Source organism: Podarcis melisellensis (genome assembly GCF_964234715.1).
Source record: "Podarcis melisellensis genome assembly, chromosome: 3".
NCBI lineage: Eukaryota > Metazoa > Chordata > Lepidosauria > Squamata > Lacertidae > Podarcis > Podarcis melisellensis.
This window is the reverse complement of record NC_138530.1, coordinates 48705705-48975176: the sequence shown is the minus strand read 5'-3', so window position 1 is coordinate 48975176 and position 269472 is coordinate 48705705. Positions and strand designations below refer to the sequence as shown.

General features: G+C 42.0%; 6 protein-coding genes across 16 annotated transcripts; 2 read left to right on the top strand and 4 right to left on the bottom strand.

Moving 5' to 3' along the window:
* Positions 1 to 27252: 27252 nt before the first annotated feature.
* Positions 27253 to 37281, bottom strand: LOC309366296 (uncharacterized protein; the record flags this gene model as incomplete). The annotated part of the gene is made up of 3 exons (XM_081904748.1): positions 37214 to 37281; positions 32964 to 35583; positions 27253 to 27335 (listed from the first exon to the last, which is right to left on the bottom strand). Exons 2-3 carry the CDS (start codon positions 35167 to 35169, stop codon positions 27253 to 27255), a joined length of 2289 nt encoding a protein of 762 aa, XP_081760874.1. The 5' UTR covers positions 35170 to 35583; positions 37214 to 37281.
* Positions 37282 to 106451: 69170 nt separating this feature from the next.
* WDR27 (WD repeat domain 27) lies at positions 106452 to 168785 on the bottom strand. Of its 5 annotated transcripts, none has more exons than XM_081906830.1 (26): positions 168515 to 168781; positions 166439 to 166703; positions 165680 to 165878; positions 164995 to 165136; positions 164341 to 164465; positions 163995 to 164108; positions 163038 to 163089; positions 162372 to 162442; positions 161327 to 161438; positions 160667 to 160799; positions 159765 to 159868; positions 159214 to 159281; positions 157021 to 157154; positions 156053 to 156120; positions 155103 to 155181; positions 154038 to 154112; positions 153669 to 153775; positions 153289 to 153378; positions 150090 to 150211; positions 149082 to 149215; positions 146882 to 146979; positions 146115 to 146236; positions 138191 to 138288; positions 134995 to 135097; positions 128528 to 128626; positions 106452 to 107001 (listed from the first exon to the last, which is right to left on the bottom strand). In XM_081906830.1, exons 3-26 carry the CDS (start codon positions 165869 to 165871, stop codon positions 106942 to 106944), a joined length of 2502 nt encoding a protein of 833 aa, XP_081762956.1. In that variant the 5' UTR covers positions 165872 to 165878; positions 166439 to 166703; positions 168515 to 168781; the 3' UTR covers positions 106452 to 106941. The 5 variants fall into 5 exon arrangements, 4 of the variants coding, with proteins under 4 accessions (XP_081762956.1, XP_081762957.1, XP_081762958.1 ...); XM_081906831.1 differs by lacking the exon at positions 168515 to 168781 and adding an exon at positions 168237 to 168459; XR_014167183.1 differs by lacking the exon at positions 134995 to 135097 and having other exon boundaries at positions 168515 to 168783.
* Positions 168786 to 174183: 5398 nt separating this feature from the next.
* Positions 174184 to 177539, top strand: LOC309367538 (UPF0669 protein C6orf120 homolog). 3 transcript variants are annotated; one of them, XM_081906969.1, is made up of 2 exons: positions 174184 to 174275; positions 176075 to 177539. In XM_081906969.1, the coding sequence occupies exon 2, from the start codon at positions 176080 to 176082 to the stop codon at positions 176638 to 176640; it is 561 nt and encodes a 186-aa protein (XP_081763095.1). In that variant the 5' UTR covers positions 174184 to 174275; positions 176075 to 176079; the 3' UTR covers positions 176641 to 177539. The 3 variants fall into 3 exon arrangements, with proteins under 3 accessions (XP_081763095.1, XP_081763094.1, XP_081763093.1); XM_081906968.1 differs by lacking the exon at positions 174184 to 174275 and adding an exon at positions 174585 to 174774; XM_081906967.1 differs by lacking the exon at positions 174184 to 174275 and adding an exon at positions 174585 to 174822.
* On the bottom strand, positions 177508 to 194283 carry PHF10 (PHD finger protein 10). 2 transcript variants are annotated; one of them, XM_081906891.1, is made up of 12 exons: positions 194124 to 194283; positions 191805 to 191911; positions 190925 to 191055; positions 189765 to 189848; positions 189071 to 189204; positions 188802 to 188951; positions 187537 to 187646; positions 186156 to 186306; positions 185590 to 185742; positions 179372 to 179480; positions 178942 to 179130; positions 177508 to 177726 (listed from the first exon to the last, which is right to left on the bottom strand). In XM_081906891.1, the coding sequence occupies exons 1-12, from the start codon at positions 194190 to 194192 to the stop codon at positions 177641 to 177643; spliced, it is 1473 nt and encodes a 490-aa protein (XP_081763017.1). In that variant the 5' UTR covers positions 194193 to 194283; the 3' UTR covers positions 177508 to 177640. The 2 variants fall into 2 exon arrangements, with proteins under 2 accessions (XP_081763017.1, XP_081763018.1); XM_081906892.1 differs by having other exon boundaries at positions 189765 to 189842.
* Positions 194284 to 195872: 1589 nt separating this feature from the next.
* DYNLT2 (dynein light chain Tctex-type 2) lies at positions 195873 to 228228 on the bottom strand. The gene is made up of 5 exons (XM_081906981.1): positions 228057 to 228228; positions 199951 to 200196; positions 198890 to 199099; positions 198027 to 198185; positions 195873 to 196090 (listed from the first exon to the last, which is right to left on the bottom strand). Exons 2-5 carry the CDS (start codon positions 200029 to 200031, stop codon positions 195980 to 195982), a joined length of 561 nt encoding a protein of 186 aa, XP_081763107.1. The 5' UTR covers positions 200032 to 200196; positions 228057 to 228228; the 3' UTR covers positions 195873 to 195979.
* On the top strand, positions 200118 to 218999 carry ERMARD (ER membrane associated RNA degradation). 4 transcript variants are annotated; one of them, XM_081906863.1, is made up of 18 exons: positions 200118 to 200211; positions 201755 to 201923; positions 202899 to 203038; positions 203657 to 203758; positions 206076 to 206165; positions 206902 to 206999; positions 207384 to 207520; positions 208331 to 208445; positions 210025 to 210127; positions 210942 to 210971; positions 211576 to 211644; positions 212461 to 212631; positions 214226 to 214309; positions 214938 to 215017; positions 215983 to 216111; positions 216888 to 217097; positions 217909 to 218022; positions 218506 to 218999. In XM_081906863.1, exons 1-18 carry the CDS (start codon positions 200206 to 200208, stop codon positions 218666 to 218668), a joined length of 2010 nt encoding a protein of 669 aa, XP_081762989.1. In that variant the 5' UTR covers positions 200118 to 200205; the 3' UTR covers positions 218669 to 218999. The 4 variants fall into 4 exon arrangements, with proteins under 4 accessions (XP_081762989.1, XP_081762991.1, XP_081762990.1 ...); XM_081906864.1 differs by lacking the exon at positions 200118 to 200211 and adding an exon at positions 200265 to 200378; XM_081906865.1 differs by lacking the exon at positions 217909 to 218022.
* Positions 228229 to 269472: the final 41244 nt, after the last annotated feature.

Here is a 269472-nt window from a genome sequence, read left to right as displayed (position 1 = left end):
ACTGGTGTACAGGACTGCAGCCTAAAAGTATGCTTTGCTGCAAACCAAGATGAAAGCACAGGATCCATTTTCTCTCAAGGAGAAGCCTGTCAAAAAAGAGATGGGCGCAAAGCAATTGTGCTTGATTCAGAAACATGCCTACCACACTTACTGACTGTTCCAATTGCTGAACTTCAAAAGTTGTGGGAAGCCGTGCCTGACGTGGATTCCTTCTCCCCTTTTCTAGCAGCACTGTCTCCTTGGCAGGCGCACTAGCGTGTGGAATAAACCTGGCCCTCATTAGCTGGGTTGGTGCAAGGCTCGAGGCCAGATAGCAGCAGCAGCAGCAGCAGTGGCCGCCCCTGCCTCCCCAGCTCCAGTGTCAAGACAGAGCTGGGGGGAAGGCATGGAGAGGGAATGGAAGAGCTGCATATTTCACTTCTGGAGATGCTGGCATGCTGGGGAGGGGAGGGGGGAGAAGCTGCAGAGCAGCAGGAGTCCAGAGGGAGGGAGACTGACAGAGCACTCAGGCAAGATCCAGCTGTAAGGCAAGAGCCAGAGGGGAAATCTCTTCAGCGCATAACTCTACACTACACAGGCAGCCTCCGAGCTCCAGACAGGAAATTCTCCACCTTGCTCTACCTCACCTCTAGATGTGTAGACCAGTTTTATGAAGTGGGGTCACGCTTAAAAAGCGGCTGGAGAATTCAAGGTTCCTTTTTGCCGTTTCCTGGTTCAGCTCTTCTGCTCCTAATTCTCACAGATAGCAGATGGCGGTAACATTATTCCTGAACTTGCACCTAGGAAGAGTCCTGCTGCATCAGACAAAGCAGTCTCTCCTCACAGAGATCAAGACACATGCATAGCATGAACATAATAGCACTCTCCTACCCGTGATGTGATTCCCAGCCACTGGCACTCAGAAGTACACTGACCCTGATTCTGGAGGTACTATATTGCAGAGGTTCCCAGTGCCTTTTTGGTGTGGCAACCCACAAGTCCAGTTTACTTGGTTTGGTAACCCATCAATTAATCATCACATGAATTTTGGACTGAAGGCCTTCTTTGCCACCAGCAAGCAATTCCTAAGTATTAAAATGTAAGACTCTGGGCTTTCTGAGTTTTGGTTACAAGCATCAACACTGCACTATAACATGCCAACAGAACAAAAAGTTGTTAAGAGGCATTCATCATACCACTCAAATATTGCAGGCAATAATTATTTGGGGTTTACTTATACAGTGGTACCTTGGGTTACATATACTTCAGGTTACATACGCTTCAGGTTACAGGCTCCACTAACCTAGAAATAGTACCTCAGGTTAAGAACTTTGCTTCAGGATGAAAACAGAAATCGTGCTCCGGCAGTGCGGCGGCAGCGGGAGGCTCCATTAGCTAAAGCGGTGCTTCAGGTTAAGAACAGTTTCAGGTTAAGAACGGACCTCCAGAACGAATTAAGTACTTAACCCGAGGTACTGCTGTATATAAAAAAGGACCCAGTCAAGGACAACTATGGGGTTGCGGTGCTCATCTCGCTTTCAGACCGAGGGAGCCGGCGTTTGTCCACAGACAGCTTTCTGGGTCATGTGGTCAGCAGGACTAAACCGCTTCTGGCACAATGGAACACTGTGATGGAAACTAGAGCGCACAGAATCACCATTTACCTTCCTGCCGCAGCAGTACCTATTTATCTACTTGCACTGGCATGCTTTTGAACAGCTAGGTTGGCAGGAACTGACACAGAGCAATGGGAGCTCACCCCGTTGCGGGGATTTGAACTGCCAACCTTCTGACTGGCAAGCCCAAGAGGCTCAGTGGTTTAGACCACAGCGCCAGCAGCATCCTGAGTGCACCAGCACAGTCTCCACTTGCATTTTCCAGCAACTGGTATTCAGAGAACAGTAGCTATTGCTAGTCTTATCCTCTGTGCATCTGATAAAACTTGTTTAAAAGCATACCAGTTGGTGACTATTACTGCAAGTGCGAGCTCACCCCTCCGGTAGAAAGTCTCATTTTGAATCCTAAATCAGATTCTGTGAGAGAACTGGATTTGCCTCAGGAGTAAAAACGAAAGACGCTTTGCATTATAAATCCTAGAATATTTTCTTCAGCACCTGTTCAGCGTATTTGGGGATTTGTCATATTTTATCCCCATATATGCTCTGCTGAAGAGGTCAACAATTCCAAAACATTTAGAAAATCGTGAAGAACGGTCTCCTGCTAAGAGAGCTCACTTTGCATTTGAGCATGGAGAATCCTGGATGGAACCTATATTGTTTTCTTGCTGTAGGTTCCAAGCTGTATTTTAAGTTTCATCTGGAGGCACTTCCATCATCCAAGGCCGTACACTTATGGTGCCTTTGCCGCATGATTCTTCCCCCTGCTAAGAAGACAACAGGCTGTGTTCAATTAGAATAATTGATAACTGCTCCCATTTTATGGAAAGCTGCTTCAGATTTTTTAAAGCCCCATCATTTTCAAACCTGAGGGGGGTTCAAATTTTGTCCTATCCATCATGTATATAAATATAAGGGCCCAAGCTGTGGATTTTGGGATGTTCTGTCTCTGGCTTCATTTTGGAAATCCAAATCTCCAGTGCTTTCCTTCACTGTTGTTGATCTATTGATGTAATGCTCTGAGCTTGTGTGCGTTGAGCAGGACATACGAGGCCTTCATGAGGTGCTAGAACTCTTATCATGATAAAATTGCTATAGGTGCCTACTTCAGCCTTCAGCCAATGAGAACTGTAATCGAAAACATATGGAAGGAACTGGGTTGCCCCTGCTTGCAAAGCAAAAAGTATCACTCACACGTCACAGGTCCAGCTTCCGTGCTGTCACTCAGGGCTGCCATGATCAAACAGCAGCCTTTTCCTGCTAAATTTTAGTAACTTCAGGTATGAGATCTCTGTTTTGTAGGGTCTTTACTATGCTTTGAGGAGGACATACATGGCAGCTCTGGCAAATTGCTGTCTATTCTTGGTTTCTTAAAATTGACTTCACATGGTATCCCCACTCCTTCTCTTACTGGCTTCAGATCAATCAAGAGACTATCAAAGGTTTCTTTCTTCCAAAAAATAAAAATAAATCTTTTAGCAAATTTATTGCTTCTGTTACTACCCACATACTATATGCCAAGGAAATTAAGCTTATGATGTGTGGCATAATTCCACCCACCCATTTTGGTGATACTACAATGCTTGTCCATTTATTCAATATTCTACTGTGACTATACATTTGAGAGAAACCAATGATACACTCCCTTGATGACATCACCTCTGTCCCAGCCTCTTTCTTTTTAAGACACTGATATGCTAAAATGTGTGTGCGCACACACACACACACACTTTACTAGCTGGCAGGGCAAAATATATGAAACAACCAGATCAGTAGTGACATGTGCCAGGTTGTATTCTGTAAATTCTGTAAATTATTATCATTCTGTAAATTATTATCATTCTGTAAATGATAATAAAGTTACAATAAAATGAAAAGAAAGTAACGCAGAGGTTTGATGAGGCCATGGAATAAGGGCTGGAGACTCCGGCAGGCAAGAAGTTCACCTCTGTTCAATTTCTGCAAATTTTCACATTGTGACCTTCCCTTAGGGAACCAGAAACTCCAATAAACTTTCCTATATTGGATTCATTCACTGTCCCAAGAAAGTGACTGATAACATGCAAATGTGTTTTAAACAGGCTGTGAAATTACAGTAATAAAGTTGTGCATGAACACGAGAGAGAGAGAGAGAGAGAGAGAGAGAGAGAGAGAGAGAGAGAGAGAGAGAGAGAGATGATAGACAGACAGATAGATATGAAGTCCAGCCAGTTAGAACCATAAATCAACAATTACCATATTTTTCTGTGTATAAGACTAGGTTTTCCCCCTAAAAATAATGTCAAAAATTAGGGGGCGTCTTATACACGGGTATTGTTTCCCCCCATTTTCTTAAATCTGAGTCCGCAAAAATAGGGGGCCTCTTATACATGGGGGCATCTTATAGATGGAAAAATATGGTATCCATAGTATGGATTCCACTGTTATGGCAGAAGCAAGACCCTCTTGGGGTGTTAATGCTGTGAACCCCTCCATCGTAGGCTCAGGTTGTATATATGTGTAAATAAACCATATCTTATAAACTGATAAGAACAGATACTACACTTGATCTTAACCAAAAGGCCAACACCACAGTCTCTACTGTACCTCATTCCAAAGGCAACACAAACCCTTGATAAGTACATCGAACCCCTGGAACCACGTTGCTATGAGATTAGAGTGGCATGCCACAATAAATTCTGGCTAGATCCAGTAATCACATATAACAAAGGGGAGGAAGACCACAGCTATCCTTTACAGAAAGTGTGTTTCTCTTTCCTTGCTTATATGTGTGGGGTTCTTTATCCTGACATCCCCAGTTGTTAGGACTGGAGCTGGGTTGGCTGTTTGTATAACGAAGCTTATATTTCCATTTGGGCACAAATAAAGTCAAATCTGGGAGTGAAATAAACAGATGCACAGCAAATCAAAAGACATGCACAGAACCCAGGAGCATTCATTCCTCAGTAATGGTGCTACCCAGTCTGTTATGGATTAGCACCTCCCGCCCGCCCGCCCCCATCCACAATCTATCAAATGTGGCTGACAAATCCTGCCAATAAATGTAGCAACCCAAATGCCATCTGAAGTCATTGTTTTCATGAAAAAGTGTTTGGCGTGTAGAAATCCCTGTCATGGAATGATGTGTGAGTCACAAGGCTGGGAATATATCTCAGCTGATGATTTGTGGCATTAATGGGAGAAGGTCAACCCTCTGGTCTGCTTGGAAGACCAGTTTGCTTCGGAATTTGATTTCGGTGTCTCATCCAGCTTCTGCATTACGGAAGTTTGTGTAAGTTTGCAGTGACAGCCAAAAACACTTTCCAGAATTTCCACAACACAAAGGCCTGCCAGAGGTTTCTGTTGCGTTTTCATCTGTCTGCAGGGCCGGCTTCTGCAGTGGGCTAGCCAGGGCGCTGGACAAGGGCCCAAGAGCTCAGAAAGGTCCATCACTGGCCCTGGCCCCAGCTCCACCCTGCACCCTCCTATACACCTAGGAGCAGGCACTCTCTGAGCACTGACTGCACAGCACACAGTGGAGGTGCAAGAACTTACATCTCAGGAACTTTATTCTGGGATATAACACTAGGCAACCTTTATTTGGGATATAAATGTGTAGCTAACATTCATTCATTCATTCATTCATATTACAACCTGAGCACTTCCTGACTAAAAATATTAGGAATTGGGACACGACCGGTGGCAAGGTTACAAGCTTGTTTGTTTATTAAATTTGTTATCATAAAGCACCAATGCAGCAGCAAGCAAAGGCTATAGCAGCTAAGGCAGCTGCTTGTGGCTGGAAAGCCAAACAGGATGTTTGTGACTGTTGCCATGGGAACAAAGGGGCAGTCCATTCTGTACTGAGCACCGGATGCTAGCTCAGTGTGTGTGTCATATGACCCGTACTGGAAGTACATGGGTGGAGTTTATTCTTACTGCTGTGGAGTGCAGACATGTTTCGCTGTACTGATATAAGAGACAGAAATAAAAGATGTAAATAGACTTCTGTCTGCTTCTTTCCCCTCCCTGGGGGACACCAAAGGGGAGAGAGGAAGAACGGTGTGTTCCTCTCACACATCTGAGAAGAATCGCCGAGACCTCGCCTGCTTATCAGCAGAGTGGCGCAGCGGGGAGGTCGACAAGGAATATCTGCCGGTGCCTACGCTGTGGCACATTCCTCTGACCCAGGCAGAATTCCAACAAAATTTCCATACTGCTCGTCATCCAAGGATCACAATGTGGTTTACAACATGCACAAGTTAAATACATACTATATTTCGCTAGATCTGCCCTGTTTATAACGTTAAGCAGGCATTTATGCAGCAAAGCATATACATTGCAATAATATCTACATTGTAAGGCTTGCATTGCACATTGTTTATGTTCCTAGTTTCGACTGAAATCATCCTCCCATTTACCTGGGAGTAAGCTTCACTGAATTCAAAAGGACTTACTTCTGATAAGGTATGGTTAGGATTGGACTGCTATGTGTTTTCTTCAAGGAGAAGCAAAACATTTTAGTTTTGCGTATGCTCTAGTGGAGCAGAAGCTTTGGGCTCCTCTGCCAGCACTAGCCCACCAATCTAGTTCTTATTTTTTAAACAAACTTTCCAAGGCGGAGAATAATGTAAAATGAACAGAAGTGGTATAGATATATTATAGAGATAATATTTCCCCTACTTTCCTGCATATTGTATGTATGTACCGGTATACATACACCCACGCCACTTTGGGGGCAAAGCCCTATTTCAGAGAATACAGAATTCTGTTTCTTGATATTTATACTAATTTAAATTAATTCTCTATGTTTATGGTATTGCTTTTCAATTCTGATTCAGAAGACTCTCCATCTGACATGCCATCCATGTTACAAAACCTTCTGGAAGTTCTAGCCTTTAAGTAGCTTAAAAATTAATTTTGAGAGCAGAAGTCCAAACCAGCAATTCTTAATGGAGACCAAGGCACTGGACAGATTATAAATTGAATCTGTTACAAGAAAGAGAAGCATGGAAAGCAGAAAGAATAAATAGCTCGTTCTAAGAAGAGAAATGCCTTTGGCCAGGTTTTCTTTTGTGATGCACTATTCATGGAAGATAATTCTCTGGCTCATGGAAAAAGCAACATCATTTTTGGATGGATCTGCTATTCTACCTCAGCCCAATCGGTATGTAGTATAATCCCAACAAATACCTCTCAAAGTTTTGGAGCAATATTGTGCAATATATCAGAGCTGTCTATTTCACTTGTGCAGACTTGGAAACCCTCCATTCTGTTCTTTCCATTGACATTCATACCAATACTGACTGAGGCAAAAAGCATCTTTTCCGTGTTGTTCCGTATATAAACTGCATCACTGAGATTTTCTCGTCTGGACCTCTTCCTCAGCAAACACTCTACCTTCCCCTGCCTAATTTGTTTAAAAAGACTTGGTTATCTTATTCCACAACCCTGTTGAAGCGCAAATCACACACTATAGTGAGGATGGGGGGAAACCACTGGGAGATACAGCAAAACAGTAATGCTTCACCCTGAGCCCAGCCAATCCCAGTGCAGCTTGTTCTAGCTAACAGTGACTTGCCAAGGCAACAGGTGGGATTTTTACTGCTATTCTCCCTGCCTAAAAAAAAGAAAAAGATTCCAGAAGTCCTTCCCCTGCTTGTGCATAATGTAATGAAGAAAGTTTTAGGTCCATAGTTGACAGACTGGTTTAATAAATTTCTGGGATGCTGATAGAAATTTTCCTGAAACTCTGAGTCAAGCTTCTAGGGGGCCAGACATAGGTCCTCGACTTTTAGATCTTGGAAGATGCTTTCACAATAGCCATTAGTTATTACGGTTCACAGGTAGGTAGAGCTGAGGGAGCAAGAAAAATGTTCCTCCAAAGTCCACTTTTTGACATCTGCGTTCAGCTCTGGCCCTAGACTGGCTGTGTGAACAAGACAACAGAGCCAGAAAGAGGGCAGGGAGAAGATGGCAGGAGGGAATAGTACCAGGTTCCCTCTCAGAAGGTTTTCTTCACATTAGGACGCCCACTGAGAAGAACCGTTCTAGATTATCTGTCCGTTTCCATCATGCCCTATTCACAGGACTCTCATGGGGTGGGGAGCAGCTGGATAACCCCTAGAACAGAATGTATGGAGGGAGATCTTTCCATCGGGCAAGTTGTAATGCTTGTGCAAACAACTAGAAGAGCACAACTGTGCAAGCTACCTAATATCTCTTAAATGTGCTGATCTGAGCAACTGAGTCAAGATGATCCAGAATTGGCCTCCACAGTCACTTATGGACTCATTGTTAAAACCGTGTTTATGGAAGACACTCGGCTACGTGTGATCACCAAAGAAGAAAGAAGAAGGAGGAGGTCAGAGGGAGAGTGAATACAGAAGGGATCCCTAATTCTTGATGGTTTTCAAAATGTATTACTATTCTTTTTTTACTTGGGGGAATTTTTACGGTTTTGTATTGCATTCTACTGTTGTTGTTTTTTGTTTTATTGCTCCATATATAGAGCTGGCAGCAACTATCAGGTCCCACTTGCAAGGACTTTCACTAGTGCAACAGAGCATTCCCTCCTCCCTCCATGTGCTCCCCATAACCCCTCCCCCCATTTCTCTGTGAGGATGGGAGAACCCTCCAATGGCAGCAGGGAGGAGATGGGAGATCATTCCATCAGGCAAGCGGAACTGCTTGTACTTACAGACTGATCTCCTTAATGGGAAACTGAATTCATCCCATAGTATTTGTTTCTTTCGTAAATCATCCAGAGACTATTTTAGCACAAAGTGGTATATAAGTATGTGGAATAAATAAGTAAAAGCCACAAGAGAAGTGCTTTATCTATTTCATTTATTTCCTTTCATGTCCATGAAGTAGAGCCACAACCTGAGCTGGGGAAAAGTGAACATTATTTAAGGATTATTTTTTTTACTGATTTACAGTTTAGTTATTTATTATTATTATACAGACAGACTTCATGGGCTTCCAGGAAATACATAAACAGCTCTCTGCAGCAGGCAGATAAGAAATGCAAAAAATGCAGGCGAATGGAGCAGAAGATGGTTTCTTAGGATGGAGTGATGTGTCACATTCGCCCGGCCCTTGCCTGTTCGATTTTAACTGCTCCCTTGCATTGGGCAGAAAGTCAGATTGTACAATGAAAACTGCTTAACCAGCAAGTACAAGTAGCATTTGAGGTGAGCAATAAAAAGAAAATATGGAAAAGAGTGATCCTGAAACAAATATTTTTGGCTCGGTATGAAAATTTTCAAGAGCCAAAATAGGCATTATTTTTTTTTATTCGGCAGATTCTGGAGAAAATGTTCTCAAAACCACACTTTCCCACTCAGGCGTTTATTGCTTAGCATTCCTAAGTCTGGAAAAAAGTGTGCAGCTTTTCTGAGTGTAAATCATCATTTCCATTCCTTTTCTCCACTCTTCTAATTCACAGCACCTGATCTTGCTTTGGCCAGTGCAGACTCCGCTATAGATTTTTCCCCAAAGTGAAAAAAAAAGAAGTTCTGTTTTGCCGTCAGTTGGAAAATAACTCTTGAGACTCCCCAAGGAGGTAAAAATATGTCTATAAGAACTGCAGAAGGGATGGGGGTGGGAGTAGAGACCCATTGATATCTTAAATGTGAAATGTTATGAGGAAACCCACCCCACTCTCAAATTGCTAGAAAGTAATACGAATGGTTGCTCCACTGAAGAACAGCGCACAACGTAGCTCCTTCCAACACCCGCAGCAGCTGTGAGGAGAGCTGCCAACTTCTCATTTGGTCTGAGCTTCTGTACCTTTAATAGCTGCAAGGCATGGATGTGTTTGGCTGCTTTGACTTTCCTCCATTCCTGATGACTTCTGAATATCCACAAGGGAGATTTAAGCCTCCTCTCCTCCCATTTGTGAAGACCCCACCCATCGCAGCTTATGTGGTAAGTAGAGCCAAGGAAACCAGGTGCCGAAGGCCAAGTTGTGTCACTGAAGTGGGAGACCTGTCTCTCGGCAATACCATTTTGGGGTATCCTTGCTTGAATGCCCCCTCCCCTTTATGGAGGACTACCAAGCAAAACTATCAAATCTACTCCAAGATCCTACCTACCAACCTATAAAAACAGATCCCACCACCTATCTGGAAAAAACCACCAAATCCAAAATAAAAGCCTCTCCTATCAGTGAAGAAATCCAGCTAAGAATCATCCCCAGAGAAAAATCATCCAGATGCCCCAAACTCTACGGCCTCCCCAAGATACACAAAGAAGGAACACCACTCAGACCAATAGTCAGCTCCATAGGCTCACCTCTACAAAATCTCGCTAAATTTCTCGCCAAGCAACTTCAGCCCTATGCAGAATCCATCTCTTCACACGTTCCAAACTCCTTCCAGTTCATAGAAACAATAAAGAAGCAAAACCTACATCCTAATGACCTACTTGTGAGCTTCGATGTTGTATCTCTCTTCACACAAGTGCCCATTAATGAAGCCTTGACAGCCATTCAAAACAAATACAATCCCCCCGAATACATCTTGGACCTGACCAACCACTGCCTAACCAACACGTACTTCATCCACAATGGACAAAGATACAAACAGATAGAAGGAGCACCTATGGGATCACCCCTCTCACCGGTCATCGCAAACCTGTACATGGAACACTTTGAAACCAATGCTTTAGACAAGTCAGAACACAAACCCAAACTTTGGCTCAGATATGTTGACGACACCTTTGTAATTTGGCCACACGGGAAGGAAAAACTGGATAGCTTCCTCACACATCTCAACAGCCTACACCCCAAAATACAATTCACTATGGAAATAGAAGCCAACAACCAACTTCCCTTCCTTGACGTCCTAATCTACAAAAAACCTGATGGCTCCCTAGGACACACTATCTACCGGAAAAAAACACACACCAACCGCTACTTACATGCACAATCACACCACCACCCTGCACAAATAAACTCCGTAGCCAAGACTCTCATCTCCAGAACCAAACGCCTGGCTGACAAAGACCACTTGACAACTGAGTTACAGAATCTCTCAAATGTGTTAATTGCCAATGGATACCAGCAAAACAGGGTTACGAAGCTAATCCAAAAAGAAACACCCCCCAAAAACCAAGACACAGAAGAAAACAATGGCATGGCCCTCCTTCCTTATATCAAGGGCACTACAGATAAAATTAGCAAAATCCTCCATAAACACAATATCAAAACAGCCTTTTGCACCAACCAAAAAATAGCCAATATCCTCAGAAACCCCAAGGATAAAATCCAGTTGGAAAACCAAGGGGTCTATGAAATACCCTGCAAAGTCTGCCCAGCCACGTACATTGGACAAACAAACAGACGAATAAATGCACGTATCGCAGAACACAAGAATGCCGTCAAAAAAGAAGAAAAAACTTCCTCTCTTTTCCAACACATGAAAGAAACAGGACACGAAATTAATTTTGCAGATTCCAAATTGCTCTTTAACATGGAACATCACCACAAGAGAATAATCATGGAAGCCATCGAGATAGAGAAACACCCTCACAACATGAACAAGCGTGACGACACATCCCGCTTGCCAGACATCTGGAAATTAGCCCTCCCCACAAAAACTGACACCAGATCCAGAGGCACACAGAACGCCATCACCAATCAACCACACCAGACCCAAACCCAGACCCTCTCCACAGATAAATTACAGACACCATCCAGTAGCCAAACCATGGTGGCACCTCCGGATGCTGCACCCCCCTGCAATCCCTACACAGATCTGGCTGACACAGGCCACAAAACCACAGCTCGCCCCTATACACGAAGCCAAGCCAGAGCACAACTAAGTGCAGTACAGCCATCTTCTCAGAAAAACTCTTCACAAAGTTCAAGAGGTCAAGACACAAAGACTTTAGCAACTAATCCACACCTAATGACCCACCTAAGTGGTACTCAGGATATCACTCAAGAAATCACTCAAGATATCCCTCAAGTAATTAAGGAACAAAAGAAGAAAAGGCACACTAGCCTGGGAACTTCCTCTCTGCCCAGAACATTGGAGGCTATACACCACACCCCCTCAACAGTATTTATAGGAACTCAAACACTGAGATCCTGCTCTGTTCCAGTAACAAGAAGCCGAAAGCACCAGCCTGAAGATGACGAGTGAGACCTCGTCGAAACGTCGCCTAGACACCCCAACTTTTACACGGGAAGACACCCGAGGACACCAAAACCTGCATATATATATATATATATATATATATATATATATATATATATATATATATATATATATAAAACAAACTCGGTGAGAAACAGGCCAGCTCTTCCCAGGCTTGAAATGGAAACCTCAAAGTCTGAGGCTAGATCCTAGCCAAGTAAGCTACTGGAGACAGTTTGTGCTCAATCTTCAGAGTCCTCTTGCATTTTAAAATGAGTAGGAATAGGTAATGTCAGCTCCTATGACTGAGAAGCTGCGAGGGCCTTCTTGCGGTTCCCTCACTTCTGAGAAGTAAGGTTACAGGGAACCAGGCAGCAGAGGGCCTTCTCGGTAGTGGCGCCCGCCCTGTGGAATGTGCTCCCATCAGATGTCAAGGAAATAAAATTTTAGAAGACATCTGAAGGGGAGTTTTTAATGTTTGATGTTTTACTGTGTTTCTAATCTTCTCTGGGGAGCTGCTCAGAGTGGCTGAGGAAACCCAGCCAGATGGGTAGGGTATAAATAATAAAAATTATTATTATTATTATTATTATTATTATTATTATTATTATTTAGGACTGGTGCACTCTCCAGGTCTGGCATCTGGTTTGGCTTCACACAGCCCCATGGTATATGTTTTAATGGTTGCTCCACTGCAAGTCATTTGTTGCACCCAGCAAAAGCTTTCCTTGCATTGCCAAGACCTGATAAAACACTGCTACAAAATCCTCACCAGTAGAAAACAGGGGTGCACTGGGACTTCCGGGTTAGCGCGATCGACTAATGGTGGATTCCCTCTGAGCTCTGGAGGGAATCGGCTCCGCAGGATCGGGTCTTGCCGCGGCGGCGACGCGGAGACCCTTAAAAATCACAGGCGGTGAAGCCTGAGAGCGTGGTGACTCGGCGGGCACCATTTGCGCCCCCCCAAGCTGTGAAGGAGCCTTTTTAAAGGCTCCGGTACAGGGATGGGGTGAGCGGTGCGGTGCTGAGAGTAGACTGCTCCTTCTGCAGAGTCAAGCCGCACTGCCATTGTCAGAGAGCGCTGACTTCTTCTTGTGAGCAATTGGACTGTAAAGTAACAACCCGTGAGTAGTACGGAAATTGGATTTTTAAAGAATTTTTTTATGAATTAGGCACGATCGGGGAAGGCTTAAACAGGAAGTCCGCCTCCCCGTTTTGTAAATAAATTAAAGCAAAGGACCTGCTAACTAGGGTCGAGAGAACTCTTTTTTTTTCTTCTTTGGTTAAAGATTTTAATTTCACGGTTTGGCAGTATAAGAAATCTTACTGGAGGATAAAGAACTAATTTTGGGAGCTGAAGTATCACCCCCCCCCCGGACCCAGGAGTGCCCCGCGAGAGAGCCTGTTGATGAGGTATTGAAGAGTTTGACAGCTGTCAAATTAGCTGTCAAGACGGAAAAATAGAACTTTGTTTTTGTTGTTTCTGCTGGTTATACTTGTTACAATTTGAAAATAAGGAAGAGCTGATACAAACTAACTTGACTTTTGGATTTGAGCTGAAAGGAATATCAAGGAACCAAAATCCCTCTAGAGGGGTTTTTGGGACATTACAAGAATGGCTGGAGGAGGGAAAATCCAGGCAGAATTGGACAGAACATTTGTTCTCTTGGGAAAGATACAAGGCCAACTTGATGTTTTGGCTACAAATGTTACAACTCTGGACTTAACAGTAAACAACATCATTGAGTTTGATAAGGATTTGAATCAGGAAGCCTATTCAACTGGGCAAACAGAGAAATTTGAGAGCTTTGAGAATTTGGAGAAGGAGATAGATGTTGTCTTTGAAGAAAAAGAAGGAGGAGCTGTAATTCTGCAGGTGTTAAAGGAGAGCTTGAGGCCTGACATGATGGCAACAAAGGAAGATAAAAATTTGATGTGGAAAGTCTGGCCTGAATTGGAGATTGAAAAATGGAAAGATCTCCTTATGTGGAGATCTGAAGACCTAAGAATTACAAATTTGATGGTGGAATTTGGAGTTTTGGGGACATTTGGTTTTTGAAAGGAGTAAGAAACAAGATTTGGAGTACCCCATAGGCTCCACTTTTAAGTATGGAGGTCTGGCTGGAAGAAACATGGATCCTGTTGGGCCGGAGCTTCTCCGAGATTTGGTGTTCAATATTAAGGACTATCAAAAAGACCGGCAGAGAGGAACTGAGAGAGAATTAAGAGCCTCGGATCTGAGATCTCCAGGCTGATAGTAGATTGAGATTGATGGACACTTGTTGGGGACTGAAACCGGGAAAGGGGGGGTGGAGTTTGGGAATCCAAAGGGGACATAATTATAATTTGTTCTGTTTTTATTCTGTTTGGTTATTGGTATGAAAATTGGGAAATTCATGGAAGGGAATATTGGTCGATCTTAGAAAAATGTTTTAAGAATGAGTATTGATGTTGTCTGGCAGGGCAAAAAGCCCAGAATCAAGTTTAAGATATTAACAGATGCAAAGGAAAGAGGGGGCTTTGCCCTGCCAGACTTAAGGTTGTATTATGAAGCCGCAGCTTTCTGCTGGCTAAAGGATTGGCTACTTCTTGAGGACACTGATGTGCTAGATCTCGAAGGTTACAACAATGCTTTTGGTTGGCATGCATATTTGTGGTATGATAAAGTTAAGATCAATAAGGCCTTTAAGAACCATATTGTCAGAAAAGCAGTGTTTAATGTCTGGATTAAATATAAAGACTTACTGGAAAATAAAACACCAAGGTGGCTTTCACCTTTGGAAGCTAAGGCCCGAAAAAGAACCAATATGGAAGCCTACTGGCCAAAATATTGGGAACTGTTAGAAAAAGACGGAGATAATTGGAAACTGCAGAGTATGGAGAAAATGAAGGACAAAGTGCGAGACTGGCTACACTACGCTCAGATTAAGGAAACTTTTAAGTGACAAAAAGTTAGGATTCCAGGTGGAGAAATCGAAGTTGGAAACAGAACTGTTAGAACCTAAGACCAAGGTACTTTCAAGAATGTATAACTTGCTGTTGAAATGGAATACACAAGACGAAATGGTTAAGTCGGCTATGATAAAATGGGCACAGGACATAGGGCATAATATTATGTTTGAGGATTGGGAAAGGTTGTGGACCACTAGGTTGAACTTTACTGCATGTAATGCCTTGAAAGAAAATGTAATGAAAATGATATACAGATGGTACATGACCCCAGTTAAACTTGCTAAAATATACCATTCGTCAGATAACAAATGCTGGAAATGTAAGGAAAATGAAGGAACATTCTACCACCTCTGGTGGACTTGCCCTAAGGTGAAGGCCTTCTGGGAAATGATATATAATGAGTTGAAAAAGGTATTTAAGTATACCTTCACCAAGAAACCAGAGGCCTTTCTTCTGGGCATTGTCGACCAGAAGGTGCTAAAGAAAGATAGAACATTCTTTATGTATGCGACAACAGCAGCAAGGATACTACTCGCTAAGAATTGGAAAACTCAAGATCTACCCACACTGGAAGAATGGCAGATGCAACTGATGGACTATATGCAACTGGCGGAGATGACTGGTAGAATCCGAGACCTGGGAGAAGAAAGGATGGAAGAAGATTGGAAGAAATTTAAGATTTACTTACAAAAACATTATGAATTATTGGAATGTTAAAAAAGATGCTTAGTTATAAATAATTGGCCATCACTAAAATAGATTAGGAACTGATGACAAGAGAGATTAAGAAAAACAAGTTTGCAGGAGAACAATTTTATTGTAACTAAATAAGCGGTTTTAAAATTTGGAAATAAGATGATAATTTGCTGGACAAAATTTATTAATGAAGCAAATGGGAGTGGGAGGCGCGAGGAAGTTCAAAGAGGATATGAAATTTTGTTAAACAAAGTAATACTGTTTATTGTTATTGGATGCTTTTTTTTTCTTTTCTGTAAAAACCTTAATAAATATTTATAAAAAAAAAAAAAGAATGAGTATTGATGTATAAGCATTGATGTTTAAGTTTGGATAAGGCAAAACTGGTTTTTAAAATGAACTCAATTAAATGAAAATAAGGTTAGCAAAAATAAATTGAGGAAATGGACAAAAGAGGAAAAAGTAAAATAATAATATGTTAAAATAAATTATTAAGTTAAGGTTGAGAAATAAGTAATAAGGATTTGCTGAGCTAACAATTTTAATTGGAATACAAGAAGGGGAGGTGTGAGAAGGTCTGAGAAATAAGGTAAAAGAAAATAAGCAATTGAAATTTTATGTGTTTTTATTTTTGTATGTTTGTTATTTTTTGTTTATTTTTGTTTTTGTTTTATTATTGAAAATGCTAATAAACATTTAATAAAAAGAAAGAAAGAAAACAGGGGTGCACTGACAGCACAGTCATCAATCCATGCTTATTTGCCCTGCAACATATGAGATGGGACTGCAAGGCATATTTACAGTACTTCCTATTACTGCATTACAGCCCTTATTACTTTTAAACATACATTTTTTCACTTCTCCAAAAGGAGAACTATATTTGGTAAGTGTGTGTGTGTAATCTATCTACCCACTAGCAAGAAATGAACCTTTAATGAGAGGCATTTTAATGAGTAGGTTTTTCTTCCTTAGTTCCCTTATTTCAGCCCTTGGAGGGATCTGACATTTCCCTGCATTCATTACTCCAGTCTTGGATGGACAGTTGCCTCCCAACAGTGCCATTTAGGTCCCAGTTTATGTACACCTGCAGTGGAAATGGAGGCAGAATCACTGCATGAATCAGACTTTTATCTGACAGAAGGGAGCTTTAATTCTTCAGGTTTGACAAAAACGATGAATACAAAAAGTCAGAGCCTACTCCTATGTGAAAAGCCTCAACTGTAAAGTTTAAGATTGCAGCACCGGGTTTCCAAAACATTCACTTCTAAGAAATAACTACTCCACAAAACATTGATGCATGTAGCATCATATGTTATGCTTTACAATTTCAGGAATTTCTCAGTGTAAGGAACTGACCAGATCTGGCAGTAGCATTCTTTCTGAGAGTGGAGGAAGAAAAGGGCACCAATCAACAGAACAAAGACTTATATATAAAAAATGAATCAACCCTCAAAATGTGCTAAGGGTTTGTTTATTTTCAAAAGAATCCCAAGAGCTTGCATAGTGCATTCTGGGTATAGCATGCCTTTTTTCATCAGAGGCAATCATCACTTATTGCCTTCAGAATAATGAGTTCATATTTTTCAGAAAGATCTAGCACAAAAAGGAGTGAGAGTGTTGGATTGTAAAATGATATCTGTCTTTGATGTGGCAAACACACACGCGCAAATCAGAATGAGAGAGCATTTGTCCTCCCTACCCACTCAGAACCATCCTTGCCTTCTGCATCCCATACAGGATCATAATGTTCAATGCAGCTTATGTGCATAAAATCCAATACATGTATACCCAATCACATGTATTGTGATTTTATCTGGGAAACCTATTGAATGAAATTAGCTTGTGCTGGTTAGATTTTACTCACGTCGGCCATGTTTGAATGTTATGCCCTTGTGTGGATATTGTGGTGTGTCATAGAATCATAGAATCATAGAGTTGGAAGAGACCACAAGGGCCATTGAGTCCAACCCCCTGCCAAGCAGGAAACACCATCAGAGCACTCCTGACATATGGTTGTCAAGCCTCTGCTTAAAGACCTCCAAAGAAGGAGACTCCACCACACTCCTTGGCAGCAAATTCCACTGTCGAACAGCTCTTACTGTCAGGAAGTTCTTCCTAATGTTTAGGTGAAATCTTCTTTCTTGTAGTTTGGATCCATTGCTCCGTGTCCGCTTCTCTGGAGCAGCAGAAAACAACCTTTCTCCCTCCTCTATGTGACATCCTTTTATATATTTGAACATGGCTATCATATCACCCCTTAACCTCCTCTTCTCCAGGCTAAACATGCCCAGCTCCCTTAGCCGTTCCTCATAAGGCATCGTTTCCAGGCCTTCGACCATTTTGGTTGCCCTCCTCTGGACACGGTCCAGTTTGTCAGTGTCCTTCTTGAACTGGGGTGCCCAGAATTGTAGTGTCATCAGCAGGGCAGTCACATTGGTGGGCAGATATATTATTGTTTCCTCTCCACATATATGAGCCAATTCAAACTTTATTGTGGTCCAAAGACCCACAAAACAATTTCAGAACTAGATACAGTTAAAACGACCAGACAGACAGATGGAAGAAACCAAGACAGTCATTTTGTTCTATCTAGGGCATAATGATCTTTGTTTATTATAACCTCTGAAAGAACCTTTCCACAGCCAGTGTAATATCATTTGACCTGTCTTCCAAAACATATTTAATATGGAAGGCAAGCCAAATCAGGAATACAGTGGTACCTCGGGTTAAGTACTTAATTCATTCCGGAGGTCCGTTCTTAACCTGAAACTGTTCTTAACCTGAAGCACCACTTTAGCTAATGGGGCATACTGCTGCTGCCGTACTGCCGGAGCAAGATTTCTGTTCTCATCCTGAATCAAAGTTCTTAACCTGAGGCACTATTTCTGGGTTAGCCGAGTCTGTAACCTGAAGGGTCCGTAACCTGAAGCATATGTAACCCGAGGTACCACTGTAAGTGGAATCTGATGAATGAAACTCCTCATTCAGGTAAGAAGAAATAACTTCCACTTCTGCTTTGTGATCGTTTCCAAGGTGACTTCCCTTCAGGATCCTTTCAGCCAGAGACTGGTGACCTACAGCACTCCAGACGTTCTTGGACTACAACTCCCATCTTCCCTGGCCAAAGGACATGCTGGCTGAAACCAATGGAACCTGGAGTCTAACAAGATCTTCCAGTTCTATGATTCTATGACAACAAATTGCCCCTCGCTGGTCTAGATGAACCAATAATTTGGCTCAGGTTAAGGTACATCAGATGAGCACATGATTCCTAGATACTTCCCCGAAAGGAACATTTTGTCTGGTTTATCCTTCCACAAGAACATTTTGTTGAAAAATAACAAGAGCTTTCAACATGATGCGTGTCAAGGGTTTGTGGCAACTCCGAAATGAGTCTAAACCACTGAGCCTAGGGCTTGTAAATTGGAAGGTCGGCAGTTCGAATCCCTGTGACGGGGTGAGCTCCCATTGCTCAGTCCCTGCTCCTGCCAACCTAGCAGTTCAAAAACATGTCAAAGTGCAAGTAGATAAATAGGTACCTCTCCGGTGGGAAGGTAAACAGTGTTTCCGTGCGCTGCTCTGGTTTCACCACATGACCCGGAAAAACTGTCTGTGGAGAAACGCCGGCTCCCTCAGCCTGTAAAGCGAGATGAGCGCCACAACCCCAGAGTCATTTGCGACTGGACTTAACTGTCAGGGGTCCTTTACCTTTTTTCCAAAATGGGTCTCAAATGAGTTGTATCCACAGAGTGTCCCAAAAGAGTGAACAAGGCGAGAGAAAAGTCGGTATTTAGTTGCAATTTGAGTTTTATAGGGGAAATGTTTTCGACTTGTGCAAAACAGGGGGAAATAGTTCAAAATTATTTATGAGCTGTCACGTAGTCAAAACTATAATTTTAAAGGAAGAAAAGGCTGTTGGGGATTCTACACTAGAGAAGTAATATATTTAGCCAATGCTGACATTGCTAAAGATAAACAAATGGAATTTTCAAGGCTCAACAGTAAATCACTGCCTGTATTGCTCACTACTCTTGTCAGCGCCTTATCATCCCTCATAAAGAAATGTTTTATTTATTAAACATGGTATTTTACTTTTACATGCCATCCGGGACACAAACAGTCCTCGTAACAGGATCTGAATTTCCATGAGAAAGTAACAATGAAGTCATCATTACGCCCATTCTTTACTGCCACATTGCAAACCAACTACAAAAAAAGCCTGTGGGTGTTGCTAATTTGATCTGTTTCGTAAGTTGACATTATTATCTTACTCCAAAGACTAATGATATAGGCTGAATAGCTGAGCTTAAATTCTGAGTTCTTTTGAGCCTTAGAAGCAGAGAAAGCCCACATCTGATCTTTCCCCCGAAGATACAATTTCAACTTTTCAACCGCAGCCAGTGTGCTTTATAGCCACTTGGTCAATAAATTATTTAACTTTTACAGATATTTTATGTCATTATGTAAGCATTTGGTTTAAGTGATCGTGCACCAAATGTCCATAGTCTTTCAGGATAGTTGTCTGCAAAATGCCAGGCATTTCCAAGGCATGGTTGACCTTTCATTGTGGGGTAGGAAGTAGGCTGACTGAAAACAGTACAAATATTCCAGGAGAGTTCATCCAACCACATCTGGTCTAAGGTATTGGGATCTCTTTTATCAATTGCCTCTTGAGGCAGGAGCACTTTACAGAAATCACATAATGTTCTTTATTTTTAATGTATGGCTGTTTGATTGCTATGGAAGCTTACAGAAACATCCAAGCAAAACACACCTGCTCTGTTTCATATGCCAGGTACTTCCGAACATTGGCGGATCCCACCAGTTCTCAGAAGTGACATAAAGAGCCAGCAATAAATTAAAGTGCTGATGGACTGGCTGGTGGTAGATCGTAATCTGGACTTATCACTTAACTGCATTAACTGATAGCTCACTGCAGAAAAGCTGTAAATCATCTTCGTGGAATTACTGAACTGACCTTTTAGTTCACAATTTTTATGCACTTTGGTATGGTTGTTGCAGCTTCAAAACCTTCAAAATATTACTATAATTCAGGTGTGGGAAACCTTTGTTCTCCCCCATGTGCTGCTGAGTCCTATCACCCCTGACCATTGACCATGCTTGCTAAGACTGATGGGAGTTGTAGTTCAGCAATATCCGGAGGGCCAAAGGTTCACCCCTCCTGCCATAGTCAGTTTGCTGGGTTAACAGGGAATGGATGATGATGTCCTTATTCCTATCCTCCAGGAAGGGGTGCAGGCAGTAAACTGATAAAAATATATTCTTGGCTACCATTGCTACTTGTGCTTCAAGAAACAAAGCTGGATCCAAGAGTAACCCAGATTATGAATGTGCTCTCCCAAGAAAGTGTGACTATATCAAGGACAGGTAAACTGCATTCCCCAAGAACAAGTGTTGGATGGTTATCTGTCATGGATGTTTTAGCTGAGATTCCTGCATTGCCAGGGATTGGACTAGATGCCTTGGGGACTCTTCCAACTCTACGATTCTATGAGTCTATGAAATGGGCCACCAGACTGCTCTTCCTTTGGATTCCATTTCCATTTGTTAGCCCACTATTGGTGTATAAGCTCATGGTTAGAATTACTGTGACTGTATTTGTTGGGTGGGTTGGGAGAAATAGATCTGGGTGTCATAGGCATGCACAGCAAACCTAAGGACAATATTTCTCAGCTGCTTCATATACATGTTGAGCAGAATTCATGTTAGAGAAGGGTCTCCCAAACTTCAGTTTTCAGTTGGTTTTGGGCTACAATTCCCATCATTCTTGACCACTGAACCTGCTAGCTAGGGATGATGGAAGTTGTAGTCCAAAACTAGCTGGAGACCCAAGTTTGGGAAACCCTGTGTTAGAGGAAGGACCACAGCTCAGGGACTGAGCATGTGCTTAGAGTACTGAAGTTCCTGGGTCCAGTTTGTAGCATTTCCTGTTAAAGGGGTCAGGTAATGAGAGAGATTTCTGCTGGAGACTTAGAAAGCTTCTGCCAATCAGAGAAGACAGCAAAAGGCTTGATGGACAAACAGCCTGACCTAGTGTAAAGCAGCTTCCCGATATTCCTATGCAGTGGTGGAATAAAATGCAGAGGCGTCCCATATGATAATTCTCAGGGGACAGAACCTAACACCACTTTCTGAGAAAGCCCAGAACAACTACCGAAGCACAAGCTCTAGGACTCCAAAGTCTTTGCAGTGGCTCAAGAAGGATTTGGCGGCCAGTGGTATCAAATGGCACAAAGCGGTCACCAAGACTGGACATACATACTCCTGGCGAAGACCATCAGACAAAGCACAGCCTGAAACACAGCTTGAAAGGTCCTAGAAAATCTTCTCAGGAATGCAAAGAGACAAAAAGAAATTGGTTGAGGTAATGCAATATTTCTGATCAGGGACACATTGTCTTGCCCAGACTTAGAAAGAAGGAAATGTTGACTGCCTGCAAAGTCCAGTTCATAATTGTGAAACATTGCATTGCATCATTGTGTCAAGGATGGAACAACAAGATGATTAGACAGATGCTTTTTATTCCCATTTTAATAAGTTTGATTGTGTTGCAGGAAAATCAGCCACAGGGCCTTTGGAATCACCTTTCATTCCGTCATCTCTTTCCTCCTCCTACGTCTCAGTGGTGGGCCATCAGATTCAGCCCCCAACATCTCCAGTGAAGGTGGGAGGGACTCCTGTCTGAAACCATGGAAAGCTGCTGCCAATCATTGACAATACTGAGGTAGAGGCATCAATGACCTGACTCAGTATAATGCAGCTATATATGTCCCCCTTTTAATTTAGCTTTTGCAAGGCTCCGTGCGCCCCTCCAATACCAAAATGCACATCTTCCATATTATAAACACACACAATCCTCTCCTATCTGTGTTGGTAGAAAGCACTTCACGGTGTCACGTACGCCCCAATAAAGTAATAATTTTGAAGAAACAAAGATGGTTTTGGAGATCACTCCAAATTAATGAAAAACTATATGAAACAAAATTGTCCTAGCGCATATACAGTAGTGCATATGCACTGAGGTCTCTAAGGACCCTCATATTAATTTCTTGCACAGTCCTGATAATCATGAACTCATGCCTTCAGCTCATGAGGGTACGAATATAAAAATAATACTATATGGTTAACACCTCCTTACTTTAACTACTGTAGCAACATAATGGTGTTGTTAAGTATGAGTTTTCACTGTGACTGGGCTCTTAGATCCAAAATACATTGTGGATCTATAGTGTTTCATCCCTCCTGCACTTTAATTGGGATCACACTGGCCCTAAAAAAAGCACAGTGGGAGGGAGTTTGAAATGCCACAATACAATCTGTACCTTTATTTGAAAGTTAGTACAGTGGTACCTTGAGTTAAGAACTTAATTTGTTTTGGAGTTCCGTTCTTAACCTGAAACTGTTCTTAACCTGAGGTACCACTTTAGCTAATGGGGCCTCCCACTGCCACCGTGCCACCGTTGTGTGATTTTTGTTCTCAATCTGAAGCAAAGTTCTTAACCCGAGGTACTATTCTGGGTTAGTGGAGTCTGTAACCTGAAGCATCTGTAATCTGAAGTGTCTGTAACCCGAGGTACCACTGTAATGAACATTTTACATTTTCAATACACTTTTGGTACCAGTTATGATGGTCTCAGATGTGCCAGACAGGAGAGCTGTGAATAGTCACTCATTGTCTCCTCCTTTTTTTTCACTTCACCCCCAGAATCAATTGATTCATTATTTGCATTATATGAGGATGAGTGATATCATGCCAGCAGCACCCGATACGGCCTACATTAGAAAGGTGTTAAAATAAAATTGGGGTGATATCTGGAAAAACCACACATTTCCATTTAACTTTTCTTGCCTTTGAAACCTCCTAACTCAAGGCTGATCTTACAATGTAAGGAGTATATTGAATGATGGTTTAAGATTGCCAAACATCAATGATGCCAGACATAATTGCCGGTGCTTCATAGTTTTGGAATGCTACTGATTTACCGAGAACTAAGTGACAAAATACACTGATTACAAACACCCAAAACTGTTTCTTACATATGAGCCTTCCACAAATTAATATTCCAATGCCAGATCAAATGCTTCCATGTGTTAATTTAAAAGCAATATAGCGCCTTCTCAATGTCATTGAGCCAAAACTGAGTCCAGCGGCGTAAGCTGATACAATCTTTTCCAGAAGGCAGCCAAAAAACCCCCTAAAATTTATGTAATAGACCAGTCTGTCAATGGAAACTAGAATGAAGATGATCCCACACAGGTCTGCAGTTAACCTAAGTGATGACACAGAGAGAAAATATTTGATTGGACCTTTGCAAATGATTAATACACTTTGCAATGCGTTGCTGACCTGGAGTCAATTTTCCTGGCAATAGCTTAGCCCAAGAGTATCAGACAGCATATCATCCATTTGCCTTACATCTCTGGAACTGCATGGTAAGATTATGTCATGTTGTGGCAGAGCTCCATTCTGCTGCACTCTCTTTGTAAGGAGAACCATTGTGTTACAAGTCCCCTTTGAAGGAGCTGTTTCATGCTATGCCACACTTTGTATACCTGCAAACAATTCCAATGCAGGAACTGGAAGAGGCAGGAACCAATACGCAAATGTGCAGTAAAGCACATGACTAAGAACTACTGCTAGGGATTGTGCAATGCTGGAGATAGACTCCTGATGATCGGTCCTGATGTTGTTTCATGGGAATATGGTCTCAACAACCTGGAAATAGATGCTGTTGAGAAGCCAGGGGTGAACAGTGTGCAAGTCTCAGTGGCCACTGTATAAAAAAATATGGGAGAGTCAAGCAGTGGGGCAGGGGGGAGTGAAAAATGGAAGTTGGGAGTCTGTTGCCTGGAGTGAAACAGATCCAAGAAAGCTTTGTATCTTAGGGAAAGGGGAGGTTACAGAGCTACAGAGTAGATCTATTGAGCTGGGGAGTGAGAGGTCATAGTGAGAGATTGGACCTGCGTGACAAGTCAGTTCTCTTTAAGCCAGGGAAATATTTAGTTCTCTCAGGGATTGCAGAGATTCTAAACAGAGTAGTATGATCAGAAAGGGAGCTTTTCACAAACCACATTAATCATTTGTTTAGATTTATATTCTACCCTTTCCCAAAGGCTTGGGGCAGATTGAAAATTAAAAGCATATAGTGTGATAACATACAGCATCTACATCAAGGGGGTAGGAAGCCTGCAAACTGTGGGTCAAATCCAGCCCTGTGCAGGTCCCGGTTTGCCCCTCGGGGCTGTTTTCTGCCAACCACACCCACTTGCCACACACATGTGACATCAGGTATAGGGCAGGTAATATTGTGTTTGAATGCTGTGACCTGCCATGGGACTTCAGGGTGAAGGGAGGATAAAAAAATTAATAAATCAATTCACAATATTTCTATTTCAGACAGGGTAGGCACATGTTATCATGAGCCCCTTGGTTCCATCACTATCAGGCATGGTTTGGCAGCCTGAGGCCTGCAGGACGCAGAGAGGTATACAACTTTAATAAATAATAAAAACATAATGAAAGCATAACTTATGTAAGCTACAAAATTTCACCACAGTGGACAGTGAGAGGCATAATGTATTTTGTTGTCAGAAGATGAACTGCAGCGGGGGGGGGGGACCCCACTGCTTCATGCAATGCAGACAGGGCAAAACAGAAAACAATGTCTTCTATAGACATGGCAGTCCTTCAAGTACTTGAAGTTGGCTATCATCTCTCTTCTTAACTCCAGGCTAAACATATCCAACTCCTGCAACCTTTCCTCCCACAGTTTGGTCTGCAGGCCCCTCACCACCCTTCCATTCTCCTCTGGATATGTCCCTGTTTGTTGGTAACCTTCTTAAACTGTGTTCCAGTTTATAGATATCCTCCTCAATGCTGTGAGTAATTTAATGCTCTTCCATTATTCCTAGAGCAATCATTTTATATTATTTTATTAGTTCTAATCATCAGATGGCATGCAGTCTGATCTCAATGTTCTCACAGATGTCTATTAACCAAAATCCCTTAAGTCCTCCTTAGGTTTTCCGTGGAATAGATGTAAGTTTTTATTGTTATCTGTTGACAGGTTGATGCTTTTAGCACTTGGGTTAAGAGACAGATGAGACCCAGATAAAATGTTAGCACTCAAACGCCCTTAAATTTGACTGACCAGAGTTTGGATGTGGATCACACTGATCCCTCAAACACAGAGGCGTGTGACCCTCTCTATATGCAATTAAAGCGATTTACTGTTCTCAAGGTTAGGATGTATTGTAGTTTCCTTTCTCTGCCATAAATCACAGTTGTGTATAATCCAGGGAGTAGCAAATTAAGTATGAAGCGGTTTCATTCTTGGTTACATTCACAGGAACATACAAAGCTGCCTTACAAGTGGTCAAACTACTGGTCCATCTAGCTCAGTATGGTCTACACTGATTGGCTGTGGCTCCAAGGAATCTCTAGCCCTACCTGGAGATGCTAGTGGTTGAAGCTGGAATCTTCTGCCTGAAAAACAGAGGTTCAACCATTAAGACATGGCCCTTCTCTCAAGACTAGAATTCTGCAACCAAAGTTTTGGTTGGTTTAGACTTCAGCTTCCTAATCCCTGACACTCCTGGTCATGTGACTACTTCACCACTTTTGTAGGCCCATCTATCTACCTTGCCTTTCTATAGGATCAAACCATTTAAGGAAATGGCAGCCAGAAACCTGCTACGTGGCCAGACCAAATGTGACCCATAGGTGCTGACTGTAAGGGGCCAGGGCACCCACAATGCAGGGCTCCAACGTGACTTCTGGTTTCTACCAGAAGCCATGGTGGAGCCCCAATGCGACCTCACAGACGAAGCCAGAGACCCTGCCAGGCCTCCAAACACGACTTGCAGTAGAAACCAGAACTTATGTCGGAGGTCTTGCAAGGCTTCAGACGTGACCTCCAAAACCCTGTGAGGTCTCAGAAGCAATGTCCAATGCCCTGTCAGGCCTCCAAATGTGACCTGATAGAAACTGAAGTTGCATTGGAGGTCTTGCGAGGCCTCGGACATAACCTCCAAGATGCCTCAAGGCCTTGGAAGCACTGCTGCTCTGCCGACGCAATGTGATGTCACACTACATCATGGGCACCATTGGGCACCCATAACCTGGAGCTCAAGTCAGCGCCTCTGCTGTGACCTCATGGAAATTCAGCCAATCACTGCCAGAGACCTGATCACTACCATTACCTTCACACTCAATCCGTTATGCATTCTAGTACAAATAGTATTATGGGATTGGGGTTGGACTAAATGCCTCTTCAGCATCCCCCACCAACCCTGTAATTCTATACTTGCAAGACTGGGATCTGGATAAGAAGACAACTTCTAAAATGGTCAGACTAGTTTCTTTTCTTAGGTAAATAGCTTTGCTGGATATGTTAAGGATCCCCTTTTCTTATGTAAGCCAGGGGCAGTATGTTGCCATAGAACTAAGTGGCTGGAGATGCTTCAGGAAGGGAACACCAGTATGGCAAAAGAGGGCATCTCTTTCTTTTTCTCTCAGTCGGAAGTGATGCTGCTGAGGTGTCTGTTCATGTGAAAGAGAATAATAGACTGGCAATTTTGCAGTCACACAGAGTCAGAGAAGAGGGCTGAGTTTTAGTCACTGAAAGCTAACAGCATTTGGAGGGCTGGTTGTGTCCCCCAAGGAATCTGATGGGAAGGTGTGAACTTTAAGAAACCTGTTGAAGTTAAGCTTTGTATCCACCTATGCTCACCTGCCTATGTGGGTAAATAAAACCATCTGCCACAAAAAAGGGAAAACAATCAGAACCTGGGTATGCACTATGCCCCTGGAATTATCACCGCTCAGAGAATAGGAGTGAGCATTGCAGTACGGATATTTGATGCTAGCTTGTATTTTTTAACACAAGATTGTTTTCAAGTCTCATTTCATTTTTGCTTTCACAAGCAACTTTGATCACAGTGAAGACTGTAAGAAAACGAAATGTGCCAAAAAAAGCTGAAAAGAAACAGTCCAATAGATTTTCTTTGGACACTATCTCATGATGACTTTGGACTGTTGTACTGAATTCTAAAGCCAACCAATCCCTTTAGAAAGAAGCATCAGATTTCTCTAGTTAGGCAAAGATAAGAACATGCTTGTAACAAAGTATTTTTGAATAATATATTTTTCAAGAGTCACTTGAGGTTATTGTGAAATGTATTTAAGTGCAGAGTGTATCATGGAATGGAAGCTGTTTTCCCACTGGAGAAAGAACATGGTAACTTGGGAAGATTATCTAATCTACCCTCCACAGTTCAAATTCATCAATTATGTGTTCAGAGAATTGTGGAGTTGGAAGAGACCATTCATCTAGTCCAACTCTCTGCAATGCAGGAATCTCAACTAAAGCATCCATGACAGAGGGCAATCCAACCTCTGCTTAAAATCTGCCAATGAAGGAAAGTCCACCATCCTCCAAAGAGAGACCATTCCACCGTTGAACAGTTCTCACCACCACAAAGCCCTTCCTGATGTTCAGTCAGAATCTCCTTTCTTGTAACATGAAGCCATTGGTTCAGAACCTACCCTCCAGAGCAGGAGAAAACAAGCTTGCTCATCTTCCATGTGACGGTCCTTTAGCTATTTGAAGATGGCTATCATATTTCTCCTCAGTCTTTTCCAGGCTAAGCACAACCAATTCCCTCCTCATAAGGCTTGACTTCCACATGCTTAATCATAGTGGTTTCCCTTCTCTGCACATGTTCCAGCTTGTGAATCCTTCTTAAATTGTTGTAATTGTTTTGAGGGACTTCAACATCCATGCCAAGGCGAGCATCCATTAGGTGCCTGGGGACTTCATAGCTGCCTTGAAAACCATAGGGCTGTCCCAACATGTCACTGACCCATTGCATGTGGCTGGACACACTCTGGACATTTTCAGAGTGGACATTTTTCCGCAGGAAGAGGGTGAACTGAAAGTGGGGAATATTGACATCAGTACCCTTGTCATGACTGTTTTTCCTGTTGTTTTTCCTAGCCTGCTTACAATATTTTACAATATCTTTCCTTTAAAAGATTGATTTTTATTTTAAATTACAAACAACAAAAACTTTGTTTATTCAATATGCAGGGACAAATTATTGCACAGAAATATTCTGCCTCCTCTGAGTGTCTTCTAGCTCTGGGCCTTTGAGTATTGTATAGAACACTTTACAGTAGTACCTTGGGTTAAGAACTTAATTCGTTCTGGAAGTCTGTTCTTAACCTGAAACTGTTCTTAACCTGAAGCACCACTTTAGCTAATAGGGCCTCCCGCTACTGCCACCGCTCCATCACCGTGCGATTTCTGTTCTCATCCTGAAGCAAAGTTCTTAACCCAAGGTACTATTTCTGGGTTAGTGGAGTCTGTAACTTGAAGCGTATGTAACCTGAAACACCTGTAACCTGAGGTACCACTGTCTCTGGCACCACAGACATAAATATAACCTGGGGCTTGCATTATAAGCCACCTGCCCACCCCATACATAGGAAATCTGATTGAAATAGAAACACTCCCCAATTTTTTGTGATTTTATTTTCCTCAACACTGGATGAAAGATAAATAGGTTGTTACTTGGGTGTGTCTGTGCCTGTGATTGTGAAAATATCTGCTATTTTCTGCTATGTTGCTCCTCATGTAGACACTTGGCCAAGACAGCAGCTCCCAGTGTTAAGCTTTTCTCCACAGCTTCTGAGCAGTTTAAAATCTTTTTGTTACCATGTAGTGCCGGTTAAAGCTGCTTTCAGATCTCTGGCTCCTGGGACACTGCCAACAACATTCGAGGGGAAGGAGGAAGGGGGAGAGGGAGGAATGAAACAGAAGCACCTCCAGCCACATTTCCTCAACACTCCTGCCACCACTCAGAAACGTAGTAAATTCAAGCCAGAGAAGGATTGGTTGGTGGTGGTGAATAATGCTTGATTCATAACGCAGCTGAGCATTATGAACTGAAGAAGTTTGTATTCCGAGTTCATATCCCTGCTCAGTTTTCTGAATACGAACCAGTGACATCAGTCAAAATAGAATAAAAATGTGCACTGCAGATGAGTCGTGACAGTCTTGCCCAGTCACTATTTATTCACTCCATTTCTACCCCACCCTTCCTCCCAAAGGGAGTTCAGGGCAGCAAACATTTCTGTGATAAAAATAACATAAACATGTATTTGTTGTGAGGATAAGAATGTAAGATGGGCCTTGCTGGTTCAGGCCAATGGCCCATTTGGTCCAGCATCCTGTTCTCACAGTGGCCAACCAGATGCCGGTGTGAACTCTGCAAGCAGGATCTGAGCAGAACAGCACTCTCCCCTCCCCTGGTTTCCAGTAAACGGTACTCAAAAGTATTGCTGCCTCCAGCTCGGGAGGCAGAGCATAGCCACCATGGCTAGTAGCCATTGACAACCCACTATGAATTTTAGAACCCTCTGAGCTCTCTGTTGGAATGGCAGGATTTCAATGTGATAGATCAAGCCGTCAATGATAGAGGAATGTATATACAGGCTATCAAAAGCGCGCTCAGCAGTATAGACCAGTTGTTCCTCGTGAGCATGGGAGTTCCCATGCCTACACACACCTCTCTTTTCAAGGGAGTAGGAAAGTCCCCTGAAACAGGAGTTCCGTGCATTGATGAGGGTACATATGAAGCTCTTCAGTGGGTCTTGTAAAACAATCGAAAGAGCACGACTCATTTCAGCATTGCTGTGCTGTTGTTCCTTAATGTGACAAACCTTGTCAAATGTAGGAATGAGGAAATCCATATACTTAGCACCAGAGATTTGGTTCCCCTCAGAGCTTTTGATTCAGTAAAAACTAAAAAGAGAAGGTTAGACGGCAGCTGACTTAAGGGTAGATAGCATTATCGCAAGTGACATAAATCTAAAGATGAGGAGCAAGGGATCTCTACAGCTGGAAAAATATAGCTGGAAGTTTCCCAACCCAGACAGTCTAGGGCTGTAAAGCATATTGAAGAAGAAAAAAGTTCTTAAACAGCTGCAAGATGAAACGGCCTATGATGTATCACTCTCTAATTTGGCTTCTAGGAATTCAGAATGGATTTTATCTCTGAAACACAGTGGCAGGACTTAAAGGAAATGGACATAGGTAGTTAGGGAGCATTCCAAGATAAAATGTCTTGATTTAGAGCCTTTTTCTTCATCTTGAAATGGTGACTAATTATTAAAACACATGTTTAAAGCTCAGCATTCCTTTTCAGAGACTTTTGCCTATTAAATAGGACCTGTATATCCAAATAAAATAAGACCCATTCACCCCAATACAGAAACTGCTCAAGGGTCATAGATCATAGAATGGTAGAGTTGGAAGGGACCATGAGGGTCATGTAGTCCAATTCCCAGCAATGCAGAAATATTTTGCCCAACGTGGGACTCCAACCCATGGCCCTGAGTTTAAGAGTCTCATGCTTTGCCAACTGAGCAATTCAAGCAGATGATACATAAGCTGTGCTGCACATATGGAAATCCTACCACCCCCAATGGCTTCCTCATGCCTCTAAGCAGTGGTTGCTGGTTAAGGCCAAAGGGCCCCTTTAGCTCAGCATCCTTGCTTCACAGTGGCCAATCCATGAGAAGCTCACAAGCAAGATGAGCCTGGAGAAGAGGAGGTTAAGGGGTGATATGATAGCCATGTTCAAATATATAAAAGGATGTCACATAGAGGAGGGAGAAAGGTTGTTTTCTGCTGCTCCAGAGAAGCGGACACGGAGCAATGGATCCAAACTACAAGAAAGAAGATTCCACCTAAACATGAGGAAGAACTTCCTGACAGTAAGAGCTGTTCGACAGTGGAATTTGCTGCCAAGGAGTGTGGTGGAGTCTCCTTCTTTGGAGGTCTTTAAGCAGAGGCTTGACAACCATATGTCAGGAGTGCTCTGATGGTGTTTCCTGCTTGGCAGAGGATTGGACTCGATGGCCCTTGTGGTCTCTTCCAACTCTATGATTCTATGATTCTATGATTCTATGATTCTAAGATCTGAGTGCAACAGCACTTCCCTGACTTGTCAATGCCAGCAACTGGTGTTCAGGGTGACACTGGCTCTGACTAGCAGAGGAAAGTCATAGCCACCTCAGTGGGGTGTGGGGAAGAAATATCATCCACATGTACAAAGGAAAGTAAACACATAATAAACACATCCAGCAGTGAATGGGAGTGAAAGGTCAGACAGCCATTGCCAGTCAAGACTAGTAGACAAGACTACTCAGGTTAGATGGGCAGGAATTTATCTGGTAACAGCCATGTGAAACAAATATATGCTTACCTAGCTAGCCACAAGGATAGCTGCAGATGGAAAAAAACATAGTAAGACTGCAAACTTGTACACAGTTATGTGGGAGTAAGTCCTACTAAACTCAGTGGGGCTTACTTCTAAGTATTCATGTATGACAGGGGTGAGGGACCATTTTGGCTCTACAGGCCAGAACCTTATCATGATCAGCCACATGAGCCAAATTTGAAAGGTGGGTGGGGCTACATACCTGCCAATCACATACTGTCATTATGATGCCACATGATTGGCAGGTGGGAGGGCCCCCTCACAAAATCATGGAGTTACCGCTTGGGAAGCACTTCACAGGACATTGGCAGCCCCACATTCAAAGTTTTGAAGCACTGCTCACTTCCTCCATCCCTGCCCTTGAAAGGGAGGGCAGAAAAAAGGCTGAGTGTGAAGAAACAGAACTTCTCTATTTTTCTGCTCTTGTTTGCAAAACATAGCTTTGTGTACAATGTATAGGATTGCACCATAATCCTATACACACCTACTTGGACATTTTACTCTTGTCTGAAAAAGGTAGCTTTGTATAGACTTTATAGGATTGCACTATAAGGAAGCAAGGCCCATTGAACCCAAGTAGACACACATATGAAAGCACCATAAGGAAGTGTATTGACACCAGCATTACAGGAATGTCTTTATAAGGTATTGTCTCAAAAGTGGCTATAAAATATCCCAGGATAGATATACTGCTTGATTTTGCCACTTATTACAAAACTAGCATACTTTCCTTCATACGAAAAGCTGCATTGCATCACACAACCTAAGTTAGAACACCTAATCCTCTGCGGTGAGATGGTATCTTGCAATGTATGATGCAGTTCTTCCAAAAATATAACCATGTCAAGACATTCTTCTTTAAAGAGTCACGCTACTCACCTTTCCACTATCATCTGTCTTGTACTCCAGGCTTTTTGAGATATATAGACTTCCAAATGCATTTTATATATATATATATATATATGTGCTTTCGTAGATTTTCACGGGTACAGGAATGCAGGTTTTGGTGTCCTCGGGTGTCTTCCCGTGTAAAAGTTGGGGTGTCTAGGCGACGTTTCGACGAGGTCTCACTCGTCATCTTCAGGCTGGTGCTTTCGGCTTCTTGTTACTGGAACAGAGCAGGATCTCAGTGTTTGAGTTCCTATAAATACTGTTGAGGGGGTGTGGTGTATAGCCTCCAATGTTCTGGGCAGAGAGGAAGTTCCCAGGCTAGTGTGCCTTTTCTTCTTTTGTTCCTTAATTACTTGAGGGATATCTTGAGTGATTTCTTGAGTGATATCCTGAGTACCACTTAGGTGGGTCATTAGGTGTGGATTAGTTGCTAAAGTCTTTGTGTCTTGACCTCTTGAACTTTGTGAAGAGTTTTTCTGAGAAGATGGCTGTACTGCACTTAGTTGTGCTCTGGCTTGGCTTCGTGTATAGGGGCGAGCTGTGGTTTTGTGGCCTGTGTCAGCCAGATCTGTGTAGGGATTGCAGGGGGGTGCAGCATCCGGAGGTGCCACCATGGTTTGGCTACTGGATGGTGTCTGTAATTTATCTGTGGAGAGGGTCTGGGTTTGGGTCTGGTGTGGTTGATTGGTGATGGCGTTCTGTGTGCCTCTGGATCTGGTGTCAGTTTTTGTGGGGAGGGCTAATTTCCAGATGTCTGGCAAGCGGGATGTGTCGTCACGCTTGTTCATGTTGTGAGGGTGTTTCTCTATCTCAATGGCTTCCATGATTATTCTCTTGTGGTGATGTTCCATGTTAAAGAGCAATTTGGAATCTGCAAAATTAATTTCGTGTCCTGTTTCTTTCATGTGTTGGAAAAGAGAGGAAGTTTTTTCTTCTTTTTTGACGGCATTCTTGTGTTCTGCGATACGTGCATTTATTCGTCTGTTTGTTTGTCCAATGTACGTGGCTGGGCAGACTTTGCAGGGTATTTCATAGACCCCTTGGTTTTCCAACTGGATTTTATCCTTGGGGTTTCTGAGGATATTGGCTATTTTTTGGTTGGTGCAAAAGGCTGTTTTGATATTGTGTTTATGGAGGATTTTGCTAATTTTATCTGTAGTGCCCTTGATATAAGGAAGGAGGGCCATGCCATTGTTTTCTTCTGTGTCTTGGTTTTTGGGGGGTGTTTCTTTTTGGATTAGCTTCGTAACCCTGTTTTGCTGGTATCCATTGGCAATTAACACATTTGAGAGATTCTGTAACTCAGTTGTCAAGTGGTCTTTGTCAGCCAGGCGTTTGGTTCTGGAGATGAGAGTCTTGGCTACGGAGTTTATTTGTGCAGGGTGGTGGTGTGATTGTGCATGTAAGTAGCGGTTGGTGTGTGTTTTTTTCCGGTAGATAGTGTGTCCTAGGGAGCCATCAGGTTTTTTGTAGATTAGGACGTCAAGGAAGGGAAGTTGGTTGTTGGCTTCTATTTCCATAGTGAATTGTATTTTGGGGTGTAGGCTGTTGAGATGTGTGAGGAAGCTATCCAGTTTTTCCTTCCCGTGTGGCCAAATTACAAAGGTGTCGTCAACATATCTGAGCCAAAGTTTGGGTTTGTGTTCTGACTTGTCTAAAGCATTGGTTTCAAAGTGTTCCATGTACAGGTTTGCGATGACCGGTGAGAGGGGTGATCCCATAGGTGCTCCTTCTATCTGTTTGTATCTTTGTCCATTGTGGATGAAGTACGTGTTGGTTAGGCAGTGGTTGGTCAGGTCCAAGATGTATTCGGGGGGATTGTATTTGTTTTGAATGGCTGTCAAGGCTTCATTAATGGGCACTTGTGTGAAGAGAGATACAACATCGAAGCTCACAAGTAGGTCATTAGGATGTAGGTTTTGCTTCTTTATTGTTTCTATGAACTGGAAGGAGTTTGGAACGTGTGAAGAGATGGATTCTGCATAGGGCTGAAGTTGCTTGGCGAGAAATTTCGCGAGATTTTGTAGAGGTGAGCCTATGGAGCTGACTATTGGTCTGAGTGGTGTTCCTTCTTTGTGTATCTTGGGGAGGCCGTAGAGTTTGGGGCATCTGGATGATTTTTCTCTGGGGATGATTCTTAGCTGGATTTCTTCACTGATAGGAGAGGCTTTTATTTTGGATTTGGTGGTTTTTTCCAGATAGGTGGTGGGATCTGTTTTTATAGGTTGGTAGGTAGGATCTTGGAGTAGATTTGATAGTTTTGCTTGGTAGTCCGATGTGTTCATCACAACAGTGGCATTACCTTTGTCTGCTGGGAGAATGATTATGTTGTTGTCTTTCCTCAGGTTGGTGAGTGCTTTCTGTTCTTCTTTGTGTAAATTGCTTCTGGGTGGTTTGCTGGAGCAGAGGATGTTGGTGACTTCAAGTCTGATTTTATTGGCTTCATCTGGGTTGATTTTGGTTAGGCTAGCTTCGACTCCGCATATGATGTTTTCCGTGGGGATGCGTCTCGGGGCGACTGCAAAGTTGAAACCTTTGGAGAGTACTTTGGTTTCAGTTGTGGTGAGGATCCTGTCTGATATGTTATGTACTGTTTGTTTCATGGGTTGTTGTGGAGGGTGGCTGGGCTTCTGGCGTTTCTCTAGTTTGTGGAGTTTGTTGGTGTGTGTGTCTGTCTTATGTGAGGTCTCCGTTTCAGCTCTCCAGACGGCTAGTTGTTTGCATTTGTCCCAGAGTGCAGGGTGGATTTTGTTACAGAGTTTGAGGTGAAGAGTGAGCAGATCTTTGTTGGTTTGGTTTAGTAGGTATCTTTTCTTGTGTAGTTCGTTTCTGATTAGGGATAGTTCAGTTCGTTTCAGGATCCTTTCGGTAGCTGGGGTTTTAGAATGGAATTTAAGTTGGAAGCATGTGGGAATTAAGTTGTTGTCTCGGCAGTTGCGTAGGAACAAGAGATCACATAAGATGGTGGCTCTTCGGACTTCTAGTTTCTCGTAGGTTCTTGTCAGCTGGAAGGTTTCCTCCACAACAACCCATGAAACAAACAGTACATAACATATCAGACAGGATCCTCACCACAACTGAAACCAAAGTACTCTCCAAAGGTTTCAACTTTGCAGTCGCCCCGAGACGCATCCCCACGGAAAACATCATATGCGGAGTCGAAGCTAGCCTAACCAAAATCAACCCAGATGAAGCCAATAAAATCAGACTTGAAGTCACCAACATCCTCTGCTCCAGCAAACCACCCAGAAGCAATTTACACAAAGAAGAACAGAAAGCACTCACCAACCTGAGGAAAGACAACAACATAATCATTCTCCCAGCAGACAAAGGTAATGCCACTGTTGTGATGAACACATCGGACTACCAAGCAAAACTATCAAATCTACTCCAAGATCCTACCTACCAACCTATAAAAACAGATCCCACCACCTATCTGGAAAAAACCACCAAATCCAAAATAAAAGCCTCTCCTATCAGTGAAGAAATCCAGCTAAGAATCATCCCCAGAGAAAAATCATCCAGATGCCCCAAACTCTACGGCCTCCCCAAGATACACAAAGAAGGAACACCACTCAGACCAATAGTCAGCTCCATAGGCTCACCTCTACAAAATCTCGCGAAATTTCTCGCCAAGCAACTTCAGCCCTATGCAGAATCCATCTCTTCACACGTTCCAAACTCCTTCCAGTTCATAGAAACAATAAAGAAGCAAAACCTACATCCTAATGACCTACTTGTGAGCTTCGATGTTGTATCTCTCTTCACACAAGTGCCCATTAATGAAGCCTTGACAGCCATTCAAAACAAATACAATCCCCCCGAATACATCTTGGACCTGACCAACCACTGCCTAACCAACACGTACTTCATCCACAATGGACAAAGATACAAACAGATAGAAGGAGCACCTATGGGATCACCCCTCTCACCGGTCATCGCAAACCTGTACATGGAACACTTTGAAACCAATGCTTTAGACAAGTCAGAACACAAACCCAAACTTTGGCTCAGATATGTTGACGACACCTTTGTAATTTGGCCACACGGGAAGGAAAAACTGGATAGCTTCCTCACACATCTCAACAGCCTACACCCCAAAATACAATTCACTATGGAAATAGAAGCCAACAACCAACTTCCCTTCCTTGACGTCCTAATCTACAAAAAACCTGATGGCTCCCTAGGACACACTATCTACCGGAAAAAAACACACACCAACCGCTACTTACATGCACAATCACACCACCACCCTGCACAAATAAACTCCGTAGCCAAGACTCTCATCTCCAGAACCAAACGCCTGGCTGACAAAGACCACTTGACAACTGAGTTACAGAATCTCTCAAATGTGTTAATTGCCAATGGATACCAGCAAAACAGGGTTACGAAGCTAATCCAAAAAGAAACACCCCCCAAAAACCAAGACACAGAAGAAAACAATGGCATGGCCCTCCTTCCTTATATCAAGGGCACTACAGATAAAATTAGCAAAATCCTCCATAAACACAATATCAAAACAGCCTTTTGCACCAACCAAAAAATAGCCAATATCCTCAGAAACCCCAAGGATAAAATCCAGTTGGAAAACCAAGGGGTCTATGAAATACCCTGCAAAGTCTGCCCAGCCACGTACATTGGACAAACAAACAGACGAATAAATGCACGTATCGCAGAACACAAGAATGCCGTCAAAAAAGAAGAAAAAACTTCCTCTCTTTTCCAACACATGAAAGAAACAGGACACGAAATTAATTTTGCAGATTCCAAATTGCTCTTTAACATGGAACATCACCACAAGAGAATAATCATGGAAGCCATTGAGATAGAGAAACACCCTCACAACATGAACAAGCGTGACGACACATCCCGCTTGCCAGACATCTGGAAATTAGCCCTCCCCACAAAAACTGACACCAGATCCAGAGGCACACAGAACGCCATCACCAATCAACCACACCAGACCCAAACCCAGACCCTCTCCACAGATAAATTACAGACACCATCCAGTAGCCAAACCATGGTGGCACCTCCGGATGCTGCACCCCCCTGCAATCCCTACACAGATCTGGCTGACACAGGCCACAAAACCACAGCTCGCCCCTATACACGAAGCCAAGCCAGAGCACAACTAAGTGCAGTACAGCCATCTTCTCAGAAAAACTCTTCACAAAGTTCAAGAGGTCAAGACACAAAGACTTTAGCAACTAATCCACACCTAATGACCCACCTAAGTGGTACTCAGGATATCACTCAAGAAATCACTCAAGATATCCCTCAAGTAATTAAGGAACAAAAGAAGAAAAGGCACACTAGCCTGGGAACTTCCTCTCTGCCCAGAACATTGGAGGCTATACACCACACCCCCTCAACAGTATTTATAGGAACTCAAACACTGAGATCCTGCTCTGTTCCAGTAACAAGAAGCCGAAAGCACCAGCCTGAAGATGACGAGTGAGACCTCGTCGAAACGTCGCCTAGACACCCCAACTTTTACACGGGAAGACACCCGAGGACACCAAAACCTGCATATATATATATATATATATAAGACTTCACTAGCATTTCTGCTACACAGCAAGGATGGGGAATCTGTGACCCTCCAACTATTGTTGGACTAAAGTTACCAGCACTCTTGACCACTGGCCATCCTCATTGAAACTGATGGGCCTTGGAGTTCCAATAACAACTAGAAGCCCACAGGTACAGTGTCTGATCTGTTGTGAGAAGCATTAGCAGGTATGCTAGCGTTCATTAATTCATACTACTAAATTCTGCTTCCATTTAACTGACTTTCCTCATTTACCAATGAGAGTACAAATTATGTAAGTGGCAGATAAGCCAAGTAGTGCTACTACATCTCTGAGCCATCTTTTAGTTTGCTGAGGCCTAAGAGGATGCTGTCTGGATGCTCAGTGGCACCGCATACACCTGGAAGCAGACTCTCAACCTGATTGGCTCGGTCTCAGGCAGGAGGAGTGAAAAAGAACCAATTGAGTTTGGAGATGCTCATCAGAGTCACTAAACAGTTCAGAACATAGATGATGAGGAACTGCTTTGAGCTTCCAGGGTGCTAATGTTGCTTTAGGAATACTGGGGGTGAAGAAATAGAGCAGCCTAATACAAAGTCACATCTATTTCAAGAAGCAGGAAGATCACAAATGTTTGCTGTGCATTTGGTGATTCTGTTGTTTTATATTGTTTTGACTGATTTTACTTTTAATGTATCTTTGTATTCATTCTCTATGTGTTGTTACGGTTTGTATTTTGATGTTTGTTAGTAATTGGTTTAAAAGACTGGATGCCAAGATTCAGGTTTGTGGCAAGTGCACTCCTGGTGAGAGAGCCGCAGCAGAGCCTTAAAATCACAAAACATGCAGCTAAGTAAATATAAGTAAATATGGAAATATAGGCTGTTAAACATTTTAAATATCCCCTTCTAAGTTTCTTCCCAAAGTTCACATTTCTTCCTATAGCACTGAAAGAAACCACATGTTTGGTATGATAAAAATGGTTTACTTACAAGTTCTTTAAAAGTCAAATTAATGTGCTTTTCAATACAGCAGCAAGACAGGCAGTAACACTTGCTTTCAAAAAGTCGTAAAATGTTTCTAAATTATTTGTATAGAAACACAAAGATTGCTGGCTAAAGCATGTGGTCTAAGAATGGAGCATCTAGCACAGACATACTTTCTGATCAGATTCACATGGTGGAAGAGAATGAACAATGGTATCCTATCCTCCCAAGGTGAAGGGGCGTGACCTAGTTAGGTCTGGCAGGACTTCTTACTCTGTGGTCTTAACCCCTTCATGCATTAACTAGAGCTAACATGCTGGTTATATGAGGCTGGTATTTATCCCACAGTTGCTGTTGCAGTAGCTGGAAAACTGAAACTAGTGTGATAAATACACAATAATAATACAAGAAGGTGCAAAGTGCAGCAAAGGCAGCTTGTAATTGTGTCAATGAAAGCAGCAGAATTCAGTTAAGTGGTGAAGATTTTTTGTCCCATTCTTCTGTGGGTGCATTTACATAAAATGTGGCGCTGGGGGAAGTGGGATAGGTCTTTGATTACCTCTGGGAGATGCAAATCTGCCCCAAGACATGGTCTCCACATTTATTTTCATTGCCAGAACTCAACCACAAAACCTGTGGAGTGAGAATACACGGAAATATCCCTGAGCAGAGCCTATTCCATTCCCTGCTAAGTAATAACGGAATGTTTCTACTCAGATAAGATGGAAGTTTTCTAGAGTGGGTAGTAGAGTGGGGGGGGGGTTTCCCCAAAAGGACATATTTTTCTTGGAGTTGAAGAGTGGGTTGCTCGTTAACAGAAGCTACAGGAGTCAGCAGCAACATCTTTGTGAAAGAAGAATACCAAAAAAAAAAAACAAAACAAGGGGTGTTTGCCAAAGTCTGAGAGAGAGTTTGGCCTTTCCTCCTGTATTCTGGTAGGAGAAGGGACTGAACACCAGCAGCAGCAGCTGCTGAGGGGCCGCAGACCAGACTGTTGTACTGAGACCTTGGCTTAATAACTTGGCAAGTGAATCCAGGAAAACATGAGAAGGAAAGTGCAAGGAAAGGAATCAGGGACAAGGAGGGTGCTATGTTCCTCCATTGGAGTCTGACACAAACTGTCATCTACTGACGGTACAGATGCCTTATTCTCTTCCCCTGATACACATGCACACACAGGGTGGATTTGCGGTGTGTGTGTGTGTGTGTGCTTCTCCTCCAGCTGCTGGGGATTCCACAGAGCAGAGTATTGTAGGCCAGGAGAGAGAGTGGTGTTGGCTGAGGAAAAGTGGCTTATTTTCCCTCAATCTGTCTCTGTCTGTCTGCCTGCCTGTCTGTCTGTCTGTCTCTCTCTCTCTCTCTCTCTCTCTCTCTCTCTCTCTCACACACACACACACACACACACACACACACACACACAGTTCCTCCAGGTAGCAATGGGGCAGAAATTTGACTCAGCTGCCATTGAATGATGAAATTTGACTCAGCTGCCATTGAATGATGAACTTCCCTAATTCACACCTTCTAAAACAATATGCGAACCAAAACACAGGCATCCTTTGAATTTTGCACTTCTCTGAAATTTGCAATGTAGTTCTGCAAACAATGAATGTGTACCAAAATGTATACGCCAATGTTATGTGTGCATGTGAATGTCTGTATTTGTGAAAAATAACACAAAAAATGCCCTGCATTAAGAGAAACGGCTTTGAAAAATGTATATGTTACACAAAATATATACTAACGCTTTTGCAGATTTGTTTTTTGTGCATTACATATCAGGCAAGGAGAGTGCAAGGAAATAGGTGGTTTTGAGAGAGAGGAAAATGCTTCCATAGAAGGTGAGAGAAAAAGGGGGAGAACAGTCAGGAAGGGAGAGGAGACTCAGTTCGCCAGGAAAAGAGAACCTTAGTTAACCGTAATTAAATTAATAAGCAACTCTCATGTAAGTCTGCACAGGACTGCAACTTCAATATTTCAATGTTGATTTGGAATGGAAATGGTTGAACAGCTTTTAAAAAAATAAGTAAAATGCTAGGACCTCACAAATTTTTAAAAAATTAAAAATACTTTTTTAATAGAACCACAACTACACATTACTTCAGTGTGGGAGAATCTGGGAAATTAACTCAAACTACACCCCACACAGGGTCAACAGGGAACTGCCAGCTACATTAGGTTCTGAGGCTGATGAATTTTCCCCAGACTTCTTGTTCATTTTTATTTCTGTCAAGCTGACAAAAGAAGGGGGCAAGAGCTACCAAGGGATGAAATAAAATGGCAGGGAAGGTGACACAAGGCAGAAGAAAGTGAGCAAAAGGAGAAGGAAGGTGAGCAGGAGACAAAAAAAGACAACACCAATAGGGGAAAGGAAGCAAAGGAAGGTGAGGGGAAGAAAAGAAAGAAAAGGAATATGTACGAATGTAAATGTTGTTTGAGGGGTCAAGAGGGTGGGATCCTGCGCCCAAGGGCCTCCAGAAACCTGGAGCCAGCTAGAAAGTAAACAAACAAACCCACTTACTTGACTCAGAGGCTGTGGCCTCTGAACCATTTTATTTTTTCTATATTAGAAGTAGTTCTTTTAAAAAGACATATTCTGTTGAATATATTCCAATTAATAGACTGATTTCATTGTAAAAAAATAATCTTTCTTGAAATGAACACCAAGGCATATCTAATTTGTTACATACTCCAGCAAACTGCTGACACTTCACTCTGTTTCTGTATATAATCTTTTCTCTGTTCCTGAAGATGATACCATTATGTTGCTATTAAATTTCAAAAATAGTTCCTCCTATCATGAAATTCTGTCATTCCCACTGTTTCTTGGCAGAAAGAAATGGTTTCTACTGGCACTCCAGCTACTAAACAGGTTTTCTTGGAAGTCTTCTTGTCTGGTTGTCACATGTGGGCATGCACACGATAAAGCTTAACAGCATTCCCTTAAAAATATAAATTCCACATTCAGAAGTATCACATGATACATCCTTCATTGGATTGTGTCACTTCAGAATGCAGTTGTGGGGCTGAATGCTTGACTTGAATACTTGAACCACACACAGAAAGCTAGTACATCAGGCAGAAAATCAGACTTGACTATTTCTGCCTAACAATCCAGCTATTCAAAGTCAGTTATACAATCCCCATCTGCATTCTGACATGCTAAGAAGCTTTTCTTCATCATCTTTGGTGATCACTCGTAGCAGAGTAAGATTGTCTTCCATAAACACAGTTTTAACAATGAGTCCGTAAGTGACTGTGGAGGCCAATTCTGGACCTACACATTCTTCCACAGTGGGGACATTGGTTTCCAGGCAGGAGTTGATCATGGTGTGGATTTGCCAAGCGTGCCTTCCTGCTAGCACGCTTCTCCCTTGCGTCCTGAATATGAGTGTCTTCAAAGCCCAGGACACCTTTGGTAAAGGCTGTTCTCCAACTGGAGCGCTCGCAGGCCAGTGTTTCCCAGTTGTCAGTTTTTATACTACTTTTTTTAGATTTGTCTTGAGACAGTCTTTAAACCTCATTTGTTGACCACCAGCATTACGCTTTCCATTTTTAAGTTTGGAATAGAGCAGTTGCTTTGGAAGACGATCATCAGGCATCCGCACAACATGACCAGTCCAACGAAGCTGATGTTGAAGAATCATTGCTTGGTACCATCATGTGATGTTACTGATGAGAAATGTGGTTCTGAGAAATGCAATTAATTGTGATGCGACCTCCAGTGGCGGAGCATATGTCCAAGGCTGGTGCATGGGACATGCCCCCAATGAGGGCGGGGCGCAAAGGGTGCCCTCCCATGCGCCACAGTTCAGGGTAGGAGAGGGGCGGGGAAGCTGCTGTTCACTCCCCCCCCCCTGCTCTCTGCTACTGGGTCAGACATGACCTGGCGACGGAGCTACTACAGCTGGGCGCAAGGCACCTACGCCAAGGAAGGTGGGCAGCAGTATTGCCTCTGACCCTCATGCTCTCTGCCACCAGGTCAAACCTGACCCGGCAATCAGTGGCGTAGCGTGGGTTGTCAGCACCCGGGGCAAGGCAAGTAATTTGCGCCCCCTAACCTGTGGATTTGCGCCCCCTAACCCATGGATTTGCGCCCCCTAACCCGTGGATTTGCACCCCCTAACCCTACCCCCCAGATGTTGCGCCCGGTGCGGCCGGGCCCCCCTGCACCCCCACGCTACGCCACTGCCGGCAATGGAGCTGCTGCAGCCAGATGCACCTTGCCATGGCTGAGGAGGGCTGCTCTCTACTGCCAGGTCAGAAGAGCTGCTGCTGCCAGTCGTGCTGCAGCCAAGGAAGGTGGGCAGCAGCACTGCCGCCCACACGCCTGCTCTTCTCTCCTGGTTCAGGGCAGAGCTGCACCAGGCACAAGCACTACAGCCAAGACACAGTACCTTCTGATGCAGGAGACCGCCACATTTTTAAAACACATATTTTTGCCATTTTGTTACCCCGTCTCCCCATGGCACTCCCCCCTTCCTACGCCACTGGCAACCTCTGCTCCCAATGAAGGCAACACTGGGTGATTTACACCACTTTGCTGGAACTGAGAAAAGGGCTGTAACCTTTGCCACCATCACCCGGGAGTAAGTCCCATTGCAGTCAATGGGGTTTACTTTTAATTACATGCACTTAGGATTGCGGGTGGCACTGTGGTCTAAACCACAGAGCCTAGGGCTTGCCGATCAGAAGGTCGGCGGTTCAAATCCCTGTGACGGGGTGAGCTCCCGTTGCTCAGTCCCTGCTCCTGCCAACCTAGCAGTTGGAAAGCACAGCAGTGCAAGTAGAAAAATAGGTACCGCTCCAGCAGGAAGGTAAACGGCATTTCTGTGTGCTGCTCTGGTTTGCCAGAAGCAGCTTAGTCATGCTGGCCACATGCTGGCTGTACGCCGGCTCCCTCGGCCAGTAAAGCAAGATGAGCGCCGCAACCCCAGAGTCGGTCACGACTGGACCTAACAGTCAGAGGTCCCTTTATCTTTAGGATTGCACCACCTTGAGTTTGCCATCCCTCTTGACTGATGCTGCCTTCTAAGGTTGAAATTTGGGATATTCAGTATGAAATAAGATTCTGAGATTCTAAATTGCCTCAGCTGTAACCTGGTGCTCAGAAGTGAAGTGATGGAACACATGGCAAAGAAACTGAATTCTATATTTTTAAATTAATAGGGCAAGTCTGGTGTTAGGTCATAAGCTGTGCATGAAATGCCATTTGTGTGGGTGGCAGAGCTGGTTAAGGAATTAAGCACTTCAGAATGAATCCTGTAACATTACAGTTGTTGCCCTTGAAGGAGGAAAATTACAGTCCCTTCCAGGCTGTTGCCATTTTGCGGGTGAGAGTCAATCATGCACTGGCCAATTAGGGTTGCGTGATGAAAGTGAGTTTGGCACTCTTGCAATCTTGCGCAACACACCTGCACTCCCTGCCAAAAATAAAATAAAATTAAAAAACAGCCTTTTGCCATCAGGAAAATGCACTAGAAAGTGTGGGAGAACCATAACTTGACAAGTAATTCCTGCACAATTGAATTGGAAGGAGTGTTCAATAACCAGTGGAAACAAATCAGGATGAATGTTCAGTTTGTCTAGAAGAGCCCTACATGAACTGGGTTTCTGCTTCACACTTCCATAGACCAATAAACCTTGCCCACTTACGTTTTTTCCTCATTTTGAAAAGATGTGCATTTTGTCCTCTGGATACATTGGACTTTCACCAATAGATTTGGCACAAACCCCAGCTAGAGACTCAGAAACCTAGACCGCAGTAACAGTGCTGTGTAAGACAATTCCCACCCCCCACTTGCAATATAATGGGGGACAATTTCAATGCCAAGAGTACATATACTGGAGTAAGGTAAGGTTTTATTCTGAAGCATGGTGCAGTGACAAAACCATGGCAATGTGACATCAGGTGATTGACACATGGGCAGTCCCACCAACCTTGAACTGTGAAGCATAGGGGAGATTGTTATCTGCTCCCCCAGGCAGGTCAGTTTCCCCCCAGCCCTCATCTACACATACCCTTGGCCAATTTTCTCATCTGTTTCTTCCACCATTTTCCTGTGCGACATTTTCTTCTGAAGAAGTGGATGAAAGAGCTGGAGAATGCCATCCTCAAAATGGTCATGTAGAAAGAAGCAGCATAAATGGGAAAAGAGGGGGACTGTGTGACCACTTTATGAGTGGAATTCAACTGCACACTGACAAATTCAGGTTGTGTAGTTAAAGTGGGTTTGGAACTCTTGCACAACAAACCTTTCATTCCTCACCACCACACCATCAAAGCCATTGACTTTTTGCAAATTATTGGGCAAATGCACTGGAAAGCGTGGGATAACAACTGTTTGACATGTCATATTGCCACCCCATAAAGCAATGCTCTTTGTGAATGCTCAATAAACAACAGAGGTCATATAGCCTCCCCACAAACTTTTTGCAAACAAATCAGGACGAATGAGCAATAAACAGGTTGTCTGGAAATGACCTACAAAGAGAACCAACTTCATCATTAGTATTTCAAAGGTTCTATTTATCCACCACAGTGGGTGGTAAAAAAATACTGTTCAAATTCAAGACAAATTCATTCTGCAAAATCCTTGAGCAGCTCTCTTTTACATATAATAGAACTCAGATGAAATGCCTGCCTTATTCTTCCCAAGCATGTGAATCAGTCAAAACTATTTGCTCCTGATTTGTACAGCGTTCCTGGTAATGTGATTGTTAGCTTCTTCCCTTTTCTTAAAACAACTGAGCCAACTTGGTTGTAGAAAAACACTAAAGAAAACCATTATTATTATTATTTAAAACTTGATTGTTGTTGTTGTTTAGTCATTTAGTCATGTCCGACTCTTCGTGACCCCATGGACCAGAGCACACCAGGCACTCCTGTCTTCCACTGCCTCCCGCAGTTTGGTCAAACTCATGCTGGTAGCTTCAAGAACACTGTCCAACCATCTCGTCCTCTGTCGTCCCCTTTCTCCTTTTTGCCCTCAATCTTTCCAAGCATCAGGGTCTTTTCCAGGGAGTCTTCTCTTCTCATGAGGTGGCCAAAGGATTGGAGCCTCAGCTTCAGGATCTGTCCTTCCAGTGAGCACTCAGAGCTGATTTCCTTAAGAATGGATAGGTTTGATCTTCTTGCAGTCATGGGACTCTCTTGAGTCTCCTCCAGCACCATAATTCAAAAGCATCAATTCTTCGGTGATCAGCCTTCTTTATGGTCCAGTTCTCACTTCCATACTATTCTCAATAAATTAGTGAAGAGTTATCAAAAAGTTGCTTTTTAATGGATGCACTGTTTCATCATTGATAAATCATGTATAAACTAGTGGTCCTGAACCTCTGGCCTACCTGACAGGAAGTCAGTATGTTGAGTCCCTGGTCCAGGGTCAATCCACATGTCCAAAGTACAGTCCCACAGAGATCCTGGAGCATCCAAGTTAAGGTCTATCAACGGGGGCAGTTGAACAGACACAGCCCCTCAGCTCTGCTTCCCTTTTATACTTTGCATGCTGCATCTGGGCTTGATGAGGCATGTGACCCTCACCTGTCCCAAGCCTAGTTCAGCTGAGGAATCACACACCTCCTCCCAGAGCTAGCTAGCACCACCTGGCCAGCTAGGGAACTGGGCTCTGAAAAGGTGAAAAATGGCTATGTCATGTATAATGAGATAAGAATCCAAGGTCTTTGTTCAGACCAGGTTTCTCCATGGTTTTAAGTTTGGTGATAAGTTGCAATTCAGCAGCTTCTCTTTCCAGTCTATAGACTTAAAACCATGGAGAAACCTGGTCTGAACAAAGACCTTGGTTTTCACCTTTTCACCCCTTGCTTTTTCCTGTAAGACCTATTGCAGTTGTTAAGAGTCGTCAACAGGCTCATCACAGCTATCTGCCAATCACCCATTCCCACCACCCTTCTGAGTAATACCCCTCCCCACCTTCTCACTATATAGAAGGGTCTGGAAACTTCTGTTTCAGTGTATCTGAAGAAGTGTGCATGCACACGAAAGCTCATACCAAGAACTGACTTAGTTGGTCTTTAAGGTGCTACTGGAAGGAATTTTTTTTGTTTTGACTATGGCAGACCAACACGGCTACCTATCTGTAACTCAAATTGATCCAATTTGTGCTGATTTGTGCCCTGTCCTCGTTGGGTTGAAGCAGCTACAAATCACTACAGAGTAGATTGGGTTGTCTTGAGTTCACTGGTAGTGATTGGTGCTGATCTGTAGCTCAAGCAGTCTCTCAGAAAGCTGGTCTCCAAACTGTTGCAATTAGTAACCGCAAGAGCAGAGTGAGGACAGGCAGGAGGTCTGGAATGATCACACCCCATTCACAGTGCTTGCAGGGAGGAGCTGGACTTTGCTTACTTGGAGTTGCAGGGCTAGCCTAGAACACTGCCACCCCACCCAACATTCTCTGGGTTTCATTTCTTAGATATTCTAGCTGATGGGCACAATCATTTTCCTGAAGCTCCGTCCCTTTTAAATTTCTGTACTAATGATACATAAAACATTCCTTTTTACAATATAGCATGCTCAGCATTGCTTGCAGGACATTCCCATGGGCATCTGGCTGGTCAATGTGAGTAGAGGATGCTGAACACATTTGGGTCTTTGTCTAAACTCTGTGGGCCCTTCTTATGTTCACATGGCATATTCTATGTTCTACATTGATGGTGCGCTTTAACTTATAGTTTCTAATAGGACACACCCTCTTGCTTGGTGCTGAAGAGTGAATACTGAGCAAAACAAGTGCTGGCTATGAGAAAAATAATCAGTGAGCAAAACCAGCGGAGGATTCAGTGTCAATTCGCTAGGAAGCTTTTCAGATTTCTGCCTCCTTCCAAGCAAGCCCTCAAATTGAAGTGATACTGGAGGTGGGACAGATTGGGGGAAGCTAAGACAACTTCCCCATTGAGGGCTACCCAGTGGTTTAATGGAAAATAGTAGGAAATATTGTTTAAGAAGCAATAGAAAGATGGGAGGAAGCACTTTGAGAGCTCTGGCTATCAATAACAGGCATTCTTGGGTTACACTTTGAAGTTTTGGTCTCAGAAATTTGTAAGTGCCCCCCCCCCCTTCCAATCCATACAATGGAGGATTACTTTTGAAAAGGAATGTGTATCTTTTCATACATATGCACGTGGGTGTTATGCTTCAGAAATCTTAAATCTCCCAGTCCATTCCACCTCTCAAATGCATTCTGTGCAGATTCCATTATAACTTTACAAGGTGCTTACAACTATTCTGGGTGCCATATAACCAGTGAATAACAAAAGCTGACCTTTCCACTTCCCACTATCATAGCAACTTCCTTTATGAATCTACTAATAAGTCCTGCCTCTCGAAAGTGATCGGGCTTGAATGTCTTGTGGAATAACATTTGGAAAAGGAGGTTTTCCTCCAATTCAATTCATGACTTTTAGTAATGTGGAACAACACGTTTTGGTGCATACTACATTAGACCTTTTGCTTTTTATGATATTCTTAAGCAAAATATGAAACAGCTGTCGTCTAATGCCAGCTGGCAAGTGTGCAAGCCGTGTTAATGGAAGAAGGGGGCTCTTTTTCCTCACACGAACCAGACAATTATGGAAACTGTGAGGCTACGGGAAAGCATTAGCAGGTGACATAAAACATTTATTTGATTTACTTGGTTCCTTGTGGTGCAGCTCCAAAGTCATTCTGTCCAGTTCCAGTTATAGCATTTTTAAACTACAAAGGTTTGAGAACCACAATGGCAATTAATGATATAAAGAGCTGGTATTCACCACTCTTCCTACGGGAATATTTCTGGCAAACACTTAATAGATTTCAACACTTGTTACTCTGACCTTTGGAACAGCAGCACAAAGTCAGTAGGTCCATTCCTTTATCCTTCTCCCCACCCTTTTGTAATTAGGATGTCTTACTTCTTCATTTTTATCCTTACTTGTCGTAAAGTGACATCCTTGCTTTGTTTAGGGCCGATATAACACCCAAAAGGCACGTTCAGGCTTTCTTGTAAAACTACACAGAGCCAGAATTAGGTGACCAGGCTCTGGGATAAAGGACAACTGAGCCTTCATAATTCAAGGAAGAAACTTGGCAGAAGGGGGGGAAAAAGAGAGATTCTAGTGCACTGGCTGAGAGCTGGCTAGCTGCAGACCAAATCAGATCAGCAGATGTCTTCTCCAGTTGAAATTGCCATCAGCAAATGCAGAAGCACATTCACCAACATAAACATAACCACATAAGGCATGTACATATTCATGTTCATACATCGCAGTCATATGAACATATATGCACATGTTCACATTAATATGTGTGCACGTATGTCAGCACATTCACACACACCTGTACATTCACTCACATATGCAGGATGCCATGAAGCGGTAGATACAGTCACACACATTAAAACATGCAGACAATTGTATCCACATGAACATACATAGCAGAGTGCACTTGCACACATACACAGAGAGAGCGGGGGGAGGGGGGAGAAGCTAAAAGCCCAAAGAGAATAAAGATGTGTATGATTTGGGCACAGTGTATGTGTATGTGTATGTGTATGTGTATGTGTATGTGTATGTGTATGTGTATGTGTTGAGATTCCTGCATTAAGGGGGTTGGACTAGATGACTGAGGGTCATCTACTATTATGAGATTCTATGACTTCATACACACTTTGTCTAACTCTGCAAATAATGTATTAAACAGTCTATTCAAATGTCTAGTCTGTTCTGTTCTCAACTGAACAACTTATGGCCTCTGGGAGCCTTTTATGGATCTCATCCTGAAAAATCTGGATCTCATCCTGAAAAATCTCAACTTTCATCATTACACACACACACACACACACACACACACACACACACATATATATATATATATATTTGCTTTCGTAGATTTTCACGGGTACAGGAATGCAGGTTTTGGTGTCCTCGGGTGTCTTCCCGTGTAAAAGTTGGGGTGTCTAGGCGACGTTTCGACGAGGTCTCACTCGTCATCTTCAGGCTGGTGCTTTCGGCTTCTTGTTACTGGAACAGAGCAGGATCTCAGTGTTTGAGTTCCTATAAATACTGTTGAGGGGGTGTGGTGTATAGAACATTGGAGGCTATACACCACACCCCCTCAACAGTATTTATAGGAACTCAAACACTGAGATCCTGCTCTGTTCCAGTAACAAGAAGCCGAAAGCACCAGCCTGAAGATGACGAGTGAGACCTCGTCGAAACGTCGCCTAGACACCCCAACTTTTACACGGGAAGACACCCGAGGACACCAAAACCTGCATATATATATATATATATAGTATCCCTGACTGTTAGGTCCAGTCGTGGACAACTCTGGGGTTGCACACTCATCTATTATTTTGCAATCACTCGTAGCAGAGAAAGATTGTCTTCCATGAACACAGTCTTAACAATGAGTCCATAAGTGACTGTGGAGGCATATATATATATATGCGCACGCCCTTGTGGTTTTAAATGTAAGCTTGAAAATATCTGTGATGATGAATAAAAAATGTAAAGGATTGGAAATAAAGAAGCAAGTACAGTGGTGCCTCTGGTGATGTACTAAATTCGTTCCAAAGGTCCGTTCTTAACCTGAAACTGTTCTTAACCTGAAGCACCACTTTAGCTAATGGGGCCTCCCGCTGCTTCCGCACCGCCGGAGCACGATTTCTGTTCTCATCCTGAAGCAAAATTCTTTTTTTTTTTAAATTCTTTTTATTAATTATTCCATGAAGAAAAACAAAGATTAACACACAAGTAAAAGAAAAGATACACAAAGAAGAAAATGGAAAAAAAAGCATACAAAAAAGATAAATAAAAGATACACAAAATTATTGTTTTCATAACTCTCCTGTATCATAGCTATTTCTTTCAGGACTTCCTTCAGCTTGACCGCAAATCATTCGAAGCAATAAATAAAATTACACGTTTCATCGTTTATATTGTCATTGTATCTAATTTTGTTCTCTATTTTCCTTGCACAATAACCCATGATCTATCACAGTACATCTTTGAATCCCTTTAGCGTTATTTGTCCTTCACTAATACATTCCAGATAGTCTACGTACTTTCCCCAATCCTTAATGAACACTTGGTCTTTTAAATATCTAATTTTCCCCGTTAGTTTATCGAGCTCTGCATATTCCGATAATTTAGATCTCCACTCCTCCACTGTTGGGGTTTCCTGCTGTTTCCACCTCTGAGCTATTACAACCCTTGCTGCCGCAAGCGCATAGTATACCAATCTACAATCTTCCTTTTTTATCTCTTGTCGTAGTATCCCTAATAGGAAGATTTCCGGTTTCTTTATGAACGTGTACTTTAGTATCTTTTTTAATTCCGTATATACCTTCTCCCAAAACTGTTTTACCCTTCCACACTCCCACCACATATGGTAGAAGGAGCCCTCTGCATCTTTACACCTCCAACACTTGTTGTCCACCTTGTACATTTTTGAAAGTTTCATGGGTGTCAAGTGCCACCTATAAAACATCTTCATGACGTTTTCCTTTATCACAGTACACGCCGTAAAGTTCAACCCATCCCTCCACAGTTTTTCCCAGTCCTCAAATTGTATACTATGACCTATATCCTTTGCCCAGCGGATCATCACTGATTTAACTTCCTCGTCACCTAGGTTCCAATCTAACAGCATCCTATACATTTTAGATATATTTTTCACTTTATTATTTATTATCTCCGTCTGGAATTTAGAATCTTTGTCTGCATAGCCTCTTTCTTTAATATCTTTGCTAAGCATCTGGTTCACCTGTTGATGAAGCCAATCATAAACATATTCTTTTATCTGCTCGTAAGGTTTGGTTCTCCATTTCCCATCTACCTTCGTTACTAACTGATTGTATGTTGCCCAGTTGCTTCTCATATTAGTAGTTTTTATGCTTGTTATTTCGAGAGGTGACAGCCAGTGTGGTGTTTTCGGTTCCAGCAGGTTTTTGTATCTTTCCCACACTTCAATTAACGGCCCTCTAAAGATATGGTTGCCAAACCCCTTATGTGCTTTCATTTTATTCTTCCACAAGTAAGCATGCCAGCCAAAGCAGTTGTCGAAGCCCTCCAAATCGAGTAGCTCCGTGTTTTCCAGTTTGACCCAGTCTTTTAACCAACTTAGGCATGATGCCTCATAGTACAGTTTCAGATCTGGCAGGGCAAAGCCCCCCCTTTCCTTTACGTCTGTTAATAATTTAAATTGAATTCTGGGTTTTCTGCCATCCTGAAGCAAAATTCTTAACCCGAGGTACTATTTCTGGGTTAGCAGAGTCTGTAACCCGAAGCATATGTAACCTGAAGCGTATGTAACCCGAGGTACCACTGTACTGTATAAAGAAATCTATACCCATGGTTTACCTCCCCTTCTCAAGAGTGCTAAATCCAGAGAGAGAGAGAGAGAGAGAGAGAGAGAGAGAGAGAGATTTGTCATGATACAGAGTTAAGTTCTTCACATTATAATGTGACAGTTTAATAGTAACAAAGTTGCAGAACAACAAGTTCAGCTTGTCCACAGACAGTGTTTGACACTGGCTTGTAGAAATTGTGGCTGGGATTCCCCTAACATTGTGCCAGTGGCGTAGCGTGGGTTGTCAGCACCCGGGGCAAGGCAAGTAATTTGCACCCCCTAACCCATGGATTTGCGCCCCCTAACCCTAACCCCCAGATGTTGCGCCCGGTGTGGCTGGCCCCCCTGCACCCCCAATGCTACGCCACTGCATTGTGCAATGGGCTTTCCCCCTCTCCTCCCCCTGAGCCACCCACCCCCACTACCTTTCCCCATTCTAGGCATGCATGCAAATATATCTGTACCAGGGCAATGGCACCTTTCTTTAAAAATAATAATAATCCCTGGCACTGCACAAGAGCAAATATTACCAACCCTTATTTATCATGTTTCACAATAGGTGAAACGGAAGTTTGTACTTGGGTGTGTCTGCATGGGTGGTGATATCCATTTCCATTTGTTGCTTTACAAAATAAAAATAATACTGTGATCTTGCACAAGGGCAATAAAGAGTCCTGCATTTTATTTTGGTGTTGGAGTTACTATAACCAAAATGGCTGGGCTATGGAGGGGAGGAGCAAACCCAAGTAATCATGTGGCCATAGAAATCAGCCGCTAAAATGTCACACACAACGAATTGTTCACTCCTGAAATGTGCTGGTATTTACAGTGGTACCTCAGGTTAAATACGCTTCAGGTTACCGCCTCTGCTAACCCAGAAATACTACTTCAGGTTAAGAACTTTGCTTCAGGATGAGAACAGAAATTGTGCTCTGGCGGCGTGGCAGCAGCAGGAGACCCCATTAGCTAAAGTGGTGCTTCAGGTTAAGAACAGTTTCAGGTTAAGTGCAGACCTCCAGAACGAATTAAGTACTTAACCCAAGGTACCACTGTAATGGGTTTTTTTTATACTTACGTTTCCTACCAAAAGGGGGAATCTGAATTGAGGGGGAATCCAGATTAAATGTAAAACAAAATAAAAATGGTGTGGCATTTGAGAACAGTGTTATGTGAACACTGTGAAACATCTCAGCACCAATTCCACAATAAACTCCCCTCTGAAAGCTCCCTAAAACAACCAGTAGGCCAGATAGTTGGAGATGAGATCTGGGGACACTCCCATAGGTAGGAAAACAAGACTCTCAAAAAAGGAATATTCCTAGGAGTTCCTGATTACCAAGAGAACTGAGAGCAAGAAAACTGAGATTTCCAAATTATTTTCTATGAACAGATTAAAGTTTTATACAGTCCCCACTCCCCGGTTCTTATAATGAACACAAAGATGCAGCAAAGTAATTCTTTCAACTGTGAATAGGTTGGCCATTTTTCAATGGCAGGGTTTCTGGGCCTTTAACCACAACACAACAGGTAGAATTCAATAGGTATGGCTCTATGTTGGGCAGGGAGGATCTTCTAAATATATGCTTTTTGTGTAGCTAGCAAAAGCGTGCAGCCCTGCAAAAACGGGGGCCACTTAATAATCTACTTATGTTTACAATTTGATGTCACAACCCCACCCCACCCCAGCCACAAAAAGCTACCATATACCCCAATTAGCTGGCTCATGCATTAAAACATATATATATATATATATATGCAGGTTTTGGTGTCCTCGGGTGTCTTCCCGTGTAAAAGTTGGGGTGTGTAGGCGACGTTTCGACGAGGTCTCACTCGTCATCTTCAGGCTGGTGCTTTCGGCTTCTTGTTACTGGAAAGCACCAGCTTGTTACCGAAAGCACCAGCCTGTTACCGAAAGCACCAGCCTGAAGATGACGAGTGAGACCTCGTCGAAACGTCGCCTAGACACCCCAACTTTTACACGGGAAGACACCCGAGGACACCAAAACCTGCATTCCTGTACCCGTGAAAATCTACGAAAGCATATATATATATATATATATATATATATATATATATATATATAACCAAAAATTGGCTCATTCATATTCTCTCTTTCTCTCTCTCTCTCTCACCTGGGATGGGACACTCCAATGCCAAGTTTTGAGTCTGGAGGAAAGAAAGAAGGAAAGAAGGAAAGAAGGAAAGAAGGAAAGAAGGAAAGAAAGAAGGATGGAAAGAAAGAAGGATGGAAAGAAAGAAAGAAAGAAAGAAAGAAAGAAAGAAAGAAAGAAAGAAAGAAAGAAAGAAAGAAAGAAAGAAAGAAAGAAAGAAAGAAAGAAAGAAAGAAAGAAAGATGCAGCCAAGCTTGCGACCCCTTGAATACGAGAAGACAGGGTGGTTGTTATAATGGAAAGGTTGGCATGCCTTCAACAACTGCATGACTGCCCAAAAGTTGGTGTGGCTGTGCGTTGAACGAATGCCTGCCAATTTGCGCTCTTTTCAAATAAGGTAAACTCATGGTAAATCGTTTGACTGGGGTCCGTTTTATATTCTTAAAACACCACACACACACACACACACACACACACACACACCCCAACACCCTCCACTTGCATAAAAATTCAGAACAAATAATATAAAAAATGTTTCGTTTTTTCAGATATATTTTTTTAAGCAGAAGTGTGGGGGGGAGCGGTTGGAAGTCATGGTTTAATGCGACATCTGAAATTACTTTTCCTGATCCTCAGACATTACCTTTTCCAGAAGAGAGGAAGTGCTGTTCCCTCAAGATAGTGAAACAGAGGTCTAAATATAACCAGACCCACAGACCTGGGATTGGCTTCTCAACACTAGAGGCTTACAACAGTATTGGGGCTGCAACATTAGCAGCCTGAACAGGAGGAGGGAAGTGGTTGGGTGGAGGGGTTGTCTTCCAAGAGGACTCCCATTATTTGCTTAGCTATTTGCTGTTAAAAACCCAATAGCAATAGCACTGAGGTTGAGGGGTCATTCATTCATTCATTGAATTTATATGCCGCCCTATACCTGAAGGAAAGAGGCGGTCTTTGAGGTATTGCAGTTCTGAGCCGTTTAAGGCTTTATAGGTCAAAACCAGCACTTTGAATTGTTGCCTGGTCTCCTGCCATCTTGGTTGTGAGTCCTTTTTCCACCTGGCCTGGAAGGGTAGGGCCCTGACAGACTCCAACTACAAAACCTGAGGCTGCTGAATAGGCCAGAGGCCATCTCGACCGTGAGGCCATCTCGACCTGCTCCATCCTTTTTCCACCTGGCCTGGGAGGTTGGGGTCCTGACTGACTCCAGCTACAAAAGCTGAAGCTGCTGAACAGACTCTTGGACTACATATTGCTTGGGGGGGGGTGTTTGCAGGGAGATGTTGCTGTTATTGGTATTATTGTTTATCGGTTTTAAAAAAAATCTTTGTAATGATTTATGTGGAAATTGTTCACTTTGCTTTTTGTTCAGTTGTACTTTTTGATGTTTCATTTATTGACAAGACAAAATTAGGGGGATTATTTTTTTAAGTGAGGGGACTGTTGGGATGGGACTAACTAAAGCTGCTCCTTTCCTCTGTAGCAAAATGCTGCATGCATCTCCTTCTGTCCAATTTTTGAAATGTTCTCCAGGCTTCACAATTCTTTCTGTCAGTTTCAGCTTTATTGGTAAGCGATATTTTCAATATAAGTAAAAATTGCAGCACCTAGCTGTGCTTGCTTGGTCAAAGCACCAACAATGCAAGAGCTCCCCTGCAAACATTGCAGTTTGTTGCCACTTGGCCAAAATAACTTGACTTGTGCTCATTTGTAAAAAAAAGACTTTAGAATTCCTTGTTCATGATATCTGAGTAACACTGTTTCTCAGGTTAACCAATAATTCCAATTTGACAACACCTTTTGCCAGAAAAGTCCCATTCACACCCACACGCCCATTCCCTTCACTCAATAACATTTCCATTTTCATTAACTGAACAGTTGCTATACACTTATGAGGGATGCATGTTCTCTGTGTTGAATGCAGCATCAAGAGATGTCCGGCATCATGTATGAAGACATCACAAAGCTTAAGTCACCACTTTCACATTGCCCAATGTCACCTCAAATGCACTCATTTTCAGTGGAGGATTTTATATGGCTGTGAGTTATAATATTGGATTCCGGGGGCAAGGACATATTTGTCCATTGCAGCAAAAGTGACACACTTTGAATCCTAACAGATTCTCCAAGGAATGTTGATGAGTCAACTTATCAAGTAATGCACAATTCTCAGAATTTTGAATTTAACCAGCGCCTCAGGAATGATTCACCTCTCCTGGTGGAGTGGCCAGCTGGGTAGTTTTAAACTACCTATACTGGATTTTCTACCACCCCCATCTCCTTATTCCCCTGGTAAGTGGGTCAAAATGTATATGTTCCCTTTATGGAACAGTTGATGCTGGGGGGGGGGGAATAAACCCAGTTTCCTCATGGTTGGCTTCTGTTCCATGTCTCTTCAGTACAAGAAGGGAAGCAAGACTCCTGTTGGCTGCATTGCCTTGCACCACTGATGTAAAGAAATGTCCAATTATTTTTCCCTATCACAATCTGTAATAAACTGTCTCAGAAGTGTGCTTTGGGGAAGGTAGTAAGCTCCTGACATGGGGGCTTCCCAGGTTCCCAGGTCAGCAACGCACATCCAATGCAGGCTTCACACAGATATCTGGGAACAGGACGCAGGACGCCTGTTCTCATGTTCTTATTGTTGTTGTTGTTTAGTCGTTTAGTCGTGTCCGACTCTTCGTGACCCCATGGACCAGAGCACGCTAGGCACTTCTGTCTTCCACTGCCTCCTGCATGTTCTTATGCTTATCTGCAAAAGACTTAAGGCCCAATGCATCCACACTGCCAGCCGTGCAGAGTGGCTGCTATATATAGCAAGCCATTTGTGTAATTTGAACCATGATATTGCCAACAACAACAAAAGAGTTGGTTTGTGCTCCTGTGATTAAAAATGGCTGGTTTGTATTTGGGAATGCTTAAGCAGTTTGCCATTTGGCTCTTCCTCCTCATAGAGCTCAGACAGATGCAGCATAGGCTAGGAGTATGTAAACATTCCAAACACTTTCAGTTATGTTTAAACATGTCCTAACCACATGCATCGGGTCGATTCATATGTAGTGTCAGAATGATAGCAATCAGTGGTCTGGGGTGGTGTACTCAGAGGGCAGAGTTCAGGGGCAGAGTACATGTTTGCGTGCAAAATGCTCAGTCTCTGACACCTAAAGGTTAAAATGAATGAATGAATGAATGAATGTCCAGTGGCACCTTAGAGACCAACTAAGTTTGTTCTGGGTATAAGTTTTTGTGTGCATGCACACTTCTTCAGATACCATGAGGGAGCCTTCCCAGACCTGCTGAAAGAGGCAGTTATCAAACCACTTCTTAAAAAACCATCTTTAGATGCTGCCACTATGGCCAACTATCGCCCAGTCTCAAATCCTCCATTCTTGGGCAAGGTGATTGAGCGGGTGGTTGCTGAACAACTCCAGGCACACCTGGAAGAAGCGGACCATTTGGATCCCTTCTAGTCGGTATTCAGGCCTCATCATGGGACTGAAACTGCCTTGGTCACACTGGTTGATGATCTCCGACGGGCTAGGGACAAAGGTGAGAGCTGTTTCCTAGTTCTGCTGGATCTCTCAGTGGCTTTTGACACCATCAACCATAATATCCTTCTGGACCGTCTAGAGGGGCTGGCAGCGGGGGGCACTGTTATACAGCGTTTCAGCTCCTTCCTCCTGAGCCGTGTTCAGAAAGTGGGGGAGGATGAGTGTTCAGACCCCTGGGCTCTCACTTGTGGGGTGCCTCAGGGTTGTGTCCTCTCCCCCATGCTTTTCAACATCTACATGAAGCCGCTGGGAGAGATCATCAGAGGGTATGGGCTAGGTGTTCATCAGTATGCAGATGATACCCAGCTCTACCTCTCTTTCAAATCAGAACCAGTGAAGGTCCTGTGTGAGTGTCTGGAGGCAGTTGGAGGATGGATGGCAGCTAACAGATTGAGACTGAATCCTGACAAGACAGAAGGCGGGCAGGTGTAAAGGACTCCCTGGTCCTGAATGGGGTAACTGTGCCCCTGTAGGGCCAGGTGCGCAGCCTGGGAGTCATTTTGGACTCACAGCTGTCCATGGAGGCGCAGGTTAATTCTGTGTCCAGGGCAGCTGTTTATCAGCTCCATCTGGTACGCAGGCTGAGACCCTATCTGCCCGCGGACTGTCTCGCCAGAGTGGTGCATGCTCTGGCTATCTCCCGCTTGGACTACTGCAATGCACTCTACGTGGGGCTACCTTTGAAGGTGACTCGGAAACTACAACTAATCCAGAATGCGGCAGCTAGACTAGTGACTGGGAGCAGCCACCAAGACCACATAACACCAGTCTTGAAAAACCTACATTGGCTCCCAGTACGTTTCTGAGCACAATTCAAAGTGTCGGTGCTGACCTTTAAAGCCCTAAACGGCCTCATTCCAGTATACCTGAAGGAGTGTCTCCACCACCATCATTCTGCCGAGACACTGAGGTCCAGTGCCGAGGGCCTTCTGGCAGTTCCCTTGCTGCAAGAAGCCAAATTACAGGGAACCAGGCAGAGGGCCTTCTCGGTAGTGGCACCCGCCCTGTGGAACACCCTCCCACCAGATGTCAAGGAGAAAAACAACTACCAGACTCTTAGAAGACATCTAAAGGCAGCCCTGTTTAGGGAAGCTTTTATTGTTTAATAAATCCTTGTATTTTAATATTTTGTTGGAAGCCGCCCAGAGTGGCTGGGGAAACCCAGCCAGATGGGTGGGGTATAAATAATAAATTGTTGTTGTTGTTGTTGTTGTTATAAAATAAAACAAAAACAAACTAAAGCTGGAAAGAAAGATCCTGCTTTTTCATTTACAGCTGCAATTCAAGCCTCAGCTGCAAAGAAAGAAGCTGGGGCTTGAATTATTTTTGTATTCAACTAATGGTTGCAGAGGAAGAATCTTTGCAGCCAAGGGTTTAAGACTGAAACACATAACAGTTGACTGACAGGTGGGCATCTGTACCCACCAGTCTGCATGGCCTGTGGAGGCAGGCCAATTCTGGATCCAGCCCTCTGACTGAACCGACTTCTCCATCCCTGCCAGGGACCCATTGCCAATGTAGAAAATAGTGAACTAAACATATCTATACTGTTTAAGGAATGCAGTACTATGTGTGATCATCACTTCCAGAACTTCAGAGCATGGGAAATCAACCAAAGATATAATAATTGGCATAAAATCTGGTCTTTGTGATTGTGTTATAATTAAGAATATTTTTAATGTGGATTTTATTGGATCGTTAAAATGGAAAACTTAATAAATATTTTTAAAAAACAAAAACAAAACATAAATGCAGATGAAATTCTGTACTAGATCAGACTAAAGACCCATTTTATCTGGCATTCTGTTTCCACTGGTGCATTTGGGAAAGTCCACAAACAGGACACGAAAGCAAGAGACCTCTACTTACCGTGTTCCCCAACTGCTGGTATTCACATGCTGTCTCTGATACTAGAGGTAATGTACAGCCATCGTTTCTAGGAGCCACGGGGATAGCCTTTTCCTCTATGAATTTGTCTAAGCCCATTTTAAAGCTGTTCAAGTTGCTGGCTTTCACCAGTCACTACATCTTGTGCCAGCAAATCCCCGTAGTGTAAAGAAGTCCTTCCTTTTCTCAGTCCCAAATCTCCCAATGACCATTCTGCTGCGTTGGATGATCTCGTGGTTTTAGTATTATGAGAGAAGCGGGGGAAAGTCGCTTTCTCCACACCAGGGGTCTGACTCAGTTTACGGCATATGGGGTGGGCGCATTGAAACATCGCAGAAAGTGCATGGAACATTTGCACAGAAGTGTGTCCCCTCTGTTTCAGTCCATGGTTACATCTCGAAATGCACTTGTCAGTTTGGAAAGAGATGAGAATCTTTTTTTGTAAGTCCCTGCTTTGGGTTGCACCTTTTTTTTATTTTGGCAACAGTGGGTGTAGCACCCTGCTTGTGGTTAACGCTTAGCTGGAATGAAATATTCAACGCAGCAACAGAGAAATTAAAATAATAATTTATTTGTCAGACAAATAAATGAGAGGCTCAGTGGTATATGGTTACCAAGCTCTGGCCTGCCTCCTGCCATTATGGCCAGCACTTATATTCCCTTAATCCAGCCCCCTTTGCTCCTCCTGGGGCTGCCTCTGTTCAATCAGCCTGGTTGGATTTCCTATTGGCTGATTGCTATAACTAATCACAAAAAGATACACCCATATCCTCCTATCCTTATAAGGGAGACAAAGAGCTATATATTTGACATATAAGTAATAATATATCTTACATGGAATCTTAATTACCAGCTCACCTCTTACCCTATTGCCTTCTAAAACAAATGTTTAATCTTACATTTTTATGTTCAACAGATGTCAAGGATCTTGAGTTCACATCAACATTGAAAGATCTCCTTCATTTGAGGGTCTTTTAAACAAATGCCTGACAACTATATATCAGAAGTGTTCGATGGCGTCTCCTGTCTGGCAAGGGGGGGCTAGGCTCATTTGCCCCTCTGGTCTCCTATTGCAATATGACTCTATGAATCTAGCATTTCTTAAATCCTTTGCATAATTACATTTAAGCCAATATATTTAAGCTAATATATTTCATACATTATCATATATAGCTTTTTAGAAGGATAAATCTCCTCAAAGTAAAAGGAAGGAACAGTTTACAGCCTCAAAATAAAAAGTGAAGAAAAAGTCTCTTCCCCTGTTTACACTCCCCCCCTTCTCCAGCCAGTTGTTTTTCAAAACCATTTGCTCTTGGCCTTTCAACCTTAGGAAGAAGATATGGCTCATTTTACTGGGAGGCACATTGGTATTATTTTACTATTTACCCATTCTTAATAGTGTTTTTTCAGCCTTGGGGCAGCATATGTAATTTCCCATCAATGGGGCCCTCTTGTCTTAGGAGAAAACCTCTTGCCAAGGTTTTTTTCTGCCTGGCATGAAACCTTTGAAAATCTAAGCCCATTTAATTTAGGAACCTGATCAAGATATAAGCCAATATAAGTCTTGATTAAAAATGCAGTCTATATTCAGATGCCACATTCCCCCCTTTCAAGCTCAAGGACCTTGCTTACCAAGCGTCCTTGATAGCTTGATCATCATATTCCTGAGGTAAAGCTCTGTATAGGGCCATGATATGAGGTAGAGTTTCATTCGAAATCATCTTGCTAATTGTACTTCTAAAACATGAGATGATACATGGCACCATACATAAAACCATTATTACTACCGTCAAGAAAAACAAGCAAGACAATAATATCCCTTTGAGTCCCGCAACATTAGGTAACCAATTGGTGAGCCATCCCATATCCCATCCTTCCCATGTTTATACTTGGACATGTGCTATATTCTCCATCTTTGTAGCCAACACACGGATTGCCTCACCATTATCAGAAATGTTAAAGCAACAGGCATTCCCTGTCAAGTTCAAGACTCCACATAGGCCTCCCTGCCTGGCAAGTACATAATCCATTCCCATTTTCAGCTGCATAATGGCGGCTCTACTTTCATCCAACTGTTGTGCAATAAGTCTCAAACTCTGGGCCGTTGCATTGGTTACAAGTTCCACTACTGCTTGCAATCGAATTATTCTGTTTAGTTTATAAATAGGATCCCGTGCCCCTTGTATGAGCTCACCAGGATTCCAGGAGGCAGGATCATAATAGGCTATAATGCGCTCTGGCGGCCAATCATCAGTACCGCTCCAACTTTGGGTACTTCCTCCTGCTATACGAGAAATATCAGCATTCCTTCGTGTTCGCTTAGCTGAACTAGTGGGCATAATCCACATTGGTGGTAATACCCATCCCAGGAAACAAGTCCCACTCCATTTGGAAGGGAGTTTCTTGTATGCCCATTCTCCACATATCCACCACAACCATCGGGTCTGAGGTTTTTGGTACTTGGAGTACAGAAGGCGAAAATATCAAAAGAGGTAGAGAGTTCACAGTGCAGTATGTTAGATTGCCTTTTTCTGTCACAGTTATGTTCCACACCACTTTCCATGCATAAATAAAAGGAGGTGCACAGGGCAAGGTATTCCGAGTTCGATACGTAGTACCGTTTGCCCAGGTTTGACTATTCTTAATATAATCCCAAGTATAGTGGCAATGAGAAGAGCCTATCATGGTAGGGTCAGCTGCATCTGATGATTTATGCACACAGATTTCCCCTTGCACAGGTATAACTCGTATTGGTTTAGTTGAGTTCCAACCGGGGAAATTCTGTACTTCTGTTTGGTGTGGCATTTCGCTTACCATACCAATGGCACTTAATGGTATTGGTAATAAGGGCATACCTCCCTCTGAATCATCTGGCCCAAGAGAGCAAACAAGGCAATTAGTCCTATTTGCAACATTGGCTATCATCTCAGCTAAGCCTACCCACATATTGTGGTCATGGCGGAATCCATATTTAGCAAATTTGGTCAGATTCATGGACCCTTCCCCTTCCCAAGGGATCAGGATTAATAATAAAATCATGTTGATGTCTAGCATATGCATTCCTTCCACAAAAGATTACCTTATTGTGATAGCAAATAATTATTAGTCCCAATATAATTCCCCCAGTGACAGAAATGGGGAACCACCAAGACCAAAACATATATCCCAAGGATCCCCAATGTGTAATATCACTTATAATTGTTCCACAAGGGGGCAGTCAATCAATTGTATAAGAGAATCTTCCCGTTCACAATTGCTGGTTTAGACGCTCCTCAAGCTTCAGGCGTGCGCAGGTCAGCCAGCTTCCAGGTTGTGGCTGCAGCAGGCCGGTCGTCAAATGTTGCCCGTGACCTAACGCGCTCCCGGTAGGGCTAGATACAGGGGTTTTTGGAGAGAGTCAGTTTTAAAGGATTAGAGGGGTCACCTTTGCATGTCCAACTGCCTTCAGACTTCTTTAAACGAGAGTGATGAATCCAGGGGGTCACCTCAGCTACCTTCACCGCTGTTAGAATAGAGAGCAGGACGGTGTAAGGTCCACGCCACTTAGGTGCAAGTGGATCACGTTTCCACTCTTTCACCCATATGCTATGCCAGTCTGGAGCTGATGAATCGGCTTGGCAATGCTGCACGGCGTGTGCTTGAGGGCCCACCTGTTAAGAAAAAAAAACAAACAAACACGGGAGAGAGACAAAAACACGGGAGAGATTGCACTTGTCCCTGTGTCACATGGTCTCCTATTTGTTTGAGGTCAGTTGGAATATCCTGAACAAAGGAGGGCGGCCTCCCATACAGGAGCTCAAAAGGTGACAACTTAAGTCTTTTTGTGGGTGCGCACCGAACACGAAACAGTGTTATGGGTCAGCAAGCACATGGGGATATTAAAGCAGCCTGTGCTTTTCCTTTGCAGGCTTGGCACAGCCCGGCCTGGTCCCTGGGGTGCAGGGCCGTAAGAGATGGAGGCAGGCTGGGCCCTCTCCCTCCTGGGTGAAGCACCTGCCGGAAGCCTCGTGGCAATCATCCCCCCCCCCCGGGGGCACACGCAACAGACACTGGGGCCAACGGAGCGTGGTGGGTTAGGGTGGCAAATGCCTCTCTGAGCTCCGCAGAAAAGCTGAACTTGCACCAGAGCCGCCTCTGACCCACATAATGGGCTATTGCCAGCTTGTATTTTAGGGAGCTGGTTTCTTGTTTTCAGCCTTGCAGCAGCAGTACCCGATTGCACACACTTAATGTGATCTCACAACAATCCTAGGAGGTAGGCCATGGTTATTCCCATTGTAGAAGAGAGGAGAAACGGAGTGATATAATGCCAGCAGTAGTATAAATATGTCCCCATACATGCACCATACAAATAAAGAGTGGACACATAGTCCTACAGATACAACCGACCCTTTGAGGGTGACCAAACTGTTGATGCGGCCCCCCGATGAATTTGAGTTTGACACCCCTGCTTTAGACATATTAGTGGGCTTCTGGCATGCCCTGCAGATGCCTTGCACAAGTGTCTGGCGGTAGGTAGTAAGCCTGGCCAGGTGAATTGCATTGTTTGGATCCCAATTAGGATCTTCCAAGGGAAAGTTGTCCTGGAGATGATGGTCAATATTATAAATATTTCCCACTCTGGCCTGCTCACGCAAATATATCTGTGCCTTTTCAATTATGTCTCTCCTTTCCTCAGTGGTGAAAAGAGTATTCAGGAGCTGGCGACAATCTGTCCAAATAGGACTATTACTATTGAGGTCACCAAGTCCATCATAGCCTGAGGTTTTTCTGCGAAAGATGGGGTGTTTTCCAATTCATCAGATCTGTAGTTGTGAATGGAATACATTGCAGGGTCGAAGTTCGAGGTGGCCGTGGTCCAGGTTGCCCATTAACCAGCACAGGCTCCTCAAGTGCATCAAATACTCTTCTAAGAGGGGCTACTACGTGACCTTTTTCTTCACTTTGCTCTAGGGGCCTCAAATCATAGGGGATGGTATTTGTCCCAAGGCGTTCTTTTAGCAGCTTTATACGCCTGGCTGTATTGCTTGCTGACCGATTAAGGTCTCCCTGTAACTTCTGTAATAATTCTCTAGGACTTGGATGTACAGGGGTTTGGGGTAGGCAATCAGTTGTTCCACTAAAAGAGACTGTAGATGGAGTTCTACTGGGACTCACAGGTGGAATAACCACTTCTGCTTGGGCTTCATTATAGGACTCCAATGCCTCCTGAAGATATTTATCATAATCTATCAAGGAATCAAGCTCTGTGACTCCACTCCCATTATTCATTCCAGTTTCTTGCCTTGGGGTTACAACTGGTGGAGTGTTTGGATTAGACTCCCTTCGTTGTGGAGCATAGGGTGGAGGTGGAAGCACCTCTTCCTCTGGTCCCTCAAAAATGGGTTTAAGTTTATTTGGCAAGATTCCTTTCCTAGCTTCGGCTTTTACAGCCAATAATTTGCATCGTTGGACTTTGCATTCCCTTATCCATGGAGGATTTTTTTTTTTTTTTTTAATGTGCTCAGCCAGGAATCTATATATGAAAATTGTTCTGGGCACCCTCCAGTTTCTTTGGTGATGTTAGACCAAAGTTTGCTTACTAAATTTATATCAAAGGTTCCCTGGGATGGCCATCCAGTACTTTGTTTTGGCTACCCTAATTCACATAACGTTCTCAAGCGCTCTGGCGTCATTTTGACTCCATATGCCCCTGAGAAGGCTTTCTTAAAATTATTTAACATACATTCAAGAGGTGTATTTCCCCCTTTGAACCCCCAACTCCCATTGTATGGCCCTGTGAAGTATCCACTCAGTCACTCACACACACGCCTTACTGGGAAACGAAGTAGTACTCACTCCACACTTAGGTCAGCTACACATTGTACTTTCTCACACATGCAATGCACTAGATACTTCAACCACACTCTACCTCCCAATCTTCCCTTTGCCCTACACCAGATCACCATCTGATGTACCCAGCCACCTAGCGTACTCAGTTCCCCTTTACTGAGACGCAGAAGTTTGATCAGGACTTCTCTTCCTCCCAATTAATTGGAGGGCCAAAACCCCTTAGTGCACTTACCCTTAGCTGGTTGCCTGTTTATTTCTCTGGTCCCCCCCGGTCCGTCGCCGTCAGTGGACAGGGTATCAGACAGACGAGACTTCTGCGTTCCCCCTGGAAAAATTTACCAGTGCGCGCTGGGAAGCAGTTTAGAGATCCTCTCTCTTGTACCCTGTCCAATAGGGCGAAGGGGCTGCGTTCCAGCAGACCACTTATCCGAGTCGCAGGCACCATAAAATGTAGCACCCTGCTTGTGGTTAACGCTTAGCTGGAATGAAATATTCAACGCAGCAACAGAGAAATTAAAATAATAATTTATTTGTCAGACAAATAAATGAGAGGCTCAGTGGTATATGGTTACCAAGCTCTGGCCTGCCTCCTGCCATTATGGCCAGCACTTATATTCCCTTAATCCAGCCCCCTTTGCTCCTCCTGGGGCTGCCTCTGTTCAATCAGCCTGGTTGGATTTCCTATTGGCTGATTGCTATAACTAATCACAAAAAGATACACCCATATCCTCCTATCCTTATAAGGGAGACAAAGAGCTATATATTTGACATATAAGTAATAATATATCTTACATGGAATCTTAATTACCAGCTCACCTCTTACCCTATTGCCTTCTAAAACAAATGTTTAATCTTACATTTTTATGTTCAACAGATGTCAAGGATCTTGAGTTCACATCAACATTGAAAGATCTCCTTCATTTGAGGGTCTTTTAAACAAATGCCTGACAACTATATATCAGAAGTGTTCGATGGCGTCTCCTGTCTGGCAAGGGGGGGCTAGGCTCATTTGCCCCTCTGGTCTCCTATTGCAATATGACTCTATGAATCTAGCATTTCTTAAATCCTTTGCATAATTACATTTAAGCCAATATATTTAAGCTAATATATTTCATACATTATCATATATAGCTTTTTAGAAGGATAAATCTCCTCAAAGTAAAAGGAAGGAACAGTTTACAGCCTCAAAATAAAAAGTGAAGAAAAAGTCTCTTCCCCTGTTTACACTCCCCCCCTTCTCCAGCCAGTTGTTTTTCAAAACCATTTGCTCTTGGCCTTTCAACCTTAGGAAGAAGATATGGCTCATTTTACTGGGAGGCACATTGGTATTATTTTACTATTTACCCATTCTTAATAGTGTTTTTTCAGCCTTGGGGCAGCATATGTAATTTCCCATCAATGGGGCCCTCTTGTCTTAGGAGAAAACCTCTTGCCAAGGTTTTTTTTCTGCCTGGCATGAAACCTTTGAAAATCTAAGCCCATTTAATTTAGGAACCTGATCAAGATATAAGCCAATATAAGTCTTGATTAAAAATGCAGTCTATATTCAGATGCCACATGGGGAAACAACTCTTTGGGGCTTGTCATTTCAAGAGCATGAAGCCCCAGAGCTCTAAGTCGCTCTCACCCTTTTAGGAGAGCTTCCTTGCAACTGCGTCTTCAAACCAGACAGGCCAGCGTGCAAGTTTTCAGTTCCTGATTTAGAATAGCTGTGGAGGAGGAGGAGGAGCCTTGGCTTGGGGTCCCTGGGTACAAAGGGTGATTTTCTGCTAGCACTCTTCTTCGTGAGTCTTACAGCTCAACAGCAGATGCTACATGCAGATTCCCTTGTCCTTTGGGGGGGGGGGAGTTCACGCTCAGAAGCTGCAGCACAATTGCATCAGATTCCCTTTTCCTGCTGCAGCCTTTGCATTTGAAAGCGAAGACCGTGTCTGAGAAAACACAGGCGCTTGTTCTGCTAAGACAGCTACAGTCCCTGGAGTGAGGAAGTTGTAGCAGGGACTCCGTTCTGTCTGTGAGCTACAGGATAAGATTCCCATGGTAAAGATTTTTGCTGGCCTTTACTTGCCTCTCTGCCCTGCTAACACAGCAGTCTCACAGGGCAGTATAAAGCAGTCTTCAGCTCACCCCCACCCTCCCTCCACTCCAAGAGAAAGAAACAGGGGAGCTACTCAACACATAAGGAGACTGGTCCATTTCTTGCCATGGTAAATAGTGTGTGTGAGTTCTTCTTCTTCCTCAGAAATACTTTATAGAATCGTAAGGTTGAAAGGGACCTCAGAAATTATCTTTTCCAACCTCAATGCCAGATCTGGAATGCAGGATGCCACTGCACATCCCTCACATGTAAATGTAAGGTAAAGGTAAAAGGCTGCTGTATGGTTAAGTCCAGTCAAAGGCAACTATGGAGTGTGGTGTTCATCTCGCTTTCAAGCCCAGGGAGCTGGCATTTATCCATAGATAACTTTCCGGGTCACGTGGCCAGCATGACTAAACCACTTCTGGCACAATGGAACACTGTGACGGAAGCCAGAGTGCATGGAAACACTGTTTAGCTTCCCACCACATTTATCTACTTGGACAGGTGTGCTTTTGAACTGCTAGGTTGGCAGGAGCTGGGACAGAGCAATGGCAGCTCACTCCGTCGTGGGGATTCGAACTGCCGACCTTCTGATTGGCAAGCCCAAGAGGCTCAGTGGTTTACACCATAGCGCCATCTGCACCCTTCCTGAAGCTGTCTACTCCACCATAAAAAAGCTTCTACTGTTAGACCAACAGTGGGTCCAAAAGTCAAGAAGGCAGTTTCTGCACATGCTGCAGAAGAAGAAGAGTTTGATATCCCGCTTTATCACTACCCAAAGGAGTCTCAAAGCAGCTAACATTCTCCTTTCCCTTCCTCCCCCACATCAAACACTCTGTGAGGTGAGTGAGGTTGAGAGACTTCAGAGAAGTGTGACTGGCCCAAGGTCACCCAGCAGCTGCATGTGGAGGAGCGGAGACGCGAACCCAGTTCCCCAGATTACGAGACTACCGCTCTTAACCACTACACAAATTCAGAGTGGAGTCCCAAAGAAGGTTGGATGACGCCTTATACACTGTCTCCTGAAAGCCCATAACTTTGTACTCTGGATAAAATATTCACAAAGGGTAACTCTGCTGCTTTATTCTAGAGGAAAGAGCTTGTTTGTTGTGTGTGGGAATTGGGGTGGGCAGAACTGGAAGAAGGGGAATTAGAAATGAAGGTTCATATCTGGCAATGGGGAGCAAATGGGTGCCATGGTATGAAAGGCAAAGGAAGAAGACTTCTTCCTTCTCTTACTTAATACAAACCTCAGGTGGAACAAGCCTGAACCTTTACAGAGGCTGCATCTGCACCATACATTTAAAGCACATGGCTTTCTCCAAAGGATTCTGGGAAATGTAGTTTGTCAGGGGTGCCAAGCATTGTAGCTCTGTGGAGAGTAAATTACAGTTTCCAGGACTCACTGGGGGAAGCCATGTGCTTTAAGTGCAGACCCGCCAAGTGTCCCTATTTTCCAGGGACATCCCTGATTTAGAGAAGCCGTCCTGGTTTCTGATTTGATCCCGCTTTTCCTTAGGACGTCCCTATTTTCATTGGAGAAATGTTGGAGGGTATGGAGTTATCTGACCCCTGAGCCGTCTGAAGGCAATCCCGTATACGGAAGGTTTCTGTAATGTTTAATTGTGTTTTTCTACGTGTTGGAAGCTGCCCAGAGTGGCTGGGGCAAGCCAGTAAGATGTGTGGGGTATAAATAGTAAAATTATCATTATGGAATGGGATGTCCCTATTTTCATCAGAGAAATGTTGGAATGTTTGTAAATGTAGGGGGGAAGCAGAGCTCCTTGGGATTCTGTGCTCATCACCAAAAAGGTCAGTTGCAGTATAATTTTGAAAAACATGGTGCCGCTGCTGTGAGAGAAGCTGGTTTGGCTGACTGAAAGACCTTACTCGGGGCCTAATTGAAGAAAGTTCCAAGTGCAAGAAAAGTAAGGATATAGAGGGTTATGGCATGAAGTTGGGCAAGGGACTGGGAAAGAGGTCCAAAGATATAAGAAGTGACTGGCACAGGGCCTTAGGAAGATGTTTGTACTGTTAGTTGATGTTCAGGTTAGTGCCTTAAAATGGCCCCTCACAAAACCAGGTGTTTATCCTGTTTCCATTCAAGTCAAGACTTTTACCCAGTGTACTGACTCTTGCATTGCAAACTTCAACAGATAAGTTACTCCTTGAGCGTTGGCACATGTTAATCTGCACACACATTTGTGTGTATATTCTTACCCACACAATGTGCTTCCTATGTAGAGAAACAGTCTGAAGCAACCTTGAGACACTGTCCTCTAAAGAGCAGCTGAGCCTGAGAAGGAACGATAAGGCATCCTGAAAAATAGAAATGAGTGGTGATAGCTTAGAGGAGATTTTCTTGAAGTAGTATTGTACAGAGAAACCACTTCCTCTAGGAGGGGAAATCATTTGATTCATTTAGAGTCTGGCTCTAAGAGCACGTTTACTCTGATTGCTTCATGCTGTCAGACCATAAAATAATAAAACAAGAAAATAAATCCCTAGTAAAATATATGTTACTGTATATAGCACAGTATGCAACCGATTACGTATTGCTAAATGTATACAATATATACATTTGTATAGAGAGAGATTTTGCAGTCTGGCAGACTCCAAGGGCAAGGAAACCACCGTAGAGAAAGAAGTGGGTATAAAGTTATATCTCTACCATCTCTACCAGTGTGCCCCACTGAAAGGGGACAACAAACTGAATTTCAGACAGCTGGGCTCCTAAATGGCTCTGCTAGGTTCACCAGATACCCCTTATTGAAGAGTACATAATTCTTGTTTATGCCAGGATGAAAGAAAACGATTGGAAAGTCCTCTCGCTGAACATCTCGCAAACTGTGGTTTTATGATGGGCCACATGATGCAAAGTCCTCTACATAAAGGAAATGAATTTCCCTTGAGTGTTGGGAACATTTCCACTCTTCCCTGCTCATAGTAGAAATTATGAAGTCCTTGGCACATGCAGAGCTTCACGAAAGGGGTGGCATAAGGGGTTGGCCTTTTGGGGCAAATGCCAAGGTCCAAGTGCTATAAAAGGGCCCACCATCGCCCACAGTCCCTTGCAGCCACTTGCTATCATCACTGCAGATTGTTTGCCTGCTCGCCCATCCAATGGCTGCCATCACTCGCTCCCCTCTCCTCTGTTTCCCAAGGCAGGTGGCGACTTTTGTACAACTACTATCTCTCTTTGGTGATCACTTGTAGCTGAATTAGATTGTCTTCCATGAAAATGAAAACGGTCTTAACAGTGAGTCTGTAAGTGACTGTGGGGGCCAGTTCTGGATCCACATGTCCTTCAGTCGGGGACACAGGTTTCTGGGCAAGAGTTGATCATGGTGAGGGTTTGCCAAATGTCCCTTCCTCTTAGCAAGTTTCGTCCTGAGTTCAAGCGTCTTCAAAGTCCATGGCACCTTTGGTAAAGGATGGTATTTAATTGGAGCACTCGCAGGCCAGTGTTTCCCAATTGTCGGTGTTTAGACTACATTTTTAAAGATTTGTCTAAATTAGATTAGAGAGTCTTTAAACCTAATTTGTTGACCACCAGCATTGTGCTTTCCATTTTTAAGTTCGGAATAGAGTTGTTGCTTTTGGAGGCAATAATAAGGTATCTGAACAACATCACCAGTCCAATGAAGTTGATGTTGAATCATTGCTTTCACACTGGTGATCTTTGCTTCTTCCAGTACACTGGCATTAGTTTGCCTGTCTTCCCAAGTGATATGTATTTTTTTTCCAGAGAAACCATTGAAGGAATCTTTCGAGGAGTTGGAGATAGCATTTATAAAGTGGTCCATGTTTCACAAGCATACAGTAAGGTTGGTAGTACATCCAATGGCTGCTATCACTCACTCACTCACTCACTCACTCCCCTCTCCTCTCTTTCCCAGGGCAAGTGGTGACTTTTGCACAACTACCATCATCTCTTCTCTTGCTCACCTACCCAATTAGCTCTCTCTGAAAGGGAGTGGAATAGCACAATGGGAACCCATTGAGAGCCTTGCGCCCAAATCTGAAGCCAGCACTGACTTCACATGTGCATCACAATCACTGGGTTGTCCATGGTTGACAACTCTTCAGAATGATCCAGTAATTAAGAATCAGAAGGCCACAACATTTATTTAAGCAAGAACAAAACACTTTCTCCAGAAAGCTACTCTTTGGTCATAACTTACCTCCTTCAATGTAAGGCTCAGCAATACTGTAAATGTGTGGACGAGGGAGACTCTCCTTTTCTTGTCCCCTTAGCAGTCAAACAACAATATGTTATTTGGTGTGCTGTGCTTACGTATATAGCTATGGTTAGTTAGCCAGGGAAGAGAAGTGACAAGGAGGCAGTCTATCACAGTCGCCAGCTGTCTCACATTGTAGTTCCAACATCTCTTGTTCAGTTTCTTTTATCTTGTACTCCTTTGCTATTTGTACTGCACTGAAACAGCTGTATTTGCCAATAAGTACCTGCAAGCTTGGGACGCAGGTGGCGCTGTGGGTTAAACCACAGAGCCTAGGACTTGCAGATCAGAAGGTCGGCAGTTTGAATCCCTGTGATGGGGTGAGCTCCCGTTGCTCAGTCCCTGCTCCTGCCAACCTAGCAGTTCGAAAGCATGTCAAAGTGCAAGTAGATAAATAGGAACCGCTCCGGGCGGAAAGGTAAAGGGCGTTTCCGTGCGCTGCTCTGGTTCGCCAGAAGCGGCTTAGTCATGCTGGCCACATGACCCGGAAGCTGTCTGCAGACAAACGCCAGCTCCCTCGGCCCATAGAGCGAGATGAGCGCCGCAACCCCAGAGTCGGTCACGACTAGACCTAATGGTCAGGGGTCCCTTTACCTTTACCTTTACCTGCAGGCCTACTAAGTCCACATCAGAAACTATGACCCAAAAGATGTTTCTAAACCACAATTCCTCTCATCCCTGACCATCAGCCATGGGGATTGGACCAGATGATCCTCACAGTTCCTTAAGGTAAAGGTAAAGGTAAAGGGACCCCTGACCATTAGGTCCAGTCGTGGCCGACTCTGGGGTTGTGGCACTCATCTCGCTTTATTGGCCGAGGGAGCCGGTGTACAGCTTTCTGGTCATGTGGCCAGCATGACTAAGCCGCTTCTGGTGAACCAGAGCAGCACACGGAAACGCCGTTTATCTTCCCACCGGAGCAGTACCTACTTATCTATTTGCACTTTGACGTGCTTTTGAACTGCTAGGTTAGCAGGAGCAGGGACCGAGCAATGGGAGCTCACCCCATCATGGGGATTCGAACTGCTGACCTTCAGATCGGCAAGTCCTAGGCTCTGTGGTTTAACCCACAGCGCCACCCACATCCCTTCCAACTCTATAATTCTATGATTCTGTGTCAGCTGGAGATGATGGGATTTGGAGTCCAACAACTTCTGGAGGGACGCAGGCTCCCATTCCCTGGTCTATGAAATGACTTGAGGTCACTCAGGGTAAGTAAGAGAGCATCTATCAAGCAGTATAGCAGAGGACATCTAAACTACAATGATCTCGAATCTCACAGATTTGACTTTATGTGATTGTGTGCTCTGTTCTCAAACCAAGTGCTCCCCCCACCTCCATTTCCTCTTCATAATATGCTTGTTGATGCTCCTCTGCTCAATTTTAAGCTAAATTTGAACTACGTTGAATGTAAAACCATGTGAAATGGTTATCTCAGAAAGAGAATAACCAAACGCTGTTTTAGCAATGTGACCCATGTCAAAATATGATGCAGCGCCATCTAGTGCAAACTGGGGTGCATATTTCAACAGATCATCCCAGTAACATAAGATCAGCAAGAAAAGAAACTATGTTGGATAAAAGTAAATTTATTCTAATTATAGAAGATACATCCTTAGAGACTTGTTTTAAAGTGTGATACAAGCTGTTCGGCAGTGGAGCAGATGGTCTCTTTAGACATTTTTAAGCAAAGGTTGAATGGCCACCTATCAGGGATGCTGTAGTAGTGGATTTCATGCATCAGCAGGAGTGCCCTCCATCTCTTCTGGGCTTCATTGCCCATTGCAGTAACATCAAATGCTGCTGGTATAATTCTTGAGAAGGAATGTAGAAATAAAAATTGCAGTTAATTTGTCCCATTTACTTCAGTGAAACCTAATCACGACCAGCTTTCTCCAGATTCACACTGTTGCTCTGCTTGATGCTGCTGTTGATCCAGAAATTGAACCCTCGGTTTATCAGCTGTTTGCCCCCTTGAGTTTCATGAACACTGAAGCCCTTTGCCGATCCAGATGATTCCTTCCCTCCTTCTGGCCTGAGCTGTTACCAGCTGAATCGACTGGAGAGGACTTAAAAGATTATCTACTGTGAACTCTCCAAAAATAGTCTCGGCGCACTTTCCAACTTGCTCATCTCTGTTAACACTGCTCTTAAAAATGATAAAATCTACTGAGAAGGACGTAAGCCAACATAAGCACAAATAAAGAAAAGAAACTATTTAAAGAAATGAATGTTGCATAAATCAAAGAGAAAAAGGAAATGCTTAGGAATTTTCCTAAATAAATTATTTACCATAGTCCGAGGAGACATTTTATTTTCTTACTTCATACCAGTTGATCTACAGTCACTTAAGGTCAGCTATTGAAAGTATATACTCCCCCACCCTCAGTTTATAGTTAATGTACTATTTTTGTGTTTGGGGTTTTTTGTAAGTTTTTTTTAAAAAAATGTCTTGTTACAATGCGTAGTGTTTTATCTTAGAATTATTTCAAATGCCGTCAAATCATGTCCAAGCCAAAAATGTCCTCGGCTTTTATAACAGTGGTAGAAACTTGTAAAAGTACAAAACCAGATAAATAAGACCAGAGAACAAATAAATGTATGGTTTAATGCAATGCAAATTGGGATGTTAAAAAACCTAGCATCATTCTATTGTTAGATGTCTCCCCAATCTCTGAGTGATGCGAGATTCCAGAGGTCCAGGCACTCCTTTGGAAGTGAGGCACAACGGAAACTGTGGTGCCTTTATAATATATGGTTTATTTACCCGTATATACAACCTGAGCCTATGATGCTAACTGAAATCCTAAAAACAAAAAAAGCACACCTCAGAATTCATTTGTCTCTCCCCACTAACTCAGAGCTTGTCATTTAAAGCAATCAGTTCCCAAAAGTTTGTTAGAATGAACCTGTTGGCGGAAGGACAACAAGGAGGGAGCCAATCTAACATCTCTAAGGAAGGGAGTACCAAAGTCTGGGAGCAGACACTGAGAAGGCCCTCTCCTGCATCTCTATCAAGCGTGCCTGTGAGAGTGACAGGACCAAAAGAAGGGCCTCCCTTGAAGATCCGAAACCCAAGCAAGTTCATATGAAGGAACACTTTCAGATAGCTTGGATGTAAGCCGTTAATGATCTACAAGATAAAGTCACAAGAAAGAACAACTCTAAAAGATATGTGTAATGGTTATAGGGGTTGCTCGTGCGTAAGTTGCCGCCACTCCTGGCTAGGTTGCCTGGTTAAACCTTTTCTGTCTGGACAGCTCTTCACTTCGTGGCTGTTTCAGTCGCTAGCAGAATCCGTTACTGGGCGTTTCTTGAACCTCTTCCAGCAAAGAAGTTCTTTGACGCCAAGTCTCCGCCTACTCTCCCTGCGCGGAAGTCTTCTGCGCAGGGTGGGTGTGGGCAGCGGAGGACCCGTGCTCTCCCCGCTGGTCTCCGGCGAGGAGTCCTGGAGTCCCCTCGCCAATTCCCCCATCTGCCCCCCTTTATCTCTGGTGTTACGCTGATTTCCTTCCCCAGCCGATGAGCTGCCTCTCTCCCTGCTGGGCCCTTCTCCAGCATCGCTTTGGAGCCTTGCCTCCGCCTCTAGCTCCGATGGCAGTTCCCTGACAGTATGTTCCAAAATAGATAAACTAGAAAGATTTTGTCCTAAAAATAAAACCCTTTGAGATGGTCAAGGTGATCTTACTAACAAGGAATAAATTCTTATCATTAGAAGAAGGAAACTATTTTGATGAAATATTTAATTGAATGGTTATTGGTGAAAGCAAACAAAACCAATAATTTGGTTGATTTGGCCATCAGTAAAACCAAGTAGAAGACTAAATGTGCAGCATGTGCTTAGGGCATGCCCAAATCCCAGCAGAGGTTTTGATTTTATTTTTCTTTTATTGTTTGAACAGTATATACACAGACTCCAATCCACATTGCTCTGAATTTCAAAAGCAGCTTGCTACTCGAGCCAGAGGGGTGGAGTATTGGAGGAATTGGAGATGGTACCATTAGCTCAGTCAGTAGAGCATGAGACTGAATCTCAGGGTTGTGGATTCGAGCCTCACATTGGGGATAATATTCCTGCATTGCAGGGAGCTGGACTAGATGACCTTTGTGGTCCCTTCAAACTCTACAATTCTGTGATTTCTGGAATTATCCCTTGGGAACACCTGTGTTTACAAAGAACTTCTCTGGGATTAAGAAAGGGATCTGTCTTTGAAGGACATCTTGTAAAATTTATTCTGGTTCCTTGGGCATTCAGGGATCCTGAAGGGTTAGTTCCCCTGGTGTGATCTTTGACATTTACCACCCTGTTCCTTCAGAACATAGGAATGTGGATTACACTGGTCTATCTAGCTTAGCTTGTCTACACGGACTGCCAGTGGCTCCAGGGTTTCAAACTGGACATTTCCAGTTCTAGCTGGAGATCATGGGATTTGAACCTGGATCTCCCTGCATGCAAAGCTGGAGCTCTACTGCTGGGGTATGTCCTTTCCTGTTTCATTTCCCTATGGCTCTGCGGTATTAAGATCTGCCTTAACTATTGAGGGTATAATTGGTGAGGGATAGTTGACAGCCAGGGACGGAGGAAGGGGGTGCAGTGGGGGCAGGCTTCCCCAGGTGTCCCCACTGCAGGGGGTGACAAAATGCACTCACCACGAGGCCTGCAGCATGCCCAAGCCACGTGTTTCTCCTGGGAGTGACGCAGTGGCTTGGGCGCCCGCAAGCTTCTTGCTGTCCCAAATGGTTCACCCGCTGCCTCCCCCTCAGATGTAGGGTGGCTGAGTGAGAGGAGGCAGGCAGACTCCTAGGAGGCCCCACGGAGCATCCTGCCCCAGCTTGCCCCGCCCCGCAGGCGGCTGGCCCTGCCCCTGGGCACAGGCCACACACTTCTCCCCAGACACCTGATCGGCTTGCTCCACCACTGTTGACAGCCAACCTATTTAAAGATTTTCTTTTGGGAGAGCCAGTAGGTTGGTTTTCTCAAATTCAGATTACTTCTTGGTGTCTTCCAGTGCTCTGGGGGGACGATAAGCTCTAATAAGCTTCCATGAATGGTTATAGAGTGAAAATTGAAGACCAAGTAAGTGCAGTTGCACCCAACTGACCTTGAACAACAGTAAGCAGCAATGGTGTAGGTGGTGGCAGCGGCTACACCACAACATTCTAGGTTATCCTTTGGACTGCGATGTGAAACAGATTGGACACAGAGTCAAATCAGGCAAGCCTGCCTGCATCATAGAAGTTTAAACTATTTTTGCCAGCAAAAGAAAGAACAGCACATTCCCTCTATGGATAGGAATTGCGTACGCATACAAGCACTAAAGGAAAATAACGCAGATGAAGAAAAACCACAATACACTCATGGGGTATTTTCCATCCTGCATGGCTGTCTGTTCAATATTCATCCTCCATAATATATGGTTACTAGAATTACCGTGTTTTACTGAAGACCAACTTCAAGTGGTCTGAAGTGGATGCTGGCCCAGTCATTTGAAATAATAACACAGAAGTCTACCAACCAAGGGCACGTGCATCCCATCATAGTTGCAGTGAGTGTTTTGCTGGATTCCCCTTTGATGGGTATGGTTAAGCCAGCTTGTGTGCTAAGGTAATAGGATAATTTTGGTTTGAGGGTGATGGTGACATCTGAAATGATAAATTGCTTGAAGGAAATGGTTGTTCTGAGCCAACATCTTGGGAAGGCACATCATTGGTCCAAAATAGCTGAAGTACTCAAGTCCGGTACAATTTGCCGTTCTGCTAAGTAAGCTATAGCATGAGGCCCCCGACAAATTGGAACGCGCATCATAGTTCCAGGGGGGCTGATTGTGCTTCCTGTACAAAGAGGCTATAATATGCCATTATTATGATATGATATGATATGATCAGAACATATAGCTTTAAAGCAGTAATGACTAACCTGCTGCCCAGCAGTTGTTGGTAGACTACAATTCCCATCAGCCCAGGCCATTGGCCATGCTGGCTGGGGCTGATGGGATGTGCCATTGAATCATCTGTGGCCTTCCATTTGTGATTTGAAAAAACAACAATAGTAATATGCAGGGCTGCAGTGGCTACAGACATCATCTGCATTTTGTGATGGTAATAGGATGTCAAATAATTTTTAAAGCATAGCTGTCAACTTACAGATTTGAAAATAAGGGACCAGCAGCCTTGAGAATAAGGGATCAGCAGCCAAAATAAGGGACCTGCAGCCTCACCTGTTCCAGGCACTCCAGTCTTCCTGTCCTCCTGCAGTCTGGTCAAACTCATGCTGGTAGCTTCAAGAACACTGTCCAACCAACTTTGTAACCAGAGGTTCAACTGAATAGAACCTGAATCACATGCACCACAAGGCCTATGCAGCCTCAACTTAAGATGGCTCCCTGGCCTGGCTTTGTACTGCAAAGTTTGCAGCAGCACGTGCAACAAAATGGCGTCCAGCATTCAAAAAACCCCTCAGCTTGCATTAACTAGCCACACACACAGCCTCCCCCCCTCGCCACGAGATCGCCAGTCACCCACCATTTTAGTCAACCAGCTCAATTTCCCCCCATAGGTCAATTGAAGGAGCCTCCAAAACAAATTCAAAAGCCCCCCCCCCGAGATCTCCTTTCCTTTTCCCCCACCATGTGCCCCCGCTCCAGACAGACCTTTTTGCCGGCAAAGGTGAGTGGACCGTTGATGACGTATCCATCCGATTCTGATCTGAGCACTCAGCACAGGTATGTTCAACTTCTGAGCCCCTCTGAGCCAAAGGCAGAAAGCCCAGCCAGCAGCCAAACAAAGCCTCAAGGAAAACCACCGTCACCTCTCCGCTGGGAAGCGCTGAGCAAAGGCGAGTCCCCAGGCAACGCAGCCGATTTGATCAGCACAAGGCATGCAAGCTCCACCCCCCAGCCGTTCTTAGACTTCTTATTGGGTGAGCAACACAGCCAAGCAACACAGTTGGAGCCTCCCTCCTCCCTGGCCGGCAGGGAGGGAGGGAGAGGAGCTGCTTCCTTTGAAATTTAAGGCACATCATTTAAGGGACATTAAGGGACATCCATCAATAAGGGATGCGGGACATGGCGCTGGAATAAGGGACTGTCCCTTCAAATAAGGGACACTTGACAGCCATGTCTTTAAAGGGGTGCAAATATGTATTAAGAGCCCATGTTCTTTATTACACTCTGCCATGAATAAGGATTCAGGTATGACAGGAAATCATGATACAATCTTGTCCTAGCTATTGTCTTGTGAGGTTTTTAGAGAGTGGCTCTCTTTAGGTGACACAAACATGATGGTGCCTGTTCTAAGGAACCCCATCTCATCTGATCAGCAGATCCGACTGCAGTTTGAAGGATGGCTATCATACAGGAGGCTGTCAGAGCTGCTTCCTCCCTGTGCAGCTCATATGGGATGCACATGTCGGGCCACATGTACTGGCCCACAGTAATAGCCCTCCTATTATTATCCTACTGACACATCTTTATTAAATCTTAAGTTGCAAGAAAATGTTTGCCACAAACATGTGAGTTCAGCAGTCTTTACTGCAGCTGCAAATTCTGTTATGCATTTGTTTAAGTTAGCCTTATCAATTTCATCCTTGAGTGTACAAACCTATCTTTTCATTTAGTTTCAGAAGACTTTATATTCCGGTTATCCAATTTTCTTAAGTTCTGCTTACCCCTCCAGATCAACACTTTAGCAATGTGGGATGACAGCTAAGGTGATTAAAGCACCAAACCAACTGCATTGAACCAATGCCCTCTCAGATTAAAGTTATGAGTCTTTAAAGCTGGAGCTTAAAAACCAATTCCTCCACTGATGTGGTGTACAACACAGTTATTATAACTGTGTCTTAGGCTGTGTATATACTATACATTTAAAGACCATTTCAAGCACATTCTTTCCCTCAAATAATTCTGGGTACTGTAGTTTGTTGCTGGGAATTGTAGCTCTGAGGGGCAAACTACAGTGTCCAGAATTATTTGAGGGATTTGAATTATTTGAGGGAAAGAATGTGCTTTGAATGAACTCCAAAGGTATAGTGTATACATAGCCTTACAAATATAACCCTCTTTGCTTCCATTTGGGGGGTCTAATACTGAAATGGACCATTCAAATATCACAAATGGGTTTTCAGCAAAAAACTTTTTTAAACTTAGCAGATTTTCTGCAGAAAAGGTAAAGGTAAAGGGACCCCTGAGTGTTAGGTCCAGTCGCGGACGACTCTGGGGTTGCGGCGTTTATCTCGCTTTACTGGCCAAGGGAGCCAGCGTACAGCTTCCGGGTCATGTGGCCAGCATGACTAAGCCACTTCTGGTGAACCAGAGCAGTCCACGGAAATGCTGTTTACCTTCCCGCCAGAGCAGTACCTATTTATCTACTTGCAATTTGACATGCTTTCGAACTGCTAGGTTGGCAGGAGCAGGTACCGAGCAAGGGATCCCTGTCGCAGGGATTCGAACCACCAACCTTCTGATCAGCAAGCCCTAGGCTCTGTGGTTTAGACCACAGCGCCACCAGCGTCCCTGCGGAAAAGGTAGATTTTGATTAAATAGGGGCGGTAGAATATAGGCTGGCATTTTGATGAGAATGGCATTCTGGGGATGCTACAGGAATGAGCAGCACTGATCCCACAACAAATACATATCTGGAAGCTCCCGCAGTATCAAACTGCCATATCTCCCTACCAAGCAGCTCTGGAATTTGTAGTTCTGCGAAGGCATTAGGAATGACTAAGGATATTCCTAACAATAATTCTCAACGCCTTCACTACACTAACTTTCCCAGCATTCTTTGTGGGGGGACGTCATGGCAAACTGTTTTGAAAATTAGCTTAAAAGTGGTTTATATTTGATGTTACCAAACTGGATACAGAGTTAATGGGATTCATTATATGCACATGTCTTCAATAGCCAAGGAAATTCCTCCTAGGCTTCACACAATATGAGACTTAGTGATGGTTTTCTTGCAAATGTGGTGCCTTTTCCACTTCTCTCTCCTTGCATTCAATATAATACATGGGGTTAGAAATGAGTGAAAAGCCCTATTATGTCCTGATTTGTATATTCCCAATCTCTTTGGGAGGGTAACTAGTAAATGAAATATTTACTTAGCTGAACAGTCTTAGATTGGGAATAATTATGAACATAGCTGTCAACTTTTCCCTTTTCTTGCGAGGAATTCTATTCTGAATAAGGGAATTTCCCTTAAAAAAGGGGAAATGTTGACAGCTATGATTATGAATAATATGAAGGTTATTTCAAAACATCAAGCATGCTATCTCTTCATGTTTTCAGAGAAGACAATGTTACTGTTCACCACCACTGAGAGACAGGCAAAAAGTGCTTGTGCCACATACATTGCTTTTATTAATTTATTAATTAAGAACTTTCCCAAAGGCTTTGTGCAGAGGTTGGCCTCAGTAGAATTAATCTGAGACTTGAAGAGCACATACCTGTAGGAGCTGCAAGAGGAAGTTGAAAATTATGTCAGTCTTCCAACTTCCTCCTTCAGCTCTATGTCTTTTTTTAAAAAAGGTAGCCACCCTCAAATCTTCATAACCAAGGGGGCAGTGAAGGGGGGGTCAGTCACTTTGTAGGCACCAGGGGAATACCAAGGGTGCCACATCGTCAACCCCAGAGAGCTTTAATTGGGGAGGAAAAACTCATATACAAGAAACATTTGGTTTTAAAAGTCACTACAAAGCCAAAAATAAGGATTGGGCCATAGTACAAAACCAAAGATCCCGCTATTTAAACAAGAAGAATTTATTGCCTTCTATATAAATACTGGAAGAATTGTTGCATCAGAGGAAAACAAATACAAATAAGAAACGTTTATAGGAGGCGTTAAATATTCTGATAAAAGATGAATCAAAATCTAATTAGATAGTAACAGGTCTTTTTTTCAGCTGGAACTCACCGGATCTCAGTTCCTGCACCTCTCAGGTGAGTGCCATTGCCATTATAAGAGAACAAGGGAGGTGTTCATGTGATGTTCTGACATCTCTTTTTCTAGAAAAAATAGTAATGGATAGTAGTAAAGCACTAGGGACATCACTAACAGTTAATGCTATCCTAAAAGATAGTCAGGGCCGCGGGTGGCGCTGTGGGTTAAACTACAGAGCCTAGGACTTGCCGATCAGAAGGTCGGCAGTTCAAATCCCCGTGACGGGCTGAGCTCCCGTTGCTCGGTCCCAGCTCCTGCCAACCTAGCAGTTCGAAAGCATGTCAAAGTGCAAGTAAATAAATAGGTACCGCTTTGGCGGGAAGGTAAATGGCATTTCCGTGCGCTACTCTAGTTTGCCAGAAGTGACTTAGTCATGCTGGCCACATGACCTGGAAGCTGTACGCTGGCTCCATCGTTCAATAAAGCGAGATGAGCGCCGCAACCCCAGAGTCTGTCACGACTGGACCTAATGGTCAGGGGTCCCTTTACCTTTACTAAAAGATAATCATATATGTTGTTTATGATTCCAGACCCTCCAAGTGTCCCTCTTTTCCAGGGACAGTTCTGGATTTACAGAAGCCATCCCAGTTTCTGGTTTGATCCCAGAATGTCCCGCTTTTCCTTAGAAAGTCCTTATTTTCAGCAGAGAAATGTTGGTTGTGTATGGAGTTATGCGACCCCTGGGCCAAGGGGTCTTTAGGAAACATCTGAAGGCAGGCCTGTATAGGGATGTGTTTTCAAGTGAAGGTGGATCCTGGACTTCTGCAAAGTCCTGTCCTGAGCAAACCAATGCCCAGTAGGTCTTTTAATACATGGCATTAAATGATGTCATGGAGATCAAAGTGCCTCCCATGAGTGAGGGAACCTAAGAAGAGCCTGTTGGATCAGGCTGATGGCCCATCTTGTCTCACATCCTGTTCTCACCATGGCCAACTAGTTGCCTGTGGGAAGCCCAAAATGGTAGTGGAGTCCCCCCACCCCTCCTGCTCGCCTTGTTGAAGAAATAGGTTTCCAACTACAGGGAAGTCAATGTTGGAGCCCCAGCCAGTCTAACAACAATTACTTTTCACAGCTGGAATGTCAGGGAGTTTGGTGGTTTATATCCATTTGGAATATAACACCCTTGTTTATGCCAGGATGAAAGAAAACGATTGAAATATCCTCTCGCTGAATATCTCGCAAACTGTGGTTTTATGATGGGCCACATAAATCAGAGAATAAAATGTTTTTGTTTCCTTTAGCACACTCTGTGAACATTTATTCATTTTAGGATGAATTTAGCTCCATACCTGACGCTAACATGTGTTTTCAGCGCCTCGTTTGTGGCCAGATTTTGAGTCCCAAACATTAAGGAAAATGTTCACCAACAATATAAGGAGCACAGCCACAAATTGCAGTTGAAAAGCAGCAGCCTTTTAGATCATGAGGAGAAATGAAGCTTTATGTTTGGGGAACCAACATGGCATTTGGCTAGATCTGCCCTTTATCATCACTGTGTAATATAGTGGCTGAGGATGAGCGTTGATGCTATGGAGTACAGTAGTTACAGGGCTGGACTAGGACGTGGGTGGCTAGATTTCAAATTTCTGCTCAGCCATGAAGCTTGCTGGATGATCACGGGCCAGCCACCATCTCTCAGCCTACCTCACAAGGTTCTTGTGAGGATAAAATTTGGAGGAAGATAACTATGCATGCCACCTGGAGCTCCATGAAAGAAAGGTGGAATATAAATGTGATAAGGAGAGACCCCTGGCTGAAATCCGAGAGAGCTGTTGCCACTCAGTGTAAGCAGTAATGTGTTCTTAAACTTTCTGAGTGCAAGGACTAAAGTACTCAAAATGAGATACCCTAGCAAACTCCTGAATCTGCATGCTATGCTCAGCCCAGCATTACCTCAGCCTTGAACATGCAGACCCTCCAAGTGTCCCTATTCTCCAAGGACAGTCCTGGATTTACAGAAGCCAACTTGATTTCTGATTTGATCCTGAAATGTCCCACCTTTCCTTAGGACGTCACATCTCTATTTCCATCAGAGAAATGTTGGAGGGTATGTAATTATGTGACCCCCGAGCCAAGGAGATAAGTAAATTACAACCTTTAGAAGACATCTGAAGGCAGCCCTGTATAGGGTATTTTTTAATGTTTATTTTTTATTATGTTTCTATATACAGTATGTTGGAAGCCACCCAGAATGGCTGGGGCAACCCAGTCAGATGGGCAGGGTATAAATAAAATTAGTAGTAGTAGTAGTAGTATCATCATCATCATGGAATAGGATGGCCGTATTTTCATCAGAGAAATGTTAGAGGGTACGCAACATGCTGCCAGCTATGTTGCCTAATGAGGTGATTGTGGTATGCCAGCATGGGGACTGCTTTCTGTTAATGAGAAAGATCAAAAAAAAAATATGCCCCAAACAACCTCTGACAGAAAGGAATGGATGCTTTTTTCCCTGCCAAAGACCCCACCTCCCTTACACTGCTATTACTGGACACCAGCTAGTGGGTCTGGTTGTCAATTGGTGGGATGAAGGCCCCAAGATGCAGTGCCAAAGCATCATTTTTGTACTGCATTATTATCTATCTTATTAAAGAATGATGGCTAACTTGAAGCTGTCATTCAACTGGGGGGGGGGGCGGGATGAGGCGTCAAATCTCTCCTCCCCTTCCCCTCCTGCCAAGCATCTGATTTCATTGCAGATTGTTAGTGGGAGAAAAGATAAACATGTTCTCCTCGAGTTATGACATACAGCTGGGTCTTGGCTTGGAATTCAGAGGCTGGAAGCCTGTACTCATTCAATGTTTCTGGAGCATGACTGTTTTAGCCAGTGTAGATGGTTACAGAAACAAAACAAAATGGAAGTGGGGGTGCTAAAGGTAACAAAGGGAATGAAAATAATTCAGTTAGCCGCCTTACAAGTTTAGAAAGAAGAGTAAGCATTAAGAAGTCATGTATGATGTCTGTTAATGATAAACTATGTGAGCTGCTGAGTGCGTAAAGCATTACTGATGCTTGTAAATATACAGTGGTACCTCAGGTTAAGTACTTAATTCGTTCCAGAGGTCCATTCTTAACCTGAAACTGTTCTTAACCTGAAGCACCACTTTAGCTAATGGGGCCTCCTGCTGCTGCTGCGCCGCCAGAGCACAATGTCTGTTCTCATCCTGAAGCAAAGTTCTTAACCCAAGGTACTATTTCTGGGTTAGCAGAGTCTGTAACCTGAAGCGTATGTAACACGAGGTGCAACTGTACTTCTATTTAACATTTTCTTTTTAGAATAATTTGTCTTCCTTAAGCCTTCTCTCAAGATTTAATAATTTACTATTTTTTAAAAAGAAGTAATTAAGCACCATCTTAAAAGACATATTCCTTTCCCCCCTCATAAACCTAAGAGGAACTTCTTCTAAGATGGTGCTTGCTACAACATACACATAGAGGATCCTGGGAAGCTGTTTTATACCAAGGGCTCAATCACACTTCTGCTTGTCTGGCCACTTCCCCCTGGGAAAACCTGTTGTTTAGAGCTGAATCAGAACAAACATCAATCAGGTTTTCTGTGGATCAATGTTTGTTCCGATTCAGTGGTAAACAGCAGGTTTTCCTGGGCAAATGAAAAACCTCTCGGACAAGTGGAAGTGTGGACAGGCCCTAAGTCAGACCATTAGTCTACCCAGTTCAGAACTGAGCAAAACTGAAAGACTTGCAGGTTTTCAGAAAGGGGTCTTTCCCAGCCCCACATGGAGAGTTAAACTGGAACCTTCTACATGCAAAGGATGTGTGTGGTACCACTGATCTACACACACACACACAAAGATGTTGTGAATATCACCAGTTTGACCACTTTTAAAAGACAATTTGATAAATTCATGGAGGAGAAGGCTGTCAATGGCTACTTGTCATGAGGGCTATGTATTACCTCCGTCTGAATACCAGTAGATGGAGATCGTGTGTGAGGGACTGCTGTTTTGCTCATGCCCTGTAGGATGCAGTTGGCCATTGCAGGAGGGAACTGTTGAACTAGGCAGGTCTCTGGTCTGATCCTAGATGTCTTATGTTCTTATACATACACAGACATCTAAAAGTGAAGGAGGTATGCTTTTTAGTTCTACTCACGCAGAAATTACATTTATTATTTAATTAATCAACTAGTCCCACAAGCTTCCTGAGACAAAGTGTTCTCCTTCTCTGCTATCCTTGGGAAATCAAGAAGATTAAGAATTAAACCAATGAAGCCGAACAACAATTTATAGGCATCTACATGGCTCACTAAATCTCTGTAGTATTTTTCCATAGAGGCTTTATGGAGAACAAATCTCCAGCAACTAGCCTCAGATGTTTATGCTACGAGGAGAAACCAAATGTTGGCACCTTTCTCCATCCACCTAGTGTCACCTTATTGCTGTTATCAAGAAAAGCCTTACGCAAGGCCTTGGAGCCAAGAGAATTTGGAAAGCGCTCTCTGCCTTTCCTTCCAATGGGATCCAGATAGACATGGAAGAGCTCCTCAACACCCTGGGATCTTGGAAATGAGACCCCTCTTGTTCTGAATTAATGCCTGGAAAATCTTTTCCCCTTTGCTTCTTCTTCTTTTTTTAAAGAGAGATTTGCTGGAATTCATTGCATCTTCATTGCTGAGAAGGCTAGGACATTCCCCTTGACAGTTTTAAAAACGTTCATAACCTGGAAAGTATTTTGCTGGCTTGGATGTTGCTTTCCTAGACTGTGCAAAAGATGCTGCTGTTCTTCGTGATCGACCTGCAGCCTAGTTCTAAAAATATTTTGCTATTATAGCGCCATTTTGCTATTATAGTGCCATTATATTATACAGTGGTACCTCGGGTTACATACGCTTCAGGTTACATATGCTTCAGGTTACAGACTCTGCTAACCCAGAAATAGTGTTTCAGGTTAAGAACAGTTTCAGGTTTTCGGAAGGAATTAAGTACTTAACCTGAGGTATGTGAGAATGTAAAGAAGCAAAGAGGAAAAGCTAAGGGGTGGGACAAAGAGTAGGGAAGTAATGTGGTTTGAGGGGTCAAGGGGGTGGGATCCTGTGCCCAAGGGCCCCCAGAAACCTGGAGCCAGCTAGAAAGTAAACAAACAAACAAACTCACTTACTCGACTCAGACCATTTTTTTTTCATATTAGAAGTACGGTAGTTCCACTGTAGTGCCATTCTATACAAGTGCTATTATAGTGCCATTTAGTTTTAACACTTTTTCATGTGGCCCCCCATTTGTCCAGGCTCTCAGGTGGTGAAACAGGATGAGCTGCCCCTAATCCATATTCTTCTTTACTCAGAGGTAAGTCCCAGTAGTCCAGTGGGACTTACTCTGAAAGTACATGTGCTTAGAAACGCAGCCATTGTTTAGTTATGCCAGGTGATTTCTTGCACCCATTATCTACCCTAATACTGAATATGAAGCGTGATTAAGGAAGATAAGAAATAACAATCGTATTACTTGAATGTGCCATAAGCAAGAGGGACGGGAAGAGTGTAGGCACAGAAATACATGACCCTGCCTTAAACTGAATTAGACCATTGAGACATCTTGCTCCATAACATCCACACTGATTGGCAGAACAGAGACATTCCCAGGTCGATCTGGGAATGTTTGAGATTGAACCTGCGGTCTTCACAGTCAAAGCACATGCTCTACCACCGGTAGCTACAACCAAACTAGATGATTGGATTTTATTTTTTAAACAGGGCAAAAATGAAGATATTCTATGTGGCAGGGTATGTGAATGACAGAGGTCAGTTATGTTGCTTTACGTGTACTTAGTAAATTATTTTGCTTGCACAGATTGCATAAAGGTAAAGGTACCCCTGCCCGTACGGGCCAGTCTTGCCAGACTCTGGGGTTGTGCGCCCATCTCACTCAAGAGGCCAGGGGCCAGCGCTGTCCGGAGACACTTCCGGGTCACGTGGCCAGCGTGACAAAGCTGCATCTGGCGAGCCAGAGCCGCACACGGAAACGCCGTTTACCTTCCCGCTGGTAAGCGGTCCCTATTTATCTACTTGCACCCGGAGGTGCTTTCGAACTGCTAGGTTGGCAGGCGCTGGGACCGAGCAGCGGGAGCGCACCCCGCCGCAGGGATTCGAACCGCCGACCTTTCGATCGGCAAGTCCTAGGCGCTGAGGCTTTAACCCACAGCGCCACCTGTGTCCCTGCACAGATTGCATAGGTTCACCTTATTGTAATCTGAGGGTGATTCATTATCTCCCTTCATAATCTGACTTTTTTAGCATGGTAGGGCAGAGACGTGAACATGTCTCTTTTAGAAATTGGATTTAATCAGATTGTTCTTCTCATAATATATATATTTGACAGCTGACAATTTGATGTTGTCCTTGGTCCCAAGTAATTAACTGTTGATCGGTACTAGTTTTGAATCAAATGAACTAATCATAGAAAAAACAAATTGGCATCTCATCCTTGGAGCCAAGCATTTCTGCCCAAAAGACACTCATTCCTCTTTTTTGATTTATTGTGCTGCACTGTGTTCCATATGCTACATGCCGTCACATGATATCTAATCAGCAGCAGCCGCTGCCTGGGAATGACACATTGATAGAGAACTTTTGAAAAAGGTCATTCAGTTCCAACTATGTCTGACATTTGCAAAAATCTTGAATCTTAATTTGATTACTCAGACCTTTGTACAGAAAGAAAGAAAGAAAGAAAGAAAGAAAGAAAGAAAGAAAGAAAGAAAGAAAGAAAGAAAGAAAGAAAGAGTCGTGTGAAAATACTAGGAAATAAATTTCTGGAGCTGTTTGAAAACATCCAGCCACGTACAGAAATCTCTTTGGGGAAGATCACTTCAATGTGTAATTCATGGGCAACACGTAGAAAGAATAAGCAAGAGGGTATACAGCTTTTTGGCAAAAGGGTAAAGAGAGATAGGACTCTGTGAGTAAAGTGCTCCATGCCTAAACATCAATAAGTATGTAATACCCAACCGAAGCATAATTCAGATGCTGAGAGACAAAGCCATGCCCATTATCTGTTGGGATCCAAGGTGTCAGGAATGAGCCAGCTCCAAGTGAAGGTTTGCAGTCAATGACAGAAAGCAGCCAGGAACAGAGAGGCTTTGAAGTTAGCCAGACACAGGAGAGCTGGCAGCTGCAGACTGACCTTGATGGGCCGGCTGATAAGACAGTAGCTGAGAGCGGGATGGAACACAGCCAAAGCTTTCACAGAGCTCAAACAGGAGTGAATGGACACACAGAGAGTTTATTGGTAAAGGAAGAGACTGGAGATGATCCAATGAGTTGGCGAATGGGTGAGCTGTTGGACAGGAAGCAAAGCAAGAGACGTGAGGTGTGAAAGTTCAATATCTTCTGTAGACACCGGAAGCTGTCTTCAGAAGGATCATCTTGAGTAATGATGCTGGAGGCTTTGTTAGAGCCGTCCAGAGTTATCTGTTTGTTTTTGCAATAAATCCTCTTTTTTAATTATCCACGCTTACTGTGTTATCCATCTGGGAACCTGGACTCTTGACACAAGACTATGGCTATGGGAGAAGCAAGACCTTTTGGGGGTGTTAGTGCTGTGAGCCCCTCCATCATAGGCTTGGGTTGTATATAAAGTATGTATAAATCAACAATATATCCTAAAGACACCACCGTTTCCGCTGTCCCTCATTCCAAGGAAACCAAACCCTGGACAAGCATCAGGATCCTCTCGAATCTCACACCGCTCGGATATTGGGTTGATGTGCAACAATATATTTATAGATAACTCATTATCTGAGTGCCAGTCCTTATGTAGCCAAGATAGCATTGTTATACCCACACCAATTTCCAAGTGGTGAGAGATTTCAGGGGTACCAGCACACAACTCAGTTTAGATTTTCATGGAATGAAGTTCATGGACGACACTAGTGTCTTTGTGGTACATGGTTTTATTTACTGGATTTATATACTGCATTTTTGCCTAGACATCCATGGAAATGTACTGTTAAAAAAAACTGTGTTATATAAAATGTAGAGTGACAACAGTTTTCTCAGGCCAAATGGGAGCCGATGGTAAATATGCTCCCTGGCCTGGACTTCTTGGCTTCTTTATCTCCTCAGGACAAACAGTGAAGGTGTAGGAGGAACTGCCCCAACGTCTCTCTGTTTCTGCAGTTTAGAAAGTGATGGGAAATTGTACTGAAAAGTGTGAGGTGGCTGAATAACGGGGAATCAAATATATAACCCACAAACAAATCAGAACGAATGCAAAGTAAAAAACTGAACATAGTCTGCATAAAATATGTGCAAGCAGATCAGGATAAATGCTGTATAAAAATGTCATCTGTAGCAGAGTTTACATGTTACCCCAATAAAAAAAAGAATACAAACTGCGGAAAAGATTGCTATTCTGGCCATTCTGTTGGCCATGCCATGCACACAGATATAGATGTAAGGCTATGTAGATAAATAGCTACTACTCTCCTGTTCTTTATTGTTTTCCTGGGAGATTATATTAAGCAGAGTTTAATTCAGTTAGACTGAACTTCTCTGGTTCAGGCAATGTCACACAAAGCTGCAGATGCCATCCATAGCCCAGAAAATCAGCATGTGGCTTAAATCATGATAGCAGAACAATAAAAATATGTTTCCTTTAAGGCAAACATGGATGTGCAACCAAGCAGCAATGTGTCAAGAAAGAAGATTTCAGTGAAAGGCAATGCAGAATGAAAAGGGGAATTCCAGAGTTACGAAAGGCAGGCTTTTTATGCGTGCATGATTGAGAAACCCACTAAGTGCTCCCAACTGTATGCTGCTATCAGAATCACTAACTGAATCGAGGATGGGGAGGGATATGATCAGATGGAAGCTTGTGTCGAATCAATGACATGACTGGGAACCACTTTCCAAGTAACCAACGAAACTAAAACAAACTTATATTTTATCTGCATATTATACATAAGGGAGAGACAGATTCCTCAGTGTAATGTTCTCCTGCCACAATCTATAACAAATGAAACTACGCACAGCAAGGGAAAGCATTCTTCTTTTTTTAAAAAAAGAAAGCAATCCCTAAGATTTGCTCCAATTTTCCAGTTGGGTCATACTTAACAGATGGAGAAGATGCAGGGCTGAATTACACAGGCATACCCATCATCTGATTATTCTCCATTTGAAGATATCCATTGGAAAATTTTGTGCCTACAGAGAGTAGAGCAAGGGAGAGAACATGCACATCACAGGATTTGAATATTGCCGTTTTCACCAGGGCAAGACATGCTGCTCTGACAAGGATTCTGTTTCTGACAACCCATCTGCCTTCATAAATGCTTGGCTCCGAGCCACATTTAGAACATTTTAGTCTAGCAAAACAGTAAATGAGGGGGAACGTGATAGAAGGCACAAGATTATAATAGCTTGACTCCCAAGGAGCTGTTCTACTCAAACCAGTTGTTCTTTTGGATCCAGAGGCAATTAGCATGCTTTGGGGTGAGGTTTACAGACCTTATTTGCTAAACAAGTAGTATTTAAACATTCACATATCTAATCAGTAAGGCGCACTACTTAATATCCAAGCACTAACATAGCATAAACCTTCCCAGACCACTTCATTCATTCAGAGATTACACCGCAAATGATTGCTCTTGGGGTTGGGGCCTCCATAACTCTCTCCAACTCAAGTCTGGGACCTCCATCCATGTTGGGATCTCTGTCTGCCTACAACAGTGCTCCAGGCTCTCATATTTATACTTTGGTGCCTGGGAACATGGCAGTCAGCCATGTACCAATGGTCAAAGGGTTGGCAAGCTGCCTTCCTCGCTATCAGTACTAGCCACTGTCATTCCCGTGGCTTTGAAGCCACTGATCCATGAGTTCACCATCTTGCTTGGCAATCAGTCAAGACTGATATTGCTCACATACAATGCAAGTCTTATCTTTGACATGTAAGCTCACACAGTCCATTATAAGACATAATAAATACTGTGCTGTATTCATTTAATACAATAAAGCTAACCCCTTAAAGCAGTGGTGGCCAAACATAGCCCCCCAGCTGTTTTGGGACTGCAATTCCCATCATCCCTGACCACTGGTCCTGTTAGCTAGGGATGATGGGAGTTGTAGTCTCAAAACAGCTGGAAGGTCAAGTTTGGCCTTCACTGCCTTAAAGGATGCAGCCTAAAAGGCATAATGTAAGCAGATTCAAGTCCCTACACAGGCCCCAAATAAGGCATCAAGGAGATCATTATTGGATGTTACCTATCTCGTGATCACAATACACTTCTGCATATTTCCAGCAGATAAACCCTCTGCTCTCATGTTAAATGTTGCACTGAAAATAAGGAAGTATAAGGATACTTCTGGCCCAAAGATGGAAACAGGAAGAAATTCTAACAGTGGAAGAATGGAAAAGGAAATTGACTGAATATGCAGAATTGGACAAATTGACTGGGAAGATTCGATATCAGAAAGACCAAAAGTTTATCGAGAACTGGGGGAAATTTACAGAATATCTGAAAAATATATGTAATGTACAGACAACGCTTGTTGGTTTTGAAGAGACTCTGTGAGATAGTAAGAAATATTGCAAAAAAGAGAGTAAGAGGAAAAGGAGTTGGGAAAGGCAATATCATGTTTAGAAATGCGTCAATAAATAGAAATTTTACGAAAGATTAACAGAGAAACTGAGGGAAGTCAAAAATTGAAGAATGAGTGTAAAATAATTTGTTGATTGTATAAAATTTGTTTGGAAAATGAATAAAAATTATTAAAAAAAGGAAAGAAAATAAGGAAGTAAAATTAAATTGATATGATAGGGAGCCGAAGCCAATGCCATGAGAAAAGAAGGGGAGAAACATGGCCTTATTGTTTTTTATTTGATTAATGGGCAAAGAAGAGGAGATGTGCTATGGACACTAGCAGTTCAAAAGGCTGTAGTATTTACCTGACCTCTGCAAGTTACTGGGATGGAGACAGGGAGGGGCATTCCCTTCCTCCTCTCAGTAAGCTGTAGTGATGCTGGCGATGGGAGGTTAGGTACATGCCCCTGCACTGCCCGCCATGTTTGGATGCAGATATTATAAACCAAAAGACGCCAGCAATTTTAGAAGTAAAGGAAGACTAGAAAAAAGAACATTACAATAAGCAAGTGTAGAGCAAAATTTTTGACAGTAAGAATGAATATATTTTCAAGAGAAGAACTTGCTAACGATAAGATTTTGAAAAGAAATGAGTTCATGAGAAGGAAGGGTTGACTGTCTGAAGCCTGGAACATTATGCAGAATGCAGAGGGGAGCCAACCTTCTGGTGGAGGTTAAAGTAGTCATTATCATTTATTTCCCTGTGGAAACCACACTAAATTCAGAAAGCAAGCTATAAATATTTCAGATAAATAAATGTAATCCAATAATGAAAACCTCTGCTAAGCACACAATTATAGCGTAAGGTTGAGAACGTAAAGCGCACACACCCAAAACGGAACAATTGCTGTCCTTGGTGCCAAGCAGTTAGCAGAGGAGGCTCCAACGTGCTGCCTTTCAGAGTGAGGAAAGGCAAATGTGAGGTGGTAAAAGGTCAGAATCATGAACACTGGTCCCAGTCCTGACATCCATGTGTACCTCCAGGTTCCTGAACAGACTTTCTAGTGCACAAGCTGTACCCTGCAAAACCAAACAAAAAAAAACCACAAGGTACAGATGGGTCTCAAGGAGCAACCAAAGGGATGAATCACCCATGAAACTACCATTAAAGCAAAGACTGCAGCGAGAAAGCTCGTTTGTTTCAGCTTAGTCTACTTATAAGGCCTAAGGAGTTCCTCTTCTCTCTCTCCATAATACTGTAAAGATTCCAACAGACAAAAGCTGTTGATTTCAAAAAGCTGCTCACCTTCAGGGGGTGTGTGTGAACAAATCACAGTTAACTCTTAAAGCAGAACTGGGGGGAAAGATTGAGGGGCTCTCCAGATGTTGCTCCTCCACCCCTCCCTTAGCTATTATGGGTGGGCCTGATGGGAGTCAGAGTCCCACAACATCTGGAGGGTCACCAGTTCCTCATCTCTGTCTTAAAGTGCCTCTTGCTGCAGATGCAGTTGTGGAGACATTGCCAGAGGGACATGAGGAGGGACTCATGACTAGCTGCTGCATTTGTGGGGGGGATAAAGCAGGAGGTGGAGGAAGGCAAACCAGATGCTTGAGGAAAGCTTCCTGCATGTTATGAGATGTAGGACATTCACTCCTCATTCCTGAGATGTGTGTTTACAGTTTAATTTTGATGAATAAAGTGGGTGTTGTTTGTATGGTACATTTCTGAATTTATATTTTCAATTTCCATTCCAGGGTGAGTGTGGCTAACGAGCACTTCCATCTATCAGACTCTAAGTGAAAGTCACTATTGTGCTTAATATAATTTTAAAATGGGTGGGAATCATTTCTTTGCATGTTTTATGGCCAAGAAGTTTTGTTGAGCCCAGCTCTTTAAAAACCCATCTGTCTAAATAAGGGTTCCTATGAGAGGTGCTTGTCAGCAAATGGTTTTCTTATGGTGAATACTTTGCCTTTTTCATGAGCGCATCCTTGACAAATTCACTTTCAGATTCCTGTTTATATTGGCGGAAGTATTAATTCTGCTCCCAAGATTTACAGCAAGTATTTCTCACATAAATGTTACAGCAATCTTAATAATACTTAGCTGTTTCAAAGCATTTTAGGGTAAAACCCCATGTTCACTTACCTTGGAGTAAGACCCATTTCTAAGTGAAGTACATAAAAATTACAGAAAGCATACACTGGATAAGATCAATTTAAATTGATCATAAAAAAGAAAACTTCCTTTAAATGCCTGCTGGGTTAGAAAGGGCTGGTGCTCTGCACGGGGGTCCCATCTAATCTTATTTGGAGGAATTCCACAGAATCAGGCCCACAATGCTGAATTCACAGACTATTTCAGACACCCTTCCTCTCCTGCCTCTCCCAGATCCACAAAGAGGAGAACATTTCACTTTATCAGGCCACCATTAGTACAGGAGCTCAGCAATGAGTCAAAGCAATAAATCGTCAACATCGACATCGTTAAACTGGTCACTGCACCAGAAGCGGTTTAGTCATGCTGGCCACGTGACCTGGAAAGCTGTATGTGAGCAAACACCGGCTCCCTCGGCCTAAAGGGAAATGAGCGTCGCACCCCATAGTTGCCTATGACTGGACTCAACTGTCCAGGGGTCATTTACCTTTATCATCTTCCAAAGCAACAACTCTATTCCCAACTTAAGAATGGAAAGAGACATGCCGGTGGACAACAAAAGAGGTTTAAAGATGCTCTCAAGGCAAATCTTTAAAAATGCAATAGAAGCACGGATAATTGGGAAATACTGGCCTGCGAGCATTCAAGTTGGAAAATTGTCTCTACCAAAGGCATCATGGACTTTGAAGCACAAACTCAAGATGAAAGGGAGAAAGAAGCTAAGAGGAAGATACATTTGGCAAATTCTGAGCATCAACTCCCACCTGGAAACCTATGTCCCCACTGTGGAAGGACGTGTGGATCCAGAATTGGCCTCCACAGTAATTTATGGATACACCATTAAGACCATATTCATGGAAGAATCTTACTTGGCTATGAGTGATTGCCAAAGAGAGAAGAAGAGGAGCTCAGCACTCCCTCTCACGATAGATTTTATTAAATCTCTTCAGTTTGATTTTCTTCAGTTGCCCATGTAAGAAACATACCATGGAAGAGTGGAGTGGAAGGAAACAAATGACAAATTGGATCCATTTCACAGTGTGGCCAAGGATATGCTACTTTTATGTCTGATTGCTCTAATGACTAATACATTTGGCTTTGTGTCCCAGAAGCAAAAGAAAAAAGGAAGAAAAGTTTGACTCCAAAGCAAAACACTGATAATCAAACCCATCTTAATTCTCTTTTCTGGGATTCCAGGCTATTGTTTTCAGCCACCCACTAAGCTGTGTCCACTGGAAAAGCTGCTCTGGTTCCTTCATTAAGGCATGAAAGAAATACGGGGGGCTGTTATGCTTTGATAAACCTCCAGTTTATGGTGGATGCACCTTTACTTAATTACTTCTGCATATTTTGTTTATTTATCAAGGAAAGAAAACACCAAGCCTAGTAAAGGTGAATTAATATGATCACAAGTTTATTTTTAGTTCCATAAAATCTTTAACGCCAGGTACATCTGGGATTATTTGTAGCTTCTGGGCTGTTTCTGTCTGTCCGTGGAACTGCCTCCAGGGCTGTCCTTTGGCTTGCTTTCTACTTCGTTTGTTTTCCAATAGCTGGAGGGAGCCAGTAATGAACCTGGGAAACACAGCAAAGGCTCTTTTTCACTGCTTTTTCAATTCCAGAAATAAAGCTGAGCCGAAAATGAAAAGGCAAGTCTTAATTTTGCAGCTATGTTTGCCACCATGACAATGGAAATCAAATACAGTAGCAGTATTACATGCCCCCTCCGCTTTCTCGATAGTGCTATGGGTTTTGCAGCACAATATTAACTACATTTACTCAGACGTAAATCCTATTGAATTCAATGGGGCCTACTCCCAGGTAAGTGGGATTAGGAATGCAACCTTAGCCCGCTTTTGGATGATAGAGCCAACCCATCAGTTCGTGGCTACATTGCAGCTTCTTTTTGGTTCTCTATCTGCCCCCCTCCCATTGTTCTCAGCCTCTTCCTGACTGGTAGGTGTGTTGTAGTGCACAATACTGCTCAACCATTGTCATAGCTTTTTTAATACAAAGATTACTTGATCACCAAGTACCAAACATGATCCTTGACAACTGTTGCACCACTCTTCATTTACTGAACAGTAACTAGACATGGCCACTGGTCCCATCACCTCCTGGCAAATAGAAGGGGAAGAAATGGAGGCAGTGAGAGATTTTACTTTCTTGGGCTCCATGATCACTGCAGATGGTGACAGAAGTCACGAAGTTAAAAGACGCCTGCTTCTTGGGAGAAAAGCAATGACAAACATAGACAGCATCTTAACAAGTAGAGACATCACCTTGCCAACAAAGGTCCGTATAGTAAAAGCTATGGTTTTCCCAGTAGTGATGTATGGAAGTGAAAGCTGGACCATAAAGAAGGCTGATCGCCAAATAATTGATGCTTTAAAATTATGGTGCTGGAGGAGACTCTTGAGAGTCCCATGGACTGCAAGAAGATCAAACCGATCCATTCTGAAGGAAATCAGCCCTGAGCGCTCACTGGAAGGACAGATCGTGAAGCTGAGGCTCCAGTACTTTGGCCACCTCATGAGAAGACTCCCTGGAAAAGACCCTGATGTTGGGAAAGATGGAGGGCACAAGGAGAAGGGGACGACAGAGGACGAGATGGTTGGATGGTGTTTGTGAAGCTACCAGCATGAGTTTGACCAAACTGCAGGAGGCAGTGGAAGGCAGGAGTGCCTGGCGTGCTTTGGTCCATGGGGTCACGAAGTCGGACACGACTAAACGACTAAACAACAACAACAACAACTAGACATAATTCTCACACAGAGAAATTTGCCCCCTGGGCTCCTTTGGAAGGTAGGGTGGGGTGTAAATTTGATAAATAATAGCATTTGAGTCCCTCCCCCTTTTTTTGTTCTCATAAAAGGAATGGGAAGCATGAGGCCAAATGGGCCCTGGGAACAATGCATTACTTCTTCCATACTAGGAAAAACTGGAAAGGATTTTAAAAAATAGTTTGTATTGAAAGATTTTCATGGGTAACAAAGGTACAGATGATGCATCTGTTTTCTGTTCATGAGTCCTATCTACAGGTCAGTTACATTTGGTGTGTGACGTTACTATCTTAGGCATTGTAAGGTTGGGGTGAGGACAGAGAAGATTTGATTTGACACAGTGCATCTCCCAGCCCCATTTCCATCCTGCAAATGCTTGTATACATTCAGTAAAATGAGATGGATGAAAATCTATATATATGCTACTCCTGTGGCAGAGAAGCCTCATTTGCTGCAGCATGCCACTCCACTAACCAATGGCAACTGGACCACACATATGAGACTACCAATCAAATGGGTCTCTTCTACATGGCTGCCACCCACTTGGCCTGCAGGGTCCCACTCACTTGCTTGCAAAGTTAAAACATCAGGGTGGGCCAATGCTGCTGACAAGCAGCCTCCATTGTGGTGATGTTTTAAGATGCTCCAGCACCACTGAAGTGAGTAAGTGAGGACTTGAGTGTGTGATAATGGGTTTCAGTGCAGTGCCTGACTTTCTGAGAACTGTGTCTGATGTATTTATTAATCACACTCCCTTTAAAGTTTGACTGCCAGTCCACTTGCTTATCATGTAATTTATTGCCTTTTAAATAGTGTCCAGATTGAAGCTAGGTGGGTGTAATGCATAACAGTGGCCTGTGTGTAAATGTCCAAAAATGTATAGAGCTTGCAGGTTTTCATCTGGTTTATTCCCTTTTGGTTTCTTCTCATTACACAGATTTTTCACTCCACATAGCTGCCTCCACCCAAAATACATGTTCTCATGACACATCATTGGAATGCATATAATCTTCTGTCCTGTTCCTAATTACAGTGCTCAGAGCTCTGCAAAGGGCTGGAGACAGTCAATAATTTTTAAGAGAGTGGAAGGTGGTTAGAGGAGAATTTCTTCCCAAGTTGCACAGAAATGATTGGGAAATAATTCTGTTTGCTACAAAAGAAACGAGCAGCAAGTTTAACATGAATCAGGCCTGTTCAGCTGGTCATCAGGGCATTCTCAAGGGGTGGTCCAAGTAGCCCCATCTTTTATTTCTGTTTTTATATGTAAATTTGCTTACCCCTTGGGCATGCTGCAAAGTGCAATTCTAGCCACCTACCATCTGAATTTGCCCAGAGGCACTCCATAAATGTATTTAAGCTGCCTCAGGGACCTATTCCTAATGTACTTAGCAACACCCCTCCTGGTTACCCAAGTCAATGTCATTCAGTTACAAGAGCTCTCCTGTTTTTCTTCCTGCTTGGGAATGTAAGGCTATGTTCACATTCCCTTTTACTTTGCACTCACTGCATTTCCAGTGCTGGGTTTTTCCATCCCTGTTCATACAATGTTATTCCAAATGCATATGTATTCTGTGCTTTGTTATAAAATGCTACTGCATTGTTCCTCCAACCAGCTTCATACCTGTTGGAGTCCCTTTCGGCAGGTCCTAACTGGGTTCTCGGAGGGACGCGGGTGGCACTGTGGGTTAAACCACAGAGCCAAGGACTGACAGAAGAACTCAGCAGTGGGTAAAAAATCCACCATAAAGAGCTTAATGCACATTTATTGCATCCTAGAAATGCTTCTCATTGTACGCTTGCAAAACAAGCATTGTGTCTGGTAAAGTTGGCTCCTTTCTCTCTTCTAGTTCCTCTTTCCAAGGATTCCATTTTTATCTTTGAAAAGGAACAATGTGTTTAGTGTTAATTCTCCAACTTGCATTTCACCCCACTGGTGTCAAGGATGCTTTGCTAGGATGTATTTTTCTCCCTTGTATCTCTTTCTAAGAGCCACCTCTATCTCCTTTGAGGAGCCGAAAATGGTCCAAGGCATTTTGCAACCCAAAGGAAAGGATAAGCTGGTGCCTTCACCATTCCAAATGCAGAAGCTGATTGCACCAACAGCTGGTCCTTGGTCCTTATTTCAATACAGTGGTACCTCGGGATACAGACGCTTCAGGTTACAGACTCCACCCAGAAATAGTACCTTGGATTAAGAACTTTGCTTCAGGATGAGAACAGAAATCATGCGGTGGCAGCGGGAGGCCCCATTAGCTAAAGTGGTACCTCAGGTTAAGAACAGTTTCAGGTTAAGAATGGACCTCCAGAATGAATTAAGTTCTTAACCCGAGGTACCACTGTACTGGCAACAGGATAGTATCTAAAAGCAGATATCTAGCTAGGTGGGCAGAGGAAACAGCATGTGGCCCAGAAAGTTCTATACCCTCATAGAAGAACGGAAGCTGTCCATCACTGTCCCCGCTCCCTTCATCTGCTGTGTATGAGGCGGTTGTCTCACTCTACCAAATGGTAGGGCCCAGCCTGCTTGAAAGCAGGTCTCAAGACAACCACCATTACCATTTCAAGAGTGACACTTTTTTTCTATCAAGGGGACAGTTAACATGAACTATGAAATACTGTGAGAATTCAACCTACCACTTACTGTACTTCATCTGTCACAGGGTGAAACTATTCCATGGATGGGCCTTTTTCTGGGCCCTGAAGCATCCAGGGCTGACTTGGCTCTAGCATCACACTTGACCTCACACAAACTTTAAAGATCAACTCAGCAACTGGAACTGTGGGGACTCTGTGGTCTTCCCAGCTAGCTGTAAAATTGTTTTTGTTTTGTTTCCCGCTATACATTTATGAGATCAGGCTACCAGTGTTCGCTTGCCTTGTAAAAGGCTGACTGACAAAGAAAAAGAATTAACCAGAACTGGAATTCAAGCAATGTTCAGAACATGGAGGTTCTGTGCCATTTCAAAATTGAAACAAGGCTAATTCTCCCACACTTCTCCACTATTTTTATTAAGTGTCTTAGAAACAACTTGAAACAATTTATCCTTCATTAGTAGAAACACACAGGAATTAAGCATGCCTTTCTTTAAAAGGCTACAGTCTTTCCTCTGCTAATTTAATTGTTCTGAGAATCATTGTGCAAGAATAACTTGCCTGGTAATTAATTGGGTTTATCTTTGAAAATAATTGGGGGAAATTCAGGTCTTTTGGAGTTTTCTCTCAGACACCTTGGAGAAACCAAGTCACAGTGAGGTTGCCCCCACCCTTTCTGCCAACCCCAGCCTGCTATCCTACCAGGCAAGCTTTCTCATGCAAGAGGGGAGGACTTCCTAGTGACAAATATGCCATATAGGTTTCACTTTTGAAGAACATCTTTTCCTCTTGGGATGCAATGGGTATTTCACTGTGCAGCAGCAGTGAAAAAAGTGAATCCCATATTAGCAATAATCAGCAAAGGAATTGAAAAGAAAACTGCCAGTATCATAATACAGTGGTACCTCGGGTTAAGTACTTAATTCGTTCCGGAGGTCCGTTCTTAACCTGAAACTGTTCTTAACCTGAAGCACCACTTTAGCTAATGGGGCCTCCTGCTGCTGCTGCTGCCGCACCGCTGGAGCATGATTTCTGTTCTCATCCTGAAGCAAAGTTCTTAACCTGAAGCACTATTTCTGGGTTAGCGGAGTCTGTAACCTGAAGCATATGGAACCTGAAGCGTATGCAACCTGAGGTACCACTGTATTATACAAATCTATGGTGTGGTTACATTTGGAATACTGTGTACAGTTCTGGTTGCTTCACATCAAAAATAATACAGTTGACTGCATGTATCTTGTGCAAATTCAGCTTTTAAGTGCTTAACCAATCATTTATTTTAAGGGGGGCGGGAGAAGAGGGAAGTCAGAGGGGGTGGGAGAGCAGGGAAACACCTGGCCCCTTTGCAAAGTTAAGTTTGCTTGGAAATAGAGTGGATAATTAGTAGGAGGGCTGGATTACCCTTGTATTAATACAAGCCTGGGTTGAACTTCAAAGGAGTCTGGGTTACACTTGTATTAGGGGTACATTTTCTGAAGTGAAGAAGCTTGATTTCTGAGCTATTCCAATTCACTCTGAGTATTTGCCTTTATAGAACTCTGTGTGGGAACAAAACCAGATTTAGTTAGCTCTGCCTGTCACTGGCTTAGGCTCTGCCAGTCATTTGTTCTGGCTCCACCTGCAGTTGGTATCCTTGCATTCCATGCTAATGGTCCCAATGAGCAGCAACTTCCACTGAATGATGAGAAACTGAATGATGAGGAAAATGCCAATCCAAGCTACTATGGTCCTTAAGCAACTTTCAACATGGTGTATTTAAAAAAAACAACCAAGAAGAACTTTGTACTGCCTTTTGTCCTTAGAACTAGACCTCTACTACTTATTTGATGTCTGACTTGGGCAGGCTGTCTTTAAAAGAGACAGGTATGCCACTGTCACATATATCTCGGTCATAAATTGAAATGATGATTTTCAATCAGGATCAGACCTTAGCAAAGGAAAATTCCAGTGGTGGAAGTCAAATGTTTGAACACTGCAGCTAGAGCCATACCACCAGTGGCCCTGAATAAGTATAGGAAAGGAAGGAGACATGAAACAAATTATTAGTGCAACATGCAAATCAACTCAAGCTTTCCTCGGAAAACATTTCATTACAGAACCACAGTGACAACTGCGAAGCTACCATATTTAAGAAACAAGCCTTCCCAGGAGCCAGAAAAATAAGTTGCTGTCAGTTAATTGCCAGTTATTCAATAAATTGTTGATTCATGATAGACATAGTACTTTCCATTGAGTTTTATTTGTCCTTATTATCAAATAGATACACAAGGTTAGGCAATGCACAATATCTGGAAAAGGCAATTGTGCATCATACAGTATTTCTAGTAGTGTCCAGTATGGTGGAGGAGAAGAGCTGCAGTTGGTAGGAGTGCTGGAATGGGCTGTCTCCTTGCTGATGCTCTGCCCCATCTCAGCCCCATCCAGGCAAGTATAGCAACACTGGTCTCAGAAGTGCAGCTCGGCAGCTCTGCCCACTATATTGGATACTACTGAATATTTCACAGGCAGACATAGGCACTTGCTTCTAACACCGTTATATTCAAAGGAAGAAACAGGGTTTAAGCTGCACTCAGGATGGGTGAACCTATCAATTATTTTTTCTTCAGCTTTCACTTTTCCAAGCTTAAATCCAGTTTACCAAATTTCTGCAACAGTTTGTGATTTTTTTTGTATTAAAATGTCATCACAAAAAAATTGTCAGCATTTTAGTGCATATGGCTCCTAATATTTAATTTTATTAGACAAAATAGTCTAATATACACATTTTACAAGTGATTGCCCCTAATGTATTTTGTATGTTGCTTTCATTTATATATTTGTTTCTGTACATGCTATCCCTAATATGCACTTTTTTCCTACATTTTCTTTTTGCTGGAGGACTGCATCATAAAACTTGAAGAAATGAGTTCTGAAGGATACCTGCGTTTTGATTTGTGTTTCAGTTTGGAAAGTGTAAATTGGCTGAAGCAAATTTCTTCCCCATGGGTAATCTCCCTCCCCTCCCTCACCAGTATTAACTATTATCTACTCCATCTACCTTTTGCTGTATTAATTTACTTTGAAACAGCATGACCTGAACTGTTCTAAAACCATGTAGTTTGTGCTTTTGGTTGTAGTTATAATGAAAAAAGTTAAATGTGTACTTAACGCAAATTTCAATTTTCTGGGTTCTAGGACATGCCAATGTTCAGCATTGGGAAACAGAAAGTCATTCATCTTCAGCAATACTAGCAGGAAAAGCTCCCTTTCTTTTTCCAGGACCTGATCTGTCTAGATACAGCAGCAAATGACTGGATGGTTGCTTGTTTTTACTTGAGCTTAGCAGCATTTCCACACACTCTCAAAAAAAGGAAAGCCACCAGTGGAGCAGGATTGTCTCTTTGCTTCCCCCATTTTAGCCAGAAACTGAGTATGGGAACTCCTTGCCATTTCCTGAAGCTAGGGAACACCTCCCCACTTTAGACAATGCACCAATCTCTCTCCCATCTTACAGGGACCAGAGCAGCCATATTGCACAAAAAAGATTCACTGATGAACTTCAAGGTGGCATTAAAAGTAACGATTTACAGCTGGTTCACTGTCAGCAGCAATCACATATAGAGTGTAGTGGCACACAAGCTAAATTTTCCTTCTTATTATATTTTATATGTTCATACATGTATATCCCAACATTCCTATTAATTATCCAAGAAAGCATTAAAAACATAAATCGATAAATCATCAAGTCATAAAACATTTCTTTATAAAAACAACCACCATACAGCAAAAAATTTGGAATACAATCAATGGGTGTAAAACTCAACTAAAGAAAAGGCAGCCAGGAAATTTATTATTTGGCATCTGGTGGAAAGTAGCATAGGCACAACACCTCTTTCCACAATTAGAGTGCCACAACCAAAAAAGGTCCTGTCTTTGGTCACCACCTGTCTAAATCTCTGATGGCAGGGGAATATGGAGCAGGGTCTCTCATGAAGGGCACCAAAATGAGTGGGTTCACATTTTTATTTGAATCCCACACTGAGATCTTCAGGGTGGTCTGCGATTAAATATAAAAAATGTAACAACTGAAAAGGAACAAAATCGACAGCAACAGATGAATTATGGGTAGACCAAAACCTGTCAACAACCCTCCCTATAAGAGACGATAAATTTTTTCAGACACCCTGGCTCTACTCATAGCTATTGTGAAGCTGTAGGAAATGTGGAGAGAAGACTCTCTGGGATGAGCCAACGGTTCGTGCAATCAATATGGGCTGGATCCAAGGTTTGCTTTCTCCAGAACAGCACAGGAAGTAGCAGTTGGCAGAGGAAAGAAGAAATTGGTAAAAATCACCTCTCCCATCCTTTCCACTGACAGAAGCATCCTGAGTGGAACTCTTCTCAGAGGATACTACCACCTGCGAAAACAAACTCTGGATCCAACCTGTGTAGTCTATATCCACAATTGCTATTCCACTTTAAAGGGAAAAGGGCCACAATCGTGCATTTGGCTGAATGTCAATTCACACCAGATTGCCCTTATGTGATCAGCAAGCATAAGAAAGGTTCATATTGTCCACAGAGGAAGTTCCAAAGCCAAAAATTCACCTTTAAGTGAACTAAAACTTCCCTTCTCAGCAGAATTCAAAGACATGTGGGCATTTTTAATGTAACACTGAATAAGCCTAGTATAGCAGACCAATAATATGACTGGAAACTGCTCTTTCAACAAAGATAGGCTTATGAAATGCCACAAATTATCTGAAGCACAGAACCAGATGTTTGACTTTGATTGGTGTACATAAAGGGTCAGAATCATTAGATTGTGTGATTCAGAATGAGTCACTATTACACAGCTCCTCAGAGCTTCAGCTACTTGTTTTACATTATCAGTAATATGCTTTTATAACTCTCTTGAGAAAAACCAGCTCTGTCTACCCTGTATCTGCATTGCTTTGCTGAGCTACTATAGACTATTGATTTGTCTCAAAACAGTGAAGCCTGCCACCTGACAAGTGTTCCCAGCTGTAAGAGCAACAGCTGACGGATACCAATCCTAGAGTGAACATCTGATGATAAGAACTTCATTACAAATCATTCTGACAGTTTCCTGGATGTAAAAAAATGTAGCAACCAAATGTTCCTTTGGTTATTATGCAATGGTTCAAACACTGGTATGCAATAACTGTCTTGTTATTTTGTCAGGATGTGTTTATCTGCCCCATAGTCGCTGATATCAATAGAAACTTTAGGAACCAAGTTTACTACCCTTACTTTCCAGGACAATCAGCATGATTGGCACGGCCGAAATACCAGCCACCCAGAGCGGCTGGGGCAACCCAGTCAGATGGGCTGGGTATAATAATGCCATCTAGCTCCCCACTGTTGTCACTGGGATCTTCAGTTTTGCTACACATTTGGGCTCTTGAACCTTCCCCAAACTAGCCACACAACTTTCAGCATTTAACCACTATTTCATCCTCTGACAACCCTTCTGAAGAATTTGTGCACACACCTACCCATTTGCCCCACAACTAGAAGGCAAATAATATAGAATTAAGCATAATTTTAAAATGGTTTGCACCAATGGAATTATAACATCTAGATAAAAATCCATCCTGTTGGATTACTGCACCATCCCTAGTGTGTATATAACACATACACTCATAGTAAACTGCTCTGGGTAAATGGGGCCTGAAGTGGGGTCAAAGGAACTTGCAAAGAATGCAGAAACCATGGATTCAATTCTACCAAAAAGAAATACTTTTCCAAGTTACTTTTATTTCAGTGGGATAGTTAAGCACAGTCATAGTATTGGCCCAGTGAATTAAAGATGGATTGAACAAGATGACTTTTAGATGGGTTGGACTTCTTACTGGTACTGACTTTCTTATTAGAACTGGGTTTTCTTTTGGGAAATAGTTCTAAGAATGACATTTATTTCATTGAATCTACTCTGAGTATGACTTAGTCAGACCCAACTCAGTGTGCACAGCTTTTTAAAGATTATCCTCAAAATGCTCTTCAAAATTAGATTAAAGAATTCATGTAAAAGTTGAATATACCACAGTGACATATTTAGCAACCTATTGCGAAATAGTGCAAACCACATTTTCCGTACTAGTTCTTAAGGAGCCAGAAATCCAGTGTGATTTGTCTTCCAGAGTCTTTATACATGACAAGGAGAAAAGGACCGCATAACATTTAGTCTTGAAAGATGTTTGGTATCATATCCACTGGTGTCTGAACTATAGTAAACCTTTGCTTGTATGTCTCAGTAATGCTCAGAACCTCATATTTCCCCTCACGTTGAATCAACAGGCAAGGACACAAATGACTAGAATATCACTTTATTATTGGGCATAAGGGTTTAGCCAATAATGGTACAAAGGTTTATTTGCTAAATGTCTGGTTGTGGAGATAACTATTGAAATCCCAACAAATTACAACAAAAAGTGTATATATGCTGCTGGACACCAGCTTTCTTAAATCTTACTTGATATTTCCAGACAAATTGCACTAGGATAGCTAGAGCTATTAATAATGGGAAACAACCCAACATAATATTATACATCTGTAGCACTTCCAAAGTTGCAGTCCAAGGTAACCTGAATGTGATAATGCTCTGCAAGGAAAGTGGCAGAAAGGACTCTGTACCCTTATACAAAATGTTTTTCCAGCAGAGTAGACCTTGGAGCAAATCCCAGGGCAGACATAATCTGGAAGCCTATATTTGAAACAGAAAAATGCTGTAACTTGCCCAGTAACCAAATATCTCCTTTCTGTCGGGGAGCCTTATTCTTAAAGAAGCAGAGCCAAGGAAGTCAAGGCTGACAATCCGGTAGGAACAATTGCAGTTTGCCATCCAGGGTGGCTGTGGTGAGCTGTAATTCAAAACAGAAAACACATGATTGGCATAGAATGCTTTGTGTTGAATAATGGTTGACCAAAGGCCTAGCTACCTTATTAAATCTCATTATAAAAATTTAAAAGGCGTCTGGAATTTACTTTTCATGTATTATGTCCATGTTTGCTTGGGAAGTCTACTTTTATTTAGAATTCATTTTAGTTGGTTCCTGTGGTGTAAATGCCAATTATTACTACCAAGATAAAGAACTGTGATGAATTAGAAATCCTGTAATGCTCTTCTGCTTGCAGAACAGCTTTTGAGCCAACAAAGTGAACACTACTGTAAGAGAACAGGAGGTTATTTTCTCCTATTTCTGCTTCCCCTGCAGCCCTCCACTCCATCTCCCCATGGTATTTAGGTGGTTTCTGACATATAAATGAACCAAATGTTATGCTATATGTGGAGATTGGTTGGGGGTTGTTGATGCTGCTGCTGTTTGCCATATAAGTACTTATAAGCTGAGAACCTTCAAAATGGAAATAACAGAAAATCAATTTTAAAAGCCTGAAAAAGGTTTTTTATTGCTAGCAATTATAAAAGAATAAGAAAAACAGTACAATGAAGCAATGACTGCTCCCTGCTTAAAACAGGGGGCGCCCTTTGTGTGGACGCGCGCAGCCCTAGATCTGGAGCGGCCCCATCAGCATAGGCTTGGCTTTGCCTTCCCTCAGGTGGGATACCTGGAGGTCTCCGCCTACCTCAGTCAGTTGTCCAATCCCACCTGGGGGAAGCGTTGCCAAGGAGACCAGGCCAGGTAGGGGAGGGATTACCTGCCTACACAACAGAGGGAGGATCTTACCTGGGAATCCTTACTTGGCTCCAGAGCTTCTCCCACCCTAACCACCCTCAGTTAATGTCTTCTTTTGCAGGTTAACTTTTCTTCATAGGTTTTGCAAGTTAACTTATCTTCACAGGTATGCGGGCGCTGCTACGTTAAGGTCGCTGTTAAAGGGCTGGAAAGGAATTTCCCTGCATTGGCAGGTTTCGCCTTTCCCGTAGCAAAACGTCACAACTTTAGCGGTATCAGGCCTTGGGCGGAATCCTTTAGTCCATTTTCCTCTTTGCAGCGGCGATACTAGGGTTCCCCGTTAAAGGGGTTTCTGATGGGAGGCTTTGACCGTACGCCGAGAGGTCATCATTGCTCTCCCCTGCGGCGGCGGCGGCGGCGTAACGGGGTCGGCTATCTCTGCTTGAACATATGTTCTCCAGAGCCGGCCCATCCCCCCCCACACATTGGATAACCCTGAAGCTCCCTAGGTCCTCGGCTGGGGACTGGGGAGGGAGAACGCCCAATGCCTGAGCCAAGGTCTACCCACATTTGAAATTTAATAAAGTTGTGGCCAATTTAACCCCATAGCACGTTGTCTTGAGTCATTATTCCACATGACGGGGGGACTGCTCGGGATCTGGGGACTCTGCCTGTCCACGCAAATTCCAAATATGTCTTTGGAACAATTAATTGGCTTGCACTTGCATGGATCATGAAAGTTACTAAAAAGCCAATTCTAATTCTTTGGTATTTTTCACTCCATACACTGGCAGCTGTTATACAAAGGGTTGAGAAAATGAGTCTGAGTACATTTTGAATTAATTCACATTTCAGTTCAAATATTCTGGTAAAAAAAAAGAAGGAAAAGGATAACATTTACTTCTACATGTCTGTGACTGTTTTCTAGAATTAATGGCAGTAGCAACATCAAGTGGGGAAAAAATTAAGTATTTTTCATTGTCCCATGAGGCTAATGAAAAGCAGAACACAAGGAGCAATGGGAGTATTGACCCCATGGAGTGATGGGTAAATAAACAGTTGTGATGCAATCTGCTTGTGCTGATGTAGCCCTCCCTGCCCCCAACACACCTGCAGGTCATTTTAAGCAGCCAAACTTGGGCAAGCCCCAGGGTTATCTGGCATTCCACATGGCACTGTATTACACAATATTTGTAAAGGCTAATGCTGTTGAGCAGAGCAGTTGTGCAAGCTCCTAGCCCGGAAATGCAACTTATTCTGTCTCACAGCTGAACATAAGCCTGGCCAGAAGTTGGAATCCTGTGCCAGTGGCATCCTGTTCTTTTTCAAATCAGCACAGGCTCAGGAGCTGCTGAAGCTGCTCCAACCATCACATCAGTTGTTGCACAGATGTTGAGTTCTCAGTTGTTTCTGATTTTATCTGTTCACAGTCAATGGGTGCGTATTTTGCAATGAGTTTTTCTTATTAACGCTTTTCATAAAACAATAAAATAGCTGCAGCAAAAAGTCACCGGGTGCATATTAACGGCATGGGGTTTGTGGACCACAACTGAAAGCGCCTGCTTCTATTGCAGCTTCTGAGACCCGACAAAGAAAGCATGAGTCCTATTTGCGGCTGTTAGACAGTGGTGAACCTTTTACAAAGTCTCATGGTCTGAATGATGCATCTTAAATTACAGAATGTGCAGTATCACTTATAATACTTTCATTTTAAACTCCATCTTTGCACAGGGCACATAATGACAAAGTTTTGAAATTTACTTCAGGAAAAAGTGCATTGTTTCTCATATTTCTGGGTGTGTGTGTGTTGTTGTTTTTTTAAAAAAAAACTTATGAAGGCTTGTATCTCACCCATCAGTTATAGTAACGGCCATTATAGCTCCATGATATTCATTATGGTATAGTGCCCTCTGCTGAAAATCCAAACATAAAGGAAATGCATACAAACAGAGTTGCAAAAAGGGAGTGGCAGAGTGGTGCATCAAGGTTTTTATTTAACTCACTTTCCTTTATCTCTCCTTTCTACCCTACAACTACATTGAAGAATACTATTGTTTTGTTCAGCTACTCTCTGCCCAAACAAGTAGCCCGAGAGATGAATGGACTTTTAATATATATCTGTATTATTGCTTCTTACATCACAATGCTCACCCCTGCTAGTGTTGATAACACTACTTCCAACTCACCAGTCCAGAAATTCTCATGCTAGCTTCATGTCAACTTCTTTGACAACTGCATTTTACTACTGCTGTTTACATCACATGAAGCAGCAGCACACTGCATAATTGCTGTTTGGGTGGAAGTGACTTCCTCCTGCAGAACTACTTAGGCCCTGCTCCATCTTAAGATGTTACAGTGGATCTGTGGGAAGGGAGGTTACACTCAACTTTCTATCCACTGAATGGGAATATTAATGATGCTCATATTTGTTTTGGAGCAGGGATGCTTTGTTTCAATGTGCACCTGCACAGATCCAGATGTAAACAATACTGTTCTCTGCATTCCTTGAAGGGCTGAGGGCTGAACAGCAGCTTGCCCTACTGGAGATGGTAGAGGAAAGAGGGAACAAGGCATAAACAAGCAGAGGGAGGAGCAAGATGGTTGCCATCTGATTTTATTCTGCTCCAAATTTGATTTTAAGATGTATTTTAATTGATTGTTTGATTTATGTTTTTAATGTATCATACTTTGATGTTAGCCACCCTGAGCTCGGGCCTGGCCAGGGAGGGCAGGGTATAAATAAATTATTATTATTATTATTATTATTATTATTATTATTATTATTATTATTATTATTATTTACAGTGGGGAGTGGAGGATTAGCATTGGTAGGTGATATGTGGAACATTGCTTGTGAAGGAGACGACTGAAAATATCTGATAGCTGGCTGCATCATCCCCACAACTATCTAATAACCATTTCAGCTCCATTATGGAATGGTGTTCTGTGAGTAATTGCTCTGTTAAGAGTTTTGGTTAATGCTTCATTTCCTTTTGATGTTTCTCAAGGTTCCTGCTTTCTTTATGCTATATATTATTTCCTTTGGTTCATTTATTTCTTTTTGTTTAAAGAATCACTTTCATGCATAGCAGATTATATTCAGTTGCATTTAAGGCAAATCCAATAAAATATGGTGGTAGTAAAAGGTAATTTGGGCTATGGAAATTGTGTGTGTTTAAAGTTATAAGGTAGCTGAGGGTGTGCGAGTGTTCTTGCTGCAAATTGTGCAGTATTCTAGGAAGTCAGAGACCCCGGAAGGTGTTGCCTGTACAGTGGTACCTCAGGTTAAGAACTTAATTCGTTCCAGAGGTCTGTTCTTAACCTGAAACTGTTCTTAACCTGAAGCACCACTTTAGCTAATGGGACCTCCTGCTGCTGCTGGGCCACCAGAGCATGATTTCTGTTCTCATCCTGAAGCAAAGTCTTAACCCGAGGTACTATTTCTGGGTTAGCGGAGTCTGTAACCTGAAGCGTATGTAACCTGAAGTGTCTGTAACCCGAGGTACCACTGTATAGTGCATGAGAGATGGTTATTTTCTTGAAAGGAAAAAGTATCTCCTTTTAACTTTTTTTTTTTAAAAAAATTCAACTCTCAGAGACTCTACAGGAAACCTGATCCAAAGATTCTGCATTATGCCTAGAGAATGTAGAAAACTCTGTTCAGATATGTATGCTACCTGATGTCTCTTGGAAATTATGAATATTGCCTGGAGAATGCATAAAATGCCGTCAAGATATTGTGGGCCAGATTCAACTAAATAGTTGCGCTAGAAGGAGAAACACAACAAGTTCCATCAACACAACAGGGCTTTCCTTTCTCTCCCCTTGCATCTCCCAAATTGACTTGGGGGGGGGGGGGGTGGTGAGAGAACCCACAAAACACAAAACAGCATGGGGGGGACTGCTATATCTGGCAAGCAGAAATGCTTGTGCTGACAGAATGATCACCTTAGTGCAGAGGTTTTCAACCTTTTAAAGTCCACAGCTCCCTGTGGGGCTCAGGAGCCCAGCTATATCACTCTTTGCCTGCAGAGTTGACAGGCTCTCACCCTTTTTCGAACACCCTCCCTTGTGGAGTGTTCCCTCAGCCTCCTCTCCCCTCTCCATGGGAGTCCTCTGGGCACCCCTGGTCTCTGAGCTGCCCCCTCCCTGCTCCAGAGAGAGATGCCTCCTCACACTGCCCCACAGAGGCCTGGCAGGTCTGTCCATTCCCAACAGCAAGGGTTGGCGGACTGGCTGGCTGAATTCCCATGCCTGCTTACTTGCTTACTTTGAAGCTGCCTTAGCTCTTGGCAACCAGCACCCCCTGGCCAGCCCCAGAGGCACCGTTTGCCTGGGGGCTTGTAGCTGGGGCTGCTGCAACAAACAGCTAAGGAGGCAGAGACACAAGAGGGCATCAGAGCAGGGAGGGAAGGAAAGAGGGACAGAGACCAGTATTGCCTGCAACACCCCTGACTATCATTTAAAGAGCCCCATGGTGAAAACCACTGCCTTAGTGCGACACTGAATGCCACCCTGGTATTCTCCAGAATCGGTGGAGATGATACATATTGCCTGGGGAGTGTACAACTCCCCCAAGCCTCTTGGAAAGCATTGGCTGGGAAATGTGCATAATTCCCTCTTTGCAGACAGATTATGTATACGTTCGCCATGATGCATGGCAAATGCACCCAATGGCTGGTTGTTATGCTCATTTGTTATTCAGCTCACTTTACCCTGACATATACATGCACAAGCATACAGTATCTGCAAATTGAGAGTATGTATCTGACAAAGGTGTCCCCAGCTATAATAAATTTGTTAGGTTTTAAAGGTGCCTTGGGACTTCTTGGCAACTTTTGCTACAGTAGTTTAATACAGCTCCCCATTCAGAATAAGCAGTGACTCGAGTCTCAAGATAAATTTACTTAAGAAAGTTAATGTTTCTCACCTGCTTTTTACCCCTGCAGACATCTGTGCCTCCCATAAAAAGCTTCCAACATAAAAAGGTTTGGGAGGGGAAATGTGGGATGGAGACTCCTGTGGTAAGGGGCTAACTGGACATCCCTCACTGTTCAGGAGGGCCTCCAATTCTCTAGAGAGATTTGCAGGGGGGCACAGATGACTGCAAGCAGGGGGCAGGAAACTCTCCATGGAGTTTCTTAAGATAACTTACATTAGCACCTAACACTGCAAGTCTAACCATGCCTACCCTTAAGTCCTAATGAATTTGATGGGCTTGGTTCCTGATAAGTGGACTGATTGCAGCCTAAGCCATTTCCTATCACAATATTGTTCTCATCGCCATAACCAATCGCCATCTCCCAGCTAGCATAAATTAGGCTCCAGAGGACATTGTGGTTAATGCAGTCATCATAATTTGCTTGCTATGCTATCTTCTGTTACGATCAGTAAGCTTCTTGTGTGGTATATGCATTCATATAAGTGTAGCCTAACAGACATCTTGAGGTATGTAAATTACTTCAGGTATTTTGCCCACTCTAATTTTTTCTCACCACAGAAATTTGCCTTCCTCTGTACTACGCAATAATTGTGATTCTCCCGTTCTGACTTGTGGTGCAAACAGTTTAAAAATATGTAATGGAAACAATGAAAATGTATAATGGTTTGCCACTCACATTTGTAATAGCCATTTGTGAGTCTATAACATGTATTCAAAATTCACATGGCTGAAAGAGTGTGGACTCAAATTAAGGTGTGTTTTTTTAAAAAAAGATGAGCTTAAAAGAACTCTAATATGTCTTCTCTTTTGGTAAGAGAGCACTGCTGTCTCACGCTGTTAATATGACATCATTCTCAACCTGATATTATCTCCCAAGTAATGGGAAAAACTGAGGAAAAATATTTCTAGGAAGGGGAGGCTACAGAGATGATATATAATTTCAAACTTTCACAAATACTGTCCCTTGATAGCCTTTGCCTGGATACCAGATGAAACCTAGATAAATGGTGAACTCCTTGAGATCCAACTTTTGTGTCATTCTAAAATTGTTATGACTTAATTGCTTAAACAGTAAGGACTTTTGTGATTCTATGTAATTCCAGAAGTATGGTTATATTACTTGGGGCTACTACACAAATCACATTCTGAGGCAGTTTTCATTTAGAAAGAATGTGGCAAATCAGGATCAGACCTTAGCAAAACTTTGAGACAGTTCCATCAGACAGAGGTATTCTTGCTGAATAGAAACATTTTTATGATCAGACATCAGACTACTTCTCTGGACACTTTTTGCAAATCCTAGTGATACTTAGCGGTTGCCTTTTAGCGGCATCTATTAAAGCTGAAACTTTCTTCAATGTATGATGACAGACATTTGGATTTTGAAACTGCCGCTTGCTGAAAATATAGATTGAAAAGTGCATATTGAGATAGAGTAAGATTGGTACAGCAAACCACAATAATCTGCACTAATGTGAAGAAAATAAGTTTCTATGCTTTTGCTCAAGACTTACATAAGCTCGAGAAAATGCTGTCATTCTAGGAAAGCATAATTCTGCTGAAAAGCAGGGTGAAATGGTGGTTAGACCAAAATACCGGGCCTCTTGCTCCTGAAGCTTGATCTGACCTGGATTTTCAAATGAACTTGCTATTTTATGCCCTTATCTGCCTATCTGTAAAATGGGGATAGAATCTTGAAAGGATGGAGAAATAGGCACCAAATGGATGTACTCTATGTGTGCACACTGTTGGAAATAAATGTGCTGGGCCAGCATAAAGACTGAAATTATAACTGCTTGCTTCTCAAAAAAGCCAGCTCATCTATTTTTGTTATGATAATATCGAAGAAAAATATTAAAGATGGCATTTCCATCTAAGAATGAGTGATAGCCATTGTTAGTATATGGTAAACTATATTTCTTTCAGCATGAAAAATACAACAAATATTGTAATTTGAGTAAAACGCAAATATATTTTGAGTGATTACTCATTTCAAAGCAAGAATTATTAATCAACTAAAATCCTTTGAGCTATTTGACAACAAGCTAAGATTCACATATGACTAAAATATTACAGAGCACTTGACAGTTTGAGGATGGATAATGTTAGAACAGCACCCCTAAATTGTCAAGCAAAATGTGCTCCTGTAAACCACTAAGAATGACTTCATATATTAGCCAAGGAAGACACAGAGCCTGTTATAAGCAGCACTAGCATTTTTGCTGCCTAACAAAAATAAATGAACACTGTCAATGAAAGCAGTGTCATCTCTAGCAGTCAAGCAACAAAAACGGAATTTTGCTATGCTTCCAAAGTAATCAAAATGATTCAGTGCCATGCTAAGCAAACAACTAAAAAAATGCATAATGTCCTTAATATAGCTTGCTGTATGTTTTCAGATTTTAAGGTCTCAAATAACTTACACCCAGCAGCAGATGGGGACAAATATATATGGTTTTATATGGCTAAACTTTGTCACTTATATAAAAATAGGTGGATATCCTAAATACATAGTTGCTTAACAGGCATTCAAGGAGCCATAGGACGCAGTGGATCTTCCCCTCTGTTCATAGAGGGGGAGGTCCACCACTGGAGGCCTCCTTGATTCGACCACAGAAACATCTACAGCCATCCCTCTTCTAATGTCAGATGTATAAGGGAGGAAAAAGAGGCATGCCAGGGGATTGAGGGAGACTTTAGATCTTCAAAATCCAAAGCTCCCTTGTGCCATTGGCACACCCGCAAAATAGCAAAAATCTATCTACCAGTCATGGATATGGAGTAGTGAATTTCCCTCCCATAGGACTCAATGGCAGGAAAATTTGGAAATCAAAAGAGAGATTACTGTAAATAGCCAGGTAAGATCTGCCCCCACCCATGATTTTGCTTTAGCCCATGTAAACCTGGCAGAGTTTGGATATGGTGATTCCTCTGCCTTGGACTCTCCCCTTCCCTTACAGTAGGATTGATCTATCCTGAAATTTGCCTTCCCATAAAAATATTTCTGTGGTAATTACCTAGTATGGTAAAGAAAGGTAAAGGACTCCTAGATGGTTAAGTCCAGTCAAATTTGACTATGGAGTGTGGCGCTCAACTTCGCTTTCAGGCCGAGGGAGCCGGTGTTTGTCCACAGACAGCTTTCTGGGTCATGTGGCTAGCAGGACTAAACTGCTTCTGGCTCAACGGGACAACCTGATGGAAGCCAGAGCACAAGGAAACACCATTTGCCTTTCTGTCTCAGTGCTAACTATTTATCTACTTGCGTTGGTGTGCTTTTATGATTACCTAATGCTGAGGTGTGAAGGGATGGGAGGGAGGGAGAGAGAGAAATTCAAGGAAAGTGTTTTTGCCTCTGAAAACAACCGAACTAGTGGAGGTGGAAAGAGAAGCATGTTAGTAACTGCTTTTCCCATCCCAAACCAACCTAGATGGCTTTAAAAGAGGATTATAAAAATTCACAGAGGAGGAGAGGACTATAGGTGGCTACTGGCCAGGAGGGCTGCGTTCCACTGTCAGAGACAGGAGGCAGGCTCTGAATGCCAGTTGCTAGGAATCACAGATCAGGAGAATGCTGTTGTACCCAAGAAGATTAATCTGGACAAGATGAGAAGCTAATGGTAGGTGGTACAATTTCTCTAGGGCATGGTGGTTCCACAATTCTGGATGGAGTCACTAAGTTGTCTTAAAATAATTTATTTTTGTTTCACTGGATCTGCTACACTCACCTGGGGTTCTTACTGGAAAAAATGGCTTAGAGATTAAGTGAATGAACAAATAACTATGCTACATATGTTTCTGCAGTTTATATTTCTAATGTGTGAGTTCACATAGATGTTACTGCTGCTGGACATATATTCTTAGATGTTTCTGTCTGCCTCATTGTGCCCACATCATAAAAAATCATGTTATTACTGAGCCATCCACCTTCCTTAAAGGAAAATATTTTGCAAATCATGGCAGAGTCAGCAGCCAAACTATCATCATATACAGCCCACAAAAATATTGAATTTATGAGGAAAGGGTACTGTTCCAGGAAGAAAAAACAAACTATGTTTAGCAGTGGTGAGCTATAATTATTCCAAACTGCCTTTTGTATAATAGATGCCTTGGAACTGTATATACGACTCTTAGCATCTATCAACTGCAGTTGTGTGAAAAAGTCTCAATTAGTACAGCTTCAGGTTGTGAAGAAGACTTAAAACTTTTCAGCCAGCCAATGAAATCCTCGATCCTTCTCTTTCCCAAGTGACAAACTTGCTGGGAGACACAGAATGAACCTATTAGAACAGTCAACATCTCTGTGTGTGGCCCCAGTTCTGTTAATGAGGAGACCATTTCCCGTAGGGTTTCAGGATTAATTTGGCAACTGAAACTCCTTTGGTCCTACTAATGAACCATCTTAGCCAACAGGTAATTTGGAGAAAATGTCATAACATAAAGGTTTTGCAACCCCAAGAAGCTTATCTTTTAGGAAACTACACAGCTGATGCCTAGATATAGGTGCAAAGGGCACTCTTGGCTGTGACTGTCAAGGACTGGTATCCAAAACCCAGGGTCCAGATATTCAGGGTCTGTCACCAGCCCTGCAAGGGACACTGCCAGCACTCTTTCTGCCCAACCATCTTGGGTCAGGAGGCTCCCAGACCTTTACTGGACACCCTCTGATTCTAAAGGAGCAAGAGAGAGAAAACACAGCTCTCTGCTCCCTGAGCATCAGAGTCACCAAATTACTCAAAAGCAAGTGACTAATACTGGATTTAGTATCAAGGTTTCAGTCAGACATTAATTTTAAATGAGGTGGACTTATTAGAAAAGAAGGCAGCATAAAATGAAACCAAAATACCCAACAGAAGTACAGCTAGAAAGTCTGATTAACTAAGTAGCTGGGAATTATAAACTGGAACAGGGCTTTCCAAACTTGGGTCTCCAGCCGTTTTTGGACAGCAATTCCCATCACCCATGACCACTGGTTCTGCTAGCTAGGGATGATGGGGGTTGTAGTCCAAAAACAGTGTAAGTCCCAAGTTTGGGAAACCCTGAACTAGACTAAAAGAATAAAGCTAACATTCTAATTCTAGACATATGATATATGTATAAGTCTACCAATTATAATCCATTGCACTTTAATTACAAATGATGCATGCTAAACAAGCCTATTGAAGTTTATGTAAGTCCTGGTAAGTCAGTGAGGAAAAGCCAAGCACGTCTGCCAGACCAGCAGTTTTCTTCACTGAAGAGAGTATCATATTCTGCAGTATAAACAAAAAGTTTTGATGTTGAGTCATTATTCACAAACGTTAGGCCAAATATTCATATATAAAACGAGCCTAGATCTAAGAGTTTCTGAAAGTTCACAATTAAATAGGAGAAAAACCAAGAAAGGCTGCAATCCTATATACACTTACTCAGAAGTATGTCCCATTTAACACAGTAGGATTTACTTCTAAGTAGAAGTAATTGCATACAATTGTGCTGCAAATTGCCTGAATTGCTGCAGTACACTGGCATGAGTGAATGACCCTTTAGCAACACAATGTGACCAACATAATTGTTCACTGACAGATAAATACAAATAAAATGACTCCAAGGCAAGAATCTGTGCATACGACACATAACTAGACATAACTAGACATTCATAAATTGCAAGTCAGCACCAGGTCTTTGTAGGAAGTTGTAATATCTACTTGAATTCATACTTGCCTGTGGCAACACCCTAACGGTTTGTTTTCTTTTCAACACAACATTTATCATTTTCCCTTCAATTTCCTTGTCTCAAATGCAACAATAACAAAGTTGCCAACTGAAGCCAGTTCGTTAGCGGCTGTTTCTGATTCTGTGCTTTATTTCAGGATACTTACATTTCCCATTGGGGCATAATCTACTGCAGGCATAGGCAAACTCGGCCCTCCAGATGTTTTGGGACTATAACCCCTACCATCCCTAGCTAACAGGACCAGGGGTCAGGGATGATGGGAGTTGTAGTCCCAAAACATCTGGAGGGCTGAGTTTGCCTATGCCTGATCTACTGTGTTTTGATAATGGCATACTCTAAATCACTCCATGTTGACAACACATTCTGCTGATTGTATGCCTTTCATGGGATTTACATTTCAAACACCTCACTGAGGTCTTTTTATGTTCCTCTGTTTTCCTCAATGACGAGCAAACATGCTTGAAGTTTTTCCAAGTTTAAGGGGGAGGATCAAATCCATTGTGCATCACTGCCTGTCCTCTCAAAACTCTGTCCCATACAATTCTTTTGGTAACTCCATCATGTGGTCCTCTACCATGGGAAGATTTACTTAAGTTCCAGGATTTGTAAATGATTAAGTCACTGTGGAATACCTGTTCTTAAAGTGGTATCAGTCCATAGAATAATGGGTCTAATTTCAATGCCATGTTTTGCATTGGAAGAATTTCAGTGAAAGAGAAATGCTCAGTTGCATCAAGGACAGCATACATCTGTACCTGCACTTCTTCATCAGTGACTTGCCTATAATAAATCACAGCAGTGTAAATTATTACAGAAGTTCCTTGTTCTGCAGTCCAATGAGCCTGCATTGCTTCGTTCTAATACTTTATGTAATAATTCTCTGCAAAGTCAGTTTGCAGAATCAGTTCACTTTGCCACAAATTTTTCCTTTTGGCTCTGAAGCTCTTTTGCTTGTCTACATATATTGCATGCATGCTTCAATATTTTTCTCGTTTGACTAAACAGCATTTGTTCTATTTCACTCCAGGTAACAGACTGCAGCTCCAATTTATCTTCATTCCACTGATTTACCAGAATCTTCTATTCAATATTGCATAGTTTATCCAAGTTGCAACTTTGGAATCTCTGCATCCTATAGTCTGTTGAGTTTTTATCACACACAATCAATTCAATCGGTTCTTTAATTTTCTTTGTTCTGTCTTCAAATTTGCGTGCTGCCAAAAGAAGACTTCAGTTCTCACAATAAACACAGTAGAAAACTTGATGATCCTTACTAGAGATTAACTCAACCACCTCTGGAGGTAGTTCACAAACTTCTCAAATCCCAAAGGTGTTTTGGGATGCTCATTACTATATACGTCATGTTCTTCTTTTAACCTGTATACTGGGAGTTGTTTATGTACTTTCTCCTTTCCCCCGTTTTTCTGTTTTTCATAGTTTTATTCTTTTTCCTGACAGCTGGCAAGATACATTATCCCTTCTGCAGAAACACTGTACAGTGTCAGTAGTTTCCACAGCCCCCATCTTTCTGCTAGAAGCTCCAATATCACTCTTCTTTTCAGAAGCATTTTCTCTTCTAATTAGTTCTCTTACTACAAGTTGTTTTTTGTGGCCTGGGGGGATGAGCTAAACACGTTTTATGACTTTACAAAAGGTTTGGTGTGAAGCAAATGACACTTCACTAAGGTTTGTTTGTTTGTAAAAAAAATAAGTTGCACATTTTGGTGCTATGTTTGTCAAAAGAACTGTTACATGTAAAAAAAAAATGTTAGCCAACATCTCAACAGTTTTTTTTAATGATAACAAATTCGAAAAAGTTAAAATGTTCAGATTTTTATTTTCGTTTGTTGAAGGGGCAGGGAGCATGTGTTTTTTGTGACCTATGTAACATGCTGAATCAAAGTAGGTTTTGTTGTCTTAAGCATGTCTGATTTTGTTCCTAACGTTAAAAAAAATTCTCCATGTGCCAAAGGAAAAAGCAAAACTGTCAACTCAATAAAAGATCATTAATCTATTGTCTATTTTCTTGAAGAGGTCTTAAACTAAACATGGGGGGGTAAATAACTTTTGAAACACATGTATGTCTGGTGTTTCTTGTTATTTTATTCATGCGTAAAATGCCATTTTGAACAATGGTTGCCATATCATGAAACTCTGGGGAATTATATATGAATATGAAAAATGAGTCTGTAGGTTGCCATTTTCATGGAATTATGCAGCAGTGAAAATGATCCCAATAGAAAATGAAGGTTTTCAGCACAGAATGTCATATCAAAGCCAGCAACTTGTCTTATAGGTCCAGGACTTGAGGATCACTCAAATGCTAGATAAACCTCAATTCTGCAAGTTTATGCTTTTCTTTCTCTTTCTCCCTTTCTTTCTTTCTTTCTTTCTTTCTTTCTTTCTTTCTTTCTTTCTTTCTTTCTTTTGTTTGAAGGAAAGGTGGAAGGAATAGCACGCAAGGCTATATCTACAACACCTTTTGAGGATTGGCCCAAGATTGGTTGCAATTTTTAAAGACTTTTTTCACACTACATCTCTACTTCAAGTATCATAACAGTGTTCACTGGGCCACACTGTAGCACAATGAACATTCACAACAAAAATTCAGTATGTTGTCTCAAACAAAAAATGCAAAATTGCAAAGAAGTCGGGGTTTTTTGTACAGACAGGAACAGGTACAAAATCAATATACTGATTTTGCAAAAGGAAAATATAACTGTCATATACTTCGCACAAGTATATTCCTGGGTCAATAGCCACTAAGATAGGTGACATCTAAAATTTCAAACTCAGCCCACATCCAAATAATATCTAATCAAGGTCAGTGGTATTATAATGAACAAACACTTTCTTCAGGATCCTTCTGGTGGGTCCTTGGTTCCCCAAGGAGTCAGAAGTTACAGCTTTCATTCAAATTCTCCTCCAGATCTTCTTTAACATGGGTTTTTGGTGCCCAGACTGTACTTCCCCTGCTCAGCAGGTCACCTGCTGCTTCTGACTTTCTTTACTGATCTCTCCCTTCCTTTGTAGCACCTTAAGCCCCTCAGCTCTCAACAAAACTGTCTCTCCATCCCCTGTAATGAGCTAAGCCACTCTGCTCACCCACAACTGATGGCCATTTCTTATACTGCCACACAGCACATGGGATTGCGTTCCCTGAGCTGCTACCACTCCAGTGCTCTACATCTGGCCCAGCCATGTTTACATCTGGTCAGCCTGGAAGTGCAATACAGTACAGCCCAGAGACTGCCACCAACACACCACCACTCACATTCTTTAAACATGAAGCTAAGTTTATTTTACTGAATTTAATATCATAATGAGTAGTAGAAAATGATTTAAAGGAGTACGAATAGCTGGTGAGTCATTTGAAACACAGGCTTGCAAACTGCAGTTCTCACCATACCTACTTTCATATTTCAGCCACACCGAATTTGACCGCCAGCCACAGTGAGGGAACAGGAAGTAACTAATGAACTGCTTTAAAAGAAAGTGACCGGGAAGGAGATACTAATAAAAAGAATAATAGTCCTAAAATCTGGGCAAGTGCTGTGCCAGTCCCTACTGGGAGGTGTGATGCTGAAATTGCATTTTAAGACATAAAAGTAGCCTGGCAAAAAGCCTGGACAGTAATCTCACAATGGAGTTTTTTCATAAAGACATGCAATCTAAAAACTCAATTCAAATTAATACTACAGTTCTATACATGTCTACTCAGAAGCCCAATGAGCTTAATAAGACTTATTCCCAAATAAGTGTGCATAGAGTTACAGCCTCAGACTTTCATCCATTAGATCAGCAGGTTTGAAACTTTCCGATTTCCACTAACCTTTTCCATATCCAAATGGCCATGTAATCTTTATATCTGTCTTCCAGACAGTTGGCTAGTTTTTGTATACAGATTTTTCTATAAAATTTGATTCAGCTCTTCAGTGAAGGAATATTCCATTGACTACCTGTCATTTTGTATGAGTACCAAAAGGTGAGAGCATAATCTTGCAAGGATGGCTGGGAAAATGCTTAGCAGAAATGTTTATGACTATAAGAACACATGTTTTTATTGAACATTTTATGATCTGTTGACATTGTTTTCAAAAAGATTTTTGGTGCCTGGAATATTCTAACAAATTCATCATAGTTTCAATTAAGTTTCTTTTATTTTTATATAACCACAAAAATGTATTTATTCAAAAGATTTTGTAACAGTGTTTACAAACAGAGTCAAGCTATTAATTTCATAGAAGGGGGGGTGGAATTAGGCTTACACATTTATTTATTTCTTCCTCTAAAATGAAAGATAAGAGTCCAGGTACCCTGCTGGTGTTGCAAATGCCACCCCCTCAAATTTATCGCCCTGGGCAATTGTCCCATTTGCCCTCCCATAAATACATCTCTGGTGGTGCACAAAACTTAAATCTGCATTGCTTATGAAGCTTACTTCATAGTTTTAGAAATCTCACTACCTGATCTACTTCACAGTGTTATGTCACAGAAAAAATGTTGTTTTCCCTTTGGGGGGATATAAATAACATTTGTAGACATGGAACTAGGACAGCTGATATGATGTAACATAACCTAAGGCTTCTATCCCTTTAAGAATCACCAAGAAGGGCAAAATTCAGCAGGTGTCATTATTTTGTTCCCCGAAACACTTTAACGTAAGGTTCTTTCAAAGAATTTCTGCCATCTTTCAAACTCCTGGCAGAATCTTTGCATATATTGAAATACCTGATTTGAGGTCCCCATAAGGACCACTAGATGGGATATGGGAGATCAGTGATCCATATCACTCCTGGGTCTGCTAATTTAATTGGGGGAAGTAGCACCAGATGTGGGGTGTGTTTAGTATTTTCCTCCTGTGCTATTTCTTATTTCCTAATCTAAACCACACACACAACTACCTACCTGCTACTAGCTCTGTGTGGCTAAAAGAACAGATACATCAACCGTGGGAACACTCAGAGATGCTAGATGAAGAAATGCAACCTAAAAAAGTTGTAATGAATTTCTGCTGAAAGAATGTACTTATTAATTAATTGTGGCTTAAAGTGGCATTCTGTCTGCATGAGCTGATCTTGGATACAAGGAACATGATGTACCCTAAATTTATCTCAAAATGTTTATGAATATGTAGAATTTTGTCCATTGTCACCAATATCATCATAAATGTAAAGGTAAAGGTACCCCTGCCCGTACGGGCCAGTCTTGACAGACTCTGGGGTTGTGCGCCCATCTCACTTAAGAGGCCAGGGGCCAGCGCTGTCCGGAGACACTTCTGGGTCACGTGGCCAGCGTGACATCGCTGCTCTGGCGAGCCAGAGCTGCACACGGAAACGCCGTTTACTTTCCCGCTGGTAAGCGGTCCCTATTTATCTACTTGCACCCGGAGGTGCTTTCGAACTGCTAGGTTGGCAGGCGCTGGGACCGAGCAGCGGGAGCGCACCCCGCAGCAGGGATTCGAACCGCCGACCTTTCGATCAGCAAGTCCTAGGCACTGAGGCTTTAACCCACAGCGCCACCTGTATATCATCATAGTTGGTTTTAAAAGACTTCAATTTAAAATCTGAAAATCTGTACGCCTTTCTGGGAATAAATTTGATTGCATATAGAGGAACATATTTCCAAATACACATACATGGGATTACATTGAGCTTTCCCCCTCTTATTTGCTATTATGTTATAACTGGCATATAAAGTTAGAACATCTGGCAGAAAAGAAAACACAACATTTCAACACTGTTAAGAGCTGATTCTCTCCAATAAAAGTACAATCCGGCTTGAGAAACAAACAGCCAACCCAATTGTTTTTGGAAAGATACAGCAGGGTTTGGCATCAATGCTTTTACGTTGAACGGTTTCATTTTTATAAGATTTGCGAGGAAAACTGCTTCCTGATGTTTATTTTCAAGGTAGAATATTGCATGCAAAAATTGTATGTGTGCTACCTCACAAGCTGCACATAAATAATATAGTCTAGAGATGAGAATTTGTTTCAAGACCCCTCTATTTTCCTATCTACTACATTGTAACTTTGCCCAGTTGTTAGATCTTCAATTAAGTTTACATTATATGACGTCTAGAGATGCTAGTAAAGTTCTTCCAAGTCAAGCTCAGGTATGAACTTTGGGATTCACAGAAGCCTGCTTCAGACAAGAAGATTTTTTTTAAAAAAAAAACCCTTGAATTCTTCTCCAGCTCAGATGAAATTCCAAGCTGGAGATTCATGTCTAGTTCTCCCCCACATCATCCTTCACCAGCAACAAAAGCCTTCCCTGTTAGCTCTTCAAACATCTGCCCTACTTCCCTTTGCTTCCTGTCAAGTGGTGATTGTGGGAGGGTAGATAAGGGGGGGGTTCCCCCTCCCCTCTCTGTTTGTGATGCTGTGGGTAGCTCTTTGCCACAGAACAAATACCAAGGGAACATGGGAGCAGTAGTTCTCCTGAGAGCTACAGCAAGTTGCAGGAGATCTCACGATAAAGCCATTTCCGAGATCAGGAGGAGAGGGGGTTGCGGGCAGAACCCCCTCCCACCCTTGCGGGGGCTGGCCCCTTGCCCCCGCGAGACCCAGGGAATTCCCGGGGCGGGCCTTCAAATCGGCCCGCCAATCTGTGGGCTGAGGAGGTGTGGCCAATTCATACTTAAGGCCAGGCACGCCCCGGGATCTCCCTCTTTGCCCCTCCTTCACCAGCTGAGAGGTTTGGCGTACTTCAACAGGACCCCCACGGCTTGTGTGCAACCCTTCCCGGTCACCATGCCGGGTAGTCGATAGGAGCCAATGCCTAAGGCCAATACCTTCAATTCTTTAATCAATAAAGTTGTGGCCTTTTACGCCCATTAACCTTAATTAAAGTGTCCGTGTCTTTATTTCACATGGGGGGAGGGGACTTGCCACGCAACTAAATCTCCCATAATACCCAAGGCTTTGTGCCATAGTGCACTACCACCTAGTGGAACCCGGTAACAGAGGTAGAAGAGAGAAAGGAGAGAAAAGAAATCTTCCTTCTCTCGTTTCTCCCATGTACTGACACGGGGAAATAAAGAGAAGTGAAGAAAAGTATTGGGATTGGGGGTGGGGAGCAAAAAGGGTTTTCAGTAATAACAAGAGCTGTTAGGGACATTTTTCTGAAACCTCAGATTGGCTTGGCCAAATTATTAGCGCCCATCCAATTTCCCCTTACAAAAAGTACATCTTTCTGAGGATCATACAATGTGTCATAAAAATATTTTTAAAGTAGGAAAAATAGCAGTGAAAAAGAATGAAGCAGAAGTTAATTATCTGCAATCTCCTTCATTTGAAAAATACAGACAGTAATTGGCTTTGGAGAATGTTCACAAATTGTTTGCTAATAAAAGTAAAAAGGAACAAACTCAATGTTCTAAATCACAGTGTTACGTGACTTAGTACTGCAGAAACTAATAAATCCACCATGTACAAAGATTTACTCAGTACAAATATGGTTGAAAGACTCCAAATGGCACACACTATTGATGTCATATTGCCCTTGGTTTAGTCGCAGCTTAAATAAGTATCATCCAGAAAGGTTGAAATCACAATGACAAAGGGAAAGATTTTGTGGTGACATAAATGATGCCATTATTAGTAAGCAGTTATTTCTGAAAGAAAAAGTATTCAATTTTTACATCATCTAGTCTTCTGATCATATTTCCTTTAATAAATAAGATGATTTAAATTATTCTATGCTGTCTAGTCAAAATAGAAATGTTTATTACACTTTAGTTATTGCTTCTGATGTCTTAGCATGCTTAAAGCCTCTGAGACAAAATGTCAAGCGTACACAAATATTAAAGATAACAAAAATCATTCCCCAAAGCATTCTTATTTGAGAGTCCTGGTAAAATCATTCCACCTGATTAAAAGCTAGATATGTCAGTTCCAAAGCTAAACACCTCAGCTCTCCCTCCTTCCTCTCACCCCGCATGTCTTTTCTTATATGACAAGCTTGGAAAGAAACATTTCAACACGGCATGCAGTTTTTTAAACACTGAAATCTCCAAACTGGCCTGAATTGCTTCAGATGTCCCTGATTCTATTTGTGGCAATTCAGAGGGATCCTGCTTCAGGTCATGCAGCTCCTAAATACTGTCTTTTCAATCCAATTCAGCTCAAGATTCGGAATTTGTCTAAATGTAATGCACACCCCTAATTTATCTTTTAAAAAATGGGTGAATCTGTATGTCCCAAAATGTGTCTTGGCTACTTCTCTTATATTAAGAGGACATTTCAATTAATGCTGTTTTCACCCCTGTCCTTCCCTGTGTTTTCTATTATAAACAGCAATGCTTCCTTTTACTTCCATCTATCTACTTGCCACGTGCAAAACGGTACTCCATTTCTACTTGATAAATTCTACTTCTTGGAAACCATTATATCATAAAGGTGACTTAGTGATCCCATATCTCCAATCTACCCAATTTAGGTCAGCTGTGAAGAGACCACATGTAAATCTCTGTCTTTAAGAGCTTTCTGCCTCACAACTAATGCATTATTGCAATCACAATACAACTTTGAGAATCAGGATGCTTGTCTCTTAATAAAGAATCTTGCAATCTTTCACATGATGGAAAGCACACAGCAAGCCACAGAGGAATAACCTAATTTAATGCCAAGTCAAAGCCAAAATTTGGTGAATGATGAAAAGAAAAATGATTTTCCCCTGTCACTACAAAACATAGCTTACTTGTGGAAAATTACATGCTACTAATGATTAAGTGAACAGGTGGCAACGAACCAGAGAAGAACAATGTTTTCATATATGTCTTTCTTCTAAACTTGAGTTCTCCAGATGTTGTCACCAGGGAAAACAAGCTTTTCCTAGTAGCCAGTAAAAATTCAGTAACTCGTATTTTTAGACCCATCCAATACTACTTATATCCAATTATAAATAAACTATGATGATTTCAGCCCTAAAAATTCTGCTGTCTAGGAAACTTGTATTGGATGTAAATTTTCCTATTGGCCAGTGGGTAGGTACCTCCACAGCAAAATTCAATATAAAACATCCTCTGTCTGTAACTGAAGTGCAACTGTAACTGAAAGGGGGGATTTCCAAAGTTACACTAGCTAAAATGACCCACTTAAATGACAGCAAAATTCAAATATCCTTTCCCTAATGACAAATATTATTACATTTATTTTATTTATTTATCAACTGATAGGCTTCTAAGCAGTCTACAAGCTTAAAAAAATTACACAAGTTTATACAATATAAATATTCTTAATAAATTAATTCAATTAATTAAAATACACAATGAAAGAGTCCCTTTAAAACATTCATATTACAATGCCTACTTGGTAATCAGTCAGGATATATTCAATTAAAGTACAGTCGTACCTTGGATCCCAAACGCCCTGGAATTCAGACGTTTTGGCTCCCGAATGCTGCAAACCTAGAAGTGATTGTTCCGGTTTGTGAACATTCTTTTGGAACCCAAACCTCCGACGGGGTTCCGTGTCTTCTGATTGGCTGCAGCCAATCAGAAGCCATGATTTGGTTTTCAAACGTTTTGAAAGTCGAACGGACTTCCAGAACAGATTCTGTTTGACTTCCAAGGTACGACTATAACTTTATCTGAAATACAGTCACATTTCTTACAAATAATCAGTTATATTAAATTGTGAAATGATTGTATTTTCAGAAATGTTATAAGGCACCAGAAGTGGCGTGCTGGGTGGAATGGAGCTGGTATGTTAGCTTCCTGGCAAGTAGTCATTGTTGCTTACTGGGAGGAATAGGGACAAGGTGGTGCAAAGGATTCAAAATAAATCTGATTAAATATATAAAGAATGTAATTAGCTGCACCATGAAAATGACATAACTTAGACTCTTAAAACCTGACAAAAGGTGTGGTTTTTACCTGACAGCTAAATGAATATAAAATTGGAGAAAAATGCACTTCAGTGGGAAAGTCATTCCACAAACATTAATAAATAAGGCAAATATAATTGACCCTTAATGATATTAATAACAGAAAATACGATGGCATAGGGAAAAGCAGTGGGGGAAAATCAGTATCTGATTAATACTGAAAGCAATTAGAAATTAAAATTCATAAATGAGAAACAAAAAAAATACCTGAGGAGATGAAGGGTTAAAAGCCACATTGATGACAGACTCTGTGTGTCCAGTCAACTTATGGGAATAAGTGCTTGAATGCATCTCATATATATATGCCTGAAAGAAATAACACACAATTAAAGCTGTCAGAAGCACCTAATGTAATTTGCATTTTCAAAAAAATAACAAGCAGGGTTCAGTAGTGTAAAAAAAAAAAATCATTATATAAATTTCAATCACTGAATCAAATTTAAGTTTGATCAGAATGAAAACTATTTACACTCTTTTTCATCACACTTTAAGTTACAATATATTTACAATATATAAATATAACTGTAATGTTAGTAATATCTCAAGTAACTCCAAAAATATTAAACTGCTTTTCCATCTTTTTTTTTTTTTTACAATGACATGGTTTTCACCGAGATAAGCTGAGAGAGCACTATTAGTAGCCTCTCATGAATAAGAAGTGCAACTAGTTAACAAGGAGTCGTACCTTCAGTGTAGGTGTTATGGATTCAGTCGTCTGTGTTTGCCTGAGCTTAAGTCTGCACTAAGGATTCTGAGCCCTTGTGTTCTCATTTGATACATGATATCCAATCACAGAACATTTCAGGATTTGGGCTACTGCCATTGGCCCTTAAACTCTGAGCTGTGATTCGCAGCTTGGGAATTTAGACAGCCAATCACGTTGAGAGTAGGAATGGCCCAGGCCTTCAGAGTATATAAGCAGTTGCTTTGCCCCTGTTGTTCAGTTCTGTTACTTCAATAAAGTTTCTTGCTGTTGAAGGATAGAACTTTCTTTATGTATGCTACAACAGCAGCAAGAATACTTATCGCAAAGCATTGGAAGACACAAGATTTACCCACCCGGGAAGAATGGCAGATGAAGTTGATGGACTACATGGAACTGGCGGAAATGACTGGCAGAATCCGAGACCAGGGAGAAGAGTCGGTGGAAGAAGATTGGAAAAAATTTAAAGACTATTTAAAGAAACATTGTAAAATTAATGAATGTTAGAAGGATGCTGGAATGAAGTTATATGGCTTTAGCAGAAATGTTATAAAGAATTAAGTTAAAATAGATTGTTAATGGGCCAAAGGGGAAAAAAGTAAGGTTAGATTGTGTTAAAATAAATTATAGGATAAAAATTGAGAAAGATGGAAAGGATTTGCTGAAATAGCTAACTGAATTAGAATACAAAAAAGGGAGGTGTGAGGAGGTCGTTGAAACAAGTAAATGAAAGATAAGATATGGAAATATTGGGTGTGTTTTTAATTGTTTTTGTTTTTGTTTCTGTTTTGTCAAGATAAGTATTGTTTTTTGTTTTTCATGTATTGTATTGTATTGTATTGTATTGCTTTGTTTAACTTTTTTTCTTCTTTTTGTAATCTTTAAACTCTTAATAAATATTACTTTAAAAAAAATAAAGTTTCTTGCTGTTATCACTGTGTCTCGCTTCATGGGAATCCACCTAAACTTCAGTAGGTAACACACAGGAGGATCCAGTCCTTCAGGGAATTATATAGGTAAAAACTATCATATTGAATTCCATCTACAGGTAAACTGATGGTCAGTGCAGTTGCATAGTCTCGCTGATATATCCATACTATAAAGGTGGACTTTCAAGTGATGCTTTGGGCAGCTCGGTCTAAAACACATTACATATGTAATTCCTTGAGGCTAGAAATATGGTGCTAGCTTATTTTCAGAAAGAACAAGTTACTGGTTTTACACGCTGCTGCTGCCACACACAGTATTAGAGGAAGACATTCATCAATTATTTTTATACTCTATCTTTTTATCTATCCAAATGCAGAAGACAGCTTATCATCAACTTGTGTCAGTGCTGAGAAGTGCAAAGCCTTTTCAAAGGCCTTGTGAGACCCAGTGCATTGAAGAAAATTCCACCTGCGTGGGGTTGTTTGGGCCATACACAACAGATAACCACTAGTAAGATCATGAGGCTCTCCTTCCTCTTGGTTTCCACTCAGTAGTAGCAGTCATTTACTGCTTTCTGCCCCCACCTCTTGATTAGTTTTATTAGATTTCAATTGCATTCATACTACTTTAAGTTAGGTTTAGGTTTATGAAATTTATGTATCACTTCCTGCTAAAAAAAGATCACTCAAAGTGATTTACAACCAATGATAAAATCACATGTTGTTCTACAATGATTACTAACCAGTAAGAAATTCTGAAATACAAAATTTTCTGGAAAAATACTAAATGAATAGCAGTTACTCTGAAAATCCATCAGGTATGTGATTTAGTGGTAGAAGTTACACATTTCCTTAAAACTTCAAGTTATAAAGAGAGGAAAAGAGCCATGAAGGAAATGGACAAATAGTGAAAATTCACATGTGCATATAAATCTGGTTTACTAAAGCCAAAGTAAATTCACTTTTTCATATTTAACCCTATTCCTAATAATAAAAATGACTGATTCAGAAACTACGGATATTTCCTTTTCATCTTTGCCCTAGTTCAGCTAGAAGTAAAAATAGTTTACTTCTACTATTCACATCCATATGGCCTTCCTGAGTATGTAACCTCACACCTACTTCTGTTTCCTTTTATTGGAAATGTACAGATTGTTCTCAGCACATTTTCAAAATCAATTAGGTTCAAAGGAGAATTTGCTGGTGTCGTTATATTAGGGCTACAAAAAAGAAGCACCAAGATATAAATTCTTTCCAGATATATATATATATTTTAAGTAGATAATGAAACACACTATCTCTGTGAGCTGAGCAGGGACACTATAATACCACATATGTTGAAGATGTGCCCAGTTACCATCCATTTTCTAGTTTAATTTTCTATAACATTGTAACAAGAGGCTGAAGATGGGGTAAACACACAAAATGACACTGTGTATCACTGTATACAGGTTTGCAGCTCCTCTTTGCATGTGCAAACAGAAACCTTAGAGCAGAGATGACCAAACTTGGCCCTCCAGCTGTTTTGGGACTACAATTCCCATCATCCCTAGCTAACAGGACCAATGGTCAGGGATGATGGGAATTGTAGTCCCAAAACAGCTGGAGGGCCAAGTTTGGCCATCAATGCTTTAGAGGATGATTGATGGGCATTTTAACTATGCTATTGAAGCACTTTCTTAAATGTTTCACTTGTGCAATACAAAAACATGTCACTTTAGAAGAAACTAAATGGCAACTTCAACCCAGTCAGCTGAATCTCAGACAACAAACATGGAATTTTGTTTAATAATTCTATTGGCCTACCAACAGAATGCAGCACCCCAATGCTTACATCATGGTTAAGGGATCAGAAGCAGGTTATGGAATCACATGCCACCTATCTTCATGGAATCAATTCACATCCCTGGCCTTAACAATGGTTAAGGATTATGCCATCTCCAATCCTAACTGCATTACAGTGGCAGTTCTTCAAACAGTGGTTCCTGCCAAACTAATGTAAATCATGGGTATATGTGTGATTTCAATTGGAAAACAGAAGGTTGTCAAAGCAGCAGGGGAAACAGGCTGCCTTTCTGACTTGTGCCGGTGTAGATGGAGTAGGGCAAGACTACACAACAGAGTCTGTTGCAGACTCAGGTCCAAAACATGATAGCACCAAGCAGTATAAAGCAGAGGTCAAGCACAAGATTTAGAGGGTGGCAGCTAGAAGACAGTCAGAAGATTCCAGGAGCAAGAGCTGAAGGAATATTACATAATCAACACCAGATGCACATACTGAAGTCTGTTCTAAAAGCCCTTTCTACTGAGGAATGCCATTACCCTCAAGAAATCCTTTTCTCAAGTCAAGCAGTGACACTAGACTCTCAGGTTTGCACTCTGTTGACCAACAGCTGCCTGGGCTTGGACCTCCTAGCACTATTTCTATTGAGGATTGGAAGGGGGTGACTCAACCTTCCCTTGACTTGACTGGGGACTCATCTGCCAGGGGTGGGTCAAGAACCTACCCTGAAGGTTCTTCCAGGGCATCTCCTAGAAGCCAACCTGGGGGGGGGGGGGAGTCATTCCCAAAGACTTGCTCACCCAAATCTTGGGTCACTGGAAGGGCAGGGTCCTCACGGAATTCAGGGGCCACCATGACACTGCCAGACGAAAAGCAGCAAGCAAAGAAAAGGTTCAGCACTCCTTGACTTGCCATTTTCCCACTTGAAATCACTCCTAAGTTCCCTTTTTACCGGTGTTTGGTGACAACCAGTATTTGAAGCCATAGTTATCACATACTATTCTGGCCTAAACCTCCAATGAAATAATCAAGAAACAAGGCATACTTTTAGGAGTATACATTCATATCCCAGTTTTCAGTGTTCATGATAAACATTTGCACTTCATGCTGGACATATTTATTCTTTTTGGCTTCTTCTAAGCATTACTTTTATTTTCTGTAATATTAATAATTCTCATTCCTCTGGCCAAAAAAATAGGATATTAACAGTCCGTGTGAGGTGAGAATATTCTCGAGAATTTAACATCACTATGCTTGTCATGGATGACCTCTCAGGTCCCAGGGCAAGGTGAAGGTCATCCAGAATGCTCCTATCCATTATTTAAGTGTGTGTAAATTTTGGAACCAGACACAAGCACTCCGTCAACTTAACTCCTAGAGTATGGTCTGAAGGCACATGAGACAACAGTAAATCACTTCAGGAAGCAATTTATAAATTAAATAAATAAATAAATAAATAAATAAATAAATAAATAATAATAACAACAACAACAACAACTACCATGGTGAAGTTAAATAGGTCTGAGTTTGGTCAGTGCTCAGATGGGAGACCACCTGGGAATCCTTTGTATACTTTCACCTTAGAGAAAGGTGGCATCTAATTAACCAACTAGCAACTGAGGTGGCAATTCTAACTACACTTATCTTGGGAGTCAGCCCCATTGAATTCAGTAGGGCTTACTTCTGTGTAGGCATGGTTAGGATTCTGCTGTAATTTTATTCTCCAACCCTTCACCCCATGAAACACTTATTTTCCTGAATTCTTCAAAGGTACTTTTATAACAACACAACAACACTAAAATTCTTCAAAGGTACTTTTATACAACACTAAAATTAAAATACTAGCTTGGATTCAACAAACTGCAAATAGAACAGCACTTTTACACCCCTCTTCTTGGCTGCAGCCCCCTGTAGCCTCCCAAAGTGAATGGGTGGTAGAGCGGTGAGGCTTCCTCAGGAATGGTTTGGAGAATGAAGAACTCTTAGTTCATAGCTCCCCAGCCTATTTTTACAAGGAGGAAACAGGAGGCAAAGCACCTGAAACTCTTGTTTACAGTAACCTGTCCCAGAATCAAGAGGGAATATGGTTTCTATTTTGTTTTTAAGCAGCGCAGCAAACACATATTCTTCCCCATCCAACACTTGTGGAAGGCAGTTTATGATTAATAATCCTACTTTTATTGCTTCTTTTGGCTTCTTATTCATTACACATTTCTTTAAAAGAAGAGGTGAAGCTCTAAACTCTCTAAATGGAACTGCGTATGTCACAAAAACAATCGTTGCAAACTTAACAGGAAAGAGGAAGCTTATATAACAGATTTGTTTCTGGATTCCACTATTTAGAGTCAAGAAAAATATCACTGTTGGCCAACAGAATTGATGGAGAGATGGGAGCGAGACCCTTCTGCACAGAATCACATAATAAAATCCATATTGGGTGAACAGGAGGTTATTCCCACTTAATCTGGCTTGGCAAACTGTAATTACAAGAGGCAAAGCTCAGGATGTAGGGCATGCTCCAGCCTAAAAGAAGTAGAAGTGAATTATCAGCCATCACCACCTTGAGGAGCATCCTCAATTGCATTATTGTTCCCCAAATATACTGAGGAAAACCACAGAACATTCCTCCTAATTACATAAATACTAAAATAGATATCTTGCCAATTTGGGCCTGGCTCAGTTTCCTCATAGGGGTATCCCAACCCCTTCCCATACTCCAGAGCTCATGTAATTACTCTTCAGGAACATGTATAGCCTAAGCCACAGTATCTTAACTTTTAATGTGCCGTTTTCTATTTTATTTTTTACACTATAGTCTTGTATATATTAGGAAAAAGCTTTCAAAACTTGCTTTAAACTTCCTTTCCCATTCCCTGCACGGAAAGCTGAAATGGCAGCCTATGTTTTCACAATATTCAAATTTCCATTTCCTTTAGTTCTGGTCTTCATCTTTCTACCTACTCCCCAGACTCACACCTGGATTTACCAGACATAGGTGTAGTTTCATATAAACAGATGTATCCTCGCCATGAAATAATAAAATAGCATAGCTAACTTATGAAATATGCAACAAGTTCCAAAATCCAAATAAACACACAGATGTGATGGAATTCTTGAATTTAGTTCAGGTAAAAAAAAAAAATCAATTAAAAGGTCAACAATTCCAAATTCCTGTAAGTTCAAAAAGCTATAAGAGATCACAAAACTTTCTGTATTTACAATAGCATATATACACTAGAAATAAACTACTAATACATACACATTTATCTTCGGATCCACAGGCAATGAATTGTCCACAAGGAGAAACAGCGATTCCACAAGGGTGACAGCGGCTACTATGACCTTTGTAATGACGTTCACACCTTCAGAAAGGGTTTAATTAAATAAATAAAGCACTACTTCTTTTTTAAAAAATAAACAAATTGCTTCAATGTTTAATCATGCATTAGAAGAAGGTTCACAACCTCTGAATATTTCATTCAACAGTCCATGGTGTACACTAAAGATGGGCTAGTGGAAATTAGTATTTTCACACTGAAGGCCCACAGAATTTATAGAATTATAATTCAGGGTCTAAAGTCTCTACAAGCCCTCTAAGCATACAGTGGATATTAAGCCCACTAAGTCAATGACCACAGGGGATATAACCCACCAGCTAACACAATCTCATTATGACATCAAATCAACTAATGCCACTGAAAGAGACAGTGTGGAAACAGAAATAAGGGAGGAGAAAACAAAAAACAGGAGTGGAAAGAAAGACTCTTAGAAAAAAAGACCTGACAACATTAATAACACATCATACAGCAAGGCCATTAGCTACAATACAGTTAAACTGCTTACCCAGATTTTACTTTTAACTATTTTACCATTCAACTGCCTTACTTAAATTAATGTTTGAAAAGGAGGCAGCAGATAAGTGACCTGTGAAAAACTTTCCAATTTTTCATTTTTCATGAATCGTAGTTAGACCAGTTGATTACAAAAACATAAGGATGTAACAGAGTCCAACCCCCAAAGTATCTCATTTTATTACTTTTGGTAGGGGTAATAAACCTTTATATTTTGGCACATTCTTACAAACTCTCTAAAAAAAGATAAGATTAAATTATAAAACAATAACCAAAAAATCAACTGATATTAAGCTGGCCGCCACATTCTTCCAAAGCAGTTTTTCAAACACACTTCACTTCTACATCCTCTACAATTCAATAATAAACACCGTTTTCCCCATATATGTTTTTTCTGTTCTTCTGCTCTAATCTGCATATAAAATGCTTTTGAAGTCAGATAAGATGAAAAAGGTTTTCAAGATTAAAAGGGTGTGTTTCATTACTTAATTCCAAAGTTCCGTTGCTATAGAATAGGATTCACCGCCATGTGCGCTCTTAAATGTACATAGATTTTAAAATGTGACTTAAACCATCTCCCTGGTTAAGTGCACCTGTATTAAAAATGTTCCTGCATTTGGACAGAGCAATCCTAATCTACCAAGAGGCAGGTTTATTTACTTATTTAAGTTATTTATATATCACCCACTGCATAAACCACAGGGCTATTTACAACTGGAAAATTGATACAGTATTCTAAAATGTTGAAGAAATGTAACATACACACCAACACCTCTTGTATAAATTAACGTATTTTTCGCTCTATAAGACGCACTTTTGCCCTCCTAAAAAGTAAGGGGAAATGTGTGTGCGTCTTATGGAGCGAATGCAGGCTGCGCAGCTTTCGCTGAAGCCAGGAGAGCAAGAGGGATCGGTGCGCACCAATCCCTCTTGCTCTCCTGGCTTCAGGGGTAGCCACGTGAAGCCTCTTCAGGGCAACAGGAGGAACGCTCCTTCTGCCCTGAAGAGGCTTGGCACAGCTATCCCAGAAGCCAGAACAGCAAGAGGGATTGCTGCTTTCGCTGCGCAGTGATCCCTCTTGCTGTTCTGACTTCACTTCGCTGGAGAGGCACTGTGTAGCTTTCCCTCTCTGCGCAGCGTCCCTTCAGTGAAGCGGCAGGAGAAACAGAGCCCCTTCCATTTCTCCTCCTGCTTTGCTAGAGAGGCACTGTGCAGAGAGGGAGAGAACATTTTTTTTCTTGTTCTCCTCCTCTAAAACTAGGTGCGTCTTATGGTCGGGTGCGTCTTATAGAGCGAAAAATAAGCTATATCTTAACTGCTCCTGGCTGGGGGAGGAGGAGTGTAAATCTGCATTTTCTGCCCTTCCACTGACTCTCGTGGCTTAAATGTTAGCTATACTTGCATTTTTGATGGTGTACACCAAACTCTGTGGTTGGGACCAATGAATGGAGTTAGGATGCAGTGTAACTCTCCCTGGCTGTGACACTCTCATTTCCCACTCTTAAAAAGCACTGTGTTTGCCCTTTACACTGGCATAACTTTTGCCTTCTTACCTTATGGCAAGAAGGTTTTCTCTCAGCCAGTGTAAGGAGATATACCAGGGTAAGCCACTTACACCAGCTGAAGGTCAATTCAACTAGGCGTGTGGGGTAGCAGGATATGCCACAAAAGGACATTCTGTTAGGGACGCAGGTGGCGCTGTGGGTTAAACCACAGAGCCTAGGGCTTGCTGATCAGAAGGTCGGCAGTTCGAATCCCCACGACGGGGTGAGCTCCCGTTGCTCGGTCCCAGCTCCTGCCAACCTAGCAGTTCGAAAGCACGTCAAAGTGCAAGTAGATAAATAGGTACTGCTCCAGTGGGAAGGTAAATGCCATTTCCGTGCGCTGCTCTGGTTCGCCAGAAGCGTCTTAGTCATGCTGGCCACATGACCCAGAAGCTGTACGCCGGCTCCCTCGGCCAGTAAAGCGAGATGAGCGCCGCAACCCCAGAGTCGGTCACGATTGGACCTAATGGTCAGGGGTCCCTTTATCCTTTACCTTTAATCTCTCCCAGATGGTGAGGAGCCATTAGGATGCAGTTTAAATTTACAAAGAACATATACTAGCACATCTGCCTTCTGGCATAATTGACTGGTTGGGATTGCTCTGCCCAGCAGCCTTCCTCAATCTGACATCCTCTAGATGTTTTGGACTCCATTAGCTCCAACCAGCATGGTCAATGGTCAGGACAGATGGAAGCTATAGTCCAAAACATCTGGAAGGTTTCAGGTCAGAATAGGATGGTTTAGAGTAAAAATAGAATCTGATTCTATATATTACAGAGTCTACTGGTGCTTTGGACTGTAACTGTTATTCTATACAGAATGTAAATTTGCAGAATCATCAGTTCATATCTAGGCATATGCATACACATAAATGTTAAAAAGAATTCACATAAACATGACAGAAAAAGAGACATATAAATTGAACATGAGGAGAAAAAAATGGGCTTTGCTGTTTACAAAAACAGAGATTATCCTAGATTCATAGTGTCTGGTGACAATCCAACCACTTTTGTCACAGTTAGCATTTGTGCACAGGCTCAGACAAATAAACTGTTGTTACCTCAGTGTTCTCAAATCCCAGAGCTTGATGCCATCACCAATGGCTGTTGTTAAGAAAAGATTGTACGCTTCATATTGCTGACTGCTAAAAGCTGATCCCTGCAAAACATTAGTTTAAAATTGCTGAATCCTACGCAAGAGATAACATCCATTAAGGAAATTGCACTAAAAATTGTATAGGCATCTTAGCAAAGGCTGAACAATTTCACTTGTTTGAAACAGCTTTCAATTACTGCAGCAACAGCTTCTGAGAAGGCTTGTTGCTTGAATCACCAAATTAGAGGTATTATGTCACAAGCAAAATAAACAAATTCATTCACATTAACAGGAGCTAAAACACAGACAATGCTGAAGTAAAGTGTAGGTAGGAAAATCATTAGGAAGAAACTAAGAGGTTATTCCCAGTATACCAAATGTGGAAAGTATTGGCAATGAGAATTGAGATGCCTTCCAATAGTTGGCATTGACAAAGGGATATTTTCCTTCCTGGTAAAAGGTCATATAAATATTAGAAGAAATAAGATCCGGTATTACCAATGTTGTGTTTTCTTACAAAGAAGTAACTGTGAGCCCTTGCCATTAATAGTTTATAGCCATTTCATACAAATATTCTCTGAATTCCTATTGATCTCATTTACAGTGCAATTCTATTTGTGTCCACTCAGAAATAAGTATCATTGTGTACAATGAGGTTAAGTCCTAGTCATCACTTAAACATTAAAGTATCAGAATTCCAGTGGCTCTTCCAGATGGAGTTCTGAGGTGGGATTGTTGTGAAAGAAAATGGTCCACAAATTTTCCCTCTCCAATACCAGAAAAACAAAGATGTTCCTTAAGTGAAATTGGCCAGTTATTTATTTTTTAAAAATGTATACTGCTCCTCACAAAAAAAACAAAGCAGCTTACAACAACAAAACATAAAACCATATAATAACAACCATATAAAAAAGTTAAAACTCATGACATCAGTAACTGTCATGGAAAGGTCTACCCAAAGGGCTGTTATTAAATGTTATTGCCCCAAATTATCTCCAGATTTCAAAGAATCATAGAACTGCAGAGTTTGAAGGAACTCCAAGGGTCATCTAATAAACTCCCTGCAATGCAGGGATCACAACTAAAACACAGATTTGCAAGGCTACACCTCTCCATGAACCTTTTCTGTGTCAAAAATAATCATGAAAAGCAACCTCCAAGATTCTCTTCATAAAACAGAGATGGGTATATGTGTTTCAGATCCCTGTAGTGAAAGAAGCTGTCCTCTTTCACCAGGCATTGTTGCTCTATTAACCATCTGAAAGGTATATTCAGCACAATGGCAGCTGCATCTTCAACAGCTTTGGAATCAATGTTATTTCGAAGTAATTGTAAGGCTCTTTACTGGATGATGTTTGGTTTCAGCAGCAGACAAAGTTATCTCTGCATAAATAATATCCTGCACTTTTATCATACATCAGTGGAAGGATAGATAAGATAGCATATTTTACTCTATGCATAATTATTCCAAGATGGCAAAGTGGTTTCTCAATTCTTTGGCATACATTAGATCATGGGTTGTCAGCCTGGTCCCTACCGCCCACTAGTGGGCGTTTCAGGATTCTAGGTGGGCAGTAGGGGGTTCTATGGCACAAGCTGAATCCTCCTTCCATCGAGCACTGGTGGGCGGTAAGGAAATTTTACCATCAAGAAAGATGCATTAGTGGGCGGTAGGTATAAAAAGGTTGACTACCTGTGCATTAGATATTATCTGACACTCAAAGCTACTGCTGAATCCATATTCCAGCCATATGCATATTGGTGCATAAGATAATACTTAGCGTGAAAGTCACAGCTAGAACAATAAAAGCTCTTTGTTATTTTTCTGCAGAAGATTCTATGCTTAACATGGATAAGAGTCAAATGCATGTCCCTAACATAGTTAAAAGCATGTCTCTAACATAGTTACAATCGACACAGCTTAGTCCTTAGTTTTAACATGAGAACTAAAACTATACTACCATTTCCCGCTAAAGGTATATGCACACTTTTAGAATGAGGTTACAAATCAAATATGCATCAACAAGCACAACTTCAGACAGAGAACCTCAAATAGTTTGTGGCAATTGCTAATATTTAGTTACATTTTTTTATTTATTTAGAGCATTTTTTATCCTGTTGTTCAGCCAAAAAGGCTCTTAGAGTGGCTTACATAACTATTAAAAACAAGGCACTTCCCGCTCTCATATTTCCAATCTGAAAGACACAATGCAAAAGAGAGAAGGGGACGAGTAGGGAAGAGGAAAAAAGTAAACTTAGGTACCAATTCTTAATGTTACAGTTTCTGTAATGAGCAACTGGGAAGTTAACAGTTCATGTAGCCTGATGGAATGGTTGCAACTAAATGACAGTTTAGGTAGACTCAAAGACAGCTGGTCTCAACACAGACAGGAGGAGGGGTGTTCTTCCCTTCTCTCTGTCTGCTGTAGAATGAAGAAATGACTTCCTCTAAGTGACTGGTAAGGAAGAACCAGCAATTATATTTATGATAGTTACTTTAATTTAAGAGACAGTGTGATTCCTTGGCTAATGTTGGGCTTTGAACTGGGAAACCTAGATTTATATTCCTGTTCAGCCTCAGAGACATTGAATAGTATTGTGCAAGCTGTTAGCTGTGAGCCATATATACATAAGCAGCATTGGAGGATTATAGAATCATAGAACTGCAGAGTTGGAAGGAATGCCCTATAACACAGGAATCTCAGCTAAAGCATCCATAACCGATGGCCATCCAAGTTCTGCTTTAAAACCTCCAAGGAAGGAGAGTCCACAACCAGAGCAAGAGAAAACAAGCTTGCTCCATCTAACACGTGACAGCCCTTTAGACATTCTGTCTTCTGCAGCATTAGCGACCTCCTAGTTTGGTGTCATCCGCAAAGTGGATGAGCACCCCTCAATTCTTTCCTCCAAGTTGTTGGCCCAGCACAAAACCCTGCAGCACCCCACTTGTTACTTTCTTCCAGGATGATGAGGAACCATTAGTGAGCACTCTTTGGGTTTGGTCAGTCAACCAGCTACAAATCCATGTGACAGTTACCTTGTCCAGCCCATATTTTACCAGCTACTCCATAAGAAAACCATGGAGGACTTTGTCAAAAGCTAAACTGAAATCAAGGTATACTACGTCCACAGCATTCCCCTGATCCACCAAGCTTGTAATTCTATTTTTTTTTTTAAAGAGAATTGTCAGGTATGACTTGTTTTTGAGAAACCCATGCTGAGTCTTAGTAATCAAAGCATCCTTTTCTAAGTTATCACAGACCGCCTGTTTAATTATCTGTTCTAGGATATTCCTGGTATCGACATCAAGCTGACTAGTCAGTAGTTACCTGGGTCTACTCCCCCCCCCTTTTTTTTGAAGATGGGGACAACATTTACTCACCTCCAGTCTGCAAGGACATCACCTGTTCTTCAATAAATCTCAAAAATGGTAGACAGACTCTCTGGGATTATATCTGCAAGCTCCTTTAGTACCCTTGGGTGTAGCTCATCAAGCCCTGGAAATTTTAATTCATTTAAAGTAGCTAGGTGTCCCCTTACCACCAAATTCTGTTGGTATCCGTAGTCCAACACAGACTGAAGTATGCTTAAGCCCACCGATAACAACAAGCTTAAGAGTGCACTTTACAACTGTGCTGGATCATGGCCTTTGTGCCCAACAACAAAATAATTATGGATTTTATACGTAATGATACCATACAAGGAAAATTGGGGCATCATGTTGCATTAAAAATGAATGATTTATTAACTACAAGCTGATTTGATAATTTTACATAAAAGAGATTGTCTGACTTATACTAATATGATGTAAAAGTCAGCATTTCATCTATCTCATCAACATGTAGTTGTTATAGGCTATGATCCAGAGAAATATCACTTTTGCTTTCGGTGGGATTTCATCTTTTTTATCCCTCTAACAGCAGCTTTCCAAAGCTTTTCCATCTGAAGGGACTTGCTGGAGTGTGGCCATAGAGTTTTACCACTAAGCATTTTACTTAAAAGTTTTAATGTATGTTACAAAACGGCAAAAGTTGATTTAGGATTGTAATCTTCAATTTTCCATAAAAACAAGCTCCAATTTCTCTCCCCATATGAATGTGTGTCCACAGCTTCAAAATGTGCTCGACTTAAATAACTTGAAGTCACTTTGCTGACAGAGGAAAAAGAAAAGCCAGAAGAAGTCAAAGCATCGATGTATTACAAATAATACTGCAGAAGTTTAGTAAAGTTAAGTGTTATACCAGACCAGGCTCTCAGAAAACCACAAAACCTATGCTAAAGTCATTCTAAGGAACTGCTTTAAAACCACAAAGGAAAAGACATTCAGAACTGAGGACGGACTGCTGTCTGTAGCTTAACCAATGAGCTTAAGCACAGCAGGAAGACAAAACTGGGCATGAGGAACAACTACAATATCACAACGTGTCTGTAATCCCCAAACTTCTTGTATATATTGCTGAAACAACTTGGCAAATTAGAAAATGCAGTGAATTCTGTGTCATCTGCCCAGGATTGAAGTGGAGAAGCAACCCTTTGTTTAGAAAAAAAAAATACCACCATGACTGTAAATTACTTCAAGTCCAAGGTTAAATCAGGGTCTATGGACATAGCAAGTCAATATAAAAAGTCAGTTTACTTTTTATACAGAGACATCTTTGTGCATAATTGTTTCTGAATAAGTGTTAATAGGGAGGTTTTCTTTTCATTTCTTTCATTAAACACTTATATCAGAATCTTGCACATAATCAGCTCATCAAGCTGCTATAGCTTTTGCAATACCATTCTATTTCCTATGAAGCTTTCCCCTACAGGGTTGTTTCTCTAGAACAACCTTCCCCAACCTAGTGCTGTTCAGGTGTTTTAAAGTACAACTTATACTATCACTGGCCATGCTGTCTGGGGCTGATGGGAGTTGTAGTCCAAAACATCCCAAGCAAATATATTAGGCAGTCATGTAAGACATTACTCTTCAGTGATTGAACACCACAACTTATGTTCTACGTATCGCAGAACCTGGCAACCATCATTAATGAGATGCCAAGAGCATTTTACACAGGATTACCAATGGCCCCATGCAAATTCCATTGCATATTGCAAACTGAACTACAAGCATAAAAGTTCAATCGATCCTATATCTAGTATTAAGTAGGACCCGAAGTGCTGATTCAGAGTGTAAACAATGTTTATGGCTGTACTGGATTTATTTCATTATTTCCTAGTATTTTTTTTTAGCTCTTCTTATGATTAAATATCTATCCTACCCTTCCAAAGGAGCCCAGGGCAGCAAGCACAAAAGGAAAACAACAACAACAACAATTAAAATCTCCAAAAACAATTCTAATGCAGATGCAGACTGGGAAAGATTGTAAAAAAATAACCATAAACCATAAAGGCAGACACATAAATATCAGTACACAAGTATCAAGTTGAAGAAATGTGCATCTTCCTTTCACACTTTCCTGCAGGAAATCTGGCATAGCCACAGTGAAGTGTGAAGTGACCCTCAGGGCAACTTCAAACACTTTCCTCAGTGGTATGTAATATTTGGAAACCTTGCAAAAATGAGTTCTCCCTCTCCTTCCATGTGTCATCTTGCTGAACAGCCTCTATGTTCATAACCGGAAAGCGGACATATATTAACAGAACTCCAAACATTTAAAAAGCTTGCAGTTCCTTAACTGTGGAGAAAGCATAACCAGTGAAGCAACCAAACATGGAAAAGCTAAGGACAACTAGCTCAAATTGATGAGGATAGATGCTTCCTACTAATACCACATGTAAACCAGGATGTGGTTCCACAATATGTCTTTGCCAAGCCAAACTTTACCCGCCATGTCAAACTGTTCTGAACCTGCATACTCACATGCATACCACTAATGTGACAGGAGCAGGAGACATGGGTGGCAACAGCAGCAAAAAGCTGCTGTTTGGACTTACTTTCCTCCATGTGACTGATTATGCAACTTTTTAATGGAGTTTGTTCTGTTAAAATTATCTCTGTAGCAGACATCTAAGAGAATGATCTAGTTTCATGTCATTGAAATAAAAAATAAAGTCTAGATTACAGAATACTTAGCTTTCAAAACTGCATTTAAAACCTTGATTTATAGATTAACAAGAAATATCGGAAACCACAGGAACTGTTTTGCACTACTGAAACTTAGAAGGTGGAATCTATTTAGATTAAATTTGGGAACATTTCCCCCTTCTGACTACCAAGCTTTAGCCAAGAGTGAATTTTTATATTCGTTTTATAAATACAAGAAGAAAATTGGGATTAAAATGGAACTGCTGACAGACCATTTTTTATAATAGCAATGTTGTTTTAGCTCTAATGATGTCAATCCAGCATTTAAAAAATCTTTTAACTAAGATTGTGATCTAAGCATCAAATATTTAGAAATATGCTTAACTGAAATTTACTTCCAAGTAAATATAAATATATCAGGGTACAAATCAATGTTTGCAAGTTACTTGTAAGAAGCATACTGAAGTAAAGCATGCCAACTGAGTATGGTGTGGTATGAGTTACATCTGAAGGGACTGAAAATGGTGGCTGAAATCCAGTGAAGCATATGTGTGCCAGATGTGTGTAAACAGCAGAACACAACAGTCCCCGTGGTGGCACATCTGAAAGGGATTTCCAAAATGGTTTACCCAAACAATCCTAACTAGGCTTGTGCAATAGTGAAGTGAAATAGAGTGGAGCAACAGATATATCACTGTATCCCAAGCCCCGCTACCTCACACCAAGCATAGTTAATGGGGGGGGGCAATTTGCCTCACTATGCCAACCCAAGGCTGGCATAGCTGGTGAGCTTTGGATCCAGCAGATCTAAAGCTGATGGTGCCCTGCCTGAAACACCATGTTTTGAGGCCTCTCACTTCCTACCGCTGGCTTTCAGAACTTGAAATGCACTCTTAATTTTTCAGCATAGTATCCCTCAACGTGCACACACAATCATATGAGCATTCATAAATGGGATATCTGGACCACATTTAATTCTTAATGTTCTGGAACATATGTGTAAAACAGGTTGCAACGCTGCTTATGCCTCTGGCTTTTGGGTGTCTGAGAGCACAACAGAACATTTGGCAAAGCAGATGCCAAATCATACAGCACCACACTGACTATGCCGCTATATGCTTGGCTACCCATATTCAAATAGAATATGCAAGTTAGCACCAGTTCTCCAACTCACAAAACATTTCCCATACTGAGTCATGGTGTTGCTTTCCTTTTTCATAATTATGGTCATCACAGTAGAGAGGAATTCAGATGAACTACTGTAGCAACCATAAAGAAGGCTGATCGCCGAAAAATTGATGCTTTTGAATTATGGTGCTGGAGGAGACTCTTGAGAGTCCCATGGACTGCAAGAAGATCAAACCTATCCATTCTTAAGGAAATCAGCCCTGAGTGCTCACTGAAAGAACAGATCGTGAAGCTGAGGCTCCAATACTCTGGCCACCTCATGAGAAGAGAAGACTCCCTGGAAAAGACCCTGATGTTGGGAAAGATGGAGGGCACAAGGAGAAGGGGACAACAGAGAACGAGATGGTTGGACAGTGTTCTCGAAGCTACCAGCATGAGTTTGACCAAACTGCAGGAGGCAGTGGAAGACAGGAGTGCCTGGCATGCTCTGGTTCCATGGGATCACAAAGAGTCGGACACGACTAAACGACTAAACAACAACACTGTAGCAACAAGCTAGAAAACGATGTGGGTTGAGAAGTAGAGCTTGATGCTTGCCTATCCAATTTATTAGACATGTAAAATTCTAAATCTTTCCAAGAAAGGGAGTGCCATTATGAACAGGAGTCTTTCGTGCTCATCGCCATTTAGAATATAAGCTTTAATTAAAATTATTAAGAGATCTTAGGCTTACCTTGTTTTGGCAAATCTGGTGAACTGATCTAGAATGAACATCTGTTATCACTGCTGCACTACAACCCACATTGAGGTCAAAGACTTCTAGTGCTCGATTGCTACCAGCTGCCAGTACAATATCTGTTATCTCTGTAAGTTAAAGTTCTGTTAAGCTGTGTATATGTATGTACATCTCTTTCATATGCAAGCAAAATGCACACTACATTTAAATAAATTAAGCAGTTTTGCCTGACTTTACTAGCCAGTGTTGTTCAACACACTGGTAGAAATAGCTCCAATGACAAAGGTGCATCATCATAATACATGTTTCCAAATTTATACCACTAATGATTTTACAGCATGATAATAGCAGCATAGTAAAGCTAATGGCTTTGCTTTTTATGATATTAAAAGATAAATCTATCATATCATTATATTAAAGAACTGAAGTTAGCTAAGGGTGCAAGCCTATGCATGCTTACTTGTGCAAAAGTTCCACATAACTAAATGGGACTAATTTTATTTATTTATATTTACCAAATTTATATACCAATTGATTGTAATAAAACCTCAAAGCAGTTTACACAAAAACATAAAACATTAAAATTTATCAATAAAATACATTTTTTATTTAAAACATTCAAAACTAATTAAAATCAACAATAAGCTACAGACTAAAACACATGTAGCAGCTTAGTAATTGTGTTAAGAGGCTAATGCCAATTGTTCCAAATTAAGTGCTTCTGACTGAATGCTGAACATAGGTAATAACTGATAAGAGGATACAAGAATAGAATTCATTGACTGCTGAAAGGCTGGTAATTTCCACTGTAGATGCCATGGGGAATTTCTGTACTGATTTACAAATGCTCTTATTTCGGTATCTACAGAAATATATAAATAACATCAAATAATAAAAACAATGAAATAAACAATGAATTTTTTAAACAGGTATCTTATAAACAGTTCTTATACTTACAAACATAAAATAAAAGATGCCTATGTAAAAATATTTTACATAATTTTTGTTATGAAATTTAAATCTAGTGTACATCTCAAAGCACTGCATCAGTTAATTTTCTTTTGTATTTCTGTCTATTCCTATTACTGGGAAAAGAAGGGAGAAATGCTTGAACTCCTGGTCGAAATGCAGCAAACTTGCATGTGTGACTGTGGCATCAGAGATCAAATACCACAGTTTTTAAGGAGGGGAGGAAAAAGTGAGTGGATAATTTAGACTGTGTTAACATGTTCTTCTAATTAAGAGATCTAACACATTCCTGATGTTTCTGTCTATAGTTGCACTGAATCTTTTCCATACAAGCATTTTTCCAAATCTGACTCATCAAAGAACTGAGTGAAGAATTAGGTGAAATGGGAGTAATAGCACAATGGTACATAACAAGCAAAACTAGTGGGAAATCGAAATAGAAAGCCACAAACAAAACATCAGGACAAATTAAACTCTTTCCTTTGTGTTTCTTTACTTATATCAAACTTGGCTGTCAGGATAATTTGTGGGTGTTTTAATTTTCCCCCTTCTCTCCTTCTGTGTGCTATTGTTTGTTTGGCATTCAGCACTGAATTAAATCCAGTAAAGGAAGTAAGCACAGGCAATGAAATCAGTTGATTTGTTAAGTGAAAGAAAAAATGTGATCCTAGTAGTTATTAATAGCATAACCCCCCCCCCCAAAATAAACATCTTAGACATCTGAAATCAATGAGTTTTAAACTTGTGTAACTTTGGTTGATGTATGTGTGTATTCACTTGTTTGTATATTTAAAATTCCTCACATCCAGCTGCTAATGGATCTATACCCTGATGAAAAGTGTTTCATTACTGTCCACTGATTAAAGAATTTTATCTGATTAAGCATCTGCCTGTAAACTGTTTGGAAGAAATCAACACATTTGGAAGGAACTGTGAGATAGCTTTTTTTTTTGCATTATAAGGTAATGTTCACTGATGAAAGGCAAGGCCATCTTTAATACCTTCTTTTTCATTCCTTGTTACATTAACACAGCAACACCAAATTAGCCTCAAAAACAGACAAGTGTTCCTGGAACTCTCAACCACAATAATTAAAATTTGCTCTCAGGATTACAATTGATCAAATCATTAACTAAAGCAGGGTGGGGAACGTCAGACCCAGCACTCAAATGCAGCCCTCAAGGTCTCTTTTTCTGGCCCTTGGGAGTCTCTCCAAGCCACACCTCCTCCCAAGCTATTTCTTTCTGCAGAGCACATCTTTTACCAGCCTAGCTTCACAGCCTCAATCAACTGTTTCTGCATGGCTGGAATGTGTCCTTGCTTTCCTAGATGGAAGGCACAGGGGTGTGTGAGGCTGTGTGTAGAAACTTGCCCACTGTGCAAAGGTAATGTTTATATTCACTGATGATCCACCCACTTTTGCCTCTGGCCTCACTCATTACTGGCGTGTAGCCCCCAGATGGGAATGTGACCATAGAGCTGAAAAAGGTTCCCCCATCCTAAACTATAACTTTTGTTGATCAAACTGATCAAGGCTGCAACCCAATACATCTAGAATTATGCCCTGTTGAACACAGCGGGGTTTACTTTTGAGTAAACATGCATAGGTCTGTACTACAATTTACAGCCCTAGAAAGAACATAGAATAATACTTTAGCAAAAGATGCCGAAAAGACAGTAATGATTCCAAGGTAGTGTTGGGCAGAATTAAATCTGAGGTACAATGAGATTAACTACAATAGAATTGAATTTGACCAGAGGCAATTTTCATGCTAACAATATTCCTGTTTTTATTTTCTGATGCAAGATGTAACATTAATAGCAAAATCTGATGCATGTATATTAAAAAGTCCCACTCTATTCCATAGCACATTCTGGAAAGTAACTATCCATAGGACTGCAGTTTTATTTTTTCCTCTTTCATTACTTTGTTTAGGTGTCTTACAGGATCTAAAGAATACTTGGTATTTCTAAGAATCGTAAGACTTTACCTACCGTTTCATCTCATCCTTGCTGGTATCAAGGTAGCATCTTAAGATGTGAAACTCTGCTCCACAAGACAACAATATAAATGTATCTATATAATAAAACTGTGCTGATCGAATGGATTTATGAAACATTTCCTTTCCCTAAAAGTAAAATATATATAATTAACTATGTATACTGTATAATTTTCCGTCAGAAAAATACAGATGGTTTCTTTATGGCACACTGTCAGATTACTTCTTTTGTTAATTTTCTGACTAACAGGTGATTTCTCTAAATTACAAATCTTGCTTCATCTTACACTGTTGTCCATTTCTTTATAATTACTATTAAATTAAAGGCCTAAAGCCCTAAGAAAATACAATGTCACTCTGAAAATCCAGTCATTTACGAAGAATCTAGTATGACTTCAGTGCTCCTTCCCACAATAACATCACATCACAAAAATTACAATGTTCTGAATGCCAATCTCTCCTCAACCTCTTTGACACACACAATCAATTTCTTCTTCTTTGCATTCTCTATATTAGAGGAGGAGAACTCTTTTTCAGCATGAGGGCTACATTCCCTTCTTGGCAACTTTTATGGAGCCACAAGCGAGCATTGGGTGGGGTCAGAAGCAAACATGGACAAATCTTAACAAATCTAAAATTTACCTTTGTGTATAGACTACACATGCACACACACACCTCTTTCTCCATTCCAGGCAATGGCCCATGATGGAAGTGGAACATTGTAACAATTTAGCAACCATTTTGAAATACCAGAGAACTTCGAGGCGAGTGGCACTCAAGTCATAAAGTGCTCATGAATTACAGAACACACAGTTTTATGTGCTTGATAATTTCAGTGCCGTCACTATTTCTAACTAGAAGTGTTAAACTATCCTAGATTTTTTTTCACAATTACTAAGGTGGCAATTGGAAATACATTCCAAATGATTTTGGGGCCATAGAGAACAGGCGTCATAGAGAACAGTACCCCAAATCTATCTAACTGGCATGAGATGTTTATTACCAGACATAAAGCAGGTTCTGCACTGCTGACTGACCAGATCCTTAATGTTCTGTCTTCAGAAGATGAAACAAGCCAGTTGTTGTCATGGCTCCAACCAACTGAGTTAACGGCACCATCATGCCCTAAAAAAATAAAGAAAAAATGTTTTTGGAAAACAGGTCTGTCATACATTCCTAATAAATCAGAAGACTTTTCCCCCCAGAAAGATCATTGCTCATCTAAGAAAATTATTATATATAATAATGTATGAATGTATGTGGAGATACAAAGAGGGGTTTTAAATAATTAAATTAAAATTTCAATCCACAAAGGAAAATACAGTGGTACCTCAGGTTAAGTACTTAATTCGTTCCAGAGGTCCGTTCTTAACCTGAAGCTGTTCTTAACCTGAAGTACCACTTTAGCTAATGGGGCCTCCCGCTCCTGCCGCGCCCCCAGAGCACGATTTCTGTTCTCATCCTGAAGCAAAGTTCTTAACCTGAGGTACTATTTCTGTGTTAGCGGAGTCTGTAACCTGAAGCGTATGTAACCCGAGGTACCACTGTAATGGATTTTCTATTAACTAATAAGATACCTATTCTTCTTCCTGCTGAGGTGGACTTAGGGAGACCTGGAATCAGTGTGGAGTTAGCCATCTCCCTTATTTGTCAAAATTCCCATCCTGGACAACTAAACTGCTTCAGAAGTGCCAATTACAGAGATTGTTCAGCAGAGCAGGAAGGGCAAAGAAGGGATTCATCGGCCTTACCAATAAATCCCTTTTCTTTTTGTTGCAGTGTACAGTTTCACCCTCCAACTTGAATTCCTCCTCCTTATAGGCTTAGGTATCCTCAGGCCACATACAGGCTACATTTTCCCCTGTAAGCTAAATATTTTAGTGAGAAGAGATGACTTGCTCATTCTTCATTTTGTTAATTCTCATGTCTTTCTTGTAGAACTTTATTTGACCAAAACATGCTTGTCCAGAGGAGAGGCCATTAGCAAATCCGATCACAACAAGCCGTTAACCAAATAGTTATATAAATTTCCTATTATCTAGGGAAATCAATTTCTAGTACTGGAATGCAATCAGTAAAATATGCAATGGCATAATGCTTCTTTCTGAATCCACTAGGATGCCTGGTTTAACAGGCATGGAAACTGAAGTTAAATAGCTAGTATCTATGTATTTTTCCATTTATGCAATTGCACTCTGAGCTGATTTATAATGAAACAAGCATTACTACACATAAACATTTTTTTTTGTTTGCCCTTCATGAAAATTTCTCAAGGCAATTACACATCCCAGAATTTCCCAGTATTGCCAGACATTCTTATGGAAAATGTGACACCTGAGAAACCAAGAAAATGGAATTTCCCAACCCCACTTAAAGCATCTCTACAGCCTAGGATCTGGGAAAAGAAACAAGAATAGCCTGATTCTGCCCACCTGCCCTTACTCTATTTAAAAAACAATTTATTATTATGAAGAATTCTGAGGCAGAGATATAAATACACATAGCAAAAGTATGAATTTGTGACACACTTGTTCTTGTTTTTTCAGAACTCTAGGTTTAGAATCAGAAAAGTCTCAGAATGTTTTACTTTATACACGTCAGTAATATGTTTAACAGAATATACAGTGCAGTTGGAATTTTACCATGATGAACAGGAATATATTCCTTAAATTTTATTTCAAGTATAAGATTGCTTACAGTTTGTTTTAGCCAGGCATTCTGATATAAATATACTGCAAGTTGGTAGCAGTATAAAAGCATGGTTAGCCTAAACTTGTTGTTACTACAGTGTTAAATGAAGCCCTTTATTGTGCTTCACATGCAAATCAGAGTTGTAACTGAACTGCAAGTTTCATCAACACTTATGGAAGAAATAAACTTCTCTCTTTACAAAGGGAAGACTGGTATTGTAGAACATTAATTTAGCAGCTTCAGTTCAGTGTGGCCACTTCATTTTTCAATCCTATAAACTGTAAACAAATTCAAAGTGTTAAAAGAGCCGATCTAACATCCCATTGTCATAACCCAGCACATATCATTTACAAAGATGAAAACTGTTAATGTTAAAGATATAGTATTTTAAAGTCCTAGACTGCCCCCTGCTGCACTGAATTTAAATTTGCAATATACATGTATGCATTTCATTTATAAATTTATACACTGATTCTCCATTTTTTGTCACAACCAATCTCCATAAGCTATGAACGACGGGTTTCAGCGAGTTTTCAAGGGGGGATTTTTGAGATGGGGTAAACCTACTGGAAGCAGTGGGGGCCCTTCTTTGGGGCATTGCTAACCAACAGCCATTATCATTCTTCCCAGGATCCCCTGGAAGTGATGTCATTCCAAGGCATTGTAGGTTAAGGTGTGGACTCCCCTGGCAGCCTTGGGGGGGGGGAGCCACAATTTCCCCATGGGATGCCTTAGACAAGGCACTGTTCCCGAGCTTTTGGAATGACAGGAGGCGGCAGCAGAGGGTATTGTAGTCTGGTAGGCAGGCACTGAGAGCAGCTCTGCTGCCGCCGAGCTGGTGAGACTAACAGGGAAAATTCAAAACCAGCAGGACCAGATTTTCCTAAAGGACTGGAAGAAATTTATGTTGTATCTGGAAGACAATTGTCATTACTTAACATCACTTGTAGGGTTACAAGAAGTTTTGTAAGGAGGACTTTATAAATTATTGGGAAAAGCATTAAGATTAGCTGGTGTAAGATTGGATTGATAGCAATAAGCATAGTAATAAAATGCAAAATCAGAAGGAGGTTTAGAAAACCATTAGAAGGGGTTGAAGGAAGTCTTAGGCTGTGATAGCCAAAGATTTGTTACGTTGCTTTGGAGTTGTTATGTTGGAAAATTTGTGCAAAAATAAAAAAGAGAGCAGCTGTGCTGCTACCACCTGTAGAGAAGCCCACACCTCTAAGGAAATTCTGCTTCCACAGCCCCCTGTAAGCTCCCTTCAAACTTTTTCAGTGATTTAATCAGGTTTAGCAGTATAAGACAAAATAGGCAAATTAGTGGAAATGAAACCCAGCATGGTGGGCTTCAAGGTTCTAAAATGAAAAAGAAATCATAGCAATAATATACAGTACTGGCGCTAATAACAGGTAGCATAGTAAAAACAACATTTGCTTAAAATGCTGTATCTTGCACTAATAGGAAGTAAATAGAAGACCTAAGACTGAAAAAGGCTGTAATTAATTTACCTGAATAAACTGTTGGTGTTCCTGTAAGATTTGAATTGAATGCCAGCAAAGTTTTGTCAGCCAAGCCACAAGCCAACAACTCTCCGTCCCCTGTAAGAATAAGGAGTATAGGAACTTAATCTGATAATTCTAAACCATGAATATACCAAATCATTTTTTTAAAAAAATTGTAGTTATATATACACTGCATTTAAAGAATTCCTCAGAAGTCAATGGGATGTATTTCTGTGTAGACATGTACAGGATTGTGTAGTCAATGCTGAAAATCAAGGCAGGTTTGCTGTCTGAATGAACCTTAATGAGCCCTATGTACGTAAAAATGATGTTTAGCAGGTGAATGCTGTAGACATCTAACGTAACGCGTGAACATTTTTCTGTACCTGAATACTGAATACAGCATACAGAAGTTGGCTTATCAGCTACGATAATCTGTCTCTCAGATTTGTTTGGAGGAATGTTGACATGTGGATAGTCTTCCTTATTTCGTCTTCAACGGTAAAGAAACAAGAGAACATTTAAAAAGATAAAAGTACAAACTGTGATGTACACTTAAATGTATTACCATTAAATTTACAATATTTTCTCATTCACAAGTGTTGGTGTAATAGAAGTTACATACTGCTAAAATAATTTTAATGCCTCTTTTATTTGGAATCTCCCCCCCCCCCACTGTGTAAATGCAGGATAATACTAGTTCTGCTTCAGTGTCATTAGTCCATTTGTTCAGACATGTCAGTTTTATTGCTTACCGTTTGCAACTTCTCTTGCACTTCAGTTCCAGATTGTTTTGCTTTGCATTGGTCTTTGGAGAGAACATGGTCATTCTGCAGTGGAAAACAGTGGGCAATAGTTCATAGGGCCAAACAAGACCTGACAAGAAATGTCTCTTTGCATTTAAGGCATAGGTTTGTAAACGTGCAAATACATCAGGTAGGGTACCATGTTTTCCTAACTCACTAGAGACAAGTGAATACAATGTAAATGTCCAGTAACTTCATTTTCTATGGATTACGAAATGATTGTAACATTTTGGTGTTACTGTTACAACAGTGAGCTGAATCCAAAACAAAAAAAGATTCCTTCCAGTAGCACCTTAAAGACCAACTAAGTTAGTTCTTGGTATTCTTACCAAGAACTAACTTAGTTGGTCTTTAAGGTGCTACTGGAAGGAAAATTTTTTGTTTTGACTATGGCAGACCAACACGGCTACCTATCTGTAACTGAATCCAAAAGTTCTCTTCCTCAAGAGGAAGCTTCTTCTTTCAGAGGAAGGGAATTCTTGCATTCAAACCCATTAAATAAGCTATCAGAAATAACTGCCCCAGTATAGGAATATCAAAATCTAAGTTACACGGACAATCAGGCTGGCAATACACATATAGCCACTAACTCATATAAAGCCATGCTGTGATTCTGAAGGGATGCAGAAAGAGTGCAGGAATCTCAGAAGACGGAGATTTCCAATAGCTGACAGAAAGGTTTCAGTGAACTACATACTTCCTGGCCCCACCCCATCACTAAGAAATCCAAATAAATTATGAAAAATAGTGATATTTGTAGACCAAGCTATGCAGATTTTGCTAAAATTGCATAATTTTAGACTTACAATTTTAATTTATTTGTGAATGTGCCAGTTTCCTGAACAAGCATTTCTTTAAACCTTAGTTTTAATAGTGTCAGACTAATATTTTTTACTCTTTAGCCCATTTTATATATGTCAAATATGCTGTGACATTCATGCAGCTTCTCTTTCTACAATAAAATTTAAAAATCAATCTTAAAACACTAAAAATAATTACATAATATGTACTCACTGTGGCGCTGACGTGTAACCTGAGGACTTAATTTTATTATGGAAGACCAGCGGCTGGTCTTTTATTGGGCTTTTTGTACCTGAGTTTAAAAATACATACAAAAATAAATAAATAGTTATAATTACAACTATATATTTGTAATTATAAAATAGTTAATACTTGTAATTACAACTAAGAAACAATAAATAAATACGTTTAACAACCACAGTTACAAATATGGATACCCAGGAAGTTCAGGTTACTTTGTTTCAGATTTTAAGATGTTGAACTTCTGCTATATAATTCTGTTTTTTAAAAGCATAATTAGTTTTAAATTGAACAAACAAGATGCTCTGTGCAACAGCCTGAGTTCCAGAGATGCAGTAATGCAAATCTACAGTTCCTATTTGTGTAGCCTCTCTCACTGCTTCAATTGAGGGGAATTGTCCCAGAAGGCTACAGGAACAAATAGGTTTTAAAGTTTCAACTGAGCAAAAATAATGTGTGGGTCAGCCTGATCTCAAGACGGAGGAGGTTTTAGAGGCAGGTACCATCAATGACTAGGAAAAATCTTGCATCAAGTAGAACTCCACATGCACATGATCGTGCATCCAGAAATTAGTGCTGGATATAGTGGAATAATCTGATCTTACATCAATTTACCTGGAAGTATCTTCTACCAAAACATTTATTTATAAATTAATATTTAATCCAATTCTTCAGTCCAAAAACCTCAAACCAGCTAACAAAGTCAGCAATAAAAACAGAACAGAAAGAATAACAGCCCCAGAAAAAACAGACAGACAGACAAAAGATGGCTGGTTACCACCCCAGATACCTAATCTGATGCCAGCTGTGTTCCCAGGTGATACTGGGTCTTAACCCATCCCTTTTGGATGCTTCTTCACCCCAAACAAAGAATAGCTATTTATAAATAAGTGCCAAACTAGTTGAAAGTTTACCAAACTTACCTTTTTTACTTACAAGTTGGCTTTTTTCTTTCTTCAGGCACAAAGGAGAGGTTGGCAGAAGGGAGCACCTAAGAAGAGACACACTTCCTAACCCGGGCTTTGGACGCGGGAGACGTGCATTTTTAGGACCCACCGTGATTTTGTAATTGTATGCTGTTTTAAATTGTTTTTAACACTGGGCTTCAATTCTTGTAACCCACACTGGGATCTTAGAGTAAGGGTGGGTTAGCAACAACAGCAACAACAACAACAAATCAAACAAATCAGAAGACTAATATATATATAAACCATTTATGAAAGAGCAGTACTAGTGACTTTGTGGCACTGCTAGAAACACTGCTTTCCAAAAAAGATCAGCTCCTCTCATGAGCTTGAAGATCAATACAGTGGTACCTCGAGTTAAGTACTTAATTCGTTATGGAAGTCCGTTCTTAACCTGAAACTGTTCTTAACCTGAAGCACCACTTTAGCTACTGGGGCCTCCTGCTGCTGCCCTGCCGCCAGAGAACGATTTCTGTTCTCATCCTGAAGCAAAGTTCTTAACCTGAAGCACTATTTCTGGGTTAGCAGAGTGTGTAACCTGAAGCGTATGTAACCCGAGGCACCACTGTACTGTACTTGAAACTGATGATTACAACTCATCAACCCAGAAAATCACAGAAACTTTGTGTTGCAATTTCACTTGATAAAATCTGGAGCAATATTCGAGTATCCCGTCCTTTCCCACCATTTAAAATTAGCACAACATGGTGGTATATATCAATCAAAAAGTCACATTTTCATTATGCAGCAGGTAATGCCATGTAAAAGGAACATTAGCATCTGGAATAGAAGCACTAATGCTACAATCCCCACATCTGAATGTACCCTATATCCAACAGTTTATCTTCTAACCTGTTACAGATGCTAGCTGTATGGTGGAACTGGTAGAGATTCAAATAAAACCAAGTGACTTAATGATTCATTACCTGGCAACTACAGAAAGGCCTTTCTCACTTCCACTTAAATGGAGTTCACTCTGCTGGGATCTCAACAGGGCAGCAACATTAATCTCCAGTAAGGCAATTCTATTCTCAAACATTGAAGTTAGCAAACAGAACACCTGCAGAGACATGTCCATGAAGCATTTCTCCCTTCAAACCAAAATAATGCCAACATAGTAAACAGTAATCAGTGGTTTGTAACCTAATGTCTGTGGGCGGAGTTTGGCTCATGGAACAGGACTTTCCCATCTCCCCTTTCTGTGCATCCCCCTCAACACCTCTAAAATCCACTCCTTTGGGGTAGGAATCCCTTTGGAACAATGTGGGATGCAGTGTGCAGGGATGCAGAACGGTGGGGAAATTGGTGAAAATCATGAATCCTCACACAGGAGACCTTTGGATCCAAGCCATTAGAATTAGTAAGACACGGGCTATTTCAGTGTCATGCATGTGTGTTTGAAGCTCTGCATTCATTTTACTTGAGACTTGTCTACACCAGAGTTCACTGTGTGTTTGCAGCTGTTTGCCTTCCCATTTAATCTGCATAGTCCACATGACATTGCTCTCCAACAGCACCAGTCTTGATGCTTCCCCCCTGTAAACTAAGGTTTACCTGATATGGGGATAATCCGATGAATTGGGGGAACTGAACAACAAATTTGAGGTCACATACTATTTTTTTTTATGTTTCTGGGTAGATGGCTCAATCCCTGCTGTCTACCACTCCCTTTTTCAAGCCTATCCAAGCCTACTACTTCCTCAATTCTTTCATTTCTTTTCCATTTGTACCCCTATTTCCAGGGCACCCCTGAACGGAAGACTGTAGCCTTATACATACCGTATTTTTCGCACCATGGGGCGCACCGGCCCATAGGACGCACCTATTGGGGGGGGGAATAAAGGGGGGAAATTATTTCTCCCCCAGGCGCGGGGCTGGGGCGGGGGATGCCTGAGCTTCCCCTGACCCCAGCCCCCAGAACAGGCTGCTATCCGCAAGCCTAGGGAGCCCGGCGGGAAGTCACACCGGTCTCCCCAGGATTGCGGATATCTGTCCCCCGAGCTTGTGGGGATGGCGGTGGGGAGAAGCACGCTTCTCCCCACCGCCAGCCTCCAAACCAGGTCGGGGAAGTGTGGGATGGTGGCGCTCTGCCTCCCCGCTCTCCCCCAAGCTTGTGGGGCTGCCTGATATCTGCACGAAGCCCAGGGTGTGTTGTGCAGCGCACCCCAGGCTTCGGGATGCAAGCTGCTATCCGCAAGCCTTGGGAGCCCGACGGGAACTCCCGCAGAGCTCCCAAGGCTTGCGGATAGCTTCCTGAAGCCTGGAGAGCGAGAGGGGTCAGTGCGCACTGACCCCTCTCGCTCTCCAGGCGTCAGCGAAAGCCTGCATTCGCCCCATGGGACGCACACACATTTCCCCTTCATTTTTGGAGGGGGAAAAGTGTGTCCTATAGGGCGAAAAATACGGTATATTATTTTTTATCTCTCGTATTTGCACAAAACTAGAAAACTACACAAGCAAATTCACAACTGTCTGACTCTGTGCTTTTGCACATTTCTTGTTTGGGGAAGTGTTTTCTAAAAGATAAAAAATAAAGATCCATGCGCAACTGTATACATGCATGCCCTGTTGGTACTTTATTAGCATAATAAAATCAACAAATGAGAAGGCAGGGACAAACACAAAAGGGAATGCCTACTGGTATGAACAAGAAAGATCAAAGTTGCTCTGCATGTACAAACTTGTGGTGTAGACTAACTCAAATAGGAAAAATGTGGATTGACAGCTAAATAATGCTCAAAGGCAGAGAATCCCAGATAGCAAAATTGGAAAATATTTATGCCTTAGGTCTGGGAGAACTGTAGCTGATTAGCACTATCACAACCGAGCTAGTGGTATAAACCAACAGCATAATTCTTTTTTGTATTAGTATTTCAGTGTAGGATTTTTTTCATGACTTCTTTGAAGAATTGCATCACCACTGCTATATTCTCCATCACTGCCCACTACATTCTCAAAAAAAATATTCTTTGGAGAGACATCATAACCTTATCTAATGTGAGGTTTGCTTTCCCCCAAAATTTAAGGTTCCTCTAAATTTTCAGTTTCAAGGAAGAATAAACTGTGCTATAAACAATAAAAAATTAATTATTTAAAAATAATTTCAATACTGTACTCACCTTGCCATTGATTGCCTTCCTCATTAAAGCACATGATCCAGCAAACTGAATGCTGAGGGCACTGAAATCTTTACACACAAAAACCCCAATGTTATAAAATATTTTTTCCTTTGCTAATATAGAAAAGTTCCACATTAAATTAAATACTGGCTACAAATATTTCATCATATGTATGGTAAGTCAATATAATTCCACTGATTTCATCAACCTAATGCCAACGCGTAAACTTCCAGTGCAATAACAAGTCAAACCTGCTAGCAGACAAGCACACCTCTGTAATTCTAACTAGTTAGTAGAAACAGAAACAAGACAGTCACACATGAACAATGAGCCTTGGGTTGATGTTTGCGCAACAGAACTTCTCCCTCCTTTCCTGTCCCCTGCAGCTCTCTGCCCAATCCGCAAAATCTGCTCCAAAGGGGCAGACTTTGAGGAGCACACAGAGGGAGCAGAGAAAGGAGAATATCTGTTGTGCAAATGGAACTCCGCTTATGCAGCGATGGACTTTCCATATGTAAATCACACCAAGCTGTAACAATAAATTACCCTACCTCTGTAATGTAAAACAGCTTCCAACTCAAAATTTGCCATGTTAATTATGAATAAGCCAGTAGAGCTTCCTATCCACAAGCATCGGGCATTCACAGTAGGCAAACTAATTGAAAATAAAAAGAGAAATAGAGTATCTAAAATAAAAATAAAAATCTGGCATTCTCTTCATTATAGATACAATGAGGTATTTTTAAGTTTTATAGCTTTTATACTGATAACTCATGATGTAAGTTGTCAGGAGTGCTCTGATGGTGTTTCCTGTTTGGCAGGGGGTTGGACTCGATGGCCCTTGTGGTCTCTTCCAACTCTATGATTCTATGATTCTATGATAATAAGCACACATGAACATGTGTTCTTCCTTTCATTTAGGAACATTTAGGATTTCAGAAAGGGTATCTCCCAATCCTATCTCAAGATATTGATGATTGAACCTAGGACCTTCTGCATGCAAAGCAGATGTTCTACTACTACTAAGCTATAGCCTGCACTTTAAAGTATGTTTATATTTATGTTTAAAAAGAAAGGTGCAGTGTCAAGATGATGAAGGAGGGAGGTTAGGGGGAAACAGTGGTTTTACGTGGCTCATCAGCTGCATAGATATAAATGAACACTGACATGAAGATAGAAATTTAAGGTTAGGAGTTATGATGCTTTAAGTGTGCAATTTTATTTGTAATTTGCTTATTCAAGGGTTTACACATTATTAAAATGGCATGCATGTCCTCCGTACAATGTCTTCAGGTTATTACAGCAAGGCTGTAATACAGCATTAAAAAGTCATCACCTACTATAAAATATTACCTACACAAAATACCTTTATATGATTTTCTAATTCTTCTTATTATTCCCTTTTACATGACATACAATTATCAAGCAGTGAAAGAAAACTTAGTGCACTTACCTGTGTTCTTCATCACCTACATTTATCGACTTGTCACAGAGTTCAATTCTGAGAACTGGAAAGGTAGTTTCAACTGTTTCTTCCTCCCTTAAATTATTTGAAGTATATGCCTTAGAAGGATTCTGAATCTCATCTAGGGAAAACAGACAATGCCTATTAAACTAGAAACAAGTTGCTTAAGACATTTAATGAAAGCTAGAAGCAATAAGCTAAGTTCATAGCTATGCACTGCTGCTATATAACTCATCTGGCAGAGCTGTCTAGCCTGGGAAACTTGTGCTAGCAAAACACAGCTCCAGATTAGCTTTGATAATACAATTCTCAACTAGTATAAGAAAATTTCTATGTAGTACTATCTATCACAGCACACAGCAGGAGACGGTATCATATCATACTGTCAATTGAACGTGCCTTCTTTGGAGCTGACAAAGTTCACACATATTCACATTATAAGTAAAGGCCTCCTTCAAGATCAGTCTTTCTGAGCTCTCTATTTTGGAGGCCCTCCTGATTTGTGTGCCTGTATTATCAATTCCAATGACATCTGGATATAAAGTTAATCCAGATTCATAAAAAGTCTCTATATGAAAAATGTGTTTTTAACCATGTCATTGGCTAACTAGTAATATTTTAAAATGTTTTCCAGAAGCATCATGTTACCCAATTGTTCGGATTTCCTTATTTTGTTGTAAAACTTCTCTCTCTCTTTCTTTATATTTATATGTACCACACAGCGATACTGATGCCCACTACTCAAGCTGAAGATCCAAAGCTGAAAGAGAGAATAAAACTATAAAATAGCTTTCTGTACTTCTCTTTTAACAAGTAAATGTTTCTGGTATTATCATCTTAATTCAGTGGTGTGGCCAAATACCAAAACCTATAAATATAATAAAGTTCATCTCAAACATAAATTTCCATATTCTCCAACTTGTTCAGGAAATAGTATTTTGGCAACCAACTTTTTTTCAGGCAATCAAGTTGACTGTTTTTGATTTGGGCTAGATTTCTTCCTATATACCAGGCTTCCTCAACCTTGGTCCTCCAGATGTTTTTGGCCTACAACTCCCATGATCCCTAGCTAGCAGGACCAGTGGTCAGGGAACTGTAGTCTCAAAATATCTGGAGGGCCGAGGTTGAGGAAGACTGCTATATAGATTGTGTAGATCCCACTGAAGGATCTGTAATGCCTCATCACAATTTAGGATTTGCATAATGTCTAGGGAGGAGAACAGAGCGAAAGTGAAGTTAGGTTGCACAACAGCAATGGCCATGACATAGGAGCAAAAAGGGAGGGAGAAACAGCAGAAGTTTAAGTAAAGCTGGGGTGTAGAGGAAGAGAGAAAAATGGCAGTTTTAAACAGCAGAGATTTGAGCAAAGCAGGGATGGAGGGACACAGAGTAAAATGGCACTCTTAAACACCAGAGGTTTGAGTAAAGCAGGGATAGAGGGACACACAGTAAAATGACAGCTGTAAATAACAGCAAATGTTTGAGTAAAGCAGGGATGCAGAAGTTGGAAATGGTGCTTAGTACTCAAAATGTGTGGGGGGAGGAAGAGGCAGAAACTTATCATGTGGATAATATGTGTGCAAAGCAGGTTGCACAAAGGGAGGTGAGAGGAGGCATGAACATAAGGATGTAGGTGAAAGCAGGGGTATAAAACTCAGATTACAACATGTCAAATTCCCAGAATGCTTCTTACCTGTCCATCTGCACATCCAGTGATCATCTGTTTATTTTCTTCATCAATGAAGAGACTCAGAAGAGGAAATGCTGGAGAAAAAGAGGCAGACAAGAAGCACAATATGAGAAAGAAAAAGAAATAAGGAACCACTGGGCCTAAACAGAAAATCCTCACTATCAAATCAATACAACAATAAAACACAGAAACCAAAAATAATTAATACTCAATATAATTTTGCGTCCCAATATAATGATATTTTATGGATACAGGAACTCCATAGCACACATAGCTGCAACATCTGTCCCATTCATTTCTATGTAGGTAGCAGATGAAATTCAGTGCTTTCCTTTGAGATCTGCTGCCTCCACTGAAATTAACAGGATGGCACTTTGGAATGGAGAAATTCTACATACGCACGAAAATATACGTGAAGACTCTGGGTCATGGCAACTAAGTACAATTACTGCTGTCACTGGGAGTAACATGGAGAATGGGAGTAATGATATGGAACTGAATGTCTATTGCATTGTATTGTTCTAACCATTTATTTTCTTGCTTTCACCCAAATAATGCTTTGTTGTTTTCATCCAAATAATGATATTGGAATGGATTAAAATGCTCATCTCTTATGTCTAGTATTATTCTATATGAAAAGGAGGTTGGTTGATATTTTTAAAAGCATACCTGTTATTACTGCTGACTGATATATTAACAGTCCAGTACAATAGTCCCATACCTTTTGGGGGGAAAACATGATAACGTATAAATGTCAGTTTTAATAATAATAATAATAATAATAATAATAATAATAATAATAATAATTTATTTATACCCCGCCCATCTGGCTGAGTTTCCCCAGCCACTCTGGGCGGCTTCCAATCAAATGTTAAAAACAATACTGCATTAAATATTAAATATAATAATGAATGTAACCAATGTAATACTTTATAAAAGCCATTTGATTTTTCTGTTGATTTCATGGGATGGGAACAGAACCCCACAGACCAAGCAATACAGAAAATTTAATTATGACTGAACAGTAGCATTCAGTTTTAATACCTGATCATGGAAAGCAGATTTGAAGATTATATAGTATACCCAGTCTTTATTTTCCTTCTTCCAATTAGAATATTCTTTATAGTAAAACAAAGCACATTAGCACTATATGTTTTAATATTTGAGTGCTTCTCCTTTTGTCTTAGGGGACACGGGTGGCGCTGTGGGTAAAACCTGAGTGCGTAGGACTTGCCGATCGTATGGTCAGCGGCTTGAATCCCCACGGCGGGGTGAGCTCCCGTCATTCGGTCCCAGCTCCTGCCCACCTAGCAGTTCGAAAGCACGTCAAAGTGCGAGTAGATAAATAGGTACCGCTTACCAGCGGGAAGGTAAACGGCGTTTCTGTGCACTGCCCTGGCTTTGCCAGAAGCGGCTTAGTCATGCTGGCCACATGACCCGGAAGTGTCTTCGGACGGCACCGGCTCACAGCCTCTAGAGCGAGATGAGCACGCAACCCCAGAGTCAGACACGACTGGCCCTTACTGGCAGGGGTACCTTTACCTTTTGTCTTAACATCATACTAAGCCTCATAACCTGAGCCAAAATAAAAATATCTTTAAAAAAACAAAAAGAGAATTTCCTTGCCTTAAAACTTCTGTCTTCAGAAACTGATATAAGTTTATTTTTTTCCCAAGGGCAAAACTCAGCAGCAGTCACTGGAGCCAGGTGACCCTCCAATTCAGCAAGTATAGCCTCATCCTGCAATTGATCCCAGAAGAAAAACAGATAAATTTCAAAATAAAATTGGTAGTGTCTGATCCCAATAAATGTGAGAAGTTCAAGTAATGTTCTTGTCCATCACTTGTGAAAAATACAGCTACTTGATGGACCAGAATACAACTTGCTTTCAAATGATTTCTACTTCTTTGATGGCACAGATAGCTATATTTCAATATCACACTGTGGTATGTTTGACAACATAGGCTCTCACCTTTGCATTTAGCATGTATATCCGATTGCCAGCACATACTGCCACAGTCTCATCATCTGGACTAAATCGCACATAAAGCACCATTCCCAAAAGTGTTCCTATAACAATGCCTTCTGGCATTACCCCTGCAATATTTGAAACATAACGCTAAATTATTATGACTATTTGACAAAACTAAAACTTCAATAGTTATGTGAAAGCTAGTTATTCTTAATAGCAAACAACATCATATATATTTTTAAGCAGGCTAATCAACATACTGATTTCTGAAGCAACGTAGGCTGCAGTCCTAACCATGTCTGCTTAGAAATAAGTCCCACCTAATTCAATAACGTTTACTTCCAGGTAAGTGGGATTAGGATTGCAATCTATACAATTCTACTCAGAAGTAAACCCTACCTACTCTCAAGTAAATGGACAGAATTACAGCCAAAAATATACAAAAAACCCCTCTGTACCATTGTCCTTTTCCCCCTTCTGTAATACAGAAAAAGACAAAACTAAGAAATTAGAAGTTTAAAACTCAACAAAACCTTCACTCAGCATCTCCTACAACCATGGAATCTTCCCTCTTGATAAGCTCAATTTCACAAGCATAAATCGAGGCTGGTTAGGAGAATCCTGCCCACTGAATTTTTATCACAAAGTGTTCACCTTGTAAAAACTTCTTCATGCATTCATCCAGATTCCACACTATTACGTAGTCACGTGAAGCGGAGCAAATGAGGAGTGGATTGTCTTTGCTCCCAAATGCCAATGCAGTAATTGAATGGTGATGACCTAGTAAGTGTAATGGCTGACAAGAGAGTATTTGGTAATTTGAAATAGATATAAAATACGCAGCTAATCAATCAGTTTCTTCCAAAATATTCATTTTAGTTATACAAACTATCTCTTGATCTCAGAGTGATTTATAGAACTTAAATACAAACATTTCAAACATATATAAAAATATAAACATACAGCTAAAATACCTCCAGTCTAATAACCAACTAGCAAATATCTGCCCATTTTTAAAGGCTTAGCTTTTTCAGGGAAAGCTACTCATTACTGAGGACCAACGAGGCTGCTAATTTTATGAGTATCAAATGTGGCTATCAAATAAAGGCTGCCCTTGCTTTTTCACCCCAGATGTAGTGACCACCCCTTCTGGCTCATATACTATATTGTCTCCTAAGAACTGTTTCCATTCATTTTCAAAGAATTTGCACAGGAGCACTGCACAGTGGATTGCATTCTTTGGAACACTGTTGTTGTTCTTGTTAATATACATCTTACATGCCAATCTTACGGATTCTTGAACATAAACTAAATCCTCAGAAAGAACTAAGTTTTCAACCTGGCGGTCAGGATCATCAGTAGTATTCAAAATACAAAGCTCATTCCCATTCAAAGGAAAAGCACAGTAATGCATGCTACAAGCAAGCTGGACATGTGATTCTGGCACTTTGGATCTAAAAACTTGTTTTTCAAGAACAATGCTGCTGCTACATCCTTCTTCAGCAAAACAGAGGTCCACAGGGCTTTCCATTGGACAGCTGAAATAGACACCAAATTAGCATTTAATTAGAAATGTCTCATTCATTGGATAGCAGCTACATTTATAATACAGTATTTTAAAGTATTTATGATGTTGAAGTAAAATATTTATGATATTTAATAGGACAACATGGCTAAATCATCACAAAATTATTGACCCCTTTATTAAAGGATAATAAATATGCAAGAGTAAGACAAGGGCAAAGCCTCACAGAACGCATAGGCATGACTTTGCAGAGAAGAATTCAGACCCATCATCTGCCATGAGCCAGGAGGGGGGAGGGTTAGCTTTGGGAGGATTTAGGTATCCTGTGCCCAGTTCTGCCAGCAGAGTTGCTCAGTCATCAGCAAGGGAGACCGAGCAGAAAGGAGTGCTCCAATGCACCCACCTATTTCAACCTGGTCTGCAAACCCCCCCCAAAAGAAATGAATTTTTGCCCAATTTGATTTCAAACCATGTAGGCAAATGAAGTGTTTGTCTTCAGGTCAGGGGTTGCAGGTACTGCTGACCAGCTGATAATTTACAATGCAAATCTTTACATCAAACACTGCTGCTTACCAGTTCCAGTTAAAGTACTGTGATGTCTCAAGACAGTCAAACTTTATCCATTTCCAAGAGTGTAATGTTTAGGACTGCCACATCACCATGACTGTTTGGTTTTCTGGTTTGTTTTCCTTTCTTGAAAGACCATAGTCTTCATCCAATCATACACAACTGGATGAACACAGAATGCCGGCACTTCAGTTGTGCATTCCATTTTTGCCCATTTTTTATTTTGAAACAAAACGTAGACAAGCTGAGCTTTGTTGCCAAAGATGGGTAACTGTGAAAAGAGAACTGCTGGTGATTAAACTTCTAAAAAACAAAGAGGATTAGACAGTTTCAAGTCTCTTGTTGGCAACAACATAGCAAAAGCTGACAACAAAGGCTTTCCATCAGTGTTGCCAGACGGGCAACAATTCTCTTATATGTGAAAGAATTCAGTCTTTTTAAATTTTATCTTCAGTGCCAGTGTCCTACAAGAATTCAAGCTTGTTCCGTGCAGTGCTGTACTAAATTATTTTGGCATCAGCTTTATATGGGAGGACAGAACAGTATTTGCTTCCCAGGGTGGCTGGTAAGTCTCAAGCAGACAGGTGTGTGCGCGGGGCAGGATTTTCTCTGGAAGTGCTGGCAAGGGAATCACGGATCACTGTGCTGAAAGGAATTTCAGCAGCAGAAACAGTGCAGGAGAGGGGCTTCCTTCTGTCTCCATCTGTCTAGTTTGCAGGTGCCAATGGCTCCAACTCCCATTAGCTCTAGTCAGCGTGCCCAATGGTCTGGGATGACGGGAGTTAGAGGGCACCATCACAGCTGCACTCACCCCAAGTCAATGTTTTTCAATCAGGGCTCCACAAATATCTCCTCACACCCAAAGGTCCTAAATAAGAAAGAGACTCTGCATTTTACAATGGTGAAATAAATTATTTCCAGTATTCGCTTAGTTTTCTTTTTCTCCTTTATATATGGGAGCGGGAAGCAAGAAGAATTGCTGGCAGCTACCATTGGGCAGTACTGCTGTACAGCAAGAGACTGCTGCTGAGAGAGACTAAGGCCTGGCAGACTCGAGTTCGAATTCTCCACTCAGCCATGAAGTTCACAGGTCGGGTGACCTTGCACCAGTCAGTTTCTCAGCCTAACCTACCTTGTTGTGGGGTTGTTGTGGGGACACAGTGGGCTGGTGGGGAGAGAAATGTACACCCCACCCAGAGCTCCTTGAAGGAAAGGTCTAAGACTAAGTGCAGGGCCGGATTTAGATTTGATGAGGCCCTAAGTTACTGACAGTAATGGGGCCCTTGATATGTCCAGCTGTCCTTTGTCAACAACAAATTGTCAGTTTTTTTGTGTTGAATATATGCTATATGGTAATTTATGGACCTATAAGGTATCTAAAGCCATTTGCACATGTTGCCATGCAACCAGTCCATGCAGAATGCAGGCATCCTATATATAGAAATGAGCAAACCAGTGATATTTTAGTGAGCGAGCTAGCAGGCAGGGACCGTGACTTACATCATAGGAGCCTACAGAACACAAAACACTGTTGCTGTATGTAGGTTTTATTTTATTTCATCATCATTATCATCAAACCTTTTATTGGCATCACATACAAACATCCATGACATAACAGTACAGAGTTACCACTTTTTATCTTATATTTTGGAAATGTACATCCAGGGTTTTTTTCCCTTTAATTTTTTGGGGGGACCCCCAAGAGAGTGGGGCCCTAAACTATAGCTTATTTAGCTTATACGTAAATCCGGCACTGTCTAAGTGTCAACAAATAATACAGAGCCGAAAAGGATCGAGCAAATACTTGGGGATTCCGGCGTCCTTTTAAACCTGGCCGCGGAGTCCTTCACCGTGGCTCGTGGTGTGAGAACTAGAAGGGGGAAGCCCTCGGTGAAGTGGTCGCAGCGGCCCCCTTCCCTGAAGTGGAGCAGCCCATGGCCCTCCTGCTGTGGAGGAAACAGGAGCGTCGACTCCCCCGCGAGGGGTCCGAACGCAAACTGCGCTCTGAGGCTCTGGTACTTGGCCGTTGCTGGATTCCGCCGCGAAACCGTTGGGGGCGTGGCCTCCCGCAGGAATACTTACGTCAGCCAAGGCGCCGCGAGAGGGACGTTCAGTGATTTTCTTCTCGGAGAGCAGGGGGCGGGGCTTGCCCCTTCCTAGCCCTTGCGGACACAGGCGATTAGCGGAGAAGGGGAAACTCGCACTCCGTCTCTGCCTCACAACCACCAGCCGGGTACAGCCTTGGTCCGCGCCTGTCTTCGCCGTCCGCGGCTGCTGTGGAGACACCCGCCTGCCCTCGGAAGTGAGGGGCCAGGGAGGAGGTGGTTCTAATCCTTCCCCAGCGAACGGTCTAGTGCCGGGAACTGTCCGGTTTCCTAGGTTACAGTGACGCCTACGGCGAGGGCGCGAGGCCAATTCCAGCCGCCGCCTTCGCGTCGCCCTCGCTCTGAAGTTGTCAAATGAACGGAGATTAGGTGACCGCGCGCGGGCGCCTGCCCGCCCCTTGTAGCAAGGCTCCTGCAGATTTTGCATCTCCCGCGCCGGGGTGGGAGAGACATTAAGAGGCCGACTTTCGACCATGGCTGCAATCCTGTTCACATTTATTTGGAGTATGCCCAGATGAACTCAACACTGTATCATTTTATGTACACAGTGAGAACAAATTAGAAATACCCATCGTACTGCTAAATTTCTTACCCACTCTAATGTCAAACTTTTTAAAATTAAGGAAAGTGCGTTCATTAGTTCCACTGCAAAGGGGGGGGGATGTACAGTTGCAGTGTGGCAACATGGAAAACCACTGTTTTAGATCCACTGCCAGCTGCCAGGCAAGAGCTGCATCTGTGTCTACCCATTTCTTCACTTGTATCAGTTTCACTCTCCATAGCCATCAGAGTGAACAGCTATAACTGCATGCAGATAGAGAAGTCATACAAGCAACCAAGGGTGCAGGGAGCTGCGAGAGCAGCTATGGCTGACTTGTTTCTCACTTGAGATCAGATAAACATTTGTTCTTCAGGTTGCAGCCTAGCAGTGCTAGACTAACAGGGTTGAGAGCATTATATGAATCATTCCATTTAAATCTGTATTTCTGATCCAGAGAGCCACATGAGGCAACAGAAAGCTATGCACTACATCTTAAGTGAATGGATGTTGTTGTTGTTTAGTCGTGTCCGACTCTTCGTGACCCCATGGACCAGAGCCCGCCAGGCACTCCTGTCTTCCACTGCCTCCCACAGTTTGGTCAAACTCATGCTGGTAGTTTCGAGAACACTGTCCAACCATCTCTTTTTTTTATATAGTATTTTTATTGGTTTTTACACATATTAAAGACAATACAAAACAAGCACAAACATCAGAGACAAACAACAAAAATTTGACTTCCCCATGCCTTCCCTTCGCCACATCCTTATTTTGCCATTTTTTCGAGCAACTCATCAATCAATTTTTAGTCAAGTCCCTTTTGAATTTTCTTAGAGTTTAAGATTTACAGCTGTAATTCTTTGTTTCTTACCCCTTAACATCTTATCAGTCCACAATTTTACAATAGTTTTTTAGGTATGTTTTAAATTTCCCCCAGTCCTCTTCCACTGTCTCTTTCCTCTGGTCACGGATTCTGCCGGTCATCTCTGCCAGTCCCATATATTCCGTCACCTTCGACTGCCATTCTTCCAGAGTAGGTAGTTCTTGCATCTTCCAATACTTTGCCAACAGGATTCTTGCTGCTGTGGTTGCATACATAAAAAATGTCTTATCCTTCTTTGGTACCAATTGGCCGACCATGCCCAAGAGAAAAGCCTCCGGTTTCTTTACAAATGTCCACTTGAGGACTTTCTTAATTTCATTATAGATCATTTCCCAGTAGGCTTTAATCTTTGGGCAAGTCCACCAAAGATGATAAAAAGTACCTTCAGCCTCATTACATTTCCAACATTTGTTATTGGGCAAATGGTAGATCTTTGCAAGTTTGACTGGGGTCATGTACCACCTATAGATCATTTTCATTATGTTCTCTTTCAAGGCACTACATGCCGTAAATTTAACACCGGTGGTCCATAACTGTTCCCAGTCATCAAACATAATATCATGACCGATATCCTGTGCCCATTTAATCTTAGCTGATTTCACCGTTTCATCCTGTGTATTCCATTTCAGCAGCAAATTATACATTTTAGATAAATTCTTAGTATTGGATTCTAACAATTCTGTTTCTAACTTTGACCTCTCCTTCTGAAAACCAAGTTTCCTGTCCTGCTTAAATGTCTCATTTATCTGACGGTAGTGTAACCAATCTCGAACTTTATGCTTTAGCTTCTCAAAACTTTGTAGCTTCAGTTTTTCACCATCATATTCTAAAATTTCACAATATTTAGGCCAATTAGAGTCCATGTTAAGTTTTTTCACTGCTTTCGCTTCCATTGGTGACAACCACCTAGGGGTTTTACTTTCCAGTAAGTCCTTGTATCTATTCCAGACATTATACAGTGCTTTCCTGACAATATGGTTTTTAAAACTTTTATAGACCTTTACCTTGTCATACCACAGATATGCGTGCCAACCAAAACTATTGTCATATCCTTCCAGATCAAGAATGTCTGTGTCTTCAAGAAGTAGCCATTGCTTCAACCAGCAAAATGCTGCTGATTCATAATAAAGTCTTAAGTCTGGCAGGGCGAAGCCCCCTCTATCTTTTGCATCAGTTAAGATCTTAAATTTTATTCTGGGCTTTTTGCCCTGCCAGACAAATTTAGATATATCTTTCTGCCACTTCTTGAAGCAGTCCATTTTGTCTAGAATCTGCAACGTCTGAAATAAAAACAACATTCTTGGCAATACATTCATCTTGATAACAGCAATTCGGCCTAACAAGGAAAGTTTCAGCCTAGACCATATATCTAGATCTTTTTTAACTTCTGTCCAGCATTTTTCATAGTTATCTTTAAATAGATTCACATTTTTAGATGTTAAATTTACCCCCAGGTACTTAACCTTTTTTGCTATTTCCAACCCAGTTTCACTTTGAAACCTATCTTTCTCCTCTTTTGTTAGATTTTTTTCCAGCACCTTTGTTTTCTGTTTGTTTAGTTTAAATCCTGCGACCTGGCCGAATATCTCCATTAATTCTAGAACTCTTTTGGTACTAGCCTCTGGCTGTTGCAAAGTTAACACTAAATCATCTGCAAATGCCCTTAACTTATATTGTTTGGTTCCGACCCACTGTCCAACCATCTCGTCCTCTGTCATCCCCTTCTCCTTGTGCCCTCCATCTTTCCCAACATCAGGGTCTTTTCCAGGGAGTCTTCTCTTCTCATGAGGTGGCCAAAGTATTGGAGCCTCAGCTTCACGATCTGTCCTTCCAGTGAGCGCTCAGGGCTGATTTCCTTCAGAATGGATAGGTTTGATGTTCTTGCAATCCATGGGACTCTCAAGAGTCTCCTCCAGCACCATAATTCAAAAGCATCAATTCTTTGGCAATCAGGCTTCTTTATGGTCCAGCTCTCACTTCCATACATCACTACTGGGAAAACCATAGCTTTTACTATATGGACCTTTGTTGGCAAGGTGATGTCCCTACTTCTTAATTTGCTGTCTAGGTTTGTCATTGCTTTTCTTCCAAGAAGCAGGCGTCTTTTAATTTCGTGGCTGCTGTCACCATCTGCAGTGATCATGGAGCCCAAGAAAGTAAAATCTCTCACTGCCTCCATTTCTTCCCCTTCTATTTGCCAGGAGGTGATGGAACCAGTGGCCATGATCTTCATTTTTTTGATGTTGAGCTTCAAACCATATTTTGCACTTTCCTTTTTCACCCTCAATAAAACGTTCTTTAATTCCTCCTCACTTTCTGTCATCAAGGTTGTGTCATCTGCGTATCTGAGGTTGTTGATATTTCTTCTGGCAATCTTAATTCCACCTAGGGATAAACAGTGCCAATTAATTCTTGGTGTATAGGTTTCTGTTGCCTCCTGTGGTTCTCTGTGTATAAATTGCCACAAAAAATACAGACACTTTAATAATAATTCATGAGATTGTGTTTGGGATGGCTGGAAGTGGGGTGCCCCCACTCCCAATAAGACATTTTAAACGTACTGGATGTAGCAGATCGTATGTGCAACACCTGTTTATTTACATTGGATTCCATTGGTTGGCTCAGGACAACTACGTTTACGATTACAGTATACATCCTATTGATTTCAATTAACTTGCATACTTTTAGTAATTTAGTGCAGCACTGCACTTTTAAGTCATGGAATCTAATACGAAGCAGCCCAAATGTTGTGTTTTTCATGTCTAAATTAATCTTCCAAATCTGATTACCTACAAAAACAAAGGACCAACCTTTTCTAACAGAAACCATATATGCCAAGGAAAGAATATTCAAGTCTAATATTGTGAGCATTTATACACCATAAAATTGGAACAACATGTGGCTTCCCTCTTCCAATAATGTATACTGATTTAAAATTTATGGAAAGAGCCCATTCTAAATCAGTTCACTTCTAGCAGTGCTTACATATTTGCAATTGCATGCATTTGCCCCCACTATAAGGGGTGGAGTTGGGCACCGCAACTGCTAACATATTTACCAAGGAATGAAAAAATGAGAACCAGATGAGGAGCACCCAAAATGGCTGGCAGGTAAAAGGTATTGCCAAGAACATTCCTGCCAATGGTAGACTACAGTAACTCCAGAGACAAATGTTTTGAAAGCAGAGCTGGACCCTGGAATCTTTGTGGGCTCTTTTCCCGTCTCATGATGGCTAGGAGCTGGTCTATTAACAGTCTTTCTTGCCTTCAAATACCCACTTAGCAGTCACAATCACTTAAGTGCTTTAATGCTCTTATGTAGAAAGCAGATTGCACCATACTCGCTAGAAAAAGTTATCCCTAAGTCTTGCTGGGTCTCTTGTGACTTGCAGTCATCTGCCATGGAGATGCAGTGCAAATAAAAATATACCTGACATGGGGACATACTGAATATGGGTCTCTGGGTTGTAGTTATTTTTCATATTAAGGTTTCATATTAAAGTTTTTAAATAAAGTTTTTCTGTGCAACATTGTCAGTTTGAAGTCCCACTACTGAATCATGACATCCCTTAACGTTTTTGTTACTGCTTTTGAATAACTCCCACCTTTTTTTTTTTTTTGCATTGCTGGTAGTATGTGGGAAGATTTTTGTTTTCGTCTAAAAGTTTTTTATGCTCTTGTACCTGACGTGATGTATTTCACTGGTCTTTTTCATCCTGGCCCAGGCCTGCTATTAGTTCTTGCTTTCTTTGCAACAGCAATGCGATTTCTGTGTTTGAGAAAAAATAAAGTAGCCAGCTAATGGCAGAAGCCCGTGGTGCCAAGCACATCGGAAACAAATCACATGTATCTAAACGGGTTGCATTTGTATAAGGCATTTATTATGTAGTTTTACGTATAATTGTGGTAAACAGCTCTGATTTTCATTGTTACTAACAGCAGCGTATAAATACTTTTATAAATAAATAAAACACACAGCGCACGGGCTATTCTCAAGGTTTCACATATTTTTGAAAGAATCCCGCACAGCTGAATCCACCCACGTTGCGTCCCCTCGGGACCCGGTTGCCATGGCGACAGCAAGAGGCAACGTCGCTCCCCCTCCTCTCACTTGCCCCGCCCCACTTGCCAGTCTCGGCGGAACGAAAACCAGCAAATCTAGAAATAGGCCGGGGAGTTTCCAGCCTCAAATCTCGCGGTGTTACATCGCTGCGTGCGTCTCGCGCGCGGGCAGGCGGGCGGAGCTGCGCTCGACTCTATGTCAGAGGCTCCGGCGGCCTCTTCGATGGTGGGCGGTGGGCGAGCGGAGTGAGCTGGGGTGAGCGCGGGCTCGGCGGCGGGCTCGGGTGGGGAGGACGCTTCAGCAGTCGGTGGGCTTCCCCTTCCTCAGCTTGGCACTTTTTGCAGCAACAGCGCCTGAGTGTAGGGGGCGGGGAAGCTTTTCGTTCTCTCTCCCCCCCCCCAGCCCCGCTGCTTCTGGGGCAGCTAAAGGCCGGGGAAGAAGGGGGGGCTCTTCCTCCCGACCCCCCCGAGAGATATGTGAGGGAGGCAGAATGCGAGGGAGGCGGCGGCGGGGGGGGTCAAAGTCTTCTCTTAAAAGTGAGCTCCACGTTCTCCCCGCCCCTTGAGATTCCCGCCCACAATGCCTCCCTTCTCTCTCTCTCTTTCTTGCCCCCCCCCCGACCGAATTCCTTTTCGGAATCGGAAAGTTCGGGTAGATTTGTGTACAGAGTTCCACAGGTGGGGTCGAAGCACCGCTGTCTCTGCTTCTCTTTCGAGACTGGGTGCAACTCTTTCCAGGGAAAGCGAGGCTGCTGGTGGGCGTCCCGGGGAAGATTTGCACAGGTTGTCGTGCCCACTTGAAGGTGCCAAAACATGGATGCGGTGGGGCAGAGTTGCGGAGCTGCCAGTGACAACCGGTGTTGCTGCTGCTTCTCTGGACAAGGTTGGGGGGCTGGTGACCTCGAGGGGCTCCTGTCCGGATAAGCGGCAGCAAGAATGGTGTCAGAATGACAGCTCCTACCCACTGCATGTGTTGAAAAGCCTTTTTGACTTGGGCCCCAAAGATCTGAAGGAGTGCCTGCCAGCTCCCACATCGACCTGGCCAGGTGTAGCCTCCAGGTTGTGGAATAACTTCCTCACCAAGGTGTGTCTTGTGGCATCATTATATGCTTTGGGATTTTTGGTCAAGGTGCACTTCTTTATCCAGGCCTTTTAGCCAAGTGGAGGACTTCCCACCTACTATGTTGCTGTACCTGTGCTGCCGTTTTGTTAATTGTGTTATTGGTTAGTTTTGTGGATTTATTGTATGACTTGGGGCGTTTTCATAAACTGCCTGGCTGGGACCTCATGATGAAAGGCAATTTTGTCTCTTATTGAAGCTGTTGTATACTTGTAGTATTCTGGCCTGTGTCCTTATTTCCCAATTTTTGTGCTTCTCATAACATTGGCATGTATTTTTGCTATTCAAAATTTAGTGGGTTTTAGCCTTTATGTAGGACTAGCCTAAGACACCAATGCAAAACCTGATCAATATCTTGTGTAGTATTCTCTGCACTCATGGTAGCTTCAGAGTTAATGCAGAGGCTGCAAAATAGGGCTCTGGGGCAGTGGGAGGGGGGAGATAGAAAGAGACTGAGCCAGGCTAGAATCCAATGAATTCTGAACCACACCCACTGCCATTACTTTACAGTATCAGACCTGGTTGCTATGTGTGCTTCTGGCTGGCATAGCAGAGTTTTTCCTGCTCCTCCTACTACCACCTTTCCATGAGTGGCAGGGCTTTGGATGAGGTGTTGATTGCACTGTGCTGGCTGGCTGCAGTTAAGATTGCTCACTGTGTTGTATTTAGTATATTTGCATTATGTGTGGCTTGGCTCTTTGTGCCATTTGGATTACCTTGTTAACTTTACCGACTGTCTTGCATTGGTGTACCTGTGCAAACTGTTATGTGAGAGTAGTAGTGATTGCTAAGAGAGCACAAATTATTACAGCTTACAATGTGACAGTATGTTGACTGTCTACAAATATTCATAGCTACTCTTGGAGAAATGGAATCTTATTATTTGACAGTATAATTTCAAGTGACAGAACAAGATTTTTCTATATCCAACACAGGTGTTATGGCAGTCTACTGCAAGAGGGTCCTAGTAATACTGCTTGCTTTTCAAGGACTTCTAATAGCAACTGCTTATAATGAGGAAGAAGACATACCTGAAGAATGGATTCTCCTTCATGTGGTTCAAGGTCAGATTGGTGCTGGAAACTACAGCTACTTAAGGTTAAATCACGAAGGGAAGATAGTGCTTCAGATGCAGAGTTTAAAAGGGGATGCAGACTTGTACGTATCTGATGTGACCCTTCACCCCAGTTTTGATGATTATGAATTGCAGTCAGTAACTTGTGGTCAAGATGTCGTTTATGTGCCAGCGCACTTCCGCCGTCCAGTGGGAATAGGGATTTATGGCCATCCCTCTCATCTGGAAAGTGAATTTGAAATGAAAGTGTACTATGATCAAACAGTTGTGGAATCTCCATTTGGTGGTGGCTCCTACAATCCAGAAGATACAGATTTGAACCAGAAGCAGTTTCATGCAAGAGAAGATGAGTCTCAGGATGAAGAATCAGTCTTCTGGACTATACTAATTGGAATATTAAAATTAATACTTGAAATTCTGTTTTAGATTCAGAGCTAGACAACTGGTCTTCACATGTGAACAATATAGACAATTGAATGAATGCTATTATGTGAGCATTAGTACTAACTGATACTTTCTTTGCCAGGGAGGGGGAAATAAAGCCATAACTAATTTTGTATTGTAAACTTTTCCCACAGGTACACTGCAACAGGCACAGTATTTGTATAAGTTTTCTCTTAACTGATCAGGGTCAAATATGAATATTACAGTTCACTGTGACTTTGAATAAAACTGATTTTCTATACAAATATTTTAAGAATAGTAAAAAGACTAATTTCCATACAGTATTTCAGCACATTTCAATTATAAATACTTTAACCTCTTCTGTATGAATACACTAGGAGCAAATACCATTTTAAAAATGCAAGCAGCTTTTGGAACATGAAAGCCATTTAACTAAGGCTGCTTTCATACGATATAACATCCTAAAAAATAAAATATGAATTATCCTCCTTTGGATAGGGAGAAGCATTGATTTAAGAGACATAATTTGGCATGACCAATATAAGGTCTACATGATTTTTTGCTGTAAACCTAAATTCATTCTATCATATGAGATTTGTACCACTTGGTGGATTTTTTTTTCTTGTCAGGCATTGGTACTCTGCTTAAAGGCAACTCCCATCAGAAAACAGTAATTGCCAACTAGTGATTCAGTCCTTTTCTTTGAGCTGTACAGAGAACACAATTGATTGCTATGCAATAAATAAAGTCTGTTGTGCAATGACTGCTATGCAGCAGCACTGTATCCATGAAACAATTGATAGATTTACAGAATTTCAACTGGGCACTTTCCCTTTGCATGGGATTTTCAAGCAAAGCTACTGGAATAGAATGTATCCTTCCCTGTCCTCCTAAAATTAAAAACTTTATTTGGTGAAAAACATTTTGAGTGGTATTTTTCCTTATACAGAGTGGTAGGTAAATAGCACCAAGCTTAGCACTTGTTTTGTGCAGTTATATATAAAGAGTGTAAATATTGATTTTAGCCTTCTTTGCTGTTCTTCCCTCTTCTTCCTCTGCCTCTGGGTATTGGAGGTTGTCTTTCGCAACAGTCACAAATCCAGCGACCTACAAAATTAGAATTGTCAGTTAACAGTAGAGCAAACATCTGCTACTATAAAATCATCACTCACTTCAAGTGCTTTTGGGGAGCAGAGTACGGAAGGACACAAATGTTAATAAGATTGCAATCATATGTCCACTTTCTTGGGACTGTGTCCCAATGAAACTTGCTTTTAATTTGGCTGTTATTTTTCAATTTCATGCAACTTAAATTTCAGGGACCTTGAAGATTTTTTTCCTCCTTCCCCACAGGCAGGTACACAGATGCAATGGTGGGAAGAAACTGTGCTTGCTTCTCAATTCTTTATATAATATGCTGAAAGCTATTCAGGGTTGGATATACCGGTGACACTCAAGTCATGTGAATTGTTCAAGAAGTATGTGCTGAGCCTCTTCTGTTTGTTTACTTAAATGTCAGTGCATCACTTAATATTCATGCTCCAGCACTGAGAATGATTCCCTCTGAGACTGAAACAGCACATTATTGTTCATTTCCTTAAGTAAACTTGAAAGTAGGGACAGCAGTACCCTACTTAATTATTTTCCCTAGGTAAATTTAGGTAGGTGCTATAGGAAAAGAGCAAAATGGTGAATGAGGCACAGTGGGATTGGGTTAGCTTTAATGTCCTTTGTCCAATGAAGAAAACAGTTTGTAAAGTATAATTACATGCCTGAATGGGTATAACATCTGCTGTTTGATAAAGAACCACCTACATTTTTCGCTAGCTTCAAAAACCTGTTTGATTTACGATGTGTTTCTGAAAAGCTTTCAGTGGCTTACAACACTGACCATTTCTACTTGATTAAAGTCACATAAACTTAAACTACACACTGGGTGTGGGATGGAAGAGGGGGGAAGAGAAGAGAAGGTGTCAGTTAAATGAAACAACTGCACTGCCAAACCCATTGAGAATAATTTTCATCAGATGTCAGGTTCTCTAGTTAAGTTTCTGACATCCGACTTCCCATCTCCAATCTTTTTACTTCTTTCAATGTTTATTATCATACTGTTAAATCCTAAATTGCAAACACTTTTTATGAACAAGAATTGAGAGAGTAAATGAAGTGTGTAAGAAATAGGTGCCTCCAAGATTTCACTAAAATACAAATGACATACAAAATGTTGAGATCTGAGCTTTCTGAAAGGAGTGAAGCAAGATTGTGCTTCATTAATCTTGGATCTTGATTCAATCTCTGAACAAGAGTAACTTATATAATTACCTGTTGGAATAGCACCAAGCCCCACACAAAACGTATGATAGCCACGGTCACACACATCACAGAACATCATTTCTTCCTCATGGTGAGGTTGCCCACATATAATGCATGTTTTACACTCCATACATTGCCAAGGGTAGGTCTTAATTATTGCAACAAGCTCTGCAGACATATCCAGACAGGATGGGTGGCCTAGATCAAAACCAGCATCGTTACTAGAATGGTCAAATGAAGCATCTTGAATGAGAATAATTAAAATGGTTTATTTCACAGAACATTTTGAGTTCATTTCAGCATGTCAGATATGCTAAATTAACTTTTTTTAAAAAAATTGCAAAAGCATTAGTTTGATTCTGCATTGCAGGTTGTTCTTTAAAATGGGTCATCACTTTAAATATTTAGAGATTTATTCAAAGCAGATTCTGTTACTTACCACTGTTATCACACTGGGAGCAGTGTATAAGTGCTTCAGCCTTCCCTTTCTTGTTGGACTCCTTACCCTTCAGACAAATTCCACATATAGCATTTGGAAAGGCCTTTGGCTGGAAGGGTAGAAGAGGGCTATAAATTCATTCCAGAAGAATTGAGAACAGGTTTTTGTTTTTTTTAAAAAATGTACTTATTTTAACCTTTATAAATTAATGAACCTTGTGAGTGGTGTGGATCAAAGGGAATGATTAAAAATTGGCAAGCATTGATTATACTGGATACAGAAATGAAAAAACTATTCAAAACATGTACATGTATAGTTTACAAAATGTATCCCAGCCAAAGAAAGCGTATGTAATTAAAACTCTTTCATTTAAAAATGTCAATCAAATGATCAAATTACACAATGAATATGAATTTTACAAAGAAAAATGTTGATAATTTCTAATAATATTACAGTTTGTCTATAGCCTGCACATGATGCATGAAAATCAGTAATGTGGGAAGGTCTCTTGAAATGCAATTCATATTATTTGAACTATAAATATAAAATATATATGCTAAATCATATATGATGCTTTTTGCCTTCTACAAAGAGATTTGGCAAAACATTCTGAACTGAATTAATTAGCAGTTCATAGTGTTGTGTGTTGCCTTAATGCTAAAGTCTTGCAAAGAGCCACTGGCAACAATGTTATTAAGACCAGTGAGATGATTCACTATACAGTATAGAATAATTCATAGTAGTACGTATAAAGGTGCTGTCTTAACATCAACTCAAACAAATGACCCAGCCAGCCTAGTATTTTCGCTCCTGAAAGGCAGATCTTGAATCTAGAGACTTGAACTTCAGCAAAGCCATAGGCAGAAATGTTTCCCAGCACAGCTGAGTCTTGCTGATTGAAGCCTGCTAGGTTATCTCATGTTTATCAGTTGAAGCCAATGCCGAAATGAAGCAAGCTGCAATTGGACACTTAGCTGTGGGCATGTGAAACAAGATCTGACCCCGTCGCTAGCAAATATAAGATCAGAAACAGAGAGCAGGTTTTAAATATATAGCCAACTTAGTCCCACAGACTGCAGCCAGTTTGGTTTGTCCTGACAACTGTCTGCACTTTCAATGTGCAAAACACTGTCCCCTGTTATTCTTTGTCGTTATGTGACAAAGAGATGGAACTCTAGCTCATACCACCCTTGAACAGGGTAGATACCAATTCTATCCCTTATACAATTGAGTTTGCATACAGTATTAATTGTTGTCTACATACAAGGGTAGCTTCTGCTGGCATTAAGAGATACTGTATGTATCTATACCTGAAACCTTGTCATGTTACGCTAGCAGAATGGGAACCTCCAGGTGTGAACTTGCTTATTTGGTATAACTAGAAGTTTTTGCTTTGAAGAAGAACCATATTTGCTTAGCAAAACAAGCACCAAAACATCTGAACATATCCCCAGCTTTGAAAGAGTGAGAAGTGTGAGCAGGTAGAACTTTGCAAAGCCAATAAGGAAGGGAGGAGGAGCTTTAAACAAATTAATGTGGAATGGTCTCTCATGCTAGTTTTCTAAACATTCAGACAATGAAATGTTAACAGCTACCCTTTCTAAATACACATCCCTGTCAGTATTGTTTTGGTTCTGCTGAGAGAAGCAGCATAGATTTGAGGTGTTCTGATTGCTGTTAAGTAATGAAAAGTACTGGTTTATAAAAACTTTGCTTATCAAATGCAGAAAACTACAGTGGTACCTCGGGTTACATACACTTCAGGTTACAGACTCCGCTAACCCAGAAATAGTACCTCGGGTTAAGAACTTTGCTTCAGGATGAGAACAGAAATCGTGCTCTGGCGGCGCGGCGGCAGCGGGAAGCCCCATTAGCTAAAGTGGTGCTTCAGGTTACAAACAGTTTCAGGTTAAGAACAGACCTCCGGAATGAATTAAGTACTTAACCCGAGGTACCACTGTAGGTTCTTTAGAACTTACTGTATAAGCAAAATAAAAGTGAAAAATCAAACCTTAACACTGATTTTTTTAAATTTTAACCCAGTAGTTCCTAATAATTTCTAAACCGCAGAGAAGTACATACTAATAAGCCTTAGTCTGATTTCCTAGAATATTTGAATATCTAAATTAAACTAGGGCTTCAGAGCACTTTAACTTGCCTGGCCTCCAGAGGTTTGTTTAAATACCCACAAGGCATTTATAAACAGCTTGTTTTCCAAAAGATGACAGAAGCATTCATGAATAATTTTTTGCTTATTTATTTTTTTAAAAAGCATAGTCCACCTGTTTTATACATAAATATAATTGAATGATAAAAGGAGACTAACATTCACAAATGTCTCTACAAAATAATAAATACCACGAAAGAGAAAACATACATATAAAAATTTTCTATTACCTATTCTACTCCTACTTTTATACCTTTTTATACCCTGCGCCTACCAACAAAATATTAAACCTCATTCCTGCAGTGATCTCCCTCTTGTATTGCTACATTCTATGAGTAATGTTTGTGTTTTAAGTTATATCAATATAAAACAAAACAGCAAGTGCACTTCTCTAATTCTCTTTACCGTTTGTATATTCTACTGAAGTGGTACACAGTAGCAACCTCTCTTTCAGTCACCCAAAGCAGAACAACCTTTGAGTCACTAGATCTGTGCTGTGGTATGTGCAGTTAATACTATGATACTTAAAGGCGAAAACACTGGTGAAGGTGCAGTTATTAATAACGTTTCCCCCTAGTCCTAGTTCCACAAAACTAGGAGTGAAACAGTCACAGCGTGCTAGTTAAAGACCCTCCAAAGACATTGGAGTGTTCCCCTATCAAAATGAAATAGAAGGGAAAGCCTGTTCACATTTCAAAGCAATTTTAAGTGAAAACAGAAAAATAAAAATGGCTTTGCGGGAACATTGGAAAACACTGTTTGACCTATTGTTCTCCTAATCATATTCCACTCGACAAAAGAGGTGAGGGGGAAAAAGAGTTCCTGGCTTGCTGCTCTCAAAATTGGTTTTATGACAAAGGCTGCAATCCAGACACAAGCTGATTAAATCCCATTGAAAACACTGGCCTGGTTCATATGTAGCATCCCTGGTCCAGGGTTTAATCCAACTAAATCTTACTCAGAGTAGACTCATTGAAATTAATGAACATGACAAGATTAGATCCATTAATTTCAAAAGGTTGCTCTGAGTAAAACTTAGTTGACTATCACCCATTGGGATTATACCTGACCTAGTCATACTAGGAATGGATCCACAGAAATAAATTAAGTGCATTTATTTCAATGCTTTGCAGATTCCATGAAGTTTTCCTGGTGGGATAAACTACAGTTTCCAGGTTTGGCAGATGACGGATGGGGAAGATGGAGAGCTCAAACTCTCTGCTTGCTCCCACTCCAAAACCATGGTTTCTTGGACCAGAAATGTTACACTTGAACAAGACCAATGGAATTTCAGCAGCTAAACTGTAGCTAAATCAAAAATAGTTTACAAGCACACCATATTTCCGAAAATTACTTTGCCGGAAAATAAGTTCTTCCTGTTTTCATAGCAACGGAATGTAAATTGAAAAATTCTGGGATGGGGGAAAGGGCAAGTCCGTCTCTTGCTACATGCTCAACTTAACATATGTGCAAATCTCCCTTATTCTGAGAAAAGAATACTGCATGTGCAATTATAACAGCCAGTCCTTCATCAATTGCAGTAAAAATTAATGGCTATAAAGGAATGGTATATCATGAGGAGGAAAAAAACGTTTCAATAGTTTAAAAATAGTAAAAGTTAAACAGAAGTTAAAAGGAGAAAAACTCTTAACATTTGCTTTCTGTAGCGTAACAACAGTATGCCTGGATATTGTAAATCTTCTTAAGCTTGAATTTTAGTTTTAGAGTGAATATTGTAATTTAAAGACTGGTAAAGGATGATAAATGGATAGTGCATGTTGCATAATAAAATCATTATATATTCCTGGGACATTAGTTGAAGTCCCATTTTCAGCACATAATGTATAAAAGAAATACCTGTTATAGATAGTTCTCTATCTATCTGTCATGTTTTAATAAGCTCCATAAAATCTATCATGTGTTTAAAATCATCCTGACCTTACATTCGGGGAAGTGTAAGTTATAGTGAGAATAGCCATAAATTGTGGGGGAGGGTGGGTGGGTTGTTGGCATCATTGTGTTTTCAAAGTAGTTTGTGCTGTCTTCTTGGGGCCCAATGCACCAGGAAAGACTCCAACAGCAGCACCATTGAAATGAATGGCAGCAGCGAGAGCACAATAAGCATTCACAACAGGAGATCTTGCATAGAGCTTTCCTGTGATTCATCTAGACTTACTAGAATATGCTTTTGAACCAGTGACCAGCAATCACTGGGATCCATTTTTGAATCCAAGTACTGAAAAAAGATAAGTTGTATCTTTAGCAGTCACAAGCCTCGCCAATCACTTCTTTATGCTATCCCTTCACAATGAAAGACTAGCCAAACATTTGCTGAATCTTACGGACTTTGTTCACGTAATACTTAAAAGTTCAAAAATGCTACTAAGCCTTTCAAGCTTCATCTTTGGATTTCATAAAATTACATTACTGGCATGAGTTTAAGTCTGCAATAAAGTAAACATTTTGCCATGCAAATATGTAAAAATAGACATGTTCTGCAAAAGTTTAAATCTCTTATTTGCACCATGTAAAATTATTCCTGAAATGAGATATAGATGACATATAACATTTCTGTAATATAGTCTAAAGGTATTTATCCTGTTAAAACAATATTCCTGCAAGTCTTTTCCAACAGAAGCTGCGCAATGCAAACTGGAAAGTGAACAGTTTGATTTGGGGGGGGGGGAATAAGCAATTAAAATAAATGATGCAGTTTGGTAACAGTTTGCAGAACTTTAAAATTAGGTTACTTGTGCTACACAACTTCTCAGGCTAGATATTGTTTAACAATCATGCTGGCAACTCAGAATTACCATCCTTAACTTTCTTCCTGTACCCTTTCTAATCCACATGCCTTATCTTCCAACTATAGTATAAAGCAAATATCCCCTTGGTTTCAATGGAAACCAAATAGCTTGCTTTTTATTTTCCTTAACACTAAACATGAATTTCCACTGAAATATGAAAAATACTTTTAATCCTAAACTGAAATCCATCCGTTGATAATTACAAAACTGGATGTAATCATCACTGTTCAAACATGACAAGTTTAAGATAAGGTTCTGAGATTCTGGACCTGTTCAGATGCTACCGCTTCCCCACTCACCTTTCTGTGCAATGATATCACAGGCAATCTCAGGATCGCATACTTTCTCTCTACCCCACCCCCCCATAATTGAACACACAATGTGACTGCAGCAGGAGATCCCATTTTCTAGTCCACAATCTCCCCTACCCTATGATACGGAACCATTTCCTAAATTACAGAGTTGGATATCTATATACTGGCAAGGTTAGGGAGATGCTCACATTCAAAAGTGGAGACCTTCAAGTTTAGTCATTATTCACACAATTAGGAGAAGGGGCACAGAGGAAGAATGTGAGTCCCAAGAGCAGCTCCTGACCCTCACTGCCCATAGAGGTAAGGGTGAAAACGTATTGTCTAAATGGTTTCTTACAAGGTTAACTGAATATTTCCCCCTGCAAACAACAGTGCAGTGCTGCTCAAATCAAATCTAGGTTCCCAGCATCCTACATTCTAGGGAAATGTTAAGATTACTATTACCAAATCACTTTCTAAACAATTAAAATGTTTTTGACCTGTAAAGAGTTAAGAAAATATATGTGCAAAGTTTTTGCAACATTTTTACAGTCCAGTCCACACATGAGCAAGGTATTTTAATTCAACCCCAACGGGATATTTGATATGTAACCATCTACCTTATAATGACAATAAAAGAACAGAACACCCCCCCACCCTGCAAAACGAGAGGGGGAACTTCATTTATAATGGGGTTTCATGCTGCAGTTGCTTAGGAACCAATTTAAGTATAGAAAATAGAAGCCACTCCACAGCCAGGGTAACAAACAGTAAGGCCCCAAGTAAAATAAAGCAACAGGAAGTAAAGAAGCGAACAGGAATGCATAACAGGAGAGCAGCTAGCCAAGTATAGTAAGCAGAAGTTCCATATTTTTGAAAAAACAAAGTTAAATGTTTCAGGGAGAGAGGCTGGTCAGTAAAGAAGCTGAGTCAGGGGCTTTTTTCTTCTACCTTGTACCCAGGAACTGACTTGGATACAGATCGTTTGGAACCCTCTTTTCTTGGTGTAGAGTTTTTCTCTCTTGTTTTTTGTCTTCCCTGAATAGGTTCCTCCTGGTTTTCAGGGGGGCATTCACCTTCAGACACATTGCCAGATGAGTTGTCCTGTAACAAAACCACCATCATTTTGTTGGTTTGCTTGGAGTGGACAAAGGAAAAAATGATCTCTTTCTAAACATCAAACTTCGCTTTCTTTACTCTGAAGAATAGGGCACTTATTCACCACAGAGGTACCCAATGAAATAACTAATAGCCTGGCCCTTCAATCCAGCGCTCTGTTGATGGAGTGCTAGGGATCACATTTAACAAGTCTTAAGAATGGCACAAGGTTAAATGATTAGACCTCAACCAGAAACAACAATAGGTATATAGACAAGAATACAATTCAAAAATATCTCTAGTGCTTTATTCTTACAAAACACTTGGGTATTTATCCTCTGTATTTTCTGAAGTTTCTGTTAATCTATCTAGCTATATATGAAAGCATACATACATAGGCAAACACTACTTTAGCTCACCGAATTGCCTTTGATTTTCCTCTTTTCATCACCACGCTCTTCTGCATCATCAGAATCTCCATCACTATCCAGTGCAGGCAGCTCTGGATCTAAGGGAGGCTCATAAAGAGCTGTATTGAGCGGCAAATATCGAAGCTCATCTGGAGAGTATCTGAAGTGAAAAAGTAATTATTTTCAGTACCATCTTTTGATACACTATGTATACACTGTATGGCAATAAGGGATAATACAAACAGCTTGGACTTCAAAAACTACTTTTCAGTGATTCAACTATGATGAATAAATTTGTATCTGAAAGGTAACAATAAAACAATTGTATATACAGTTCAATTTCATGCATATGCAAAATCGCCACATAGTCAAAAGCTGCTGGCTGGAAGTGGGGGAGCCCACGCATGGAGGACCTCCCTGTGTCTCCACTGCCAGAGGAAGAAGGATGTGAAATAAGTGAGGAAGCAGTGAAGGCACAAGGGGGAAGAAGAAATCTGGCTCCCTTGGAGGCAAGTTAAGCAGGAAAGCGGTAGAGGCAGAAAAAGGAAGAAGAAACCTGGTTTCCTCCACTGCAGAAGGGAGAAAAAAAGCAAACAGGGCGAGAGGCAGGCAGAAGCTGCAGCTTCATCTCAGATCCACTCCAGCATTTTTATTCTGCCTACATCTCTCTCTGTCCACCTCTGCTCCATTCCACAACCAAGGGAGCCAGGGTTTCTTCTTCCTCCATCTGCTTCCCTGTTCATCTTTCAGGTGTCTTCTGCCTCTGTCAGCCTCTCTGTCTCTTCTACCTAAGTCTCTCCCCGTCCTCCACTGCAACCATCCCCAGGATGGCCACTGCGTGTATAACAGAATTCACACAAGTAAAATGTGTGAAAGCACTGTATATAAAGGGATATGTTCTGTAGACCCTACGTACTGTACACCATTGCCATGCAATTTGGAGTGACACAGGACTGTTTTCTCATTTGTTAAAATCCTGATCCTCTGAATCCAATCTAAAGTACATGCTGAACAAGGCAATTCTTATATTTAGTTATTCTATATTTATATAGAGAGGTAACTAAGCCAGGTTTGCCAAGCTTGCCCGTTAAAAGTATGTCATTCCCTTATATATATTTGGGGGGTTTTATTTCTACAAGCTACATTTTCCTAAAGCAATAAAGAATTAGTGCTTGTTTGCTTTTCCCAACACTTACGCAAGAAACTTTCCTTTTGTGTTGTGACTTTTAGATTACAAGCCTAGAGGCAGGGACCGCTTCATTACTGATATTTGCAAGCTGCTCTGACAGCCTTTCCTCCCCATTGGCTGAACAGCACAGTAAAATGCTTTCAAGAAATAAAACAATCAGCTACAGCAGAACAAACGTTATTTCATTATTTTTACAATTACCTTTTATAGTACTCCTGAAACTGGCCTGGTATGAGAGACACTGGATAAGGACTAACCTTTGTCCTTTCTGTAGGTAAAATTTTATATTTTCCTTGAGGCACCTGGATAACCTGGATTGTTAACAGAAAAAAATAAGGAGCTCATTTCCTACAATTTAATGAAGTGGCTTGCTTTTCCAAATGATCATTTAGCTAGATTCATTGGAACTATGAAATTTCTGTTGCCAACTCGCCCTCATGCATAACGCATCATGTAACCTGAGATTCAATTCCAATAGATTGGATAAAATTACCAGATCTTCCATACCCCAAGGAGTGGATCACATCCCAAGGAGTGGATCACGCAGCTACTGATTAAAAATTCTGTACAGACGGTGAGGCATTAGTATTGCGTACACCCCCAGGTACATGTTAAATAATGTGACCTGAGCTGCATGTATGTACAGATATATTTATGTGTTTTCTGGATCACAATGGTATGGCATATGCATATTGTGTAGGAATATCTGTAGTGTGACCCTCCATTCCACATCCCAGAATTTTGCCTTGCAATTGCATCAATCAGCCTAAGAGGGGATTAGGGCAAGCAGATCCATACTCCTAATCGCTTTACACTGTGGCTGAGGGGCAGGGAGAGGGGAAAGAAAATGGTCCAAGTTCCCCACTCTGTGTACAGAATTAAGGCTCAAGAAACACACCTGAAGTGGCAGTTTTCCTATGTGCTTCCATAAAATAAAATAAAATTCCTTATCTTTTCCATCAGAACAGAATACAAAATAAAACATAAAGAATGAATATTGCTAAAATGCATTCGTGATCTGAAATGCTGATTATTCCATTTTCATATTTCTTTTTATAAACAAAAAGGGAGCAATTGTACTGGAAGTGAAGCAATATAGGGATGGCAAAACCTTGTTGTGCATCTCAAAGCATCAAGAGTAAAAGAGGGTGAGCTCACAGTGATTTCAGTCTGGAGGAATTCAAAACCCAATCAAAATAATGTTTCACTGTTGTAAACCAGTGGTGACTACCGGGCTACTCCAGAGGGCAGTGGCAAGATCTGAGAAAGGCAGTTCCCTGCTCAACCAAGAAAAAAACTGGATAAATAACTTCCAACTGTATTCTCTCTCCTGAGAAATATCTACTGAGGTTTAAATAAAATGCTATATTTTCCAACACCCTCCCCCTCCCCCAATCTGGCATCTTTACTATAGGTAACAGGAAGCTACCTATAGTCATTTGAGCAAAAAAGTTAAGCCATCCTACATGTGTCTGTAAATCAAAATAGGCCCTTCTTTCTTCCATTCGTTCCCGGTTTAAGTTGCTGTTGAACTCGGCGGCTTTCTTGGCAGCTTTCTTAATGTATTCTGGAACTTTACTTGCTTCAACTTTCTGTGTGTTCTGCTGTTGCATTTGCTGAAACAGATTTTTTTTCCATTAGTTCACAAGCTGCAGAAGCTATCTATCCCAAAAGACATTTAATACGTTCCAAGATTGTAAACATCTTCACAAATAAATTTGGAGGCAGAACTTACAGAATACTCTTTATAGTGATCGGTTATTCGCTGGCGTTCTTTTTCTTGAAGTATGACAGAGTACTCAGCATGTTTCGCCGGGTATTCTTTAATCATCAGATCAATTACTTCATCACTGCGTAGGGCTGTGAGACCTAGGTTATATCAAAAAGTCACTTGTGCAATTTCATTACAAAATAAGAGACAAAATTAAGGGCTTTGGGGGTTTTAGTTCTTTTTAAAGATTTGTAGCCATCCTAACTTAGAGCATCAGTGCAGTGCAAAGTGTGTGTGACAATTGCACAATGATTCACCCCACAGAACTTCAGAATCAAGTTCTGACATCTCCTGCTCCAACTGTTGTATTGTTTTATTGTCTATTTTAATTATGGATTTTTACATTTTATAGTAGCATAACTGATTTTTATATTTTGTAAACTGCTTTGTAAACTACTGGTCTTAAACAGTTATATAAATTAATGAATAAACATAATCATAAGGCTGAACATATTACATATTTTCACAGTTTATTCCCAATCCACTTTAAGGAGCAATGAAGTAATAATCTTTTGAATAACAGTTTCCACATCTTCACAAGTTTATTGCTAAAAAAAGTAAAAAAAAAATATGAATAATCTCTCCTACATTTTACTCTCTTGGAAATGTTTACATACTTCATTTTTTTTAAAGGAAAAAATGCCCTTTTTGTCCTTACCTAAGGTACACTGTGTTTCTGTAATGACGTTTAACTCTCTGAGGTAGAGTTTCTCTTTGTGAGATAGATCTCGTCTTTCTAAATCTCCAGGAAAAGGGAGGAAAAGTAGTAAAAAAAAAAAGTGTAAAGGATTTTTGCAACCTCTCCAAAAGTACAAAATAAATATAGCTGTGTTACAGTTAAATTTCATTCAAGTACTTATAATAGAAAGTTACTGCTTCTGTCACAGGAAACAATAATAAGATAACCCACGCAGGGAATATTATGCTTTTTGCCTCTACCAAACCTGAGAAGCATGTTGGGCCAGGGGGAGGGAAGTCACTACGGCTTTCCCTAGCCCACCTTTTCACTAAGTCAAGAACAGGGGCAAGTCTACTTATACACAAAAAATGAGAATGCGCTGCAAAAAGCCCCACTGCTCAAATTAAAAGTAGCTACAGGCATTCAAACAAGTTGCAACAGAAGAGTGACTTGCCCATTTATTTGTTGTGCTTTTTCTAAAAAGTATGAAGCATGGACTCATCCATCATCTATGCAGCAGAATGCACAAGTTCCAAGAATACGTGGTACTCCCACATCTGATCATAAAGTAGATGTGTGATTCCACAATTGCACAGGAATTACAATCACTTTTGCTTCCTTTGTTGCTGTTTATCCTTCATGCTCACAGTCATGTTGAGAGGAATGTCCTCATTGTTCCCTTATTGACACAGAGGGAACCTGAGGTTGAATGACAGTAACTGGCTCAAGACTACCAGCAACAATCTGCGGAAACCAAACAACTGAAATGTTCATTACTGTGAATAACAAAGAAAATATTATCTCAATTCTTTTTATTAAAGGGTTTAAAAAATGAACAGAATTGCTTAAAAGCCTCATCTTTTCAAAGTATCCCAAGTCAGGCACTCAAGACAACAGACAAACATCACAAAAATAACATTTAAAAATGTAAAACGTTTTCATAGATATCAATGAAAAAAGAGACAAAAACCAAATGTGCCATTCTCGTATAATACATTCCCAAAGGAAGCTGAGGAATTCTGTAGTCAAGAGCAAAACAACAGGAGCCTCAATAGTCCTAGATGAAAACACATTCATACATCCTCATGGATACACATTTGATTTGTAACACTTCACATAAGGATTTCTAACATTAATACCTGGATATTTTCGCTTAAAGGAGGTCACGCCTAAGTATTCACTGACTTGCTCTTGAAGCATATAGTATTCTCCAGTTTCATCAGGTGGCCATTTGTACTCTATCAGGTTTTCAGCTGGAAAGTAGCTAAAGCTAAACACATAAAGATCAAGCTTGAAACAATCAGTGTTTAATTAATTAATTCTTAAATTTATAATAATTACACGTCCTTCACCTGTAGATCTCAGAGCAGTTCAAAACATAAAACTACAAGATAAAAATGAAATACATAATAAAAACAAGAACAAAAAAAACCCAAGCAAACCAATAACCCTCCAGTCCACAGTCCATCATTGTATCCCACATGCCATTTCACTTGCTCCATAGAAGGATTATTTGTTTGTTTATTTATTTATTTAAATTGTTAACCACCTGGACACGCTTCAGGTGGAATTTTTATTTTTAGAATATACATTTTAAAAACTGCCCTTTATTTCATGGACTATGTTCCAACTGTTAGATGTTAAAATGCCCCGTTTGCAGGTTAGTAATGGTGTCCTATAATATGCTGCTTCTTTTTATAAAAAAAGAAAACCCCAAATTTCGACTTTCTAGGTAGAGTGAGGCAACTAAATAATAAGAGGCACAGTTCCAGTGTACCTTTTTGAGAAAGAAAAGTACTTACAATCTATTTTCAAATTCCTATCGTGACCATCTCTGACTCCACGAGTACAAAATTTCAGAGCTGTAGTTCATGTGGAGTTACCCTAACTAGCTTGAGGGTAAGCAAGTGAGGGTCAGACATATATTTCCTATCTCTATTTAAACAATCTGGAACATATTGGGAAAAGTTAGATACCATATGCATCTAGAGAAGAAAAAAACATAATGCATGATAATACCTAAGGTCCTGACTTGAAGTTTCACAACTTCGGGAGCTGTCCCCTGAGCCCATGCGTCGTCTTTTTGATGGTTGGCTGCCATCGTTTGAATTCTCTTCTGTATCATCCTACATAAAGAGCAATGTGACAAATGTTGAAAAGCAGAGCTCCCAGGACTTACAACACATACTCATTAGAGACCTAGAATATAATTATTCTGGATTTTAAGACCCTAAATCAAGACTGAGGACCTGCCCATGGAATACATCCCCATCCAGTCTGCATCCTCTCCACAGCCTCAAGCCCTTCTCCTTGGCCCACAATCAGTGGGTGTCTCTTGACGCTTCCTCTCCCTTTTTCTGACAGAAATGTTCAGGAAGCAAGCTCATCTGAGAACTGCCACTTCATGGCCCTGAGCAATTTGAAGTAGCAGTTCCTGAAGCTGGGATGGTGGAGAGAGGCAGGGTGGCCCTAACCACCACCAGAAAGTGGTTTCCAGCAGATTACCACCACTACCACCACCCCACCCTTGAAACGAAGCCCTTGGCAAAAAGAGAAAAAAGTTTCCTGGCTTCTGCTTTAAATAGTTTAGGATCTGACTATTTGTTTTATTTATTTACTGCGTTTGTAAAGCCATAACAGACGCTCTCTAGCTAGCTCACAAAGACGAAACCAAATATTAAAGTGCAGTACAAAACTATTAAAATAGTAATAAATTAAACAACTGAAACACAATTTTAAAAGTTCAGAATTCAGTTTTGAAATGCTCTCCAACTCCAACAATTTATATGTTATTTGTATTACAATTTGTATTCTATGGAATTACAATCACTGCAAGAAACAGAAAAATCATTATGTGGTCTGCCAAGCCCACCAGCAATTTTCAAGTAGGGAAAGAAGTTTGGAAACCACTGTTCAAGAATCTGTGATAATATAACAAGGGATGCTGGGGTAAGAGGGACTTCTTGGATTAAATGCATTTTATGGGATCAGACTACAGCATATATCACTGACAGTGTGAGATATAATTATTTGCAGAAGCTGAAAATATGCTGAAAGTATCAGGCTGCCTCCAAAGGGAATGCTATATGATGTTTCAGTAAGACTAAAATCCTAAATATACAAGCTGGAAAAGAATCCCATTAGTGGGACTTACTTCCAGTAAACAGGCTTGCAGAGGTAGATAACCATATGGGAAAGACAGCAACAAGAGAATCTACTCTATATATATGAAAGTGAATTACCAACACTAGAGAGACCAAGAAACAAAACTCAGGATAGGGCTATGCAGATGAACAGGCAGGTTGGGTGCTTAAAGTGGGGAGGAGGGGTTACCACCAGAAGCAAATTTATCTGCCACCCCATGGTGTCCCCCAAAGACCCTTTACTTTCTCCTAAGTGAACACGGCCATTCACTCCTGTAGGGGAAAATAAAGCACTGGATTTACTGTTGACGGCAAAACCTATTTTGACACTGCCGCCAGGGAATCCTAACAGGAATCCCACAGAAGGATCCTATGGTGGAGGGTGCGCTCTATGCCACTGCCGTAGATCCTTTGCAATATATGTCCACTTTCTCTCTCTCTCTCTCTCTCTCTCTCACACACACACACACACACACACACACACACACTTCTTCCATGGGAACATCTTGCGAGCGAAATGTAAATGTCACGGAGGGGTTGTAATGCGGATAGACCAAGGGTGGGCAGGGAACCTGTGGCCCTCCAGGTGTTGTTGGGACTCCGGCTTCCATTAGCCCCAGCCAGCTTGGCCAATGGTCAGGAATGATGGGAGCCCAACGCCATTCGGAGGATCGAAGGTTCCCCATCCCTAGTGATGTAGTCATATGCGCAGCATCAACTTTTAGTCCCAGCAGCAGTACGGCCTAAAGGCTCACGAAAAGGATGATGAAGGAACCGAGCAGCTTCAGATCCAATGGGATCCTGGATACAAGAACCACTGGATTCCCCTCCGCGGGGGCGAAATAAACACAAAGCGAAGGAGACAGCGAAGCGGCAACTTCAAGGAAAGCGCTCCTGCCCATCAGCCTTGGAGGGGGAGGCGGGGGGCGCGGAGGCTTTTGGGAGACTCGTCTCCAAGGCAACGGCAGGGGCGGAGGCTCCTTTCGTTTCCTCAGGGATGAGCCCGGGGGCGGGGAGGCGGCCGAGGCAACAGGGCCGCTCGATCGGTCCCTGCCGAGAGTCCTTCACAACCTGCCGTTTCTCGCCGGAGGTCGCCCGTTATTTATTTGTTTATTCTCCCGCCCCGGCAGGCCGAGTCGCCTGAGAGAGGACTGCCGCCTCCTCCTCCTGCTGCTGCTATTGCTGCCCCGCTCACCTTGAGAGACTGGGCTCCAGGCGTGGCCGGGTCGCTGTCACACACCCGCGGGGACAGGACGGCCGCCATCACCACCAACACCGCCGCCGCCGCCGGCCACGGACGGACTAGCGCGGCTAGAGAGGCTCTTTGTCCCCGCCCCCCCCTCCGGTTTTTTTCCTGGAGTCCTGCCGCTCCGAAGGACAGCGCCACCTGCCCGCCTGGAGGTGGTAGCGCAGCCGCCGTCGTGACATCAGCCTCACCCCCGTTCTCTTGGCTCTTGGGGGCGGAGCCTGTGAAGCAGATGCGCACCGTTCGCCGCCTGTCTTTGGTTATTGGACCAGGGTCCAGAGTTGAATCTTAGAATCGCAGAATGGTAGAGTTGGAAGGGACCGAGAGGGTCATCTAGTCCAACCCCATAGTTAGGATCTCCCTCTCCCAATGTTTGCATTGATTTTTATTTCATTGCTTCATTAGCACTTACAACCCTTTTCTCCAAACTGTTGTTGATGTTGTTAGCTTGGATCCAGAAATACATGTGTACAAGCCTGGCTTGCTATGGCCCAATTCTGGCGTAGGAGTTCCCTCCTTCCCTTTCTCACACCTCCCACCCAGCCACGACCCCCACCATCTGGAAGGGGCCCCCAACTTTTGAGGGAGCTTTTTCTGGAGGACTGGCCAGGGGAGAGAAGGCGGTGCAGGAAATTCTATTTTGACAGCCCCTCATTTCTCAGGAACCTACTTATTTTATGTTGTTATATGGACAGGTGGCAAAAATTGGCCCTTATATCCCAGCTCAATGAAAGAGATTTGCAGGAGGTATGCTGTTTATTGTCACCAGAGTGGATGAGGCACTCATGGTATCGACTGGAAATCAAGCATTTAGTGCGGCCGGTCCTACAACATGGAATGCCCTCCCCATGGAAAATCTTGTGTCCATATTTCTAGAGACCATTTCTAGGGTCGCCAGGTATTTTGATGTGGTTGGCCAGGTCCTTATGATTTTATATTTGCTGTATAGTTTCTATCCAAGTTAGTTGTATATAAACATTTGTATACATTTTTAAAATGACATATTCCTGTGCATAACTCTTGACACACTTTCATGTTACTTTGTTGCAGCAAAAGCAACAAAAAGTATTTTGGCACCTTAAAAAACTATGAAATGTTTTCTAGCATAAGCCTAGAAAGCAATATTAGTTAAATATGTGACTAATTTGGCACCAGTTCAGACTCCTTGTCTACTATAGTGGTTTGCACCGTAAAGGTGCATGGGATAGTTACAGTCATTTCTCACGACAAATTGCACAATAAAGCAAATGAAGAACATAAATAGGTTTTTTTTAAAATCGAAAAATGTATATAAACCATGCAAGAGGGAGACAGCATAAAAAGTGCACAACAGTAACCAGGGCAGTTGTTTGTGAGCTGAGAGCTAGGAGCAGGCAGAAGACAGAGAGACACAACCATGCTTGATTTCTGCTGGAAGCCCAGGCTGTGACTGGGAGAAGCAAGACCTTTTGGGGTGTGAGTGCTGTGAGCCCCTCCATCTTAGGCTCAGGTTGTATAGATGTGTAAATAAACTATATATCATAAAGACACCACAGTGCATGCTGTCTCTCATGCCAAAGAAATCAAACCCTGGGTAAGTGCCTGGAACCCCTGGAATCCTGTACCACTCAAGAGATTGGGGTGACATGCAACAATACTATTAGTATCCAGGTTGTTATAACACCCTCCTGTGAATTAAAGTCACTCAAACAGCATGTCTGGAGGGTGGGGAATAACCAATATGACGTTTATTTGAGCAAAATATAGCATATGATTGTATAGAGCCACAGGAGTGTTCTCTTATTACAGTGGTTGTTTGCGAGGGGTCACTCATAATAGCAAGCAACGATCAGAGCTATTATAACAAAATCCTCAGTTTCATGTTGAGCTTGAACCCAGGTGTCCCTTCCAACATCCCAGACCCATCTGCTGGCAATCTAGAGTGGGGGAAAGAGAAAATAATGGACCAATTAGCTCAACAAAAATTTGAAAACAAATACCTTTCTTGCAGCAGGAGATCTTGCACAAAGGATCAACTCCTTTACGGACATTTTTTTTTTTTTACAAAATTATGAAGCACCAGCGTTTCAGAAGGGATCCTGAATAATTTCACTTGCAGATGGGCATTAATATGCATTTCCAAAATCAAGCTAAAGTAGTTTTAATAGCCCAAACAATCTTAAATTCTGATCCCAGATTCATGGAATTATTTTGCAACATGCACTCAAAATACATGAATGTCTTGGTTTCCATATACAATCATTTGCCCTAATGGGCCTTACATTAACTGGAAGAATTGATCCAATGTGCACCTCTGGCTCATAGCTTCTGCTGTAACAAATTAGATAAAGGAAAGGGCACATATCACACAGTTACTTTAGGGTAATTTAGAAAAACGCAGGGGAAAGACACATTGATAGACGTTTATGGAAAGAGTAACAGTACAGAGAGTGGATGTGGGTCCCAGCCACACCATGCATTTAGATCACATCGCTTCCCCCAAAGAATCCTGGGAACAGTGTCCCCCAACCTTGGGCCTCCAGCTGTTTTTGGACTACAATTCCCATCATCCTTGACCACTGGTCTTGCTAGTGAGGGATGATGGGAGTTGTAGTCCAAAAACAGCTGGAGGCCCAAGGTTGGGGAACACAGCCTGGGAACACTGGTTTATCTCTGCAGGAAACCATGTGTATGGTACGGATGTGACCATGGAGATGTTTTCCTCCTGTAATGTGGAAGTATTTTTCCATATAGCATGTAATGAATGGAATTTATTTCTAGAATCGCTGCAAGATGTGGGGATGGCTTTAAAATATATACAATGCAAATTCCTGGGGGCTACTAATGAGCAAGCAGCAGAGACTGGCCACCATCTGAATACAAACTCCCAGATACATCTAGCTAGCTCCTATTGGAAACGAAATGTTGCACTAGATGGGCTTTACTAATCGAGTAAAGTAACTTAATATTTCTATATAACTAGAGCATATCAACAGGTGATCTGTTTTAAATGTTTTAGGTGGTTTTTGGTGTGTGTACTGTATGTGATGTAAACCACTTTGATTCTTTTGGTGAAATGGTGGCAATTTTATAAAAAAAACACTTATTTTATGTTTATTGTTTATTTCTTTACAAACCACACATTCATATAGAATATTACAAGGCGGTATGCAAACCAAAAACCACAGTATTTCAATATAAATGCCAAGCACATCAGTAAGAGCTGCTTGGCAATGAGCCTTGGGTTTGAAAGGCCTGTCTGAATTATACAATTTTTAGAAGACATCTACAAGCAAGCAAAAATGACTCCTGCTGAACCTCTATTGCCAAGAGCCCCACAAGGCAGAGCCTGCTGCACGAAAGGCTCAGTACCTGGTAAAAGCCATCGGGGCATGGGGGGGGGGGAGGAACACCAAAGGTGATCAGAATAGTAAAGGTAAAGGGACCCCTGACCATTAGTTCCAGTCGTGCCCGACTCTGGGGTTGTGGCGCTCATCTCGCTTTATTGGCCAAGGGAGCCGGTGTACAGCTTCCGGGTCATCTGGCCAGCATGACTAAGCCGCTTCTGGCAAACCAGAGCAGCGCATGGAAACCCTGTCACGGGGATTCGAACCGCCAACCTTCTGATCAGCAAGTCCTAGGCTCTGTGGTTTAACCCACAGCGCCACCCGCATCCATGGGGGGGGGGAGAGGAACACCAAAGGTGATCAGAATACCTGAGCAATTAAGTGGGGAGCATAAGGAGACAGGTGGTCCTGATGAGCTCTCGTCTGAGATGCACTATTCGACACAGCTACGGTGCAGAGGAATGAAGGATTTCTTAAGCAGTTAGGTTTTGGGAGGGGGTTGTAAGAAGTGTATTTCTTTACTCACATTTATTGACTGACCAGTCTTTTCCACAAGAAATACTTGGACCACATACTTGTAACGGTCATAGTTCAAATCCTTGACAGCTGCTAATAAATCTTCTGTCAGGCTTATACATATCAGGGAGCCATTCTGACCACCATATTTAAAATCTTGAAGTTTGCTCTATTGAGAATTAAACACAGAGTTGCCGGTATTCATATAAAAAACACCTCTGTGGAAATTTTACACTCACTTTAACAAATATACCGTATATAACAATAGTTCTCCTGCTAATGAATTTTACAAATTCCTTTTTGTAATATTCATAAGTGAACACTCACACCCTAAATCTTGTACATTTTTGCAAACACAGTATTCAAATATTTTGTTTAGCTCAGTCAGTGAAACTACCTTAAGCAAAGTGTTCTTCCTAGAAGGTGTACTTCAGATTTTTATGCACAAAGACATTTATTTTAAATGGAAAAGCCCACTACCACCTCCTGCACCCTTTCAGGTATTAAGATCAGCAGAGGGAACTCTCTTGGTAGTTCCACAGCCCTCAAAAGTTCTGGTGGTGGTGGCCCAGAAGAGGGCATTTTGTAACCTGCCCTGGTTTTCAAATTCACGTAAATATTCTCTTTGAGTACAAAGGTTGTACATAAACCAAGACCATTTGAATTGTTCCTTAAAATCAAAATGCATCATATTAACATATAATAAAAAAACTGAGACTGATACCTTTACTATAGTAAACAATAGTCTATTATACACCAGTTTGCATGGTCAAATAAATTTTGAGGCATTGAGCAACTGCTAGTAGTGAGTTTGTATACTGTGTATAAAGTTTAGAAGCAGAACTAGTGCGTCATAACAAATCTTAACTCTACCTTTAAGATCTCTTCAGCTTTCTTCCGTATTACATGAGCCTCACATTTTCTATAGGGTTCCATTCTGTATGTGTTTGCATATTTTGGTCTTGCAAAACTAGCCTTGAACGCCAAGAGCTCATTTCTTGTTATATCTGTAATAGACTCATCATCTGGGTCAAAACCTGGAATCTCATGGCTCGAAGCTCTGTGTCTCCCAATCTGTGAAGGCTGGAATGCCCCGTAATTAATTTAGGAATCACGTTATCACACTTTTAGGCTTCAAAATAATAATAATAAAGTTATAAGCATTTTCAAATAATAAGGCAAGGTAACAAAATTGTCCAGTTGGCATTCACTGTCAACTCTTAACTTCTTAGCGAAAGTTTATCTTCATATTTATCCACAGTTTTCAACACTGAAATCAATGGGGAGTTTTGTAGCAGGCAGAGGTAGACTCAGGCTGCATACATACCTAGACCCTCCAAGTGTCCCTAATCTGCCAGGGACAATCGTGTATTTACAGAAGCTATTTCAGTTTCTGATTTGATCCCGGAATGACCTGCTTTTCCTTGTTGTTGTTTAGTCATTTAGTCGTGTCTGACTCTTCGTGACCCCATGGACCAGAGCACGCCAGCCACTCCTGTCTTCCACTGCCTCCCGCAGTTTGGTCAAACTCATCAGAGAAATGTTGGAGGGTATGGAGTTATCCAACCCCCGAGCCATCTAAAGGCAGCAGTGTATAGGGAAGCTGCACGTTGCATGAAAGACAGAACCTGTGGCGTCTCATACTGCTAGCTAGCATCTCACTGACTCCACAATAAACACGTGTTAGCGTGTGGGTCGATCAGGACTCAAATCACCACTTAGCCATGATGCTCACTGGGTGATCTCGGGGCTTAGAGGAGAACTATGTACGAAAAGTGAGATCAATCGATCAATCAATGCAATCAATAAATATCGCAGCAGGGAAAGTGCAAGGAAAGCTCATTGTGCGGAGCAGGGGAGAACGTTCTGCCCGGGAAGGCTCAACCAATCAAGGCGCATGCGCACTTTGGACAGCCGCGCTCCCCGCCGCTTACCCGACCCAGTTCACTATGCTTCCTCGACGCCCCCGAGTGGTGAGAAGGGGTACTACTCAGCCTTTTCCTGTTTTTGTCCATGGCTTTGTCCGTATTCGCTCAGGCAAAACGGGGCGGGGCGGAGGGCGGCAGCCGCTCACAAGCTTTCCGACCAAACCGCCTGATAGGACGAGCGTTGCTCGAAGTTTTTCCCTTTCCTCGGTGACGTCACCAACCGCGACAGAAGCGACCGGGAGCTAAGAGAAGCTGAAAGGAATGGAGGTAAGTGTGTAGAGCTAGAAAATGAAGAGTCGTACCCTCCGTCCGGGAAGAGAGCGGGAGGGCGGATATTTAACTCGCGATCCCCTTGCTGCAACCTGTAGCGCTCCACCTGAGGGGCGAGGGCGTATATAGCTGCCTCTGCCTGCAGAGTTGCTTTCTTCTGACAGGTGTGGAGATCAGCATAGTAGGTGGCTGTTCACACACATACACCAAGCACAGATTCCTGCAAAGTAGGGCTCATAATACTGGACTGCACTGCAGGGCTGATGTAAGCCAGGGTCACAAATGTGGCTCACTGCATTTCCAGGGCTGGACTTTTAAAGCATGCTCACGTTACGCAAAATGTGTCTGCATCTTGTACTTCATTATAAAATGCTACTGTTTGATGTGTTGTTACTCAAACCAGCTTCAAACTTACTGACTGACTGCAGTTCTTAAAGGTAAAGGTAAAGGGACCCCTGACCATTAGGTTCAGTCATGACCGACTCTGGGGTTGCGGCACTCATCTCGCTTTATTGGCCGAGGGAGCCGGCGTTCAGCTTCCGGGTCATGTGGCCAGCATGACTAAGTTGCTTCTGGCGAACCAGAGCAGCGCACGGAAACGCCGTTTACCTTCCCGCCAGAGCAGTACCTATTTATCTACTTGCACTTTGGAACTGCTAGGTTGGCAGGAGCAGGGACTGAGCAACGGGAGCTCACCCCGTCACGGGGATTTGACCTTCTGATCGGCAAGTCCTAGGCTCTGTGGTTTAACCCACAGTGCCACCTGTGTCCTGACTGCAGTTCTTAAGCTGTTCCTAATCCAGTCTCTAGTCAAGTTGTGAACAGTTGCATAAGGTAAAGAGATTTCGGCTCCATCAACACCCACTGCTGCGTACACAGACAGAAATGAATTGGAACAGCCGGTGGCAAGAGCTGTCAAACAAACCAGGGAGAATGACAACTCCACTGTGCTCTAAGGTGGTCATATGAATACACAGTTGGTACAGTCAAACCTTGGTTGTCAAACATAATCCGTTCCGGAAGCCCATTTGGCTTCCGAAATGTTCGAGAACCGAGGCATGGCTTCCGATTGGCTGTGGGAGCTTCCTGCACTCAAGCAGAAGCCATGTTGGATGTTTGGCTTCCGAAAAATGTTCGAAAACAGGAACACTTCTGGGTTTTTGGCGTTCAGGAGCCGAAACGTTCCAAAACGGAGGCGTTCAGGAGCTGAGGTTTGACAGTACATAAATGTGGTATAAAGTAGGATAGCCAACCTTTGTCCCGTCATATATTGCTGGATTACAACTCTCATAATCTTTGACTACTTAACATGCTGGCTGGGGCTGATGGGAGTTGGGATGCAACAACTTCAGGAGGACCACAGATTAGCCGCCCCTGAAGGCAGCAATTTTGGCCATATGCCAATTTAAAAAACTTATATTTACAATACTGATGTTCTACAGTGTGTTGTAGCTGTACCTGTTGTGGGTCTATTTAAGAGAGTACTACAGTAGTTGTGTTGTTTTATACTACTTTCATTATTTTTCACTTCTCATTTCAGATGCTGCTAGTTGATCCAGTCTCTACTTGCCTTTCCCCTACAGTGCACTATATGGTTTGTGAAGCTGGATTTGAGATAAAAGCAAACCTTTCTATTAGTAGCATTGTGTCCGACAAAGGCGAGATACACTGGAGAACAATCACAGAACGCGTACAGTATGGAGAACCAGGTATGTGTTAAAATGGTGTGTGGATTGGTTAGCTAAGGTTGCAATTCCTAAGTACAGTTTTGTGTTGTAGGCCCCATTAGACACAGTGAAACTTACTTTTGAATTAAACACATGCAGAGGATTGCAATGCAGATCCTAGAGCTTATCTACATGTTTTCAGGCAATCATTTTGGGCTAATTTAATGGAATTAAGGGTTAATATAACCATAGCAAACAAATATGTCCTCCTTTTACACAGATGCTGCTTTAGAAAATAATAATAATAATAATAATAATAATAATAATAATAATAATAATAATAATACCTTTATTGTCAATGTACAACCTGTGTACAGTGAAATTAACCGAGCCTCCCTCTCCCCCCACAAACACTCAATCTCACAACACACCAATCCCAAAAGTCAGTATTTTCTGTTTAGCAGCCTAACAGCCCACAGATAGAAACTGTTTTTTAGCCTGTTGGTACGACGGATTATGCTTCTATATCTCCTGCCCAAGGGTAGAAGATTAAAGAGGTGCTGGCTGGGGTGTGAATCGTCCCTGAGAATTTTTCTTGCTCTCCAAAGGCAACGATTCCTTGCGATGTCATCTAGCGGGCTCAGGGGACAGCCCATGATATCATGTGCTGTGTTCACCACCCTCTGTAAAGACTTTCTGTCCATGGCTGTCAAGCCAACGTACCACACTGTGATGCAATATGAGAGGACAGTTTCTGTTGTGGAAGGAGGTCATCAATTGTTGTTTAACATTGTTCTTTTGCAAGACCCTGAGAAAATTGAGTCTCTGTTGGGCCTTCCTAACCACCTGAGTTATATTATTTTTCCAAGAGAGTTCTTCACTAAGGTAAACTCCCAGGAATTTAAAGGAAGAGACTAATTATTCAGGGGAAAACCTTTATTTTGGATGTTCATACTTCATAAGAACATGAGTTTATTGATGCTCTCCTTGACTAGGTACTCCTTTTTTGTTTTTCAGATCAAACTGTGGATTATGTAAAAAGTGTGAGATCTTTAGGACCTTTGTGTGAATCTCTTCACTCACATCTACAATCCCTTACCAGGGAGCAATTTGAAGACCAGTTTGTGATCTGGTTCCAGTGGACAAACTGCTCAGAGGTATGACATAAGAGTCCAGAGGGCTAGATAGAGACCCTTACCTCTCTTTTTCTGTCCCTCTTGTGTGTATGTGCATGGACCAACACCGCTGCCTGTATTTTTGGACTCTCTTTTGTGGTTGTGCTTTGGTGCAGGCTTCCTCAACCTTGGCCCTCCAGATGTTTTTGGCCTACAACTCCCATGATCCCTAGCTAGCAGGACCAGTGGTCAGGGATGATGAGAATTGTAGTCTCAAAACATCTGGAGGGCCAAGGTTGAGGAAGCCTGCTCTAGTGGAACTTAGTAGCTCTCCACATGAGATTTACAGATAATTTATTTAATTTAGATCTTGCCCTCTTTCTCAAAGGGCAGTAAATAACATCTTAAAAACATCTCAATACAAATACAGACTGGGAAAGATCTTGTCTCAAAAGGTCCTTAAAAGAGAATAATTTATTCTTTATGGAGTGGGAATACTCTTTCCTTTTGTAATACTTGAAATGGTAATAAAGAAATGCTTGTGAATTTTTGTTATTAACCTAAACCGCATTTGTAAGTTTACATAGCTGTTCTGTTATCTCGCTTTAAACATATTGTGCCACATGACTACCCTTGGTTTTCCTTTCTCCCAAACGGCAGGTATTTCTTGAAACGTTTGACGCTATAAAGAGCCCACATGCTACAGCCATTGCACTGAGCTTAAAGAAGCTTACGGCATGTTTGGAACGAACCTTGGGTGATGTAAGTGCTAAAATCTTCGGCTTTGCCAAGCTTTAGGTTAATGAGGTCTTTTTGCACTGAAAGGAACATTGTCTTCCTTCTTTCTCTGATAATTTTAAGGTTGCAGGTTGAATATAATTTCCAGCTGGTTTCCACATTTAAGTGTTGTGAGATGCTTGCTTGCAGATGTTTACTGTGACCTTGTTCGCATGTCACTAAACCATAGATGAACTAAACTGGTTTAAATGTGAACATGTAACCTGCTGGTACACACTGCTGAAATCGCAGGTGCTTTGCTCCTCCCTTGCTCCTGCCATTCTGCTGGCAGCTTAGTAATGGTATGGCTTAGCTTTACATCTTAACTGGGGCTCATGCTTTGTTTCTGCCCAGAGAAACCATGAGCGATAAGCCAAGAACAAACCTTGGCTGCTAGCAGCACAGTAAGAAGCTGCTGTTTTGTGCACATTCACATTTGAAACCATAGTTTAGTGTAACTGTGGCTTAAAGGGACATGCAAAGCAGACCTGTAGAAGTGTCTGTAGAAAGAACCAAGGATGTCACTTGTTGCCTATGTGAGCAGGGGATCCTACCATTTTGGATAAGCAGTCATGTGTCTGCCAGAGGTGCATGCCAATTGCACTGTGTCTTCCAGGAGCAGGAGCAGGAGCCTAGTGGGGCCTGGGACATTGGCTGTCATGATGAGGAGGAGCAACTGTGAACCTAAGGGGTGGAGGGAAGATGCTGGGCCAGCCCCTTTCCCCCATTACCTCCTTTGGTACTCTGAAGGATAGGCTAGGATTGCTGCATCGGAAGAAAGGGGTTGTGGTGAGGCAGAGGGAGGAGATGTCTAGCCTCTCATTTCCCTTCGTCCCCACACCCTTCGCTTGCCCGTGTGCAGAGCCTCCAAGAATGGTTCCGGAAAGGGCAGCCAAAATGATCAAGGGGGTGGAGCAACTCCCCTATGAGGAAAGGTTTCAGCTTTGGGGACTTACAGCATTAGAACTTGTAGACATCCAATGTTGGGATATTCAGAACGGGCAAAAGATAACACATCTTCACACTATAGTCCAGTAGCACCTTAGAAACCAACTAAGTTAGATCTGGGTATGAGCTTATACCCAGAACTAACTTAGTTGGTCTCTAAGGTGCTACTGGACTATTTTTTAATTTTTTATTTTGACTGCGTCAGACCAACACGGCTACCTATCTGAACCCACATCTTCACACAGTGAATGGTTGGTCACTTTGAGAACAGGATGCTGGCCTATTCTGATTATTAAAAAGTAACTCACTTAAAGGAGCCCTTCTCGTAAGTTTTAAGAGATTAAAATCATCTTGCTTTTCTTTCTATGTTTCTGTGCTAATAGCTGTTTTATACTTCTTCTTTTTGGTTCAGTCCTTTTTCTCCATAGTGCCCCCTAAGCAAAAGTTACTATTGCTAATTTTATGTCATACTCTCAGGTTGATGGGATGTTATTATTTTGTGCCATATTGTTAAACTCATTCACTGGTAGTCAAGGTCTGGGCATGTGTGTGAAAGAGTGTTCAGAAAAGATAGACTTTTGGTTGCTTATGGAAAATCCTTGCATACTTCATCAAGAATTTCATTTTGATTGACTGTCAGCAAGACATGGAAAACTAAAACCTGGGATCCCTGGTTTGTAGATTTTGTTTTTAATGATTCTACTGGGTAACTAAGTAGCACATCTGTGGAAAATCCTCAGCCAAGTACTGTTTAATGGACCCTTGTCTTTATGTATGAGGCTGTATTATTGCTCCTTACCCAGTCCTGCTGGGTAAGGAGCAATAATGGGCAAAGCCACCGAGCATCAGAATTGCATTTTTACTAATGAATAGTTCCACCAGTTTCGGTGGGACTAGTAAATCTACTTAGGACTGCGTTACATGTCCCCTCCCCGCTTTTCCATTACTTGTCCCTTTGTCAAGAACATCAGTCATACGTTCTTAATCCATTGATGTTCAGTAATCTTGGACTGGTGCTAGAGATGCTTGGGTAGGATTCACATCTTCTTTCCTGACAGATGAAATCAAGGTTTACATAGGTTCCCTTTGTCCTTTCTCTGACCAAGTCAGGCCCTTGGTCCATCTAGTTCAGTATTGTCTGTGTTGACTGGCGATGGCTCTCCAGGATTTTTGACTGGGGATATTTGCAGCCCTGCCTGGAGACGCCAGGGACTGACTGTTTTCCAGAGTTGCCTTAACTTGAGATTATTCTTTTAAACAGAAAAGAGAGATAAGTTTTGCACAATGCTTTAAACAATTTACTTGTTTGCATGTTTTGAGAAGGCAAAATGTGTTCTTTTGTTTTGATTTCCAGGTGTTCTTATTAACTGGCAAAGACTGTCCTTTTCTCCTGCGAGACTTGCTTGTGTCTCAGGAACTTGCCACAGTCTTTGGGCAGTCAGTGGTGAGTGTCTTGCATGTGGTGTTTATTTTTATTCACAAGCTTTTAATTTTTGTCCATTTTGAGTTTTAAGACTCTCGGTGTCCTTGCTGCATAAATTACTATGGAATGCAGAGAGCTCCAGACCTTTTGACTAGTATTGTTTCTAGGACCCTATGATGCTCTTCTTTTCTACTACTTTGTGCCCAGTGAAGAGGTTTTAGAGGGCAGGAGCTGTGGGTGTGCTGAAACCCAACATCAGCACCTGACATTTGCTAGGGCCTGCCAGGGCTGATGCCTTGCCATTTCCCCCACCCACCGGCCTCCACTTCAACAGTGGAGTGGCCCAACTGCAATGAGTTGCAAGCCCAGCTTGTCACAGCAACACTGAGCAAGTAGCAATGGTTACGCAGCGGCGGCAATGCTATGATGGGCCAAAATCCGGCTCATTACAGCCCTGTTACTGCCATATAAGTCCTTAGGTGAGAGGGAGACTGGTGGTTGCCCCATGCCTTTGTTCTCAGGTGGGAACAAATGCAAATTGGAGGCTGCAGTAGTACCACCATTTGGAGGCCAAAGTGACAGCATTTGTTTGTCTCATTCAGCTCTCTGGGGGCGGCATGCACATCAGCAATAGCCTGTCCAAGGTCCTTAAAAATCTGGAGCTGTTTGTATGTCCAGAGCAGCCCCTCTCCTCCAATCCATGACACTGATGTTATGTCAAAGTTTGAATCCATTTCCTATATTTTGTTAAAATTAGATGGATGTTCTCAGAGTGTTCGTTGGATCTCCGGATGGTCTGAATCTTCGTAATATTCTGTGGCATGGATTTGCATCACCCCAGGAAATTCCTGTGAAGTAAGGCTGCAAGTTATTTATTTGTGGATGGGATTTTTTGTGGGGTGAGTTGTTTCTTTCTTACTGGTCATAGCAGGAACACAGTTGCACCGCTGGAAGAATGCTGGATGAGTCCGCTGTCCTGCAGAGGATTAGGCTGCTCATATCCCACTGAAGATACAAAGCACCTGAACTAAGAGCAGGATTGCAGCCTTACTCTTTAAGTTTCCCAAACACTATTGCTTGGGAGATGTTTTAACAGTGTGTTTCTAGATCAGCCTTTGCCCACCTGTGTGCTGTCTGGGGCTAAGAGAAGTTGTAGTCCATCAACATCTGGAGGGGCACTAGGTTGGCAAAGCCTGTTCTGGACGTTTCTAATTTTATTGTATATCATAATTTGCCTAGATATTCCTCTATGCTGCTTTGTTTAACGGCAGGATTGGGACAACTGCTAAAGACTTACCTCCAGCAAACTCAGTCTACTTTAGTTCATCGACCTTACGTATCTTTCAGCAACTTGAAAGAGCTGCACGTTTTCCCAGGTGAGCATGTTTGTTGCAGCTCACCATTTGTAAAGGTTTACTCGGATGTATTATGCTTTTGAACATTTTCTGTTTTGCCCAGATCCAGAGACTTCAGTATTTGTGGAAAACCAGGTTTATGGGTGCAAGTTGTGTACTGGGTGTTAAGAAATCTGTTGTAAGGAAAATGCCAGTGTGCGCCTGACACGGTCCTGTCCAGATTTAAGAAAACCTCAGACATTTAAAAACCATGCTGTTCTAGCATGCATTTTTAAGATAGTGACCATTTAAGCTTGGGAACCATCTAAGCCTACAGATGGATGAATCTGTCTATTTCAGTTCCTCTCAATTTTTCATTATTCCATTCTTAAGTTCAGTTCTCCATTTTTGTTTCAGTTTGCAAAGGGTTTTTTTTTTTAAATCAGCAGCATTTCAGTGCACTTTCCTCCTAGTATATACATTTGTAAAGGCAGACTCCACTAATAGGCTTTTTTGTAGGTTATTTTCACTAATATATATGCATCATTAATGCAGCGGTAAGGTGCCACTTCTCGTTTCTTTGCTATGGGCCTCACTGAGCAGCAATATTAGAGCTCACCATTTAACTTTGAAATGTTTCTACATATTTAACTGAAAAGCTGTTAGGCTACAGATCTTCCTCTGGTGGTTGGGGGTCTAGGAAGAAATGATTTGTCTCCGTTTCTTCTTTTTTCAGTCTTAAATTCACTTCAGCAAATTTCCTCTTCATCCAAGGTCAAATTTAACACGTCTTGTTACTCCCATCCAAGGTGACAAAGTTTTAAACCCCAAGTTCTTTTCTGTTGCTTGTAGATCTTAATCATGAATTGTTGTCCTTGGCTGATGAATTAGTAATCAAATCAAATATTGTATTAAGAACCATGTTGCCTTTTTGGATTACTGCACTATCGTCATTTAGACGATGCAGGTAAGAAGGGTAGCATTTTTTCCTAGTCTTCTTTTCTATAAAACCAGTTAAAGCACAGATTTATTCAGGGCTTTTTTCTGGGGGGACGCAGGGGTACGCATACCCCTAAACATTTTGTGAATCTAAGTTTGGCTTCATTGAGGGGCAGTATTTCAATATGAGTAGGAAAATGAGAGTACCCCTAAACATTGTTTTTTTTATAGGGAAAAAAGCACTGGATTTATTTATATTAGGATCCTGGGCACCATCTGTTCAATTTGCAGGCTTTGTTTGCTTGTTTGTCATCGGTTGCCACATTCAAGTAACCCAAGCAATGAAGGTGACATGTAAGAGCTATGACTACCCTAGTATGGGAACATAGGAATCTGCCTCCTACTGAGTCGGAAGATTGGGCCATCTAGCTTTCTAATGTCTACACTGCCCTGAAGCAGCTCTCAAGGGTTTCCAATGGAGAGCCCTTCTCAGCACTACCTAGGGCTGTCGGAGGACAGTCTCGAACCTCCTACCTGCGAAGCAAATGCTATACCACTGAGCTTCAGTGCTATCATGAAAGCAGCTCTTGCTTTCCACAAAGAGGTCACACAGGGTTCTGCACCATCAAGGTCTCCTTTGAAATACTTTGATGTAAAAATGCTCCCTTGATACAGTTTTTAAGTCCAGAGTGCCCAGGGACAGAGCGCAGAGTCAAAGAGTTTCCCCATTTCCTCAAGCAGCCGCTTGGATGCCCAGGGCTGGATTTAGGTTTGATGAGGCCCTAAGCTACTGAAGGTAATGGGGCCCTTTATATGTCCAGCTGTCCTTTGTCAACAATAAATTGTCACTGTTTTTTGTGTTGAATGTATGCTATATGGTAATTTATGGACCTAATAGGTATCTAAAGCCATTTGCACATGTTGCCATGCAACCAGTCCATGCACAATGTAGGCATCCTTTATATAGAAATGAGCAAACCTGTGATATTTAAGGGAGCAGGCTAGCAGGCAGGGCCCGTGACTTACATCATAGGAGCCTACACAACACAAAATACTTTTGCTGTATGTAGTTTTTATTTTATTTGTTTTTTATCTTATATTTTGGAAATGTACTTCCAGTGGTTTTTTCCTTTACAATTTTTTTTGGGGGGGGGGCCAAGAGAGTGGGGCCCTAATTTATAGCTTGTTTAGTTTATACGTAAATCCGGCACTGCCCAGGCTTCTAGGCTTCTCTGAAACCAAAGGCAATAGCAGGGTTTCCCAGTCTTTGGGGCTGATGAACACATTTGGATTTTTTTCAAGAGGAAGTCTCAAGGGTGGTCTCACTAAATGTTTGCTATGGGAAAATGTGCTCCCCAAAGACTGGGAACCCTCATAAAATAGCTGTAGAAATGAGTAAACACTGCTTTTCACTCACTCACTCACTCACTCACTCACTCCCCATCCCTGCGATTGCATACTGCTTCCGCTCCTTGTGCCTTTATTTCAAATATCTGAGACAACAATATCCAGCCTAAATGAGGCTCGTTAGGTTCATATGTTTCAGTTTTTCATGAAAGAAGAGAAATGTGTAGTGGAAATCAATCTTGCTGTAATATTTCTTTCAGGTATGCGGACTGTGTTATACTGTTACTACCTCAGCTGGAGAGTGGACTTAGGTTGCTTTTCACAAAAGTTAATAAATGTCCTAGCAGACTAATGACAGCTGAGGTAATTTTTTCTTTTTCTTTTCTTTTCTTTTCTTAAAAAAAACCATTTAATTTTCAGATTTTAAAATTTACAAATAATTGTCACACAACCAAAACAAAAAGAGAATTCCATAAATTCCCAAGAACTTCCCTCCTCACCTTTGTGGGTCCTTATGTTAACTTTTTTCTTCCTGCATCTTCTCTATTAATTCAATTCTATTAAATCTCATTTACAACCATAGTCCAACATTAAACTACAAGTGTCATTCCAGTCCTACTAATAATTTTAATTGTTTACAACGATGGCTGAGGTAATTCCCCCCTCTTGTTGGTCACTTCTAAAAAAACACCTCTAGTCACATTTACCTAGAATCTGTTATTAACTGGTACCACATAATGGTCCAGTTTGAATGTACAGTTCCCAGCTTGATAAACCGTAGTTTGGTAGCCAGGAATGAATGATGAGATCACATTTCCTGCCTATTCCCTTCCTCAGTGCATGGATTCTGGTTAGCTTGAACCACAGTTTCCTCTTAATAGAGGGTAAAAATCAGCTGAGCGCTGGGATAGTGAGCAATTTTATTTTGATTTGTTCATTATTTAGAGTCCTGTGGAAATTGTCTTGGAGGGGAATTGGAGTCTCCCAGCAACTCTCATCACCCTTAACAAACTACAGCTCCCAGAATTCTTTGGGCGAAGCTACAACTGTTTAAAGTGGTATCATAGCACTTTAAATTCTTGTGTGAATGTGGCCAGAGTATGACTTAATTTAAATCAACCTGTATTTTCCTTCCAGAAATTAAACAGTAGTGACATTTTTATTTTCTCTTTTTTAGTCATCTTCTCTTTATACCACTTTCGATGAGGTAAGTTGACCATGTGGGTCATTGGAGTACGTGACATGATACTAGGGATGCGGGTGGCACTGTGGTCTAAACTACTGAGCCTCTTGAGCTTGCCAATCAGAAGGTCGGTGGTTCGAATCCCCGCAATGGGTTGAGCTCCTGTTGCTCTGTCCCAGCTTCTGCCAACCTAGAAGTTCAAAAGCACACCAGTGCAAGTAGATAAATAGCTACTGCTGTGGCAGGAAGGTAAACAGCATTTCCGTGCGCTCTGACACTTGTCATGGTCTTCTGTGTGCCAGGTGTGGTTTAGTCCTGCTGGCCACATGACCCAGAAAGCTGTCTGGACAAACACCGGCTCCCTCGGCCTGAAAGTGAGATGAGCGCTGCAACCTTTGAATGAACTTAACTGTCCAGGGGTCCTTTACCATTTACCTTTAGACATGATACTATAGTTGGTTGGTTGAAGTAGTAAGGTTTTTAAGAAAATGACATTCTAATTATTAAAAAAAAGATTATTTTTTTAAATGCAGGATGTCTTAGTTATAAAGCTTTATATTAACAAAATAGTCTGGCAGTCTTCAGTGCTTTGGGTTATTTGACATTTGATTCTATTTTTTATATCTAGATGCTAGCAAAACAGTTGCATAATGAAGAAGTCAATCAGCTTCCTTTAGTTCTTGGTGAATCAGCAATGGTAAGATGATGGATTTTGGCTTATTGAATTTAAAATGAAAAGCCCATAACTTTCTAGGGCTCATTTATTGAGTAATAAATGCCAGTAGAGCTTACTTCTGAGTTGACATTGCATAGGACTGCACTTGTGGGTATTTTGTAATAAGGCAACTCACTCTTCCAACACAGCTGGGCTATCTTGGGTGAGCACAATGTTAATTTTTATAATGTTAATTCATTATCATGTTAATTCATGCAGCGCTAAGGTATAAGTAACTCTTTCAATACTGTAGGACTCAAGTACCTAAAGTTGCATTCTCTATGAAGCAAGCAGTTCAGTGCTGAATATTTGCAGCATGGATAAAATTAAAAGATCATTAGAATGCTTTAGTATAGAAAAAATACATTAAATGATGATAATGAAGTCAGCAATACTGACAGGTATGTCACCTTTGCTGGTTTTGAAACTATTCAACAGGGATTTTGTATGTTGCATCCTAATAGTGAAAGGTATTAATGTTGTATAAGAGACTATTTTCCATTTGCAGATCTGCGAACAAGTTGGCATGTGCTCTGGCAGCTCTAAGCAATTGAACAATGAGTAATAATGAGTTCTCAAATGAGCAGATTTTCATAATCATCTATATCAGAAACTTAACTTCCAGTAGGATTTTGCTCTTGTAGAAGGGAAGCAAACAAATGTTTGCTCTGGCTTTATTTCCACCCTCTCTGGATTGGATCTAGAAACGCTTTTCTACATATCAAAGGCACCTTGCCTGCAAAGAAGGGCCTTTTCTTTTCTTTTTACATTTCACACTACTTGTCTTGTTTTTTGTAGGAATTTCTTTGGGATTTCTTGAACCACCAAGAAGGCCCACGTGTCAGAGATCATCTGAGCCATGGAGAGAGCAGCTTGAATGTCTTCCCGAGAGAAATAGCCAATTCGATTCTTGCATTTTCTATTACCCTCCTGTGCAGATTTTCTAAAGGTGACATAGCTGCAGTCAAGGTAGGGGCCAATTTTGGTGCAGCAAGACCTATTTATGTTAAACCAATGCTTCCTTATACCCCAAATCTGGAAAGATCTGGATTTGAAGACTATCTTATCCAACTATCATATGACTTACAGGCACTTCTTTTATGGGCAGAGTGAGCAGGATCCAAAGTGCCATGCATGGTTCCACTTTTTACGAGTCTGTCACGTTCCCTAAAAAGTTACTTCGGAAGGTCTGGAGACCCTCCTGAGTAGAATCTGATTTTGTATGAGGAGCTATTTCCAGAAGAGAAACTCGGCAATCCCTCTGTGTCCCTAAACCAGGCTTCCTCAAACTCGGCCCTCCAGATGTTTTGAGACTACAGTTCCCATCATCCCTGACCACTGGTCCCACTAGCTAGGGATCATGGGAGTTGTAGGCCAAAAACATCTGGAGGGCCGAGTTTGAGGAAGCCTTCCCTAAAGAAATGCCTTGGGATACATGCATGGGCCTCTTGGATTGTGGCCAGTGAGCTACAGCTGTAGTATAGACCAACCTTCCCGAACCTGGTGCCATCCACATATTTTGGTCTACAGCTGCTACCATTCGAGGCCAGTGGCCTGTTGGGAACTGTAGTCCAAAAAATCTGGAGGGCAGCAAATTGAGGAAGACCATACTGTAGATAGCTTACATTATGTAAGCTATCTTAACATTGGAAAGATAGGAGCCATCCCTGTTCTGCTGTCCTAATATTTCTGTCAAATGGTTTTTATTTCTTTTATTCTTTAGCATGCAGGGTTTTTCAGCTTGCTCTTCATCCATTCATTCTGGCTTATATTACTAGATCTGTAAATACTGAAACAGATCTATGATCAAAATGGGCCTGGGATATGGGATCTTTAACCCTTTTCACTCATGCTGCTGCTCCCCAAGCTATTAGCCCTTCCACAGCGAAAACAAAGGATGATTTAGATTGGGGAAAATGGAGGGAAAGGGTTAACTATTCCCAACAGCCTTGGTCTGCCCAAAATCTGAACCCACCCATACCTCCTTAAAAAGTTATTTCAAAAGCAAACATGGGAGATCCACTCACAGATGCATCATGCCCATTTTTGTTCCAAACATGGTTGATCCACAGGAAGGAGGAATCTTGTGTTGCAAACCGCTCATCCACATGTATAGGTTTCATCAGAATCCAGGGCAGTGCATAGTAGTTGATACCTTTATTTTCTTATATATTTTTGTATATAAAGCATCCTAGGTTGGATCCAGACTTGCTCCCTCTGACAGGAAAGGCTCCTGTATCCATGGAGAGATCTAGGATCCAGCAAAGGATCCCACTGGAGGAAGAGGAGCAGTTTTCATTGATTCTTGACACTGCCTTCCATGCTTTTCAGGGGTCTTCAGGGGAAAGGAGGAATCAACAAAGGTCACTTCTCACCCCTCATTTCCTCCAGCAAAAGCAGAACTCCAGTGAGCACAAGTCTGGATCCAACTTCATCCAATACCTTAACATTGTTAAGTACAGTACAGTTAGACTCAGTGGAATTGATTGCAGTACTATCTACAGAAAATAATTCAAAATATATTTACATTTTAACCATGAATTTTAATTTATTTTCAAACCAGGAACAATCATTCCTAAAGCCACTTATGAGCTGTGCAGATTGCTATTCTTCCCAATTTCATCCAATAGCCCAACTTAAGAAGCAGGTATATTTCCTTTATCATCCTCTTTGTCGTTCAGTAGTGAGTTTATCTCTCTTGAGCTTTTAAATAGACTGAAAAATAGCCATTGGTCACATCCACGCCATACAATTAAAGCACATTGCTTCCCGCAGTCCTGGGGACTGGAGCACTGTGATAGGTAAAGTACAGTTCCAGACTTTGTGGGGGAAGATGCACTTTCAACCGTCCTGTCAAAGTTAGTAGGAGACTCAAACATGTGCATACAGAAGAGGTTTGTGTGCTAAATCACTGTTTGACAACACCAAAAGAGCCCAGTTGAAAGTTAGAGGCTGTCAGAGAAGTTTAATCAGGAATGGATTCATAGCACAAGGTCTGCTAAAAAGTCAATGACAAATAAAAACGTTGGGCTGAATCCTAAGAACCAAAGCTCTCAGAATGAGGCCTTTTGATCTCTTCATACTGTATGCCTCAACATTACCTAAAAAGCCAGTTCTGAAGATCAGGGGACCTTTTGTGGACATGTGGGATATGGGTGGAGGGGCAGGAGCAATGAAAAATGTAGCCTTCCCTTTGGGCTAATAGGCCTGCAAATTTCATCTACTTCTGTCGGAAGGAAGGGGAATTGTTTATTGATCTCTTTTTCACTTTCTAGGTACTGAAGTGCATAAAAAGCATTCATTCATGGTCTGTTCTTCCTATAATGCCCGAAGAGCAAGTTCAAGAAATTGGAGGGTAATGCCTGTTTCTCCTGTTCCTTTTTGTGGTTAGAGGTGTATGTTGGGGTGTCAGATGAGAAATTTCTCAGTCTACGCTTTCTTGCAAACCCTTCTTCCTATTTACATAATTCTAGACTGCTGTACGGGACGCGGGTGGCACTGTGGGTTAGACCACAGAGCCTAGGACTTGCCGATCAGAAGGTTGGTGGTTCGAATCCCCGCAACAGGGTGAGCTCCTATTGCTCGGTCCCTGCTCCTGCCAACCTAGCAGTTCGAAAGCCCGTCAAAGTGCAAGTAAATAAATAGGTACCGCTCTGGCGGGAAGGTAAATGGCATTTCCGTGTGCTGCTGTGGTTCGCATGACCCAGAAGCTGTACGCCGGCTCCCTTGGCCAGTAAAGTGAGATGAGCGTCGCAGCCCCAGAGTCGGTCACGACTGGACCTAATGGTCAGGGGTCCCGTTACCTTTACCTTTAGACTGCTGTACAAGAATTAAAATGTGGAGGTAACTTATGAGCAAGACATTTGGTTAGTTTGAATATATGTATGCGTTTAGGTTGTGTGTCCCATCTTATCTTGAGGTCTCATGGGAGGTCACTGTGAAAGCAAGTGATTGTATCAACAGACAATGCATTCAAACATTTAGAACCTTTGGGGCTCCCAACCTGTCATGCTGAAAGAGACCCCCGTCTGGGAAATGTTGAGTGAGTTAAAGCAGCTGTGTAACCTTTTTTAAAAACAAAACAAAAAACCAGGCCACCACCTCAGTCAGCATCACAGTCTAGGATTTCATCATCTTAGAATTTGGGAGATAACCAAGGATAACACACCCAAGAATATATTGGTTGATTTGAGGTCACGCAAAAATAGAATTACTATTTATTCGATAGCTCTTTTTGTTCTAAGCAATATATATTTGAAGAGCTCTCAAATAAGATTCTGAGAATGATCATTAATATCTTGGTTTTCTTTTGTTTTTAAGGTCAGGCAAAGATACTGATGATGTTCCTTGTATGTTTGCGACTGCTGATATTTTATCTCAACTACAACCCTACTTGTCTCACAGTATCAGACTTCTAGGTGATCCTGTGGAGGAGGTTATAACTGAGAAGTAAGTTCTGTAACACTTTCACTGCTTTTTGCCAAATCTGAAAGTACACTGTAGTCCTATGACTTACCTTTTTGGTGATGCTTTTTGTCAGCTCTGGAGTTCCATGTCTATTAAATATAGGGACTGCCTCATGAGATAAGTTTGAGCCATAATGCCCATGTTCAGATGCTCTGTTCTCCAGTCCCTCAAGCACATGCTTCATCCTTTTTTGCACATGCTCAGATGCAGAGCTTACAAGAACTCTTCTTGGTGTGTCAGGGTTTTCCATAGCAACTGGACCAGCAAACTGGCTTTAATGATCCCTCCAAACAAAGATTGTAAACTATGGTTTGGCTACATTCATATATGACAATAAACCACAGTTTAGCATTACAAGAAGAAGCCCAGCATCCCTGAGCTTGCATGCTCCCCCTTCCTTCTCCTCCTCCACAGCATAGCCACAAGGAGGGGATTGGAAGCTCCCATGTCCCTTTTAGATTAGCCACAGTTTAGCATGTCCTTCAAGTCCCAACATTCTATCTGATTATATAGATGGAATAGATCATGCAGGTGGAATTAGCTGGCATCGATGGCAAACAGTACCCATTTATTATAAAAGAGGCAAATGTGATTATTTCTTCAAATTTCTTTAATTTGGAAGAACAATCGGTTTGCCTCTTTTTATGGATGTAGTTTGCACTAGAATTAGCTTGCATTTATGGCAATCCGGCTGAACATTAGTTCTATTTTACGGCAGCTAAAAGAGCACTGAAGAAATGGTATATTTTTTTATTTAGGTTATTGGCTGATCTCTGCAGCAAGCACGTTCATGTCCTCTTCTGCCCACGATCTGTCCTGGAGATTGTCGTGGTGCTTCGTCAGATAAGCAACCAGTGCCACCAAGTGTCATGTCAAGTCATTTCCACTTGTGAAACCAGGTACAAGCAGTGGACAAACAAATCGCTGAGATCCCGCCAGAGGCACAACTATCTGCGTATGAGAAGGAGGTGGGTTTTTTTCTTTACTTTTGAAGGAATGGGAGTGAACATGTAATTGAAAATGTTTTCAAAATAAACAATTTGTTAAGCAGATCTCAAGTATTACAAGAGAGAGAGAAATAGACAGAATGAGTGTGTGTAATATTCTAGATCTGTATTCATATACACATGTGCATATATATATATCGCAAAGACTACATCCAGACTTGCTTAATTTTGCTGAAAATGAAAGTGGGACTTGATTTTGATGGGGCATAAATGCAACTGACGTAGTCTAGATTCTTACACAATATATGTAACAGAGAGATAAGCTAATAAATGAAGCTTGTGTTCTCCAAGTATTGCTCTGTGTTTCTGACTGATGCTGAAAGTATCTCCAGGGCAGATAGGCAGGCACAAATGTTCAGGATAAGAGGACAAGCTTAGTGAAAGTAGCTAAAAGGATACAAGGAGGCAGAGATCTGAGGGGAGAGAAAGAGAGATTGTCAGTTAGCAAACAGCAGAATATCTCTCCTGGCTGAGTGTCTTGATCCAGGTGTTGCAGACTAACATAACCTTCACTTAATCCATTTAACCTATTTGACATTAACATCCAGCACCACATAAAAAGTATACTTATATGCTTGTCACTGCTTTATAGAGTCTTTTATGGTTTTTATTGCATTTTTTTACTTTCTGCTCTTAAAATTTGTAAGCTGCTTGGAGACTCCTCAAGGGGCAGTGAATTAAAAACAGCAAGAAGAACAGTATAGCAATATGTTTTCTCGTTGGCTTAATTGTTCCTAAAGCTTTTGTTTTCAAATATTTCTTCTTCTTCTAGTATTAAATTTCTATCTCCAGTCTTGCAACTAATTTTAATCTTGATTACGCTGGAACTAATCCATGTCCATACTGCCGGTGAACAGAACACTCCTGGACATCAACATTACCTAAAGTGAGTACATTCTAGCTTTAGTCAAGTAATACACAAAGCTCCTTTCAACCACTGATTATTATCTGACTCTTTCCACCTAGTGATTTGTAATCCTTGACATTCCTTAATCAGCTGCAATATGAAGAATGAGTTGGCAGCACTCTTCACTACACCTTTCAGCATTCTGGTGCAGGAAGAAGGTGGTACCACCAGTATCTCAGTACTACACCTCTTAGTTGTTGTCCGGGCTTCCAAAAGGACCTAGAATAAAGATGTTGCTTTAAATGTGTGACTGCATTTAACATGTCTGGGTGTTTCCTCCCCGCCTTTACAAATTGCAGCCACTGGAAAGGGGCAGTGTGGTTCAGAATTGTCTTTCTGCAACTGCAAAAGCGATGGCTTTTCCAGGGAAAGCATCTGTTTGGCAATATATTTTAATGTCTGATGGTTTTTGGAAAAGGCTTTCTTTTTTGGTGTCACAATTGTATTTCCTCTTCCACACAGGTTTCTAAAGGTGATCTTGAAGTACACTGAGAATCTGGTGACTTACACAAGCCCGGAAAAAAATAAATGGGAAGAAGCGACAGAGCTTACGCAGAATGCTTTGCTAAAAATCAGAACTTTCTTAGGGAAGCAGCAGTTGCTTGTGCAGTTGGCTAATTCCTAATGAATGTATGCCTCATTAAACCTTTAAGTTTAATGGACATGTCTGACCAGTTTCTACACCTGTCCCGAGTTCACATTGCCCAAAGTTAACAATCAGCAACAGTCTGCAGGAGGTGTCTTTTTCCCATTAGGATGAATAATCACATTTTGTGGACGAAGAACATGTTAAGCGAGCCAGAACTGGGAATCAGCCTGACTCCTCCTTTTTCACAGTACTGTTCATTTGCTCTGCAATGTATTTTATAATAACTTGAATGTATTCTGCCAACTCAGAGGAGTGTAAGACACATTTTTTAATTTCTCTTAATAAACTCCCTTGATTTTGTTTTTTATCTTGCCTTTGGAGTGGATGAGTTGAGAGAAACAAAGTACTATCAGAAGGCAAACATGACATATGCTGTCCCTCTTTGCTTTTTCCACTGTTTGATTAGTATATAAAAAATAGATTTTGTATTTTTAAAATTCAATATTAGTTTAATTCCTGTTGACCAAAGAAAAGGTTCACTCTTCTACAGCATCTGTTGACAGCTAGCCTTGTAAATTCTGCTTTGTCATATATCTTGCCTATTAAGCTACAGCTGCAATTAACAGGAATAAGCACAAGGTGGCAGTGTTGCATAACCTAAATAACATCACAGTTTTTCACCTTTGCATCTGTTCCTGCCCAAATGGTGACAAATTCTTCTTCACATTCTATAGACCTTCCTCACAGGGATGTTTCCCACCCCCCTGCAAATTTAAAATAGAATACCACTATGTTCAATTTCTTTTGTTTTCTTGTGCTGGAAGAAATCAAGTCATGTTTCTCAAACATTTTTTACTTTCCCCCACCAGAAATTTATGTTCTACAATATTCTCTCAACTTAAACTACCTTACAAGGTTGTTTGGTGAATAAAATGGGGAGGGGGTGAAGAACTATGTTCACCACCGTGGGCAATTTAGAGGAAAGCTGAAATAGAAATAAATGTGTCAGCCTGACTTAGATGATTTGCTAATATTCACTTAATCAAGATCTGATTTTCTAACAAAGTGCTAATCAAGCATTTCTCAGACTTTATGAAGCAGTTTTTCTCCCCCCCCTCCACTGTCTTAAAATACTAGATTCCCCCATGCCTATTCCCAAATATACAAAGCTAACTGGGGGTTCTTCCAGATGGTAGCGGTGTTTTGGTGGAATTCAATCAAATTCAGGTTGCGCAATTACAGTAGTCTGGGAGGCCTTGTGCAACAAATTTACTTTCACCCAAAGACCAGACCTTTTTCTGTTAAGGAAAGTGACATGGAGGGGAAGTGTGGGATAATGATTCGTCACATCATATAACCTCCCAGCAAACAAACCCAGTTATACATGTCTAGCTCCTGTCCCCCTCGTGGTCAAACTCGTATGGTTGGTATTCAACTATGTTTTGCTTAGCACAGACCTATTGAACTTAATTGACCTAATTTAGTTGTGTCCATTAATTTCAGTGGGTTTCCTCCGAGTAAAACTGTTGAATATCAGCCTATGCAAATACATAGCCATGTTGTTCTTCCACCTGGCTCCAACACAAACCTTCTCTCCTGCTTCATCTCTGTGGCAAGTATTACATGCCTCTTTTCAGCAATCCCACCAGGGTTTTTTTTTTTGCAACCCCACACTTTTGTTTTTTTAAGGCTCTTGAACAGTGGCGTAGCGTGGGGGTGCAGGGGGGGCCGGCCGCACCGGGCGCAACATCTGGGGGGGGCGCGCGCTCGCACTCGAGTGCTAAAATCCACGGGTTAGGGGGCGCAAATTACTTGCCTCGGGTGCTGACAACCCACGCTACGCCACTACTTTTGAAGCCTTCACAGGTATATTAAAAAAAATTCTGAATCTTCCTCCTCAGCTTATGTCCTGTGTTCTCTAGGGGTTTGTCCTCCCCTTTCAGGTGGAGAAGCAACATGCTAGTGCCCAAGGTAGAAGATAATAAGCAAATAAGTGTAGAGCAACCTTTGGAGAAACCTATTTGTTCTTTCCCTGGTAAATTTAGATTTTTCATCCAGGTAAGGAGTTTAGATAAGAGGTGCTTGGCGTAGATTTTCCCCATCACTGATAATAGGCTTATCGGTCTATAATTCCTTGGTTCTTTTGGGTCGCCATTTTTAAGGATTGGAATAATTATTGATCTTAACCATATCTCAGGTATGATCCCATATTTATCTATGAGAGTAAACAGTTGAGCTAAGGGTTCTGCCCACCAATCTATATAGGTCTTAAATAATTCTATTGGTAGACCGTCTGGCCCAGGAGATTTCCCCGATTTGAAATTTTTAACTATCTCTCTAATTTCCTCTTCCTCTACCCTTGGCCACTCCTGGAGTTTATTAATTTTATTTTTAGTGGTTTCATTTCCTTTAAGTTCACTGTGTAGATTGTTAAATACAGATGTAAAGTATTGGGACCATTTGGATTCTGCAATTGGTGGTAGAGTTAGTTGATTTTCGGCTTTCAATCCTCCGTACACTAAGTTCCAGAACGCTTTGTTGTTTTTACTCTGAATTGAGTCGAATAATTGTAGCCATTTTTGGGTTGCGTGTTTCTGTTTCTTTTCGGCCAGAATGTAATGATATTTTCTTTTTTCATCAAGATAAGAGGGCTCTAGTTTAGTGCGATTATTTTTAAATGTTTGGCGCAGTTTTCTTTTTAGCTGGAAACATTCATCATCAAACCAAGGGCTAGCGCTATGTTTAAGTACCCAAACTTTAGGTGGAGTACTAAGCTCTACGAACATTTGGAAGATTTCATTATAAATTTTCAGTATATCACTGTAGAAATTAGTGGTCTTTAAGTTGGATAGTACTTGTTTTCTCAGGTTGGCTGTAAGTTTTTGCCCCACTGCTGCACTCATTTCCTGGGACCATTTTAATTGGGTCATTTGTTTGTATTGAGAAGGTTCTATGATATTGTGCTTAGTTTTTTTGGTTTCGTCCTTTAAGTTAATAGACAACGATAATGGCTGATGGTCGCTTTCCGTGCGCGTTCCAATTTTGAGGTCCATGATCGAATTTATGATATTATAAGGGACAAGAATATAGTCGATGACACTGCATCCTCGGGGGGAGAAGTATGTAAACTCCCCACTTCTATCGCCTTTTGTTGAACCATTCACAATCTGTAAATTAAAGTTGTTACAGAATTCAAGTAGGCGTAAGCCTTCGTTGTTTACAACCCTGTCTCTGGAGAATCGTCCTATTTTCAGGGCATGTGCGATATCATTATCAGTATTCCAATTTAGTTTGCTACATAGTTGTTCATTGTTGGTTCCCACTCTGGCATTAAAATCACCTGCTATTATCAGTGAGGCATTTGGGTATTTATCGGTCAAATAAAGGTGAATGTGTGGGACTCTACCTATCCGACGTTGACCAAAGGGTAACGGCGGGGGTAGCCGAGTTTTTGGTAGCAGTCCTCCAAGGAGCAGGTTAACAAAGAAAACCATTGACTCTATATGTATATATATATATATGTATGTAGCCAACTGCTGCCTTTTTATATATATTTCAAGGCCTTTATGTTATTTTCTCTTTTATGGTTTTATTCGCATAATGCCTAATAAAGGTTTGATAAGTAAGTAATAAGCAAATAAACTCACTGTTTTGATTTTGGTTGCTCTCCTTCATTGAGGAACCGTTTTCCTGAGGTAAAGTGTGGTGGTAAATAACAAATGTGAAGGTGACGGAAGCCCACACACGAGCCCTTTTTGCCAAAGCTGCGCTAAGAATTCAAAACATTTTTCAACCACTCAGGTCTTTGAGGGCAAAACCCTCTTGGAAAAATGTGGTGTGCAAGGGAGAAACGTGTCTGAAATATTCACGGTGTTGCCACTTGACATTATGAAATGGCCAAGCGTTTTCTCTTCCCGTTGCTTGTTTTTGAAAAAGCCCTGCAATACTCACATAGGTCCAAGGCTTCCTCCACAGCAAAAGCAAATTTAGGGCAGCACGACTGGTTCTGAGGCACTATAGGCTGCTGAGCCTAGGGCAGGGGTCAGCAAACTTGTTCAGAGGGGGCTGGTCTACTATCCCTCAGACATTGGGGGGGGGGGCGGACTATATATATTTTTGGGGGGATGAACAAATTCCTATGCCCCACAAATAACCCAGAGATGCATTTTAAACAAAAGGACACATTCTACTCATGTAAAAACTGTAAAAACATGCTGATTCCTGGACCGTCCGTGGGCTGGATTATTTATTTATACATACATACATACATACATACATACATACCCCACCCATCTGGCTGGATTTCCCCAGCCTCTCTGGGTCGCTTCCAACAAAATATTAAAATATAATAGTGCGTCAAACATTAAAAGATTCCCTAAACAGGGCTGCCTTCAGATGTCTTCTAAAAGTCTGGTAGTTGTTGTTCTCTTTGACATCTGGTGGGAGGGCGTTCCACAGGGCGGGCGCCACTACCGAGAAGGCCCTCTGCCTGGTTACCTGTAACTTGGCTTCTCGCAGGGGGGAACCACCTGAAGGCCTTGGCGCTGCGCCTCAGTGGCCGGGCAGAACTATGAGGGTGGAGATGCTCCTTCAGGTATACTGGACCGAGGCCATTTAGGGCTTTAAAGATTAGCACCAACACTTTGAATTGTGCCCGGAAACATACTGGGAGCCAATGTAGGTCCTTAAATTTAGAAGGCGATTGGGCGGGATCTGGCCCCCAGGCCTTAGTTTGCCTACCCATGGCCTAGGGAGTCCTAAAGGGCATTGCTGCTATGACGTAGTGAATTGAGGAGAACAGAAAGTAACAGGTGGGAGAGTGCCAGACTTTGAAACCAAAATTTGCCCCAGTCCACAACTTCCCACCAGCCACACTTCCAGGTGAGACACCGTAACATAAGCAGCAAAGCTTCTCAAAAATTCTAGCGAAGTCTCTCTTTTTCGCTTCTCGTTCCATTCCCAAACCCCAAACACAACAGATAAAGCAGCAAAAAATTGGTCCCTATTTTTGCACGTGGATACTATTTTTAGGAAACACTCTGGCTGTATATTCAGCGCAGTTAGTCCAAAGGAAATCCCTGGTTTTGCGCTGGCTGTTCATAAGCACAGAATTGTGTTATTTAATATTTACAGCACTGCCGGATCCTAAGGGCAAGCTAATGTGGTAGTTGCACAGTGATGTGTCTAGCTTCAAGCAGCAGTATTTGTTTTGTTTTTGTTCTTAGCATCAGTAATTGTGATGGACTGCCCTGGCTCGCATCATCCATGGTTTGCAGAAAGCATGCCTATTTCTCCCTCTTGTCCTAGCAGAAAAAGGTCATTGCCTCCCATCCTTGAGCTTGGGTGGCAGATCTGCTCAATCTGCTGTACAGAAGATCAGATGAAACCAAAAGCAATAACAGATTGATAGACCAATTCACAGCGGCGATGAGCTATTTTACTGCCCTTGAATCTTATGTTTGAAAACTATTAAAAAGTAAAATGAAATGAAGACTAAGCAGGCTGTGAGAATGAATGAAAGTCATGCAGGGATAGCGTGGGACTCGGAGCCGCTCATGAGCCAAAAAACAACAACAACCCCAGTGAAAGCTTTTTGAACAGTTTACACCATTAGTTTTTAGGCTTCAGTTTTGCTTTATCTGTGCTTCTGTCTTCCTACCACCAGGCAGAGGGCCTTCTCGGTAGTGGCGCCTACCCTGTGAAACGCCCTCCCAGCAGATGTCAAGGCAATAAACAACCATTTTACTTTTAAAAGACAACTGAAGGCGGCCTTGTTTAGGGATGTTTTTAATGTCTAATGCTGTATTGTTTTTAATATTCAGTTGGGAGTCGCCCAGAGTGGCTGGGGAAACCCAGCCAGATGGGCGGGGTATAAATAATAAATTATTATATTATTATTATTACCATCACCTGGAACGACACTTTGCTTTCAGCCAGTCACGGTGTGGGGTGTATTAAAAGATGCCACCCTCATGTTTTAAATGAAAATGTGTTCTTCAGAGGGTGGCAAGCAAATGAGGGGGAACAATAAACGTCCTTGGGATTGTCAGCCTCTGCCTCCGTGTTGGGTGTATTATGTATGTTATTGTGATGAGGCAAATGGGTGAACCAACACTGAAGACTCAACCATTTATTTGTCTTAAATATATATATATGACTCTGACGATAAACATCTCTGGGGAGCCAGCTGAGGGACAATTACAGAAGTGATAGCCATTAAATTGATGGCATGTCTCTGGCCTCTTGAGTCGTATGTTGTAAAAAAAAAAAATACAGATGGGGTATATTTCATGGGATGAATAATGGCTTGTGTGGGGGGGAATAAGTAATGATTACAATGTGCAGATGTGGCTCAGCCCCTGCCTTGTCTCCCTAGATTTAGGATTGAGTAAGGTGCTTGTATAGTCCTCTTGCCATCGGAGGCTGATTTGAATTCAGACTAATCACTGGCCCCTTGATCAAGAAAACCCTAGCTAGGAGGATGGAGAATTAAAACTCTGAACTTTGCTATTTTGTAAGATTTTTTTAAAAACAAAGCCTGGACCATTAGACCTTCATTTCTAAGCTTCTCTTCTCTAAAGGGAATGAGATAAATCCATCCAGTCACCTATTTATTCATGTACCACCTTTCCAGGAGAAAATTGCACATCCGATGCATTACCGCAAATGGAACAGCACCCACAGTCAAACTGCAATACTGAACAAATACAACATTGCCATTTCAATACGCTCAAGGCAGCTGTTAGAACAGCAAAAGAAAAAAGGGGGAGGGGAGAGGAAAGGCTGTAGATATTGTTGAAATTCTTACACTCTAATGACACTCTTTGGCTTTTATTGTGCACTTTATTGTTTTATTGATTGCAAGCTGCCTCAGGCAAATGGGAGGAGGCAGGTTATAACTGTAAAAAGAAAATAAAACCATTGATAAAAATGTATCCATCTCTGAAATAACTTCCTGAGCCAGGCCTCCAGCGAAACCATCAGTCATTGTGTTAATACCAGAAGGCAGACTGACATTTTTTCAGGGGCAATATTTTCCATGTGGTGGACTTAGGCCTATTCACACGTGAGGGAATGATCATAACTCTGTGGTAGGGTACCTGAGGTTCCCGGTTCAATCCCCAGCACCCCCATGTAGGGCTGTGAAAGGATTTCTCCTAAAATCCTGGACGGCTGCTGCCAGGTAACCTTTTTCTCCCTAAGGGCCAGGTTCCCAGCTAGGCAGCCTTCTGGGGACCACATGCCAGTGGGCAGAGAAATATATGTAAATTTTTGCTTTCATATAGCAGGATACTATCTAAATGCAGACACACCCCTCTCTATCAATCATGCAGACAAGACAGAGGCATCATCAGAGTTCAGTATACCATTAAATAAATTAGAATGTATATTCAATTTAAAAAAAACCCTCACAGGGGAATATGGCCATACGAACCCAACCTCACTGAGATCTTCACTCCTTCAAATCCCCTCTTGGCTATTCCATTTCACTTTCTACTTTCTCGTCCCATGAAAATATAGCAAACAGAGCTAGCCTAACCATGTCTACTCAGTTGTAAGTCCTATTGAGTTCAATGGGGCCTACTCCTAGGAAGATGTGGAACCAGCTCAGTGGTTCCCAAAGTCCTGCCCACCCCATAACTTTAAAATTACTGAGGATCTCAGTGGAACACTTAACAATTTTTCTGCCTGTTTATCAGGCTAGATGCTGAAGTGTTTTTCAAAATAGCAAAAGTTTTCACCACAGACCAACTGAGTGAACCTGATGGACCACACTGTAGGAACCCCTAAGGCTAGCCTATAAACAAACAATGAACCATGTTTACTTCTTCCTTACCCCATCTTAAACTTAAATAGAGAGATTCCTCTTCCTCCTCACCACCACTAAGTGTGTGCCCTGCCCTGTGCTGACATGATGCCGTGTGTGTGCGCACGCTCCACAGAACGTTTAAACAAGAAACCACAATGCACCCTGTAATGGCATGATTACAGTTTTACAAAGGAGAGCAGGTGCGCCCCGCTCAAAAGATAACCTATTCCCCCATCTGCCGATAAGACAAATGATCCAAATCTTGCAATTTAGTTAATGTTTCTCCTTTTGGCTTGCTGTGTACACAATAGCCTGCTGGATAAACTGCCTAGGACGGTGCGCCACTATGTGTACAGTACCATAACTCGCAGCACTATCATCTGTTCACCTGCTGCCCCTTCTCAACATCCTTTTAATCATTGCAGAGAATTTATCTGCACGTTAGTGCTCTACCTTCTTCTTATTAAAAAGTCGTTTTCTAGGCAAGGACAAATCATTTAATAACACAACTAGGTGGGCTTTGCATCTGATCTGAGTTATTTTTCCATGGGTCTACTTTACAAATTATGCTTACGTTTAGACAAAGGTATTGCTTTCACTTGGTGAAGAAAGTTAATCCCATTTTTCTCGCACACAAAAGCACACTTGAAAAAGCATCTTGGCCTTGCATGGGCTGATTTATTGATTACCTTTCCCACTATAGGCAGGGGACTTCTTGATGCTTTTGAAGGAGTAAAGGAACAGCTGGTCCTTTTTCTCCTGACAAGACTGAGATTTATATACCAGCATTTAACACAAGAAGATATTTCACCTAATGTTATTAACCAACATTAGAAGGAGGACTTTACTTCCCATTTTGACCATGATATTATTCTCCTTATTGCTTTAAATCACTTGAGAACATGAGAATCGCCCTGCTGGAGTTGAACAAAGCCCAACCTGATCCAGAGTCTTGCTTCCTAGGTAAAGGTAAAGGGACCCCTGACCATTAGGTCCAGTCGCAGACGACTCTGGGGTTGCGGCGCTCATCTCGCTTTATTGGCCGAGAGAGCTGGCATACAGCTTCCGGGTCATGTGGCCAGCATGACTAAGCCGCTTCTGGCAAACCAGAGCAGTGCATGGAAACGCTGTTTACCTTCCTGCCGGAGCGGTACCTATTTATCTACTTGCACTTTGACATGCTTTCAAACTGCTAGGTTGGCAGGAGCAGGGACTGAGCAATGGGAGCTCACCCCATCGTGAGGATTTGAACCGCCGACCTTCTGATCAGCAAGTCCTAGGCTCTGTGGTTTAACCCACAGCGCCACCCGCATCCCTTGCTTCCTACAGTGGGCTAATAGATGCCCATGGGGAGCCTGCAAGCAAGGCATGACCACAATAACCCTCTATCACTGCGGATCTCCAGGAACTAGTACAGCCAGGGTAGCTGGTACACACTGACAGCTTTACCCTCCATGAACTTGTCTAATCTACTTTCCAAGCCTTCCAAAGCTGAGTACACACCTCATTTACTCTACATCCAGTGTTAGCCACAATCCACATCTATCCTGTGTAAAATACTACATTCCCCTCTAAAAAATAGCTTCAGTGGAACTGAGAAAAAGAACGGCCTACCTGTGTTTTACAGCTGGTAACGTATGCACAATCCAAGTTGGTGACCATCCTCACACCTTGTGGCAGTGAATGTCATAGTTCTGTATGAATGAATGATTTTTGCCTGTCCTGGATTCCCCCACCCACATTCATCTTCATTGGATTGCCACACGTCAGTTTTAGAAAGATAGGATAACTTCTTTTTATTGGATAGAGAAGTTTCAGCAGTGGCGTGCAGTGAAATTTTTCATAGGGGGACAGTTCGGGCCAGAGGCGTCAACTTGCGAGGGGGGTGGGGTGATGTCATGCATGTGACATTGTGATGTCCTGATGTCACGCACATGGACATTGTGCCTTCCTAAGCTGGTCAGAAGCTTCCCAAGCTTTGTGAAGGAGGTTCCAGGACTCTGACAGGATGCTGGAGCCCTCCTGTCTCCTTCCGAAAGCCAGGTGGGCTTTGGGAAGCTGACAGGATGGTTCTTGGACCCATCAGAGCCTCGCACCTCCCTCCCTAAGCCGGGCATAAGCTTCGCTGGCTCCCCATACGTAGAATGCTCTCCTCAGAGAGGCTCGCCTGGCACCTTCATTACATATCTTTAGGTGCCAGGACAAAGCATTCCTCTTCTCCCTGGCCTTTGGCTAAATAAACAATCGATGGCCTTGGGGGTTATTGTTATGTTTACTATATTTTGTGTTTTTATATTGTAAACTGCCCTGTGATCCTCAGATAAAGGGTGGTATGGAAATTTAATAAATAATAATAATTAATGTATTAACTATGCTAATGCTTTAATGCAATGACATCAAGAGAAAAGGGTTGTGTGTTCTTGAAAATGTTGAAAACTGGCAGATCAGGCCAGCTCTTCTCCTTCTAAAATAATAAATGCATCAAGCATGTGAGTAGCATTTGTAATGTGCGTCCTCTGAGGGGATTTCTCTCTTAAGTATACTATAAATGGAAGCTTGTTATGAACGTAAATATTAATTATACATTGAGAACCAGGAACTGTTTTTACTAGGAGCTTGTTAGCTTGTTAATTATCATAATTATCATACAAGAGAAAGGGGAAGAAAGCAAAAGCAAGAGACTGTGATTAGCGTTGGTAATTTGCCTTGTCTTTTCTCCTTGGTTGCCGTTTTCATTCGGGGGAAATTAATTCGGTGGAATCATCACTGGCTTCTTTATGTCCCCACACACATCTGCATCAGGCAGCTTTGTTCCAGCCAAAGGCAGGCTGAATGCAGACTTGGCGCCTTCCCCATCTTTCTGCATTGTGCCATGTTTTGCGTCTGATGGGCAGTGGCAAGCTGGGTGCCTTTCATCTCTCAAAAACGAGAAGAAAATAAAGGAAGGCCCTTTTGCTGTCGGCTGCCATTTGCACAAGTAGTGCAACGCACGAGCCTCGCTTGGTGGTGGTTGCAAAATAGCAAAATGTCCCCCCACCCCCTCCAGGGTGCCATGGAGGGCGGTGCAAATCTCTTTCTGGCAGCTTGCACATTATTCACTGTGGGGAAAATCACAGTTTTCCAGTACTCCAAACTGTTATGGGGGGCGGGGCTGGAGTGTGATTTCTTCAGGTAGGATGTGCAAGCTGCAGGAAGGAGGAAATCAGCACTCTCACCAAAATACCCCCTTAATGTTTGATGCCTTACTCAGTCTGCATGCATGTTGTGAGAAGAATTCAATGTTGTGCTAAGGCATGTATTGTGCCAGGACAAGCATTTAGGCTTGCCAGGTGGAATAATGTCCACTTCTCCCCCCCTTCAGAGCCGATTATTGGACTGGGGGGGCATAAGAGGAGGAGAAGGGGATAGTCCCACTGTGCGAGCAGAAGTCCTTGTGCAGGCCTTACTCAGACGGGACTCTAGTTGAATCCCATCCTATAGCTTCCAAACACATTTGAAGCAAATTCTGGGGCCTGTGGTTTGTCAAAGCCTGCTGGGAAATGTATCTTTATGAGGAGTAAACTACAATGCCCAGAATTCTCTGAGGTGCGGGGGTGGGGGGAATGCACTTCAAATGTGCTTTAAAGGTACAGACAGCCTTAGTGTGCCATCTTTAGCGGGAAATCTTCAGCTAGAAGATGACTGTTAAATGGTGCTCGTGACAACATTGATGACAAGAAACAAGAGGCCTCCTCCATGCCTGCTTTGTTGTTCTGTCTGCCAAATTATTTGTCATGTTGTTGTAAGCCAAAATGGCATATCTCCTGAATCTATGCCAATAAAACTCAAAAAAATGAGGAGTTAGGAGTCCAACATTGTTTATTGCAAAGCAATGGGTTACAATTGAATCATTCTGCAAAACTGCAACGCCACCTGATGGTTCAAGCAGTGGTATTTATAAAGTTTCAAACAAAGCATTTCAATTTTCACCAATCATATACATCATTACCACATTTCATGTTTAATACACATGCTGGCAATTTATGCTGATTCAGTTCTGATTCCCACCGTTCTGTTACATTGTGTTAGTATGCATGTTGGGAACCTGTGTTACATGTAGCCATTTGCACCATGTAGCAAATTATGTTCTAGCTTTCAGCTGTATCTTTGTGATTCACATATTAGCTGTATTCCTGCCCCAACGGAGGCGGCAACTTGCAAAATCATCAGTTTCATAAAGCAACAGGTTACCATAACTTCTCTATTAGAAGCGCACTCAAGGATTTCCAGGAGCACACATTTTCACATTTATTGTGGCCCTTTGGACCACCACCATAATGTCGCATGTCCAAAGATAGTCAGGGTTCAGGCCAAGCTCACATCCAGAGGCCAATTGCAGGCTTCCAAGCATATCTGTCTGGCCCTCAAGACTGTCCTTCTTGTTGGTCCTGCTCCATAACTTCCTTGAGAGTTTTGGCCCAGCTGGAATGTGTCCTCGAACTATGGGAATGCCTCTTGCTCGCCTTGTGGGAGAAACAGAGTGTGCCTGTGTGCAGAAATCACTTGACACTAGCCTACTGTTCAAAGGTAAGAGTCGTGTCTGTTGCTCTGTCCAATTTTACCTCTCCCGCCCCCGACATGTGTCGCACACCCCTCCCCAAAGGTTGCCCACAAGAATATGTGGCTCCTGGACTGAAAAAGAAGATCCGTTGCTGGTTTAAGCCTCAGTTCTGTATTTCTTGCTTTATAAAAAACAGTTAATGCCAAAACAGAAAGCCCACTGCTACAAACTCCTCCTTTAACCAGAGTAAGTACCACCATTCCTGCCAGGTGAGATTGCATGACTGATTTTAAAGAGGAAAGATACAGTATACTCTTATTTCTTTTTTAAATAAAATATCTATATCTATCTATCTCCATAATTGCATCTTCAAGTTGAACACTGAAGGGCAAGGATTATCCAAATAAACCCCAATGAGTTATTAGACTTCCTTCTAGGAGCTTTTCTGTCAGTAGAGCATGAGACTCTTGATCTCAGGGTTGTGGGTTGGAGCCATACACTGGCAAAACATTCCTGGATTGTAGGGGATTGGTCTAGATGACCCATGTGGTCCCTTCCAACTCTACAATTCTAAGCTTTTCAGGCCCTGTCTCTACATCTTCTTCACCACTGAAGTGAGCAATCTGTGATGGCTCTAACATAAAACATAACCACAATAACTACAAACACAGGTTGACAGTTCATGGGATTCTAGGTAAACTGCTGATCAAAGAACAAGCAATTGGGATCCCAGTTGTAGGGCAAAGCCACCTGACACAATATCTATAAGGAGGCAGTTGTTGTTTAGTCGTGTCCGACTCTTCGTGACCCGGGCACGCCAGGCTCACCTGTCTTCCACTGCCTCCCGCAGTTTGGTCAAACTCAAGCTGGTAGCTTCAAGAACACTATCCAACCATCTTGTCCTCTGTCATCCCCTTCTCCTTGTGCCCTCCATCTTTCTCAACATCAGGGTCTTTTCCAGGGAGTCTTCTCTTCTCATGAGGTGGCCAAAGTATTGGAGCCTCAGCTTCAGGATCTGTCCTTCTAGTGAGCACTCAGGGCTGATTTCCTTCAGAATGGAGAGGTTTGATCTTCTTGCAGTCCATGGGACTCTCAAGAGTCTCCTCCAGCACCATAATTCAAAAGCATCAATTTGTCGGCAATCAGCCTTCTTTATGGTCCAGCTCTCACTTCCATACATCACTACTAGGAAAACCATAGCTTTAACTATACGGACCTTTGTCAGCAAGGTGATGTCTCTGCTTTTTAAGATGTGGTATGGAGGAATACAATGGAATAAAATGAGGCCTGGCTCTGACCAGCAGTAGCAACAGAAGGATTAACCCCCCCCAAATTCAGTGAGCCCTGCAATTTGCTTCATAGCCAAGTAGTTGCAGATGATTCAGTTGTGTGGACAGAATTAATTAATTAATTAATTAGTAAATCTCTATCCTTCCCTTCCTTGCCAAAGGTGCTTCTTAAAGGGTACATATTGTGAAAAACTTGCACTGTAGAAAATGATGGTTGCAGCAGGCACACATTTTAGTGATAAAATAAATTAGCATCGCCTTGCCTAAAATTATCGTTGCAGGAACGTACTGACATTTGGATTACGTAATACTCCTGATCAGGCAGAACGTCGAACTGTTCCGTGTGAATCAAACCCCTGCACATTCTGGCAGCCTAGGAGTTTCACCTAGGGGTCTTTTATTGCAATTTTTTAATCTTAGAAAATCCACTTCCCCTGTGGCCTATACTGGTGGGAAAGATGTAGAAAGGAATAACAGTGAATTGTTTTGCTGTTTATCATGCGTTCTTCTATTTCTCTCCGATGGGTACACTGCAAAAACAAAACAAAACCAACAAGCCCTTTGAAAACTGTGCCATGCAAGCAGCAGTCTGACATCTGGAAGATGCGCCCGTCTTTAAAGTAAAGTGGCTCTGCTATAATTAATCATGTTTGATAATTAACGGGGACGTAATTAGATATAATCACCCTGACAACAATGCGCACCTATTTCAACAGACAAGTATTAGGCTTGTCATCCACCTGTGTCTGATCAAAGGGAACAACGGGAGAGTGAGCTATTACTGCGTACATGGTAACAGAGCTGTGGCAGCTCTCCTATTGAGGATCTGGTAATTGATACAGCCAAGCATGGCAGAAAATAATTAATTCATGATATATATAGTTTTTTGTTTTCAAAAAACCCTCAACAAAAACAGCCCTGCCCTTGCCATCTTGAGCTCAGCTTTCAGAAACTGACCTGTTTGAATGTAACCATTATAATGGAACAACAGGAAATAGCTTTGAGGGGGTGGGGTGGGGGGCACACATTTGTTTTTCCGTTATAGGTGGAACCAGCTTAAGTACTTTTAGGATACCGCTAGCAATGCTGCGCCACATGCCCTCGATTAAGGGGTAGGCGGGTGGAGAAGCAGGGCCATTGCTGTAGCATTTAAGACTGACTCTTATTTGAAGACTAAATAAAGATCTGACTATGTAGATCATGGGTAGGCAAACTAAGGCCCAGGAGCCGGATCCAGCCCAATCACCTTCTAAATCCGGCCCATGGATGGTCTGGGAATCAACGTGTTTTTACTTGAGTAGAACATGTGCTTTTATTTAAAATGCATCTCTGGGTTATTTGTGGGGCATAGGAACTCATTCATATATTTTTTTCAAAATATAGTCCGGCCCTCCACAAGGTCTGAGGGACAGTGGATGAGCCCCCTGCTGAAAAAGTTTGCTGACCCCTGATGAAGATTTTCCACAAAGCTTGATGTCACTCAGGCTCTGTCAACAGCAGAAAGGAGAGTGTTTCTGAGCTTGTGCAAAAAAGTGTACTTACCACAGCAGCAGCATCCTAATGGTTAACATTCTAACTGTAAGAGCTGTTGTCCAGCAGTGGAACAGACTGTCTCAGGATGTGGTGAGGTCTCCTTTAAGCAGAGGCTGGATGGGAACATCTCTCAGGGGGATTGCATCCTGTATTGAAGTTCTAGCATTGAGAAGCAGGTTGGACCAGGTGACACTCAGATTTCCTTCTAGCTCTTACCTGGACTTAGTTATTGCCCAAGAAGCCAGAGGGCAGCCCCAGAAATATTGCTTTTATTTTATTTTATTATTTTGCCGCCCACCACAAAATGTGGTGCATGTGAGTTGAGTGTTAAGCTGGACAACAGATGAAGCAGTTGAATGCCTCCTTCAGCACATATTAGACTTGGATCTTCTTAACGCTGCCAGCATTATCCATTTGTATCAGCTTATATGCCTTTAATAATCATGTGCTCAGTAAACTTTAGAAGCATGTATTGCATACAGTGGTACCTTGGTGCTCAAACGCCTTGGTACTCAAACAACTTGGAACTCAAACACTACAAACCCAGAAGTAAGTGTTCTGGTTTGTGAACTTTTTTTGGAAGCTGAACGTGCTCCATTTTGAGTGCCACGCTTCCGTTTTGAGTGCCACACTTCTGTTTTGAGTGTTACGCTGAGGTCTGTCTGTTTTTGCTATTTCTTTTGCGTTTTTGTGGCTTTTTTGGTTTGTTTTTGTGACTGTGTGAAACCCAGTTCAGCTACTGATTGATTGATTGATTGATTGATTGTGTGACTTTAGTACATTGTTTATTGCTTTCATTTTATGGATCAATGGTCTCCTTAGATAGTAAAATTCATGTTAAATTGCTGTTTTAGGGGTTGTTTTGAAAAGTCTGGAATGGATTAATCCATTTTGCCTTACTTTCTATGGGAAAGCCCGCTTTGGTTTTGGAACGCTTTGGTTTTGGAACGGACTTCCGGAATGGATTAAGTTTGAGAACCAAGGTAGCACTGTATATCCATTATGCTCGAAAAGCTTCTGGTTTCTGTTGCTCAGACTACTGTAAAGAGAAGAAGAGCAGGCTATGGGTTTCCCTTTCTGGTTGATAGGCAACCCCTAAAACTGTGTGGTCCAATTTAATAATAATTTTAAAAATTCAATATGCTGCCATAGTTTAATTGTATAACATGATTAATGGTGTAGCATTATGTGAACTGCATGCTATTTACCCACCCTTCTGAATTATTGATTTGGCTAGTCCATCCCCCACATTTTAATTCAGTTCTCTCCCCCCCCCCCATTCAGAACTCAAGCAGTTGTGCTGTACAGTATTGGCTAGTAGGTGATGCACAAACAGATTGTCCAAGGGGCTTAATTTGGGATGGGAATCTTTTAATTCTGTCTGCCTGATTTTCACTCCTTGACCAAGTCACACTTCCAAGGCTCATTTTTCCCTTCAAAAGCAAGGCAAGCACTACTGTAGATTACCCTCATGGTCTCTTCCAACTCTACAGTTCTATGATTCTGCTATTAGGGCACTTAATCATTTCCACATTTACATGTTTCATAAGACTAGAAATGGAGGAGGGAAATGAAACTACATTATAGCCAGGTCATTATTATTTTTATCATTTATATTATCTATCTACCTATCTATATCATTTTTATCTATATCTATCTATCATCTATCTATATCTATCTATCATCTATCTATCTATCTATCATCTATCTATCTATCATCTATCTATCTATCTATCATCTATCTATCTATCTATCTATCTATCTATCTATCATCATCTATCTATCATCTATATCTATCATCTATCTATCTATCATCCATCTATCATCTATCTATCTATCTATCATCTATCTATCTATCTATCTATCTATCTATCTATCTATCTATCTATCTATCTATATCTATCATCTATCTATCATCTATCTCTATCTATCTATCTATCTATCTATCTATCTATCTATCTATCTATCTAATCTATCTATCTATATCTATCTATCATCTATCTATCTATCATCTATATCTATCTATCTATCATCTCCTGGGCTGGGCACATATGTTTGAAATGTGCTACACAAAGGCGGCTGTTCCTGACTGAATTAAAAATACTTCTCTGAGACTCCTTCCCATTCTCTCTCTCCCTCTCGCTTTCTTTTCCAGAATGTGAAACGCACGGTGGGGTGTATGTGTAAATATGGACAGATGGCGACACTCAGTTCCAGCTCAGGCAGATTAGTAAGAGAACTTAGTGTTCAAGGGACCAATTACCACTCTGTCCCCTAAGGGAAGAGCATATCAGATGTTTACTGGGGGGTTAATAATAAATGAACTGCAAAAAAAAAAAGAAAGAAAAAGAAAGAAAAAGAAATTGCTCTCCAAACTCCTTATTTGGTGTATTCATGTCAGCAGGTTGTAATTAGCTAATTAAATGCCTGGACTGACAGAATGGCCCCTATGGGGGTTGCGGCATTCAAGGCTGCTCCTGAAATATAGGCAGGAAACATCTTGGAATATGTGGTCAGGAGAGCAGTGAACACCTACCATTTAATGGGATGCTTTTTCCTGTAAAGGTTACTGGGAGACCTGGGAGGAGAACTTGGACAAAGCCTGTGTCTGCAGAACTAACAGCCAGTTAAGCCAAAGACAAGAGACGATGGAGCGGGGGGGGGGGGCAGGGAGGGCAGGGTAGGGGGAGTGTCCGTAGAGGAAATGGCAACTTCCCAGCAAGTGCTGAAAAAATCCCGAGGAATTTAAAAGTGAGCACATTGTAGGAAGCTCATCAACAAAACTGTCCTTAGACAACACTTCAAAGGGCACATAAGCAACTTGAAAGGGCAAGTAAGCAGAGAAGAGATGGTCCACGCTTACGAAAGGAGGCTTGCCTGGCCAGAGGTTCATCCCAAAGTTCATAAATAATATAAACCTCCTCAAAAGGAACATTAAATGTTTCCCATTTGCTTGCTGAAGCAACAGGAAATGAGAGCTGGTGACAACCCAAACCGTGTCAGTTTTATGATTAGCTTGTGCCACCACCTTTGTTTTAAGTGTTTGGATTTCTTTTATGGAACTTCCTGCTTCCTTAGGGGGAGCACTTTAGAGTAAAGACTTCAAAGATTCCCATGTGCGCTGGTTCACAATCCTGAAATGTGGACTTTGGGGAGCTGGAATGTCCACTAAACAAATGGAAGCCGAGCTTTGCATACAGTGATCTGGTTCGTGCATAACACTAAGCCGTGGTTTGTTTAACCTGAGGGTTTGCTTAACAAGCCACAATTAGCGATGAATTGTCTCACAAACAACCGCTCTTTTTTTCTTTTCTTTACCAGCTGCACTTATGCCTTTGTGACCTGGTGAGCATCTGGGCTAGGGTGGCCAAACAAATCATAGTTAAGGAAGGCTATCAAGTCTATAAGCTTATAAGTTTATAAGGAAGGCAGCCCTGTTTAGGGAAGCTTTTAATAGCTGATGAATTATTGTATTTTAATGTTTTGCTGAAAGCTGCCCAGAGTGGCTGGGGAAGCCCAGCCAGATGGGCGGGGTATAAATAATAAATTATTATTATTATTATTATTATTATTATTATTATTATTATTATTATTATTATTATTAGCAACAAGCTATGGCTTCAGATCATGGTTTGTTGGCAGCAAACAAACCATACTTCAGTTGTTGGGCAGAATGTGTATATAACACTAAGCCATAGTTTAGTATAACCATAGTTTGCTAAACTATGGTTTAATATTATGTGCAAACTAGGCCAGTGAACATCCTTTGTCATGTGCCCAAGTCTTGTCCTGTAAGTGTGGACTTACACTTTATTGTACCAATATTGAGCAACTCTCTGACTCCCATGTAATGATGATGACAGAGTGGTTTATCAACCTGCCTTCAAACCTGCTACTTCAGTGCCTGGTGAAGCAGCAGAGGACTAACTACCCTATAGACCAGAGCTTTCCAAACTGTGTGTCCACATTAGTGTGTCAGCTGCAGTGTATAAGTGTGTCACACGAATGCTCCCTGTGCTCCTCCTGGGGCTGGAAAGGCATTAGTTTAACGTCCGGTTTGCTAGTAAAAGTGAATTACTGTGTCGCGAAATGATGCACGTCTAAAAAGTGTGTCACCAACATGAAAAGTTTGGAAAGCTCTGCTATAAACTTTTGATTTATTATCATACATTTATGTAATGCATTTCTTCCATAATGGAATAGTGACGTAAAGCTGGTTCCCAGGCAATCCCCCATTCAGCCACTGATGAGGCCCAGATCTCCTTAGCATCAACAAGGTGTTTTGTTTTTTTAAATAGATTTTTATTGAATTTTTCCATAATATCTCTATTCATACCATTTTCCATATCACATCACATATTTTAGCTTAGCATCAACAAGGTGTTAAGCTTATGTGTATTCAGACCATAATTCTTTTCTAAGACTCTCTTCTAAGCAAAATGGTAATTGTAGTTTCCGGTGGGGAGAAGGAGGAATCTCTAATAGCAAAATCTCCTCACCAAACTATAATTCCCATGATTCTTTGGGGGGAAAGCCATAACAGTTACAGTGATATAATTCTTGTCTGCATATAATGCAGGTTTTAGCCTGCCTAAGGGCCCTGTTCTTTCTCAAAACCCTCTCATTGTGTCATGGTCCTTCAAATCCAGAGGAGGTTCACAGAATCATGGAATTTCAGAGATGGAAGAGACTACAAGGGCCATTTTGTCCAACCCCCTGTAATGCAGAAGTCATTTTGCCGAACATGTGGCTCAAACCCACAACCCTGAAATTGAGAGTCTCATGCTCTACCAGCTGAGTTTTGTTGCATCATTGTTTGGCTTGAATGCAAATTACTGTTTTCTTATTATTGGAGTGAAATAGGGGCTGGTCATGACGCATCAAGCTCAGCAAAATTTCAGCACCCTGGTGTTGATGCAAGACCTAAGCATACTTTCAAATCTTAATGAGGGCTGGGCTAACCATCTGGGGGACTACAGGCTTGAATGTCTGCTTTTGGCTGCACTGTGTTGGCACTCCGTGACAACCTCACTTCTCTGAATACTGGCTCTTACATTGCCGAAACATGCAGATGTACAAACAATCCCTTTTAGGGTTGGGGTGGTACACATTGGGGGGATCCCAAAAAGAGCACAGTGTGCTCAGTGGCCACTGAATGTTGACGGGCTGTTGGTGGCATTGAAAACTGGAAGGACAGAGGTTGGAATGGAGCAGCTGGAATTCCGAACAGAGAGCATGCCTACTACCCACAGGTATCTTAAAACGTTTTCTGAAATACTGCATTTTGATGCAGTTTTCCCATGCTAGCTTCACTCAGGTTGTGAACTGCAGGTTTACTCAATATGCTGTGAATCCCCAGTGTGTACAATTGAATCATTTGCCTGTCCTCCTGGGAATTCTCCTATGTGTCTGATGCCAGCAGCATGTGTTTGTGTTGCAGAGGAGCATTCCACTTCCTACCTGCCTGCTGCCTGCCACTTTTGCCTTCTAATTGTGTTGACTCAAAACTAAAGCTGCAGTCCTAACCTTGTCTACTCAGAAGTAAGTCCCATTGAATCAAATGTTGCTGAATCCCTAGCAAGTGGGTTAGGACTGCAGTTCTGAGTCTTGTTCATTTCACCAACATACTGTTATGAGTTAGTGAGTGCTAGACACCTGAAATTCCTGGGTCTAATAGGTGTTATAATTTAATCAATGACTGGTGTGTTGAAAACAGCAAATAGCCAGACTCATCTATATCATTCCGGAGCCATGTGTGGTAAGCTGTGTGCTAGACAATGCTAATTCTATGGAAGCAGCATGTGTTAAAGGCTGGGGATGGGCCATTTGTTGTTGTTGTTGTTTAGTCGTTTAGTCGTGTCCGACTCTTCGTGACCCCATGGACCAGAGAACGCCAGGCACCTCTGTCCTCTACTGCCTCCCGCAGTTTGGTCAAACTCATGCTGGTAGCCTCGAAAACACTATCCAACCATCTCGTCCTCTGTCGCCCCCTTCTCCTTGTGCCCTCCATCTTTCCCAACATCAGGGTCTTCTCCAGGGAGTCTTCTCTTCTCATGAGGTGGCCAAAGTACTGGAGCCTCAGCTTCACAATCTGTCCTTCCAGTGAGCACTCAGGGTTGATTTCCTTCAGTATGGAGAGGTTTGATCTTCTTGCAGTCCATGGGACTCTCAAGAGTCTCCTCCAGCACCATAATTCAAAAGCATCAATTCTTCGGCGATCAGCCTTCTTTATGGTCCAGCTCTCACTTCCATACATCACTACTGGGAAAACCATAGCTTTAACTATACGAACCTTTGTTGGCAAGGTGATGTCTCTACTTCTCAAGATGCTGTCTAGGCCTGTCATTGCCCTTCTCCCAAGAAGCAGGCGTCTTTTAATTTCGTGGCTGCTGTCACCATCTGCAGTGATCATTGAGCCCAAGAAAGTAAAATCTCTCACTACCTCCATTTCTTCCCCTTCTATTTGCCAGGAGGTGATGGGACCAGTGGCCATGATCTTCGTTTTTTTGATGTTGAGCTTCAGACCATATTTTGCGCTCTCCTCTTTCACCCTCATTAAAAGGTTCTTTAATTCCTCCTCACTTTCTGCCATCAAGGTTGTGTCATCTGCATATCTGAGGTTGTTGATATTTCTTCCGGCAATCTTAATTCCGGCTAGGGATTCATCCAGCCCAGCCTTTCGCATGATGAATTCTGCATATAAGTTAAATAAGCAGGGAGACAAAATACAGCCTTGTCGTACTCCTTTCCCAATTTTGAACCAATCAGTTGTTCCATATCCAGTTCTAACTGTAGCTTCTTGTCCCACATAGAGATTTCTCAGGAGACAGATGAGGTGATCTGGCACTCCCATTTCTTTAAGAACTTGCCATAGTTTGCCGTGGTCGACACAGTCAAAGGCTTTTGCATAGTCAATGAAGCAGAAGTAGATGTCTTTCTGGAACTCTCTAGCTTTCTCCATAATCCAGCGCATGTTTGCAATTTGGTCTCTGGTTCCTCTGCCTCTTCTAAATCCAGCTTGCACTTCTGGGAGTTCTCGGTCCACATACTGCTTGAGCCTTCCTTGTAGAATTTTAAGCATAACCTTGCTAGCGTGTGAAATGAGTGCAATTGTACGGTAGTTGGAGCATTCTTTGGCACTGCCCTTCTTTGGGATTGGGATGTAGACTGATCTTCTCCAATCTTCTGGCCACTGCTGAGTTTTCCAAACTTGCTGGCATATTGAGTGTAGCACCTTAACAGCATCATCTTTTAAAATTTTAAATAGTTCAGCTGGAATACCGTCACTTCCACTGGCCTTGTTATTTGCAGTGCTTTCTAAGGCCCATTTGACTTCACTCTCCAGGATGTCTGGCTCAAGGTCAGCAACCACACTACCTGGGGTATACAGGACATCCATTTCTTTCTGGTATAATTCCTCTGTGTATTCTTGCCACCTCTTCTTGATGTCTTCTGCTTCTGTTAGGTCCTTTCCACTTTTGTCCTTTATTATGGAAATCTTTGTACAAAATGTTCCTTTCATATCTCCAATTTTCTTGAACAGATCTCTGGTTCTTCCCATTCTATTGCTTTCCTCTATTTCTTTGCATTGCTCGTTTAAGAAGGTCTTCTTGTCTCTCCTTGCTATTCTTTGGAAATCTGCATTCAATTTCCTGTATCTTTCACCATCTCCCTCACATTTTGCTTGCCTTCTCTCCCCCGCTATTTGTAAGGCCTCATTGGACAGCCACTTTGCTTTCTTGCATTTCCTTTTCATTGGGATGGTTTTCGTTGCTGCCTCCTGTATAATGTTACGAGCCTCCATCCATAGTTCTTCAGGCACTCTGTCCACCAAATCTAAATCCTTAAACCTGTTCCTCACTTCCACTGTGTATTCATAAGGGATTTGACTTAGATTGTATCTTACCGGCCCAGTGATTTTTCCTACTTTCTTCAGTTTAAGCTTGAATTTTGCTATAAGAAGCTGATGATCTGAGCCACAGTCAGCTCCAGGTCTTGTTTTTGCTGACTGTATAGAGCTTCTCCATCTTTGGCTGCAGAGAATATAATCAATCTGATTTCGATGCTGCCCATCTGGTGATGTCCATGTGTAGAGTCGTCTCTTGTGTTGTTGGAAAAGCGTGTTTGTGATGACCAGCTTGTTCTCTTGACAGAACTCTATTAGCCTTTGCCCTGCTTCGTTTTGATCTCCAAGGCCAAACTTGCCAGTTGTTCCTTTTATCTCTTGACTCCCTACTTTAGCATTCCAATCCCCTATGATGAGAAGAACATCCTTCTTTGGTGTCACTTCTATAAGGTGTTGTAAGTCTTCATAGAATTGGTCAATTTCAGTTTCTTCAGCACCAGTAGTTGGTGCATAAACTTGGATTACTGTGATGTTAAAAGGTCTGCCTTGGATTCGTATCGAGATCATTCTATCATTTTTGAGATTGCATCCCAGTACAGCCTTCGCCACTCTTTTGTTGACTATGAGGGCCACTCCATTTCTTTTACGGGTTTCTTGCCCACAGTAGTAGATATGATGGTCATCCGAACTGAATTCACCCATTCCCGTCCATTTTAGTTCACTGATGCCCAGGATGTCAATATTTATTCTTGCCATCTCATTTTTGACCACCTCCAACTTACCCAGGTTCATGGTTCTTACATTCCAGGTTCCTATGCAATATTTTTCTTTACAGCATTGGACTTTCCTTTCGCTTCCAGGCATATCCGCAACTGAGCGTCCTTTCGGCTTTGGCCCAGCCGCTTCATCAGCTCTGGATCTACTTGTACTTGCCCTCCGCTCTTCCCCAGTAGCATGTTGGACGCCTTCCGACCTGAGGGGCTCATCTTCCAGCGTCATAACTTTTATATGCCTGTTGTCTTTGTCCATGGAGTTTTCTTGGCAGGGATACTGGAGTGGCTTGCCGGTTCCTCCTCCAGGTGGATCACGTTTGGTCAAAACTCTCCACTATGACCTGTTCATCTTGGGTGCCCTGCTCGGCATAGTTCATAGCTTCTCTGAGTTCTTCAAGCCCCTTCGCCACGGCAAGGCAGTGATCCATGAAGGGGGGATGGGCCATTAGGAGCACACAAAGCATCAAATGGAACTCTGCATCAGATGGCAAAATGAGTGGGGCCTTTTACTCCACAGTTAAAATGATGTGAATTAGAAGCTTGGGGAGGAGTTATGTGACAGGGAAGCAGAAAGGCAGCAGGCAGGGCACAATGGCTGATGTCTGTTTGGATCTTAGGCTGTGCCTGTGGGAGAAGCAAGACCCTCTTGGAGTGTCATGCTGTGAGCCCCTCCATCGTAGGCTCAGGTTGTATATATGTGAACTATCTATCATAAAGACACCGCAGTCTCCACTGTGCCTCCTTTCCAAGAGGAAACACAGACCCTGGGTGAAGCACCTGGAACACTTGGAATCTCACACTGCTCAGAGTTTGGGGTGGCATGCAAGAATACCCATTTGAATGCTCACCTTCCCCTAATCTATGCATTTTTTGAAAGATTGGTTGGAGAACTGCATCACAAAATTCAGATAAGTGTGAATTGCAAAGAATAACTTTGCTTCAGATCTCATATTGTTTTAGTACAAGTTTGATACATTTGGCTTTAAATGCAAACTGAATTGAATAAACCAAGGGTCAGCAAACTTTTTCTGCAGGGGGCCAGTCCAATGTCCCTCAGACTTTGTGGGGGACAGGACTATATTTTGGGGGGGATGAACGAATTCCTATGCCCCACAAATAGCCCAGAGATGCATTTTAAATAAAAGCACACATTCTACTCATGTAAAAACACGCTGATTCCTGGACCGTCCACGGGCCGGATTTAGAAAGCAATTGGGCCAGATCAGGCCCCCAGGCCTTTGTTTGCATCCCCATTGAAATAAACACAGGATTCTCTGTTAATTGCTTTTAGATATAGACCCCAGTTTGGGATTGACCATGTAAGGGATGAGGTTTAGGTATTGGTATCAAGATACATCACTGAGATTGCAGAAAATAGTCCACTCTGTATTCAGTGTACTGTTTGTCACCCATTCCATGGGGAGATGATATTAGGGAGCACAGTGTAGGGAATCTAAAAGGAATGGCACATGGGATTAGCTGTAAAGGCCAGGAGCCTGAGGAAATGAAAACCTTTGCTATTGAAATCTGGCTAAAGATTGCACTTGGAAATAATATTCCAGAAGAGAACAGCCCCCACCGTCAGCTGTGGGCTTGTAATTGCCATATCAGATAACCACCATATATTTATTATTTACTAGCACATGGTTTACTGATGCTCACTACAAGCTGTTAATGAGATGTCTCCTCTAATAACCACAGTGGAGATGATAGGTCTGGCGTGCAAGGATCCTGTCCCTTTGCCAAGGGATTTATTCTTTCCTGGCATTAGTACAATCACATACATACTGGAAAAAACAAGCCAGCCAACCACCAGTGTGACTCTTGTGCTTGCTGCTGCCTTCCAAAGGTTGTGGGTGGCGCTGTGGTCTAAACCACTGAGCCTCTTGGGCTTGCTGATCAGAAGGTCGGTGGTTCGAATCCCCACGACGCGGTGAGCTCCTGTTGCTCAGTCCCAGCTTCTGCCAACCTAGCAGTTCAAAAGCACAGCAGTTCAAGTAGATAAATAGGTACTGCTGTGGCGAGAAGGTAAACGGCCTTTTCCGTTTGGTTTCATCTGGTTTCCATCATGGTGTTCTGTTGTGTCAGAAGCGGTTTAGTCATGCTAGCCACATGATCTGGAAAGCTGTCTGTGGACAAATGCTGGCTGTCTCAGACAGAAAGCGAGATGAGCACCTCAACCCCATAGTTGCCTTGGACTGGACTTAACCGTCCAGAGGTCCTTTACCTTTACTTTTACCTGCTGCCTTCAAGCACTTGGTGTAAGCTGTTTGCTTACTAGCTGAAGAAGGGTCAGAGAGGTATGATAATCGCTGCTTTTAAGAAAGAGGTGAGAAGATAGGAGACTTGTAAACTGGATTTAGGGGAGAATATTAATAATTGCTTTCTTCTTATGAATAGACTGCTGCACTAGAGTTTGCAGGGCATGTATTGACCCAGATTGCTTTGTCAAGATTACACATCCGTATCGGTCCTGCATCAACTATTTCTGCCCCCTTTTGATCATTTTAGTTGGCTTTCAGCTGGCAGGCTACATGTGTCCTTTCTACCACCTCACTTTCACAGAGATGTGATAAAGCAAAATCCATATTTCTCATCATACAATGTGGACTCTTAAACTGTTGTCATCTTGAGGGAGGCAAAACACTGATTTCAAAGTTGACCCTTGCCCCTCTCCAGCCCCTGTCATGGAACACCTGGTAAGCAAAAGTCACTTCAGTCTTTCCAGGCATATATGTACAGCTCTGAACTGATCTTTCAAGCCAAATAGAAAATCAGCACGGATGTCACTTTGCCTAATAAAATGTTAGGTCACACAGCTGCATTCTCAGAGTGGCTTAACAATCCCTCTTCACAGGGAGCTCTGGGAAACGTAGCTCTGTAAGAGGAAAGAGAGTCTCTTAACAACTCTCAGCCCCCTGAACAAGCTACAGTTATTTTATTTTTGCCAGAGGTAGAGAACTTCTACCCTGTGGGCCAAATGCAGCCCCCCCTTGACATCTCTGTCTGGCTCCTTGCCAGCCTTGCCTTGCACTCTGGAATACTTTTGTCTGGTTGGAAAGTTTCCTTGAATCGTGATGATACTTCTTGCTCAACTGGATTGAGAGATGAGGGAGGGAGTAGAAATCTGGCTTTTGCACAGCTGGAATGGATCCCACAGTACAAAAACAAGAGCCACATTCATCGCTCCACTTCCCCATGCCTCTGACCCTGCCCAACGCTGGCATACAGACTCTGGAAGGTTCCCTGCAAGGAATGAAGGCGTTGTGTTGGAAAACGTCCCCCACACCAGTTTTATGATGTCCCCCTCATCCAAAAGTGGGCCGTAATTATTTTACGTATTGAACAAGTACACAATTAAATCACTGCCAAGGTACACCCACAATTGTGAGGCCTGAAGAGAGGAAGATGATGCCTCCCCAGCTGTTGCCATTGGCAGAGGACTGGTTGTGATGTCACAAAAGCACTTGGCAGGTGAGTGGATACAAAGGCAGGCCAAGGAGAAAGCCCTTTTCTGTTCCCCAGCAGGATACAGCTGGCAGCAACTGTGACATTCAGCAGTGCCCAGTTTTCCTCCACTTGGAGGAAGCACATTGGCAAATGGAAGGAGGCAATCGTCCAGCAGCAGGATGCTATGGGGCAATAATAAGGCAAGTTCACTTGCTGAGTGGGATGGTGGCTTGAAGGCTGCTGGAATCCATGGTCAGAAGCTGGTTGGAGTCTAGTGATGGACCTCACAGAAGCTGGCAAATGTTGGTGGGTGGAAGCCAGTAGAGTTTACATCCTGAAGCTGCTGGATGTCTCATGGTTGAAGCAGGCTGGTGTTTGTGGATGCAATTTGTTTGAAATTCACCTTTGGAAGCCAGTCAACAGAAGCGGGTGGATATTAGTGGATTAAAACTGGGGCACAAATATGAATAAATTGAGGGTAAATGATGAGTGAATGTGTCTGTTGGTGTTCTTGTCAGTTGGACTATGTTTGTGTGGGTGTATGTTTGACGTGGGTGGCGCTGTGATCTAAACCACTGATCAGAAGGTTAGCGGTTCAAATCCACATGATGGGGTGAGCTCCCATTGCTCTGTCCCAGCTCCTGCCAACCTAGCAGTTTGAAAGCATACCAGTGCAAGTAGATAAATAGATAACAAGGGAAGGTAAACAGCATTTCTGTGCACTCTGGCTTCCATCACGGCGTTCCATTGCACCAGAATCAGTTTAGTTATGCTGGCTACATGACCCGGAAAGCTGTCTGTGGACAAACGCCGACTCCCTCAACCTGAAAGTGAAATGAGTTCCGCAACTCCGGAGTCGCCTTTGACTGGATTTAACGGTCCAGAGGTCCTCTACCTTTTTTCCCTTGCATGGGTGAATGGGGAGTTTCCAAAGTGGTGCAAATTGTTTTCCATTTGGTTGTGTACGTTTTGATGTGTTTTATTTATTGCTTTTGACTTTTGTTATGTTGGTAAATATGTAAATCTTGTCATGTTGTCATGCCTTGAGCATTGTTTTAACTATGGAAAGGCGGCATACAAATAAAATGATGATGGTGATGATATTAACAATTCAATGCTCTTAAAAAACCTGCAGTTTCCAGGATTCTTGGGGGGAAGCCACAACTGTTAAAGTTGTATAATAGTGTTTCAAATGTATGGTGCAGATGTTGGCATGAAGGTCACTTTGTCTAATAGTATGTTGGCTAGAATGGGAGAACAGACATGAGCCCTAGAAACCTAGAAACCTGGGAAATGCCTGTGACACAGAGCTAACATGCAGTGCTGTTTGAGATACTGTAGTGGGTTTTTTATATATATACAAATAGCAACATTACTGGGGAATGGGGCTGTAAATCTGTAATTTACGCTTATATGTTTCAATTTGAAGATGACAAATTAATCAATGGTTCCAGTTAATGTGGGCTTAATGTGTACTTATTTACATTGCCGCGGGGCAGATGGGACTACATTCATCAGAGTCAGAGTACAGGGTTGCCAAGTGACCAGGGTGATAGCAGCCTGGTTTGCTCTTGTGCCCCTAACCACATCAATATGCAGAAATCACAGGGTGAAGCTTTACAAGGCGCATAGGTAAACATCAGTGCCTACGATGCTTACACCTCAAGGCAGAACTACAGAACCCAGATGAAAAGGTTGGCAGCCATTTACTGGTTCCTGTCCCGAAATACCTCTGTTCTGCTCTCTCTTTTTTCTGAGCGACCAGCAGCACTATACTTAAGCAGAGTGTTTAGAGGACTGTTTGTTTGTCATCAGTGGTGGTGATGCCGATCCGCTCCATGGAAGGAGCTGGCAAAGATGCATCTCCCCCTCCCTGCTTCCTCCCCACTTTCTTCTTCTTCTTCTTCTTCTTCTTCTTCTTCTTCTTCTTCTTCTTCTTCTTCTTCTTCTTCTCCCGCACAGCTTGAATGCCCTGACTCTTTGTGAGAGATAGTGCGACAGATGCAAAGCAGGGAGCAAAAGTGGAGGCTCCAATTATTATGGCCTTGGGGCTCATTACAGGCAGTGGCCTTCTTCATAAGAGTTACCCGGTGTTTGGCCAGCTCCCCGATGGCTTTGCGCATTCCTTTTCTTTCACTGAATGAATGCTCTAATCTGGCTGCAGGGCATCACCAGCCCCAATGGCCCGCTTGCTGCACCTGCTCATCAAGGATTGCAAACACCTGCCAGGGTTGGGGCTTAGCATTTAAGTGCTGCTATTTGAAGACAAATCTTTGGTTGTGGGCTGGTTTTGTGTTTTTTGGTCTGTGCCTGCTCCCTCATCCCACCCACCCCCTCCATTTCTCCTTACACTTTGGCGCTGGGGATATTGAAGGCAGTTTTCCTTTCATTTTCTGCTTTGCTGATGTGTAAGATCAAGGTGCAAGGCAAAGAAGGAAGAGCCTTAAGTACTGTATAGTAGAGCCTGTGGCTCTCTCAGAGCCCTATCAGATTCATTCTCTCTCTCTCTCTCTCTCTCTCTCTCTCTCTCTCTCTCTCTCTCTCTCTCTCTGTTTGTGTGTGTGTGTCTTCTGCCTGTCTGTCTGCCTGTCTGTCTGTCTGTCCGAGTGTGTCCCTCTCCCATCTCTACGCCAGTTGCCGAAATGCAGTCACTTCTAGTGGGGAAATGGAGAAGAGAGCATACCCTCCAACATTCCTCAGATAAAAATAGGGACATTTCTCACTCCCCCCAACTGATTTTCCTCAAACACCCCCCCCCCCATTTTGGGTCCCTCCCCCCTCCAGAGCATTTCCTATCAGAAGAAGGCAAGTGCCGCCACCACTTCATCAATGTAACACAGCACACATGCCCTACACTCCTTAATCCTGATTTTATTTTGTTCTTTGGTAAAACACACACCAAGAAATAAATTTTAGAAAGTGGCAAGATTAGTTGCAGAAGGTGGTAGTAGTAGTAGTTGTTGTTCTCCTCCTCCTCCTCCTCCTCCTCCTCCTCCTCCTCCTTCCTCTTCTTCTTCTTGTGTGTGTTTTGTTTTTTGTTTTGTTTTTAAAACAATCCAAGACTCCTTGTGCTCTGCTCCTCCTCACTTCCCATCCAGGGCAATCCTGCCCTCTGCCTGCCCCTCACAGCTGACATATCACACAGTAATAATAACAACAATAACAATTTATTTATTTATACCCCACCCATCTGGCTGGGTTTCCCCAGCCACTTTGGGCGGCTTCCAACAAAATATTAAAAATACAATAAAACATCAAACATAAAAACTTCCCTAAATAGGGTTGCCTTCAGATGTCTTCTAAAAGTCAGATAGTTGTTTATTTCCTTGACATCTGATGGGAGGGCGTTCCACAGGGCAGGCGCCACTACCGAGGAGGCCCTCTGCCTGGGCTGGGCCTTGGCAGCAGGAGCCTCTACTCCTCCTCTCCCACTCTCCAGCAGCTACTGCAAGCTATCCAAGGGAGAAGGCCAGCAGCAGCGGCCATGGAGAGGCATGGGATGTTCCCTCACTACCATCACTTCTTGGGACAAGTGTCAGCTGATCCTCCTCCCTGAGCTTGGGGCAGCAGCACTGGCGAGGGAAATAGGGACATTCCAGGATCACATCAGGAGCCGGAATAGCTTTCGTAGTTCTGGGACTGTCCTGGAAAATAGGGGCAGTTGGAGGGTATAGAGAGTGTGGTGATTCTCCACTACCTGTCTAGAAGCCCACTCCTCATCCTTAAGCTAACCAGAGGCAGAGAGGAAGGCAGCAGGGTCCCAGTGCCTATGGAGCTGAAAGAAGAGGGCTAAGGGCAGGGTACCTTGTTGCAGTGGCTTAGCGTGGGTTGTCAGCACCCAGGGCAAGACAAGTAATTTGCGCCCCCTAACCCGTGGATTTGCGCCCCCTAACCCTAACCCCCAGATGTTCCGCCCGGTGCGGCTGGCCCCCCCTGCACCCCCATGCTACGCCACTGCCTTGTTGTAGTCTAAAAACTTCATTGTCACTTCATTTGGCCATAACGTTGATTTACATTGTCAGAGGCAGGATGCCTTTGAATTTGTGTTACTGGAAATCTCAGATGGGGAAAGCACTGTTGCGCCCAGATCCTGCTTAAGGACGTCACACAGGAATCTGGTTGGCCATTGTGAGACCAGGATGGTGGGTGAGATGTCCCATTGGCCATATCCAGCAGATGCTTCTTATACTCTGAGATTGTTCTTTATTATTATTATTTATTTATTTGATTTCTATACTGCCTTATACCCGAAGGTCTCAGGGCGGTTCACATAAAATATCAGATACATAAAATCGAAATAAAACCAACAACCCAATAAACACCCCCCCCCAAAAAAAGAGCCAGCATTTTTAAACAGGGTATAGGATGTAGATCAAGTCAGGCAAAGGCTGGTTGAAAAGGAATGCTATTGCCTGGCGCCTAAAGGTGTACAGTGAAGGTGCCAGGTGAACTTCCCTGGGGAGAGCATTCCACAGGCGGGGAGCCACTGCAGAGAAGGCCCCTTCTCATGTTGCTGCCCTCCAGATCTCTCGAGGAGGCAGCACATGAAGGAGGGCCTCAGAGGTTGATCTCAAGGTCCAGGTAGGTTCATATGGGAAGAGGCAGTTAGGTTTGCCACCTATCCCTGAGTAGGAGAAGATTACTTTGCATTTGCTGTCTCTGCACTGTGTAGGTGGTGGGGAGAGTCCTTTTGCACTAAGTGCTTAGCCTATGGGCTTTCCATGGGCACATGGTTGGCCAGGGTGAGAATAGAGTGCTGAACCTAGTGGGACTTTGGCCTAATCCAGCAGGGCTCATGTTGTTTCTATATCCCAAAACTTTCTACATCCTATTTAGTGCTGTAGCTAATTCATTTCCATGGATTCTTCTCAAAATTATTCTTTGGGAACTTTCATGTCCCTGTATTCTCCAGGATTTTTCCTGCATGCACATGTGTTGTCTGGATATTTGATAGATGAGGGTTGCTGTTTTGAAAGCCCTTAATGATATTTTGACTTTTAACATTTGATCCGACCGTTTATATTTTGAAGTCTTCTCAAAAGACATTATTAATAGCTCTTATTCAGTGGCACATCACAATGGTTTTCAAACTTTCTACCTTGAGGGCAAGTATAATGGTTCTAGGGGTTGCTCGTGCGTAAGTTGCTGCCACTCCTGGCTAGGTTACCTGGTTGAACCCTTTCTGTCTGGACAGCCTCATAGCCGTGGCTGTCTCAGTCGCTGGCAGAATCCATCAGTGGGTGTTTCTTCCAGCAAATAAGTTCTTTGACGCCAAGTCTCCTCCTACTCTCCCTGCGCGGAAGTCTTCTGCGCAGGGAGGGTGTGGGCAGCGGAGTACCCGTGCTCTCCCCGCTGGTCTCCGGTGAAGAGTCCTGGAGCCTCCTCTCCGATTCCCCCATCTGCCCCCCTTCTCCACCGGTGTTATGCTGATTTCCTTCCCCAGCAAATGGGCTGCCTCTCTCCCTACTGGGACGCTCTCCGGAATCCCTCTGGAGCCTTCCCTCCGCCTCTGGCTCCGATGGCAGTTCCCTGACAGCAAGGTTTCCAATTCAACAGGAAATGAACCCGACTTGTCTCCCACAGAACCCTGCACTGGGGCATTTTCTAAGGCGCATAGTTGGTTCACCTTGGGCAATGCTGGAGCTTCACAAGTTGTCCTAGAATTTGTCCCACATTGACTGCATCTTGAAGAGGAAGGTGACTAGTGGTGGGAAAGCTATATTTCGCTTTCTCATGGAGGAACCCCTGATATTCTTCTAAAGAACCTAGGAACATAGGCGCCGACTCCATGGGGCCTGAGGGGGGCCCGAGCCCCCTCAAAAATTAGTTTGGGGGGGCTCCGCCCCCCCAATAATTTAAGAAAATTATTAGTTATATTATGCTTTGTAAAATCACAAAATTATGTTGGTATTTTTTATTTTCCTTGTTTGACGATAGTTACCTTTTAAAATACATTCAGTAATGAGTTAAAACAAAGCCATTCCCGATCTAGAGAGGGGGTGGGGTTGCGGGCTCTTGACCCATCAACAATCTCGCGGGGCTGGCGTCAGCCCCGCGAGAAGCGGGGATTCCCCCTAGCTCATTAATATTCACCGCCCACGGCGGCAGCCAATCGGCTGCCGCAAAGGGCGGGCCCTCACAGGTTCACTTAAGGTCGGGGCAGCCCGGGGCTCGCCCCTTTCATTCCCCCAGCAGCAGCGGTTTGGAGGTCTTGGGCCCCCCCAATATTTTTTATAAGTCGGTATGGGCCCCCGCCCCCCCAATATTTTTTATAAGTCGGCGCCCCTGCCTAGGAAGATCATTTGACAACATATGATACTTCACAGTGCATTGACCATTTTAAGTCATAGCAGCTTATAGAATTTCATATCAAAATAATCAAGAGAATCTAACACATACTAAAACATTCATGTTTCGAGGGTGGTTTTTTAAAACACTGAAACATCCAAACTGTAAAGTTTCATTAAAAGAATTGAATGGGAAACTAGCCAATTGGCTTCTGTGCAAATATTTATGTTGGCTCTGCGTAAAACTGAAATGTCCTTTATCCATGTTATGTGTGCTAAAATGATGGGTGGGTTATAGGATGGGTGGGTTATATGGGAGAGGCAGGGTTATGCAGATAGCACCAGGCAGGCCTGAACCCACCACTTGCTTCATGATGTTGTGTCGAAATGTGAATAAAGCACATTTAATTAATTTGAATAAAAGAATGAGTAGTGGGGACACTCTTCCGATCCCTGAGTCCTACATACTGCTTCACTGAGCTGCTTCACTGAGCTAAGCCAAATGTGTGTTTCTCAACACAGGCTGATGGTGATTATCAAGAATTTGGGGGACCATTTGCCCCCTTAACACCTAGACTGAGGGGAACCACCCTGACCTTAAATGAACAAAGCAGGATAGGGGGAGAAAGGCCTGTGAATTCTTGTTAGTAAGGGATAGCCAATGTGGTGCTCTCTAGATATTGCTGGACTACAACTCCCATCAGTGCCAGCCAACATGGCCAGTGCTCAGGGATGATGGGAGATGTAGTTCAATGGCACCTGGAGGGCACCATATTGGCTATCCCTACTCTTGGGGGGTGGGGAGGCCTTTCTCTGTCCCATCCCCTTCAGGCTTATAGCAACACCAACTCACCACCACAGCAGGTCAAATGAAAGAGGGAAGGGAACACACTGTGCAAATAATTACAGATCTTAGCAAGTCAGTAAACTTATACCTCAGTTCACAAGCGATACATAGGGTGTTACTAAAGAGTATGGCACTGAAATGAATTGGTGAACTCTGGTGTATTTGCACTCTGTGGAAATGGTTGATAGTGAAAGAGGAGAAGAAAGAGAACTGTTAACAAAGAGCCTTAGAGAAAGATTAAAAAGACAGAAATGAAATCAAGCAAAGACAGATCCATGAAAGCCCTGGCTGTGAATAGAAGAATGGAGGATTATGTCGTGAGCTGTGTCTAGAGGTGGAAGAAAGATCAAGAAGCAGGAGAACAGAATAAGGGCCTTTGAATTTAGCAAGAAGGTCATTATATACTTTTGTCAGAACAACCTTGCTTGAACAGAAAGGGCAAAATCTACAATGGAATATATCAAAAAGAGAATTTTCAGAAAGAAAACTGAGACACCGAGGGCAGAACTATGTGTAAGCTTAGCAAATACATATTTCAAACTCACATTCACTGTCATGATGCAAATACTACATGATAGTGGACACATTTGGCAATGAGAATTGGAAGTGGGTCCTTTGCCTGCCCTGCAGCCATTTATTTTCCTTTTTCTCCTCAGGTCGAAGGAAAGGGAAACTGGTATTTTTCCTCACAATGTGGTGTTCTACTTGGAGTGTGGATTGAACACTTGACGAGCTTTGAATGAAAGGAAATAAGAGAAAGAATATGGCCATTAGTCCAGTGACAAAGTACTTCTTGGTTTGTAGTACTGTGTGGGACAGTATCTTGCTTAAGTTTGAAGAAAAAGTGTTGGAAGTTACTGCTGAATTAAAAATGTGAACCAAAGAACAAAGAAGAGAATAAGCAATAGAGAGAGAGAGAGAGAGAAATTAGACAGAAATTAGACAGAGAGGTATAGGAACTGGATTTAGCAACTGAAGATAAAGAGAAGCAGCATTTTAAAAGGTGAAAAAGCAGAAACTGAAGGGAACATTAAAAGGTTTTGGAGGAGGAAGAAGAGGAGGAGAGGAAGGACACACAAAAAGAAGGACAGATGAAGTTTCATCATCAAAAGAAAGACGGTGAAAGACTGAGAAGAAATAGCCCTTGGAGCTGTAGAGAGGAGAGGGGAGGAGAAGAGGTTTGTGAAAAGATAAACAATTGTGAGAGCAGGAAGCAGAAGGCTGTGTCAAATACACAGCTGTTTTGTTTTGGTTTTTTAGAAGAAAGTTCAGAAGAAGAAATTAATGGAAATGTAAGCTTATGGTGGGAGAAGTTGGCAGGAGGAATGTATCTGCTGCTGGAGCCTCTCAGCTGCACAAATACTAGATGAATCCCACTTACTGTATTTTTCGCCCTATAAGACGCACTTTTCCTCCTCCAAAAATGAAGGGGAAATGTGTGTGCGTCCTATGGGGCGAATGCAGGTTTTCGCTGAAGCCTGGAGAGCGAGAGGCATCGGTGCGCACTGACCCCTCTTGCTCTCCACACTTCAGGAAGCTATCCGCAAGCCTTGCGCCCCCGGCGGGAGTTCCCGCGGGCGCGCGAGGCTTGGGGCGGCAGCCAGCAGCCCGAAGCACAGGGCGCGCTGCAGAGCACCCTCCCATGCTTCGGACCGCTGTCCGCAAGCCTTGAGCGCCTGGCGGGAGGTCCCGCCGGGCACGCGAGGCTTGGGGCAGCAGCCTGCAGCCTGAAGCATGAGGCGCCCTCCGGAGGACGGCCCGTGCTTCGGGCAGGTGTCCGCAAGCCTTGCGCACCCGGCAGGAGGTCCCGCCGGGCGCGCAAGGCTTGAGGCGGCAGCCTGTTCTGTGGGCTGGGGTCGGGGGAAGCTCGGGCTTCCCCCGCCCCAGCCCCGTGGCTGGGGGGGGGAATATATTATTTTTAATCATTTCCCCCCAAAAAACGAGGTGCGTCCTATGGGCCAGTGTGCCTTATAGGGCGAAAAATATGGTATCTGAAAAGTTTGTGAGGCATCCACAACCAATTTGAAGTTTGGGTAAATGAGACATTTCCATAGAGCTGCCCTGAAATGGGACTATGCAGATAATTTGCATAGTAAGTTCAAATAACCTCCATCCATATCGCCCTTCTGCAAGCGCAGGGCAAGAATAAGTAACAGGGAGCGAGACCATTTAACCACTGTGATTTGTCTCCTCTGTGGGACACATCGTAAAACCACAGCTGCCAGTGGTTTTGCAGCAAACACCACGTTTACCAAGGAGGGAGGAGATTATCACCTCTTGCTATGTGCTTGTGGTGTGTGTTCCTCCCTTGAATCCAGTCCCTGGGTACTTATTATCAAACTCTCTTAAATGCGGTTTGCCATCTATTTCTGTACACCTCTTTGCTGCCTCTGTAATTATTGTGGGCGTTTCTATAGTTACTCGGCCCAGGGGTGGCTTCTTCATTACAGCCGTGGTCTGTAGTTCAGTGTGAGTAAGGGAATTTTGACTGTTGTTCAGTGCCCCCAGGAGCCACCAAGGCACCAGCCCCAAGACACAGGTTCTAAAACAAATAATAATGCAAGGCCGGTGTTTGTGTGTGGGTACCGAGCGATGGTTTGAAGTGAGGCTAGAAAAAGATCCAGCACTGGATATAGCAGCTAGGTACGAGTGGGGCCCCAATGAAATTTGCCCTGGTGTGAACCCTGTCTCTCTTTTGTGGCTGCGCGTTGTATAAACTATACTTAACAGTGCAAGGTGGGGAGCATCTGTGACTTTTTAAAGCCATGAGGATGGGAGTGTTTCATTCTGTCCCAGATATATAATGTGATTTGAGGCAGGTCAGAAAACCAACAGAACTGGATCTGATGATAGCATCCTTCAGCATGCCATGCCTTTTCTTATACTGATTTATACACCTCTATCACATCTCTAAACCACCACCTTACTTGCCTCTTTTCTAACCTAAAAAGGCTGAAATGTTATAACCTTTCCTCACAGGGGTTTGCTCCAACCATTTGATTATTTTTGTTGCCCTTTTCTGAACCTTTTCCAGCTCTGCAATATCCTTCTTGAGGTGTGGTGGCCAGAATGTTACACAGTATTTTAAGTGTGGTCTCACCTTAGTTTGAGTAATGGCATTATCATATTGGCCGCTTTGTTTTTAGTCCCTTTCCTCATGATCCCTAACATGAAATTCACCCTTTTCACAGCTGCTGCATGTTGGGTCAACATCTCCACCGAGCTATCTATTGTTGTTCTTGTTGTTGATGATGATTAATTCAGACCCTATCAGTGTATATTTTGAATTAGGATTGTTTGTCCCCATATGACTCCCTTTGCTTACATTGAATCACTCATATAACATGGAGTGAGTTTTGAAATGTTATAATAATAATAATAATAACAACAATACAGTTGTACCTTGGTTTTCGAACAGCTTAGTTCATGAGCAACTTGGAACTCAAACATCGTAAACCTGGAAGTAGGTGTTCTGGTTTGCAAGCTTTGCCTCGGAAGTTGAACATCTGGCACGGCTTCCGCAGCTTCCGACTGGCTGCAGTAGTGTCCTGCAGCCAATAGGAAGCCACGCCTTGGTTTCCGAACGTTTCAGAAGTTGAACAGACTTCTGAAACGCATTCTGTTCGAAAACCAAGGTATAACTGTATTAATGTAATAATAAAAAATCACAAATTAACACGTTGCTTTTTTCCCCTGACCTAATGGCTTTGGAGTTTTTCCACAGACAAACCTCACCTGAAAATGAGAAGTTAAAAGTTACATGCAACTTTTACCACAACAGAATCAGTAGTTAAGAGGGCTTTCAAATATCACCTTAGGATTTATTCACAGCCTTGCAAGCCAGTGTCACAAGCCCCATCACCTTGATGTAGCCCCCTGGGCAACCAGCAATCCTGCGCTACACAGCACCACAGCCTCACCAGCAGCCGCTGATTTTTATTGATCCATTCCTTGTTCTTTTAATCTGGTGGCAACTGCATGCACAAGCTCTATCCTGACAAATGAACAGCTGTGAGTAACACCGGGGCCTGAGATATAATTATTTTAATTTGATTGCATCTTATGCCTCCGAGCCCAGATGGCATGATAAAGCCTTGGTGCCATCCTGCTGGGTTGGCACACTGGGGCCGCCAGACACTGGTTTCAACCACTGAGCATTGAAAAGGCAGCGTCTTCATTCAAGTGGGAGGAACCCTGCCAGCGCTCTAGGAAAGAAAGATGGTCAAGGCAGCAGAATAGCCTTAGCCCTGCTTGGGGAGGTGTCTCCCTAAAGCTAAGTGATATTTGCCTCCTTTTCTGCCCTTCCCTATCCACCCCTCCCCTTCCCCTCATGGCCTAAATGGCCTGGAATTGAAATCACAGTATCTCTTAGGCAATGATGCTTTCACAGGGCAGCAGGTGAAGAGAACCGAGCACATGTTTCTTTTGCTGTTTTTACCATCCTGCACTACAGACCCAGAGACTGATTGATGGATTTTTTTTTTTTAACATAGCATTCTTGAGGCCCCAAGCCTTCCTCTGTCAGCCACACTGAACATATGTCTACATATTCCCCTGGGCAGCATTTAAATGTGCGCATCCATGTGGCTGTATTTGTTTAGTGTGTGCTCCCACTGATCTAATGGGACCTTTCCCATGACCCATTGCTTCCTTAAGTTTGCCACTTGCTGCTGTCAAGTGAGAGAGAGGCCTTAACTTGGAAGGCTAGCGCTGTAAGTGAATGAGATCCTCCCTCCTATGCACACCCCCCAACTTCTTTTTCAAACTGAATTCTCTAGCTGATGAATTGTCAAACGCAGTTCAGTTGAGAACCTTCCATCTAGATGTTAATAAAAAGCTCAACAGCTGCTACAATCCTGTGCCATTTGTCTGAATGCAAAATTTGCAGAGTTGCTTTCTGGCAAAAGAAGTAAAGGCTAGTATAAAATATCAAACACAATTTGCATCCACGGCCACAATGATAAAAACTGTTAAGGAATAAGAGATGATTGGGCAAGGACACAGAATGTTAATAGTAGCACTGGAGAATTGCTTCCATGTGAACCTGAATCAATTTGCTATTCTGTTTTAACTAATCTGGGATAAACAATTGACATCTCAAGCCTGTGGCTTACTCTCTGATAAGTGTACATGCATGGGGTTAGGATTCAGCTGTTAGTGGGAAAATATGTGAGTGTGTAAAAGTTTAAATCTTTAAAAGGAAAAATCTGATTTTTCCCCCTACTGCCCTGAATATAAGATCAGTTCCCCAAACTGCTTTTAGTCAGAGACTAAAAATGCTATTGATTATTTTGTTCTAGCCTTAAAGAGATCTTCATTCACAATAGCCTTGTTGATTTTTTTTCCCCATTCTACATATGGGTTATACTTTAAAAAAAATTGTTCAATAAACTCCCGTGGTGCAAATGAAAACAAAGACAGCTGCCACATTATTGCCTGTTTCAAAAGGAATGCCCCCTATTTCAGATCACAGAATATAATTTGCCAGCACCAGCAGCCCAGACACTGTGTGATGTTATACTGTTCCTTACAGCTGAAATTTTGAACTGACAGGTGTTAAGGCGAATGCCTGCAGAGAGATCGTTTGGAACAGTATGTATGAAAGCAGAGCAGCTGACAAAGCACATTCACCCAAAGATGACGATAGGCAGGGTCTGCTCCAGGGCTGAGAGGGCCCTAGGCAAAGTACCTCTTGGTGGGCCCACCAGTGTAGCTAGTGGCAGAAGCATTCAAACAGGGAAGGGCCATAGCTGAGTGCCAGGGTACCTGCTTGTACGCAGAAGTCCCCAGGTTCATTCACCGGCATCTCCAGGACAGAACCCTGTCAGCAGTCCTGGAGAGCCGCTGCCAATCTGTGCTGGCAATACTGATTGAGGTGGATCAATAGCAGATTCCCATGTTGCAATGAGCACCAGCTAATCTGGGGAAGCTACAATGTGTAGCATCATATGGGGGAAACAATGGGAATTAAAATGGTGCCTCAGCTAGACCCAACCTAGTATCAGAGCCGTCTTTCCCATTGGTCTTAGTGGTTCGTTGCGCCAGGGCGCCGGCCTCTCAGGGATGCCCTAGCGAGTGGGAGAGCTGTGCGGCTTTGCCGTCAGCCTCCCCTTTCTCTGCATACCCGCCAGCTGCGCCCCACCAACCACAGTGGTACCTCAGGTTACATACGCTTCAGGTTACAGACTCCGCTCACCCAGAAATAGTACCTCAGATTAAGAACTTTGCTTCAGGATGAGAACAGAAATCGCGCGGCAGCAGCACGGCGGCAGTGGGAGACCCCATTAGCTAAAGTGGTGCTTCAGGTTAAGAACAGTTTCAGGTTAAGAATGGACCTCCGGAACGAATTAAGTACGTAACCAGAGGTATCACTATATACGGCTGGCGGGCGTGCAGCTTCACTCCCAAGCCTCTGCATCTGCTAAAGACGACCCTGCTCCCAGTCGTTGTCCTCCTCCTGCTTCCTGGTGAAAGGCGGCGTGCAGCATTCCCAGGCTGCCTTCTCGGGCACCCTGACACCAGAAAGCATGTCCGCCAGCACATTTTCCTGCTTGATCGCTGCCACCACGCCTCCAGATATGCTTAAGACGGCCCTGCCTAGTATGCATCACATTGGAATACCAGAAAACAAAGAAGTTCATAGGGTGGGGGATGCTTAAAGGATACCCAAAGGGGGTCAGCCAGGCAGCCATCAGATGTGGACCTTGTTAGGGCACTGGCCCTCCAGCAGCTGCCTGATGTTGCCAAATGCTGACCCTGGACCTGATGGTAGGCTTGTAGAAGAGAAAATGGCAAGCTCTGCCCACAGGTGAGCCCCGCTGTCTTTGTTTCTGGGCTTTGGGCTACATTCGTTCCTGTAAACCAAAATGAGGAAATTTGCCCTTCTTTAAATAGTTAAATGTAGTTGTGCACCAACCCCAGTCCTTCTCAGATTTTGTCAGTTCAGAGGTTAATCATTGTGGGGATCATGGAGGCCTCAAGTCAGCTCCAAACCCCATAAGTTTGGACTATACTTTCTTCCTCCTCCACCACCACCACCACCACCTCCTCCTCCTCTTCCTTCTTTTTCTTTACATGTGCTTAAGCGTCCTTTGATGTTACAGCATGAATTGGTGTTTTGTCACTCAGACATAAAGTTTATGAACTTTATTGAAAAGTATTGAGGTGTGGGCAATAGGAAAGCTATGTTTGGGGTGCATGGCTGTAATGGTCATTTCTCTTACACACACACACTACATGTGTAAATTTTCGCTAATAGGCCAGCTCTGGAATCTCTAGCACAAAGCAGGGGAACAGAAGTGCTGAAATCTAGCTCCCATCATCCTTGACCACTGACCAGGCTGGCTGGGGCTGATGTAAGTTGGAGCCCAACAACATCTGGAAGACCAGAGGTTCCCTGCTGCTGGCCTAGGATAATATTAGTGCAAGAGCAAATTTGGCACACTATGAAGGCAATGGAACTGAGGCAGAGAGGAATTGGGAAACCTTATCAATAAGAGAATGGTAGGAGAAAGTTACCACATAGTGACTTTCTATCATAAATGGCCTTATTCACACCTCTCTTTTTATATAAAATACACACATATGCATACATGAACCTTTGAAATAGAAATGAATGGCTGAATATCCATGTGGCAAATATTCAGGGCTTGTAGTATCATGGTTGACGGTGGAGCCATGTATTGGGGTCAATATGCTTTATGCATCCAACATATCATTTCCAATGTCCCCAAGGCCATCCATGGGGCCAGGCAAATTTGAGTTCCGTTTTCTCGTCACAGCCAAGGAATGGAAGATTCTTTTAATGTATTTGCACTGATTCAATTCTTTTAGTGTATTGGTACTCTAGGTGGAGTGTGGCCAAGGCTCTATATTTCTGATGATGCAGCCTAGAATAACATTAGCTTTTCTTCGCTGCTGCATCACACTGTTCACTCATGTAGAGCTTATGGTCTGCTAAGACAACTAGATCCTTTTCTCGTGTGACACTTCCATCTTGATGTGGTTTCTCCCTGAAGACGTAAGGCATGTTCCATGCTTGCAGCAGAATTGAGTGAGAAAGATGCAATCTCCTTAGGTTGTACTATTTCAGCTTTCAGCTGGCAGTTCCATTTTTTTATTTTTAAAAAAACCTATGTAAAAAGGGGTGTGTGTGGAACATTGTTGCAGACAAAATCTAGCATATGAAGAAAAAGATTCTACTCCTACTCATCCATTCTGTGCTAGTTTACTATTTGCCTAATAATAATAATAATTTCTTATTTATACCCCGTCCATCTGGCTGGGTTTCCCCAGCCACTCTTTTGGTTTATTTGTTTTATGCATAGGGCACAATTTAGAAATGTGATTCCTCACCTGTAATTTGATGTAGTATAGCACTATTTACCTAGCTTTTTGCTATATCTGTAGAACGGACCTTAAGTGACACCCCTATCTAAAATCGTGGTGAGCAGCTCCTGGTTGGTATAGAAAATACAGAGCAGGATGGGGCAGTGATCTGACTCAGTTTTCTATAGTCGTGTGCAAGTTTGTTTCATTTTCTGAAGCACAGTCCCAAGCTGGATCTGTTCTGCAGCATGGACAACTCTCCACTAACACCTTCATCTAGAACCATGGTGTGCTCCAGCCAGCTCCATTTATACAAAAAAGAGATCACAGGGGCAAGCAGGATATGAATGATGACAATCAAATCAGCGGAGGATTGTTTGGACAATTTGCATCCGCTGCTCTTCTTAAGCTGGATAGCTGAGTACACAGTCTAATGTACACACACCAGCCTTGGTTAGCAAAAGTGATGTAAAATATTTATATCCCAGACAAACAGTGCCAAGTGTTTCCCCAACAAATGTAGCCATCTAATAAACACCATATTGCGCTATACCATTTATTATTAGATCCATGAAACTGCATTTGCTTGGGAAGATATGGAGGAAGTTAGCCAGTCTGTTGCTGGGCGTTCAGAGGGGTTGCCTGGGATGACTGTAAACTATGGCAATTGCTTAAAACCTCCATGCATGGTGATTGCAGCAGCTATGTGAAAAGTAGGCGCTGCTGATTTTGATTTTCTCTCTCTCCAAACCAGCCTTTTCCAATCTGCTGTCCTCCAGATATTTTGGACCCCAACTCCTTAACCAGTGGCCATGCTAGTCGCTGGATCTCTTGGGAGTTGGGGCTAAACAACATTTTTGGGGAGCATTAAGTTGGGGAAAGCTGCCTTAAACAATCCGGTTGACAAGTCCAATAAGCAAAATGGCTTTTGCAGAAGCTGACATGCAAAAACAAAATATCGTCCAGTTTTTTTTTAAAAGAACTTAACTCTTCTATAGGGGAATGCTGGTTATTTTTGCAGGCATTTTAGACAAGAGCAGCTTTAAAGTTTCTCGGCCTTTAACAAAAGACCTTGGGACATTTTTAAGTAGGATGGGTTTCTCCTTTCGTCCACTATAATCTGAATGTAAAACTTATATTGGTTGCTGATTTCTGTACATCAGTAAAGAAGCTCCAAGGAACTTATTTATTACATCTTGCTCTCAGATAGAGTCTTGCCCAGCTTTTATTTTCACACCTGTCATGAGATCAATTTGGGGAAGACATGTTTTCTGTCCCAGATCTGACCCATCAAAATCAATAGACTTAAGTTAGTCATTGACTTAAGTCCATTGATTTAAATAGGTCTCCTTTGAGTGTGCCATAGTTTTGGATAGAACTCATTACACTGTGCCTATAGAACATCTTGATTTGCTGCTATGACAGAAAAAAAGAAAAGAAGCAAATGTGTTAAATCCAACATATTTTCTTATTCTGATGACCGTTTAATATAAGATCTCTCCAATTCGTTTATTTTCTGGTTATCATTTCCAAACCCCAATTTATATAATTGGAGATCATAATTTGGGAATAGTACATTTCACTGGCCATGTGACTTTATTTGTCACTTTGAGAGTCTTTCTGGATTGCTGTGAGTGCTGTGATGACCTAGGAACAGAACTATATGACTGCTTTTCTCCCTTGATTTCTCCTCTACAATCCTTCTCACATTAACTTAGCTCGAGGGACCCTCCTAGAGCAGGAGTAGCTAATCTGTGGTACTTCACATGTTGTTGGACTACAACTCCCATCATCCCTGACCACCTGTGGGACTGATAGGAGTTAGAGACCATCAATGACTTGAGGGCCACAAATCATTCCCCTGTGTCCTAGAGGCTCAAATACACGTCTGAGCATTCCATGTGGAAATGTTTTCAGTGTTCATCAATGTAATTTGGATTAATTCAAGAATGCCAAACAGGTTTTGTTCAGATGATCCTGCAAAATGATATTTCAATTAAACCAAAAACCTTCATTATTCATCCATTTGTTTATTTTGCTTAGTGTTGAATATTCTGCAAAATACATGCTCTCATATTGAGTCTCACAAGAAAAGTCTGGAGACACCACATACTGATTAATTCAACGTTCTGAATCATATCAAATTTTAGTGAGGAAGCTAGTGAAGAAAACAAGTATCCCTGCCCTACAGCATATGGTGTTACACTGCTAATTCCTATTAAGATAGAAAAAAATGTCAACCCCAAGCCACTGCTAATAATCAAATAGGTTTTCTTTTTAGCCCTAGTAATTTAGAAAAGGCAAGGTTAGGAATGAAACTAATGTTCTGCTAGATGTGATCTGATCACATGTAGATTTGAGACCCCTCTCTCTTAAAGATGTCTTTATAGGTTAGAGTTTTAAACAGCTCCCCCCCCCAAAAAAAGGATGCATTTAGGAAGTTAAACTGTCTTTTTTCATGAATTATCTTTCTTACAGGGCTTAAAGATATGTCAAGCTTTGCTGCAGTAAATCCATTTCTTGCCGTAATGGAGTAATGTAAGCAACCTTAGGCTGCCGTTTAAACAATTCCCAGTGTGTGGCATAGCCGGTGCAGTTTGAAATGCCTCTGTCTATCTAAACAGAAACAGATGTTCGAACAGCAGAGCTGTGCAGAAGTCATTCTTCAAACAGTAGATTAAAACATCTGCCAGGAGCATTGGATGAGGCCTGACAAGCAGCAGCAACATCAGCTGGGCCTGCCAGTCACTTCCACTTAGGAACTAGAAAGGATGAGGAGAGGGGAATCCTCTGGCCAGCCAGTTCTGATACAGTTATCCATGCTCCCTTCATACCTCCCTTCTCGTTTAGAAGGTTTTTGGTTGTATCCAACAAATTCATCCCATTAGCACAAGGACTTCTGCTTGTGCAATAGGACTTCCTCTCTTCTTGTCTCCTCTCCCTGCACATTCATATATGTTCTGAAAATTGCCTTCCAATTCTCTGAAGCAGATGGAGGAAGTGAGGGAAGACAACAGGGAGAGGAAGTCCTGTTGTGCAGGCAGAAGTTCTTGCACTAACTGGACGACTTCATTTGATACAACCCTATGCTTTCGGTTAGGGACGCGGGTGGCACTGTGGGTTAAACCACAGAGCCTAGGACTTGCCGATCAGAAGGTTGGCGGTTCGAATCCCCGCAACGGGGTGAGCTCCCGTTGCTCGGTCCCTGCTCCTGCCAACCTAGCAGTTCGAAAGCACGTCAAAGTGCAAGTAGATAAATAGGTACTGCTCTGGCAGGAAGGCTAACGGCGTTTCCATGTGCTTCTCTGATTCACTAGAAGCGGCTTAGTCATGCTGGCCACATGACCCGGAAGCTGTATGCCAGCTCTCTCAGCCAATAAAGCGAGATGAGCGCCACAGCCCCAGAGTCCGTCACGACTCCCCTTACCTTTACTATGCTTTTGGTTGCCTTAAATTCCACAAATTAGTTACTGCATGAAATTTTTCTGCTGCAGATTTGCGACATAGATTTTCTGTCATTCAACAGTATTGTGTTTGTGAAAGGTTTGGTTTTGTTTCTTTGACTTTACTGCATGTATATTTCATACGCTGAGCTGTCAAAATCACTGAGTTGGTATTATCACACCTCCAAGGAAACACGAGCAGGAGTTGGACTTCCTAACTTAATTCATAAAGCAGCAATCCCAATCACACTTAATTGAGAGGAAGGCCAATGGATCTCAGCTGATGCGCAAAGGCATGTTACCCAATGGGCTTCTAAGTTGTTTGTTGCCAGTCTCCAAATTAACGCAAGTGCCTGATCCTGGAGGAGGAAAACAAACATGAGATAAATGGGACTAGTTTGCAAGAAGACTTCAGCCAGCAAGCAGGAGTGCTCCCAGGGCTGAATACAGCTGCAGGCAGGCAGGATGGGAAGAGTGACTAGGGCTGCAATCCTCATCCCAGTTACCTGGGAGTAAGCCTCAGTGAATTCAATAGAACTTGCTAGGATTGCACTGTCAACATGTAATTGGCACCAAGAAAGTGAAGGTAAGGGAATTTTGGAGGCTCACGGAAACCAAAGAGGCACAGGACTGCCATATTTAGACCTTGGAGGTACCACTGCATAGAAAGGAAAGTTATCCATGGTGTGCAGCTTCTCCCTTGACCACAGTCCAGTGTCTTGTCCATCTCAACAACTGTCAAAAGATAGCAGGAGAGAGCTGGGTTTAATATATTGACACCATCTAGTCAACAAGCAGCAAGCCTCTAGCTTCTGATGGAATGTCCTCTGAAGAAAATGTAAATATGTGCCCTATGATCATATTTGTTTGTAGCTTTATAATTCAGTTACACAACAGCAACCTTAACAACAGCCTGGCAGGTATATGTAGCAAGCTTCCTTATCCTAGTATAATGATGTTACTTGTGTACTCTCATCATGAAACCTTCAGACTGTGTATAGCAGTTGAAAAACAAAGCTGCTTGGGCTTTTGGAAAAGCAATTTGTAGCTGTTGCTGAAGCTTATTTGCGAACCGTGCCAAATTGGACTTGATTCCCTTTTCAGGGAACAGGTGTCCACATTATTGAAGCCACTTACCCCAGTGGCACTAAATGAACTCCTTTGCAATCTTTGTAAAAAAAAAAAAAAGGAGGTAGAGAAGTTCTTGTTTTTAGCTAACGGGGTGGGTGGAGAGTATGCTGAATGGTGGAAGGGAGGAGGGAAGGAGAGATCCTCGCAGAAAGAGCAACACTTGACTTCCATCTAAGGGATCACAGTCACACACTAATTTTTTGTTCCAGAGATGGAATCGCGCTTTAAAGAGAACCATACATTCATTTGTGAAACTCAAACTTGTCACGTTTCTAACAAAGTGAATCAGGAGCAGATGAAAAGAAGAAAAACGTGGAAGCTTATTTCCAAATAATAGCACTAGGTGATTATTATATTATATTATATTATATTATATTATATTATATTATATTATATTATATTATAATATTCATAAGCTTCTTTCTCCTCTCTAGCCCTGAACACACAAATATGAAATTCTGCAAGGATTTAAAGACTGACTCTACTATTCTTGGGGTGGGAGAGCATGTGCAGGGGTTCGAAAGGGTGTGCTTAGGAACTGAGGAAGCCACTTTATACCAAGGGCTTGCCCCCACACCTCTGTTTGCCTTTCTGCTTTCCCCCAGGAAAACCTGTGGTTTAGTGCTGAATCGGACCACACATCAGTGGGGTATTCTGCAGATTCCCATCTGTTCAATTCGTCGATCAAGAGCATGTTTTCCAGGGGAAAGTAGCAGGGCAAATGCAAAACCATTCAGACCCATGCCTAGAAAACATGGGGCAAGTGGAAAACTGCTCCAACCGATCCTTCCTAGGCATGGGACAAGCAGAGGTGTGGATGCGCCCCAAGTCCGACCACTGGCTCATCTACACTGACTGACAGTGACTGTCCAAGGTTTCAGGCAGGGGATGTTCCCAGCCCTACATGGAGATGCTGGGCATTGTCCCAACCCCTCGTTCTTTTCATGCAACTTTCCCCTTTCCTGGCCACGTTCCCACTATCCTGGTTCTGAGACTGTGCTTCCTGATCAAGTGAAGAAAAGGACTGGGAAAGGAAGAACGGGAAGGGTTAAGCATCCCCTCTCACTGCCACATCCCCTGTGCAAATGCTTTGTCTGTTGGAGGCAAGTATGCAACTGGAAACTGTTGTTGATAAGCAGTGTCCAGTGCACAGCGGAATGATGAGAAGTATGAGCCAACATGCTCTATACTACTTTATTTACAGTTCAAAGCTGGTAAGTTACAGAAAAACATTTTCCCTCTGCCGGAGCAGAGAAATGCATCATCTCTCCTCTAAAGCACAGAGAGAATCACAAACTGAAACTGCAAAGAACAGTGAAAAACAGGAAACCAGTGTACGTCACATCCAGTCTCCCGTTCCCGTGGGAACCCAACAGTACAGACTCTGTGGAATGTAAACAACCTGTCTCGTGACAAGCACTTTGCTGCACAGAGAAGAAAGCAGAAACCAACATCCTCCCCCTTTCTGTGAACATCTCTGGGCAGCGTGTTCGTACAATATCAGTACAAACCCAACTTCTGCACATAGGTACAGTGTTGATCCCTTGATACAATCTTGGACAATACATCAGCAGGAATTTCATTACCTGGCATATAGGACACCGTTACGAGTCCCTTCTGAATACGTTCCCTAGCATGTTGCAATTTCAATTGTAAGTGCTTCGTGCTTTGCTTACAACCTTCAGAATTCAGCAAAGCCAAACATGCTTTGTTGTCCTGGTAAACCTGGATTGGACATTTGACAGGAATTTTCATGTCTTTGCACAATTGTAACAACCATTCACAATCTCTAAGTGAATAAGACAGTGCATTCAGTTCAGCTTCACAAGTACTTAAGCTAACTGTTGTTTGCTTCTTGCACGACCAATCAAATAGACCCTGATTGTACTTATAGCAAACTCCAGACGTACTTTTCCTGTCTGTAGTGTCACTTCCAAAACTTGCATCTGCAAATATCTCAAGACCACCAGACTTCTGATTGTTAAATCTCAGTCTGTAATGCATAGTGCCTTTCAAATACCGCGCTATGCGTTTCAGAGCTTTCCAATCCTTAACAGTAGGATTGTTGACTTGTCTGCTTAGCAAATTACAGCTAACAGCAATGTCTGGTCTTGAACATCTGGCAATGAAGTTTAGCTTGCCTAGCACACTTCTGTACAGTGTAGTGTCAGAAAATGCTTCTTCAGTGTCTTCTACCTGATAACCTGTTATCATTGGTGTGTCCACAGGGTTAGCATCCATCAGGTTTAGTTTGCTTAACACATCAGCAATTTTCCGTGACTGGTGTACTAGAATGTTACCATCTTGATCTTTCTCTATTTCCAGAGATAGGTAGTTGTTTACCTCACCAAGATCTTTCATGTCAAAGTGCTCTTTCAGTTGAGCTAGGGCGTTATTGTACATTGTGACATCTTTCCAAAAGAATAAAAGATCATCAACATAAAACAAACAATACAGTTTCTTTTGCCCCTCCTCTTTGACAAACACACATGGATCAGCTTTCCCTTGCTTAAAACCTAGAGAAAACAATACTTCAGTGAGTTTTGTGTGCCAACACCGTGCACTTTGTTTGAGACCATAAAGGGACTTTTTCAGAGCACAAACAAATCCCTGTTTTACCTGTACGCCATCAGGTGGAAGCATATAAAGTGATTCATTTAGAGATCCGTACAGAAAAGCTGTATTCACATCATGGTGACTAATGTGTAGATTTTCCTCTGCAGCTAGCTTGAGCATAAGCCTAATGCTCTCATACCTCACTGTGGGTGAGTAGGTCTCGTGATAGTCTTCACCTGGTACCTGTGCAAAACCTCTGGCTACCAACCTGGCTTTGTGTCTGACTATCTTGCCATTTTGATCAGTCTTCGCTTTGAAGACCCATTTGCTTCCAAGCAGTTTCATTCCTGGAACTACTGGAACAAGTTCCCATGTTTTGTTCCTTTCCAAGGAATCAAGCTCAGCCTTCATGGCATTTAACCATGGCTCAGCTTCCTTTGAATCCAAATCCTGGATTTCTTGGAAACTTGAAGGTTCAAAAACCTTCTTGGAGCTTTTAACAGCTGTTACTGCTATCTTAGCAAACTCATCAGCAAATCTCTTTGGAGGTCTGCCTTTTGTGGCTCTCTGTGACCTGCGAATTAGCCTTAAGTCTTCAACACTCTCCTCTTCCTTCTTAGGAGAAAAGTGACCTATTGTGAACAATGGTTCCTCCAATTCCTGATCAGAGCTTTCAGAGGGTCGCATAGAGGCTTTCGCACTCTTGAAATCCTCTGAATCATCTGATTCAGTTTCAGACTCAGAATCAGAACCTTCATCAGTGGGTGTGGGTTGTTGCGGTTGCTTTTGCTGTTGACTATCCTCAGTCTCATCACTGTCATCAGGATAACATTGGAAAATTCCCACATTCTCCCCCCACTTGGCATTGTACTCAACACTTCTTGTGAGCTTAATCTCCTTAGAGTCAGTCATCATTATTCTGTAAGACCCTTTCTGATAACCTAGAAAGATACCATGCAATCCACGCTTGTCTAACTTGGAGTTTTGTGGTGAGTGAACCCACATGT

Bases quoted from the DNA above. Each gene is read 5' to 3' on its own strand.
- ERMARD (XM_081906863.1), top strand. The intron at 201,924-202,898 runs GTATGTGTTAAA...TTTGTTTTTCAG, and splicing joins CGTACAGTATGGAGAACCAG to ATCAAACTGTGGATTATGTA. The intron at 203,039-203,656 runs GTATGACATAAG...CCCAAACGGCAG, and splicing joins AGTGGACAAACTGCTCAGAG to GTATTTCTTGAAACGTTTGA.
- WDR27 (XM_081906830.1), bottom strand. From the start codon at position 165,871: ATGGAAAGCCCTGTGGACCTCTGTTTTGCTGAAGAAGGATGTAGCAGC. The intron at 154,113-155,102 runs GTGAGTACATAT...TTTCCACTGCAG, and splicing joins GGTTACACGTCAGCGCCACA to AATGACCATGTTCTCTCCAA. The intron at 107,002-128,527 runs GTATTTTTTTTG...TTTGAATTACAG, and splicing joins TTAACCCTTCATCTCCTCAG to CTCACCACAGCCACCCTGGA.
- LOC309367538 (XM_081906967.1), top strand. From the start codon at position 174,600: ATGCCTCCCTTCTCTCTCTCTCTTTCTTGCCCCCCCCCCGACCGAATT. The intron at 174,823-176,074 runs GTGCCAAAACAT...TATCCAACACAG, and splicing joins GTTGTCGTGCCCACTTGAAG to GTGTTATGGCAGTCTACTGC.
- PHF10 (XM_081906891.1), bottom strand. From the start codon at position 194,192: ATGGCGGCCGTCCTGTCCCCGCGGGTGTGTGACAGCGACCCGGCCACG. The intron at 191,912-194,123 runs GTGAGCGGGGCA...CTCTTTATGTAG, and splicing joins CTGGAGCCCAGTCTCTCAAG to GATGATACAGAAGAGAATTC. The intron at 186,307-187,536 runs GTAATTGTAAAA...TTTTCACTTCAG, and splicing joins TTTCAGGAGTACTATAAAAG to ATACTCTCCAGATGAGCTTC.
- DYNLT2 (XM_081906981.1), bottom strand. From the start codon at position 200,031: ATGGACAAAAACAGGAAAAGGCTGAGTAGTACCCCTTCTCACCACTCG. The intron at 199,100-199,950 runs GTAAGCGGCGGG...GGGGCATTCCAG, and splicing joins AGCATAGTGAACTGGGTCGG to CCTTCACAGATTGGGAGACA. The intron at 196,091-198,026 runs GTGAGTAAAGAA...CCCCCACTCTAG, and splicing joins AGACTGGTCAGTCAATAAAT to ATTGCCAGCAGATGGGTCTG.